This window comes from Canis lupus, chromosome X (assembly GCF_048164855.1).
Source record: "Canis lupus baileyi chromosome X, mCanLup2.hap1, whole genome shotgun sequence".
NCBI lineage: Eukaryota > Metazoa > Chordata > Mammalia > Carnivora > Canidae > Canis > Canis lupus.
In genome coordinates this window covers 111,777,383-112,065,740 of record NC_132876.1, presented here as the reverse complement: position 1 = coordinate 112,065,740, position 288,358 = coordinate 111,777,383, and the positions used below count along the sequence as shown (strand labels likewise).

At 40.5% G+C, this 288,358-nt stretch overlaps 1 protein-coding gene and 3 long non-coding RNA genes across 22 annotated transcripts; 2 read left to right on the top strand and 2 right to left on the bottom strand.

Moving 5' to 3' along the window:
• The first annotated feature begins 7,810 nt into the window (after positions 1-7,810).
• On the top strand, positions 7,811-13,090 carry LOC140627484 (uncharacterized). 2 transcript variants are annotated; one of them, XR_012026199.1, is made up of 3 exons: positions 7,811-7,963; positions 10,810-10,991; positions 12,886-13,090. It is a non-coding gene; the product is annotated as an uncharacterized lncRNA (long non-coding RNA). The 2 variants fall into 2 exon arrangements; XR_012026198.1 differs by lacking the exon at positions 7,811-7,963 and having other exon boundaries at positions 10,574-10,991.
• Positions 13,091-54,450: 41,360 nt separating this feature from the next.
• Positions 54,451-56,510, bottom strand: LOC140627992 (uncharacterized). Its single transcript, XR_012026454.1, has 3 exons — positions 56,342-56,510; positions 55,397-55,443; positions 54,451-54,996 (listed from the first exon to the last, which is right to left on the bottom strand). It is a non-coding gene; the product is annotated as an uncharacterized lncRNA (long non-coding RNA).
• A 222-nt stretch (positions 56,511-56,732) lies between these two features.
• REPS2 (RALBP1 associated Eps domain containing 2) lies at positions 56,733-287,748 on the top strand. Of its 13 annotated transcripts, XR_012026586.1 has the most exons (21): positions 56,733-57,083; positions 119,635-119,758; positions 132,764-132,912; positions 135,721-135,847; positions 143,384-143,481; positions 165,817-165,955; positions 172,227-172,290; positions 174,844-174,986; positions 180,611-180,705; positions 186,858-186,927; positions 188,364-188,438; positions 192,873-192,918; positions 196,041-196,177; positions 220,819-220,880; positions 222,684-222,776; positions 233,465-233,521; positions 245,742-245,825; positions 246,925-247,067; positions 255,567-255,672; positions 286,656-287,000; positions 287,629-287,748. XR_012026586.1 is itself a non-coding variant. In XM_072817502.1 (20 exons), the coding sequence occupies exons 1-20, from the start codon at positions 56,850-56,852 to the stop codon at positions 286,680-286,682; spliced, it is 2,073 nt and encodes a 690-aa protein (XP_072673603.1). In that variant the 5' UTR covers positions 56,733-56,849; the 3' UTR covers positions 286,683-287,029. The 13 variants fall into 13 exon arrangements, 12 of the variants coding, with proteins under 12 accessions (XP_072673603.1, XP_072673602.1, XP_072673601.1 ...); XM_072817502.1 differs by lacking the exon at positions 287,629-287,748 and having other exon boundaries at positions 286,656-287,029; XM_072817501.1 differs by lacking the exons at positions 286,656-287,000; positions 287,629-287,748 and adding an exon at positions 274,265-279,808 and having other exon boundaries at positions 186,861-186,927.
• LOC140628277 (uncharacterized) lies at positions 168,102-216,650 on the bottom strand. 6 transcript variants are annotated; one of them, XR_012026588.1, is made up of 5 exons: positions 216,560-216,650; positions 216,006-216,151; positions 198,477-198,532; positions 175,222-175,381; positions 168,102-168,326 (listed from the first exon to the last, which is right to left on the bottom strand). It is a non-coding gene; the product is annotated as an uncharacterized lncRNA (long non-coding RNA). The 6 variants fall into 6 exon arrangements; XR_012026591.1 differs by lacking the exons at positions 168,102-168,326; positions 175,222-175,381 and adding an exon at positions 186,560-187,379; XR_012026592.1 differs by lacking the exons at positions 168,102-168,326; positions 175,222-175,381 and adding an exon at positions 192,942-193,221.
• Positions 287,749-288,358: the final 610 nt, after the last annotated feature.

Sequence of the window (288,358 nt, the reverse complement as noted above, 5' to 3'; positions counted from 1 at the left end):
GACATCTGGTAGCCCCTGAAGGAGCTGTGGGCCCGAGTGCTGCCCAGGCCCATCTAAGTGTGGGGGGCTCAGAGCAGCGACCCCATGTGCAAGCTGCCACAGTGCCTGGCGCCCTGGACTAACCTTCAGAGCTTTGAAGCTGTGGCTGCTAATTCACACCTGACTCCCACAACACGTCTCTAGTGGCCGTGCTAACCTGGAACCATACAGCGGGAGAGAACATAGTTCCAGCCTAGCTAAGTTGATGCTGGACAAAGCCACCACAGGAAGTGTGAGAGAGGGGAAATGGAATGGAAGGACACAGTGTTTTAAATTGATTTCAGGGGCAGCCCAGGTGGCTCAGCGGTTTGGCGCCACCGTCAGCCCAGGGCGTGATCCTGGAGTCCCGGGATCGAGTCCAGTGTCGGGCTCCTTGCATGGAGCCTGCTTCTCCCTCTGCCTGTGTCTCTGCCTCTTTCTCTCTGTGTGTCTCATGAATAAATAAACAAAATCTTTAAAAGTAAATAAATAAGTTGATTTCAGCTTACGCACTTTAGTTTTGCAAACTTAAACATATGGCCACGTTGCTAGGCCTTTAAGCTTCGTTAGCTTCATGAGAAACCCATCCTGTTAGAAGAGTAGCATGGAGTTCCAACCTACCAGACTCCTACCAGTTTCAACTTCACCAGACTCCTTTCCCTTTCCCTGTCTGTCTCTGTGTCTGTCCCTCCCTCTGTCTGTCTCGTATTCACTGAGCTCTTATGCACCAGGCATGTTCTAGGCTTCAGGGATCTAGCAGTGAGCAAAGCTGGCAAAACTCTGGACCCTGGTGGAGCTCACATTCTAATGAGCTCCACTGGCCAGAACAAAGAAAGGTATTTGCACATCAGATGGTCCTAAGGCTTGCTCTGGGGAAAACTAAAGCAGGGAAGGCCTTGAGGGAGTGGGGGTGGGAGTGGGCAGGGAAGAACTGAGGGGGTCAGAGAAGGCCTCGAGGGAGTGGGAGTGGGATTGGGCAGGGAGGAACTGGGGGGGTCAGAGAAGGCCTCGAGGGAGTGGGAGTGGGATTGGGCAGGGAGGAACTGGGGGGGTCAGAGAAGGCCTCGAGGGAGTGGGAGTGGGATTGGGCAGGGAGGAACTGGGGGGGGTCAGAGAAGGCCTCGAGGGAATGGGAGTGGGACTGGGCAGGGAAGAACTGGGGGGGTCAGAGAAGGCCTCGCTGAGGAGATTAAGCAGAAATCTGAATGAGGGGACAGAGGGAGCCACATGGCTATCTGGGACACGGTGTCCCTGGCCAGGGAACGGGCGCCAAGTGCCCGAGGCCAAGCGGAGTGAGCTTGCTTTGTTCTAGCAGAGCAGCTCCCGCAGCTCTGGCAAAGGTGGGAGAAGAGGAGAGGCGGGCGGGGCGGGCTGGAGGAGAGGGTGTTGTGCTGAGCGAAGGCAGTCAGTCGGAGAGACAGCTGCCCTGTGACCTCACTCACGTGTGGAATTTCAGAAACAAAACAGATGAACATAGGGGAAGGGAAGGAAAAAAAATAAGATAAAATCAGAGAGGGAGGCAAACCATGAGACTCTTAACTCCAAGAAACAAGCTGAGGGTCGCTGGAGGGGAGGGAGGGGGCGGGATGGGGTAACTGGGGGGGGGCGTGGAGGAGGGCACCTGACCGAGGAGCCCTGGGTATTATATGCAACTGATGAATCACAAAATTCTAGCCCCGGAACTAATAATACAGTATGTGTTCATTAAATTGAATTTATTTAATTAGAAAAGATTTTATTTATTCATGAGAGAGAGAGAGACACAGGCAGAGGGAGAAGCAGGCCCCCCGGGGTAGCCGGATGCGGGACTCGGGGACTCGATCCCGTGACCCCGGGATCCCGCCGGAGCCCAAGGCAGACGCTCAACCGCTGAGCCAGCCAGGTGCCCCAACTAAATTGAATTTAAATAAGAAATTTAGGAAAAAAGAAAGGAGGACGGGGGCTGCCTGGAGGGCCAGAGCCGGCCAAGGGGGGCAGAGACGACGTGGGGCTCCAGTTAGGAGACCTGCACGTAATCGGGAGCCGCTCACTGCCCTGGGCGCCAGGGACATTTAGCCCAGCAACCCCTTGCCCACCTGCTCTGCTTTTTGTTGTGTTTATCCGCATCCACCCAGATTGTGCTTCCTGCTTCCTCTTGGCGTGTAGGCTGAATTCGAAGGCAGGATTTTACTTCGATTTCATTTTTCAAAACTGATAAGTTTGCAAGATTTCCTCCCAAACCCGATAGGAGAGGGAGGGGGATCGCTAAAGTGAGATGTTTTCAGAACGGAAGAACAAGATCTCATGATGGGGGGCTGGGCTAGGGCTCGCGTGCCCCTGAAAGGGGGTGCCCCCCAAATGCCCCACTCACCTCATCCTAGTCCTGGCCCCGCAAGTCCCCCCAAATGACACTAGAAAGGGAAAATTAGTAACTTTAAGGCAGAGAAACCTGGCACACACCTCACCAGTAACGGGACAAGCTGACCTTATGTGGTACCCCAAGAAAGACACAAGATCTTTTTTGTCTTCTTTTTTATTTATTTATTTATTTATTTATTTATTTATTTATTTATTTATTTATGCATGAGAGACACACAGAGAGAGAGGCAGGCAGAGGCAGAAGCAGGCCCCCTGAGGGGACCCCAATGCGGGACTTGATCCTGGGACCCTGGGATCACGCCCTGAGCCGATGGCAGACGCTCAACCACTAAGCCACTCGGGCGCCCTGACACAAGACCTTTTATGTGGCCTCCCCATCCAAAAATGGGTAACTCCATCTAATCATGAGAAAACATCGGACAAACCTAGATCAGGGGACCTTCCATGCCAGAAGTGACCGGGCCTCTTTACAGCTGTCAATGTCAAAAAAGGCGAGGAAGGCCGAGGAACTGACTGGAGAGATGTCCGAGGTACTCCTGGATTGGGCCCCGGACGGGGAAAAGTGCTTCAAAGGACATTATCGGGACAGTGGGGGAGAATCTGAACATGAATTGTAGCTTGGATAATAGTATATCAACATTAGATTTCCTGATTCTTGTGATTGAACTGTGGTTATATGAGAGAATGCTTTTTATTACTGAGAAATACACTATGAAGTATTTAGGGGGTAAAGGGGCATGAAACACTCTACTAAGGATCAACGTTATGTACCTGTACGTATCTGCATCTATCTACAATCTAACTGCTACCTATCTATTGAGAAATTGATAAAGGAAGTGTGGCCAAATGTTAACAATTGATGAATTTGGGTGAATATGGGATTTCTTTGTACTACTTTTGCAACTATTCTGTAAGTTTGAAATTATTTCACAAGAAAACAATTTTTAAAAGGCGGCTCCAATTTTAGACTCCTAGAGGAATGGAATGGAGATGGCAATTATTCTTTATAGCAGCTATCAATCCTTGGCTTTCAAAATAAACACAAGTGTTATCAAAGGGTCATCTTTCTGCAACAACGCGGGGGAGGATAAATCATTAACTTTTTGATAGCTTTGAACTCGCAGTTCCCATTTGCATCCTAAGTCCACTAGTTCTGTCAGAGTGGGCACTTAATCAAGGCACAAATAGTTATGAGTTCAAATGACTAAAATGATTCTCTTTAATTGCTTGACTGGACAGAAATGCACAAGGAAAAATTACTTTATGCAACAATAGCCTGTTATTAGAAAGTGAAGTGCCTTCACGTACAGGCATGTATTTTACATTTTTCTGCAGCACTGGGCGGAATTTGGCATAGGGCTTTGGATACAATAATAGCCTGTCAGTTCTCAACCTTGGCTGCACATATCATCTGGGGAGTTATTAAAAAAATATCGATGCTTGGGTCTGCCCCCCTCCTCCCAAATTTGACATAATTGGTTCTGTGGTGCAGCCTAAGAGCTTTAAAAGTATCCCAGGTGATTCTAACATGTGGCTACGGGGAGGAACTGACCTAGTGTCCTTCACTTCTTTTCTGGACAATTGTAGTAGCGTAAGAGATGCTGGCCACAGAGCAGAGGTAACTCCACTTGGGAAGGCAGTGTCATGAGAAGCAGACAGGATCAGTACAACGCATCTCTCCTTCCTCTCAACTCCCATACAATTTTCATTCCATGCCACTTAATAGGTTTTTTTTTTTTTTACTTTTTTTTTTTTACTTTGGGTTATAGTTATTTGTATTTATATTTTCTTCCTTGCTAGACTGCAGACTCCTGGATCACAGGATTCATGGGAAAATGACTGTGTGCTATTGTCAGGTTAAGACAATAGGACCATTGGGGCGTCTGGGTGGCTCAGTGTTTTTTTTTTAAAGATTATTTATTTATTTATTCATGAGAGACACACAGAGAGAGGTAGAGACACAGGCAGAGGGAGAAACAGGCTCCATGTAGGGAGCCCGATGCGGGACTCGATCTTGGGTCTCCAGGATCACACCCTGGGTCAAAGGCAGTGCTAAACCGCTGAGCCACCCGGGCTGCCCATCAGTGGTTTAAACGTCTCACTCTTGATTTTGGCTCAGGTCCTGATCTCAGGGTCCTGGGATGGAGCCCTGCATGGGGCTCTGGGCTCTGTGGGGAGTCTGCTTGAGATTCTTTCTCTCTCCCTCTACCTTTCCCCCCACTCGCACACTCTCTTGCTAAAATAAATAAATCTTAAAAATAAAAAGACAGGGATCCCTGGGTGGCACAGCGGTTTGGCGCCTGCCTTTGGCCCAGGGCGTGATCCTGGAGACCCAGGATCGAATCCCACGTCGGGCTCCCGGTGCATGGAGCCTGCTTCTCCCTCTGCCTGTGTCTCTGCCTCAATCTCTCTCTCTCTGTGACTATCATAAAAAAAAAAGACAGTAGGACACTGTTCTGATCTCTTAGGAGGCCAGAAACCAGTCTTTAGCCCTTTCTTTAGTGCTACTGACATGGGACAGTGTTCATCTGTGTGATGAAGAAATGCCAAAATATTCAGAATCTAGTACTTTGACACCCAGTAAAATTACATGTATAGAAAAAAGACTGAAAGGAAGTAAATAAAAATATTTTTTTAAATTTTTTTATTGGAGTTCGATTTGCCAACATATAGCGTAACATCCAGTGCAACAAATCAAAATGTTAACAGCAGTTGCCTCTGGTGCATATGATTACGGATGACTTTTTTTTTTCTTTTCTGTATTTTACACGAGTATGCATCGACTTGAAAGTTATCAATAGAAACTAAACACATCAAATATTCATCAATCAATAAATTCATCATGATTACTTGAACAAATCTAATGCTGAAAAATTCATTGGTCATCTTTGGTGCATTTTACAAAATCAAATGGTTATTTTTAAAGCTGGTAAAAAGCCCGGCTGGCTCAGGTGGTGGAGCATGTGATTCTTGATCTCAGGGTTGTGAGTTTGAGCCTCCTGTTGAGCATAGAGGTTATTTAAAGATAGAATCTTTTTTTTTAAGATTTTATTTATTTATTCATGGGAGACACAGAGAGAGAGAGGGAGGCAGAGACACAAGCAGAGGGAGAAGGAAGCTCCATGCAGGGAGCCCGACGTGGGACTCGATCCCGGGACTCCAGGATCAGGCCCTGGGCTGAAGGCGGTGCTAAACTGCTGAGCCACCCGGGCTGCCCAAAAATAGAATCTTAAATAAATAAATAAATAAATAAACAAACAAACAAACAAACAAATAAAGCTGGTAAATGAAGGGAAAGAACCAATTATTTATCCAGCTTTCTTCAATGCACTCTACCTCAGAATGAACTGTACTACATTTTGTCTATTTATTCACTGGTTGGTGAACATTTGGGTTATTTCCAATTTGGGGCTATTTTAACAATGCTGCTATGTAGGCACCTAGTTGATTCAGGCAGAGGAGCATGTGACTCGTGACCTTGGGGTGGTGAGTTCGAGCCTCATGTTGGGTGTAGAGATTACTTAAAAATAAAATCTTTTAAAGAACACTCCTCTGAACAGATGAATACAGGTTTTGGTATAGACATAGTTTAATTTCTCTTGGGTACACATCTAGGAGTGGAATCGCTGGGTCATATGGTAAATTTATATTTAACTTTTTAATAAACTGCCAAATTGTTTTCCAGAGCAGCTGCACCATTTTACATTCCCACCAGGATTCTACGAGAGTTCCAAATTTTCCACAATCTTGCCAACTTTTGTTATTGTCTGTCTTTTTGATTATAGCCATTCTTATGGGTGTGACGTGATCTATCCCTATGGTTTTAATTTCTGTTTCCCTAATGATGTTAAGCATCTTCTCATGTGCTTATTGGTCATTCATTCATATGCTTTGGTGAGATGTGTATTCAGATCCTCTGCCCATTTATTATTATTATTTTTAAAGATTTATTTATTTATTTGAGAGAGACTGAGAGAGAGAAAGAGCACCAGCGAGAGGGGCAGAGGAAGAGGAGGATCTCAGGCAGACTCCATGTTGAGCACGGAGCCCATCATGGGACTCAATCTCATGACCCTGAGATCACGACCCAGGCAGAAACTAAGAGTCAGACGCTTAACCCACTGCACCAGCTGAGCACCCCACCCATTTTAAAAATTGGGTTATTAGATTTATTACTGAATTGTAAGAGTTACTTATATATTCTGGATACCAGTTCTTTACCTGATACCTGATTTGCAAACATTTTCTCCCAGACTCGTGGCCTCTTTACCTGATACCTGATTTGCAAACATTTTCTCCCAGACTCGTGCATCTTGCCTATGGATGGTACTCCATAAGAGTATATATATCAAAGGAACGGTTTAGCTAACTAGGCCTGCTCCACCAAGTTGATCCATTTCATGGCCACAGGCTGTTGCTCTAACCATTTTGCTTCTGAGTTTACTAAAATTGTATTTATGATTTAGCAGCTGTATTCATAAGTGACATCAGCTGGTAATTTTCATTTTTCAAGTCTGTATCAACCAAGGTCAGTTAGGAGACAGAAACCCCACCAGTTGTTCAAACAAAATATAGCATGATCTCACTTATATGTGCAACTAATATAGTCAAACACGTAGAAGCAGAGAGCAAAAGGGTGGTTGCCAGGGGCTAGGAGGAGGGGGAAATGGGAAGATGTTGGTCAAAGGATACAAAGCAGTCATGCAAAATAAATAAGTTCTGGAGGAAAAAAAAAAAAAAAAGTGTCCTGGAAGAAGGCTCTCGTTATGTATGGAATCCAAATTGAGTTGAATTATATCAATTGGGAAAAAAAAGCTTTTACCTAATACATTTTCTTGAAAACTTGTAATTACCTCTTTAGCTTTAAGAGAACCCAGGAAAATCACTGTTAAAGGGACATCTTCTAATTCTATATTCCATTCTAAAATAAATAATAGGTTATAATTTGAAAAAAGAATTTAACATAAACAAATGTTATCTTTGAAAGGATAAAGAGAGAACTCTAAGGAGTCATGGATGAATGAACAAAAGGAAGAAATTGGAATTATTAAAACCTAGAGGGGTGCCTGGCTGGCTCAGTCTGTGTAGCATGTGACTTTTGATCTCTGGGTCACGAGTTTGAGCCCCACATTGAGTCTAGAGTTTATGTAAAATAAGTAAGTAAATTAAATCTTTAAAAAAAAATCCTGAGAAAATTGGAGGAGGGGACTGAGACCCAGACTTTGGGGGGTGGTGCTGCCAACTGGTGCTGCTATCTCTGCTGTTGAGATGCAGCACCAAGGACGCTAGCTCTGCAAATGTTGGAGGAGCTGCCAACTGGATTCAGATATTTCTGTGGGAAAGAACTGTGGCTGCCAAACTGCAAGGAGCAGATAGGGAGGAGCAAGTCTCTTTCTCCTTTTCCCAGCCTTTCAGTCTCTGTCTCTGTCTCTGTCTCTGTCTCTGTCTCTGTCTCTGTTACTCCCCCTGCTGGCAGATATGTTGTTTACAGAGTCCCAAGCCCAAGCATCAGCCAGAAAGAATATAGGACTGGTTTGGAGCTGGGGACCAGAACCTACTCTTTGATACAAAGTCATAGAAAAATAAGGTAGTACTTTCTTAAATTTGCCATAAATTATTACAATTTCTATAATCCTAACCCTTCCCCTATCAGCTGTGTGGTTTGGATGAGTTTTCTTAAGCTTCCATTCCGTTTGTTTACTGATCTATAAGAGCAATAATTCTGTACCTACCTCTTAGTGTTATTATTTGAAAGTTTCAGATAAATTCTCTAAGAAGCACAACAGTTCTGGGTAGTTGCATTTTCTGAAAGTCTTAAAAATCCCGTCCCTCCTAATTAGTTCCCAATTTGTTGTTGTGCCAATTTAGGTCACATCTGTTTTCACCGAGAAGCATCTTGTGTTTACCTTGTCCAGAGTCAAGAGGACTAAGCCCATCTGAAACTTAATGTGTCCAGAACTGAACTTTTGTTTTGTTTTTAAAGATTCTATTTATCCATGAGACACAGAGAGGCAGAGACACAGGCGGAGGGAGAAGCAGACTCCCTGCGGTAGGGGCCCCATGCGAGACTCAATCCCGGGACCTGGGATCACGACCTGAGCCAAAAGCAGACGCTCAACCGCTGAGCCCCCCAGATGCCACCAGAACTGAACTTTTGATCCTCGTGTAGAACCTTTACCTCGTGCCCTGTTCAGTTGTCTTGATCTCATTAAAATTCCATACCAACGGATTGTCCGACCAGAAACCTTAAAGTCATTTGTGATTCTACTTTCTACATCTGATCCATCAGCAATTTCTTTTAAATATGTTTTAAATGGGGGCACCTGGCTGGCTCAGTCAGTACAGCACGCAGTTCTTGATCTGGGGGTCATGAGTTCAAGCCCCACATTGGTGGTGGGGGGATAGAGTTTACCTACAAAAAGTGTTTTCAATGAAAATTTTTTTTTTCAAAGATTTTATTTTATTCATGAGACACAGAGAGAGAGAAGCAGAGACACAGACAGAGAAGCAGGCTCCCTGCGTGGGACTCGATCCTGGGACTCCAGGAACCACTGAGCCACCCAGGTGTCCCGAAAAAATGTTTTAAGTGATTAAACATTTAACTAATTTTGTGATTCATCAGTTTTATAATTGTAAGCCCCTGAGTATAACTTTTTTTTTCTCATTTCAGATGAATTAGAATGATGTGTTTTTCCAAATCTGATGGCACTTATATAAGGGTTCATACAGATTTTTCATACCACATTTAATTAAACACTTTAGAATAATTTTTTTAGGTTTAAATACAAATAGCAATATAATTTTCCTTTGTAGAAACTCTTTACATATATTTTTTGCCATTTTGATCTAGGGATATTTCATGGTTTATTATTATTTTTTTTTAATTTTATTTATTTATTCATGAGAAACAGAGAGAGGCAGAGACACAGGCAGAAGGAGAAGCAGACTCAACGCAAGGAGCCCGATGCGGGACTCGATCCTGGGACCCCAGGATCACACCCTGAAGCCGAAGGCAGACGCTCAACCGCTGACCCACCCAGGCATCCCTGGTTTTTTTTTTTTTTTTTTTTAATTTTTATTTATTTATGATAGTCAGAGAGAGAGAGAGAGAGAGAGGCAGAGACACAGGCTCCATGCACCGGGAGCCCGACGTGGGATTCGATCCCGGGTCTCCAGGATCGCGCCCTGGGCCAAAGGCAGGCGCCAAACCGCTGCGCCACCCAGGGATCCCCCATCCCTGGTTTTTTATTATTAATGAAACAAGTGAAACTATTTGATAAGTGGATTTTTTAACATTTTCATTTGATTTGGTTCTACCTCCAAAATATGTCTTCAGATCTCTCCAGTCCTTTCCATCTTCATAGCCACCAGCCTACTCCCAACCACCATTATCACTCACCTGACCAGCGCTCCTACCTGATTCTCTCACTATCAACCCTAACCATTCTAATCCACTTCCAACAATCAAGAGATATTTGATTATTTCTTTTTCCTGCTTAACTCTTCAATACCTTCCCATCATGCTTTGAATAAAATACAAACTTCTTACCCTAGTCATTAAGACCTTACATATTTGGACTCCTGACTACCTCTCAGGCACATTTCATGCTCAATATGTATGAAGAACATTCTGCTCTTCTTTCAGTTTACTGAACTTGCCAATTTTTTGTTCCACCTCAGGGCCTTTGAACTTACTGTTCTCTTTCTGCCTCTTTACACACCATCTCCACCACTCCTCTTCCTTTGAGTTGAGCTTTTATGTCATTTGCCCAGGGAGACCTTTGCCAACCATTCAATCTAAATTGGCCCCCTCCCTATTATTTTCTAATCCAATGTGACACTCTGCTTTCTTCCTAGTGCTTATTGCACTGTGTGAACTTTCTCTTTTCTTGTTTATTTATTTGTTTTGTCAGTATCCTTCATTAGACTGCAAGCTCCAGAATATGAGGACCATTTTTGTCTTGTTCACTGTCCTGTCTCTAGTAAATAGGACAGCACCTGTCCCTAAAAAAGATACTCAAGATTTATGGACTAAAAAATAAAATGAAGGGACGCCTGGGTGGCTCAGAGGTTTAGCACCTGCCTTCGGCCCAGGGCATGATCCTGGGGTCCCGGGATGGAGTCCCACATCGGGCTCCCTGCGTGGAGCCTGCTTCTCCCTCTGCTTGTGTCTCTGCACCCCACCCCCCATGTTTCTCATGAATAAATAAATACAATCTTAAAAAAAAATGAAGCTTTTGTTTTCCACCTGGAAGGCTGGGAAATGAGCAAAGAAAGTGGATGAGACTCCTTAAGGTGGCTGAGACAATGGTCAGGCTGACTTTACTATCTAGGCATGGGCAAGGTCTGAGTTCTACAGGTGCGGAATGGGTGGGAATGGGTCAACTTGGGCTTACGCACTTTTAGTTTTTTTCCCCCTTGTTTGGAGGTTAGGAGGACCAAAGTGTTGTGAGGTGAGATCAACTAGAATTATCTATGCAAGTTTCCTTATCTGTCAAATGAAGAAGAGGAATGTGAAGATTGCTGAAATAAGTAGGAGACCTGCAGAACATAGCCTGTAGAGGAGCATGGGCAAGATCAGGGGAACTACTTAGCAGAATGCTGCAGCAGTCCAGGTGAGTGTGACTGTGGTTTGGACTGGGGTGGCAGCAGATGTAAGAAGTGGTTGTATTTGAAAAATACAAGAAAGATTTTGTGATGAGGTATTAACTAGACTTCTTACTATTTCTTTTTTCTTTAAGATTTTATTTATTTGTTCATGAAAGACAAACACAGAGAGAGGCAGAGACACAGGCAGAGGGAGGAGCAGGCTCCATGCAGGGAGCTCGATGCGGGACTCGATCCCAGGACTCCAGGATCACGCCCTGGGCCCAAGGCAGTGGCTAAACCGATGAGCCACCCAGGATCCCTGGCTTGTTGCTATTTCATTTGATTTTTGTTCTATGAACTGTTCTATGAACCCAAGTCACCCTGCCCTGATATTCTATTTACACTCTCTGTTGTTTTTATATCCATGAAACTCTTTTTTTTAAAGTTTATTTATTTATTCATTTAAGTAGTCTCTGCACCCAACGTGGGGCTCGAACTCATATCCTTGAGATCAAGAGTCACATGCCCTTTCAAGTGAGCCAGGCAGAGGCCCCCAATATCCATGAAACTCTTGAGCAAGTTTCTTAAAATCTCCAAGACTTAAGGTACTCATCTGTAGATTGGAACAATATTGCGGCATAAATTCCCTGGTGATGCTGATGAAGAATTTTTGCTAGATCAAACTTTAGTCAGGCTTTTGAACCTTCTCCTAGGCCCATCTGTGCACTTCCTTATAAAATCCAGTTTTAGCAAGATCCCCTAAGTCAGTTTATCTCCTCCATCTGATGTCTGATCACTCTGGCCGGCCTTCAGTGAGAATCCTGTTAGGGTAGGTTTAGCCAGAGTTTCCCTTACCCCTGATGTTTCCTCTTTGAAATTTTCTGTCCACTGACTGCCATCCTGCTATAAATTCTCACTAGGCCATGCTGTATTTGGAATTGAGCCTGGTCCTATACTTAGGTATCTTTTCCCTATTGCAATAGTCTTGACTAAAATCTTTTTTTACCACTTTAAATACTGTCCAGCTCTGTTTTTTTCTTTACGAATGCCCAGGGGTAGTCTTCCAGGACTTTAGGCCTCCCATCAATAATCTTCATGTGGTAGGCCCATTCTGAAATATGGACAACTGATACCTTCTCAGTATTTGTAAATTGCTGTGCAAACATAGATTCAAACAGATAGCTACTTCTGGACATTTCCCATATACAAATTTTGAAGCAGAAAAAAAATTTTTGAAACAGTTGTTGTGTGGATTATTTGAAGAAATCATTTTGAGAAATCAACTATCCCAGTGCTTTGATAGGCACTGAGAAAATAAGACTTTCCAACTCTTCAACTTTATTAATTTTCAAAGAAATAATTAAAATTAAAATTAATTATTTTAAAAATTAAAATAATTAAAATTAAGAAACCAGAATTGACTTCTTACCCAAATTAACAAAGAGAGAAAACAAACAAACAGCAAAAACCCATGGGCTTTTGAGGCTTTGGTGAAACGGGTACTTAGTGTTGATGGGTGTGTAAATTGGTATGAAATCGTTTGTGAAAGTTGTCAGTATGCGTTGGTTCTAAAAGATATCAATTGATCCAATTGCCCTACTTAATGGGAATATTCTGAGATTGAGATTCCTCAATTTTCAGAAAGCTGTATGCTTATGAAGGATCATTGTAGCATTTACCTAATTGCCCCCAAAGAACTAAGAAATTAGGATTCATTCACTGGATAGAATATTATTTAGCCATTAAATACAGTATTTTTGAAGATTAAAAAAATTTACTAATATACTTGTTTAATACAATTTAAAGAGCAAGATGCAAAATTGTCCATATAGAATTGTTATAACCATATAGAAAACAAGCCTGTGTAGAGAAAAAGATTGGAATAAAAATACTAAAAAAGCTTATAATGGTTTTATTTAGGTAGTACATCTATGGGTAACATGTTTCCTGGGATCCCTGAGTGGCGCAGCGGTTTAGCACCTGCCTTTGGCCCAGGGCACGATCCTGGAGACCCGGGATCGAGTCTCACGTCGGGCTCCCGGTGCATGGAGCCTGCTTCTCCCTCTGCCTATGTCTCTGCCTCTCTCTCTCTAAATAAAAATAAATAAAAATAAAAAAACAATAACATGTTTCTTTCTATCTGATTTTCTCTGATGAGTGCATATTAATAGGAACTATTGCTCTAGTACAACATCACTCCCATATATGGTCTAGGTGCTCATGTTGGCTGGAGTGACGAGGGTGGCCACTCACATGTCTCAACAGACTAGCCTGAACTTATTCACGTGGTGATGGCTACATGTTTCCCAGGAACAGGAAAAGCACAAACACTTCAAATCTCGTGTTTATTGTTGTCCCATTGTCTAAAGCAAGCCACACGGCCAAGCCTTGAGTCAGAGTGGAAGGGGACCACCAAAGGAATGGATAAAGAGAGGAGAACGATGGCAACCATTTCGCAAACAATCTGCCACAGTGTTTACCTTAAAAATAAAACTGTCAGTTATTTTACTAGCAAAAATGGGTTTAGTCGGGGATAGCAGAGAATTGCAATTCAGGAGAAGCAAGCTATGGCAAAACCATGGGCAAGTCCAAAGAACAAAGGAGAGGAATGCTCTTTTATAGAAGAAAGGAGAAAAGTCCATTGCAGTAAATTGGGAGCTAGAAGTATAGTGACATCTCATTGAGTTGTGACTGTGATCATTGGGCTGGGCTGTTGCTGGGGAGGGAAGGAGGGGGAATCTTTCTCTTCCTGGGAGGAAGAAAGAACTAAAATAATACTAACTTGCAATGTACAGCTCTTCCTGTTGGTCTGCAATTGACAAGGGTGTGAGAGCTCCCCCTTTGGCCTACTTAGTGAAGTTTCTTTTATTAATTTTCACAACAGTAAATATTGACCATAATGACCACCCTGAATCAGGATGACCTAGGCTAGGAAATACATATAAATAAGCAGCCCATGGTTTATGAGTCCTTGTGAGATAAAGTTCAAAGTCCTTAGCTCTTACATATAACTGTCTGCCCCACATTATCTCACTCTACTCCTTTTCCCCAACTCATAGCCACAGATACCAGGTAACTGAGATTTTTATACTTATCTGAGCATACCTTCTTATTCCTCACCCTACATCATTGCTTCTGCTACTACAACTGGAATACAGGCACCCACCCTGAGTCTGAGACACTAATCTGCCACCGATTTTTGAACATGTTTCAAGAACAAGGTGTACCACCTTAACAAAGCCCACCTTGCCCTTCAGATAGAATTGCATGTTCCTTCTTTGGAACCCTTAGAATCACATGAAGTTTTCTAATTTTGCATCTATGTAACTTTAGTGTTCATTTGTTAGCATGCTTGTCTCCCTTTTTGTAGACTCTAAGATCCTCAAAGACAGATTATATTTTTCTCATTTTTCTTTTTTTTAATTTATTTTTTATTGGTGTTCAATTTGCCAACATATAGAATAACACCCAGTGCTCATCCCATCAAGTGCCCCCCTCAGTGCCCGTCACCCAGTCACCCCTACCCCCCGCCCACCTCCCTTTCTACCACCCCTTGTTCGTTTCCCAGAGTTTGGAGTCTCTCAAAGGCAGACGCTCAACCGCTGAGCACTCAGGCGCCCCTCTTTCTCATATTTCTATCTCATGAATCTCTTAGCTATTATTGGGTGATAAATGTGTGAAGAAAGATTCAAAATGAAGTAAGCATCACTAAAAACGCCATTCAAAATAGCACCAAAAGGAGATTGAGCAAGTAGGGCCTGTATACCTCTCCTGTTTCAATTCTCAGTACACTATAAACTTTTGACTTTTTATCAATTGCAACTCTCCATCTCCCCAGAACACATCCTCCTACTTTGGACTGAAATAGAGATAATGTAACACCTGTTAGCTAAATAGCCAATCGTGTATCATCAGTCAGTTTAAACTCTGCCAGCACAGATTATAATTCTTTCAAAACATGTTATGTAACTTTGTGAGTTTTGCATTATACACCTGCACTCTCTGCTCACAATTCAGAGCACACTTTCAGTGATTTGGGGCCATTCTGTGTCTTCTGGATTACTAACCTCAAATTAGTGCTTTGGTTGCTTTATAGCCTCTTCTTGACTGACAAATGTTTGAATAAATTGGGTTTGTTTTGCTTTTCTTTTTTTATGATTTTATTTATTTGAGAGAAAGAGAGCCAGAGCAAGAACAAGAGAAAGAGAGAGAGGATGAGCAGGAGAAGGGGCAGAAGCACTCCCCGCTGAGCAGGATGCAGCATGTGGCTTGATCCCAATCCAAGGACTCTGGGATCACGACCTGAGCCCTGAGCCAAAGGCAGGTGCTTAACGGACTGAGCCGCTTAGGTGCCCCTGGATAAATTGTTTTAATGTACATTTTTAGGACATATACAAATGGTCAACAGATACACAAAAAGGTATTCAACATCACTAATCATCAGGGAAATGCAAATTAAAATCACAATGAGGTATCACCTCATACTTGCTAGAATGGCTATCACCTGAAAGACAAGAGAATATTTATTTTTATTTTTTTTTAGAATATTTATTTTAAAATATTTACTTAAGTGTTTATTTTGGAGGATGCCTGGGTGGCTCAGTTGGTTAAGCATCGGACTCTTGATTTCAGCTCAGGTCATGATCTCAAGGTTGTGAGATTGAGCCCCACATCGGGCTCTGCACTGGATGTGAAGCCTGCTTGAGATTTTCTCTCTCCTTCTCCCTGTGCCTCTCCCTCCCTCCTTCTCTGTCTTTCTAATTAAAAAAAAAAGTATTTATTTTGGAGCATGTGGATGGCTCAGTCAGAGGAGCATGCAACTCTTAATCTCAGGGTCATGAGTTCAGCCCCACATTGGGCATGGAGATTACTTAAAAAAAGAAAAGAAAAAATAAAAGTATTTATTTAATATTTAAAAGTTGAAAATATTTATATTTTATACATAGTATTTAAATATATTATTTAAATATGTAGATGTAGGGGCACCTGGCTGGCTTAGTCAGTACAGTGTGTGACTCTTGATCTCAGAGTCATGAGTTTAAGCCCCACGTTGGGCATAGAGATTACTTTAAAAAAATGAGAAAATATAGATATATTATTTAAATATATAAGTACAGTATTTAAATATAAGATATTTAAATGTTTAAAAGTATTTATTTAAAAATAAAATACAAGTTTTTAGTTGTATTTTGTATTTTAGTTGGGAAGGGTGTGGAGAAAGGAGAATCCTTATGCACTGTTAGGAATGTAAATTGGTGCAGCCACAGTAAAAAAACAGAATGAAATTTCCTCCTAAAATTAAAAATAGTACTATCATATGATCCAGCAATCCTGCTTTTGGGTACATATCCAAAGGAAGTGAAAAGATATTGATGAAATATCTACACTCCCATGTTCATTGCAGCATTATTTACAATAGCTAAGATGCGAAACAACCTAAGTGTCCATTAGTGGATGAATGGATAAAGAAGATGGGGTGTATATACATACAATGGAATATTATTCAGCTGTGAGAAGGAAGGAAATCCTGCCACTTGTGACAACATGATGTGGCTTGAGGACATTATGCTGAGTGATAAAAGCCAGAGGAAGTGATACCACATGGTATCACTCGTATGTGGAATCTTACAAAAAATTCATACAAGCAGTGATTAGAACAGTGGTTGCCAGGGTACAGAGGGTGGAGGAAATAGGGAGAGATTGGTAAAGGGAAAAAAAAAAAAAGAAAAAAAAGAGTGTATTTTATTTATTTATTTTTTAAAGAGTGTATTTTAAAATCACGAGTAAAATCAGGCATTTTTCATACGTATATATTTACTACCTACACATATTTTTCAAGCGATAATGTAATCACAAATAGAATTAATTATTTTTCACATAAATATTTACGTTTACATTTTTTCATGGGATAGAAGTTTACTTTCATTTCATTGAATTCTACACAGTTTGCAGGATTGTGCATATTAAGAGACTAATTCAAACATGCTTTCAAATTGTATGTGTTTTGTTTTATTTACTTTGTAAAACAGCAAACTTGAAATTCTAAAAACTTCATAGCAAACGATGTAGGGAAAATCTGCTATTACTTATTCTGAACACAGAAATTATAGTGCCGTGGCCCTCACAGAAACAAAACTCAGCTTGACATGACATATGAAATGTAGAAATAATTACTTAGGTGGAAAAAAGGAAACCTTTGTCAATTTCCTCTGGAATGGGTACCCATTACAAGTTATAACAACACTTAAATCCAGAAAATCAATCATCTCAAAAAATTTTAACAGCCTCCATATTTTTCATACTCATGTTTCTGAAAGAAATGAAAATGGAGAACCCAGGAAACAGGGTGATACTATTATACTAGTTATAATTTCTATTTTTAATACCCTAAATTGCTTAGCTGTCATTTCATTTTGCATTTCAGCTTGTGGTTGGCTTTGCAAGGCTAACATTTTCTTTGGTGACAGTTTTTAAAACAAACCAGAAGAATTTGGCCAGTAACTTCCCTATTCCATAGAACATTTAAGAACTTTTCAAAAAGTCACGCAATTGGACTAAGAAGATAAAGTAATGTGATATTTTGGTAGGTGGTTGCCTTTTGTTTTATTTTGTTACATTCTTTTTTTTAAAGATTTTATTTATTTATTCACAAGAGACACAGAAAGAGAGAGACAGAGACACAGGCAGAGGGAGAAGCAGGCTCCATGCAGGGAGCCTGATGTGGGACTCGATCCCAGGACTCCAGGATCACGCCCTGGGCCAAAGGCAGGCTCTAAACCACTGAGCCACCCAGGGATCCCCACATTGTTTGTTTTTAACTTCTAGACCCATCCTAATGTTTTCCAGGATCCTCAGAACATGTAAAGATGGCCAGTTTAACCATTCTTTTGTAACAGAGTGAGTTATCGACATATTAATTTGTATACTGATTTGTATCTTATCTGACTTTTATGCTGTGGACTTGTCAGAAAGATGACCACTACGAAACCTTCTCCTTATATGTCTTATATCCAGCCAGTACTTGCATCCTGAGCTCTAGCCTCCAGACCTCAGAAAGGAGATGAGAGTTTCTATGTTTCATTCATCTTCCCAGAATGACAGAGAATAATAGAAGCGAGAAGTTTGATGGATTTGGCCAAACCCAAAGGTATTGTTGGCTTCTTGGAGACTGGGGAACACGGCTGGCTTCCTGTGAGTGACCCACGCAGTCACACGGGGCCTTGTGCTTGGTTCAATGCTCTGCTATTACTCTTTTGAAATTCTTTATACTTTTTGAACAAGGGATCCTGTATTTTCAGTTTGCACTGGGTCACAAATTACATGGCCAGATCTACTGTGAAGACCAAGGAGTGAGGAGAGTTGCAGTGGTAGGTACTTTTTCTTTCTCTGATAGAGAAGCCACAGGCATATTTGAGGACAGATCATGGGGTGCCTTAGCAGTCACTGTGAGGATCCCCAAAGCTGAGCTTGGCGAGGGATGAATGGATCCACTAGAGGAACCCCCTGCTTTGGTAGGGACATAAAAACTTGGACAATGACTATGGATTTCCCAAGCCCCCGGGGTTCACGTCTAAGCTTAATGAGGGTCTTCCTCCAAAAGACAGATAAGGCCCGTGTAGTGAGTTGAACAAGGTCCGTCCAAAAAATATGTCTACTTGGAGCTTCAAGATGTGACATTATTTGCAATGAGGGCCCTTGCAGATGTAATTAAGGTAAGGATCTCAGGAGGATTGCGGATTAGCATGGGGTGTAAATCCAAAGACAGGCGTCCTTACAAAAGTCAGAAAAGGAGAAGACATACAGAGAGACACAGAGCAGAAGGCCATACGAAGTTGGATTCAGAGACTGAAGTGACGCATCTTCAAGCCAAGGAATGCCGAGGACTGCCTGTAGCCTCCAGAAGCTAGGAGAGAGAAACCAAGCCTGGAAACACATTGATTTTGGACTTCTGGCCTCCAGGCTGTGAGAGAATAAATTCTATTATTTGAAGCTACCAATTTTTTGATAATTCATTATCTGCAGCCTTAGGAAACGAATACAGACTGTGTCAGCAAAATGCTTTGTTGTTGAGATTTAACTTGATTTAGAGAGGGGAGAAGTGTTTCACTCCTTTCAAGATTGCGAGACGTAGAGGACTTTCTTGTTGTCACAGCCTCTTTTAATTTTTTTTTAATTTTTTTATTTATTTATGAAAGTCACAGAGAGAGAGAGAGAGAGAGGCAGAGACACAGGCAGAGGGAGAAGCAGGCTCCATGCACCGGGAGCCCGACGTGGGATTCGATCCCGGGTCTCCAGGATCGCGCCCCGGGCCAAAGGCAGGCGCCAAACCGCTGCGCCACCCAGGGATCCCCTCACAGCCTCTTTTAGCTGGAAAATACAATCTTTCCCAGAAGCCTCTTAGAAGACTTTTCCTTTCCATCCTATTGGCCAGTATTGGGTCACATGACCACCCTTAGATGCAAGGGATCCTGGGAAAGTGGATGTTTAGCAAAGGGAGTAGAATAACCAAGGTTAAATTACTGCCCCAAAGAAAACAGGAGTTTTATTAACAAACAGAATGTGCATAGGGTTGGAGGACGAGAGATGGTAGGCAAAGCGCATCATCTGACATAATGTGGTATTTGCAGAGCTAAAAATTTGTAATGCTGAATTACAGCTGAATGTGAAGCAGAACACTGACAAGAGGATGATTATTCTGTGGCTACTAAAGTGGGATCATAGGGCAAGCAGAAAGGGCATCCCCTGAGAGCTCATTAGAGATGGAGAATTTTGAGCTCCACCCCAGACCTACTGAATCAGAATCTGCACTTTAACAAGACCACTGGGTGATTCCTATGCACATTAAGGTCTGAGAAGCATTGGTCTATGTGAATCAGTAGAAGGTGACTAAACTACTCAAGACAAAACAAGCCAGGAACAAATTGGCATCGCTACTCATAAGCGCATAAGGGATCCCTGGGTGGTGCGGTGGTTTGGCGCCTGCAGCCCAGGGCGCGATCCTGGAGACCCGGGATCGAATCCCACGTCGGGCTCCGGGTGCATGGAGCCTGCTTCTCCCTCTGCCTGTGTCTCTGCCTCTCTCTCTCTCTCTCTCTGACTATCATAAATAAATAAAAATTTAAAAAAAAGATTCATAAGTGCAGAAAATGACAAGTCCAAATATAAGACTAGTAGACAAAGCCCAAAAAACTTTGGAATGTTGTAATGTAAGCATAATGCTGGGAAAGCATAACAGGGAAAAAGAGAGATTTGGGGGGGGCTCAACTTTAAGTGGAATGAGACATAACTGATGGGTGTTGTAGCACATCCTACTATCACATTGATGATTATATTCAGTAATACTAAGTTCCTTACAGCACTTGAAAGTACCAAATGATAAGTCTTCACTCACAAAGATGGACTAACCGAGCTTTCATACTGATTAATCCATAAGTAAAAAGAGAGATCTGCTGTCGTTGGTGATAGCCAACATTCAAGTTCAGTGAGTTGGGGTAAACCTACCTCAGAAATCCAAGGCTTCCTTTCTGTAAGATTTTGATTCTTCATTGAAACACTTTGTTGTGGGTGAAAATGAAGTTTTCCTGTTCATTCTTTAATGAGACCCTACAGTTTATTTCATGTCAACCATCCTAAAGCCTTTTAAGACCCATGAATATATATATATATGTCAGCCTCAGCCTCATTTTGTAGGAATAGAACTACTTAAGATTTGCAATGCTCCCCAAAGCCAGAGTTCATTTAAAGCAAATAGATTGGGTTTTTTTTTTAAACATAAGTTATTTATAATAGACCATAGCCTCGAATTCTCTTGCTTGTGGTGAAGATGTTTGTTTAGAATACACATAAACCCCAGAGTTGGAAATAAAATACTTGAGTCAGCATTTTACTTAGGAGGGGTCACACCTATTTATTTGAACTAGGGTATTTGCTTTTTAAAAGTGAAACTGGGCCAGTCTAAAAAGCTATAGTGGCTAAATGTACTGCTTGGATTGATCTGTCTCATCACAGAGCTCTTTCAGACAGCCAACTTGGAGGACTGCTTTTTTTTTTTTAAATAAACATAGTTTTTATTGGTGTTCAATTTGCCAACATATAGAATAACACCCAGTGCTCATCCCATCAAGTGCCCCCCTTCAGTGCCTGTCACCCAGTCACCCCCACCCCCTGCCCACCCCCTTTCTACCACCCCTAGTTCGTTTCCCAGAGTTAGGGAGGACTGCTTTTTTAAAGGGGAGAAAGCAGCCAGTGAAAAAACGCAGATCGAAGGCATTACAGACACTTCACCAAAGAACATAGAGGAATGTCCAAAAAGCACACAACGGTGCTCAACAACAGTAGGCATCACAGAAACGGAATTCTAACCTAATACACTAACTAAAATTTAAGAAAACCCATAACACTGACTATTGGCAAGAACGTGGAGCAACTGAAATCTTCTCAAATGGCTGGTAGGAGTATAAAATGGTATAACTTCGGAGAACTTTTTGTCAGTTTCTTCTAAAGTTAAACATGTGGGCCACCTGGGTGGCTCAGTCGGTTAAGCGTCTGCCTTTGGCACAGCTTGTGATCCCAGGGTCCTGGGATTGAGCCCCGGCTGGAGCTCTCTGCTCAGTGGGGAGTCTGCTTCTCCCTCTGCCTCTGCCTGCTGCTCCCCCTGTGTGTACTTTCTCTGTCAAATAAATAAATAAATAGTTTTTTTTTTTAAATTTATTTATTTATTCATGAGAGACACAGACTGAGAGAGAGGCAGAGACACAGGCAGAGGGAGAGGCAGGCTCCCCACAGGGAGCCCGACTGGGGACTCCATCACCGATCCGGGGATTACAGCCTGAGCCGAAGGCAGGCGCCCAACCGCTGAGCCACCCAGGCGTCCCTAAATAAAATTTTTTAAAAAGTTAAACATGCAGCTACTCTAGGATCCAAAAATCCCACTCTTAACATATTTTCCCATGAGTCCTGAGATCATTTGTCCACAAAAAAAAAAAAAGAGAACAACTGTACAAAAAGTTATTTGTAGTAACTTTATTCATAGGAGCCCCAAATTGGACACATCTCAGATATCCAGCACCAGGAAAATGGTATGCTTATACAATGGAATACTACTGATCAAAAAAAGGAAATAAATAGGGCCACAGCAACCTAGAGGAATCTCAAAAGCATTACGTTGAATGAAACAAGTCATTCTGTCGGATTCCATGTAAACAAATTCCAGAACAAGTGAAACTAATAGTGATTAAAATCAGAAAGTGAGGGCAGCCCGGGTGGCTCAGCGGTTTAGCGCCAACTTCAGCCCAGGGCCGGATCCTGGAGACCCGGGATCGAGTCCTGCATGGGGCTCCCTGCATGGAGCCTGCTTCTCCCTCTGCCTGTGTCTCTGCCTCTCTCTCTCTCTCTCTCTCTCTCTCTCTGTCGCTCATGAATAAATAAAATCTTTTTAAAAAATCAGAAAGCGATTGCAGGGGATTGGGGATTGGATGGGGATGGGCTGGAAAGAGGCACAAGAAAACATTCTGGGATGAAGGATATATTCTATGTCTTTATTAGGGTGGTGGTTGTAGGGGTATATAATTGTGAAAAGCCAACTCAACTGTATACTTAAGATCTGTGCACTTTGTTTTGTGTCAACTGTTTGTACTTCAATTAAAAAATAAAAGCTTGGGCGCACCTGGGTGGCTCAGTGGTTGAGCGTCTGCCTTTGACTCAGGGCGTGATCGTGGGGTCCTGGGATCAAGCCCTGCATTGGGCTCCCCGCAAGGACCCTGCTTCTCCCTCTGCCTGTGTCTCTACCTCTCTCTCTGTGTCTCTCATGAATAAGTGAAAAAAATAAAATAATAAAAAAATAAAATAAAAGCTGGGTCATCTGGCTAGCTCAGTTGGAGAGTGTGACTCTTGATTTCGGGGATGGGAGTTCAAGCCCCGTGTTGGGTATAGAGATTAATTTTTTAAAAATTTTTAAATTTTATTTATTTATTTATGTATTCATGAGACACACACACACAGAGACAGAGAGAGAGAGGCAGAGACACAGGCAGAGGGAGAAGCAGGCTCCATGCAGGGAGCCTGACATGGGACTCGATCCCGGGACCCCAGGATCACGCTCTGAGCCGAAGGCAAACACTTAACCACTGAGCCACCCAGGCGTCCCCCCAAAAATCTTTAAAGCAAAACAAAACAAAAAAAGTAAAAGCCCTTCCCACTTCCAGACTGCAAGAAAATGTCCAGACAACCTACAGTGCAAAAGTTTCTCTTTCAGTATGTTGGTAAATTGAACACCAATAAAAATTATTAAAAAAAAAAAGTTTCTCTTTCAGCCTAGGATCCTCCAGGTAGTACTTTACGAACCCACACTGGAGCTCTAAACTAGTTCTTTTAAATGGATTACTTATCTGAACCTGATGATCCTGGGTTTTTTTTTTTTTACTTCAATCTCACTTTGGTGTTTCAGTAAAAGCTGCCTTTTTGTGCCTCAACTTTAATTTCCCTCTCTAGCTTTTCTTGGCCCTTTGACTACAAGCATTTGGTGGTAAAGCACAATATATATGAATAAAAGAAAGAAAACTATGTCATCTCGTTGGAGTCTTATGCTTCTTTCGTTCTATTTTTAAAGGAAGCACAATAGTGTGTTTTGCTTTTGTAACTGCCAGGTCTGATGCAATGTAATTATTTAATTAGATCAGATTACTGTTTATATTAAACTCGAATAATGATTAAACTGAAAAATTTTATGACAAGAGCTCGTACGTGAAGTCAGCCAAAACCAACCAGTGCTTGTCTTAACCTATCCTTCGTGTATTCTGCTTCAGTCACCAGGAGGTATACGAGGCCCAGCTGACAGATGAATGGCCCCTGTTAATGGAATACATCTAGGTCACAGTTAAGCCTACGTAGAAGCAAAACCCAGGCAGTGGCACTTCCAAATCTCTCTTTCAACACTGCCATATGGCAGGAACACGGGTGGTGTCCTTGAGAGGTCTCTCTCCCTGATGCTCTATCTCCCTGGCATACAATCCATCACCAGCTCCAGAGTTCAAAGCCTCTCCAAATGATAAAACTTTTTTTTAAAAAAAGCTTTTTAAATTGAGGCATAACATACACACAGTTGTGGTAGCCGGTCTTCATAAATGGTCCCAGTATTCAAGCCCCAGCCGGTGTTCCCTTCCCACAGTGAATCTGACTGGTCTGTGATTCGAATTGAACAACAGACTATAGCAGAAGGGGCCCTGGGCCTTCTTTAGGCCTGGCTTTAGGAACACTGGTAGGTTCTACTTCCTTCCTCTCAGAATATTTGTTTTGGAGCACCCTCTCATTTTGGATCCTCCAAGAAGCAAATACCAAAACCAAGTTAGGTAAGCAAGAGACTGATTAGGGGAAATGCTAGTGAAGGAGAAAAGGGAAAGAGCAGGAGTTGGCCAGACAAGCTTTCAGATAGATTGTGCTGCGGCTCTGACTGTTGCGAAATGAGCAATGCAAACAGGAAGATGGGGTGGGAAGCAGTGCAGCTCTGAGAAGTCCTTGCCCAAGCTGATGGGGAGCCCCAGAGAAAAGATCGCTCACTAGAGATATTGCTGATGGGCAGGAAGAGCCAGGCTCCAGTACCCTCACTGGACCCAATCATGGGCTAGGAAAGGCCCAGGGTGCACAAGGCCACCATGTGAAGGTTGCAGTGGGTCTTGACGGTATAACCCTCGGAGGCTGTTAGCTACCTCTACTCCTCACAGCAGGTTGTCTCCTGAAGGGAGGTGTGAGTGGTACACTCCCATGACTGCTGTATGTAGCTACCTTACTGGACAGACCCTGTGGAGAGGCCATGTGAAGAGGAGAGATCCCAAGATTATGTGGGGAAGGAGTGAGGTCCAGTCACCCCAGTATCCCAGGTCCCAGGTGAGCCTCCATGTGACTTCAGCCTTGGTCACCATCTGACCAAAACTCCCATAGAGGAAGCCTCCCAACCAACCCACAGCATTGTGGGTGATAATAAAAGATTGTCATTGTTTAAGCCACTAAGTTTTGGGGTGGTTTGTTATGCAGCAAGAGCTAACCAAAAGAACAGCGAAGAAATGCACTAATCTTATGTATAGAGATGGATGAATTTTGGCATATGTAAGCCCATATGTAGATCCCTGGGTGGCTCAGGGGTTTAGCGCCTGCCTTCGGCCCAGGGCATGATCCTGGAGACCTGGAATCGAGTCCCACATTGGGCTCGCTGCATGGAGCCTGCTTCTCCCTCTGCCTGTGTCTTTGCCTCTCTCTCTCTCTCTGTGTGTGTGTGTCTCTCATGAATAAATAAATAAAATCTTAAAAAAAATAAGTAAACCCATATGTAGAGATCACTCAGATCAATATATAGAATATTTACAGCAACCCAAAAGGTTCCCTTGTACCCTCTTCCTAGCCAATACCACTCCCAAAACCAGAGATATCACTCTACAGAGTTCTATCACCACCAATTAATTTTGTATGTTCTTGACTTTCATTTAAATGGGGTTATATGGCATGTGCTTTTTAGTGTCTGGCTTCTTTCACTTATTATGTTGGCAAGATTCATCCACGTAGTTGTGTGTAACAGGAATCTGCCCTTTTTTATTGCTGTATGAGTATACTCTACTTTGTTTATCCACTGTCCTGTTGCTAGACATTTGGGCTGTTTCCAGTTTGGAGCTATTATGAATAAAGCTGCTTTAAACATTCCCATGGAAGTCTTTTGGGAGACCTAAGCACCATTTTTCTTGGCTCTATCTAGCAGTGGGATTTTTGGGTCAAGGGGTGGTACATGCTTAGCTTTAGAGGACAATGCCAAACTGATCAAACATTTTGTAAATAAATTCCATATTTAATAAATAGCAAATGGTACTTCAGAGACATTGAAATAAGAGGCCCTCCTACTTGCTTGTCTTTCTCCCCGACTTGACTTATGGCTCCATGGGGGGCATGAGTCATTTCTATCTTCTTCATATAGCATAGTGCCCACTATAGTAGAGATACAGTACCTATTTGTTGAAAAAATAATAATAAATAAGGTGTCATAGTTTAACGCTGAGGAATACATTTTTAAGAGTGGATTTTAGGTATTATGGCAAGTCAAGGGAGGATAAAAAGATTTAATATTTTTCTGAAATTTTCAAAGGTCTTATTTATAATCACTTGGCCACAGGTGTATGGATAGGGATTTTATAAGCTCTGTACCAGATTTTCTGTATTGTGTAGACACACTTAGAATAAAATGATAAATTATGAAGTCTTTACAGTAGTGGTTTTTCATCCAGGATTTGTGGATAAATTTTGTGAGGGCCTGAAATAGAATACAAAATTTTGTGTGCAAATACATATCTCACTGAGGACTCATGGTTCCAACTGGCAGAAACTCAACTAAGATTCACTTAAGTAACAAGGAAGATTTAATGTCAGAGTCTTGTTTGGCTTACAAAATCCAAGGAAGATAAGCTCAACCATGGTCCAGAAAGGCACAACCCAGAAAGTTCAGGATCTGGGGTCATGATCCATGCCTGCACAGAGATGCCTCATGCCCTTCTGGCCTAAGGACCTCTCAGTGGCAGAACCCAAAGCACATCTGAAACTATGGTTTCAGGAGAATCCAGAAAGTGTAAGTTTTTTTGTTTGTTTTTTTGTTTTTGAAAATACCGTTTTTAATTTTCCAATTTCTACGGAACAGGAAGCCGCCCTAAAATAATGTTGTAATAGATCATAGGACCCTGTCTTTAAGATCCCAGACTTGGCTTGAAAATCCTTCTCAGCTTAGGACTATGCCACCAATGGCGTGGAGTTAGATCTACAGGTCATCCCTGTACCTTATCACATTGCTCCCAGACTGATGATGCACAGCTCTTACTTTTGTTAAGGAAAATAATAGGCAGAACTTAGAAATAGACAAAATGATGGCTGCATGTCCTTTCAAAGTCATATTGGAGCCCTGGTTACAGCATCATGTCCTATAATGAATGACATAACTGTCTGTCCCAGAAAGGCAAACCACAAATGTGCAACAAAAACTGGTTAAGCTCAAACTGTTTTAACATCAGCCCATTCAAACTCAGCCCAGGTGTTGGGCAGCCCTGGTGGCTCAGCGGTTTAGCGCCACCTTCAGTCCAGGGTGTGATCCTGGAGACCCGGGATCAAGTCCCTGCATGGAGCTCTGCCTGTGTCTCTGCCTCTCTGTGTGTGTGTGTGTGTGTCTCATGAATAAATAAATAAAATCTTAAATAAAAAGCCAAACTCATGTGTTGCCAGGCTCACCAACCTGCGTAGCTTACAAATTTTGATACAGGCTCAGCTCACACCTTGCGCAGACCAGCCTTAGAACTATCTGAGCCCAGCCCCCAAAGCCCTATATGTACATAGCTTCTCTAACTTTCTTCTTTTAAATCACTACTGAAACTTTGTGAACTTGGGGCTCTCCCTTTCTCAATAAGTTTAATAAACCCACTTTATATGATCAAGGGGTAGCTCTGGTGGTCTTGGTGGGAGCTTTGACAAAGTCTATATACTTAGTATTGCTGTATAAAAAATAAAGAGTGGGAGAAAAGGACAAAACAAAGAACATCTCCAAATACAATTTTTAAAAAGACTTTATTTATTCATTCATTAGAGACACACACACACACATACACACACACACAGAGGCAGAGACACAGGCAGAGGGAGAAGCAGGCTCCATGCAGGGAACCCAATGTGGGACCCGATCCTGGGTCTCCAGGATCACACCCTGGGCTGAAGGTGGCGCTAAACCGCTGAGCCACCTGGGCTTCCCCAAATAAAATTTTTTAAAAAAGATTTTATTTATTCGTGAGAGACACAGAGAGAGGCAGAGACATAGGCACAGGGAGAAGCAGGCTGTCTGTGGGGACTCGATCCCAGGACCCCGGGATTATGCCCTGAGCCAAAGGCTCAACCACTGAGCAACCCAGGTACCCTCCAAATACAATTTTTTTTCTTTAAAGATTTTATTTATTTATTCACAAGAGACAGAGAGAGAGAGAGAGAGAGAGAGAGAGAGGCAGAGACATAGGTGGAAGAAGAAGCAGGCTCCCCACAAGGAGCCTGATGCTGGACTCGATCCTGGACCGTAGGATTATGCCCTGAGCCAGAGGCAGATGCTCAACTGCTGAGCCACCCAGGTATTCCTCCAAATACAATTTGAAGCAAGATTCTAGTAGTACAGACTTCTTGGAATTAGTTAGGAATCAACAGGAATATCCTTCATCCTTGATTTGGGGAGAATAGGTCCCTGCTCCCCTTTGCAATCAATCCATGGTGGACCCATGGAAACTGCTGGAGAAGAACATTGGGGAAGCATTAAATCCCAAGTGGCTGCAGTCCCTCTCCCAACAAATCACCCCCTACCTGCCAAAAAGCACAGGACGACTTTTTTTTTTTTGGTCCCATCTCTCTGCAGTATTTGACAATGTTGATCACTTCTTCCTTAAAATTCTTCTGTAGACTTCCAGGATACTGGGCTTTCCAGGTCATCTTTCATTGTCTTTGATAACTTCTCAAATCTAGATGGACAGGGAGATCAAGCAAACAAGATAAGGAATAAGAAATGACCACTGAGGGGCGCCTGGGTGACTCAGTGAAGCGTCTGCCTTCGGCTCGGGTCATGACCCTGGGGCCCTGGGATGGAGCCCCTCACCAGGGAGCCTGCTTCTCCCTCTGCCTCCTCACCCAGCTCATGCTCACTCTCACTATCTCTGTTGCTGTCTCTGCCTCTCTATTAAATAAATAAAATATTTTAAAAAATGACCATTGAGTTAGTAGTTATGTCATCCATTGTTTTAGCAGAAGCAGTGGAGGGCAGGAGGCAGAGGACAGAGGGAAGGGTCAGAGGAGGGAGAGTAGTGGCAGTGACTGGATCTCTATTTCAAAAACCCTGCAGCTTGTTACTTTTAGTTTGGGGATTTTGTGCTTGTTTGCTTTTTGCTCTCTCCTGTCTAGTTTATGAATGCAGTTCTCTAAGTAGTTAGTGTACATCTGCCATGCACAAGAGCTATTCCCAGAGCTGCTGGGATGCAGAGGTGGCAAGGACCCTCCCTGTCCCCTAGGGGCTGGTATCTGAGATGAGACCAAGCCGAAACAGTGGGAATCCCTGGAAATAATGAAGTCCCCATGTTATCTGGAGAGATTTATTTTTAAAAATTCAAGAGGTTAAAAAATAATAAATAAATAAATAAATAAATAAATAAATAAATAAATAAATAAATTCAAGAGACTTGGGGGTGCCTGGGTGGCTCAGTTGGTTGAGTGCCTAACTCTTGATTTTGGCTCAGGTCATGATGTCAGGGTTGGGAGATGGAGCCCTGTGTCAGGCTCCTTGCTCAGCCTGAGTCTGAGATTCTCTCTCTCCCTTGCCCTCTGCCCCTCTCCACTCTCGCCCACGCACTCTCTCTCTCGAGATAAATAAAAATCTTTAAAAAAATTTCAAGAGAAAAAAAATTCAAGAGGCTTTAACATATTTACACGGGAAGATAAAAGCTACAGTTATGTTAATGTGCTTTCACTCCTTACTTTTTAAAAGTGAACCTCACCACATTAAGCCAGAGGCATCCATTGTCTTGAAGATTTTAAAGATTATTATACCTGGAAAGATACAGTCAATGTTTAGCTTTTAATCACCAAAATAGTCTCTGAAACCCGTTTCAGAGGTTGTGGTTGAGAATGAAAACCATCTATTTCCACAGAGTTTACTATCTATATTAATATGCCAAAAATAAAAATAAAAAAGTATAATATGCCTTTTCTATTCCAATGTTTTCATCAACATGACTTACCTACTGGAGAAAAGTCTTTATCTTAGGAAGATAAAAGTGTTAGATAATTTTATTGTTTAGTTCAGAAACTGTTTTTTTTTTTAAGATTTTATTTTTTTAAAGTAATGCCTACACCTAATGTGGGGCTCAAACTCACAACCCCGAGATCAAGAGTCGCATGTTCCACTGACTGAGCCAGTCAGGAGCCCCAGTTCAGAAGCCATTTGACTTGAAGCAATGTCAGACTCCTCAACATCTTAATAGATAGCATCAAACAACTCCTCGTTCTCTGAAACTTGATTGAAACTCTCACTTCACTGTGTCCATCAAGCCTAACCTACTATATCACGTCATCCCGAACTGAGCCTTACTCAATTCTAATCAGGCCCCTGGATCAAAAGACCAGCTTTAAACCAGACTTACCAAAAAACCTCATACAAATGCCAATTTGGCTTTCGTCCCTCAGAGCTCCTGTAAGATTGTCCAGGTGGTGATCTCCCTGACTGCAATAAGCAATAAGCTCAAATTTGCTCATCACCAGTTTACTCTGATGGCATTTTGGGAGAGCTGGTATTGGATATAGTGTAAAAACCAACGTCTTTGATTTGCATGAGCCAGGGTTTTTGAGGAAAGGTAAGCCTTTTGTAAATCAAAGTATAGAACCTTAAAAGAGTTGGGAATAAGTTTTATTCATGAAGAGTGACTTCAAAAGAGAAAAGAGGAAGAAATGAATGACCCTGTATGATTATGATGATGTGATTAGGATTGCACTGGTTTGGGGAGGCCTGGGTGACTCAGTGGTTGAGCATCTGCCTTGGGCTCAGGGTGTGATCCCAGGGTCCTGGGATCCAGTCCCACATCAGGCTCCTCGCAGGGAGCCTGCTTCACCCTCTGCCTGTGTCTCTGCCTCCCGCTCTCTGTCTCTCATGAATAAATAAATAAAATCTTAAAAAAGAAAAAAGGATTGCCCTGGTGTGGGAGATGGCAGGCTGAGAGTTTTGTGGAAGTAGAAAAAGGAAGCAAGAAATAGGCAGTGGGACTTTGAGGACCTAGAGATATGCTTGGAGAAGAGGTCCGGAGTGTCATTGTACACAGAAACAGCAAGCCTCATGGACACAGTGCTTGTTTTGTTTGAGTTGCTTGACTCTGCCCAGGGGCAAAACCCACCCCTACTTGTGACTGTCCACCTATTACATTGATGTACTAAGGCATGTTTTCTTAAAATGTTGTTAGAATCTCTGGTGAGTCTGAATCTGGCTTTTTTTTTTTTAAGATTTATTTATTTATTTCAGAGAGCAAGAGTGAGAGCAAGAGAGCACTCATGTGTGAGTGGGGGAAAGGGCAGAGGGAGACAGTATCCTAGCAGACTCTTGAGCATGGAGCCGACTGCACTGAGGGCTCAATCTCCCGGGCCAAGAGATCAGGACCTGAGCCCAATCCAAGAGTGGGATGCTTAACTGACTGAGCCACCCAGGTGCCCCTCCTGGCTTTTTTTTTTTTTTTAAACGTGGCTCAGTCAGTTAAGTGTCTGCCTTTGGCTCAGGTCATGGTCCCAGGGTCCTGGCCCTGCTCAGTGGGGAGCCTGCTCCTCCCTCCTGCTTGTGCTCTCTCTTGCTCTCGCTCTCTCTCAAAATAAAATAAAATAAAATAAAATAAAATAAAAAAATAAAATAAAATAAAATAAAATCTTTTTTAAAAAACCATCTCAGGTTATATTTTACACATTTGCTTTTAAGAACCAGTGTCCTGGGCGCCCGGGTAGCTCAGCAGTTGAGCATCTGCCTTCGGCCCAGGGTATGATCCTGGAGTCCTGGGATTGAGTCCCACATCGGGCTCCCTGTGAGAAGCCTGCTTTTCCCTCTGCCTCTGTCTCTGCCTCTCTCTGTGTGTGTCTCTCGTGAATAAATAAATAAATCTTAAAAAACAAAAACAAAAACCACTATCCTAAGGGGAAGGAAGTAGTACAGTGAAAAAGGTTAAAATTATTTGTGAGAACTATCTATTTTTTTTAGTTTTTTTATTTATTTATGATAGTCACAGAGATTGATAGGCGGAGACATAGGCAGAGGGAGAAGCAGGCTCCATGCAGGGAGCCCGACGTGGGACTCGATCCCAGGACTCAGGATCACGCACTGGGCCGAAGGCAGATGCTCAACCGCTGAGCCACCTGGACATCCCTGTGAGAATAATCTTAATATTATTCTTACGGTTGTAATATGGAGAATGCTTGTATTTATTTAAATTATGGCTTTTCAAAGGGATGTTTATTTCTCTTAACAAGAAAAATTATCCAAAGCAAATAAACAAGACAAAAGGATGACTAAATGTATTTTTCCTTTATTTTTTTTAAGATTTCATTTATTTACTTGAAAGAAAGACACACACACACACACACACACGCACACACGGAGAGCTCACAAGGGGAGGGGCAGGGGGATAGGAAGAGGGACAAGCAGACTCGCTGCTGAGCTTGGAGCCCAACTAGGGGCTGATCCCAGGACCCTGAGGTCATGACCTAAGCCGAAATCAGATGCTTAACTCTCTGAGCCACCCAGGTGCCCTAGAATGGATTTTTAATGTCATACGGCAGCACTGTCCAACCGATCTGCCCAAGGATAACTGTATCCTCCAGGAGTATGTACCTCTGTTTGCCATACTAGTTTCTACTAATAGGGTTCATATTCTGTAAACTTACATGTAAGCTTGTAGATTTTTGTTCAATAGAGACGCCTAGCAGAAATGACAACTCAGAGGTTATGATTTTATTGTCCTATAGGTAATTAACAGTTTTGGTGCTAAATCAACTTATTTCAGCATGTTTTTCCTGCTTGAGTATGTATATTCAATTTCCCAAATGATCTTTGTTTTTTTTTTTCTCAAATGATCTTTGAACCAGCCTTGCTATACCAAAGGTTTCTTCATTATAAATTAAGTACATTTTAAACACACATTCATTCTTTCTTTTTCTAAGTTTTTATTTTAATTCCAGTTAAGAGATAGTGTAATATTAGTTTCAGGTGTACAACACAGTGATTCAACACTTCCATACATCACTTGGTGCTCATCATGATAAGTGTCCTCCTTCACCCGCATCACCTGTTTCACCCATTCCCCCGCCCCACCCCCCTCTGGTGACCTTCAGTTTGTTCTCAGTTTGTTCAGTACTTAAGAGTCTGTTTCAGGGCGCCTGCGTGGCTCAGTGGTTGAGTGTCTGCCTTTGACTCGGGTCATGATCCCGGGATCCTGGGATTGAGCCCCACATCAGGCTCCTGCTCAGCAGGGAGTCTGCTTCTTGCTCTTCCTCTGCCCCTCCCCCTGCTTGCACTCTCTCGTTCACTGTCTCTAAAATAAATAAATAAAATCTTAAAAAAAAAGAGTCTGCTTCTTGGTTCATCTCTCTTTTTCTCTTTTTTCCCTTTGCTCATTCGTTTTGTTTCTTAAATTCCCCATATACACATGTTCATTCTATTTTTAGGAATATGCAGGGGTAGGATGAACTGGGATCTAGCTGTTCCTTTAAAAGAATTTTCGCCCACTCTGTTTTTTGGCTTGGCTCTGGCATCCCACCTTCAGAGGGCTTTCTTCTAGTTCCTAAGCTTTTCTGCAGGTTCTGTGACATGCAGCAGTGTACTTTTTATTGTTTTCCCGCCTTGCAGGCACTTAGCTTTTTCTGCTTCATTAGATCATGTGCCATTTGGCCCTCCACCTTATAGTTTTCAAAATTTTGTTGCCATGTCAACTATACTTCAATAATAAAAATGTTTTAAAAAAAATCAACTATACTTCAACAATACATTTTTTTTTTTACTTCAACAATACATTTAAAACATTTTTTGTTGTCATATCTTCTGTTGTCATCTCTAGGGCTTTCTGTTTCCTTTTGAGTTTGTGCCTTAAAAAATTTCCTTTTGAGGGTTCCTGGTTGGCTCAGTTGGTTAAGCATCTGACTCTTGATCTCAGGGTCACGAGTTTAAGCCCTGAGTTGGGCTCCACACAGGGCGTGGAGTCTACTTAAAAAAAGTTTCCTTTCAGTCTTTCTAGTGAGATTTCAAGAGGGACCCAAGATATATGTATGAATGAGGTCAATCTGCCTTGTTTAACTAAATGCATATGATTCTAAAATATACCCTCAAATATGGCAGTGATTTCTTTTTCTATCAAGTGAAGAAACTTATGAAAGTTTTTTTTTAAAAAGATTTATTTATTTATTTATTCAGAGAGAGAGAGAGAGGCAGAGTGAGAAGCAGGCTCCACGCAGGAAGCCCGTCGTGGGACCTGATCCCGGGTCTCCAGGATCACGCCCTGGGCTGCAGGCGGTGCTAAACCGCTGCACCACTGGGGCTGCCCCAAACTTATGAAAGGTTAAGAGAGAGTGAAAGTCTCAGTGATTGAGGCTGATTTTTAAAAGTCCAATATTTTAGGGGCTCTTGGGTGGCTCAATCAGTTGAGCCTCTGACTCTTGGTTGCAGCTCAGGTCATGATCTTGGGGTCGTGGGATCAGGCCCTGCGTTGGGCTCCATGCTTGGTGTGGAGTCCGCTTGGGATTCTCTCTCTCCCTCCCCCTCTGGTCCTCCCCTCAATCATGCTTGCTCTCTCTCAAATAAATAAATAAATAAAATTAAAAAATACAAGTCCAATATTTTATGCTGAACCTTAGAAATCCCAGTATTTTGGATCTCAAGTGATAACTTCAGACTACCCAGCATATTAAACGCATCAATGAATTGCACCTTGGAAAGCAGCAAGCACTGAATATGCAGAAATGACCTTTACTGGCTTTATGAGTGTCATGTTTATATGGGCATCTTTTTCTTGAAATTTAATGCACTCTAGTATGGAAGAGCTGTCTTACATACTGTCTATTATGTTTCCCAGCATACTGAAAACACATGTACTGGGTGGTGGCAGTTTAGGCAGATTACTTCCATCCTGAATCAAGAAGCATATTGCCGACCTCCAGCTGTCCTGGGTGAAAAAGGAGCATGAAAAAACTGTCATGCTAGTCACATACTATAGTTCGCATCTATTGTCATCCCCCTCCTCATCCTCCATTCAACCTTTGCCTGGTATAATATCCTGATTTTCTTTTGAAAGACCAGATTTTCTTGCATCTCAGACTCTGTCCTTGGGTGACAGGAGAAGGAGAAGTCGTTGTTGTTCATCCCCAGTTCCAGAAACGGATGGTAACTCAAGTGTGGCCAGTCAAAGCATTTCACTCCTTTGGCCAAAGACCCTGATGTATGAGTGGGTGTGTGACCCGGTTAGACTTAGCCAATGAGATTCAACCAGACGTTAGTAGGGGCTATTGGAAGAGTGTCCAGCTGAACTTCAACCTGAGATCATGTGCAATGGGAGCAGCTGGGAGACACTGCGGATCCTGAAAATGAAGCTAAGAGCAGAAGGCCGAGAGGAGGAATGGAGGCAAAACAGCTTGTGATGGATGGTATTGCCTGAATTAAGTTGTGTGAGCCAAATAAATGCTCTACATCTTGAGGCAGTTACAACTATTTTTCTGTCACCTTCCACTAGTCTGACTCGCCTAGCAAAGCCCTCATTGCTGTTTGGCTAGCTGGTGCTACCCCAGCACAGGTTTCCACAATGATTTTTACTTCCACAAAAAATTGCCTTTGTAACGTGGGTATTCAGAGATCAACAACAACAGCAAAAACCACTGAGCACTTCTCACTCATACATGCTCATTATATATACCAAGAGCAAATTTACTGGGGCTGTAATGTGAAATGTCTGCTCACATAAACACCATAATAAGTGCTTGTTCATACAGAATGCCGTGGATATGAGGGGCTGCACACCACCATCGTTTCATCAGAGAATTTTGCCAACAGGCCATTCCATTTTCCTTCCCAGCATAACATTTCCATTAACTTTGTGAGTGGTTTTACAAACTTCTTGGCAGTGGTACAACTTGAACCTTTAGCATCCTGGAAAGCACAATTTTTAGCTTATTCTGGAAAATCTCAGTTGGTTTACCAGAGAGGTCATTGTGCTTTGTTTATGAAAAGTATTCAAGGCTTTGGTGGCTTCCTGCCACTATTTGACAGTTTCATAGCAGGCAAAAAGCACAGGGATCTAGAGATAAAATCTAATTTTCATATAATGATTGTATTTTCTTATTCCTATTCTTTTCTGTCTGCCCATCACACTTACAGATTCTCCTGCCCTAGCAATACAGAGTCAGCTCTATTCATACTGACTTTCTAGGCACTGTTTGCAATTATGAAGTTATTCTGCACTGTGGTATTTAGGTAATTTTTTCTTAACTGGTTTCATGCTTCAATGGACTACTGATTCATTTTTACAAATTGGGAATATGATGAAGCACTGTGGTTACAACAAAAATGCAAATTGGATGAATTTAAGTAATAATATGCAAATGTCATAAAAATACATTAGTTGAGATCAAATGCAGCCTGGCAAATGAATGTTAGCTGGTCGATTTAGTGTTTTTGGTGAATGCACAAACTTTAAGATTGTAACGATGCTGGAAGTTTCTGTGAAAATCATAATTTTTTTCTTTTTTAGAAAAGATTTTATTTATTTATTTGAGAGAGAGAGAGTGAGCAAGTGAGTGAGCGAGCGAGAGACAGTGATAGCTTGAGCAGGGGAGAGGGAGAAGCAGACTCCTTGCTGAGCAGGAAGCCCGATGCTATGTGGGGCTTGATTCCAGGACCCTGAGATTGTGACATGAGTAAATGGCAGATGCTTAACTGATTGAGCCACTCAGGTGACCCCATAATTTATCTTAAATTCAAATTTACTAAGTGTAAGTGGACAAAATTGTTTTATTTTTTTTCCCCTGAGACTCCTGAACTGTGTGCGAACCCCTTTTATGGATTCCAGGCATCATCAATGATCTGAGTACCACACTTAGCCAATAATCCTCAGAGAATACTTGCTGGAGGATGACCAAAGTGGTGATTGGAACAGGAAAGCCTCAATAGTAGGAGGGAGAACCACTGGCATCAACAGTACAATTTGCCAGAATATCAGCAGTGCACAGGTTGGAATTTTCAAGATCTACTCTCTTAGCCACTTTAAAGCACACAATACATTATTGTTAACCACAGTCACCATACTGTACCTCATATCCCTAGAATTTATTCATTTTATAACTGAAAGTTTGTACCCTTTGACCAACATCTCCCCCATGTCTCCCTCTCTTCAGCCCCTGGCAATTACCATTCTTGTCTGTTTCTGTAAGTTTTAATGTTTTTAGATTTCACATACAAGTGAGATCATACAGTATTTGTCTTCCACTGTCTGACTTATTTTATGGATGACCTACCTATGCTGTAGTATATGTCAGGATTTCTTTTCTTTTCCTTTTTTTTTAAATTTTTTATTTATGTATGATAGTCACAGAGAGAGAGAGAGAGAGGCAGAGACACAGGCAGAGGGAGAAGCAGGCTCCATGCACCGGGAGCCCGACGTGGGATTCGATCCCGGGTCTCCAGGATCGCGCCCTGGGCCAAAGGCAGGTGCTAAACTGCTGCGCCACCCAGGGATCCCAGGATTTCTTTTCTTTTTATGGCTGAATAATATTCCATTATTATATATATAAATAATATATATTTATATATATAAACCGCTGGGGTGGCTCAGCGGTTTAGCGCCGCCTTCAGCCCGGGGTGTGATCCTGCAGACCCGGATGAATCCCACGTCGGGCCCCTTGCATGGAGCCTGCTTCTCCCTCTGCCTCTGCCTATATCTCTGCCTCTCTTTCTGTGTGTCTCTCATGAATAAATAAATAAAATCTTTAAAAAATATATATACCCACTATGTCACGTGGGACATGCCTGAGTTATTAAACTGTACCCACTCCCCTAGGTGAGAAAGAGAAATTTCTTTCCAGAAGCTTAGGAAAAGGCTGGAGACCTGCCCTCTCCAACTGGACACCCAGACGGAGCTGCCTCGTGTGGTTCTACTCTCCAGAGCCACGGACATCTGTTGGGGACTCTGATCTCCATAAGAGAGAGGCAGGGAGAGGTAAGACTTAGAAAGGGCACCATTGGAGAAGGCTCAACGCCACCACCCTCACTGCCAAGTCTTTCCATTTGCTTTTAACTGACATAGTCCAAGGTAATCATGGAATTTGCATGATGTAATCAAGTGCAAAAGAGCAGCAGCTCCCAGTGTGAAGTGTTGCCTGTTTGAGTCAGTGTGGACTGGTATGGGGTGGGGGCTAAATTCCAAGCATGATTTAGGCAAAGGAGAGGAACGAGATTGTTAACTTATCCTCTACACATTGTTCTTCATTTGCTCCTACAGTCAGTATACGAGGAGCAAATAATGAGGTGGTAGTGCCATGCTATTACTTATAAACATTTTTTTTATGGAGCCATATTTCACATACCATAAAATTCACCCCTTTAAAGTGTATTATTCAGCAGATTTTAGCATATTCACTAGGTTGTGCAGACATCACTACTAATTCCAGAACATTTTCCTCACTCCAAAAAGAAACCTGTACTCACTCACAGCCCCTTCCTATTTCCTGGCAACTTCACTCCACCCAGCCCCAGGCAACCACTCTGTCTCTATTTGTGCATTCTGGACATTTCATATAAATAGAGTCATAGAATACGTGGCCTTTGCCTGGTTTCTTTCACTTAGCATCATGTTTTCCAGGTTCATCCATGTGATTGCATGTGTCAGTACTTCATTTTTTTTATTATTAAAGAATATTTCATTATGTGCCTATACTACATTTTATTTTTCCATGCATCAGTGGGTTGTTTCCACTTTATGGATATTATGAATCATGCTGCTTCATGCAACCTTTGTGCATAAGTTTTACAGGAACATATATTTTTGTTTCTCTTGGGTATGATACCTAGGAGTGGCATTGCTAGGTCCTATGATAATTCTTTTTTTTAAAGATTTTATTCATTTATTTGAGAGAGAGAGAGAGAGAGAGAGAGTCGTGTGCATGAGCAGGGGAGGGGCTGAAGAGAGCGACAGGCAGACTCCCCGCTGAGCATGGAGCCAAAGACACTCCGCTCATCCCAGGATCCTGAGACCATGACCTGAGTTGAAGTCAGACACTTTTTATAAAAAAAAATTATTTTTATTTATTTATTCATGACACAGAGAGAGAGAGAGAGAGAGAGAGAGAGAGAGAGAGAGGCAGAGGGAGAAGCAGGCTCCATGCAGGGAGCCTGATGCAGGACTCGATCCCGGGTCTCCAGGATCAGGCCCTGGATTGAAGGCAGTGCTAAACCGCTGAGCCACCCGGGCTGCCCCTGAAGTCAGACACTTAACTGACTGAGCCACCCGTCCTGTGATAATTCTCTGGTTAATTTTTTGAGGAGCTCAGACTTAATTTCAAAGTGGCTGCTCCATTTTACAATCTCAAGAGCAGTGTTTGAGAATGGGTTCTGGTTTCTGCATCTTCTCTAACATTTGTTACTGTCTGTCTTTTTGATGCTAGCCATCCTAGTGGGCCATGCTATGTATTAGATACGCTCTCATACACTTGGCTCAATATATATTTTAAGCCAGTTGTTAAGAACCATCCCTGAGGATGTAACAGGCTTGTGAAAGTTCTCTAATAGTGCTTTCCTAGGGGATCAGAAGACTGTTGAGGCTTTGGTAGGTGGGATCTGGCTCCTGAAAGAATAGTTCTGTGTTTTTAAAAAATATTCGTTGGATTAAATGAAACAGCTGGCTTAGGTCAAAACTGAGAATGAATTTCATGAACTCAAAAACGTTTCCAATTTTTCTGTTGCACAAGGCCACGGATTAAAGCCTCATTGTGCATTAAGGCCCTTTTCTATCAATGCAAGTACAGTACTCTGGTTCCAACATGGAAATCATTACAGAGGTGATAAGCTCTTTTTCTTAATCCACTGTTGTTGTTTTCATAGTTACTGAGTTGGCATGAGTAGTAATATGGAAACCCTTTGCAAATATGTATTGCCCCAAGAGATTCCGAAGCTAAAAAAAAAATCCAGCTTATTAGTGGGTGCTCCTGTTCCTGGCTCCTCTTTGAGTTAAGGGGTGGAGTCTTGTGAAGATAATATACCACCTGCGAAATAAACATCCTCTTCAAAATGAACATAACCTTCTTTGTTCCAGGGCAGAAAGAAGGCAGGCATTATAGGCCAGACATGTTGAACTTCCTCATGCAGTAACCACTCTAAAATAAGAAAAAAATCTGAGGAGTTGCCAGACATTTCACTATTTTCAAAGAGAAAAGCATGATGTAATATTGTCATTTTGTTTAATACTTCTGTTTAATATTAAGATTCTAAACCACTTAGATACAGGAGTCCAGGTGAGAGCTTACATATTGGGATGAAAGATGGGACTGCTAAAAGGTACTAAAAGGACTGACATACTTTCATTTTATTTTATTTATTTTTTAAAAAGTTTTATTTTTATATCTTCAATTTTTTTTATTAAAAAATTTTTTTTTAGTGATCTCCACACCACGTGGGGCTCGAACTCATGACCCCGAGATCAACAGTCACATGCTCTACCAACAGAACCAGCCAGGTGCCTCAGGTTGACATACTTTTAAAATATTTTATTTTGGAAAATTTCAAACATAAAATATTAGAGGAATTGATATCATCCCCCTCCCCCATATCCATTGCTCAGCTTAAATACCTGTCAACATGGTCCAATTCTTTTTTTTTAAAGACTTATTTATTTATTTATTTATTTATTTATTTGAGAGACTGTGAGAGTGAGAGAGCGCAAACAGGGTGAGTGGCATAGGGAGAGGGAAAGGGAGAAGCAGGCTCCCCGATGAGCAGGAAGCCTGATGTGGGGCTGGATCCCAGGACTCTGAGATCATGACCTGAGCCGAAGGCAGTGCCCCACCAATTCTTGTTTAAACTAACCCCTCTGAAAAAGAAAAAAAAAAAAAAACAAAAAAAACTAACCCCTCCATACTTTTTTCTTTTGTGTCTGAGGATTTTAGTGCAGATTCAGATTTCACCTGTAGATAATACAGAATGCATTCATAAATGTTAGGCTTTTTTTTTCTCATAACCACTATGCCATTACATTGTTATCACACTTAAAAAATAAGCAATGGCTTTTAACATCATCAAATAGTTCATATTCAAATTTCCCTTTTGGTTAAAAGACTTTTTTTTTTTTTTATTTATGATAGTCACAGAGAGAGAGAGAGAGAGAGAGGCAGAGACACAGGCAGAGGGAGAAGCAGGCTCCACGCACCGGGAGCCCGATGTGGGATTCGATCCTGGGTCTCCAGGATCGCGCCCTAGGCCAAAGGCAGGCGCCAAACCGCTGCGCCACCTAGGGATCCCTAAAAGACTTTTTTTATTAAACATTTTATTATTATTTTTTAGATTTCAAGTTTTATTTAAATTCTAGTTAGTTGGGCAGCCTTGGTGGCGCAGCGGTTTAGCACCGCCTGCAGCCTGGGGTGTAATCCTGGAGACCTTGGATCGAGTCCCACGTCAGGCTCTCTGCGTGGAGCCTGCTTCTCCCTCTGCCTGTGTCTCTGCCTCTCTCTCTTTGTGTCTCTAAGAATAAATAAATAAATAACCTTTAAAAAAATAAATTCTAGTTAGTTAATATATATAGTAAAATTGGTTTCTGGTGTAGAATTTAGTGATTCATCACTTACGTATAACACTCAGTGCTCATCCCAACAAGTGCCCTCCTTAGTACCCACCACCCACTTAGCCCATCCCCCACCTATCTTCCTCCTTCATCTGTCAATTTGTTTTCTTTTCTTTTTAAATTTAAATTCATTTGCCAACATATTGTATAATACCCAGTGCTCATCTCGTGTGCCCTCCTTTTTTTTTTTTCGTGTGCCCTCCTTAATGCCTGTCACCCAGTTACCCCATCCCTCTATCCACCTCCCTTCTGCAATCCTTTGTTTCCCAGAGTTAGGAGACTCTCATGGTTTGTCATCCTCTCTAATTTTTCCTCACTCAGTTTCCCTCCTTTCCCTTATGGTCCCTTTCACTACTTATATTCCACATATAAGTGAAACCATATGGGGAACCCTGGGTGGCGCAGCGGTTTGGCGCCTGCCTTTGGCCCAGGATCCTGGAGACCCAGGATCGAATCCCACATCGGGCTCCCGGTGCATGGAGCCTGCTTCTCCCTCTGCCTGTGTCTCTGCCTCTCTCTCTCTCTCTCTCTCTCTGTATGACTATCATAAAATAAAAAAAAAATAAGTGAAACCATATGATAATTGTCTTTTTCTGATTGATTTATTTCACTCAGCATAATACCCTCCAGTTCCATCTATGCTGATGTAAAGGGTAAGTATTCATTCTTTCTGATGGCTGAGTGATATTCCATCTATATATATACCACATCTTCTTTACCTATTTATCTGAAAGACTTTGTTTTAAATTTTTTTAAAAAGATTTATTTATTTATTTATTTATGATAGACATAGAGGGAGAGAGAGAGGCAGAGACACAGGCAGAGGGAGAAGCAGGCTCCATGCCGGGAGCTGGACGTGGGACTTGATCCCAGGACTCCAGGATCGCGCCCTGGGCTAAAGGCAGGCGCTAAACCGCCGAGCCACCCAGGGATCCCCTAAAATTTTTTTATTATGGGAAATTTTAGACATATACAAACATAAAGAGAATAATAAATGACCTCCATGTACCTACCACCCACTTTCAACAATTATCAACTCTAACTCATTGTTTCATAATCCCACATACTTCCCCCCCACAGTTTTTTCTTCAAATATTTTCTTTCTTTTATTAAGTGATAACATTGATTTAACATAAAATTGATCGTTTCAACCATTTAAAATTTTTTTTATTTATTTGACAGAGAGACAGCACCAGCAGGTGGAGCAGGAGAGGGAAAGGGAGAAGCAGGCTCTCCCCTGAGCAGGGAGCCAGCCCAGGGGGCTCCATCCCAGGACCCTGGGATCATGGAAGGCAGACGCCTAACCAACTGAGCCACCCAGGTGCCCCCACTTCCACCATTTTGAACTATACAGTTAAGTGGCATGCAGTAATTAATGATCTTGTGTAATCGTCACCACTATCTAATCCCCCCACAAAGGAAACCCTGTACCCATTAAGCAGTCACTCCTCATTCCCCTATCTCCCCAGTCCTGGTTAACACTAATCTCCTTGCAGTCTCTAAGGATATGTTTATCGTGGATATTTCATATAAATGGACGCCCCTTATAATTTTGAAGTGAATCTGAAACGCCATATAATTTCATCCATAAATAGTTTAGTGTGTATCTTTAGAAGATAAGGACTCCTTTTTTAAAATATAATCACAAGGGACACCTGGGTGGCTCAGCGGTTGAGCGTCTGTCTTTGGCTCAAGGCATGATCCCCAGATCTGGAATCGAGTCCCGCATCGGGCTCCTTGCGTGGAGCCTGCTTCTCCCTCTGCCTGTGTCTCTGCTTCTCTTTGTGTCTTTCATGAATAAATAAATACAATCTTTAAAAAACAAAATCACAAGGTTATTATATAATCTGAAAAAATTAAACAGTAATTACTTACTCTTACAAAATATCCAGCCCGTGGTTAAATTTCCATTTGCGTTATGAGTGTTATGTATTTGTTTTAGTTTGTTTGAATCAGGATCTGTATATGTATCTCAAATCTCTTTTCATGTAGAGATTCCTCCTCCATCTTCTCCCCATTCTGGCAATTTGTTTGCTGAAGAAACTGAACTGCCTTGTAGAGAATCCTGTTGTCTGGCTCTGGCTGCTTGCTTCTCTATGGTGGTGTCTAACATGTTCCTCTGGTTTCTGAGTTTCCTCCATGTTGGTAGTTCTGTCTAGAGCAGCACTGTTTAATACAGTAGGTACTGGCCATGTGCGGTTATTGAGACCTTGAGATGTGACTAGTGACCAAAACTCTCTGCTTGACCAAACTTGGGTCAGACTCCTCTGAGTCCTCTTTCTGACTGGGTTCCAGCTTTGGGCTTTGTCCTTGGCTTGCTTAATCCAATTTAGCAAGAATCTTGTTGGGTGAGTTTCATAAAAATCTCCCACCCACTCTTGATATCTGATCAAATTCCTCATCCGCTACCCTCAAAATCTTATCACCCTGGCCCACCTTAAGCAAGTATCCTGTTGAGTCCGTCTTATGAGAATCGCCCTAGCCTTGATATTTCCTGTTTGTAATTTCCCATCCACTGATTCCTACTTTGCTCCTTGGCTTTCAATCTCTATTTGTCTTTCTTGCATTTGGAGCTGAGTCCAATCTCTCTCCCCTACTGCAAAATCCCATTGTGGTAGCCCCTCTGGAGTAAGGGGCCTTACCATTTTTACAAGTGCCTGAGTAATTATTTTCTTGAACACTAGTCCAAACTGGGATGTGTGGTAAGTGTAAATTACATGCCAGATTTCAAAGACTTAGTACAAAAAAGAAATGTAAACTCTCTCTTTAATAATTTTTATATTAATTTCATGTTGACATGATAATATATTGGCTATATTGGGTTAAATAAATATGTTAGTAAACTTAATTTCACTTATTTCTTTTTAGTTGCTTTTATTTTTTTTTTATTTTTTTTATTTTTATTTTTATTTTTTTTAAATTTTTATTTATTTATGATAGTCACAGAGAGAGAGAGAGGCAGAGACACAGGCAGAGGGAGAAGCAGGCTCCATGCACCGGGAGCCCGACGTGGGATTCGATCCCGGGTCTCCAGGATCGCGCCCTGGGCCAAAGGCAGGCGCCAAACCGCTGCGCCACCCAGGGATCCCTTTTAGTTGCTTTTAATGTGGCAATTGGAAGATCTGAAATACATAGTGGCTTGCATTATATTTCTGTTGGACAGTGCTGAATTAGAGACTTGATGAAATTCAGTTTTGCTTTTTTGGCAAATTTATGTCTTAGGTGGTATTGCATATGTTTAGCCAGAAGCACATAATGGCGGACTCTGTGTTGTTAGCAGTTGTTGATGATCAATGTTTGAATTTATTTGTTAATTAGGGGCTACAAAACACTGATATTTTAATTCTGTCATTTTTAAAAAAGATTTTATTTATTTATTCATGAGACAGAGAGAGAGAGAGAGAGAGAGCGGGGGACAGAGACACAGGCAGAGGGAGAAGCAGGCTCCATGGAGGGAGCCCCACGTGGGACTGGATCCCGGGTCTCCAGGACCACGCCCTGGGCTGAAGGCGGCACTAAACCGCTGGGCCACCCAGGGATCCCCTATTGTGTCATTTCTTCTGTAACTCTACTTCATCCATTGTTTGGTTTCCTAGTGGTACAGCTCAGTAGGGAAGGCAATATCAATATTTGATTCTTTCCCTTTATTTATGAATTCTCAAAATTATCAGGTGGCTAACAAGCCATTGATAGACTAAAAATTTTTGGCAGTATTCCGGGAATATAAAAAATAGTGAAAGGGGGGGATCCCTTGGGTGGCTCAGCGGTTTAGCACCGCCTTCAGCCAGGGCCTGATCCTGGAGACCCAGATCGAGTCCCACATCGGGCTCCCTGCATAGAGCCTGCTTCTCCCTCTGCCTGTGTCTCTGCCTCTCTCTCTGTGTCTCTCATGAATAAATAAATAAATAAATAATTTAAAAAATAGTGAAAGGGAATAAAGGGGAAAGGAGAGAAAATGAGTGGGAAATATCAGTGAGGGAGACAGAACATGAGAGACTCCTAACTCTGGGAAACAAACAAGGGGTGGTGGAAGGGGAGGTGGGGGGGGTTGGGGTGACTGGGTGATGGTCACTGAGGGGGGCACTGGACGGGATGAGCACTGGGTGTTATGCTATATGTTGGCAAATCAAACTGCAATTAAAAAAATATACAAAAAACTTTTTTGGCAGTGCTTATTTTTATGTGCTTCTTAGAGAGATTTACAAAGCTTACATAGGAATGAAGATGCAGGTTTGTAAGGAAATTGAATACTATCTGATCCCAAACTGAGATAATAAGTGGAAGTCTTCAAGAATGTCAAGGTCATGAAAGACAAAGACTGAGGGACTGCTTCAGAAGAAGGGAGACCAAAGAGAGATGGCAATTAAATGAAACTTGTGATCCTGGGCTGGATCCTGGATTAGAAAAAATAGTTTTTTTTCCCCTTTTACTCTAAAGGGACAGTTGGTGACAATTGAGTAAAGTTTGTAGACTAGATGACAGTTACTTTTCTGATTTTGATGATTGTACAGTGGTTACAAGGAGAATAGCTTTGTTTTTTTAGGAAATGTATGCTGAATTATACAAGGGCAAAGGGAAATTATATCTGCAACAAATTCTCAAATTATTAAGAAAAAATATATAGAGAGAAAGAAATGATAAAGCAACTGTAGAAACATTTGAGGGATTTGAGTGAGATATACACAGGAATTCTTTGTACTATTTTTGCAATTTTCTGTGAACCTGAAATTACCGCAAAAAAAGTTAATAAACTAAAATAATGCCGATGAATTAGAAAAAGTCCTATCTGTTCTCATTGTAAGATTCTTTTTTTTTTTTCCCCACCCCCCTCATTGTAAGATTCTAAATAGGTTGCTATCAATCTGAACTTAAAACCATTCTAAAAAGTACTTTGCAAATTTGAGAGAGACTGTATGAAGAACAAGAGAGTAGATAAAACCTAGTTCCGAGAAGAGTTGTGTAGTGGTTTAAAATGTGTCCATTAGTTCTTTGACATTGCTTTCAAGAGTTGGAGGTCAATTCCCCTCTTTTTCAGTGTGACTTGGACTTAGTGACTTGCTTCTAATAAATAGAACGGTAGAAGTGGTGCATCACTTCTAAGACCAGGTCATAAAAGATGTTGTGCTTGCAGAAGTACACTGCCTTGGACCCCTAGCTCTGGAAGAAGCCAGCTGCCATGTCCTGAACTACTCAGGCAGCCTTGTGGAGACGCCCACATAGGTGGAACTGAGGCCTTCTGTTAACAAACACGTGAGCGTGTCATCTTGGAAATGGGTCCTCCAGCTCCACTTCAGCCTTCGGATAACTGCAGCCCTGGCCAACAGCTTGACTGCAATCTCCTGAGAGGCTGAGCCAGAACCACTCAGCTAAGTCACTCTTGCATTCCTGACCCACAGAAACCATGAGGTAATAAATGTCTGTTGATCAAGCTACTGTTATGCAGCAATGGATTACTGGTATAATTCCATATCTTTTAAAAAAAAAGATTTATTTATTTATTTGACAGAGAAAGGGCAGGGGGAAGGGGGGAGAGGGAGAGAGAGAATCCCAAGCACACTCCCTGCTGAGTGTGGAGCCTGACATGGGGCTTGATCTCATTACCTGAGCCAAAATTGGGAGTCCGATGCTCAACCAACTGAGCCACTGGGGCGCCCCTCCAATTCCATATCTTAAGCACCTTGAAATCATGCTGCATGGACAGCTGCTTACATATAAAGCTGATCCTTTCTACCAGATTCTGATATAATCTGTAAATGAAAGTAGATGCAGAAAGGAACATTTCCAGGACATAACCAAATCTGCATTGTTATCTTAGAAACTATTATTGAGATTATGGTACTGATTCAGAAGTCATGAGGAAACAGCTGAACTAAAATGTAAGTTTTTAGTGACAGGCTGGAACTCCTAGAGAAGAGAATTAAAGAAATGAGTTAAGATATAAGTAAGACATGAAGTTGAGAATAAAATCATGTCATGAAAGTAGGTTTTTTTTAAAGATTTTATTTATTTATTCACGAGAGACACACAAAGAGACAGAAAGAGGCAGAGACACAGGCAGGGGGAGAAGCAGGCTCCATGCAGGGAGCCCAATGTGGGACCCGATTCCAGGTCTCCAGGATCACACCCTGGGCCGAAGGCAGGCGCTAAACCGCTGAGCCACTGGGGCTGCCCCTGAAAATAGGTTTAAACTAGGAGGAGAGGGTAGCCCGGGTGGCGCAGCAGTTTAGTGCTGCCTGCAGCCCGGCGTGTGATCCTGGAGACCTGGGATCGAGTCCCACGTTGGGCTCCCTGCATGGAGCCTGCTTCTCGCTCTGCCTGTGTCTCTGTCTCTGTCTCTCTCTGTGTCGCTCATGAATAAATAAATAAAATCTTAAAAATAAATAAATAAACTAGGAGGAGATTTAATAGCAAAGGAAACATAAGCCTCTCATGAGAGGACATCTTAGAAGGATACTTTTCCATTGTATTTCTAGTACTTTCCAGGTAGTTCTGATTTCTCCCTTGATTTAAATCAATTACTGGGGTGCCTGGATGGCTCCATTGGTTAAGCATCTGACTTCAGCTCAGGCCATGATCTCACGGTCCTGGGCTGGAGCCCTGAATCAGGCTCCGAGTTCAGTGGGAATCTGCTTCTCCGTTTGCCTCTCCTCCCCCTCGTGCTCTCAACTAAATAAATCTTAAAAAGAAAAAAATCAAGGGGTGCCTGGGTGGTGCAGTGAGTTGAGTCCGACTCTTGGTTTTGGTTCGGGTCATGATCTCAGAGTCCTGGGACGGAGCTCCGTGTTGGGCTCTGCACTCAGTGTGGAGTCTGCTTGGCACTATTTCTCGCTTCCTCTCCTTCTGCCCTTCCTGCTTGTGCTGTTTCTCTCTCTCTAAAATAAATTTGAAAATAAATCAATTATTTATTGAGCACCAGATAATTAAGATGTGCTCCTTGTCCTCAAAATGCTACTGGGAGCATTTTTGACTGTGAAAAAGGTTGTTCGGGGCTCATTGTCTTTATTTACTTCCTCTGTTTGTTTCTATGGTTCTATATTTGAGAAACAGTTTTATTTAAAATTTATCTCTAGAGAGAAGGGGAGTCATGTTTCACGGAACAGATATTGCTGTGGATGTAGTAAATCAGTTAATTGGAATTGTGATTTATGTACCTGCTGTCTCCTAGGGTTGCAATACCTCCAACAAAGTGATAAATGCATTTCTGGCCTTGCAAGGCTGAGACTCAGGTCCTAGATGATCCAGTAGTCACATTAACTTAGTCAACGTAGAGGGGGTAGGAAACAAAAATGAAGAATGAGGCTATAATCCATATTCACCATAAAAGGATGCTGTTTGCAGTGCTGGAAAAGTGGTCTTTGTTTATGGAATATAAGACTATACATACTCTACTGAGAGCACTTAAATATTTACAGATCGACTTGTGCTGCACATGCTTTTTCCGTGAGATGTGAGTCATATTACTCTCTGATGTAAAATCCTGGCTCAGGTTGGGATCCCCGGGTGCAGAGACTGAGATGGGGATTCTTGTGTAAATGCCTCATTGTGGGAATACTCTCAGGAGAAGGGGAGTGAAGGAAGCAGGGTGGGACTGGAGAGGGAGGTAAGCGAGGAAGCAGTCTCAGCTGAAGACTTGCTTCATTCTGATCCCACAGGCACTGTGGGGCATGATTTGTAGCACAGAGGTGGTCTCACCTTGAGGCAAAAGGCTGGCCTTTTATATTTCATTTCAGTCAGCCATTGGCTATGGGCTGGTCCGTGGGGGTGTAGGGTGTAGAAGTGTCACCTCCCTGAGGTGGCTCCAGTTTGGCTGAGGGGAAGTCTCCAAAGAAGGGAGCAGCTGTGAGACATTAGCAGACAACACTCCCTGATGGGTGCATTGCCTGCTGACGGGAATCTTGGCAGTGAACCAACAGTATCTACAATAGGTTTGAAATTTTTATATGGTCATTATGTCAGAATCCAGATAGATGTTCCCCCAAACCCATTCTTCTTCCTGGCTATATACGTTGACTACATTTCCCAGACTCCCTTGCAGTTTGCGGCAGCCTCATGACTCAGTTCTAACCAATGGAAAGCAAGGAGCAATGATACATGCCACCTCGGCCCTGGCCCATAAACCCCAGTGCAAGCAATCTTCCATGCTCTCTCTCTGTTTCCAGCTGTGTTGAGCTCTCTCTTTCTTTTTATAATTGCCAGATGCAGAGCATCTAGTGGAAGACTATGAGGTCCCGCAGGATGGAAGACCTACTAGACAGTGTCCTTGCATGAACACAAAGAGAACCACTCCTTTGCACAGACATTTGTTGGACTATGACTGGAGCAAGAAATAAATCATTACTAGGTTAATCCACTGAGATTTTTCAAGTTGTTTGTTTCAGTAGTTAGCCTACCATGACTCATTTAGTGAACGCTCTATTTTTCAGTAACCTGAATAGCTTCTGAAAATTTTATTTTCCAAATTCTATCAGTCTCATCAATAATAATCCTTGCTCAAATCTGTGGTGACCAAAGTGCTGAAGAACTAATGTAAGAATTTTCCTCTTATTCTTTAAAAACATAGAAGAAAGCTCTGACAGCATATTTGAGTATTATGGGTGAAATTTTTTTTAAAGATTTATTTATTTATGATAGAGAGAGAGAGAGAGAGAGAGAGAGAGGCAGAGACACAGGAGGAGGGAGAAGCAGGCTCCAGGCAGGGAGCCCGACGTGGGACTTGATCCCGGGACTCCAGGATTCCGCCCTGGGCTGAAGGCAGGCACTAAACCACTGAGCCACCCAGGGATCCCCTTATGGGTGAATTTTAAAAGCACTATGAAAATATATGGCTAGGATAATTCTTCTTATTATTTTTAAGGATTTTATTTATTTATTCATGAGACATACACACACACAGAGGCAGAGACACAGGCAAAGAGAGAAGGAGGCTCCATGCAGGGAGCCCGATGTGGGACTTAATTGGGGGACTGTGGGATCACGACCCCAGCCAAAGGCAGATGCCCAACCACTGAGCCACTCAGGGGTCCCTGGCTAGGATAATTATTATCCAAAATCCAGTTCAGGGAAACCAAGCAGGAAGCTGCCTTCTCAAGGTTAGACAGCTTGCTATTGTCAACAAGTGGTGAGAACTGTTGGCTACAGTTTGTCTGACATAACCATTGGACTTGCCCAATGCACAGAAAGCTTTTTAATGTTTCTGTTCAGCCATTCTCAGGGCCACCATGGAGAGAGGTGAACCATCTGATACCTGACCTAAGAGGCCAGCAGGGCTACTGACAATAAGCTGTTTGTTGCTTGGGAACAGCCACCTTCTCAATTTGTTAAGCTTTTGCTTCAGAGGATGGAATTGCTACAGGAAGGAAGAGGGCACATTCTCTCTCTCTCTCTCTCTCCACACACACATACACACACACACACTAGGGTGGATATAGGATATAATTTCATTAATGTTCAAAACTGGTTTATGGGAGACAATAACTTGTAAGATTCATTGTCATTAGAGGTTTGCTGAGTGTACCGGGGCCAAGTACTCCAGCTGCTCTCTTTCTCTATGAGTGCAGAATGAATTGGGTGCGTCCATGTGGCTCACATCAGCTTTACTGTCTCTGGAATTGAATTGGAGACTCAGATTGGTTTGTGGCCACAATCAGGCTTCTTACTTTCCCTACCCTCTTCTTTCTCCACTTCAGAGAGAGAGTCTACAAAACAGACCTTTACCTGGCAAGCTGCAAGGACACTGCTGTCTTACACCCATCAAGTCCCACAAATGGGAATGGAGAGTGGCCCCACACTAGGGGTGCTTTCTATGTGAAATAGGGTAGAATGGAGTCCTCTCTGAGGGCAACAGAATTCAAGGGTGTTGGTGGTGGAGAGAGAGAGAAAGGTTGAAGGGGGGGTGTTGGGGAAGAGAGAAAGAGAAACAGAGATAGAGCGAGACAGAAAGATAGAGACAGACAGGGGTAGAGACAACATTGTTAAGAATCAGGAATGATCAGTTTCTTCACTCTTCCATCACTTCCTTAGAGACGAAAAAATGAGAGGAGCTGGGAGAAGTGCCAATGTTACTTCATCATACTCCCTCCTGGGGAGTAGAGAGGAAATTTCTCAAGAAAAAATGCGGCCAGGGGAATAAGATTCCCTCTCACACTGTCAAAGATCTTTCTTCACTTCCAGAAAAAAAAATCAGTCAAACAAGTGATTATTTAGCATTTACAATGGTCAGTCCCTCACTAAGTAATTCTTAAAGTTCACTGTCTTTGAGATACAGTTTCAAGACTCTCAATATCATTCATGAAAATCAGAGAAGCTGGCTAGAATTCTGTATAGTTCTCCTGCCCGGGTATCCTATCAATTGGCTGTAGGTATCAGAAAATATTAGGTCTCAGAAAAGAAGAGAAGAGAAAAGAAAAGAAAAGATTAGGTCTCCATACTATAAAACAGGAATCAGTAAATTTTTCCTGTAAATGTCCAGAGACGTTAAGCAATGACTCAACTCTGCCATTTTAGTGTGAAAACAGCCATAGACAACACATGAATGAAGGGGCCTGGCTGTGTTCCAGTAAAACTTTGCTTACAAATACTGAAATGGGAACCTCATACAATTTTCACATGTCCTGAAATACTATTCAGTGTACAGAAAGCACTATTTTTCAACTGTTAAAAAATGTATAACCCAAGGGGCGCCTGAGTGGCTCAGCTGTTAAGCCTCTCTCTCTCTTTTTTTAAAAGGTTTATTTATTTATTTTAGAGGTGAGGAGGGGCAGAGGGAATCTCAAGTAGACTTCCCGCTGAGTGCAGAGCCTGACCTGGGGCTTGATCCCAGGACCCAGAGATCATGACCTGAGCTGAAATCAAGAGTGGGTCGTTGAATCGGCTGAGCCACTCAGGTGCCCTAAGTGTCTGACTCCTGATCGCAGGTGAGGTCTTGATCTCAGGGTCAGTGAGTTCAAGCCCTGGGTTGGGAGCCTATTTAAAAAAAAGTGGAGCCTACTTAAAAAAAAAAAAAAAAGAAAGAAAGTACAACCTGGGACATGTGGCTGGCTCTGTTGATAGAATTCAAGACTTTTTTATTTTTATTTTTATTTTTTTTTAATTCGAGACTCTTGATCACAGGGTCATGAATTCAAGCCCCATGTGTGGTGTGGAGTTTACTTAAAAAAAGTACAATCCATTCTTAGCTTATGAGCCATACAAAACCAGACTATTGGGGTGCCTGGGTGGCTCAGTCAGTTAAGCATTCAACTCTTTTTTTTAAATTTTTATTTATTTGTGATAGTCACAGAGAGAGAGAGAGAATGAGGCAGAGACACAGGCAGAGGGAGAAGCAGGCTCCACGCACCGGGAGCCCGACGTGGGACTCGATCCTGGGTCTCCAGGATCACGCCCTGGGCCAAAGGCAGGTGCCAAACCGCTGCACCACCCAGGGATCCCAGCATTCAACTCTTGATTTCAGCTCAGGTCATTCTCTCAGGGCTGTGGGCTCAAGCTCTGCATGGGGCTCTGTGCTGAGCGTGGAGCCTGTTCAGGAATCTCTCTCTTTCCCCCTGCCTCTCTCTCCACTCTCTCTCTCTCTCTTAAAATAAAATAAAAATAAAACCAGGCAACTGGTCCTAGTTTTGCAACCCCTGCTTTAGGAAACTCTTCCCTACATGCAAACAGTACTTTGTTCTGAGTTTGTTTAGTTGCCATCTTCATACAGGGCACTGATGCTGGATTTAAAAGGAAAAAGCAAAACTTCAAGACTGTCTCTTGGCTATTCCTGATATACAGTTGACCCTTGAACAACACAGGTTGAACTGCGCCGGTCCACTTAATCTGTGAATTTTTCCCCATTAATACAGTGCAGTATTGTAAATGTTTTTTCTCTTATGATTTTCTTTTCTTTTTAAGAAAAGATCACAGATTATTTATTTGAGAGCGAGCGCACAGGAGCAGGGAGAGCTGCAGAAGGAGAGGTAGAAGCAGACTCCCCACTGAGCAGAGAGCCAGATGCCAGTTTTGATTCCAGGACTCTGGAATCATGACCTGAGCCAAAGGGCAGACACTTAACATACTGAGCCACCCAGGTGCCCTTCTTATGATTTTCTTAAAAACACTTTTCTCTAGCTTAGTTCATTGTAAGAATATAGTATGTAATATATACACAAAATATATGTTAATCAACTGTGTTTGCTATCGGGTAACGCTTCTGGTCAACAGGAGGCTATTAAGTTCCTAGAGAGTCAAAAGTTATATGTGTATTTTCTTTTTTTTTTTAAGATTTTATTTATTTATTCATAGAGACAGAGAGAGGCAGAGACACAGGCAGAGGAGAAGCAGGCATCATACAGAGAGAGCCTGATGTGGGACTCGATCCAGGGTCTCCAGGATCAGGCCCTGGGCCGCAGGCGGCGCTAAACCGCTGCGCCACCAGGGCTGCCCTATATGTGTATTTTCAACTGCACAGTGTTCAGTGCCCCTAATCCCTGCCTTGTTTCAAGGTCAACTATATTATCATTGTGGCCTTTTGCTATGATGGAGCCCAAACAAGTGTGTAAATTTAGAACTGTAAAAAGTAAAAAGAAATTCTCTTCTAAAACGTTCTTGTTTGGGGCACCTGGGTGGCTCAGTGGTTGAGCATCTGCCTTTGGCTCAGGTTGTGATCCCAGGGTCCTGGGATCAATTCCCATATCAGGCTCCCTGTAGGGAGCCTGTTTCTCCCTCTGCTTATGTCTCTGCCTCTCTTTCTGTGTCTCTCATGAATAAATAAATAAAATCTTTAAAAAAATTCTTGTTTACCGTCAGCCTTAAGGGATATGAGTGTTTCTAGTTTTTACATTCGTATCTGTGTTAACTCTAAAGTGTGATCACTATTGCTTTTACTCAAAAAACTACTGAAATAAAGAACAGTACTTGGCATTCCTTAGATATTAAAACATTTAAAAAATGCCATTTTCCCCTCCTGCATCCTGGGTTTAAATGTAACTCTTGTTGGGTCACTTCTGTCTCTTGTCTTCCATTTGAGCACCTTCCCTCTGGGATCCTAGAGCCCCAGAGAGGCTGTCCCTCTCCCCCCACCTCTACCCGCCATCTCCCTCCCTCCCATGCCAGTCTGCTGTCTCACACTCACCACTGTCTTGGCGCCTCAACCCTGGGGCTCCTCCCTCTTCTGTGAGCCTCCCTCTCTTGTCCTTCCTTTTACCTCCCCCAGTCCCTCCGATTTGTCAATAATCCATCTGGGTGCCTTCTTCATTAAGCCTTCCTGGCTGGGCTCTGGCTCCTGGATTTTCTCTCTTCTCTAAACTCCCACAGCGCTTAGCCTGGGGTACACGATTTAGCACTTAATTATACATTGTCTTTTATTGTTTGTTTTTCTTTGTTGTGTTAGTTTTGTCTTTTCCAGTGAAGCTGCAGACTCCTTGAAAGGAACACGTCTTGTATTTTTTTTTAATCCCTCACAGTACCCCCGTAGGGACACAGTTAATACTTCCTGTTCTACCAATAAGTGCTGCTTGATGGATAGGCACAGATGTAAGGCTTTCTATGCATTTCAGCAGGATCTGCAGTGCTGATGAGTATCTGTCAAATTTATTAAACTGAGTTGAATAATGAAGAGCAGCTTCGAATCTAGTATTCAGTTGGGTAAATCACACCATTTCTGCATCCATTTTCTCATCTGCAAAATGAAGATGAAAATGTTTTCCCAATCTACCTCAGAGAGTTACTGTGAGTCTTAAATGAGATAATGTAGCTTTGAACTGTATGAATATTAGGGATTATTATATCTCACATTTCTTTTTCCAGGTGTCACAGGGGAAAGTAGGTTTTGGCTTTTATCACAAAGGGTGAGTCCCTTTCTAACCTCTGTTAGAATAGTGGGTGATAAAAAAAAAAGAATAGTGGGTGATTCTCAGGGAATCCCAAGGATGTAACTAAAAAGGTAGGAAGGGCGTAAACATGATCTCTTGGCTTCCAGTTTTCCTTAGAAATTATCACAGTTTGGAAAATACAGGAGGTGGTGAGATTTTAAAATGGTAATTCCCCAGCTAAGATAGTCTTTGCTGTTCCTTACTTACCTATCCTCTCTGTATTCTTGTCCACAAGCTTAATTCTCTCCTGGTAGCTGTAAAGCAAAATGTGGTATAAGGAAATCTTAGTGAAGAGATGAGAACTTCCTGCTTTTAGAGTGGATCCTCTTCTCTATTTCATGTCCTTAGATTCCAAAAGGGAAATCTTACTCTGGTCACCATTTATGGATTGACATAATTTTTCTTCTTCTTCTTCTTCTTCTTCTTTTTTTTTTTGTTAAAAAACCCCCTGTTTTACTTAAGTAAACTTTATTTCCAAAGTGGGGCTTGAACTCATGATCCTAAGATCAAGAGTCATATGCTCCACCTAATCAACCTGCCAGGCACTCTAATCATTTTTGTTATCTATTTCTTATGTATTTCTTCCCCCTTCACCATTTGTTGATTTTTTTCTCAGTCTTGTCCTTCCTCCTTATTTTAGTTTGACCAACATACCAAAGTATATTTGTTATCATCAGTGCTATTTCTTGAGATAGTGTTTGTTTTTAGTTAAAGTAAAATTATTTTGGGGTGAAAGGTTTATATATGTCTGTTTATTAAATTTGAAATTGTATTTTTTATTAGTGCTTAATTCTGGACTCATTTTTTCTTTGTGATATATATATGATATATATGTGATATATATGATATATATATCTATATATATATATATCTATATATATGCAATTCTTCTTCCCAGGGCCCCTTTTCACTCTTATCACTCTAGTATTTAACACTAACTGACGGTATTCCTTTTTAAGGCACAACTCCAGGTATGAGCCATACCTGAGAAAGTAGCCTAACCTCATCTCCACCATGAATGCTAAGCGGAGTCACTGCGAGCAGTTCTTCTGGAGATCTCTGTCCTCCAGCTTTTCAGGACAGAAGCGCACTATGCAAAAAGGGAAGCTTAATTTCTCCTGTCTCCCCCCTCTTCTGCGAAGGGCGCCGCACCTGCTCCAGTTCTAGGGAAAAACCACCACAGCTTTCTCCGCCCCCTGAAAAGCGCCATGCTCCAGGTGGGTCTAGTCGTCTCCCTTCCCAGCCAGGGCGGAGAGCCGGAGGCGCCCCTGCGGGGCTCCGGGGGTGCGTCAGGCGCTGGCCCCCGGCCTCCCGGTCCGGGCAGCGCGGGCGGGGCGGGCGGCCGGCGGAGTTAGTTACCTGGCGCGGCGCGGGGCGGGGCGAGGCGGGGCGGGGCGGACGGCGGGGGCGGGGCCGGGGCACGATCCCAGGCTGCGATTGGTTCGCCCCGCGCCTGTCTCCATGTGCCGCGCGGCGGAGGCACAACATTCAAGTCTGGGGGCGGGGCCGGCGCGCGCCGGGAGGAAGCGGCGGCGCGGCAGCTGCGGGGCGTGGGGGCGGTGGCGGCGGCCGAGGCCGAGACCCAGGCGTCGGAGGCTGAGGCGGAGGCAGCTGTTCCCTACCCGGTGGCGGTGCTTCGCCGGACCCCCTTCCCGGCCCCATGGAGGCAGCGGCGGGCGGGGGCTGCGGCTCCGGGCCGCCGCTGCTGCTGAGCGAGGGCGAGCAGCAGTGCTACTCCGAGCTGTTCGCGCGCTGCGCCGGCGCCGCAGGCGGGGGCCCCGGGTCCGGGCCCCCTGAGGCCGCCAGGACCGTCCCCGGCACCGTCACCGCAGCCGCGGGCCCCGTGGCCGACCTGTTCCGGGCGTCGCAGCTGCCCGCCGAGACGTTGCACCAGGTATGTCCCCGCGCCCTCAGCCGGCGCCTGTCTGTGGGGACCATTTCTGTGGAGATCAGGGGGCGAGGTGGGCCGATAGGGCTGCTCAAGGACCTGGAGGCCTCGGCCAGGTCGAAGTCGGGGATGGCGGCGACGCCCTTGTCCCCCAGGGAGCACCAGCCTCCTCCGCAGCTCTGGAGGGTGCGCTCCCCGTCTTCCTCCCCTGAGACAGACTGACGCTCCCTCCCCTCCCCCGGCCATTGCTGGGGCTCTGCAGCCGCCCAGACCCAAAGTTTGCCTTGTTCTGGAAGTGCTGTTTGTTTTGGCTGGTGTCTGGTTTAACCTCTGCTCGCTGCTCCTGCCTTTCCCTCCCTTGGGTGGGTGGAAGGGGGTAGGTGCTCAGGGTGCCTTGCTGGAACTTGAACTTCCAAGTGTGTGTTTAGGTAAGTGTGTGTGTGTATACAGCGGGGCCCAGAACTCAATGTTGTCCGCCCCATGTACGTATTAATATATATATATATATCTACTATATGTATTTGCTCACTAATGTACTTCTGAATATTGATATTAAACTGGAAAGCCTTAACACGTTGCAGAGCAGGGACAAAGGGCTGTAAGAGGATGTCAGTCAAGGCAAAGCCAAGCTTACTGTTTAGGGCCAGAGATAGACCCCAGAGGTCCAGCATAGGAGACAGCTGTAGTTTCCCATCTTATTGCATGCACTTGAAACAGAACTGGAAAGTAATGTGTGTCACAGCTACCTCCTTTTAGCTGCTCCATACCTGGAAGAGGAGGAGGGGATGATCCACAGCACATGCTGTTTTTGTTTTGTGCTTTCCTTGGAGCTCGGAGAAAGACTATTTGATAACCATCGTCTTTTGATGTCACCAGGCTTTCATGTTGATAAGATTCTTTTTTTTTTTTTAAGATTTTATTTACTCATGAGAGACACAGAGACAGCGGCAGAGACACAGGCAGAGGGAGAAGCAGGCTCCATGCAGGGAGCCCAATCATGCCCTGGGCTGAAGGCAGGTGCTCAACTGCTGACCTACCCAGGCGTCCCATGTTGATAAGATTCTTAAAATCAGGCCCAAAACATGAAATGAAGCTTTTTTCAATTATTTTTTAAGTTTTAATTTTGATTCCAGTTAACATACAGTGTCATATTAGTTCTAGGTGTACTATATAGTAATTCAGTACTTCATACATCATCCTGTGCTCATCAGGACAAGCGCACTCTTTAATCCCCATCGCCTGTTTCACCCATCCCCCCAACTCCTCCCCTCTGGTAACCATCAGATTGTTCTCTATAGTTAATAGTATCTTTCTTGATTTGTCTCTTACTCATTTGTTTGTTTCTTAAATTCCACATATGAGTGAGATCATATAGTACTTGTCTTTCTCTGACTTATTTTGCTAAGCGTTGTACTCTAGTTCCATCCATGTCATTGCATATGGCAAGATTTCATTCTTTTTGATGCCTGAATAATATTTCATTGTGCGAAAAAAAATTTCGTTGTGTGTGTGTGTATAAACATATACATATATAAACATATACACACATCTTTATCATTCATCAATTGATGGACATGGACACTTAGGCTGCTTCCATATCATGGCTGTTGTAAGAATGCTGCTATAAAATATAAACACAGGGGTGCATGGAAATGAAGCTTTTCTTGAAAGCAGTAGTATAAAAGTTAACATCAATTGAATATTTGGAGTGGGAAGTGGTATTTTAAAATCTAGTTTCAGAGGATTAGTGAGGATTTTATGGCTCAGTTACAATGTCACTGTGTTTGTAGGTCGTTTTTCTTACCATTTAAGACTGCTTTATGCTGCTGGAGCATGCATATGCCTATATGTCTGTGAGCATAACTTTAGCCACTCTGTAATCTTTCACCTTTTATCTTATTTTTTAAAAAGATTTAATTTATTTATTCATGAAAGAGACACAGAAAGAGAGGCAGAGACACAGGCAGAGGGAGAAGCAGGCTCCATACAGGAAGCCCGATGTGGGACTCGATCCTGGAACTCCAGGATCTCGCCCTGAGCCAAAGGCAGGCACTAAACCGCTGAGCCACCCAGGGATCCCCTCTTTCACCTTTTAGAAAGGATTTCTGAAAATGTAATTAGTATTCACAGAACTTAGCATGGCTGTTTAGCCCTTAAGTAGTCCTTTTTTTTTTTTTAAAGAAGTCTTTTCTATGTAGAAAGTTCTGCAATTGCTGTTTGTGGTTGAGCTGAACTAGGTAGACACAAAAAGTCAGTGTCTTGGGACGCCTGGGTGGCTCAGCAGTAGAGCGTCTGCCTTTGGCTCAGAGCGTGATCCCAGGATCTGGAATCGAGTCCTGCATCCGGCTGCTTTCGGGGAGCCTGCTTCTCCTTCTGCCTGTGTTTCTGTCTGTTTGTCTCTCTCATGAATAAATAAATAAAATCTTAAAAAAAAAGTGAGTGTATTAAAACACAAACCATGGCCATTACTTGAGGCCCTCAGAATATTCCCAACCATATAAATTTATTAAATGCTCTTGCAACTTTTCAACTGAAAAAGGAATGAGTGACTGAGGCCACACAGCAAGTAAATGACAGCTGGGCACCTGCCAAGACCTATTTTGTAGTCAGTAATACATGTACTGTGATAAGAGAAAGCGGACATGCTAAATGTGAATGTGTTGGTTCCCCACTCCTAAGGAATTGGGGAGGGGACTTTCCTGGTGTTAGAAAAAATACACGCTCCTTTGAAGTATATATGATTTAGAAAGAACCCAAGGCACAGTGCATTTGCATGAATGATGTTATACTCTTGATGTCCAGTTGAAACCTGCTTGCAGAAGACTGCTTCAGATGTTGGCAAAGGGGGACATGCCTAGAAGATTGCTTGTAGTAAATCTCTCAGAGCTTTAAGCTCTGTTATTCAGTCCAGCAAAATAAAATACATCCTTCCCAATTAACCTAATATAATTGCAATAGTCCAGTATTCTTCATGCAGGTAAAAATGAACATCAAAGGCATCCTGGACAGGGAAATGTAATCAGAAGAGATTCAAGCAAAGGTAGCACTCAGCAGTCACCTGTTTTATCAACCATTTTGGTGATGTGTGGTATGGTGTGGTGTGGTGTGTTGTATCTTGATGTGTATGTGCATGCTCCATTTACCTCAATTTGCATTTCCCCATGAGTGTATTAGCCATTCTTTAAAACAAATGTAGACATTTTTAGCCTTTCCCTGTTAAACATGAACCTGTAAGTTCAGAATTAAGTGGCCCAACAGGTATAACTGCTCAAATCATGGAGGCACTAACCATCCCTGGTAATTTCTATGGTAACAGCCAGATTTTTTATCTTAATAAGCATATAATTAAGATTACCATAATGTTTCAGGCAGAGTGAAAATCTTACCTGGAGTAAATGTTTTACAAAAATACTTAATTTTGTCTCCTCCTTGCAGTAAAAATATACCTGTTACTTTGTCATGAAAGTTATGTTAAGAATTTCTTTCTGTTGACTCCTAACTCTGGGAAATGAACTAGGGGTGGTGGAAGGGAAGGTGGGCAGGGGGTGGGGGTGACTGGGTGGCGGGCACTGAGGTGGGCACTTGACAGGATGACCACTGGGTGTTATTCTGTATGTTGACAAATTGAACACCAATAAAAAATAAATTAAAAAAAGAATTTTTCTGTTGAAATATTATATATAAATTTTATTTTTTTCAGAGCAGTTTTATATTTGTAGCAAAGTAATGGGGAAAGTACAAAAATTCCCATACATACCCTACCAGCACACATGTACAGCCTCCATCATTATCAACATCCCTCACCAGACTGGTACATTTGTTGACATTGACATATCATTATTGCTCAAAGTCTATAGTTTGCATTAGGAGTTGCTCTTGGTGTTGTACGTTCTTATGTTTTTTTAAAAAATATATATTTATTAAGACTTAATTTTTTAGAGCAGTTTTAGGTTCAGAGCAAAATTGAAGGAGAGGTGCATAGTGTTCCCATAATGCCTCCTGATCACACACATACACAGTCTCTCCCATTAGGAAAACTTCCCTCCAGAGTGGTACATTTTTTTACAATTGATAAACCTACATTGACATATCATAATTACCCAGAGTCCATAGTTTACATTAGGGTTCACTCTTGGTGTTGAGCATTGTATGAGTTTGGACAAATGTATAATAACATGTATTTACCATTAAAATATCATACAGAATAGTTTCACTGCCCCTAAAAATGCTCTCTGCTCCGCACAGTCATCCCTTCCTCTTACCCCCAACCCCCAACCCCAGGCAACCACTGATCTTTTTACTGTCTTTATATTTTTGCACTTTTTTTTTTTTTTTTTTAATTTTTTTTTATTTTTGCACTTTTAAAGAATGTCATATAGTTAGAAAAACACAGTATGTAATCGTTTCAGTTGGCCTCTTTCATTAATAATATGCACTTGAGATTCCTCCATGTCTTTTCATAGCTTAATGGCTTATTTCTTTTTAGTGCTGAATAATACTACATTGTCTGGACGGACCAAAGTTTATCCATTCATGAACTAGAGGACGTCTTGGTTGCTTTCAAGTTTTGGCAGTTATGGCTCAAGTTGGCATAAATACCTGTGTGCAGGTTTTTGTGTGGACTTAAGTTTTCAACTCCTTTGTGTAAATACCTAGTAGTATGATTGCTGGATCATATGGTAAGAGTATCTTTAGTTTTATAGGAAACTGCCAAACTGTCTTCCAAAGTGGCTGTGCCATTTTGCAATCCCCTCAGCCATGCATGAGAGTTCATGTTGCTCCATATTCTCAGCAGTATTTAACAATACCAGTGTTTTTGATTTTGACCAAAGGAATGTAGTGATATCTCATTGTTGTTCCTATTTGCAATTCCCTAATGACATGATGTTGAGCATCATGTCATATGCTTATTTGCCATCTTTTTTTTTTAAGATTTTATTTATTTATGAGAGACACAGAGAGAGAGAGAGAGAGGCAGAGACATAGGCAGAGGGAGAAGCAGGCTCCATGCAGGGAGCCCATGTGGGACTCAATCCCGGGTCTCCAGGATCACGCCCTGGGCTGAAGGTGGTGTATTTGCCCTCTTGAATTATATTTTAATGCATCATAATAGCCTATTTTATTTATTTATTTTTAAAAAGATTTTTATTTATTCAAGATAGACATAGAAAGAGAGGCAGAGACACAGGCAGAGGGAGAAGCAGGCTCCATGCCAGGAGCCTCACTCAGGACTCGATCCCAGGACTCCAGGACTGCACCCTGGGCCAAAGGCAGGCGCTAAACCGCTGAGCCACCCAGGGATCCCCATAATAGCCTATTTTAAAAAGATCTTTGGTCCTATTTTTGGAGTATTTATCTTCATGTGCTGATTTATTTAAAAGCCAAATTTCAGTACTAGGTGAAAAATGGTAGGACGATATCCTTTTAAATTACAAAAATTTGGGCAGCCTGGATGGCTCAGTGGTTTAGTGCTGCCTTCGGCCCTGGGCCTGATCCAGGAGACACGGGATCGAGTCCCACGTCAGGCTCCCTGCATGGAGCCTGCTTTTCCCTCTGCCTGTGTCTCTGCCTCTCTCTCTCTCTCTCTCTCTCTCTCTCATGAATAAGTAAATAAAATATATTAAAAAAATAAATTAGAAAAAGTTAATATGAATGTCTGAGAAACGGTTTTTAAGACAACGATCTACAAATGTTAGAGCGATTGGTTTCCCAGGTTGTGAAGTATTTCATTGGTATTCAAAGACCAGCATTTTACTAGATGGCATAGGGTGGTGTGGTGGGAATCAGGTTTGGGTTTGACATGTATTTGAGTTTCTGTTACTCATAATGCACAGTTCTAGGTACTGAGATTACATCAATGGATCAAACACAAATCCCTGTCCTCATGGAGTTTACATTCCAATGCAAATGTTTTTTATTCTTCAGTTTGTTTGAGTTTATTCAGTTTCAAATATAGCCTTTAGAGCATCTGGCTGGCTCAGTTGGGTAGAGCACACAACTCTTGATCTAGGGGTTGTGAGTTCAAGCCCCATGATGGGCATAGAGCTTACTTAAAAAATAAAGAAGGAATATAACCTCTAGAAATAAAGTGTCTATCTTGAACTAGCAAGTTTTATATTTGCTGTAATGAATTAAACTATGTAGACTTATTGATAATATTCATCTTTTAGGATGGTATGTTAGTCTCTGGGAATGCTGTGTATATTTGAAGTAGTCATAATTTGTTTTAATTTTTATGATGTCAACTCTTTTTGTTTTGAAATGGTGTATTTTTTAATTGGGATCTAATTAACATGTAACATTATATTAGTTTCAGGTATACAACATAATGATTCAGTATTTGTTTTTTTTTTTCAGTATTTGTATATTTTGTGAAATGATCACCACAGTAAGTCTACATCTATCACCATACATAGTTAGAAATTTTTTGTGTGATCAGAACTTTTATGATATACTCTCTTGGCAACTTTCAAATATATAATACCATATTATTAACTACAGTCACCATGCTATACATTAAATCTTCATGACTTATTTTATAACTGGAAGTTTGTAACTTTTGATCACTTTCATCTGTTCCCCCCCCACCTATCTATTCCTCTGTATTTATGAGTTCAAGTTCTTTGTTTTTAGATTCCACATGTAAGTGAGATTATATGGTATTTGTCTTTCTCTGACTTGATAGTTAACTCTTAGACATTAAGGGGAATAGCTCTAAAACACTACTGATTGTGTAATATCAAGGGAAATCACTGAATTGGAAAAAAGCTGATAAATGTCTGCTTGTTTAAGCAGCTTTGATTGAGGTAAAGAAGTAATAAAGTTGCTAGAAGTAGGGGATGTTTTAAAAATTCCTGTGTGGGCAGCCCCCGTGGTGCAGCGGTTTAGCACCACCTACAGCCCAGGGCATGATCCTGGAGACCCAGGGCTCCCTGGATGGAGCCTGTTTCTCCCTCTCCCTGTGTCTCTGCCTCTCTCTCTCTCCTCTCTGTGTATTCTCATGAATAAATAAATAAAATCTTTAAAAAAAATAAAAATAAAAATTCCTGTGCATGGAATCAGATTTTTAAAAAAGATTTATTTATTTTAGAGAGTGCAGGGTGGGAGGAGTTGGGGGTGGGCAGAGAATCTCAAGCAGACTCCCTACTGAGCACAGAGGATGTGGAGGCCCAATCCCATGAGCCTGAGATCACTGTAGTCGAAATCAAGATTTGGACACTGGTGGGGGAGCCCTAGGTGGTGCAGTTGGTTGGGTGTCCCACTCTTGGTTTTGGCTCAGGTCATGATCTTGGGGATCATGATATTGGGCCCTGACTGGGGCTTTGAACTCTGTGAGGAGTCTGCTGAGGTTTCTCTTTCCCTTTTCTTCCACCCCTCTCTGTGCTAAGTAAGTAAATCTTAAAAAAAAAAAAAAAGTTGCTCAGGGCATCTGGGTGGTAGAGTCAGTTAAGTGTCCCAACTCTTGGATTTGGCTCAGGTTGTGATATCAGGGTTATGAAATTGAGCCCTGCATCAGGCTCCCCACTTAGCACGGAGCCTACTTGAGATTCCCTCCCTTTCTTAATGCCCCTCCTGCTTGTGTGTGTACTCTCTCTCTCTTTCAAAAAAAAAAAAAAAGATGTTAAACTGACTGAGCCACCCAGGTGCCCTGTGCATGGACTCATCTTTGGGAAGAAGTCCTATCTATCTATCTATCTATCTATCTATCTATCTATCTATCTATCTGTTTTTTAAAAAAGATTTATTTATTTATTCATGAGAGACACACAGAGAGAAAGGGAGAGACACTGGCAGAGGGAGAGGCAGGCTCCATGCAGGGAGCCTGATGCAGGACTCCATCCCAGATCCCGGGATCACGCCCTGAGCCAATGGCAGACACTCAACTGCTGAGCCACCCAGGTGTCCCAAGAAGTCCTATTTAAAGATTTTCTTGTAATTCATTGAAGCAACTGTTTAATCATTAAAGAAAACTATAGGTAAAAGACAGAATTCTTTTTTTTATAAAGATTTTATTTATTAGAGACACAGAGAGGGGCAGAGACATAGGCAGAAGGAGAAGCAGGCTCCTCATGGGGAGCCCAATGTGAGACTTGATCCCAGGATCACTACCTGAGCCAAAGGCAGATGCTCAACCACTGAGCCCCCCAGGGGTCCCAAGACAAAATTCTTGTGAACTTTTCATCATTGTTAGATTATTAGCCAAAACTATTTTTTAAAAATGCAAATAAAGCAGTTTTCTATTTTTGCATCTTTATATCATAGTCCTTTGTAATATACACTTTAAGGAGAGAGGCCAGAATATTAAAACAGCAAGTAAGAATGTATCCTGTTTGAGATAGTACTCTTTTTTTTTGTAAAAGAGAAAGAGTGCCAGCAGATAGATATAGGAAATTCCAGAGCCAAACCATTGTGTGGTTTAAAGAGGGACATTTGTATAATAGTTGCTTGTTGACTTTTTTATAACAAAAATATTTTGGGTGAAAAAAAATATTTCAGGTGTGTAAAACTTAGAGGATTACCCAACAAATAAGTAAAACAATTCATTTACTGCGAGGGGTTCCTGTGACCTTCTTCTCTGGTCCCATTCTCCTTCCTTCCAACCCCAGAGGTTATTACTGTCCTGAATTTGGTGTGCAATGAATTGAAAAAATGTTAATACTTATATTATATGTATATATATCATCTGTGTATATAGTGTGTGTGTGTGTGTGTATATGTCACTAAAATAATATATTGTTTTGTATGGCTTTTCAACTTAAAATTAGGAGTATTGTACTCTTAACTGTAACTTGCTTTTCCTCACATTGTTTTTGAGATTCATCTTTATTGACACACGTAGCTCTAGTTCATTTATGTTTCCTTTTTAAAAATCTTCATTACCTACTCTTACAGTGACTCATCATTATGGTGCTGTAAAGACCTTTATGCCTAAGGAAACTAGGTGGCATTTTTATTTGTATAGGATGTCACATGACTGCAGGACTGTGCTAAACGTGTACAAATATTAAAAGCTCCTTTATAGGGTAGCAGAATGCACGCTATATTCTTGAAGTGTTAGAGGACTATAGAGTTAATTTTTTTGGTTTGGCTTTCAAAGGCTTTCTCTCTCTCTCTCTCTCTCTCTCTCTCTCTTTTTAGGAAAATCTCAAACAAGTAGAATAATACTACATTAAGCTCCTCTGTGCTTGCCATCCATGCTCAACAACCATAAATGCACATGTGGTCAGTTCTGTTCCCACTTTTGTACCCTAGCCCTCTGTTATCCTAAAGCAAATTTCAGACATCATACAATTCATAGGATTTAAAAAAAGGAACCTGAGAGTGGTCAGAGATGGGAACATAGAGGGGTTTAATATAGGCAGAAAAGGTATCTGTGGCCTTCGGTCAAATGTAAAGACTGAACCATGGTTCTACACGATCAAGCTATTTGCAGTCTTTAAGGTAATGATGTTTGAGACTGATTTAGAATGATTGGGTAAACCAGTAGGGAGTTGGAAAAGGTAACAAAAGTGAAGACTAGTAATTAATACAAGGTGCGGTACCTGACTGGTTCAGTTGGTGTAGCATGCAACTCTTGATCTTAAGGTTGTGAATTCAAGCCCTGAGTTGGGTTAGAGATTACTTAAAAAAAAAAAAAAAGCAAGATGGATTTGAATATTGGCCTAGTTTCACATGCATAACTGGGGACTGTCCTACTTTAAGGGCATAGAAAATTGGTTGTGAGGAAATCTTGAGTTGTTTCACTAATTATCAGTAATTATTAAAAGCGGGTTTGGTTCCTTTCTAGGTTTTTCCCCCAAACTTTGTTTCGTAAAGGCAAGTATCTAGGATTTTGTATTTGTATCATTTGCTTCTTTAGTACATGTCTTTTGGTGGGCATCTAAGTCTGTTTGGGCTGCTATAACAAATACCACAGACTGGGTGGCTTATAAACTGTGGAAATTTATTGTCCACAGTTCTGGAGGCTGGTAGTCCAAGATCAAGGTATCAGCATATTTGCTTCCTAGTGGGGGGCCCCTTTCCTGGTTCATAGCTGGCACCTTCTTGTTGTGTCCTTATAAGGTGGAAAGGGCTAGGGATCTCTCTGGAGCCTCTTTATAAGGCATTAAATCCTATTCTTGAGGGCTCTACCCTCATGAGCTAAGCTCCTCCCAAAGGCCTTACCTCCTAATACCATCACATTGGGCATTAGAATTTCAACATATGTATTTTGTGGGAGACTCATTCATTTTTTTAAAGATTTATTTTTATTTATTTATGATAGACAGAGAGAGAGAGGCAGAGACACAGGCAGAGGGAGAAGCAGGCTCCATGCCGGGAGCCCGACGTGGAACTCGATCCCGGGACTCCAGGATTGCGTCCTGGGCCAAAGGCAGGCACAAAACCGCTGAGCCACCCAGGGATCCCCATGGGAGACACATTCAGATCATAGCAGCAACTAACCATCCTGGGTTGCTCAGGCCTCTGGGGTTTCCTGGAGCATGAGACTCAGGTTTCAAAGCAGAACAGTTGGAGGGCAAATTGGGATGGTTGGTCACCCCCTCTATTGGTTACTGCATTAATTATCTTATTGCTCTGTAATGACTTTGAATACATTTAAATTGGAGCTTAAAACAACACATTTATTATCTTACTGTTCCTTTGGGTCAGGAGTCCTGACATGGCTTAATTGTCCTCAGCTCAGGGTTTCACAAGGCTAAAATCAAGGCATTGGCTGGGTGGCATTCCTTTGTGGAGCTCTGGGACCTCTTGGAGCTCATGTCATTTTTAGTAGAATTCAGTTCCTTGTGAGTTTAGGACTGAAGATCTCAGCTACTAGAGATCACCTGCAGTTTCCTGCCACATGGCTCTTTCCATAGGCAGTTCATAATTATGGCTGTTGGCTTCTTTAAGGAGATTTTCTCTCTCCAGTTGTCTTAGAGGAGTGTGGACACCTCCATTGCTTTTGGCATATCCTGTTGGTTAGAAGCAAGTCACAGGTTTTGTCTGCAGTGAAGGGGAGAGGATTATTCAAAAGCATAGACACCGGGAAGGGAGAATTATTGGGGGTATGTGTCACCTTAGGAATTTTGTGCCACACTTGCCTTCCAGAGTTTTCTGAAGCAGAAAATTACTCTGTTTAGCTTTTTGGGGCCAGAGAATATAGATGTTTTTGCTCAACCACTCATTTAAAATTTCTTTATCTTTTTAAAAAACATTTTCATGCATAATTCATTTTCTTATGCCAAGTAGAACTGGCAAATATATTATCTTCTTATGTATTATTTTCAATTTTAGTCTTTAGGCAATTTGTTTTTCCTCTTAACTAGTGGGAGGCAGGAAAAGAAGTGGAAATGCAGATATGAATGCCCTGCATTCCCACTCCTGCTTGGAATACTCTAAAGCAGGCACTGGTTCTGTTTTAGGGGTCAGTGGATTTGGATGTGGAAAAAGATACATTTTTATTTGTACCAACTCGTAACTGAAATGAAGCATTTCCTTCCATTGTGCATATAGGCACAAACCACAGTAGTATTAGTAGTACCCGTGATTTCATCACCTGTAGAAGTAGGATTTTTAAAAATCATTTTACAATTATCACAGGTAGTAATACATAGTCAAACACATGCATGACTACCACAAACTTGCTTTTTAATAATTTGATAGCTATATTTCAGTATGTTTCTTTTATAATCCTACCTATTTTAAGTGTTTAATGGTATGCATTTAAAAACATTATTCTGGGGTGCCTGGGTGGCTCAGTTGATTAAGTGTCCACCTTTAGCTCAGGTCATGATCCCAGGGTCCTGGGATGGAGCCCCATGTCAGGCTTGCTGCTCAGCAGGAATTCGGCTTACCCCCCCTTCCTCTGCCTGCTGCTCCCCCTGCTTGTGCTCTCTCTCTCTCTGTCAAATCCATCCATCCATCAATCAAACAAAATTATTGAGAAGAGGTCCATGCAGACTACCAAAGGGCAGGGAGCATAGGACAAAAACAATTAAGAAGCCCTGCTCTGAAGAATTGCAAGGTGTCTGGACTAGGAACTTCAGTTCTTCAGAGTTCATTGGTTCTAAAGTCAGAATGGCAGCAGCACTGCTGGCAGGTCTGGGTCAGGAATGAGATTCCATAAGGCTGCGGTGGTCCCTCCCCCTCCAGTCAGCCCTGTGAGGGGGAAGGAAGCTCAGAGAGAATGAATGCCCAGCTTCTTCCACCAGGAATTCACCCTGCAGTCCCTGCTCAGCTTTCTCTGCTCCTGACCTTTCTATCTGGCCCGCTCTACTTCACTTCATTCCAGAGAACCCCTGTGGAGTGCATGCCGGCTGGCTTTTGGGCCTGTTTTATTTACCACTATTATCTCTACTTCAGAGACTGGCTAGAACATGAACCTGAAAGGAAAAGTGATTTTTAACAGACTGGAGAAACTCGGCTAGCCTCATAATTTAATTCAGGACCAGGAGACGCTATTTAATATTAGTTTAGTAGTAAATATTTGCTTTGACTTAATTTATTTGTAACATTTTGCCATTGGTTTACAGAAAAATAGTTTTGTTCAGCCTCCTGGGGGTAATTAAATGTTTCACCTGTGTTAATTTCCTGACTAATTGCATAAATGCCAGCAATTAGGAATTGTTTCTGCTTTTTTTGAAAAGCAGGTTTTCTTAAATGTGTAATGTTTGCCCTGGTGCCTTCAAAAGAACATATTTAATGCAATAATCTCTGTTTATTCTTTAGTTCAGGGTCATTCTTGTGAAAAACAGATGATTTTACATGAACAGGCTTTTCCTCCTGGAGGTGTTTGGTGTGCTTGCTTTTTGAGGTTTTTTTCTTTTTCCTTTAGGGTTGCTTTGAAATTGTTCTAAAATGTTTTAATTCCTTTCCTTTGCATACACTGTGGTAACTTTAAGACCTATTAACTGAGAAATGGCACTGAAAGCAAAGTCTGTGAAATTTACCATGTGGAGGTCTTAGATTATTTTTTTCTTTTTTTAAAGATTTTATTTATTTATTCATGAGAGGCACACACAGAGAGAGGCAGAGACATAGGCAGAGGGGGAAGCGGGCTCCATGCAGGGAGCCCAATGTGGGACTCTATCTCAGGACCCCAGGATCATGCCCTGGGCTGAAGGCAAGCGCTCAACAACTGAGTCACCCAGGTGTCCCTCATCTATCATCTATCTATCTATCTATCTATCTATCTATCTATCTATCTATCTATGAGAGTGTGCAAGCTGCAGCAGGGAGGGGCAGAGGGAGAGAGAATCTTAAGCAGGCTCCACGCCCAGCCCAGAGCCTCAGAGGGGGCTTGGATCTCATAACCCTGAGATCGCAACCTGAGCCCAAATCAAGAGTCAGACACACAACCAACTGAGCTACCCAGGCACCCCTAGAGTCTTTTAATTTATTCTTTGTTCTGTATCAAGGTTTCTCTACCTCTGCACTATTGACACTTTGGGCCAGATCATTCTTTGCTGTGGGGGCTGTCCTGTGCATTATAGAATGTCTCGCAGCATCCCTGGTCTCTATTTAGTAGATGCCAGTATCTGCCTGTCCCCTAGTTGTTACAACCAAAAATGTTTCTAGATACTGTCCTTTGGGGCAAAATCTACTCTGGCTGTACATACGTGATAACAATCATGGTAGCTGGGATCCCTGGGTGGCGCAGCGGTTTGGCGCCTGCCTTTGGCCCAGGGCATGATCCTGGAGACCCAGGATCGAATCCCACATCGGGCTCCCGGTGCATGGGGCCTGCTTCTCCCTCTGCCTGTGTCTCTGCCTCTCTCTCTCTCTGTGACTATCATAAAAAAAAAAAAAAAATCATGGTAGCTGCTACCATTTATTTACTGATTACCATGTAATAGGCCTTGTCCTATAATTTGTAGAATGCTCATCTTTTTTTAAAAATATTTATTTATTTATTATTTATGATAGACATATATAGAGAGAGGCAGAGACACAGGAGGAGGGAGAAGCAGGCTCCATGCCGAGAGCCCGACACGGGACTCGATCCCGGGACTCCAGGATCGTGCCCTGGGCCAAAGGTAGGCGCTAAACCACTGAGCCACCCAGGGATCCCCTAGAATGCTCATCTTATTTAATTTTCACAAGCAAATCATGAGGTAGTTATTATTGCCTCCAGTTTGAAGAAGACAAAGTGGAGGTACAGAGAGATTCAGTAATTTGCCCATGGTCACATAGATAAGTTACTTCTGGTAATAGTTTTCATAATAATTTGGGTTGAAATTCAGTCTTTGTTGAAGAGACAAACTAAAAAAGAAAGGGAGGGTTTCCTGATGATGTCTCAGTGGAGAGGCTATGGCTTTCATAGCACTTCTCTGTAAATGTTGGAATTCTTGCTTAAAGGAGTGAGTCTATGGGTCTGAGTAGGGGATTTGGATCTACTTCTAAGGAGCTTCAGTATGATAAAGCAGAACATGAGACAGTCTAGGGTTAAGGTTGATTAAACTTCAAAGCCAAGAAAGCCATCAGAAATTGGGATAAGGCTCAGGTGTCCCTTAATAATTTATTTTATTCTACCTAATATTCTACCTAATATATCTAAAATATTACCACTTCAGGGCCACCTGGCTGGCTCAGTTGTTGGAGCATGTGACTTTTTTTTAAGTTTTATTTATTTATTCATGAAAGACAGAGAGAGAGAGAGGCAGACACAGGCAGAGGGAGAATCAGTCTCCATGCAAGGAGCCGGATGTGGGACTCGATCCCAGGACTCCAGGATCACGACCTGAGCCGAAGGCAGACGCTTAACTGCTGAGCCACCCAGGCATCCCAGAGCATGTAACTCTTGATCTTGGGGTTGTGAGTTTGAGCCCCATGTTCAGTGTAGAGATTACTTAATAAAATGCTTAAAAAAATTTAAGCTGGGAATTTGGAAAATGTCAAGGTTTATATGACAAGAAATATTAATACATTGGCTTGGTGGGAAAATCAAGGTTTAGTAGAATTTTTGCTCAGTTTGAATTTTAGAAAGCATTTTCAAGATCTTACTTTGATACTAGATACTTATGTTAATGTGGGCTCAATGATCTTGTTCTGGAAATAAACTTGTCTTTTTAAATATTTCTATGGCAATTCTCTCAAATATAATTTGATGATTCAAGTAGAAAAAAAGGAATGAATGAAATCTTGCCATTTGCAACAATATGGGTAGTTCTAAAGGATATAATGCTGAGTGAAATAAGTCAGTCAGAGAAGGACAAATACGATATGATTTCACTCACATGGATTTTAAGAAACAAAACAAACAGAGGAAAAAAGAGAAAAAACCAGACTCTTAACTATAGAGAACAAACTGATGGTTGTCAGGGGAGGTGGAGGGATGGGTGAAACAGCTGAAGGAGATTAAGAGTACACTTATAATGAGCACTGAGTAATGTATAGAATTGTTGAGTCACTATATTGTACACCTGAGACTAATATAACACTGTATGTTAACTGTACTGGAATATGAAGGCTGGTGCTTACATGATGGTTTTGGAGGAAAAGCATAAAGTGTGGCAGAAAGCAGTTTATGTATATAGGGAAAGAGCCTGGGTCCCATACCTTTATAAAGCTGACTTATTAGTCTTAGACAGTCCAAGTTTAAACTTCATTTACATGAAAGAGAAATAAATTTCCGTCTTATTTTTATTTTTTAAAAGATTTTATTTATTTGAGAGAGAGCCAGTAAGCAAGAGAGAGAACACAAGCAGAGGGAGAGGAAGAAGCAGACTCCCTGCTAAGCAGGGAGCCTGGTGAGGGTTGATGCCAGGAGTATGGGATCATGACCTAAGCTGAAGGTGGACACTTAACTGAGCCACCCAGGTGCCCTCCCATCTTATTTTTTTAAAAAATATCTGTATATATCAGTTTTCTTTCTATCATACAAAATTTACAAACATATTTACAACTTGTTAGCTAACTTTAAAATATTTATTAATCTGTCATATCAGCTGATTTAAAATTCCACATTTGACACATTCTGTGTTTGAAATTTTAGGTTGTTTGTTTCATAGAATTTATTTTATTATTTTTATAAAGGGATAAGACTTTAACTTGGGTGTGATTATTGTTTAAAATTTGCTATTAACGGGTACCTGGGTGGCTCAGTCAGTTAAGCATCTGCCTTTGGCTCAGGTCATGTCCCGGGGTCCTGGGATCCAGCCACATCAGGCTCCCTCCTCAGCAAGGGGCCTGCTTCTCCCTCTCCCTCTGCTGTTCCTCTTGCTTGCGTTCGTGCACTCCGTCAAATAAATAAAAACATTTAAAAATAAAAACAAATATTAAATTGATTGTGAACCATTAAAAGAAATTGGGGGTAAGGCCATGTACTGTTTGGGGCCCTAAAGAAAATGGCACATTCAGAGGGTTTTACTGAAAACAGGAGTGTGTGGAGGGATGGATAGATTAGCAGCAGCATGAAGCCGTTGCTGTCCCAAGATCTAAAGGGGCCAAGGAAGGGATTGTTGTTGCTGGAGCTGTGAAAGGTATGATTCCCCTAAAGGAACAGTAGTCTAGAAGAATGCAGCAATTGCCAGAATTGTGGCCAGGGAGGGGCTGGTGGGCTGAGGGACCAATAACCAACTGTCTCCTGCTGTCTGATGTGCTACAGTGGCCAGCTGGAAGCCAGGGAAAGCCTGGGTGTTGAAGAGACCAGCTTCCTGGGAAGAGCGGATGAAGAAGGGTTGTGGTTCTGGGGAGCAGGTGGAGGAAAAGCCAACACAGGCTACAAGCTGAACTGGGAACCACCGCTCTGGATCCTAGGGAGAATGGGGCATGGTTGGTGTAAGGGGCGAGGGAAATCCATTTATGCCAAGCTGGACTTGAGTGTGCAGACTTCCAGGAGGGACAAGAGAGGGCAGGACAGGAGTGACCAGTCCATCTGAGCTGCTGCTTCACACTTCTTTAGGGAAGTCTTGAAGGCTCTGGGGTTGTCTGTTTGCATTTGGATATGGGATGTGGGGATATATGTGCTTTTTGATCAGAGTGGGACATTTCCATGGGCTGCTGGGTTTGTTCTTGTTTGGGGCACTGGGAAGAATACAGCAATAGAATAATCTTCTTGGAGATTCTGCCAAGAGTAGTGCACATGGTGGGAAAGGTTGCCCTAGTGACCAGAGATGGATTCAGGGGAATAGAAAATATATTATTACATTTGAGGGTATGACCTTGCATTAGTTTGGCATTTTTCTTTCCCCGAAAGATAAGATTCCTGTAGGGATTCTTCCTCACCCTGGAATAGCTATATGTGTATATGTGTCCACTCAGGATTTCTTTGCACACTGCTCAAACTTACTGAGGACTTAAAAAAACTTAGAATCTTCCTCATACATTGCAAAGTAAAAAGCAAGTGCAAAGAAATAGCGTTGCTCTCTTTTGCATTCTTCATGGTCTAGCATATCTTCTGGAAAACTTGTTGCCATGGCAATGGGATATTATCTATCTCTGTAGTGTACTACATAAAAATAGCCCTTTGTGTTTGAGGGTGATGTTGGTGACAGGTGGTTGGATGAATGTATAGCAGGGTGCTTTGTCAGCATTCCATTGTTTAAGGTTGTGAAATCAAAATGAGTATTGATTTAGTTTTCTCTCTCAAAATGCAGTTTTATCTGGAAAAGGCAGGCAGTGGAGCTCTGTTTAATTGTGATTTTTAAGCCTCTCTTTCTAGGTCAAGTGAATATGGTGGTTGAAGGCACCTCTCATGGTGATAAGTAAATGGCTTCTCTACTCTTTCTGTGGGATGGGGTGCTATAGGGTGCAACACAAGATTGGGCTGGGGCCAAGTAGTATAATTCTCCTGTTCTTGAACAAATGATTCTGCTTAAGTGCCTTGTACTTACAAACTGAGAAGTAGCAAGTAGTTAGATGGAATAGATGAGCTCTGAGCTGTTTATCAAATACTGACTTCTTGTGTTTTTTTTTAAAATTTTTATTTATTTATGATAGTCACAGAGAGAGAAAGAGAGAGAGGCAGAGACATAGGCAGAGGGAGAAGCAGGCTCCATGCACCGGGAGCCCGATGTGGGATTCGATCCCGGGTCTCCAGGATCGCGCCCTGGGCCAAAGGCAGGCGCCAAACCGCTGCGCCACCCAGGGATCCCTTCTTGTGGGTTTTTAAACGGAACAGATCCTTGGTAAAGATCAGTTCACCATGCTGGTTTAGCATTGGCCTCACATGTGTAGCCAAGGTTGGAATCTTGACCCTAATCTTAATTATTCCTTGAGAAATCCTTTGGGTAATATTTTAGAGTAGTCAGTCTCAAATATTTTGTCGTTCTCTCACCTTTCTTCTAGAAACTTGTCTTATATGTAAATAACAGCTTCCTGGTGCTGAAATAAAATTTATTCTAGAGAATTTTAGACTTTGCTGAGAAAATACCATGGTGGGAAATTTTAGACCTATAAGTAATCACTCTTTTTTTTTTTTTTTTTTAAAGAGAGAGAGTATGCAAGCAAGGGGAGGGGCAGAGGGAGAGGTAGAATCTTAAGCAGGCTCCCTGCCCAGCTTGAAGCCTGATGTGGGTCTTGATCCCAGGACCCTGAGATCATGACCTGAGCTGAAATCAAGAGTCACATGTTTAACCAACTGAGCCACCTAGCTACCCCAAAAGTATTCACTCTTAATCCTGATTTGTGTTTTACTACTACAGAAATGGAATCATTGGCTTTGTCTTTTCTCTGCAAGTCAGTATGAATATCTTTTTGCTAATAATATTGGAAATAGTTTTTGAGTGCTTGCTGGGCATCCAGTACTATTCTTAGAAATTTTTGTGTGTAATTAACTCAATTAATTCCCATAAGTATTTTTTTAAGATATTATTTATTTATTCATGAGAGACACAGAGAGAGAGGCAGAGAGACACAGGCAGAGGGAGCCCGACATGGGACTCGATCCCAGATCCCGGGATCACTCCCTGAGCTGAAGGCAGACACTCAACTGATGAGCCACCTAGGCGTCCCAGTATTCCTTTTTTAAAAGATTTTATTTATTTGAGGGCAGCCCAGGTGGCCCAGTGGTTTAGCGCCGCCTTCAGCCCAGAGTGTGATCCTGGAGACCCGGGATTGAGTCCCATGTCAGGCTCCCTGCATGGAGCCTGCTTCTCCCTCTGCCTGTGTCTCTGCCTCTCTCTCTCTCTCTCTCTCTCTCTCTGTCTCATGAATAAATAAATAAAATATTTGAAAAAAAGGATTTTATTTATTTGAGAGAGAGCACATGTACATGAGTTGGGGGAGGGGCAGAGGGAGAGAGAGAAGCAGACTCCCCGCTGAGTGCAGCACCCCTCATGGGACTTGATACCAGGACCTTGAGTTCATGACCTGAGCCAAAGTCAGATGCTAAGGTGACTGAGCCACCCAGGCACTCTATAATTCCCTTAAATATTCTTTTTCTAAAAAATATTTTATTTATTTATTTATTCATGAGAGACAGAGAGAGAGAGGCAGAGACATAGACAGAGGGAGAAGCAGGCTCCTCGATCCCAGGACTCTGAGGCCACGCCTTGAGCCAAAGGCAGACGTTCAACCATTGAGCCACTCAGGCATCCCTTCCCATAAATATTCTTAATGGTTTTTGTCACTCTTTTCCAGATGAGGCATACTGATTAGCATGCCTTTTCATTTCTGGTAAGTGTTGTGTGCAGTGTAAGACTTGGTTGCTCCTTTTGTTTATTAGGATACTGTAGTGTTTCTAATACTGAAAAGCATTTTTCTATCAGGGGATGGCAAAATACAGTCTGTGGGCAAAATCCATCCTGTCATCTATTTTCTTTTCTTTCTTTCTTTTTATTTTTTTGGTATGGCCAATGAGCTAAGAATGGTTTTTACATTTTTAAATGGTTGGGATGAAAATAAAAAGGATATTTCATGACATGTGAAAATTATATGAAACTCAAATTTCAGCTTCCATAAACAGTTTTAATGGTAATCTATAGCTGCTTTTGCACGAGAGTGGCTGAGGTGAATAACTGTAACAAGAGACTTTATTATAGCCCACAGAACCTCAGAACCTAAAGTATTTACAAAGTTTGCCAACCCCTACTCTGTATTATTCTACATCTAAAATGGGAGATTGTACTGAATAATAAAAGGTTAGATTTGTGTATAGGTTCATATGTATTTGGATTCTTTTTGGGTATTATATTTTCCTCTCTTCCACTAAATGTTACTGCTTTCACAAGCGTAGTATCATATACTATGGCATATCTCAAATACACTTGATTTCAACTCTTTCTATACCCATGTTGCTTTTTTATCATAACAAATAACTTCTAACCCTTCCCAAATGAGGATAATGAATTTTATCACTTTACTAGTTAATGTGTTTTCTTTGCTAGATCAGTAATTATAATCCCCCCAGTTCTATTTATTTCCAACTATATTGCTTTCTGCTTTTGGGCTTTTCAGCCACCATATAAACATTGATACTTCAATAATCCTAACTAAGCCACCTGAACTGATTATGCTATTTTAATTTAATAAATCCTATATTAGATAAAGATTATATTTTCTACAGTCATCCTGTTGTGTTTAATATACTTAACATAATCAGCTTTGGAACATTCATGCAGTTTTTTTTAGTTTTCTTTTTGTCTTATTTTTATCACTTTTATTTTTTAGTTTTTAAAATATTTTATTTGACACACAGAGAAACAGAGCGAGCCTACGAGCACATGAGCAGGAAGAGTAGCAGAGGGAGAGGGAGACGCAGGCTCTCCACTGAGCAGGGAGCCCAACGTGGGGCTCAATCCCAGGACCCTGACTTCAGTTGAAGGCAGATGTTCAACTAACTGACCCACCCAGGTGCACCTTGTTTCCTCACTTTTTAAATTAACAGCTTTATTGAGATATAATTCTCATACAACTTACTCATTTAAAGCATACAATTCAGTTTTTAGTGTATTCACTATATATTTCCAGAATATTTTCATCACCACAAAAAGAAACCATATGCAGGATACCCAATAGTAGGCATTCCCAGTCCTACTATCCCTAGGTAACCACAACTTTGCTTTCTATCTATATGGATTTGCCTATTCTGAACATTTCTTATAAATGGAATTGTATGATATGTGGTCATTTGTAACAAGCTTTTTAAAAATTTTTTATTTTATTTTTTTAAAAGATTTTATTTATTTATTCATGAGATACACAGAGAGAGAGGCAGAGACACACACAGGCAGAGGGAGAAGCAGGCTCCATGCAGAGAGCCTGACGTGGGACTCAATCTTGGGTCCTCAGGATCAGGCCCTGGGCTGAAGGTGGCGCTAAACTGCTGAGCCACCTGGACTGCCCTAGCTTTTTTTTTAGTATAACGTTTTCAGTGTTCATCCATGTATCACTAATTTTTATGGCCCAATAATATTTGATTATATGTATATATCATATTTTATTTATCCATTCATCAGTTGGTAGACATGGATTATTTCTACATTTTGGCTGTTACGAATAGTGCTGCTATGAACATTTGTGTATAAGTTTTTATGTTGATGTATGTTTTCATTTCTCTTGGTTAATAACCTAGAAGTGGAATTGGTAGGTTACATATGGTAACTTTGAGTTCAATTTTTAGAAAAGATTTATTTATTTTTGTTAGAGAGAGTGTGGGGGGAGAGTGTGCTTAATCCCAGGACCCCTGAGATCATGACCTGGCCAAAATCAAGAGCCAGACTCTCAACCACCTCCACCTGAGCCACCCAGGCTCCTCTCTGTTTTCAATTTTTTGAGGAACTGCCAGACTTCCAAAGGTGCTGCATCATTTTACATTTCCCACTAGCAATATATGAAGATTCCAATTTCTCTATGTCCTCACTGACATTGGTTATTGTCTATCTTTTCTATTATAGCCATCCTACTGGGTAAGAAATGGTATCTTTTTTTTTAAAGATTTTATTTTTTTTTTTATTTATTCATAAGAAACACACACACACACACACACACACACACACACACACACACAGAGGCAGAGGCAGAGGCAAGGGGAGAAGCAGGCTCCATGCAGGGAGCCCGATGTGGGACTCGATCCCAGGACTGCAGGATCATGCCCTGAGCCAAAGGCAGATGCTTAACCGCTGAGCCACCCAGGCATCCCAAGAAATGGTATCTTATTGTGGTTTTAGTTTGTATTCTTCTAGTGACTAATGATGTTGATGATATCATGTGCTTATTTGCCATTTATATATCTTCTTTATGGAAATGTCTATTTAGACCCTTTGCTCATTTTAAAATTAGGTTGTTTGTCTTTATAAAATATTGAGTCATCCTAACTCTGGGAAATGAACAAGGGGTGGTAGAAAGGGAGGTGGGTGGGGGGTGGGGGTGACTGGGTGACGGGCACTGAGGGGGGCACTTGATGGGATGAGCACTGAGTGTTATTCTATATGTTGGCAAATTGAACACCAATAAAAAATAAATTAAAAAAATTGAGTCGTAGTTTTTTCTGTATTCTAAATATAAGTCCTCTATCAGATAAATGGCTTGCAAAATTTTTCTTTCATTCTGTGGGTTGTCTTTTCACTATCTTGGTAGTGTTCTTTGAAGCATACAATATTTTTAAAAGATTTTATTTGCTTATTTGAGAGAGAGAGAGGGAGAGCTTGAGGGGCTGGGGAGGGGACAGAAGGAGAGGGAGAAGCCGACTCCCTCCTGAACAGGGAGCCCAACGACTCAGGACTCAATCCCGGGGCCTTGGGATCATGACCTGAGCCAAAGGCAGATGGTTAACCAACTGAGCTACCTAGGAGCTCCTGAAGCATACAGTTTTTAAATTATTTTTATTTTTTATTATTTTTAAAATATTTTATTTATTTATTCATGAGAGACACAGACAGGTAGAGACATAGGCAGAGGGAGAAGTGGGGAGCCCGATGTGGGACTTGATCCCAGGATCCCGGGATCATGACTTGAGCCAAAGGCAGATGCTCATCCCCTGAGCCACCCAGGTGCCCCAATTTTTTATTTTGATGAGGTAATCTATTTACTTTTGTCATTGTGTTTTTGGTGTCATATTTAAGAAACCATTGTCTAATCCAAGATCACAAAAATTTACTCCTATGTTTTCTTCTAAGAGTTGTATAGTTTTAGCTCTTACATTTAGGTCTTTGATCTGTTTGGAGTTAATTTTTGTATGTGGTGTGAGATGGGGGTTTCAACTCCATCTTTGTGTATATGGATATCCAGTTGTCTTCATGTCATTTGTTGCAAAGTTGTCCTAGCATCATTTTTTCCCCATTGAATGGTTTTGGAACCCTTGTCCAAAATCAGTTGATCATAAAGAGTTGGACAACTCATTCTATTCCTCTTTTTTTTAAGGATTTATTTATTTATTCATGAGAGACCCAGAGAGAGAGAGGCAGAGACACAGGCAGAGAGAGAAGCAGACTCCATTCAGGGAGCCCAATGTGGGACTTGATCCTGGGACTCCAGAATCACGCATGCCCTGAGCCAAAGGCAGACGCCACCCAGGCATCCCAACTCATTCTATTCCATTGCTCTGTTTCTATCGTTATACTACTACAACACTGTCTTGATTTGTTTTATCTATTCTTAGGCACATATTTCCTCCTCCCTCACTGAAAATTAGGACATCTAATTAGGACAATTAATGCTATCTTCCATTGCATTAAAGCTGGCCTACTGGATGTGGCTTGGGAAAGAATACTGAAGTCTAGAGTAGAGCACTGTTAACTCTTAGGATCCAAATGGTTGAGAGGTGGGGGTAGTCAGAGAGGTAAGTTGAATGCTCCCTCAGTGTTTAGTAGCAAACTCAAAGCAATAGTCAAAAGTAATATAGGTTTACTAAGTTTCAAAGCAGAGTACTAATGGTTCCAGTTTCTTTTTATGGATTTTTTTATTTTTTATTTTTCTTAAGATTTTATTTATTCATGAGAGACAGAGAGGCGAGACACAAGCAGAAGGAGAAGCAGGCTCCATGCAGGGAGCCCGACGTGGAACTTGATCCCGGGACTCCAGGGTCACGCTCTGGGCCAAAGGCAGACACTCAACCGCTGAGCCACCCAGGCATCCCTTTTTATGGATTTTTAAAATTTTTTATTTATTTATGATAGGCACACACACACACAGAGAGAGAGAGAGAGAGAGAGAGAGAGAGAGAGAGAGGCAGAGACACAGGCAGAGGGAGAAGCAGGCTCCATGCACCGGGAGCCCGACGTGGGATTCGATCCCGGGTCTCCAGGATCGCGCCTTGGGCCAAAGGCAGGCGTTAAGCTGCTGCGCCACCCAGGGATCCCTTATGGATTTTTTAAAAAGAAATACTGCATTGCCCAATGGTGTTGATGGCACAGAGGACAATACTATGGAAAAACGTGGGCATCTTAGTCAAAAAGATTGACAGAAGCTCAATTCTGAATGTGAAGTTTTAGGAAAACCTTGAGCAACTAATTTTGCTTATTTTCCTTTCTATGTATATATGAGTGATAAATGAAAAATATAAGTATAAAAGAACTCCTTTTAATAAGTCTAAGATAAACACTAAGTGGTAATACTATTGTGTCATATCTTATTTGGCTGTTTTCTCAGTGCTACCTAAATAATGGTGTCTTAGGTTTGAAATGCTGTTACCTTCCTGCCTCTAGCTCTGTTTACATCTCAGAGGGAGTTGGGTCCTGTCCCAGAGTCTGTTGTATGAATTGACCTCCTTGGTTTCCACTTCCTGCCCTTCATTATATGTCCATCTGTTTTCTAGGCACCATAATTTTTTTCCCTTTCTCTTGTTCTTGTAGGTTTAAGACTTAACAAAACAGCAACTCCATATTATTGTTCTAGTGGAGTTTTGAGTAGTAGTGGAGATTAACGTGTATGTTCAATCCAGTAGGAATATTCATTCAATCACTCAAGAGATGAGCTTACAGAAAATGACTTTTAGATAAGTTGCAAGACTAGCAGAGTCCTCTTATATTTCCTACCTTGCTACTTAATTTTAGCATCTTTCATAATCAGTACAGTGATCAAGAACAGGAAATTAACATTTCTACAATCTTATTAACTAACCTACAGGCCTTATTCTCATTTCATCACTTTTCTACTGGTGGTCTGTTTCTGTTCTAGGATACTATTCAGGATCCCATATTGCATTTAGTTATTTCTCCTTAGTCTTGTCTAGTCTGTAACAGTTTTTTTTTTTGGTAACAGTTTTTAATCTTGTCTTTATTGACAGTTTTGGAGAGTATTGATCAGTTATTTTGTAGAATGGTCCTTTGAGTTTGTTTCATATTTTCTTATGATTTAAATAAAGTTGTACATTTTTGGCAAGATTACTAGGATACAACGATGTATACTCTCCATTGTACTCTGTCATGGAGTTCATAATGATGACAGTTTTATTAATGGTGTTATTTACCTCGATCCCTTAAGTTGGTGCCTGTAGGATATCCCCCTTGGTTAAAGTATCTTAGGAGGAGATGCTTTACGACTATGTGAATATCCTATTTCTCCTCAGATTTTTGCCTGTTAATTTTTAGCGTTCATTGGTGGATCCATATCCATTTCATTTCATATCATTTCCTAGAGTATTTGTGATAAATTTTTGATTAAGTAAAATAGAGCTCTGCCCTCCCGGCAGCCAAGATCAATTACATTAAAGTCCTGTCATATTGGTTAGTGTAACTGTGTATTCTAACTTTCAGAGGCTTAACCCAACAGAAGCTTTACTTCCCAGTGTGGGTATTTTGGGTTATGTAGGTTGTTTTTCATATAATAATTCAAGGACCCAGGTTAAACTTTTTATTTTGAAGTAATTTCAAACCGACAGAAAAATTGTGAGAATAGTACCAAGAAATCTTATGTATCCTTTACCTAGATTTACTTAACATTTGCCACATTTGCCTTATTTTCTTTCTCTCTTTCCATGTATGTATATGTATTTTATATCTATTCATCCATCCATTTATTTATCATCTACCTGTACTAAACTATTTGACATTAAGTTGCAAACATCATGCTCTTATATGCCTTAGTAGTTTAAAATTAAATATTTATTTAATTTTAGTATACATATAAAGTATTTGGAGAATTGCTACCTCATACAATTAGTGTGAGTTTTTAGTGTGAAAAACACTAAGTATATTATAGCATTTATAAACAGTTCTCTTTAGACTTACAATATCTAGTCATAATACTGTTTTTTAAATATAAATGTTTTTTTAAAAAAAGATTTTACTTATTTATTCATGAGAAACAGAAAGAGAGAGGCGGAGACACAGACAGAGGGAGAAGCAGGCTCCATGCAGGGAACCTGATGTGGGACTTGATCTTGGGTCTCCAGGATCACATCCTGGGCTGAAAGGGGCACTGAACCGCTGAGCCACCAGGGCTGCCCCATGATACTGTTTTTAAGTTTTCTACTAAAGTATTAAATCTGAAGACTGTGCACAAGCACATAGAGTTATGCACATTCAGGAAGTTTTTTAAAAAAGATTTTATTTATTTGTTAGATGGCAAGTGAAAGAGAGGGCATGACCTGGGGGAGGAGCTGGAGGAGCAGACTTCCTGCTGAACAGGGAGCCCAGTGTGGGGCCCAGTCCCAGGACCCTGGGACCATGACCTGAGCTCAAGGCAGATGCTTAACCTACTGAACCACCCAGGCGCCCTTCAAATTCAGGAAGTTTATATCAGTACAGTACTTTAGTCTGCAGCCTATATTCCAATTTCCTCAGTTGTCCCCAAAATTTTTTTTGTGGGAATCTTTGTTTTTTCCTGATATGGGATCTCACCCAGGGACACATACTGAATTTGTCATTTCTCTAGTCTCCTTTGATCTGGGATCATTTCTGCAAGCCTTTCTTTGTCTTTTGTGACATTGACATTTTGAACAATGACATTTCATGACACTGTTTTGTAGAATGTACCAAATTTGGGTTTGATTGGTAGCTACCAACCAACTCATGTTTAGATTAAGATTATGCATTTTTATCTGGATCATGCATGAGCAGTGAGGTCCTTCTCAGATAATGCATGCATTAGAAGGCACATATCTGTTTGTCTCTCATTGGTGATTTAAATTTTTATCATTTGGTTAAAGCATTGCCTATATCTGAAGTGTATTTAGGTATGAAATATCAGAGTGATCAATACCAGGAAGTCTCGGGATCCCTGGGTGGCGCAGCGGTTTGGCGCCTGCCTTTGGCCCAGGGCGCGATCCTGGAGACCCGGGATCGAATCCCACATCGGGCTCCCTGTGCATGGAGCCTGCTTCTCCCTCTGCCTATGTCTCTGCCTCTCTCTATTTCTCTTTCTGTGACTATCATAAATAAATAAAAATAAAAAAAAATACCAGGAAGTCTCTTACAACAGTGTTTAGATTGAAAAATTATAATTGAAAAAACTTTCAAAAGCATTCAGCTTGACATATACCTAACATGAAACCAAGTTTTTTTTTTTAAATTTTTATTTATTTATGATAGTCACACAGAGAGAGAGAGAGGCAGAGACATAGGCAGAGGGAGAAGCAGGCTCCATGCACCAGGAGCCCGATGTGGGATTCGATCCCGGGTCTCCAGGATCGCGCCCTGGGCCAAAGGCAGGCGCTAAACCGCTGCGCCACCCAGGGATCCCTGAAACCAAGTTTTAACTTCTTTTTTCTTGAGTCATCTTCTACCATTGAAATGTTAATGCAGGATTTACCCATTCATGACTTTTTATTTCCTCTTGGGGGCAATTTTTTCCTTTAAATTTTTTTTATTGGGGCATCTGGGTGGTTCAGTCGGTTGGGCCATAGGTCATGATCCTAGGGTCCTGAGATTGAGTCCTGTGTTGGGCTCCTTGCTATGTGGGGAGTCTGCTTCTCCCTCTGCCTGCCACTCTCCCTGTTTGTGCTCTGTCTCTGTCTCTCTCTCTGACAAATAAACAACATCTTAGAAAATTTTTTTTATTGTAGTAAAATACATAACACCATTGTAACCACTTTTAAGTGTACAATTCATTGGCATTAAGTACATTTGCAATGTTGTACAACCATTACCACTATCCATTTCCAGAACTTTTTCATCGTCCCAAACAGAAACCCTGTACCTACTAAACAATAATTATCCATTTCCCCTCTCCCCTAGCTCCTGGTAACCTTATTTTAAATGTCATCACAATATTTTACTATAAACAGTAGCTTTCTCTTATATCTGTGATAAGGTCTTTCAATTTTTGCTCTTATATGAAGACTATGATAAAAATATTATTTGCCATGTAATACAGAGCAATTTCTGCATTTTGGCATAAATTAATATCTAGTAACTCCAAATCCTGGTACAGGGAGTAGTTTTATTCTGAAAGTTGACAGGAATAATTGTTGGTTTGGTAATTTTTACCTCCAGGGTTGGGGTATTTTGGATGGGATAGGGCAAGGAGAGGTGAAATTATTCCTGTAGGGAAGCAGATCAGAGTTTATTTATTTTATTTATTTATTCATGAGAGAGACACACAGAGACACAGGCAGAGGGAGAAGCAGGCTCCATGCAGGGAGCCCGACGTGAGACTCGATTCTGGGTCTCCAGGATCAGGCCCTGAGCTGATGGTGGCACTAAACCACTGAGCCACCTGGGCTGCCCGCAGATCAGAGTTTAAATTGCCTTTTGGGGATCCCTGGGTGGCGCAGCGGTTTGGCGCCTGCCTTTGGCCCAGGGCGCGACCCTGGAGACCCGGGATCGAATCCCACATCGGGCTCCCGGTGCATGGAGCCTGCTTCTCCCTCTGCCTGTGTCTCTGCGCCTCTCTCTCTCTCTGTGACTATCATAAATAAATAAAAATAAAAAAAAAATCTTTAAAAAAAATTGCCTTTTGTGTTTTCCATCTTGACCATCTACCAGTTGGGTATAGGCATTCAGACCATCCATGCTTTTGTACATGGTTTGATAGGTATAAATACATAGAAATTAGGATAAATTCCCACAGTGTTAGAGGCCTAGGGTTCATAAAGGCCCTTTCTCTCACCGCAGTCTTGGTGTGTCCTTATTACCTTGTCTGTAAAGTGAACCACCTTCTCTGCAAAGGCTGCTTTGGGACAAAACTGTAAGACTGACTTTCTTTTCTTTTCTTTCTTTTCTTTTCTTTTCTTTCTTTTCTTTCTTTCTTTCTTTCTTTCTTTCTTTCTTTCTTTCTTTCTTTCTTTCTTTCTTTCTTCCTTCCTTCCTTCCTTCCTTCCTTCCTTCCTTCCTTCCTTCCTTCCTTCCTTCCTTCCTTCTTTCTCTTTCTTTCTTTCTCTCTTTCTTTCTTTCTCTTTCCTTATTTATTGACATTTAAAAAAAAGAGTTTGTTTATTTGACAGCACACAAGGAGGGGGAGAGGGAGAAGCAGGCTCCCTGCTTTGCCCGATGGGCTTGATCCCGGGACCCTGGGATCATGACTTGAGCTGAAGGCAGATGATTAAGCGACTGAACCACCCAGGTGCCCCACTATAAAACATTTTGCAGAGTAAAAGGGGCTCCTTATTCTTAGTAACAGTTCTCATTTTTCTTCGAGGGTTCACTCACAATCATTCTTTTGTGTTGGGAATATTTATTAGAACTAATTTTAATAGCACCATACAATGTAGCTAGCATGGCCACGTGTCCTAGTTTGCTGGAACTGAAGAAACAGCTATAGATTTTAAAATTCTCATAAAATAATATTGCTCAATGACCCACCCATTCCTTTGATGTATGGTGTTGGATGTCTGTTTCATTTCCTCAGAAAATTTTAAAAAAATATTTATTTATTTACTCATGAGAGACATAGACTGAGAGAGAGAGGCAGAGACACAGGCAGAGGGAGAAGCAGGCTCCTCTCAGGTGCCTGATTCAGGACTTGATTCCGGATCCCGGGATCACGACTGGAGCCGAAGGCAGGCACCCAGCCGCTGAGCCACTCAGGCGTCCCTCATTTCCTCAAAAATTTGACACGGCCTTGAGCCTGTTAGCAGATTTGGTTCCTGTGGGCTGTAGATGTAAGAGAGACTCCAGGACTAGCCTGTGTCTTGCTCTTGAGAGATTAGTGTATTGATAGATGGCATAACCCATTATTAGGTACCTGCAAACAGTTTACAGGCTTTCTGTGTGGTTCCTACACTTTGAGGATTCCTAGAGGCAAGAAGTCATTTCTCTGAAGAATCAGTAGTCTTTAGGGTCCTGCCTCAGCTTCCTATTCATGGAAGATCTGAAATTGAATGAGGTAGCCCCTCACCATTAAAGTTCTTACGAAAAAAAAAAAATAAAGTTTTTACGGCCTTAATGATTCCTATTGGGATGAGTCGAGCAGAAGTCAGGCAGTCCCTTCTGCGTGAGGATTAAGGATGAGTGCCTTTGAGGTCTGAGCCAGCTGAAAGGACCCTTGTTCATTTTCTACTCTTGTCTGAAGAAAGATTGGGTCAATTCTCTGTTTCTTCTCTGGTGGTACAAAGCTCATTCCAAGAGGTGATGACTGTTTTGGTTCTATATTACTGCCTGAAAACCCACTCCAGAACTTGGTGGCTTACAGTAACCATTCTCAGAGTTTTGTTGGTCAGGGATTTCAGAAGGTCTCAACTGGGCTCTAGATAGCATTGATGGGGTGGCTGGTACTTCCAAGATTGCCTCTTCACTCTTAGGAAAGGCTCCTCAGTGTCTGTGGCCTGTATCTCTCCATGTAGTATGTCATCCTGGCTTAGGCTTTTCACCTCATGGTGGGCCCTGGGTAGCTGTACTTCTCCCAGGGCGGTGATGGAATGAAAGCCTCTGTTTTAAATTCAATTACAGGGCAGCCCAGGTGGCTCAGCGGTTTAGTGCTGCCTTCAGGGCATTATCCTGGAGACCTGGGATCGAGTCCCACGTCGGGCTTCCTGCTTGGAGCCTGCTTCTCCCTCTGCCTGTGTCTCTGCCTCTCTTTTTCTCTCTCTCTCTGTGTCTCTCATGAATAAATAAATAAAATCTTTAAAAAAAATTCAATTACATATTGACAAACATATTCGGTATAGGGATTGTGATATTTACTATTTTATTTTGTCATATTGATCACCTAATGAGGGTAGAAAGTTGAAGGAAAGAAGGAATACTTTATTTCCTCTGCTCTTTGGATGTTGGGTTGTTCAAAACAGGAGGTTCAACTTTTGGCTCGTTTTGGATTACTGAACACATCCTTTAGAAATGATTTCCTAATGCTTTCCTGGCCATCTGGTGTGAGCACAGAAGACCTTTTACTCCATAGAAGTAAGCTGATAATAATAACAAGTTGAAACATCTTGATAATAAATATATTTGTACAGCTTTTCTAATCCCAGGTTATTGAAACTCTGTCAGCCTTGGCTGTTATCCATGCTCTCTCAGTGCCCTTGTGTTTTCTTTTTTTTTCTTGGGCCACTCATGCTGAGTGAGCACTAGAGCATTAGAAGGAGGAGCAGTCACTGGGATGTAAAATTGATGAAGGTAAGGATTGGGTTCAATTGCAACAATCCTAAATTTTTGGAGCAAGAGGGGCATGACACCCTCACCTCCCTTTTTACATATAAGAAGAGGTGTAAAAAGGTAAAATAGCTTTTCTTAATTGCAGCATCTGATTCTCTATCCACTTGACCCTAGTACCGATTGATAACACAAAACAGATGTGCCTTGGGCAAGAGAAGCGTAAAGCTGGATCTTTTTATGATCCTGTACTCATTATTTGTAGCATTGGATCTTTATTTTTTTTAAAGATTTTATTTATTTACGAGAGACAGAGAGGGGCAGAGACACAGGCAGAGGGAGAAGCAGGCTCCATGCCTGCAGCCTGATGTGGGACTCGATCCTGGGTCTCCAGGATCATGCCCTGGGCTGAAGGTAGCGTTAAACCGTTGAGCCACCCGGGCTGCCCGCATTGGATCCTTAAAATAGGAAAAGCGATGTTGATTCTAACTAGAAATTGTGGGCCATTTAATAACATGTGAGGCGGAATTACAAGGAAAGGTGAGAAACCAAGTGCCTTCCAGCTTCTACCACCTTATCTTCTATTGCCTAAATTAATAAAAGGTCAATTTTTAAAAAGTAATCTCTACTACCAACGTGGGGATTAAACTCACCACCCCAAGATAAGAGTTGGATACTCTACTGACTGTGCCACCCAGGTGCCCCTAAGTGGTCAACTTTTAAAGCAATAAAAAAGGAAATTTATTTATTTATTGTTTCAGGGAGAGAGGGGGTGAGGGGCAACGGGAGAAGGAGAGAGAGAATCTTAAGCAGGCTCCATGCCCAGTGCAGAGCCTGATGTGGGGCTCGATCTTACAACCTTGAGATCATGAGATGAGCTGAAATCAAGAGTCAGACACTTAACCAACTGAGCCACCCAGGCACTCCTAAAAAAGGAAATTTCTGGTAAGCTTTGCCTAACTTAAGAGTGCTATTTATATTACAGACAAAACGCTAAATTTACTAATACAAACATATCCTAGTCAGAGTTTTGAATGCCCATAAGCAAGTCCCTAGAATTATTTTGAATGCTCAGATTATAAATCCTCCCCCCATACCATAAATGTATTACCTAGCACTGTAAGACTCTTTATGGGGTGTCAAATATGTGGGAGGATTTAAACAAATTCTCTTAAATGCTTCATGGGATAAGATGATCCAATGGGAACTGAATGTTTTCAATTAGGACGTTTCCATGGATACCATTAAGCGTGCCAAAATTCATAGCCACAGGAGATTTTATTTTCTTCAATATTGATTAAGAAATCTGAGAACAATCTCAAGAAGTGTAGGAGGTAGGCAGAGGATAAATTCTGAGGGTAGTATAAAATTTGCTTTCTCTCCCATGGTGAAGGGCTAGTCCAAATAAAATTCTAGGCAGTCAGCCAAGTCTAACAACAGGATTTCTGTCAAGAGAGTGTCCAGAATAAAAGTGAACATGGGTTACTTCTTTTATTCCAGGTGTAGATGTTATTTATTTATTAACACTTGCTTTTTTATGTGCTGGGTACAAGGCATTGGTGGTGTAAGACAATCAGAAAAATCACAACCCTTTTATCTGTGTTGTTTATAACGAAAACATTCTAAATGATGTCAGCATACATCTTAAAATTTGCATCCCTCTGGGAAGGAGTCACATCTTAGGTTATTACTCATTTTTAAACACGGATTCTTTTCCTGGATTCTTAGATCTTCGAAGGATCTGTGGATAGAATTCAAGGGGACCTTGACCTTGAATGAAAAAAAAAGTATATATTTTGACTAATAATAGATATTTAGCATATTCATCAATTAACGTGGGCAACAAATTACAGTGCTATTAGCCCCACCTGCGACTGTGTTGTCAATCAGCTTCATAAGGCATCACAGCTGTTACAGACATCTTGCACTATTTATGCTAATCACTACTTCAAAATTTTGGCTGTTATTAGAGTTTCCACTCTTTTTTTTTTTTTTTTTTTAGAGTTTCCACTCTTGATGCTTAATGTCATAATAAAATAGTATATATATTACCATATCACAAGTTAGTACAATATTTTAATACCTGTTTTAATAATTGGCTTCCCCTTTAGTCCTATGCTTATTTTTTGCATTTAAAAAGATTTCTAAAACGGATTCACCAGCCATGGAGTAAAAAATGAAGAACCTCTTTCCTAATAGAGTGCAGAGTGTAAGTTATCATATCTTAATATTCTGACCACAATTTAAGAAAGCAGTTTCCTAGTTAAGTGCCTTTCATTGAAAATCTTAAAAAAAAAAAAAAAAAGTTAAAGGTCAAAAGGGTGTTATTTTCTGTTGGCTCCTGTGTGGGCCCTGCAAAGTACTTTGCAGGCAACTTTGACTTTCATTTGAGAATTTGCCTTCAGAGGATAAGATATTACCATGACAAAAGTTTAAGAAGAAAAGGTTTTCCGGTCTATGATAGGCTGCATTCAGTAGATCACTATTAAATCCCTGGGATTTGACCCAGATACATTTGCCTGCAGAGTCCTGTCCTTTACACAATCCTATACTACCTCTTTAGCATTCATTTCAACCTTAAGAAAGGCAGGCAGGCAACGCCTGAATGATAACAGTTTGTGTTGTATTAGCTTTCTATTGCTGCATGACAAATTACCTCTAAATTTAGCACTTTAAAACAACAAACATTTATTATTTCATGCAGTTTCTGAGACACAGGAATCCAGAAGTTAAGCTGGTGGTTTTGGATGACAACTGGGGTTGTCATGGTCTCTCCTGGGGTTGCAGTCAAGTTGTCATTCAGGCCTCAGCCATCTGAAGGCCCAATTGGAGATGGAAGGCCTGCTTCTTTGATGGCTCACTTACATGACTGTTGGCAGGAGGCCTCAGTTTCTCACCACATGTGACTCTCCTTAGCGCTGCTCGAATGTCTTTGAACATAGTAGATGGCCTCCCGCAGAGTGAGGGATCTGAGAGAGACAGCAAGACAGAAATCACAGTACCTTTTTTTTTTTTTTTTTTAAAGTAATCTCTATGCCCAACCTGGGGCTTGAACACACACCGTAGATTGGGAGTTGCATGCTCTGCTGACTGAGCCAGCCAGGTGCCCCCTCCCCCCTTTTAAGAAGCCACAGTATCTTTTATGTCCTCACCTCAGGGGTCACATATCATCATTTCTGTCACATTCAATTGGTCACAAAGACAGCCCTGAAACAATGTGGGAAAGGGCTATATAAGGGCATGGTGAATACTAGGGCATGGACATCATGGGGGGGCCATCTGGGAGACTGGTTACTACATGTGTAGGATCCTTATTTCCCATAGTTGCAAAATTGTAAGTTGTATTTCCTTTTCATATTTTAAAATTCCAAAACAGAATTTCAAACTTTAAAATACCCAATCATTCCCAACATAAATGGAAATATAAATTTACTTGTATAAATATTTAGTGAATGGGCAAGATCAAATACATATTATAAAAACTGTGTTGGGGCAGCCCCAGTGACGCAGCGGTTTAGCGCCGCCTGCAGCCCAGGGCGTGATCCTGGAGACCCTGGATCGAATCCCACATTGGGCTCTCTGTATGATGCCTGCTTGTGTCTCTGCCTCTCTCTCTCTCTGTCTCTATGAATAAATAAAAAATCTTAAAAAAAAAACTTGCAAACACTTCATTTGAGGAATTTAAGTTTTTACTGAAATTCCAGTTAACATACAGTGTAATATTAGTTTCAGGTATACAATATAGTGATTCAACAATTCCATACATCACCTAGTGCTCATCATGATAAGCATATTCCTTTGGGGGATTTGTTTTTTTATTATTTATTATTTTTTATTTTTTAAAAGATTTTATTTATTTATTCGTGAGAGAGAGAGATAGAGGCAGAGACACAGGCAGAGAGGGAAGCAGGCTCCATGCAGGGAACCTGATGTGGGACTTGATCCCAGGACTCCAGGATCATGTGCTGGGCTGAAGGCAGAAGCTTAACCGCTTAGCTACCCAGGCGTCCCATGGGACTTGTTTTTTTAATGGGCTGAACTAGTAGAGGCCTCTTGAGTCCTGAGAAGTTCAGACTGCTCTGGTCTCTTTTTTTCCTGGAAAATCTCCCTGTACCAAACACTGAATCCTTCAATTCCAAAGCCTTTCCAACTTCCTTATGTTTTTATTGTTGATTTGGTGTGCTTGAATGACAGCCAAAATAGAAGATAAATGGTAGATGCAAGGACTGGGTGGTTTCCATGGAGACTTCTTGCAGAAGCCTCTCCTTTCTTCATTCATCTATTTCTGGGACGTGCCCCTTCCAGTTAATGTGTGGTGCCCATCAATCTGGTAGCTGATGGAAAGGGGATTTGTTGAACCAAATTCAGAACTGAGTTTTTCTGTGTATCTCTGAGGTTGAGTTAGGTTTTTATGAAACTTGAGGATCTTAATGGGTCTTCTTCCTGAAGCAGTTTAACTCTCCTTTTGTTTTTTTCACTTGGTTCGAGCTTTGGGGAATAGAAGATAGGCTTTGACTGGGAACAGAGGTATATGGATTTACTGTGTCTAATCGAGCAACCATGAAATCAAAAATGTTTCCACCTAAGGAATCAGCCCATCACTTTTAACCACTGTTGATTGCATTGGCTTAGAGCTTTTTGCTTCCTTTAAGTATTTTCCTTTTCTTTTCAAAATTGTGTTCAGTTGGATGTGACCAATTCTACACGAAGCTGGCTCACTCACTTTCGATCTTGACTCCTACTGTCCCAATGTCATGCTTCATTTACACAGTGATAGCTTTCCTTGACTCTATTGACTTAACATCCTATGCATCATATTTTCTTTCTTAGACATAGGAAGATTGAAAAAAATTAAGAATTTGAAGAAAATTTGCAAAAGTGAAGAGCACTGTGAAAGGTAGCTTTAATTTTAATTTTCACTGTAGCCAGAATAGGTGGCCACCTGATGGGCAGAACTGCTTTCTCATTGTACACTGTCCAGTATAGGTGTCCAGGTCAGTCAAGGTCAAACTGGTCATCAGTACTACTTTTGGTTCTAAGTGTAGCTGTAGCTGTGTATAGGGGATCTTACAGTTATTAATAGAGGTTATAATAAAAATGTGATATAGTGTCAAATTGTAGGTGTGTTACATGTGGGTGGAATAGTTGTCTACATTTGAAAGGTGGGAAGCTGGAGGTTTTTGTAATTTTAAGATACCTATTATCAATTTTAAGAATTTCTTGGGATGCCTGGGTGCCTCAGCAGTTAAGTGTCTGCTTTTGGCTCAGGATGTGATCCCGGAGTCCTGGGATCGCGTCCCACATCAGGCTCCCTGCATGGCGCCTGCTTCTCCCTCTGCTTGTGTCTCTGCCTCTCTCTCTCTCTGTGTCTCTTTTGAATAAATAAATAAAATCTAAAAAAAAAAAGAATTTCTTGATCATCAGAGGTGCCTGGGTGGCTCAGTTGGTGAAGCATCTGCTTTTGGCTCAGGTCATGATCCCAGAGTCCTGGGATCGTCTCATGTTGGGCTCCCCGCTCATTGGGGAGTCTGCTTCTCCTTTTCCCTCTGCCATTCTCCCTGATTGTACTCATGCACTCCCTCTGTCAAATAAATAAATAATATCTTAAAAAATAATTTCTTGATTATTATAAATGCATGACTGATGTTATTTTCTGATCCTGAAGATTGGTGGGCATTTTGAAAAGGGACCAAGATGAGAATAAAAACTAATTATAAAATACATTTAAAAGACTGATTATGATTCATCAGAATATTTTTTACAACTTATAAATTGTGTGTTTTTACCTTTGGGACACATGTTCTTAAGAGCTGACTTCTGGGGATGCCTGGGTGGCTCAGCGGTTGAGCCTCTGCCTTTGGCTCAGGGCGTGATCCTGGGTCTGGGGATCAAGTCTCACATTGGGCTTCCTTTCATGGAGCCTGCTTCTCTCTCTGCCTGTGTCTCTGCCTCTCTCTCTCTCTCTCATGAATAAATAAATAAAATATTAAAAAAGAGCTGACTTCTACTTTGCACTTTGTAATGTGTGTCAGCTATGTCTGCTCATGAGCATGTTTTCATCTGTGCATCATGTTATATTGGGACTTGGATGGAATGTAAATCTTTTTCTGGCCTAAATCTGAGTCTAATCCTCTGCATGGCTTTGGTAGAAAATCGATTTCCTCTGCTGCATCAAGATTTTTCAGGTCACTGCTCTTTGGAGGTTTCCCAATTCTCTTAGATTAAAATAGATTTTGTTTCTCTGCTGCATACTAGTATTCTTTAGTAGGACACTGGGATCTAGAAAGTGAGAAAACAGAGCCTGGTAAAATATCCATGGGTTCTTTTTTTTTTTTAAAGATTTTATTTATTTATTCATGATAGTCACAGAGAGAGAGAGAGAGAGAGAGAGAGAGGCAGAGACAGGCAGAGGGAGAAGCAGGCTCCATGCAGGGAGCCCGACGTGGGATTCGATCCTGGGTCTCCAGGATCGTGCCCTGGGCCAAAGGCAGGCGCTAAACCGCTGCGCCACCCAGGGATCCCGATGGGTTCTGTTTTATTTATTTTATTTATTTTTTTGGGGGGGTTCTGTTTTAGTTAACTTGTTGATACACTGTACCTTTGAGGAGCCAAGGAGTTTATGTGCTTTCAAAAACATCATTTGGGGAACATTTAAAAGGTGGCATTTGTAGGTGAGCATGTGTGCTTGACTTTAATGAGTTCTGCTTGGTGATCTGCTCACTAGAAAAGAGTGGAAAAGAGAGGAGCTACTGATATCCTACTTAATCCATTTGATGAGTATGGGCCATTGGAGCTGGAAGTAGGGTGACCAACTTGGACTTTCTCAGTTTTAGCCCTGGAAGACCTACATCCTGGGAACTACCTCAGTCCTAGGCAAACCAGGATGGTTGGTCATCCTGGCAGTGAAGAACATGGAGATGGATGGTTTGGAAATGGTGAGTACTCATAGATATATTTTTTAAAAGATTTTATTTATTTATTCATGAGGGACACACAGAGAGAGAGGCAGAGACACAGGCAGAAGGAGAAGCAGGCTCCTGGGAGCCTGACGTGGGACTTGATCCCAGGTCTCCAGGATCAGGCCCTGGGCTAAAGGTGGCGCTAAACTGCTGAGGCACTTGGGCTGCCTCATATACATATTTTAAGGAGGGATTTATTATACACATGTACCATCTTGCCACACAGTGATGCTAGTGGGTGAGTGATTTTACTGTGATTTGATTGAAAAGCAATGAAATGAGGGGAGATAGAGGTTTTTCCACTTTCTGAACCTAAGATTTAGGGGATGCTTTGGTAAGAAATTATTACCGTTAAGTTTTATCTTTATCTTGGACAATGGAAAGACAACTCCACTTATCCCTTCTTTCATTTTTTTAAAAATTTTTATCTATTTATGATAGTCACACAGAGAGAGAGAGAGGGGGGCAGAGACGTAGGCAGAGGGAGAAGCAGGCTCCATGCACCGGGAGCCCGACGTGGGATTCGATCCCGGGTCTCCAGGATTGTACCCTGGGCCAAAGGCAGGCGCCAGACCGCTGCACCACCCAGGGATCCCTTATCCCTTCTTTCAACTTATATTATTTGTGTCTGTGTGTATACATATATATATGTATATTTTATACATGTGTTTATGTAACACTAAATATATAAAATAACAAAGATCACAAACAAATATAAAACATAAAACTATAAGTGAAAAAAAGCATCAAAGTCATTAGGACCTAGGGCTAGGCAAAGACTTTTTCGACTTGACACCAAAGGTGTGATCCATAAAAGGAAAAAATGATAAATTGGATTTCATCAAAATTAACAATTTAAAAAAAATTAACAATATTTACTCTGAGAAAGACTGTAAGAGACAAGCTACAGAGTGGAGAAAATATTTGCACATCACATACCTGACAACAGATTATCTGTAATATATAAAGAACTGTCAAAACTCAACAGTAAGAAAACAAAAAAATCCAGTTAGAAAATCGGCAAAAGACATGAAGAGACATTTCAGTGAAAATATATAGACAGATGACAAATAACCACATGAAAAGATCAACAAGGGACGCCTGAGTGGCTAAGCAGTTGAGCGTCTGCCTTTGGCTCAGGGCGTGATCCCGAGGTCCAGGGATTGAGTCCTGCGTCAGGCTCCCTGTGAGGAGCCTGCTTCTCCCTCTGCCTATGTCTTTGCCTCTCTCTCTCTCTCTCTCACTCTGTCTCTCTCTCTCTCTGTCTCTCATGAATAAATAAATAAAATCTTTTAAAAAATTTTAAAAAAGATGTTCAACATCATTAGCCATTAGGGTAATGCAAATTAATGTCACAATGAGAGATCACTACATACCTAGCAGAATGGCTAAAATAAAAAATAGTGACATGACCAAATACCGATGAGGCTGCTAAAAAACTTGCTTGCTTTTGAAAAGGTACAGTGATGTAGCCCCTCTGGAAAAACAGTTTGGCAGTTTCTTTAAAAACACTAAATAAACCATATGACCCAGCAATTGCATTCCTGGGCATATATCCCAGAGAAAGGAAGATTTATGTTTACCTAAAAACCTGTGCAAAAATGGTTATAGCAGCTTTATTCTTAATAGCCCATAACTGGAAATGACACAGATGTCCTTCAATGGGTAAATGGTTAAACACACTGGTATACCCCATATCATGGAATACTACTCAGCAATTGAAGAGAATGAACTATAGATATAACAACCTGGATGGATCCCTAGAGAACTCTGCTGGGTGAAAAAAAGCCAATCCCAAATGGTCACATACTATGTAGTTATATTTATATAATGTTTTTTAAAGGACAAAATTATAGAAATGGAGAACAGATTAGTGGTTCTCAGGGGTTGAGGGGGCAGGAGCAGGAGTAAAGTGATTGGCTATAAAAGGACAGCGTAAGAGATCTTTATGGTGAAGGAAATTTTCTGTTCTCTATTTTGACTCTATCAATGTCAGTATCCTGGTTGTGTTCTTGTATCGTAGTTTTTACAAGGTGTTATCCTGTGCATCCTTTACCCAATTTCCCCTGAATAATCTTTCTCATGTCATTTCTTACAACTGCATGTGAATCTACAATTATCTCAAAAGTTTAAGTTTTGAAAAAAGCATTTAAGAAAAAAAAATACAACAGGACCTACAAAGATCAGAATCAGAAGAATCAGAAATAATAAATAATGCAGCACTTTTGTATTTGGTGGTGTCCTAAGGTTCTGGCCCAGTTTTGTTCTGAAATGGGTCCATGTGAGTCCCTGTATGTAAGTGTATGATAGACTTTTTTTCCTCAAGTGCTTCTGATTTAGGAAGCTATTTTCTGTATGCCTTTTCTGTGCCTTTTGTCTCTGGTTTTGTTAGACACATTCTAGTTTCTTCATTTCAGTTTCAAGGTCATTTCCAAGCACCGTTAACTTTTATGATCTCAGTTTTGCAGTGTGTTCTTACCTAAGGCCCTGAGTATCTGGACACTAGACTTGTTTTTCTGAGTGATGTTTTTCTCTTTGCCTATATAATAGAGATTTCTGGTTGTTCACTGATGTTCATTTCCTTCTTCTCTTTTGCAGTAGAAACTCCAGTTTTGGGCTGGGCACATGACAATTCAGAATAAAGGTTGCATTTGCTCAGATTTCAGTAGCTAAGTATAGCAGTGTGAACAAGTATGAATCTTCTATTTTGATTAAGCCATAAATTAAATGGAACTATCAATTTGCTTTAACAAACACTTAGTGAATAGGTAAAATCAAATACTTTATATAAAAGCTGTAGATTGTGGGTTGGATTGTGTCCCTGCAAGAAGATATGTTGAGGTCCTAACTCCCAGTACCTTGGAGGGTGGCCTTATTTGGAAATAGGTCTTTTGCAGATATAATGAAGTTAAGATGGGATCATACTGGAGTAGAGCGGGCTCCTAATCCACACAAAGACAATGCCACATGAAGAGGAAAATTGGAGCGATGCATTTACAAGCTGAGGAACTCTTGGGGAATTCCAAGGAGAGAGGCACGGAACAGATTTTCGCTTAGAGCTCTCAGAAGGAATCAACTCTATGGATACCTTGATTTTGGACTTCCAGCCTCCAGAAATGTGAGGCAATGAATTTCTGTTGTTTTAAGCTATCCAGCTTGTGGTGCTTTGTCACAGCCGCCCTAGGGGAACCAGTACATTATGTTTTAAAACTTCTTAGATTATTTTAAAAAATGGGTTGGGCATGCAGAGGCTTCTTAATCTGAATCTTGAGACATTTGGACTGAGTAGGCTTTCTTTCCTGGAAAATCTCACTGTACCAAACATAGTCTTCATCGCTCCAAAGCCCTTCCAACTTCCTTACGTTTTTATTGCTAATTTGATGTGCTTGAATGCCAGCCAAAGAATAAGGTAAATGGTAGATGCAAGGACTGGGTGGTTTCCATGGAGACTTCTCACAGGAGCCTTCCCTGTCTCAGTTCAACAGTTGTCAGGGAAACATCAAGTTTCAATTTGTGGGGTCTGCCAGTTTAAGTGGCTCTTGCCAATTTAAGAGGATATGGTTAAACCTCTTCAAGATCTTAATAAACAAATTCAGAGCAAAGCTTTTTTAGATTCTTTTGGAGTTATAGTAAGTTTTTCTGTTATTTAGGAATATTAACTAGTCCTCTGCTTGAAGTGTGCAAACTGCCCATTTGTTCATATGCAGAAAATGCTGATTGTGAGCTGTGGGGGAGGAAAGCTGAGGTTTGTAGAAAGGCCCATAGCCAGAGAGCTGGTGTCCAATGCCACACAACTTCATGATCTTTAGCGTGCCCTGCAGTATGGGAGATCCAAGAGGCCTGCCCTCTGCATAAACTGTTTACAGGCTGTGGAGTTGGCAGACTCAGTACTGTGTGTTTATTGCTTTTCGTTAGCTGTTGTTGGATTGGTGGCTGGCATTGGTGGTGGGTTAATGGAATTGATGGTGAGAGAGATTCTGGATATAAGCAGTTGTAATAATTGGGAATCCCTAGGGTTATCACTATTGTGACAGCTTCCCCATTGTGCTGTTTATCAAATAGCTATGGTAGATTGTAAAATTCCCCCAATACTGTGCTGCTCCTTTTTTTTTTTTTAAAGATTTTATTTATTTATTCATGAGAGAGACAGTAGAGAGGGAGAGACTTAGCCAGAGGGAGAAGCAGGCTCCATGCAGGGAGCTCGATATGGGACTTGATCCCGGAACTCCAGAATCACGCCCTGAGCCGAAGGCAGATGCCCAACTGCTGAACCACCCAGGTGTCCCTGTGCTGCTCCTTTTAAAAAAGATTTTATTAATTTATTTTAGAGAGAGAGAAGGAGTGTGAACTGGGGGAGGGAATAGGAGGGGGATAGAATCTCAAGCAGACTCCACACTGAGTGTAGAGCTCAACGTGGGGGCTCCATCTCAGGACCCTGAGATCATGAACAGAGCCAAAACCAAGAGCCAGATGCCTAATCGACTGAGCCACCCAGGCACCCTGCATCTTCTTTTCTGTTTTTTAAATCAAGATGTGAAATCTGTGTCTCCATCCTTAAAGTGTTGGCTGGTCTCATGACTTGCTTTAATCATAGAATACAGTAGAAGTGACTGTGCAAGTTTTGAGCCTTGGTCCAAAGAAGGATTTCACCTTCAGTTCTTGCTGCTTTGGGAGCTCTGCCACCAAGTGGAAAAGCCCAGGCTCACCTGCTGGAGGCTAAGAGGCCACATGGAGGCTAGTGGAGGCCCCCAGTCAACCCAATAGCTGACTGTGGAAGCCTAAGTGAGTCCCACCTGACATCAGCAGAGTCTGGTCCACATCAGTAAAATTGGCTAGCTGAGCTCAGCCCAGATTGCTGACCCCCAAATTATTAACTAAATAAATGTTTTAAGAACTAATGTTTTGGGGTGGTTGGTTATGTAGCAATAGATAATTGATAGAGCTGAGCTTGGATGGGCCAGTCAAAACTTATTTTTGACCTCTTTTCTATAACACCCAGGAGTCATAGCACAATCATGTTAGTAACAGACATACCTGTGGGTAATTTAAGCAAAAAAGGAGTTCATTGGGTAGCTCAGTCTTTTCTTAAGAAAGCTGGGGGAAAGGCTTGAAAAGTGCACAAGAGGCAGCATTGCTAGAACTACAGCCATATCATGCCACAGATTTGGTCTGGTGAAGATGCTGGAACTGGAGCCACTGAATATTTGTATACCTCTAGGTATATCTCTCTTTGCCTGCACTGGACCTCAGATGTGGGGCTCGGCACCCCTGTTGCCCCTAGGAACTGACATTGCTGCTGTTTTCAGAAAACAGTGATCTACTATTCCTGCTACTTTGCATACTCATTACTGATTCAAATGCCCTGTAGTGTGTCTGACCAAGCTGAGGGCCTGTGCCCTTACCAAAATCAGGAAAGTGAGTATCTGACATTTTTAACTTATTTAGCTGAAGGCAGGTAGAAAATTTCATAAACATTGGCAAGGTGTTGTGATGCTGGGCAGCCAAAAGAAAAATCAGAAAATGTTTATTAGTTTCTGTTTTGTACTCTGGTTGACTCAGTTTTAGCACAGTTATGATGAAACTGGATTTGAGGTTCGTTCCTTGGTTCTACGGAGAGAAAATATTCAGTCTGAGCCTGTACCCTTTACAATCTCTCCCTTTCTCACAGATGTGTGCCCATGGCCATTTGGAAGGCCAAAAAAATAAGAGGTTCCTAATTTGCATGTATCCCTGGTTGCCAAGGTACAAACAGTATGTGTCTTTCAGTTGCTAGGCCCAAAGAGACTTCATTCATTGCCACAGTATGCCACCTAAGAGAATAAATGAATGAATGAATGAATGAATGGCATCTTAGTGAACATAAGGGGTTGCCTATTTGTTCAGTGAATTTGGTTCATGTGACATTTATAATATGAATTGCTGGGTGGCAAGATCTTGAAATTCAGGTCATTTCTCATTTTCCAGAATTTCTCTAATAACTATTCTGAATCCCAAAGTGCCTATCTGCAAAACCATTTATCTAGGGTTAGTTTAAATATTAGAAACAACACATAAGAAGGAAAGCATAATGCTTGGAGAGTATGTAGTAGGTGCTTGAGAAATGTTGATCCTTTTTCTCAAACTTCTTGAATATACATACCCTGATCAGATTGTGTTCTTAGCTCGGGCTGCTATAACAAAATACCATAAACCAAGTGGCTTACAAACAATAGAAATTTATTTCTGACAGCTCTAAAGGCTGGAGGTTCAAGGTCAGGGTGCCAGCATGGTCAGGTTCTGGCGAGAGCCCTCTTCTGGGTTGCAGACAGCCAGCTTCTTGCTGTGTCCTGACCTGGCAGAGAGAGTGAAGCAGACTTGTGACTCTTCTAAGGGTACAGATCCCATTCATGGGGTCTCCACCCTCATGATCTCATCTGATCTTAATCAGCTCCCAAAGGCTCCATCTCCTAATACCATCACATTGAGGGGTAGGGCTTTAACATGAATTTGTGTGTGGGGGGCACAAACATTTAGTCCATAACAGATTATAAACTCCTTGAGGGTAGAGACTGTTCTTTCTGTGTCAAATATGTCTAAGTTGTCAAATCTCTAGGCATGGCTTATGAGAGTGGACTGTACTTGGGGTAGATTGTCTTGGGAGAAAACAGGACCTAGACCTTACTTAGCTCATCCAAGTGGTGGGGGTGCCAGTTAAGGAGGGATGAGTGGATTGTCTCAGATCAGGCAATGCAAAGTCTATCCGGGCCATTGGAATAGTGACTAGAGGTGATTTCAAGGTACAACACAGGAGATCCACCTGGGTCCTAGGGATGTCCCTTTTGCCAAGCACAACTCAGTGACAGACCTAAGAGCAGGGAAAGTTGGAGGTTTAGGTATCAGGGAAGTGTCAGCGGGTACCTGGGGGTGAGGCACCAGACAAGGACAGACAGTTGAGAGCAAGGCCAGGCCTTAAATGATGGGTGTCTGTTAAGCTAGAGTGGGAAGAGGATGGATGTTTCTTTCTGGGGCATAGAAAGGGGATTTGGTCATGGAAAGAAGTTAGTCTTGTTAATATAACATGGCCATTAGATCTCAATAGGACCAATAGCAGAGTGGACTTGGGGCTGGGTTCTGGCTAATTGGGCCAAAGAATCCATCTGCATTTGCTGTGATGATGCTGGGGAACTTAGTGTGCTGGTTGCCGTGAGGCCCTGCTATGGGGAGAACAGTCATGAACAGGGAGGGGCCCGTTTCCAGTTTCAGTGCCCTGCAGTACAGCCTGCTTTGAGGGAGTCGGCTTTCTCAGAGGGAGGCTGCCGGCACGTCAGGGAGGAGAGAGGAGCATTTGTTGTTTTAACAGTTGAAAGGGTCTTCACTAGGAATTCAACATGGAAACCCAATTAATGAAGTCAGATTGCCTACCCTATCAAAAAGTGCTCTTTCTGGTATGAGTTTAACTGTGCTGGAGGGAGAGAGACACACACACACACACACACACAGAGGCAGAGACACAGGTAGAGGGAGAAGCAGGCTCCATGCAGGGAGCCAGAGCCCTACGTGGGACTTGATCCTGGGTCTTCAGGATTACACCCTGGGCCGAAGGCAGGCACTAAACCGCTGAGCCACCCAGGGATCCCCATGTGCTGGAAGGTTCTGATCTGTCTGGGTTTAAGGTGGAGAGTGAGAACTCTAATGTGATCTGAGACTTAACCTCCATTTGTTCATTCCTTCCAAAGCATTTCAAGGATTTGTATGTAATACACAGGTGCTCCACTGACATGAGGTGCCTTGGCTTGCTCTGTTTCTCTCACTAAGGCACTGGTTTGAAAAGAGAATGTGTGTATGAGTGAGTGCATGTGTGCCTGTGCTTGTGTGAGTGTATGAAATAAAAGATACATAGAATGTACTGAAACAAACTTATAAAAATATCAAATAACCCCTACCTGTAATTTTGTTTTTGAAAAAGCATTGAAAATATCAATAAACAAATTGTCTGGGAAGTGAGTCCTTTGGCGCTAAGTGTGAGTTGCTAGAACCCTTACCTAAAGTAAAAGCTTTATATAATCTTGGCAGTGCATGTGTGTTCACCTGAGATTTTGCTGCCTCCAGCTCTACAAAAGTCTGTGATGTGCAGAGCCTAGAAACTGGGCCAACATCCTAAAATGAATTTTCTTTTGTAATCTGAGCCACTGTTGCATTTTAATTCAGTTGTAGTGTCAAGACTGTGTGTGTATGTGCTTGCACGCGCATGTGTGTGTGTGTGCATTCCTTCCTCTCATCTGTTCCTGGCATTTAAATCAGTGCCTGGCACTTGGTCAGCCCTCAGTAAATGTTCTTAGTTGATTCTATTGTTCTTTTTCCCTATACTGTTCTACATCACAGTGACTGTCTTCTGGGGGTAGGTGGGATGCTTCCTTTGTACTTGGGTGGTTCACTCTTTTTACACTCTTCCCCTCAGCTCACCTTGAAGTGTTAGGCAGGTGACTCTGAGATGTATGCCTGACCATGTGCAGCCAACTGGACAGCTTGAAAAGCTGTGGCATTGGCTTGCCAAAGAAGGCCTAGTTTACAAAAGTCATAGTAAATCATTGTCATCAAATGTCACCCCTACCTATAATCTTTCCTCATTCCAAATAACAGTATAGGTGAGTCTATAGACTCTCTGTCTGAATATGCTAATCCATTGTGCAAAAACCAAAACAGCTAGTGAGTGTAGAATTTATTTGAATTCTTGTCTTTAGGAATCATATTAGTTTCATGTTTGACTCCTTAACATATTTCTTTGTTTTAATTCAAAAGTGATCCTCCTCCTGCAAAAACAAGAAAACTGAGTAAATTCAAAGTTCTGGGAGGATATGTTGTATTTCTCTTTGGCTTTGTTTGCTTCGAGTCAGGTGATTACAAAATGACTTACCTGAACTCACATGAGGTACTTGCTATCCTGGGATCAGGTGGTGTCTCTGATCCTTTAAATCTGAAAAAAAATTGAATAGGTTGATATATTCACATAAGGCACAATTCAGTGGTACAAAACAACATTCGTAGGGGTTCTCTCAGTGCAGTGAAGAGTTAAGACTCAGCTGGGCATATTTAATGTATTCCATAAGCTTTCTTAGTGGGAAATCAATGGGATGGGTGGATGGGGAATGCAGGGATGACTTTGCAAATTCTGGATTTGCCTTCAAGAGACTTGTGGCCTTGTAGGGAGATGTAGCAGATAAACGGAGAACCATAATGCAAAGTAGAAGTGGTAAATGCCAGTTCAAACTATAGTTTTAGCTTTTACTCATAGAATTCGTTTTATAGAATGTTTGGATCTCAAAAAAGACTTGTGTTCTATCTAGTCACAGTGCTTTGTTCCAATAGATGAGACTTGAGACCAAAAGAGGTCAGGTGCCTTCCTCTTGGTCACCCAGTTAGAGCTACCTTTGACAGAGATAACTCGTTTTTATAAAGCAAGGTGCTGCCTTGGTTTGTGTTGGCAACTTAGAGGAAAGACTGCTGTGTTTGTGTGTTAAATCTGGGCTCAGTGAGTAAGGATCCTTGCAGCTTTGTTCAGCTGGGCATTTTGTTTTGAAATTGCACTTAGAGCAGGTGGGAGGGGAATGGTTTTGTGGTATGTCTATATTTTCTGCTGACATGGGATTAGGCCTTGCCTCTTATTCCTCAGCTTTTCTGAATTCATTTTAAGTAGATAGTACATGTACATGATTCAAAATTCAAGAGGTATAATAAGAAATACAGCAAACTCTTCCCTACCCCTGTGCCTTGGCCAAGGGGTTCCCTTCTCTTCCTTGGAGGACAGCTGGCAGCCAAGTTTGTTAGCTTCAACTTCAAGAGATTGCATACAAATATATAAGTAAATGTATCTATAGTCAACCCCCTAAAAAAAATAACCTACTATACCCACTATTGTGCACCATGCTTTTTCTGTTTCAGTGGTTTAACCTGATGATCTTTCCATGTCCTTACACAAGGAGCTTCCTCACTCTTTTTTAGTTCGTGGGTTTTTTCCCCCCTTTTTTCCTTTTGGTGGCAGACAGCTGAATCCACTCTAAATAGTTAAGCCAAAGAAGGATTAGGACTTTAGGTAACTGATAGAATTGTTGGAGGCTGGAGAAACAGGCTGCCATCTAACTTCCCAAGCCCCACATAGCACTGGTATTAAGTGGAAGCCACCTGTGCTTCTGCCCGCATTGAGCAGCAGATCGCAGGGATTTATTTGCCTTGACTGCAAATGCTTCCATTGTCATCCTGAGCCAGGAAGGCAGCTTTGCAGCTACTGCAGCTTCTCACCTGTAAAAGTAGATGCTCTGAGCAGCTTCTCTTCTATTTCTCACTTCCAAAGCGAATTCATGTGTGCATATGTCTGATCAGTGGAGCCTTGGTCACATGTTTGCAGTTTAGCTGCAAAGAAGCCTAGGAATTTGATTCTCAGCTTTCAAGTTGGGAGGTGAAACTTATGAGAAATTTCTTCAAATAGAGAAAAGCTTTCAAAAGATAATGGGTAATCTCAGATATGACACATGTCTACTAGAGCTGCCTAGAAATCTGTTGTGTGGATGAACCACAGTTGATTAAACTAATATTTTAGATGAGGTACCTCTAGGTGTTTTGCAATCTGTATCTTACACAATACATATTGCATGACCTTGTACATATGTCATTTTGCTTGTATAAAAAGGAATATAAATTCATAGAGGTAGAATTCCTAGATCAGAAGGTTAATTGTAATTCTTTTTTTTAAAAAAGATTTTATTTATTTATTCATGAGAGAGAGAGAGAGAGGCAGAGACATAGGCAGAGGGAGAAGCAGGCTCCATGCAGGGAGCCCGCTGTGGGATTTGATCCTGGGACACCAGGACCACGCCCTGAGCTGAAGGCAGATGCTCAACCACTGAGCCACCCAGGCTTCCAGATTGATTGTAATTCTTATGGATATTGCCAAAAGGTCTCTGGATGTTATACCAGTTTGCGTTTCCACTAGCAGTGTACAAGTTCCTGAGTTTTTGCCCAGAGTCTTTTTGCTGTTCAGATTTCATCAGAGCCAGAGTGGCCGGCTGGGTCTTCCCCAGTAGCGGGGTGAATTTTGGGCCTTGGGCCAAGAATGCTGGCAAACCAGATCTGGGCTGTAACCCCTGCCAATACAGCCTGTTTTTAGCATCTGGGCAGGATTTGGCCTATAATTTTATTAGATTCTCTGGCCTTAAATGGCATATTGGGGGATCCGAAAGATAATGCAGCTTCCAAAATTGATTTGCAGCTTGGGAGGAGCTTACACATTGAGAGGACTTGGATCATTATGTTTTCACAAATGCATAAGGACATTTTCAAAGAATGGTTATGAAGATTTATAATACCTTTTGCCCTTTAAAAATAAAAAACAAATAAGTGAAATAAACCAGACAAATACTGCATGATACCATTTCAATGTGGAATCTTGGGAGAAAAAAAAGTTGAACTCATGGAAACAGAATAGATTGGTGGTTGTCAGGGGCTGGGGTCGGTAGGGGGTGGAGGAACGGGGGAGAGAATGGTCAAAGGGTACAAATTTTCAGTTATAACATGAACGAGGCCTGAGGATCTAATGTTAAACATGGTGACTATAGTTCATAACACTGTATGGTATAATTGAAATTTGCTAAGAGAGTAGAATTTAAGCGTTCTCACACATACATGCAAGTAAAAGTGTGAGGTGACAAATGTGTTAATTAACTCTGGAGGGGAATCCTTTCACAATGTATATGTATATAGAATAATCACGGGATCCCTGGGTGGCGCAGCGGTTTGGCGCCTGCCTTTGGCCCAGGGCGCAATCCTGGAGACCCGGGATCGAATCCCACGTCGGGCTCCCGGTGCATGGAGTCTGCTTCTCCCTCTGCCTGTGTCTCTGCCTCTCTCTCTCTCTCTCTGTGACTATCATAAATAAATTAAAAAAATATTAGAATAATCACAATGGACACTTTATTTTTTTTTTAATTTTAAAGGATTTTATTTATTCATGATAGACACAGAGAGAAGCAGAGACACAGGCAGAGGGAGAAGCAGGCTCCACACAGGGAGCCAGACATGGGACTCGATCCCGGGTCTCCAGGATCACACCCTGGGCTGAAGGCGGCGCTAAACCTCTGAGCCCCGTGGCTGCCCACAATGGACACTTTAAATATATGACAGTTTTATTTGTTATACCTCAAAGCTGGACAAAAGGGCAGAGTTTTACTTTTTAGGGTGTTAATTATTGCATAAATTTTGCTTATAACTGAAGTCTGGTGTCTAGTTGCTCCAAATGGTTGCTGTGAAAATACATAGTAATGTAGGAAGCCCTTGTTCAAAAGCTTCTGAAAATTTTAAACAAATGAATATAAATGGGCAGAAGATAGGGGGTAATACATGTGTGTTCTTTTTTTTTAAAGATTTTATTTATTTGTGGGGGGGAGAGAGAGAGAGTCTGTGAGTGAGCACATGAGCAGGGGGAGGGACAGAGGCAGAGGGAGAAGCAGATTCCCTGCTGAACTTGGAGCTCCATCCAGGACCCTGGGATCATGACCTGAACTGAAGGCAGACACTGAACAGACTGAGCCACCCAGGCCCTGTGTTCACTCTTTAAACTGGCATTTACTTAGTATAGCTGATTATTTCAAGAAAATATCCTTTCTGCATGGCTATTCAGGGTGTCTGCAAGGATATAAAGTATAGCTCAGGGAGGCAGTGTACTGTTGTACAGGGGTTGGTGACCCTTTCTGTAAAGGGCCTGGTGGTAAATATTTTAGGCTTTGTAGGCCAAGAGGCAAAAGTGAGGACTTGATATAACAAGAGACAAAACAAACTTCCACAAACTTTTTATTGACAAATTCAAAACATAATAGTCCAGTACAATTTTTTTTTGTAATATAAGTCTACTAGTAAGAAACATGAGATTCTTGTTTTGGGAATAATATTTTACCTAATGGGATTCAAAGTTAGTGTTCCCCGATCGTCAAATTGATTGCAAATGTTCATCTGTAAAAACCATTCTCAGCTCATGGGCCATACAAAACCAGGCAATGATCCAGATTTGGCCTCTGAATATTAGTTTTCCAGCCCCTGATGTAATGGGAAGACCATGAGCTTTGGATGCAGGCATGTATAGGTTTGAGTTTGCCTCTGAACTTGTGACCTTGAACATCTTACTTAACTAAATTGTGGTGTTTATTTGTGCATAAACTGGAGGTAATGACACACCACATGGAATAAATATCCCCCCCATCTTTGTTGTGATTTTAAATTAGGATTCCAGTTCTGTAGATGTTGATGTAATTTAGCTAGACTTACTTAGAATTAGTATTTAACAGATTGGAAAGCCGATTGGTCAGGGTATAGAATAGTAACATGGTCTCAAAGTACTATATGAAAACATGTTTTTGCATTGGAGAGATCTTGGCTGTCACCACCTTAAACAAATGGCCAACCTTGGCAGTCAGTGGTGGGATGTTCTGATATTATGTGCCCCTCACTGATGTGTACCTCTTACTATATCACAGTATCATCTTTGTGGTGTTCTTGCCAGAAATGTTTGACGTGAATGTTAATGTTATCATAAGGAAACAGACACATCTAAAACGTGGAATGTTCTACAGGAACATTGTGAACTCTTGAAAGGATTCAGTGTCATGAATAACCAAGGGTTGATGGGGCTAGATTAGGGGAAGATTAAGGAAAGATAAGATAAAAATGTAATGCATGAACATTAATTAAATCTTGGATATGGGATCCTTGGGTGGCTCAGCAGTTCTGCGCCTGCCTTGGGCCCAGGGCATGATCCTGGGGTCCTGGGATTGATTCCTGCTTTGGGCTCCCTGCCTTGAGCCTGCTTCTCCCTCTGCCTGTGTCTCTGCCTCTCTCTCTCTCTCTCTCTGTGTGTGTGTGTCTCTCATGAATAAGTAAATATTAATAAAAGATTTTATTTATTTATTCATGAGAGAAACAGAGAGAGAGAGGCAGAGACAGGCAGAAGGAGAAGCAGGCTACATCAGGGAGCCTGACGTGAGACTCTATCCCGAGTTTCCAGGATCAGGCCCTGGGCTGAAGGCGGCGCTAAACCACTGAGCCGCTGGGGCTGCCCAATAAAATCTTTTAAAAAAAATCTTGGATATGAAAAAGAAAAAGTTCTATAGGTCATTTATAGGACAATTGAGGGACTCTGAGTATGGACCACATGCTGTATGATGATATTAATGTTGATTTCCTGAGGTGTGGTGATGATGGTGGGATGGTGTAAGAGAGTGTCTGTTTTGGGGAGGTGAATAATAAAGTGTTTAGGGGTGAGGGAGGGAGAGAATGAGCATATGAGAGAGAGAAAAGTAAGTTACTTTGTTCAGTGCTGCTCACTTCCTAGCATGGCACTGAACACAATGCTTTTAATGGAGAGGTGCCTAATACATTTTAAAGCATTAAGTACTTTCAGCTATTAGTGGGCTTCTCTGTCTGAAATTATGCCTAAGCACTAAATGTCTGTCCTCTCTTTACTAGTGTGGTAGGTTGGCTTAGGCATATACTCTGGTACCTGATGTTGAGTAATTGGATATTCATATTTTCTTGGGCAGCTCACCTAGGTCCTCTGGACTGAAAATCACTCTTGAGTTTTAGAATGTGTAAATGAACAGGAAGGGAGAACTCAGGATAGTTGACCTGGTTCTTCAGCTGATAAAACTTATAAGCATGTCCTTCAGATATCCCTCTATATTTCTGTTGTTGAAGGTGCATACTTGGGGGCTGACATCTAATGGGGGTATGCTGAGTAGAAGGAGGCTTGGTTGGAGGAAGCCTGCAGTGTGCATCTCTGGAGCACCTAGCAGCTGGAGCATCACTGAGGTGTTCTGGGTTCTGAAGCAGAGGGCTGGGATAAAGCATGATGAGGCCTTTCCTCATGCTTTGGTCTAACTGGTCCTTCCTAGGTGAGCAGGGATGGAATAGACAAGTTAATATTCTCATATTCCTGCAGGAACTCTTATGACTATATGGTGTGAGATGACTAAAGCCAATTTAGCAGCCACTTGTAAAAGTAATTACAAGATGAGAGAAAGAAGAGTGATTCTGTTACTACAGGCTGTGAAAATAAATTAATTCAGCAAACATTAATTGAGCAACTGAAAATTAGCAAGCATTGTAAAAAAGAGTCTGGAGGTACAAATGATAAAGATATTCTCTTGCCTTGGGCTGGACACTTGGAGGGAAGGGAACGTGATGGGGATACAGTGGAGATGGTGACCAAATACAGACTTGGCTGTGCTACAAGGCTAGTGATGTGATAGAATGCTAGTGAGAAGGGTTATGGGAATGCAGAAAACATGCCATCTGGAGTTAAGGTTGCAAACATAAGATTTGTCTTGAAGTGATCTGAAGAATGAGCCTTGCCAGTAATGAAGTGGGGAGACCTTGAGCTCCCAGGCAGGGGACACGTGTTGCAAGGTGTCCAGAGGCTTGAATGGCTCTTATGTGTTGAGGGACTGGTTGGCATCTGGAGTGACTGAAGCCTTAGATGCAGGGTGGGGAGGAGACAGACGTGAGGTTGTGGGAAAGGTAGTTTAGGCCAGATGGGCAGGCCTCAAAAGCCATGCTCAGGAATCTGGGTTTTACAGGAAAGGGAATGAGGAGCCCTGGAGGTCCCTTTGAGTTGGTGTGTGTGTGTGTGTGTGTGTGTGTGTGTGTGTGATCTTGTTTCAGTAAGATATCATGGAGGGAATGTGGAGGGTGGTGTGGTGAAATTGCACGATCTAGGGGCAGGACTTGAAGTAGTCCGTGTGTGAGCTAAGAATCTGAACTTGGCAGCTGCAGCAGAGAAAAAATAGAAAATAAGGAAGGGTCCACTGGTGCTCTTGCGGAATTCTTTCAACCCCTCCCAACAAGACCTTTTACAATTTTAAATCTTTCTAAGGAAGTCTTTAAAAAATACTTGAAAGAGAGAAGCTTATTCCAACCTTTGAACAGTTCTGAAAATTTATTATATTTTAGCTAGGAAAGTAAGTATTATTTCAGGCAAACTGGAACATGTGTGGACTGATTACTCAGCACAGTCACTTAATCTTTCAGAATTAGGTAGGAGGGAAGCTATTTTAGTGGCCTTCAATCTTCCTCCAGAACTTTGTCCAGGTTTCTCCCAAATGGTCGGTGAATTTTTCTGATTTGTATCCAGCACCCCCACAGTTTAGTGTACATCTGTAAGCTGTAAGGAAGTTGATTTCATCTATTCCTTTTTTTCCATCTCTGGCCTTCCACCTGAGAAAACAAATATGAGTCCATAGGTTCTTGTTCTGTGTCAGAAATTTGCACATGTAATCTGAGATGGATCCAGCTGAGAGTGTTACAGGTTTGGAGTTTAGAAAAAGAGGAGTGAAATCTTTGTATTTTTTCTTTTATTTTGAGAAATGGTTGGTAACTTGGACTGTTTGAAGGAGCAATTATATAAAATATTTCCTGCTTAATTGAGTATCTGGGATAAGCACCACCTTATTATCTTTAGTTTGTGTTAAAACGTTTCTACCCACAATTTAGAGCTTTTCCATGGAGAATTTGACTTAGAACATCTTGAACCTTGAGAAACAAAACTTAGAAAATTAACCTCCTTTTTGAATTGAGACATCTCAGGCTTACAGGGGTCCACAGGTAAGTTCCAAAGGCTTATAATTACTTTATCTTCCTTATGGCTTGAATATTTCAGAAAGTTCTTGGCATGTCTCTTGGAGGGTTAGTGTACAAAGAGCAAGAAAAGTGACTTATGGGTTTACCTCACTTACGTGTGTATATTCCATGTTTGCTATAAAAAGCAGTGATCCTAGTGGTGTATGGGACCAAAGGACACTTTCCAAGGTAAATAAAGCAGTTTACTAATGCCAGATTTGAGTGTTGGTCTCAACGTACCATATGGAGGTTTTAGCAGCAATTTCATTTACACTTAGTTGGGAGCTTTTCGGTTCTATATATTACTTATGGCAAAGATAACTGAAGGTTAACTTGATACTAAATTAACACTGAAATAGTAGTTTTTAAATTGTTCACATGTCAAGGATTATAATTTCTTAGGGATTGATTGTTTTGCAAGACAACTATATTGATGCTGGAACCACATTGATGATGTTGGTGTTTTCTTCCCATGTATAGGCAAGCCTGTACCTGAAGATGTGTAATTTCTATGTTCACAGTAAGGGATATATTATACAACAGTTACTTTTTATTTGTGAGGGCTGGTTTATTCACTTGATTGAGAATGTTTTTGACCAAATCCTGGATGCCTATCCTTGTGCTAGGAGGTGAATGGAAGTTACTCCTTGCCTTTGGAGAGAAAACATTTTAATAGAGATAAACAGATAATTATAATGTGATAAGTGCTGAAATAGATACGAAAAAACTTGAATGTGGAGAATGTCAAACACTTGATGTAAGTATGTAGTAGGCAAATGAACCCCCATGAATGCATCACCCAGCTTCAATAGTGTTGCACCCATATGCTCTGCTCCACTTACTTCCCTCCCCCATTTTATTTGGAAGCATATCCAAGACAGTATACCATGTGATGGGCATTTATAGATATTTGAAGAGTCAGAGAATACACAGGGAAAATAAACTATACCTGGGCACTTGGGAAGGAAGGAGCTACAGAGAAGTAGCATTCAAGAATGGAGGGAGTAAGTTGGGGTGGGATATAACTCAACAGTTATTGAACATCTCTGAGCATTGTATTACATTCATTTAGTACACTAGTACATTTTTTTTTCATAATAGTCCTATGAGGGAGGCACTATCTCTATTTTACATATGAGGAAATTAGGTTTTAGGCAGATTTAAACAAACTTGCCCAAAGTTACAAAACTAATCAGTTTTCCATGTCGCAAACCAGCCTTAACTTTAAGGCTATTTAGTTTCCCATCTTCTGCACCATGTACATAGATACAGATATGTGAAAGTACAAGATGTGTCTAAAAGTGGGAGAAGCAGAATGCAGCTATAGAATATGTGTGCATGTGTGTATGTTCGTCAGTATTCAGAGATGAAACTAGAGAAGCTGCTCCAGGCCAGTTGTGAAGGGACTTGAATGCCATTCTAAGGAGATAGAATATTGTCCTGAGGATGGTGGAGTTCCAGGATGAGATGTCTGAAGGCATGAGAACAGTATTGTGAGCTTTCAAAAGGAAGAATATGCAGACAGTATGGAGGACAAACTGGAATTGGAAGATGAGCTGAGGTGAGTATGGGTCAGAAAAAGTATTTATTCAACTACTATTTATTAAGTGTAGGCAATATGACCCCGAGAATGAACTGACAACAACAAACACATCTCCCTGTTTCATGGAGATTTTTTTCTTAAAGATTTATTTATTCACTTGAGATAGAGAGAGAGAGAGCACAAGTGGGGAGGAGGGACAGAAGCAGAGGGAGAAGCAGACTCCCTGTTGAGCAAGGAGCCTGACGTGGGCCTGGATCCCAGGACCCTGGGATCCTGACCTGAGCTGAAGACAGACACTTAACTGACTGAACCCCCAGGTGCCCTTTCATGGAGATTAGTAGAGAATCAGTCACATGCAAATGGCCTGTTGTAGTGTTGTGATTTATAATAAGAAATATATATTTGATCTTCAACCCAGTTCCTGGCACAGAGCTCCTAAAACCCATGGAATTTCCTGTGATCAGAGCAGTAAATGTTCTTTTGTTACGTTAATAAGGTGACTTAGGGTTAGCCCTCAGGTAACCAGGATGGCGGTTGGTTGCCAAGGGAACCAACCTTGGGATTAGAGGTTTGGAACTTTTGATACCTGGTCCCCACAAACCTCCAGGTGTGAGGGGGCTAGAGGTTGAATTAATCACCAATTGTCAGTGGTTTTTAATCAATCATGCCTATTTAATGAAGCATCCATAAAAACCCGAAAAGGATGGGGTTCGGAGCGCTTCGGGGTTGGTGAGCACAAGATATTTGGGGAGAGTGGAGTGGTGCTCCAAGAGACCATAGAAACTGCACACTCCCCCATACTTTGCCCCATTTCATTTCCTTCATTTGCCTGTTTCTGGGTTATATCCTTTTTGTAATAAACTGTTAATCTACCAAGTAAAATGTTTCTTTGAGTTCTGTGAGCTGTTTTAGCAAATTAAACCTGAGGAGGAGGTCATGGGCACCTCTGATTTATAGCCAGTTGATAACAACCTGATGTCTGAAGGGGGGCAAGGCACCAAGGGGGCCCATCTTGGAGGGCTGAACCCTTAACCTGTGCAATCTGATGCTGTCTCTGGGTAATCCTGTCAGAGTTGAGTTGAATTGTAGGACACTCAGGTGTCCTCTAGAGAATTACTTGGTGCTGTGTGGGACACCTCCGCCTTAACATTTTAGGATTGGTATCAGAGCCATAATACCTATGATCCTCTGAAAAGGTGGTAAGCTTCCTGGTTCTCAGAAAAATGCAAAATAAAACTACAGTGAGATGCTACCACACTGCCATTAGAATGGTGAAAATGAAAAAGCCTAAAAATAGCCAGTATTGGCAAGGATATAAAGCAAACTGAATTCTCAAACACTGTTGGTGGCAGCGTGGCCATATCTACTAACACTAAACATAAACATATCTGGTAAGCAAGCAGTTACCACTTTTTTTTTTTTTTTTTTTTTTTTTTAGTTACCACTCTTAAAAACCTAAAGAGAAATCTATTTCAGGCCAATGTATTCCACTCTACATGTCTTGACAAGACATGAACAAGAATATTAGAGAAGCATGATTCAGAATAGACTCAAAGTGGAAACCATCCAAATGTCCAGTGGCAGAAGGATAAGTAATTTGTGATATATCCACACAAGTATTTGAATAACAACAAAAATGACTGAACTGTAATTTCACTCACCAACTTGGAAGAATGTCACAAGCAATATTGAACAAAGAAGCCAGACATGTGGGTACATATTCTGACTATATAAAGTTCCCAAAAAGGCAAGACTAATCTGTGGTATTAGAAGTTAGGAAAATGGCATATGGGTAGTGATTGAAAGGAGCTGCACTGGGGGGGCTTCTAGAAGGCTTGTAATGTTTTATTTCTTGATCTTGGCTGCTGGTTATGTAGTTGTGTTCCATTTATGAAAACTCATCTCCCATACACTATATACTTAGGATTTGTATGCTTCTCTGTATGTATGTTATGCTTTTCCATATGAATATTATATTTCTTCTAGAAACAAATTCTGATAATTAGTATTTTTAAATATATAAATATTAAAGATTTTATTTATTTGAGAGAGAATGGAGGAAGGAGCAGAGGGAGAGGGAGAAGCAGACTTCGTGCTGAGCATGGAATCCAATGGAGGGCTCAATTTCAGGACCTTGAGATCCTGCCTTGAGCCGAACTGTTGGATGCCTAAAAACCGAGCCCCTCAGGTGCCCCTGATAATTACTATTGATGTCTACTTGTTTACTTGAGGAACATTCACTATTATCTGAAAGTCACACTCAGGGGTTCTTCTCCTCTCTCAATATTAGTGCCTGCTTATTTTGTTGTGAAAAGAATACCAAATAATGGAATAAGGTTAGAAAAAGTTAAATCTGTCCCTGTATGGTTATGTGTGTTAATTCTACTTAAAAAAATCTGTCATGATAGCCAGGTGAGATCCTAGGAAGGGTTAAGGCTATGACAGAGGAGAAGATAGCCTTAGTTTGGGACTTGGGTTGGTGGTAGGATCAACTGGATATGGTCACCATTGAAGAGAAGTTTCTGATTTAGGGTGTGGATAGTTGACATCAGCAAGATTAATTGACAGGTGCCAGGATGTGTAGGGAGGGCAAATGAATGAGATTTATTTATGTTATGTCTGAGATGGCATTGGGTATCCATGTTAGTGTTGTGCCCAAGATTGCAAATCCGAGAAACCACCAAGGAGCCGACACCCATGCAAGCGCAAGAGGGTTTATTTGCAAGCTTGAGCTTGGGTCCAAGTATACCCGACACAGAGACACAGCGGAGCAGGGACTTGGACCCCGAGGCTAAGAGGCGTAGCAGCTTTATAGGGGCCAGTGGCCAATGGGATTGTAACACACATAGAAAGTTGCACAGTCATGTCGGTCCGCACGCAGGTGGCCAATTGAATCACAATTTGCCCTATAGTGACCATTTGATCTGGCCTATCACTCTGGTCAGAATTGGCGCGCAGTTTTGGCTGGCACAAGGCGGGGTTACATTTTTATGAGCTGATTTCCGATAAGGGTGTGCTCAGCGGCTTGACTAGGGTGGGGGAGCGTCTTAAGCAATAAGCAGGTCATGTGGGGGTCATACAGGAGATGGCGGGTGTAGCACAAAATGGAGTTAGTCCTGCTCTGCTTGTCCAGGGGCAGGGGATTTTTGTTAAATTTCCTGGGTCCCACATTAGGGTTTTGAAAAAGTGCATGAAGTGTCTGAGATGTTACATTTGGAGAGAGTGATTTGGTGATCATTTGTAAGGTAATTGAAGCCTGGAGAGAGAATGAGATCACTGAAAGTGCAGTGATTCTCAGCCTTAGCTACACATTAGAATTATCTAGAGAGCTTTGCAAAAATACTCATGCCTGGGCCACATAATTTACCAGCTAAAGCAGAATCTTTGGGGGGTAGGGCCTAGGTAACTGTATTTTTCAAAAGCTTCTCAGGTTATTATTATTATTTTTTAAAGATTTTATTTATTTATGAAAGACACACAGAGAGAGAGAGAGAGGGGCAGAGACATAGGCAGAGGGAGGAGCAGGCTCCTTGCAGGAAGCCCGATGTAGGACTTGATCCCGGGACTCCAGGATCACACCCTGAGCCAACCGCTGAGTCACCCAGGCATCCCAGGTTATTCTAATATGCAGCTAGACCGGGAACAAAATAAGATAAGTGGGTCAATAAATCAGACAGTGGTGCATTTATTGAATGGATACTATTGTCAACACTGTTAATTAGCTCTCATGAGGTAATTACCATTATCTCTCTTTACAGTTATGGGGAGACTGAGGCACAAGAGTTAAGTAGTTTGCCTTAGGCTATGCAGACAGCTAATTAGTGCCCAGGCCAGGATTCATAACCAAGTTCTTTACTGCAAGGGCTGTTCTCTTTACCATAACACCCTATTGCTTCTCTGGTCAAGAATGAATCTAGGGAGGATTGACTTTTCTAACAGCAACATGAGAAACTCAGCTGACCCTCTCCAATGAAACAACCATTTAAATGGTAACAAAAAAATTATAAAAAATAATCATTTAAAGTCATTGGAAATTGACCTGAGGACATACTGCAAGTGGAGAAGCATTCAAGAAAATCTCCTAAATTGTGGTGAGCAGCAAATCTGCAGTATTTGAGCCATGACCTGTTACCCATGTCTCCCCTACCAGTTCCATATGAGGAAAGCTCCATTCCTGGTGGGTCCAGCAAAGAAGAAAGGACTCTCTCTCCTCTCAACCCCAGCTCCTAGTCTAGGGCTAGGAGAGGGAGACCACCTGCTATGAGAAATACTAGAAGTATCAGAAGGAAGGGAGAGAGAGAATGAGAGAAAGAAAAACACTAATCTATACATTCAAGAAGCCCATCCCTGTCCTGCCTTTTCCTGTGGCTGCTAGGCTGTTTGTCTGGTTGCAGGCATCCCCAGCTTGCAACCTCGGTGAAAATGTCGGTGAAAATGTCTGCAGTTCGGCTGGGGGCATGGGTGTAAGGCCAGTTACATACTACAAAGCTCAGTGTTCTTCCTGAGATTCAGCAGCTTTTCTTGAATAAACGCTCCCTGGATTGCTGCAAGATTTTGGTTAATTTCGAGAGTTCTGTCCATTTTCTTAGTTGGTTTTCTTATTGCATTGATGGAGGAGTTTTTTGGAGGCCCTTATTCCCCCATTTTTTGCTAAAACATCCTAGTTGAATTTTTATAGGAATTTTCTTTAGGTTTTAGTGGCTGTTTATAGTTTGGAAATCTAAAAGCCCATCCATAAGGACCAACTAAAAAACAGAATCCACGTATATCTTTATAGCAGAATATTATGTAGTTATTAAAAGAAAGATGTAATTTTAACTGTGCTGATAGAGAAGATTTTTCTTTAAGGGATAATGATAAATGAAAACAAGTTGCAAAATAGTATGTGGTATTCTGTTTGTATAAAGTGTTGAATAAACAAGAGGAAAAACACAGGTGTGTGCTGTATATATGCACAGAACATTCCTAAAAGAATATAATGTTTTCCTCTAGGCCAAAGGAAGTGGGGAGTGCTTTTTAGAGCTTCACCCCTCTTACTATTATTTGAACTTTTAGGTATTACTTTGAAATCACTTTATTTATTTTATTTTATTTTTTTTTTAAGATTTTATTTATTCATGAGAGACACAGAGAGAATGGCAGAGACACAGGCAGAGGGAGAAGCAGGCTCCATGCAGGGAGCCCGATAGGGGACTCGATCCCGGAACTCCAGGATCATGCCCTGGACTGAAGGCAGGCGCTAAACTGCTGAGCCACCCTGGGATCCCCTGAAATAACTTTAAAAAGTCATTGAATGTTTGTTAGTTTTAAATTACCAATAGGGGGGGTGCCTGGGTGGCTCAGCAGTTGAGTGCTTCCCTTTGGCCCAGGGTATGATCCTGGAGTCCCAGGATGGAGTCCTGCATCCGCGCTCCCTGCATGGAGCCTGCTTCTCTCTCTGCCCATGTCTCTGTATCTCTCTCTCAGTGTCTCTCATGAGTAAATAAATAAAAATCTTAAAAAGAAAAACTACCAATAGGATATGTGTTAAAGGTTTGCAAATTAAACATTGCAAGATTTTAAAGACATTTGTATTTGTAGCCCCTTCCCCTTACTTTTCCTCTGAAGTGAGCACTTGTGATGTAATTTGAATGCTTAGGAAATCCTGTTGCCTGAAAACTTTAAAAATAATTAATTCACTTTTAGTTTTGATCAGCTGAGATAATCCACAAGTAGTGGTAATGACTAACCTGTTCTTTTCACCTCAGTGATCTTCTAGACTTTGTACATTAGTATCCACCCCCTGAACGAGTCACTCTCTTTTGTAAGAACAGTAACAGCCATCCTTTGTCACATTTATTTTTATCTTTGGAAGAGGAGGAATAATCACTCAGTCCTGAAACATCATGGGTAGGTAGGATTTAATTATCTGAATTGAAAATCTTCTGTAAACTGGAGGGAAAAAACCCCAACCGGTGTGTACACATAGGTTCTCTAGGGAGTTTTTGGTTAGCTATGCTGTGAAATCCTTGAGATTTCATAATATATCTTGTCTCATTTTCCTGTTATGAAATGGGGTTTTCAGGCTGGTTTTTCTTCTCTGTTTTCAGATCACAGAACTGTGTGGTGCAAAGCGGGTTGGTTATTTTGGTCCAACACAGTTTTACATTGCCTTAAAGCTGATTGCTGCTGCACAGTCTGGCCTTCCTGTACGGATAGAGAGTATTAAATGTGGTAAGTATCTCCCATTTATACATCTGATTGTCTGTGATGGCTGTCTTGTTTATAAGAACCATTTTTCATGGGCTTAAGGCCTGTTCTATAAGCATGTGTGGAATTTCTCCTTGCTTCTTCCACTCTTGTAAAATAAAGAAAATGTAGTAGGCATCTTACTTTTTTTTTTAAAGATTTTATTTATTTATTCATGAGAGGCACAGACAGAGAGGCAGAGACACAGGCAGAGGGAGAAGCAGGCTTCATGCAGGGAGCCTGATGCGGAACTCGATCCCGGGACTCCAGGATCATGCCCTGGGCTGAAGGCAGGCGCCAAACCGCTGAGCTACCCAGGGATCTCCATCTTTTTCTTTTTTTAAAAAATATGTATTTATTTATTCATGAGAGACAGAGACAGAGAGAGAGAGACAGAGAGAGAGAGAGAGACAGAGAGAGAGAGAGAGAGAGAGAGAGAAGGGCAGAGACATAGGCAGAGGGAGAAGCAGGCTCCCGGTATGGAGCCCGATGCGGGACTTGATCTGATGTGGGACTTGATCTGATCCCGGGTCCCTGGATCACAACCTGAGCTGAAGGCAGGCGCCCAACTGCTGAGCCACCCAGGTGTCCCTCTTTTTCTTTTTTTTTTATTCTTGAAATGGGAAAAAAATTCAGAGAGTGACCTAAGATTCATGCCTTTTAATGGACTTGAAGTTAAAATAGATTTTGCTCTTTAGCAGAAGATCAGGACAGGATTTCTAGAGCCTGTGGCAAAATAAAAACATTTGGTTTAATTTTCCTCTTGAGGAATATCCATAATGCCATTTGAAATTCTGTTAGGGGGAATCCCTGGGTGGCTCAACGGTTTAGTGCCCGCCTTCGGCCTAGGTCGTGATCCTGGAGTCCCGGGATTGAGTTCCGGGATCGAGTCCCACGTCAGGCTCCCTGCATGGATCCTGCTTCTCCCTCTGCCTGTGTCTCTGCATCTCTCTTTCTGTGTCTTTCATGAATAAATAAATAAAATCTTTAAAAAATAAAGTTTTGTTAGGGACAAAGGGACAATTACCTGGGAGAATTGGAGTGGAACCATCCCTATTTCCTCTCCTGTCCCTACCAGTCATATCATATATGATTGTCCTTTAGTTCACCAGTTCCTGATTACTGTCCTTTAGTCCGCCAATTCTTTTAATGATTACTAAGTACCATGGAGCTACCAAAATTTTGGCAGAATGAATTTAGCTTCTCAGTTTTGATTTAACATTTTCTTATCTTCCCATTCCTGCCTCCAACCCAGTGAATGTTTGAGTACTTTCCATAACTTAAACAGCAAAGCCCCAAACTCTTAGCATCATTTATACTGCCTCAGTACTGGGTTTATAAATCTCTGAAGAAGATGGTTATTCCAGGAATGTGTTGAGGTTCTCTGTTAGTTTACTATGATCTACATTATTTTCATAAGTTCACACAGCCATGCAGGAACTTTTTCCTTTTCCTCATTTTGAGATAGAAACCACTCAACTGTCCACACCTCTCCTGTAAAGTTCTTAGTAAACCTCAAAGTGGGTTCAGGAACCTTGTAGGACAACTCTAAATAGCTGAGAAGATTCTGATAGGCTGTCTATGGGAAACAAAGTCCTTTTGCCCTAACCATCAGGGAGCCACAATCATCCTGCTAATGTTTATTAAAGGCTTAATGTGTGCCAGGTACCATCTCATTTAGTCCTCCTGACATCCTGCTAAATTAGGTGTTTGTGTTAGTTTGCATTGCCTACTATAAACTGTGAAACAAATTCCACCAAAATCCCAGTGCCTTAACAAAATGCCAGTTCGCTTCCTGCTATGCATTGGGTCACGGTGACTCTTTAGGGCAGCTGCCCTCCATGTGGTGGCTTTGTGATCCTGGCTGCTTTGTTTTGTGGCATCCCCCCTCCCCTGGCAAGCACCTGTTCCTATAATTGCTGTAACAGAGAAATAGTTTCTCACCCTAGCAGTTAAATGCTTTGTCCTGGATTGTGACTCACATTACTGTTGCACACAGTGCATTGGCCAGAACTTGTCACATGGATCCACTGAACTGCAGAGCAGGCTGGGGGAGGTGTAATTCTCTCCTGTGCCTGCAAGGAGAGAACTGCTATGGATGAACACTGGAAGTCTCCACTGTGGTACTGTTGTTATCCTTATCTTACAGATGTGGAAATTGAAGTTTAGGGGACATTGAGTAATTTGTGTAAAGACTTAAGGTTAGTAGAGTTTGGAACCAGAAACTCAGCCTTCAGTTCCCTTGCTCTTCATGCATAGTGGCCTCTTCTTGATTATTCTGTTTAGTAAGGTGCTAATTATAATCTGGAATCATGGAATATTTTCTGAATGGGAAAAAAAAATCTGACCCAAAAGGCATCCCTTGGTATTATGTAATTAGTTTCCTTAAAATAGTTTATTTTCTGTTAGAGCATTATTTCAGTGGCAAGTTTGATGTCTATCACTATGAGACAGAGTGGTCACTGCTACAAGTAGTTTCAAGTCACATCACATTGTTTTTGGACTTGGGGTAGACACTGAAAGTTTCCAGTTTCTATTCCATTGTAAATGATCATTAAGCTTTATTGTTATATCTTCCAACTTTATCTTCTGGAGAAGTTAAAACTGCTTTGTTGTATACAAGAATATATTTCTGACACTTTTGTTGTTTAAGTTAGACTGGTCTTTAATCTGATTTGTGCCCACATCTACAGCTTAATTTCCTGGGAGTAGAGAGGGGGAGAGGTAAGTGTGTGTGTGTCTCTAAATTATCATATGTGTAAAGAATTAACACTTTTTCAGAAGTGTAAGGCTTTCTCAGTTGTATTTTATAAATCTTGATGCTGCCTTTTATCTCTGAGACTTTGAATATAGTCAGTTAATTTTGATTTTTCTTCCTTCATTTAAAGATTTATTAAATAAAAATTATTTGTAGTCAGCATATGTTAAGTAAGGATAAGGGCAAGATTGGGCCAGACTTTGAGCTTCTACTTAGAATTTTCCAATTTATGGCTTGAAATCCATTAGTTTAATGTTTGGTGACACAAACCTTGAAGGCCAAAGAGAATGCTCTGTGAGAACTTAATCTGAAAGGCTGTAGTAGCCTTATCACAGTCATGGAGTTGTCAGTCCATTCTTCATGAATTACATGCGTCTGTGTCTATGTGTGTGTTAATCTCAAACCCCTAGCTCTGCCCATCTCGGTCAATGCCACCACCATCTACAGTTGCTCAAGCCAGGAACCTAGAAATCATCCTTGATTCTACCCTTTTCCTCACTCCACAGTGTAATCCCTCGACAGACCTGGCAGTGCGGCTCCTGTCTCATTGCCTGCTCCCTCCATCTCTCTATTAGACTGGGCCACCTTCGGCCACTCACCTAGATATCACAGTGGTTTTGTCTTTGAGTTCATGGCCTCCTCTCTTCTCTCTTCTAGTTTCTTTTCCTTTGAGGTAGTAGGAATGATTTTTTCATCCTCCTCCTCGAGATCCTCCACTGGTTGGCTTGTTGTACATAATACTAAAATCGAAGTCACTACACTGATCTGTAAGGACCTAAGTAATCTAGTCTCTGCTTCTCTGTCTTCATCTTAAACGTGCCCCCCCACCTTGTGTTCGCAATCTGTACCCCGGCCTCAATGGCCTTCTAGCCATTTCTGGGCCATCTCTTTCCTGCTGCAGGAAAACCCATGTTATCTCGAGGTCTTGGGTTCCTGGTAGTCTGTCCCCCCCCCCCTTTTTTTCCAATAGCTGCCTCTTCCTTCTTATCCTTCAGGATTTGTGGACTGTCCCCACTATCCTGTCTAAAGTAGGTTCTGTCAAATTAATTCATTAACGAAGGAACCAGCATAGAGTAAAGCTGGTTCAAGAAAGTGTAGGAGAGTTAGAAGTATTTATAGTCACGGAAAGAAAGAATGCTGGAGTAAGATTGCTAAATTACATATAAAATTGACGAATGTCCTGTAAATAGTAAAACTGTAACTTGGTGGTTATACTCTTTTCTAAGATGAAATTCACTTGCATTGCTATTAGATAAGATTAGTTAGCTAACAGTTTTCTACCAGTAAAGTAGTAAAATGCCTAATGAAGAATAAGTAGTAAATCAAAACAAAAGTATATCCCTAGGAATTAGATAATCCTTGGATGAGTTAATCCTGTTAGATAATGATTCTGTGTGATAATCCCTTCCCTACTTTCTCTCACCATCTGCTCCTTTATAGCATTTTTATCAGTTTGTAAATGCTCCTTTACAGGTTTGACTAATTTCTGTCTTCCCCACTAGTCTGCAAGCTTACCTGAAGGGAAAGGAGGAGGATCTGTGCTGTGGAGCATTGTGAACACTCACGGCATGTTTGTTGAGTGAATGAAGAGATGAGTGCTTCTGCATGGGGACTGAGTCTTAATCATCTGTCACTTTTTAAGTTCAAACAGTGGGATTTTAGGTTCACCTGAAACTCCTAAGGGGTTTCCTTTTTTTTCTTTTTCAAAGATTTTATTAATTTATTCAGAGACACACACACAGAGAGAGAGAGAGAGGCAGAGACACAGGCAGAGGGAGAAGCAGGCTCCATGCAAGGAGCCCGACGTGGGACTCAATCCCGGGTCTCCAGGATCCTGCCCTGGGCTGAAGGCAGCTCTAAACCGCTGAGCTACCCAGGCTGCCCAGAAATTCTATTTTTTAAAATATTTTATTTATTTATTCATGAGAGACACAGAGAGAGGCAAAGACACAGGCAGAGGGAGAAGCAGGCTCCTTCTCAGGCCCTGGTTCCCAGCCTTGTTTGCACTTGAGAATCTGCTGGAGAGCTTTATTTTTAATTTTTTAAAGATTTTATTTATTTATTCATGAGAGGCACAGAGAGAGAGAGAGAGAGAGAGAGAGAGAGAGAGAGGCAGAGACACAGGCAGAGGGCAAAGCAGGCTCCATGCAGGGAGCCCGACATGGGACTTGATCCTGGGTCTCCAGGATCAGGCCCTGGGCTGAAGGTGGCGCTAAACCGCTGAGCCACCTGGGCTGCCCCTCCTGGAGAGCTTTAAATGCAAAATAAAAAATAGAGGTATCAGAGGCCACCTGCAGAAATTCTTATTTAATTAGCCTGGGGTGCAGCCTGAAAGTGGGGATTTTTAAGAGCTGTCCAGGTGATTCTTATGTGGAGCCGGGGTTGAGAGTGAGTTCTTTTTTTTTTTTTTAATAATTTATTTTTTATTGGTGTTCAATTTGCCAACATACAGAATAACACCCAGTGCTCATCCCGTCAAGTGCCCCCCCCAGTGCCCGTCACCCATTCACCCCCGCCCCCGCCCTCCTCCCCTTCTACCACCCCTTGTTCGTTTCCCACAGTTAGGAGTCTTTATGTTCTGTCTCCCTTTCTGATATTTCCTACCCACTTCTTTGAAAGCTGAGTGAAGCATTTTCAAGAGCTTTGCTTAAACTATGAGTACATACTTGGTTATACCAGGGCCTAAACTGGGGTGAGGCCAGAGGTGCCCAGTGTTCATAACTTTAAGGGGGAGCTCCCTATCAGGGCCGTGTAAGTGCTAATTTGCATTTACAGAATCAGGATCTTGAGAGTGAGCACCTCCTTAAATCTTGGCACTAGGCATCTCTCTAGCCACACCCTATTTCTCTGGTTAAAATGGATGAAACCTTAAAACGGGCGAAACCTTATGATGATTTAGGAGGGTAGAAGGCAGAGGTGAAAATGAGGACCAGTGGAGAATTCCTGATAAGGAAGGTACATGGTGGAAATTTGTCGTGGGAGCTGTTGTCCCTTCCTTTCTTCCTTTCCCTCCCTTCACATAAGGGAGTGTGAGGACTGAGGGAAGGTATAGGTAAGGTATAGAGTAGGTTTTATAACGTATTTTGTGTCATGGACTCCTTTGTCAGTCTGATACTCCTTCTTGGCATAATGTTTTATTTTTTTTTATTTTTTATTTTTTTGGCATAATGTTTTAAATGTATACAAAGACATGGTCTAAAGGAAACCAATTATATTGAAATTAAAATCAAGATATATTAAAAAATTGTTATATGGCAATATACGTAACTTCTTCATTAATGCATTAAATAAGAGACCTAACAGTGAACTAAATAACTGCTGTACTTTCAGAGTGGTGATGAGCATAAACAGTACTTCAAGATGTCTACAACAAGTGTAATGTGATATATAAGTATCTGATTTTGGTGGGTGACAAAGTTATGGGCACTGCTAATAATACTACGGTACTTTGTTGCCTGCATTCATATTGAAAGAAATACTATCAGTTAGCATAGGGAGAATAGAGATGTAATTTTTTCTTGACCAAGATGATTGACCCTGCGATTTCTTTCCACATCCCCTCTGGTAGCCTCTGAATGCTGATAGTGCAATAACATGGTTCACATAGCCTCTAGGACTGTGTCCCCCAAACTGGTTATTGATCTAGTGGCAGTCTGGCATAGTCTATAATGAAAGGAGGAAGAATTAGGACAAAAGAGTGAGTTATTTATAAAATGAAATACATTCATTTCTAAGATGGTTTTTTTTTTTTTCTAAGATGGTTTTTTAAATTAAATCCCCTTTTATGAAATTGATAATGAGTAAATGTAATTTATTCACCATTATCCCTCCAAAAAATTACAAGAGGTGGGATCCCTCGAAGGCAGGAGTGTTGTGGTCATGGTTCTGTCACCATATTGCTGCATGACTAAGACAAGGCTCACTTTCCCCTTCCTGGGCTTAGTCCTTCACCTGTAAGATGTGGATAGCCCAAGCAGGTTTTTTCAGGGTTATTTTCCAGCTGTGAAATGCCACAGTTTCCTGCTGAGTGTTCAAACATGCAATAGAAAGAATATTATAATTTTCAGGATGACAAGATAGTCTAGTGGCTGAATGTGGGCCCTAGCAATGGGCTGCCTGATTTTGAATGTTGGCATCATCAGTTTCTATTTGTGTGCTTTCAGACAAATTTTCTAGCCTTTTTGAGCCTTAACTGGCGGCTCACTTGGAGAAGGGGTATACCAATAGTACCTGTCTACCTGTCTTGCAGGGTTGCTGTGAGCATAAAATTAGCTAGTTCAAAAAAATTTGGAAAAGCATGTATACTGTGCCATCTAATATAGTACTTACTAGCCACATATGGCTGGCTCTTAAGGACTTGAAATCTGGTTAGTGTTGATGGAGGAATTGAATTTTTAATTTAATGTAAATTATTTAAAATCTAAATAAAAATATCCATGCAGTGTAAAGTATTTTTCCATTAAATGTACCTTTGTTGTTTTAGTAAGACAACGTTTTACTTTAACCATTGAATTGTGTAAAACTGGGATCAGCAAACTTTTCCTGTAAAGGGCTAGGTGGTGGATATTTTAGGCATTGTGAACCATATGGCTTTGCTGCAGCTACCTAACTTTGCCCTTGAACTATGAAAGTGGATATGGATGATATGTAAACAAAGGAGAGTGGCTGTGTTCCAAAAAAAATCTTTACTTATGGACACTGAAATTTGAATTTCATACAATTTTCACATCACAACTATTTTTCTTTTCATGTTTTTCAGATGTTCAAAAATGTAATACCCATTCTTAACTCACGGGGTATACAGAAATAGGCAGCGGGTTGGATTTAGTTCATAGGTTTTTATGCCCAAGATAAATGAATTCATGTCCATCCAAAATCATTTATAAAATATTTCTGATAGCTATATTCATAATGGCCCCAAACTGGAAACAGCCCAGATGTTCATCATAGGAGAGTGGATTTAAAAAAACAAAATTTCAATATATTCATAAAACTGGATTATTCCATAGCAATGAAAAAAAAATAAACTGCCTACATACAGTACACTGGATGATTCCTACAAAATGTTGTGAAGGAAACTAGTTTCAAGGATAAATATTGAATGATTCCACTATCTGAAGTTCTATAATGGCAAATATAGTCTGTGGATTTAGAGATTAGAATAGGGGTTGCCGAGTAGGACAAGGAGAGGGCATTAACTAGAAATGAATGTGAAGGAAAATTCTATAGGGTGGAAATGTCATATCTTAATTTGGGTGTATGTACTTATATACATACATTTGTTAAAATTCTTTAGGTGGTACACTCAAGATTCATGTAAATTGTCCCTCCATACAAAATATTCCTTACATAATTTAAAAAGAAATCAATTAGTTGTTAACATTTAACATTATAATATTTCTTAGTGAAATCCCGATTTCTGGCCACAGTGGTCCACAGTCCCTTGTGTTAACCATCAACTAGAATTGTGCTGTTGTAGTAGGGTAGCCAGTAGCCATACTAACATGGCTCCTGAGCGCTTGAAATGTGGTATGTCTGAATCAAGGTGTGTAGTGCAGGTACAATATACACTTGGAAGTCCGGAAAAAAGAAAACCAGTCTGAAAAAAAGAACGTAAACTTATTTCATTAATAATTTTTATCTTGGGACGCCTGGCTGGCTCAGCGGTTGAGCATCTGCCTTTGGCTCAGGGCGTGATCCTGGAGTTCCCGGATCAGGTCCTGCATCGGGCTCCCTGCATGGAGCCTGCTTCTTCCTCTGCCTGTGTCTCTGCCTCTCTCTGTGTCTCTCATGAATAAATAAAGAAAATCTTAAAAAAAAACCTTAAAAATAATTTTTATCTTGATTATATCTTATAATATTGGGTTCAAATAATTATTAAAATTGATTTCACCTGTTTCCTTTTTTTATTTGAAAAAGTCTTGAAAAATTCTGATAAAATATATGTAGCATACAATTTACTGTAAAATACCTTAACCATTTTTTTTGTTAAATAATCTGCACACTTGGGTAGCCCGGGTGGCTCAGCAGTTTTAGTGCCTGCCTTCTGCCTAGGGTGTGATCCTGGAGACCTGAGGTCAAGTCCCGTGTTGAACTCCCTGTGTGGAGCCTGCTTTCCTTCTGCCTCTGTCTCTGCCTGTTTGTGTCTCTCATGAATAAATAAACAAAATCTAAAAAAAAAAAAAAATCTCCACACCCAATGTGGGGCTCGAACCCATGACCCTGAGTTCAAAGTTGCGTGTTCTACCTACTGAGCCAGCCAGGTGCCCCACCTTAAACCATTTTTTAATTGTACCGTTTTGTACATTGATATTGTGCAACCATCTCCACCATCTATCTTCAGAAATCTTTTCATTTTAGGTATATGAAACTCTATACCCATTAAAGAGCTTTGCATTCCCCCTCACTCTAGTCATAGGCAGGCACCATTCTACTTTCTATCCCTATACATTTCACTATTGATCCCTTATATAAATGAAATCATACAGTGTTTGTCTTATTTGTGACTGGTTTTTTCACTTAAAAAATTGTAGTTACTACACAATTTACAATTATGTATGCGGCTCACCTTTTCTTTCTAGTGGATTGGTATTGAAGGACAGTGAGTAGCAGCTGCCATTTTATTTTATTATTATTTTTTAGACATTTTTTTTTAATTTAAGATTTTATTTATTCATGAGACATACACACACACACACAGAGAGAGAGAGAGAGAGAGAGAGAGAGAGGCAGAGAGAGAAGCAGGCTCCATGCAGGGAGCCTGACGTGGGACTCGATCCCGGGTCTCCAGGATCATGCCCTGGGCCGAAGGCAGGCGCTCAACTGCTGAGCCACCCAGGGATCCCTGCAGCTGCCATTTTAGATGGGACATGGGTTCTCTGTTCAGCCTCACCTCTCCACATTGTCATTTACCGTTTGCTATTGCATTTCTGTTTTATGTTTATGTTTTTTCTAATTGAGGAAATGGAAGTATTTCTTATATTCATATCTCCATCAAACATGGAAAATGAAAGTATTTTTCCCTTATTTTTTAGAGGGTCAGATGCTTAGAAGCATAGTTTTCTTTGTGGAAGGGAAAAATAGTCATTTATATTTAATATACAAAGTGTTTCTATGTTCAAAGACAACAACCTAAGATAACATTATGAAACAAATTATTGCCTTGGATGGCTGCACTCATTGTCTCCTTGGCCCTCATAAACCTTTAATTTGAACTATTTATTTCCTTGTGTTAATTTAATTCACTTTGGGAGAAAAGATTCTAACCAACTACTACAAACGGCTCTTGTGATTACTTGACATACATCACTGGATAGCAGATACTTTATTGATTTATTTTATTTTTTTTTAAAGATTTTATTTATTTATTCATGAGAGACACAGAGAGAGAGAGGCAGAGACACAGGCAGAGGGAGAAGCAGGCCCCATGCAGGGAGCCTGATGTGGGACTTGATCCCGGGTCTCCAGGATCAGGCCCTGGGCTGAAGGCGGCGCTACACTGCTGAGCCACCCGGGCTGCCCTATTGATTTATTTTAAAATAAAGTTTCAATATTAAATAGGTTGTCTATATGACTATAGAAACATTGATTTTTAAAATCTTTATTTATTTAAAAATATTTTATTTATTTATTTATTTTTTAAAATTTTTATTTATTTATGATAGTCACACAGAGAGAGAGAGAGAGAGAGAGAGGCAGAGACACAGGCAGAGGGAGGAGCAGGCTCCATGCACCGGGAGCCCAATGTGGGATTCGATCCCGGGTCTCCAGGATCGTGCCCTGGGCCAAAGACAGGCGCTAAACTGCTGCGCCACCCAGGGATCCCCTATTTTATTTATTTATTCATGAGAGACACAGAGAGAGGCAGAGACATAGACAGAGGGAGAAACAGGCTCCTCGCAGGGAGCCCGATGCAGAACTCGATCCCCAGACCGGGATCGTGCCCTGAGCCAAAGGCAGACGCTCAACCGCTGAACCACCCAGGTATCCCAAGTACAAAAAAGCATTTAGACTGAATATTTACAAACTAAGAGTTTTACTTTTTGAAAGCTTGGAGGAGCAGTTTAAGGTAGATGCCATCTTCATGAAAGTTTGCAGTGATAATGATGATTATTATGTATGGTTACAATTCTGTTAAGTGAGAGTTGTTTAAAACCACATAAGCAAAGAAAGTACTAGAGAAATTCAGCTATATTATATGTTTTGCTGTTTGGTAGCCATCTGGAGGAGAGAGGTTCGTTGCCAGGTGACTAGATCCAGAGAAATGCTGTAGCTGGGGAAGGAGGAGAATGTGTAAAGTGACAGTGTTCTAAAGGATATTGGGGAGGCCTAGTATAATAATGGTTGATATTCATCTTCTTGTGTTTGTATTCTATCATTTCCAGAATTATCTGTTGAATACCCAGTAAAACACTGATCAGGGAGTTTACAAATGTGAGCATTTAATTCTCTACTCCCTCAAGTAGTGTTTGGGAGTAGAGTCATCCTCTCATGGACAATCAGGGTGCAGATTATTTTATGTAATCTTGTTCATCTTTTTAGATCCCTTTTGCAGACTGAATTGAAACAAATACCTTTTTGAGAAGATAACCATAGGATTAGCTTATATTTGATTTACTAAGAATCTAGATTTTCTTTTCTTCTGCCTTTTTTCTTTTGGAGTCCATTCCTGCCTTGAGTACTGGCGAACTGCCGAGGTTGAGAAATGTTAAAATGTTGCAAATGGTGGCCATCCTCTCTTTAGAGGAGAGTCCTGGTTTAATTTTCCAGATTGCTTATTCTATTTATGTCTTTTGGGCCTTTGGCTGATTGATCATGCAGGGATTCGTCATGTTGCCTACTTCTTTGAATCAAATGTGGACATAGCAACTAAAAATAAACATGATGTGGATATTAGAGAACCAGGGGCCTTCTTTGCCTGGGGAGCTGGGATCCTTGGTTGTTGTTGCTAAGATGTTTTCTGGCTTTAGCACAGCATCAATCAGTGGAAGTGCAGCTGTGTTTGGAATAGAAAGCTGATGGGAGTGCAGAGGCATGGTGATGAGTATTATCCTGAACAATGGATACAGATGCAAATCATTATGCATAATCCATAATATTATCCCCATTTTTAGAGTTCTTTGTGTTGTGTGATTGTGTGCGATATGCTGTGCCGAGAACTAGAAGTGTGCCAAAGCATCGTTTCTGTTTCAGAATAGTTTCCTCAGATATTTGAAAGATAAGGAAATATTCTAGACTGTTGTGTTTCAGCTCTTTGTAGAATTGTGAGTGTGGCTAATGGTTTTGACAGAATCTGGCTGAACGTTGGACTCATTGTTTTAACTTGATACCATTTTTATTATTCCATTATGAAAAGACAATTGGAGATGGAGTGTGAAAATTCCTTAAGGAATGACATAGGGTGGAAAAAACTGTTTTACCCAGTAAGTTTGCCCTAGGAATGAGGGACCTTTCTGTAGGGCAGCAGCTCTGGGCACTGGGAAGAACCAGCTCTGCCACAGATAATGAGCTGTGCGGTCTTGGGGGTGTTACTTAGCTCCTCTGTGTCTGTTTCTACATCTGTAAAAGAAGGTTAATGATCGGGACACCTGGGTGGCTCAGTGGTTGAGCTTCTGCCTTCAGCTCAGGGCGTGATCCTGTGGTACCGGGATCAAGTCCCATATCAGGCTCCCTGCATGGAGCTTGCTTCTCCCTTTGCCTATGTCTCTGCCTCTCTCTCTGCGTCTCTCATGAATAAGTAAATAAAATCTTTTTTTTTTAATAATAAAATCTTTTTTTTAAAAAAAAGATTAATGATAGTCTTACCGTATTGAGTTGTTGTGAGGATTAAATGACAGCGTTTGCAGGTCTTGATATCGTGCCTCGCATATAATACGTGTTGTATAGGTTTTGCCTGTTTCATTAGCCACTTACTGTGTTTATACAATATCACATCCTTTTTGCTGGTGCTAGACTAAAGGCTGAGGTGGGAGATCATTCCAAAACCTGAATATTCTCTGCAGTGATTTGACAGCATTTAAAAATGTGAAGCCAGAATGCCTTGGTAAAACTGAAGCATTTTTCTATCATGACTTTATTATAGGAGTCTTCATTATGTCAAAATAAAAATTTAATCTATATTTAGTGCTCTGGAATTTTTCCTCAAAAGTGATTCATCTTTTGGCCATTGAGTTCTGCTTTTCACAGTTTTAAAATAAAGTCTTACTTGAGCTTCTCTGATTCTGATCCTAAAGAACTGCCACTGCCTCGCTTTATGATGTCAAAGACTGATGCTGAGATACGATTTGGGAACCCGGCTGAACTGCATGGAACTAAGGTTCAGATTCCATATTTAATTACAGAAAAAAATACCTTCAAAAGAATGGACGATGAGGATAAACAGGTAAACAGCCTGATCAGGCATGTCTGTTTGATTCTGACCATGAGACCTCACATAGCAGTGCCTCATATCTGCTGTCAAGCTTCTAGCAAATTTCACCATCTGGGATACAATTATAGACTTGGAAATGAGCCAGTAAAGTTTCCTTGTAGCAAGAAAAAGAAGCTGATGTATAGCCAGCCACCCATGAGCCCTTTAGAACCTACTTGAATGTAGAACTATGTCCAAAGTAAGGCTACTGATTTAACACATTTACTGATTTCTCTAATTGACATTTCCCAATGGGTTCTTTGAAATGTAATTTCTAGGAGTTTTTTTTTAAAAGATTTTATTTATTTATTCATGAGAGACATAGAGAGACAGAGACACAGGCAGAGGGAGAAGCAGGCTCTATGCAGGGAGCCCGATGTGGGACTTGATCCTGGGTCTCCCGGATCACACCCTGGGCTGAAGGCGGTGCTAAACTGCTGAGCCACTGGGGCTGCCCTAGGAATTTTGTGTTTTTAAGTAAACTCTACATCCAATGTGGGGCTTTAACTCAGGACCCTGTGATCAAGAGTCGCATGCTCTACTGACTGAGCCAGTCAGGCTTACCTAGGAGTTTTTAATAGACATTCTTCTCACAAAAAGTTTGGAGAAAGGTTTCTGTGGTTAAATATGTTTGGAGAATGCTGCTTTATTTCCTTTTCTTGGGGGGAAAGACTACATCCTCCGCCTTGGAGAGTCATAGTGCACTTTAGCACATTCAAGGTCCTGAGAAGTCCTGCTGCAAAGAGACTTGGAGATTTGTATTTAGTAAACTTCTTTCACCAGGGAATCCTTTCCTGTGGAGCATGTTTGGAATTCCATCTTGGGAAATGCTGCCATTATACACTTAGCATCCAAGGGACAAGAAAAGGGAGGATGAGCTTTTAAAATTGGAGCACTAGGGATGCCTGGGTGGCTCAGTGGTTGAGTGTTTGCCTTTGGCCCAGGGCGTGATCCCAGGATCCGGGATCAAGTCCCACATCAGGCTCCTTGCAGGGAGCCTGCTTCTCCCTCAGCCTGTGTTTCTGCCTCTCTCTCTCTCTCTCGCTGTGTCTCTCATGAATAAATAAAAATCTTTAAAAAAAATAAAATTGGAGCACTAATTGCAATAGTCAGGTGGTGATTGATAGAGATAGAAGTATAAAATCTCAGAAGAAAGAAAGAGGTAGTCTCACAAATTAGTAAACTCTGAGGCCATCAAGGTACAGCTCATACTTCTAATAAAAATACTGAATCATGTAGAAAAGTCAAATGATGTTCAATATAGTGTCTTCTGTAAGACAAATTTGTCATATTTTAGGAAGACGAATCAAAATGTTTTTTATTTTTATTATTTATTTTATTTTATGTTATGTTATGTTTTTAAAGATTTTATTTATTTATTCATGAGAGACACACAGAGAGAGGCAGAGATACAGGCAGAGGGAGAAGCAGGCTCCATGCAGGGAGCCTGACATGGGGGACTTGATCCTGGGTCTCCAGGATCAGGCCCTGGGTGGAAGGCGGTGCTAAACCGCTGAGCCACCCAGGCTCCTTCAAAATGTTTTTTAAATGTGCTGAGAGTTTAAAGGATTACGTTGAGAACTAATTTACATGGCTCACCATGATAATGCTGTATATATGAGGTTGCTGCAGAATTTTTATATTTACAGTCTAGTGATGTATAGCATGTCCTGTTAAATAGCTGAGTGTACTGTTGCTTTTGTAATTCTGATACATTTTAAACAGGTTCTTCACACACATACACACACAAATAAGGAGTGTAGGAACCTTCAGTCAGTACTCTGGCATGTTTTCCTACCAGTGTTTGAAGAGGAATGAGGGTCCACTATCCCAGGATGTTTGATACCCTAGGGACTTTCTAGGCCCATCCCCTGGCTGCATGATTGAGGACACATCCTTTCACTTCAGGTTGGGTTTATGCTAGGCCCATCCAATCTGTTGTGAACTTACACTTCAAAAGAAATATTCTTTTCTTTTTCTTGAAGAAGAGTATTTGATCAGTATCTCAGATTGCTTTTTTATTTTTAGGCTGAGAGCACCTATATAGTCTGCATATTGATTAAAAGTACTATTTCCTTGTTACTTGGGTACTCCAGTTTATTGATAGCATTAAAAAAAAAGAGGAGGAAACCCAGTAGCAGAGCAAGGTTGTTTACCTTGCTAGAGTCCTACATAAAATTCACATTTCAACTGAAATTTGAACTGTAGCTTGTTAAGTAAGCCTCCATTCTAGTGGTTAGGAATGGTTTTCTCATAATGAATTGTTTTATAATTCCCCCAGTGTGGAAAAGAAAAAGCTGGCATTTTACTTTGGCATAGTAAGCTCCAGGAACATTTAGCATTAAGCATTTTAAATGTATGTTTTTAATATCCACATGTGCCAAAAGACTTGATAAGTGTAAATCCAGGAAATAGCCTTTATTAAGTGAATAAAAATGGAATTTATCCACGAGGAGATCAGATTTGGGGAGAATGAATGCTATTTCATGTGATCATTGTCTTCCATTTTCCAAAGGAAAATTTTAGTGGAATAACTGAAAGCATTTCAGGCTTGTTTTAGTAATTTAGGTAACTAAGTGCTGGCGAGACTTGATTCTCTGGGAGATGTGAATCCTCAGACACTGCATTTTAACCAAACTGTGTTTTTGAGAAAACATTCCCTCCATTTGTTAAATCAGCCATCTCACCAGCAATAGGGTTGCATTATACTTCATAACTGCAGCTCAGAGCGCCAGGCTTCTCGAGTGATTGCCTCTGAACTCTGCTCTGGTTCTTTTGAAGCAGGAAACACAGTCTCCCACGATGTCACCCCTCGCCTCCCCTCCTTCTTCCCCGCCTCATTACCAGAGGGTGCCCTTGAGCCATGGCTACAGCAAACTGCGGAGCAGCACGGAGCAGATGCATCCAGGTAAGAGGCGATCTTGTCCAGCTGTCCCAGCAGTGTCTTAGAGACTCCTTAATCTATCAGGCAGCAACGCCACCAGCTGCTGAATCTCCTGACTTAATTATCTCTGTCCTTGGAAACATGGCTCAATTTAATTTTATACTCTCAAGCAAGGTTTTTTTAAAGAAGAAAATGAAATATATCTTAGTAATGCCTTGTCTCCTCTCCTACAAACTAGTTTATCTTTGGACTTGTAAATGATTTAGACAATTTAATCCTTCATATACAGATTTCATTACACAGGAACATAGCATGTGAAAAAGATGGGTATTGGAATTGTTGTTCCTTTCAGCAAACATTCCAAACATATTTATATAACAACTGCTTTTATGAAACTACTTAAGAAAATATAACTGCAAAAGCAAAAGAGTTGATTCAACCTTTCAAGACTGATCACATAAATGAAAATATTTAGCTCTTGTGTTTGGGAATACGAATAAGGGAAGTAAATGGTAGGGGAAACATTTTGCTGAGAAGTGTGTGAAGTGTCTAGTTGTGGGGTTGCCTGCTTGCTCACATTTATGCTGTGTTGGCCATGTTAGTGGTAAAATATGTTAGTTGGTTCTGAGGATGACTTGCAAAGTTGGCCGCCTAGCCTGCAGTGCCTAAAGCCCCATAAATTCACTGCAGCATCTTGTCCTGGGGCTCAGGCTCATAGTTTAAGATAGGACCAATTAAAGGTATTCTAGAATTGGTTATCCATAATCCTCCTTTTGTATTTTGTGGGCTGTGTTTGAAAATGACCCAGTTTCTGCAGGTTTTTGCTGCATTGAAAATAGTGGTGAGTTCTGGAAGGAATACAGATAAAAATGTGTGCTAGGTTAGAGAGAGGCTGTAATCTTGTAGAGAGAGGAGCAGGTGTGGCATAATGGAAAAGTCTTTTGATTGGAATCAGAAGTCGTGGGTTTAATGTGACTCGCTGTGTGACCTTGGGCAAGCCATTCAAGCTCTGAACCATGATTTTCTTTCCTCTTTTAAAATGGGGTAATGGTATTCTGGAGGGGTGTTGTGAGGATTAGTGAGAACAGGGGTATAAAGTCTGATTAGAAATTCAGTCCTATGCAAATGTAAGATGATGTTATTAAAGGATGGTAACAAAAATGACTCTCCTGAAACTTGAATGTCCCGGTAGGGTCTGAAACTCAGTAGGGTTGAGAATTTTCATTTTCCTCTTAAAGTCTCTCGTGCCTGACTTCTCTAGTTCTAGAAATGGAGTTCTTTTTGATTCCTAATGTTATCTGGGGTTGGACATTGGAGGTTTATGCCCAGCATGGTGCCTGTGGTTTGGTTTTTAATTCACGGGTGAGTCATTTTTTGTTCTACTAAATCAGCCTATTACCAGGTTCTACCCTGACTTTTTTTGTTTGTTTGTTATTCCTTTAAAAACTTGTCTGCATTTGCTCTGCTTGTTGCCCTGTTCTTTCTTCATTCCATTCACATTGGACTTCCATTCCCCCATTGGCAGGGAGACAACCAGCTTCTCTCCATCTTTCTGGACTTTTAGTGGCCTGTATCAGAGTTGTCTGTGCCTTCATTGTGTTTTATTGTGTTTTCTAAATGATAAAATGCACACATTTAAAAATCTCCAGTTTGATTTTTTAAAAAAAATTTTATTTATTTATTCATGAGAGATGCAGAGGGAGAAGCAGGCTCCATGCAAGGAAGCATGATATGGGACTTGATCCCTGGACCCAGGATCACACCCTGAGCCAAAGGCTGATGCTCAACCACTGAGCCACCCAGGCGTCCCATCCTGTTTGAATTTTAACATCCGTGTAGCCACCACTTTGATCAAGAATAGAACATTTCAATCACCACAGAGATACCCCTTTCCAGTCCCTCCCTGGCTCCCAGAGTGAGGACTGTCCTGACTTTTTATCACCTTAGATGAGTTTTGTCTTTCAGAACTTCATATACATGGAATCCTATTGAATGGCTGGACTCTTTTTTTTTTTTTAAAGATTTTATTCATTTATTCATGACACACACACACACACACATACAGAGGCAGACACACACACACACACACACAGAGGCAGAGACACAAAGGCAGAGGGAGAAGCAGGCTCCATGCAGGGAGCCAGACCTGGGATTCAATCCTGGGTCTCCAGGATCATACCCTGGGCTGAAGGCAGGTGCCAAACCACTGAGCCACCCAGGCTGCCCTGAATGGCTGGACTCTTATGTGTCTGCCATCTTTCCTTTGGCTTAGTGCTTGAGATTCATCTGTGTTCTGGATTTCAGTAGTTTGTTTCTCTTTAGTACTCAGTAGTGTTTCATTGTGTGAACGTACCACGATTTCATGATCTATTCTGTTGATGGACATTTGGGTTGTTTCCAGTATTTGGCTGTTATGAGTAAGGCTATAATGAACATTTGTTTGTGAGTCTTTTTGTGACATATATTGTCGTTTCCCTGGCACCTACGAGTAGCATTGCTGTACCTTAGGGAAAGGTGTATAAGAAACTGCCAGAGTTTTACCAAGTGGCTGTATTTTCCCACTGGCAATGTATGAGAGTTCCGTGTTCCTTGCCAGCATTTGGTTCTCTCCGTAGTTCCCTTTTCTTCAGTGCTTTTAATTGTAGTCATTCTATTAGATGTGAAGACATTTCCTAGTGGTCACTCTTTTATTCTTGAAATGTACTTTTCTAAGTTATCTTTCCTGGTTTTTCTCAATATCATGAACCTTGAAGTTGATGAGCTACTATTTCAGAGGGTTCTTCTTTGCCTAGCATACCCATAAAGAGGAGTCTGAGTGAACAGTCAGTTGCCTGTATCTCAAAGAATTTGAGTTTTTGTTTGGGTCTAGCCATTGATTAGAAGTCTGTTAGGTCCCTGTAGCTGGAAACAAGGTCATTCAGAAGTAAAATGTTGACAGGTGCCATTCAGTCTTCTGTAAGTCAAAGGAGGGGAGAGTTTGTCTATCTGCAACTTGGTTCAGTCTTGTGATTTTTTACTTCTAATTTATAATACTCACTTCAAAGCTTGTTCACTCTTGTTTTTATAATGTCTATAGATTCTCCCCTAGAGGATTTTCTTTGCCTGTCTGCTTCCCTTTCTGTCATTTATCCTTAGGTCAAGAATTAAGAGAATCCCACATGTCTTCATTCTCTCTCTCCCCACATTTTCAGAACTCAGTTTTTCTTAAGGATTCCATGCTCTTTTCCATCTGTTTCATAACTCTCTATTGCCTTCACCATGCCATCAACCCATCTGACAAACTGAGGATTCTCTTTCCTGTTTCTGTACTCCATCTTCTCTTTGATCTACAGAAAAGCTTATCTAAAACCTATTAAATCTTAGTGACTCTATGTAGTAAACATTCTAGAGTTACTCTTTATTTTCATTTTTTATTTTGTTTTTTTAACTGTATTTTTTTAAAAGATTTTATTTATTTATTCATGAGAGACAGAGAGGCAGAGACACAGGCAGAGGGAGAAGCAGGCTCCATGCAGGGAGCCTGATGTGGGGGACTCGATCCCGGGTCTCCAGGATCACGCCCTGGGCTGAAGGCGGCACAAACCACTGAGCCACCCGGGCTGCCCTTTTATTTTGTCTTTTAAAAAGATTTTATTTATTTATTCATGAGAGACACACGCAGAGAGAGGCAGAGACATAGGCAGAGGGAGAAACAGGCTCCATGCAAGGAGCCTGATGTGGGACTTGATTCCGGACCCTGGGATCACAACCTGAGCTGACCTCAACCTCTGAGCCACCCAGGCATCCCTCTTTTTTTTTTTTTTTAATTTGCGACAGAGCACAAGCAAGCATGAGTAAGGGGGAGGAGGGGCAGAGGGAGAGGGCAAAGCAGACTCCCCACTGAGCAGGGAGCCTGATGTGGGACTTGATTCCGGACCCTGGGATCACAACCTGAGCTGACCTCAACCTCTGAGCCACCCAGGCATCCCTCTTTTTTTTTTTTTAAATTTGCGACAGAGCACAAGCAAGCATGAGTAAGGGGGAGGAGGGGCAGAGGGAGAGGGCAAAGCAGACTCCCCACTGAGCAGGGAGCCTGATGTGGGGCTCAATTTCAGGACTCTGAGATCATGACTTGAGTTGAAGGCAGCTGCTTAACCAACTGAGCCACTCAGGCACCCCTAGAGTTATTCTTAATTTATTCCTTTTCAGAAAGGAGTCTCGCTGCTGGAATAGTTTTGTAGGAGTACATTTTTCTGGGGTCATTTTCCTGTCCAAAATTCTGCCATGATTCCTGGCTAGTGGGGAATGCATGTGAGTATGTTTTAAATCAGACTGAGGATCTCCAGACCAGTTGGCTTCAGAGCCCCTCTTCAACTTCTCTCCTCGCTCCTGCTAGTCTAACTTGCTGGATGTAGCTAATATTCAGTGGCTAAGACTTGTGTGCCAGGCATCATGCAGAGATCTTCATGTGCATTATTTGCTGCTTAGCACAACCCTCAGAGGCAGATACTGCTACCCATATTTAAAAAAATGTTTAAATCACAGTAATCCGTATAGTTAAATAATACTTAAATGCCTGTAGTGAAAACAACTGTTCTCCTTCCCACTCAACCTATTTCTGATCTCCAGAGGTAACTGCTTTCAAATCTTATCTGTTTCTTCTGATATCTAATGCCTTATCTCCAAATCAAGATACCTGTTCTGTTTTTTCTTACACATCTTATTCTGACATATCAATCCTAGGAATGTACTCTCTTAAGAGCATGGGTTGTGATGTCAGTGTCCTGGGCCTAAACGTAGACTTGGTGAGCCTTCATTTCTGGCCTGTGGGACTCTGGGTGTGTCACTTCTCTGAGTTTTAATTTCTTTTATCTGTGAAATGGAATAACATCTGCCTCAGAGGTTTGTCCTGTGGATCAAATAAGGAATGTTATATAAACCTCTGTGCCGAGCACAGTTCCTGGCACATTGTAGGTGCTCAAATGTTGCCTAGTGTTTTCTTTTGTGTTTTTAGAATCTGGTACCTGTTTAATTTTTGAAGCTCTTAAGTATTCTTGAAAGTTAGCTTCTGAATATCATTCATTGGGTTGACTGCAGACATAGAGTCTTTATTGTGCAGTTACTAGTGGTTCTGTTCTAGCTTGACAATCTCAGAGTGATGAAATCTTTAGGGTTCATCTTTTATTTTTCCCTTTGGAGAAAGATGATATTTCTAGTTCCTCATCAAACCTCTCATAAGGGGACCTAAGAATTATTTCTTTTGCATTGAATTAAATGTTCCAGGTTTTATTCGGGAGAAAGGAGAGCAGAGGCAGTAAGTAGCACCTTTTTACCTTCTGAGTTGAGATCCAACTGAGGAATGAGACAAGAGTCAGACTGATGATGGTCTGATTATCAGCTCTGGTACTGACAAAGCTGATCGGAGTGCATGTTTTAGATTTGTGACCAGATGGGCTTCATACACTCACTTTCTCAGTCATAGGCAGGTGAGGCCAATCCAGGCTTCCCACAGGAGTAGGAAGAAAGGCCAGGCCATTGAGGCCAGGCCTTTTAAAAAATGATCACCCATGAAACTGAGTCTTTGTTCAAGGCCTTACTGATGAGATATGTCTATCTCTTCCAAGGGAAGACAAAATATGTCTATCTTTTCCAAGGGAAGACCCTTGTAAGTAAGGGACTGGAGCCATGAACCAGGTGGCTTCCTTGCATATGTGTTCCTCCTGTGCAGTAGATGCTCCTTCCCTCTGAAGGGAACCAGAAACATAGGGATAGCTACCCAGGAAAAGCTCATGATCACTAGTATCCCAACCATGATACAGATTACTATGGTTCAAAACTTCCGGAATTAAGAGTTTAATTCTGGCATTGGGTATTTTATCAAAATGGAATGATCTTAAAAATCCTTCTTTGACTGAACTCTACCTCTGAAACTAATAATACACTATATGTTAATTAATTGAATTTAAATAAAAATTAAAAAAATAATTTAATTAAAAAATCCTTCTTCAAAGGAACACCTGCCTACCAGCTGAAACCTACCTAAGATTTGGATTATATGTTCTTGGGTTGGTGTCTTTTGCAGTTTATATATTTTTATTTATTCTTAGCAGGGTCTGAAAATCTACTTAATGCTTTTCCAGGTGATGATTTTTGATGTTCTAATGTATTTTAAATGTGTTATAATGTTGTATTCCAGTCCCTTGGAGGAAATACAAAAAGCAGATGCGAGCCCAAGAGTGGTTTGCTGTTCTTGATATGGTATTTTTACACCTCCTTTATTTTCAACTGATCAAAGTATGCTAAGGGTAATGCCATAACAAGCTGCTCTGCTCTGCTCTCTCTACCTAATTTTACTTATAAGGAAGCTTTAGGAAGAAAGCATTTTACTTTTTTAAAAAAAATATTTTATTTATTTATTTGAGAGAGAGATGGAGAGCATAAGCCAGGGAGAGGGGCAGCAGAGAGAGGGAGAGGGACAAGCAGACTCCCCCTGAGCAGGGGGATACCTGGACCCTGGGAGCATGACCCGAGCTGGAGTCAGACACTTCACCGACTGAGCCCCCCAGGTGCCCCAGCTTTTTACTTCTTGATATACTTCCAAAATCTTGAATTGTTAACTGGGAATGTTCATCAAAAATGGTTTTATCGGGCAGCCCTGGTGGCTTAGTGGTTTAGCGTCACCTTCAGCCCAGGGTGATCCTGGAGACGTGGGATTGAGTCCCACATAGGGCTCCCTGCATGGAGCCTGTGTCTCTGCCTCTCTCACTCTCTCTCTCTCTGTCTCTAATAAATAAACAAAATAAAAAAAAATGGTTTCATCTTGGGTGATAATTTCTCCTTTGTGTTAGAGCTGAATACTACTTGATTATATTTAACTATTTTCCTACCATATTGGCAAGATCATTATGAAGTGTTCTGGAAATAAAAGGGACTAAAAAAATGCATTTGTTTTTGTGGCGTAAGAACTTTTCTCAAAGTCAGCAAAAGTATTTTTCATTTGGTTATTGAAAGATAAAATAATAAACATAAAATACATTTATTCCTTTTTGTATTTTTCTCTACTTGGTTTTACATTCTTTCCAATAAGGGAAAGAAGACTGTGCCATTTATTTTTGAAAAATTAATAATAACGTTGATTCTTAGTGTTGAAAATGCATATTTATTTTCTTGCTTCTTGAGAAGGTGGATGATGAATGCAAGACTTTTAAACCAGCAGGTACATATAGAAGTTACCTGATATTTAGAATTTGAGCATTTATAACATGGCACTTTTCTGACTGTTGTTATTGCTTTCTGTTCCAATTTAGGTTCTTACTTTTCCACTTTTCTAATTTATTCCTAATCTCAACTTGATGTAAATATTTTCCTGTCTTTTCATGAATCAGTTGAATGTCTTTAGATTGCTTCCCTAAATTGTACCCAGGGGCATCAAGGTTTATTTGTTCAACGTGGCCCAATGGAGATAAACTCTGACTCCTTTGCTAATTCTTCCCTGAAGAACAGTCTCAGTTTGAGTGTGAAATAATCATTTTTGAGTAGTAGCTTTTTATACTATGCTGACTTTTCCTCCTGCTTTTTCAGCTCCTTATGAAGCTAGACAGCCCCTTGTCCAGCCTGAAGGACCCTCGTCAGGGGCCCCAGGAGCCAAGCCCCCTCGGCATAAGGCTTCCCTTATTCGGGTAAGTGATGTTTTATGCCACATATGTGGGAGACTTCGGGGACGTGACTTTTTGATGGATCCTCTATGTTTTTTTCAAGGAAGATATAAAACTGCCCCCTTATGCAAATATTGCACTTCTTATTCTGTTGCTTATATATTTTTCTAAATCTTTTTAAGAGTGAATTCTACCCTCAGTGTGGAGCTTGAACTCATGACCCGAAGATCAAGAGTCTCATAAGACTACTGACTGAGCCAGCCAGGCTTCCTTGTTCTCCTAAATCTTTTTTTGTAATGTGTGTTTCTACCCTTTTCTCAGTGTCTCTAGACTAATCCAAGCTGGTTCTTGGTCTTTTGTATGTCTATAATGCCCTTCTACCTACATCATTAGGCATCTCTTTCAGGAGTGCTTTATTTTTTTTTCCCAAATAGCCTATCTTATTTCTGCCTTATTCTTTATTATTATTATTATTATTATTATTATTATTAATTCATTCAGTGCAAATTTAGCTGTTGTCCTTTGTTTTGTGCCTCCAGTTACACTGCAAGCTTTTGGAAGGCAGAGGTAGTTCTTCCATATTCTCTTTCAGTGCCTAGTGCGTGCAGTTTGGAGAACAGTTATTTTACATATGGCAGTGACTACTATTTCTTACATATAGTAGATATAAAAGGAATATTATGACAGAATCACAAGTGATGTCTCCGTTTTTCGTGGCTTAGAAAATTTTATCTTTCCTTTATCCAATGTTTTCTTTTGGATAAAGAATGCTTATCATTTTCGTGTCTACAACTGTTATCTTATGCAGTATCTCTGAGTCCTGTGCTGGGGAAGACATATTCTCAAAAAAGGGTGTGTGCATGCTGGTGTGTGTGTGTCTGCCTGAGAGGAATTATGAAAAAACTGGGTTCACTGACCCTAAAGACAAGAGGAAGTTGGGTGGTTTGTATGACATTTCGTTATCCAACTTAGGAAGAAGGATCACTTATTCACAGGCAGTTCTACTCAGAATAGAAGGGTGGTGTCAGATATTCCCATAAGGAATTGAGGTGCTAAGTCTCAAACAGAATAGACAAAGGCTAAGGATGATTGTGGTACTTAACTGAATATGCTCTGTGAATGGGGCAATCTGTTAGGCCCAGAACTGTGTTATAGACAGAATTTTATCTGTGTACAAAGAACTTTCTTAAGGATAATAACTTAGCCATATCCTGTATATTTATATTTAATGCTTCCTACAACTGTAAGATCTAGGTACTGTTCTATCCATTAGTGTAGATGACTTAACTGTGGCCGAGAGAGGTCAGGTAATGGGTCTAAAGTTTTATTCATAACTGGTAAGTGGCAGAACCTAAATTTGAAGCTGGGTCTGCCTAGTGTCAAAATCTGCACTTTAAAATATTTTGCTATTCATTAGAGTTCCATATTATAGGGAGGCTAGGTTTTGGACTTGCTACATAAACAAGCACTGGGTGTAGTAAAAAAATATTCTGGAAGATCCCTTACTGGAACCATATTGGAGAGCCAAGATGCCATTCTCTCCTAGGTCCAGTAGAGCTCACTTTCACCCCTAAGTTGGAACAAAGAGCTGTTTCTTTAGTTGAGCCCCAGATGTAGTAGTTGGCTATGTTTAGAGGTCCTGTGGTATAAAAATATGTGTCTTTAAACACAAGAATCACACTTACTGTGGAATGATGGTTACATTAGGAGAGGAATTGGAAGGACTGGGATTCATCCACAAAATTCTCCAGGATGTGGCTGTGCATGTCTGTGCAGATTGTATCCTAGTGCTGTAGAGACCTAATCCTGAATTGTTAGATTGGTGGTCAAACAGGCAGTAAATCATGAACTTTGCAGTGGTCAGAAAGGGCTCACCAGACCCTTTCTGCCTAGTCCCCTAGATGGGATGCCATGGGTTTTTACATGGATTGGTGTCTTGTGACTTCTAATCTCTGGGTCCATGTTTCCTGCTGATAGATATGCTTCATGGGTACTTTATTCAACTGATGTTTACTAAACACCTATTAAGTTCTGGGTACTGTGTTGAGGATACACAAAACAAGATTTAACATTCCCAGTCCCTGCCCTCCTAGAGCTTATAGGCAATTGAACGAGGTGGCCAATAATCAAACCATTGCAAAGTAAATATGTCATTACACTGCTGTGAATGGAAATTACACTGTGCTTTGAGGATGAGAACAGTGTGTAGGGGTACAGTTATGATCAACCCTTAGCAGGTAGGGGCCATCAAGGAAGGCTTTTAGTGGGGAGGCAAATTTGAGTTGAAATGAGAAGGATTCATAAATGTTAGCCAGGTCAGGGGATGGGAATGGGGGGAGTAGGCAAGAAGATAGAGGGACCTATCTCTAAAAGTGCGTAAAAGACTAGAAAATAGTTTGTTTTTTGGTGCCTAACATTTTATACATGTTGTCTCCTTTAGTGCTCACAGCTGTCTGAGGAGGTAGTTCCTGTTACCTCATTTTCTCCCATGTACCAGCATCTTTTATTGGATGTGAATTCTCAAATAGGATATGAAAGGATTCAAGGGTGCCAGGTGAAGGTCATGGTCAAGAATGTAGAATGTGCCTGCACACTGGGCCCTCTTCAGTGGTCCTTGTAACAATGACAGTAGTTGAGAAGCACATAAGCTGCCAGCACCATAGAAATCCCAGTGATGTCCCCTTTTCTTCCCATTGACTTACTTGTTTGTAATACTGGTAGTAACATCTTTGAAATGCTCCAGCAATGCCTTTAGGGGTGAAATCTCATATCAGTATCCAGCTTGGCAGCTCTCCTGGCTCTCCTAGTTTGCCACCTAGCTGCTTTTCCTTCACTGGTACGAATGAAGCCATCTTGGAGTCCAGGGTGTCTGCTATGTTATCCCATTTATTCGATGACAAAACCTGAGGTTTAGAGACCTTATTTAATATGCCTAAAGTCACAGGTAGGAAGTGATAGGGCTGGAGTTCAAACATAGGACATGTTTTTTTAGTCTGGCTCAGGAACCAGATAGATGGTGATATCATCTGGTAAGCTAAGAAGCCCTGGATGAAAAACTGGCATTGAGAGTATTAGGGAAAGATCATGAGTTCAGTGTTGGATGTTGAAATTTGAGCATTTGGGGTAGCCAAGAGGAGGTGTCAAAGAGATGGTAGGAAATAGGGCTCTGGAGCTTTGGGGTGAGCCAGGGCTGGACATCAGTATTTGCCAGTGGTTGGCCATTACAAGGAGTTATGGTATAATGCAGAAGAAACCAAATGGGTTCTTGTCCAGGTCTGGCCAAATTATGTGACCTTGGACAAGTTTCTTCTCTTTTTTGTAACATGAATGACTTGGAATGGATTTAATAGTCCATTGTAATAATCTGAAATAGTCTGACTCCCTTAATGTTTGTTTGGCATCAATGGAAGCCCTGTCCCCTCCTCATCCGATTTGGAGCCTTGCTTTCTAAGATGAGAACAAGGGGCCTTCCTCAGGGGCAGCAGTTTGTGGTTTTCATGGCTGATGTGTTTTTCTTGCTTTTGTTTTTAGGTTTCTTTCTTATGCCTATCAACTTGGTTTGGCTGAACTCCAGTTCCCAGAAAGGAAAATGCCAACCTGAATTAGTCATGTAGATGAGGGGATCTAAAGAGAAGATTTTTGGTGATAGGGGATTAATATGGATTGGGCCTGGTGGTACACTAGGCTGGGATAACTCATTCCCTTCAAATGGCCACCTTAATGTGCTTTTGGCAACCTTGCTCTCTTCTAGCTTCCTTTTTTTTTTTTTTTTTACAAATTTATTTTTTAATTTATTTTGTTTATTTATTTATTTTTTAATTTTTATTTATTTATGATAGTCAGAGAGAGAGAGAGAGAGAGAGAGGGGCAGAGACAGAAGCAGGCTCCATGCACCGGGAGCCTGATGTGGGATTCGATCCCGGGTCTCCAGGATCGCGCCCTGGGCCAAAGGCAGGCGCCAAACTGCTGCGCCACCCAGGGATCCCTCTCTTCTAGCTTCCTCTGTGGCTTTGTATTCTAGTCCTTCCTCATGATTAGAAGAAGGGTGGCCTTTGGGTACTTGGGGAGGTTATTCGGGACCCTGGGCCAATGCTGTTGTAGCTCATGAGCTTGCCATTTTATTTTATTTTATTTTATTTTATTTTATTTTATTTTATTTTATTTTATTTTATTCTATTCTATTCTATTCTATTTATTTTATTTTATTTTATTTATTTTATTTTATTTTTAAAAAATTAAAAAAAGATTTTATTTATATATTCATGATAGACACAGAGAAGAGAGAGAGAGAGAGAGACAGAGACACAGGCAGAAGGAGAAGCAGGCTCCATGCAGGGAGCCCGACTCGATCCCGGGACTCCAGGATCATGCCACGGGCTGAAGGCAGGCGCTAAACCGCTGAGCCACCCGGGCTGCCCGAGCTTGCCATTTTAGAGAGAGATGCTTGTGCCAAATTAAGCACCCAAATATTGGAATGAATAATTTTTTTTTGCCTAATATTTTAGGCTGGCCTGCCTGCCTGCCTTCCTTCCTTCTTGCTTTTTTGTTGTTGTTGTTCAAGGTTTGATGTTTTTTCTCTTAAAATTTCAGATAGTGAGCATATCCTATATTGGCGAATGGTTGGCAGTGATTTGTAAAGAAATACTAAGTCTTCTTTCCCGATTCTTCTGTTTATCATGCGTTTATAGGTCATTTTGTGGTTTACTTTTCACAAATTATACCATCTATATTTGTAATTTGCTGGTGTGGGATTTAGATTTGTCCCTTTTGCTCCCACTATACTCCACTGCCTCTGCTTTGCCGTGGTTGCTGGAACCTACCTTGGATTAAGTCCTTGTTTCATTGACCCCATAGCAGCTTTGACACTGACCACCTTCTTGACATGCTCTCATTGTTTGGCATCCATGATGCCATCCTCTCCTAGTTTTCTTACTGCTTCTATGACTACCTCTTCCTAATCTTCTTTTTCCATTCTCCTCCTTCCACCAGCGCCTCACATGTTGGTGATGCCTGGGTCCTTCTCACTCTCTTCTTCTTTAGCTATACGGATGCTTATGACCACATCCAGCAGATATCCTCACTCAGATGTCCCACTGTAAGTTTAAACTAACATGTCTTTCCCACAAAGTCAGCTTTCACCCTTCCATTCCTGGCTCTGTCCATCTATCAGCATAGACCAGAATGCTGGTCTCTGTATTTGACTCATGTCTTGGTTCTTCTACCCACTTAGTTACCAGGTCCTGGCCATTTCACTTTCTCAGTGCCTTTCTTACCTGTCCATTACTCTGCATTTCTTTGATTCAGGCCATCTTCCTCTGTCACTGAATCTATTGTATTAGCCTCTCTATTTCTTTGCTTCCCTTTTTGGCCTCTTCAAATCTTAAAAATACATATCTAATCACCGTACTCCCTTGATTGAGACCTGTCACTTTCTGCCTACTCCTCTCTTCATATCACCCATATTCCTGAACATGGCTCTCAGGGCCCTGGTGTTCGCCCCTGCTTAATACCCTTTTAGCCACAGTAGCTCACTTCTCTCCCTCCATACTCCAGCCACACAGAACTACTGTTGTTTCCTGATAGTGTTCTCTATGTGGAACCTTACTCTCCATCCTGGCTTTTGTCTTCTTTGTTTTCTCCTTTGTTTCAATTAATGTATGCTCTTTTCCCATTGATAACATTAAGTTTGAGAATTTTCTAATATTTCTTGTATATGTGAAGTTTCCGCTTTTTCATTCTTCAAAATGGTTCATTACTCATCTCATTTATCTGTAAGCTAAGCTAGAGGTTGGGCATTCAGTCTTTATTGGTTGCACATTCCAGAGGCAACTGGTATTGTCTGTTTCTTTTGTACCATTCCAGGAGTATTTTATGCACATATAAACAAATATAGGTATTCATATATATATGTATATTTGTATATACATATACATGTATATGTATATACACATATATAAAAAATACATGTAATATATTTTTACCTGACTTTACAGAGTTAGGTTTGGCAAATGAAATATCCTTCCAGGCAGATCCCCCTAGAAAAAATTTATCTTTTATTTTAAATCAAAACATACTCACTTTTTGCACCTTAAATAAACATGCTATGATATTTTCTTCTTTTGCTGGAAGAGTGAACTTGTAATAGTCTTCTAGGGTAAATTTTCAATACTCACTTGCCTTTATTACTTCAAATTTTTTTTTTAATTAATTAATTAATTTATTTATGATAGTCACAGAGAGAGAGAGAGAGGCAGAGACACAGGCAGAGGGAGAAGCAGGCTCCATGCACCGGGAGCCCGATGCGGGATTCGATCCCGGGTCTCCAGGATCGCGCCCTGGGCCAAAGGCAGGCGCCAAACCGCTGAGCCACCCAGGGATCCCGCCTTTATTACTTCAAAGACAAAAAACTAATAAACAGAATTTAGGGAACTTCATCACTCTGCCATTTTACTTGGGGGTTTTGGCTATATTTGTGATGGAAGTTTTGTAATGAATAGGCAGACATTGTTAGACATTGGTAGCAGCCACCGTATTAATCTAAAAGTCTGTGACTTGAAAAAATTTATTTAAATTAGTTGTCTCCTTCAATTTCTTATCATGCCCCCCATACCACCTTGAACTTAACTGTATGTACTTATGGCCGGAAGCACATTCTCTCTGTTCCTTGCCTCCATTTGGAATGGTTCTAAATAGAAAAGAAGTATGTAAAGGATGGTGAAAGAAAGAATACCCTGAGGTTCTGTTGGAATGCTGGTGGCATAAGTCCGAAGAGAATGGCTATCTACTATAAATTGTTCATTGTAGTCATTTTGATGAGAACAGGAAGAATTAGATTTTCTGGGAGGCTATTGCTGCACTGGGAAGGCTTTTATGGTGAAAGGCATTTTATGGATGGATGGGACTAGCATGATGTGGGGTGAGGAGAGCAGGGTGTAGAGGCTGTGGCTGGAAGATTGGGATGGGATTGAATGAGGTGGCTTAGAGGCAAGTCATGAGCAAGTTGCTCTTTGAGTGTGGAGAAGAAAGAAGCAGGTCAACAAGGGGCCTCTTCAGTACTGTCTGATACACTCTGCTTCTCTTACCTGGTCCTCAGCCCAGAGGAATGGCCTGTGTGGCAGGTCGGGCCCATGGGGGGTGGGGGGCTCTTTCATGGTCATTTGGCCTGGGTGGGCATTGTTTTTGTTGTGTTGTGTTTAGTGAAACCACAGGCATATTTTTTTTCCTTCCTTATTTTGGAATCTCTCCCCTCTCCCTATCTGAGAGCTGTGATATTGCCCCCCTGCGAAGTGTCCCTGGGCACACTTCCGCATAACACCACGTTTAGTTCTTGCCCTTTTTTTTTTTGTACTTCGCATCTTGTAGTCAAACTAGTGGGCTCATGAGCCACTGAAGAAACCCACGCAGATGTTATGAGGGACTAGAGCTAAGCAACCACCTACTGATGCTTGCCCTCTTTACTTGGTCACAGTGAAAGCAGGCTAAGGTACTGCTTGCTAGTTTCAGATTCTACATTAAACACCATACTGGTGTTTTTTGTTTTTGTTTTTTTGGATCATGGGTTGTGAGCTTTCAAATACCCTTGTTCTTAAGGCAATTCAAAACTTTTTTTTTTTTTTTTTTTTTTTAATTTTTATTTATTTATGATAGTCACAGAGAGAGAGAGGCGCAGAGACACAGGCAGAGGGAGAAGCAGGCTCCATGCACCGGGAGCCCGACGTGGGATTCGATCCTAGGTCTCCAGGATCGCGCCCTGGGCCAAAGGCAGGCGCCAAACCGCTGCGCCACCCAGGGATCCCGGCAATTCAAAACTTAAAAAAATCATTAAAAATTAAAAAATACAAAAGGGTGAAGAATGAAAAGTATCCCTCCCATCCCCTTCACTGGTCATCCAGTTCCCTACCCAAGAGGCAGATAATAGGACACATTTCTTTTGTATTGCTTTAGGACTATTTTACGCATATACAAGTTAACGGAGGCATTCTTATATGTAACTACACGTAATAGGTGTAAAACATAGAGTTCTACTTTTTTATATATATGATAGCATACTATACACATCTGTTATATACTTGCATATTTTACTTAGCAGTAAACTTTAATATTCTATAACGGTTCTCATCTTTTGTTTTTTTTTTTTTTTGAGATAATGGTATTTTATTGTGTATATCTTCTATAAATCATTTATGGATCAGCTCCTTCTGATCAGCATATGGAACTCGCAATCAGAGCATTGTTTGCATATGTATATATGCATATATAGATCTATGTATGTATCTATCTATAGAGAGTGCGCGCACAAGCAAGCACACACCAGTTCTTAAAAATGGAACAATTGGGTGAAATGCCTACACACTTTTATTTTTGATCGAGATTTTCAAATTGGAAACTATCAATTCACACATTTACCAACACTATATGAAAGTGTTTGTTTTCCCATACTTGTGCTAACACAATGTCCTAAAAACCTTACACATCTTTGCCAAATCTGATAGGTGAAAAATGGTATCTCAGTGTAGTTTTTAAAAAAAAATCTAGGTGTAGTTTTAATTAACATTTCTCTTTATTAGTGAAGTGGAATATATTACATTTATGAGACATTTGTGTTTCCTTTTCAGTAAATCACTTCATATCCTATGCCCCTTTTTTGAGTTATCAGTGTTTTCTTACTGGTTTGTCATTCCTGCCAGTCTGAAACCAGAAGCTGGTGTCTCTCTTCCTTTGGATGAGTGAGAGGTTGCAGTGTATATGGAAAATTGCTCCTTGTGTGGTTGAGAGGATGTCCTGGGCACCCAAGGCCCTTGTAGGAGGTTAGGAACCTAGCCTTTCCTGGTTCTGGAGCACCCTAAGGCCCTCTGGCAACAGGAATTTCTTATTTATACCTTTAGGGCAGAAAGTTGAATTACTTAGTTTATGGGTAGAGATTGGGGCTAGGAAAATCTTCTCTTGTTAGGGATGGTGAATGTTAATACATCCTGTGTGTGTTGACCTCTTAGCATTGCTAAATTCCCTTCCTCTGACTGAAATAGAAGTGGGTGAGGGAGAGGGAGGGGGAGGAGGAGCAGGAAGAGGGCGGGAAGGCATATATGTGTGTTTGTCTTTGTGTGTAACAGGAAGAACAGGTTTGATAAATTTTATAGGAATGTATGTGCCTTGTTCTGGACATCTTGTTTTACCAGATTCCTTCCATATTTGATTTCAAACCTTAGCTGGAGTTTTACCATCTCCTTGAGGAGTAAAAAGGTTGATGTGTTCTACTTCATTTAGTCTACTACCTAGGACTCAACAGATTTCCAATTAGTCACTATTACCACAAAGAGGTCCTGTTTTTCATTGTGTCAAGTCTCCTTCCTACTTATTTCCTTCACCTACTTCTAATTCTCTTTCCCTTATTTTTGAAACACTTTATTTCAATTGATACTGAAATTTACTTTTTTTTTTTTTAGCCGTCTTTTGTTATATTCTTCAAGTGCTTACCATCTACTCTATCTGCCCTTGCTTCTTAACAATTAAAGTGATGGTAGTTGCTTAGTTTCTTTGTTAGGAAGCACTTCTACATGAAAACTGTTTTGTGTTACAAGATGAGAATAGTAAAAAGATACTAGATCATTGAAAGAGAGGTGATTCTAGGATATAAGAACAGGGTACCTGGCATTGAAACAGAAGGGTTTTTATGGGAAAAAAATTCAGTAAATACTAGGATTCAATGGGGGTGCTGCCTTAAGGCTTTACAGAATCCATGGTTGGAGATAGTAGGGTGGAGGGAGGGTAAAAATGGAGGATCTGGTACACATGAGAATTCTAGCTTCCATATAGTGCTTAACAGGTCGGTTAGACTACTGATGAAAGCAAATGAGCACATTTTCTTTGTGGGGTCAGCATTGCTTTCCCCACAGGTGTGGGCCTTATGGTATCCAGAACTTTCTTGGTAGTAGCTAGGGCCCACATTGGTTTGGTAGATAGGAGCACCTCTGGTTTACTCTCTCAGATGTAAATACCCAATTGAACAACTGGTCCCAGATAGTACTATTTAAAGCTGGAAAAGAGTGGTGGTTGTTTCTAGCATATTCCCCAAGACCTCTTGGTCTCAGTTAGTTGGTATATACTTAGGTATAAATATGGAAGACTCCTTTACAACAGCACCATTTTAGCTCCTGGGTCCATTGGTATTCTCCCTGGGAGGTGAGGAGAGGGGTGGCTGGCTGAGTGGGAAGAGTCTAGACTAAGGGTGTGTACTGGTCAGGGTTTTATTGTGAACAACAGAATGTACTCTGGCTAGCTTAAGCAAATAGGGATTTCTTTTTTTTAAAGATTTTGTTTATTTACTCATAGAGACACAGGAAGAGAGAGAGAGAGAGAGAGAGGCAGAGACACAGACAGAGGGAGAAGCAGGCTCCATGCAGGAAGCCTGACATGGGACTCGATCCCAGGTCTCCAGGATCACACCCCAGGCTGTAGGCAGCACTAAACCGCTGCACCACTGGGGCTGCCCAAATAGGGATTTCTAATAAGAGGGTGGAAGCTCTACTAGATAGATCTTTGGAAGGGCAGAAGATTCTGACTGACTTCTGAGTTTGAAGGAACAATTCCCCAAACCACACAGTAGGACTGAATGGCTGGATGGCTGAGGGAGCTTTGCCTTTGCCACAGTCAGGAAGCTACAGAGCTGGGAAACTGCTGCCATAGCTCTGAGCTGCAGCTCTACACTATGTATGACCCAGGCCCGCCAAGCAAATGCTTTGTTCCCTGCCTCTTTTACCATGTGACTTGTTTTGAATCAGCCTTCCATGGGTGTCTTTAGTGAGAACCTAAGTTCCTTCTGGCACTCTAGCAGCAAAGGTATTTGGATAATGTACTTTTACATAGCCAGCATTTGCAGTGCAATTATGCTAAGAGGAGATGGAGTGGGTATTGAGTGATCCAGTACACCACGTATACAGCACACAATAGGAGACATAGTCTAAGACCTGAAAGAAGGCCAGTGTTACCAGAGCCTGGAGAAGGAGGGAGAAGAAGCTGGAGAGGTAGGCAGAGCCCTGTGGGCCATGGCACTGCCTTTTAGGTGGAGAGCTGATGGTTCAGAAATGAAGTGGCCCAAGTGACCATCCCAGATTTGAGCCCAGGTCTGTCTCCCTCCATAATCTACACTCTTTTTGCATTTCTAATCTGTAGCCTCGTTATCTAAAGCATTCCTTGAATTCAGCCCCAGATCTTGGCACATCTGTTTCTCATCTGATCTCAGGCTGCCTTGACTGAGGGCCTGGTAGAGGAGACTGGTCCCCTTGACCTAACTGGCAAGGATTGGGGTGGGCATGTTAGTGCAGTGGTATTGGAAGTCTGTAGCCTCATCAAAATCTCCTCTTACTGCTGACTTCTCACTTTCTCCTGGCCTTTTCCAAGCAAAGAGCAAAATTCCAAGGAAAAATGCCCTTCTGGAGCAGCAGATCTTGACTCCTGATGGGAGAATTGGAGATAGTGATTATTCATAAGCATTTCTTACGTGAAACAAAATAGTGCTAGTGCCACATACCAAAATAACAGTGAAATGATTGAATACCTGTATGGCTGTCTACAGGATTCTTTCCTGATGTGAAAACATGCCAGATGCTCATAGGCATGTGAGAAATAAGATGGTTCTCTGTCTATAATTTAGTAGCTTAGTGGCCCAAATCTGCAACTAAACTAGATAATGGGAGGGATGTAGAAGTAAGTATAGGCTATTCATATCCCATATGAATATCTGCAGTCTGCAAAATTGGTGCATTGATTTTGGCATTGCAGTGAGGGTGTTCCTTTTTTTAATTTTTTAAAAGATTTTATTTATTTATTAATGAGAGAGACACAGAGAGAGAGGCAGAGACACAGGCAGAGGGAGAAGCAGGCCCCACGCAGGGAGCCTGATGTGGGACTCGGTCCCGGGTCTCCAGGATCACGCCCTGGGCTGAAGGGGACGCTAAACTGCGGAGCCACCCGGGCTGCCCTCCTTTTTTAAATTTTAATTTAATTTTTTTCATCGTGGTGAGTCTACTCTTTAATCCCCATCATCTATTTCACTTACCTTCCAACTCCCCCCTGGTAACAATCATTTTGTTCTCTAGAGTTAAGAGTCTGTGTCTTCGTTTGTGTCTCCCTCTCTCTTTTCTTCCCCTTTGCTTGTTTTGTTTCTTAAATTCCACATATGAGTGAGATCATATGATATTTGTCTTTCTCTGACTGACTTATTTCACTCATCATTATACTCTGCCTCTATCCATCTTGTTGCCCATGGCAGAATTTCATTCCTTTTTGTGGCTGAATAATTGTGTGTGTTTGTGTGTGTGCATGTGTGTGTATACATACACACATACTCGCTCACACCCCCATCTTTATCCATTCATCTATCTGTGGGCACTTGGGGTTGCTTCCACAATTTGGCTATTGTAAATAATGCTCCAGTAAACCAATCCCTTTGAATTGGTGTTTTTATATTTTTTTAGGTAAATACCCAGCAGTGCGATTGCTGGGTCCTAGAATAGTTCTATTTTTAATTTTTTGAGGAACCTCCATACTGTATTCCACAGTGGCTACACCAGTTAGCATTCCCACCAATAGTGTGTGAGGGTTCCTTTTTCTCCACATCCTTGCCAACACTTGTGGTTTCTTGCCTTCTTGATTTTAGCCATTCTGAGAGATGATTTGGCATTTCCCTGATGATGAGTGATGTTGAGGATCATTTCATGTGTCTGTTGGCCATCTGGATGTCTTCTTTGGAGAAATGTCTGTTCATGTCTTCTGCCCATTTTTTAATTGGGTTATTTGTTTTTTGAGTTTAGAGTTGTATAAGTTTTTTTAAAAATATATTTTGGATACCAACTCTTTTTCTTTAAAGATTTTATTTATTTATTCATCAGAGAGAGAGAGGCAGAGACACAGGCAGAGGGAGAAGCAGGCTCCATGCAGGGAGCCTGATGTGGGACTCCATCTGGGGACTCCAAGATCATGCCCTGAGCCAAAGGCAGATGCTTAACTGCTGAGCCACCCAGGTATCCCAGGATACGAACTCTTTATTGGATATATCACTTGCAGATATCTTCTCTTATTCTATAGTTTGCCATTTAGTTTTGCTGATTATTAACTTTGTTGTGCAGAAGCTTTTTATTTTGATGTAGTCCCTATAGTTTATTTTTGTTTTTGTTTCCCTTGCCTCAGGAGACATACCTTGAAAAATGTTGCTAGGGCCAACACCAGAGGAATTACTGCCTGTGCTTTCTTATAGGATTTTTGTGGTTTCAGGTCTCATTTAGGTCTTTAATCGATTTTGAGTCTATTTTTGTGTATGGTGAAAGAAAATGGTCAAGTTTCATTCTTTTGCATGTAGCTGTCCAGTTTTCCCAACACCAGTTGAAGAGACTGTCTTTTTCCCATTGCATATTCATTCCTCCTTTGTCAAAGATTAATTGACCATCTAATTGTGGGTTTATTTCTGGATTTTCTATTCTATTCCATTGTTCTATGAATCTGTTTTTTTTAATTTTTTTTATTTATTTATGATAGTCACACACACACACACACACACACAGAGAGAGAGGCAGAGACACAGGCAGAGGGAGAAGCAGGCTCCATGCACCGGAGCCCGACGTGGGATTCGATCCCGGGTCTCCAGGATCGCGCCCTGGGCCAAAGGCAGGCGCCAAACCGCTGCGCCACCCAGGGATCCCTATGAATCTGTTTTTATGCCAGTATCATACTGTTTTAATTATTACTGGTTTATAATATAATTTGAAGTCTGGAATTGTGATGCCTGCAGTTTTGGTTGTCTTTTTCAAGATTGCTTTGGCTATTTGAGGTCTTTTGTGGTTCCATATAAATTTTAAGATTGTTCTAGCTCTGTGAAAAATGCTGTTGGTATTTTGATAGGGATTGCATTGAGTTTGTAGATTGCTTTGGGTAGTATAGACATTTTAACAGTATTTATTCTTCAAGTCCATGAGCATGGAATGTTTTTCCATTTCTTTGTGTCATCTTGAATTTCTTTTATCGGTATTGCATAGTTTTCAGAGTAGTGAGAATGTTTCTTAAAAGGAAATGGTATATTGTTATAGGATGGATGGATAAGAGAGGGAGGGAGAGCCATAGGGCTTGCTGACTGAAAAAGAGTACATACTCTGGACTTATTAGCTCATGTTCTGGCTCTACCATTTTAGTAGGCATGTGATCTTGGTAAGTCACTTCCCTTCCTTAATCCTCAGTTTCCTGTTCTGCAAATTGGAAATAATGGGACCTACTTCACAGGGTTGTTGTAAAGATGAAAATAGGTCATGTGTATTGGGTACTTACAGTGCCTGGCACTTAGCAAAGTAATAAATACATGTTCTCTGACATTCTCCTATGTCTGTGGTGATTGCTTTTAAAATTTAGTTTATTTTAATAAGCAGCAACTCTGTGTTTCTCATTAGATTCAGATTCCTACACTTTGCAATCAACCTTCTAAACTGTTGAAATTGATCCCTGAGCAAGTTTGACATCTTTATGGGTATATTTCCATGAAGAAACTGATATGGTTAAATTGCTCTGTTAGGATTTAATTTGAACTAACTTCTCTATAGGCAAAAACAGAAGTTATTTTTTGCAACTTCCTGTGAATCTATTACTATTTCAAAAGAAAAAGAAAAAGATGTTTTCCCTCTAATTTCCTAGATAAGGGAAAGGGCCCAGCTTTTACAGTTAGGTGACTTGTTTGATAAATGCATATAAAATTCAGCTCTAGTCATCATAGGAGAGCTCAGATTAGCCTTTCTGTCTCTGGATTGGAATTGACCATTTGTCCAATTATTTGTTCCGTCACCGAAAAAAGCATGTATTGGGCATAGGCACTTCTCCAGGTGCTGGGGATACAGCAGTGATCGGACTAGACCCATTTTCCTGCCCTCATGGACCTTTTATTATAGTGAGAGCGAGATGTGAGACAATATAAATACACAAGTTTGTAAAGTATCACATGGTAACCAGTTGAAAGTTCAAAGGAAAATTGCTGAGCTCCATTTTGTTTTCTTCATTCCTTATGTAATAGTTTTCCCAGTTTTACCTTGGTCCTCTCTTCTTTTTACTCTGTACATCTTCCCTGTGAGTCTCCTTCAAACCCATGAAAGATAAACTCCTATTAACTGGACATAGAAAGATGACTGTAAAGATGTGTCCACATGCTTGGTGTCCCTATAGTTCGTCAACGTGGACAAATTAAGTTATGTGGGCTCAGAACTGTCTCAGATCATCAGGTGGTCCAATTACAAAACGAAGCCTAATGCTTCCATCTTTGGTGCAGGAATGGCTGTGCTGTTGCGACTGGGAAGGCCTGCTTTTCCTTTGGGCCTTGCCTGAAGGATAGTTAGATTAACAGTTGCTGTGACAAATATGCCCCATGTTTTAATGACATAACAACATCGGTATATTTCTCAGTCATCTAACAGGTTGGTAGGCAGCCTTCCTCCACATTGTGATTCAGGCACCAGTGCTCTTTAGTCCTGTGGTTGTGCCATTCCCCCATTCAGTGGCCTGTGGGGACGAGCATAGAGTGCCACAGGGTGCTAGCCTTACATGGAAGTGGTGCAGGTCACCTGTGTTCCCATTGCATTGGCTAAAACTCAGTCACATGGCTGCAACCAACTGCAGGGGGTATGGGGGAACATGTCATTGTTGGGTGGGCAGCCACAGCTTCTCAGTGATACTTCTATACCTGGTCTTGGGCGGTATAAATGATTGGAGGACAGCTACTGTAATCCCCCACATCAGCATGGTTGTCATTTGCCTCTATGACTTCTTTTTCCTCAGCCCCGTGGCTGATCAGCGACCATGATCTTTCCTGAAGCAGATTAATATTCACTTGGGCTCTAGTTTAGTCTCACCAGTCTGTTAGCCATTCTTTCTCATTAGGGGTGATTGAGTCTTCTCACATCTTTGCTCATGAAATTATATTTTGATCCGTGGTTGCACTATGGCCATCTTATTTCCAAAATTTGTTGGCGGGTGAGGTGTTCTCATATATTCAACTGTGGGCTTTGTATGAGCTTTTGCTACTCTAGATGATTTGTTTACTAAGGCACCAGAAGGACCCTGGTATAAGATCATTGCATCCTCAGGTGAAATGGCTGGACTCTTGGGCAGCATTTACAGGATATCTCCAAGGTGGGATTATATTCTAAACAGAAACGTTCTGTGGTTGAAACAGTATACACACCCTTTGTAAATTCTCCCTGATAATGCTTCCTTGCAATTCATATTATTCAGCTGTGCTTGATTTTTAAGATACTTCAGGGGTAAATGTCACCTTTTGGGATTTTATTAATAGTATTACTTTTTAATGAGTCTTTTGAAATCTCTTTCATTATAAACAGCCTGTTTTCCCTTGAGATAATAACTTGTAGTGCCAAATATTTGCATTTCACTTGAAACGAAACTAAGGGTTTGAATGTTTTAAATATAAGCAAATCTAATTCTCCTGTGTCTAGAGAAACTGCATAATGAACCATATGTATGTGGCTCAAGCAGACAGATGTGGAAGGTTTCTCTCTCTTAAAAACACTGGCAGAACTTAAAATTGGCACCAACCTGCAAATATCCTTACCCAGCCGACAAAACAAACCACTGGTGCTGGAGTTGAACCGGGAGAGGCTTTTTAGAGTGCATGCACAAGTGGAGCTTTTCCTGGTTCTGGCTTCTGCTTGGAAGCCTTAGGCTCCTTAGTTCATCCACCCACATTTCTCAATGCCTTCAGTCTTTGCAGTTGGATATTCTCTTTCAGGTGGCTGACTTTTCAGATCTTTGTAAAATGATGCTAGTTGTTTCAGTTGACTTTGGGGTTCATTTGGAGATGATGTTCCTTGTATCTGGGTCCTGCAGCAAGATGGCCCTCTAGCTACTGACAGAGAGGTCCTTAGCTGCCATTGCACTACTGGAATAGGCCTTCCTCTGGTTGTGGCCATAGGGCTTCTTTTTTCTCTGGACTCCTCTCATCCCCTCCCTAACTCTGAGCCTTCTTGACCTCTGGGCCAGGGTTGCTCATATGGCCTTAACTTGTCTTCCTACCTTTGGTCTTTCCCCTTCCATTCTCCTCACTGAAGTGATCTTTCTATAACTGACATCTGATTATTTCATTGTTGTGTTTAATACTTCTCTGTGGCTCCCTCATGTCTTCTAGATACAATCTGTATCTTTTAACCTGGTACCTGGGCCATCATGATCTGGGCCCTGCTTGCTGTCTGGACCATCTTCAGGCAGCTCCACTAACATCCATGTTGTACCAGCAGCCTATTCTATATACATGTAGTCCAAGTGAGCTACTTTCAGAAGATGGCCATTTTCTCTCATTTTTTTGGAGTTTTTATAAATGCTGTTCCTTTTGTTTGTCTTGCTCTGCATGTTCTAAATGGCATTGCTGGGTAGCCCCGGTGGCACAGTGGTTTAGCGCCGCCTGCAGCCCAGGGCGTGATCCTGGAGACCCTGGATCGAGTCCTGCGTCGGGCTCTCTGCATGGAGCCTGCTTCTCCCTCTGTCTGTGTCTCTGCCTCTCTCTCTCTATCTCTGTGAATAGATAAATAAAATCTTTAAAAAAAGATAAATGGCATTGCTTCTCAAACTTGAGTGTGCTTCAAATTGTCTAGAAGACTTGTTATTGTTAAGCCACAGATTCTTAGGTCCCACTCCCAGACTATGATTTACCAGACAAAGGGTAGAGTGTGCGGTTCTGTGTTTCTAGTAAGTCTCCAGGTGATGCTGATGTGGGTGGTCTGGGGACTGTACTTTGAGTAGCAAAGCTCTAGAGTACCCTGTCCTACCATAGCACTACTTCACTGTTTTGGGGTTGCCTGTTTGTCTTTCTCCCTCATGAGACCCTAGGATTTCTGGGAAAAAGAATCTGTTTGCCCATTATGTATCCCGAGTCACTAGTTTTGGGGATATTCTTGGTGTTGAGTAAGTGTCTGTTGAATGAATGAATGAATGAATGAATGAATGGATGGATCACTGTTCATGCAGCAAAGTTCAAATCATTTTGCTTCTTGTAGATCAGCTTTCTTTTAGACTATTTCAGCCTAAGGATATATGGAATGTGATCTACCTCTTCCGTATGCCCTCACCTGACCCTGAAATACTCACTTAATAATGGATATGGAACTGGAGAACTCCCCAAAGAGATCAGAAACCATGGATGAACTACAGGAAGATAGGCAGGGACTTCTTTTGATAGATCTGAAACTTTAAAGGTGAAATAGACTCATAGGTTTTCTTTCATTCAACACAACACAGAGTAGTGTTTCTGCACCTCTTTTTAGTAATAAGACATACACCTGAACTTATCAGAGCCCATCAATAAGTGGGTCTCACACTACTGTTTTAGTATGTGTGATGTAGTAGCTAGGGATTGTATGCTGAATAAAGGAATACATGATATGGTTCTGGTCCTCCAGGTTGAAACCTGAGTTGATAGTCAAGAGCACTTGAAATGTTCAAACTGTGTGATACTTATCAGAAGAATTATTATTTTTTAAGATGCATAATTACTTGGTTTATTAAATCAATTAAAAGCATGCAGTGAGAAGCAAGGGGAAAGAGACTGGGTGTAGGTTAACACATTTAGTGCAAGCCAGTAGAAGGGCCACACTATATTATGCACAGGTTATATACAATATTCATATGCCCTCTCCCTCTTTGTTGCAAGGCCTTTTTGGTTTTGGGGAGCAGGAACTCTGTTTGCCAGCTTAAGTCTTCTTGAAAAGGAGATGGGGTTGCAGTTCTGGGAATCTAAGAAATGAGAGACAAGGAGTGGCTCAGTGGTCCTGAGGAGTGGGAATTCTTGGTTGTTCATGTTTGCCTAGTTGCCTTGAGTTTGCTTCAGTATCTGCTTATCTTCTGGCTGCCACAGCCATCCTTACCCCCTTTTCTTTTTAGTACTTGTCTACCTCACAGGTTCTGCTTCTGCTGCTTCTGGCTTCCTCGTGACTTCAGGTTTCACTGAGCCCTCACTTTATATCATAGCCACACTGCATCTGTGCAGGGTCTGATTTCTGGGCTTGATGATCCTTATATTTCTTATCCACACCCCCGGTGTTGAGCATCTAGCTGATGTTTTCCTTGCTAGGGTAGAGCTTTCTATGCAAGAGCACTGCAGAGGCCAGAAACTGTGTGTCCTCCCTTCCTTACTTGGACTCAGTTGGGTGAGACCAGGTGTGAGGTAGGTCGTGTGGTGCACATGTGGCTTTCAAGCTCACCTTGGTATTGGAGTTGGGGGAAGGGCATTGCCCTCTGCAGTGGCACATTGGAGAGCCCTTGGGGGCAGTGGGACTCGAGTAATAGGATTTGAGCCAGCTGGGATCAGAGGAGGGATGGTCTGGGAAGAAGACACAGATGTGATCCATGAAGAGCGAGCATGTGGGCAATCAGAAGCCTGCTAAGAGTGAGCAAAGAGGAGGTTGGATTATAAGGGCCCTAATGGTCATGTGGAGGAAGTAGATGTTTTTATTAGGTGACAGGTCATCTATAGGCTTTTAAGCTCTGCTGTCAGAATAGACTTGAGACCTACTGGGAGGCTGCTGACACCAGTTGGGAGTGAGATAACGTGGGAGAGGAAATAATGAGCAGGTGGTCCTGGGATTGGAGAAAGAACAAACATGGGCTGACATAATAACAGCAACTGAATATGGCAGCTTCAGTTCCAGGCAGAAAGGAGTGTATTCTAGGGGAATAGTAGCTTCTGTGTCAGAACCGGGAATGCAGTAGCCAACACTCAGCACAGAGATTTTCGTGCTTTCATTCGCAGGGTGGTGGTGGGACAGATCTTTTCACCAGTGTCTTGCTGGGTTTGTGAACCATCTCTGTCTGCTTGATTTTTCAGTCATAAACATCTGTTCTTGTCCTGCCCATGCCAAGCTTTTTAGATACCTTTACTCCAGCTGTTCCTTTCAGTGCTAACCAGAAGGACAGTGTTCCTAGGAGCTCTACACATAGTTTGGCCAGGAACCTATTCCATCGGATACTGATGCCTTCTACCCTGGGTTTTGCCTCTGCAACCTGGTCAGACATCTGGACTTGTTCAGAAAGTGCTAGTGTGAAGCATTTAAATTTGGCTCTGGAATTTGGTGAGAGTGTTTTGGAAAGTTGTGTGGTCCATCAGGTGCTTAGACTGACTTGTGGCCTTGCTTTTTTATATTGTTTATTATCAGAATGATAGGAGTTCTGGAAAACAACTCAGATACAACTCAATTTTTAAAATGTATTTTTTAAAATTGAGATAAATTGACATAATATTATATTTTAGGTGTACAACATAATTATTTGATTAGATGTATGTAATGCAAAATGATTACTAAGTCTAGTTACCATCCATCATCATACAGAGTTACAGACTTTTCTTGCGATGACAACTTTTCAGATTTACTCTCTTAGCAACTTTTAAACACATATAACATAGTACTGTTAACTATAGTCACCATGCTGTACATTACATCCCTAGGACTTATTTATCTTATAACCAGAAGTTTGTACCTTTTGACCACCCTTACCCATTTTGCCTACCCACAGCCTCTGACAGCCACCAGTCTGTTCTCCGTATCTGTGAGTTTGACTTTCTTGGTTCCACATCTAAATGATATCATTTGGTATTTGTCTTTCTATGTCAGACTTTTTTCACTTAGCATCATGTTTTCAAGGTCCCAGATGTAATTCAATTTACAAAGGCCTGATATGGAGTAGGCTGACTTTGAGCAACATAAGACAGAGGGGGTAATTACTTGCTAACTGCAATAATGCTGATTGTGTATAATGAAGGATGTGAACTCATCTCTTAAGTTCTATGAGCCTAAAAAAAAAAAAAAAAAAGTTCTATGAGCCTTTACTTCTTCATCTGGGAAAAGGATACTACTACCTGCTATGTCTACTTTTCAAAGGTTTTGAGACGCTCAAGATGAAATAGGTGTGTGTAGTGTTTTGTAAATCTGAAAGCATTCTATGAATTTAAGATATTAACTAATGATTAGTAGCTTCTGGGGCATTTAAGAATGGTTTGATCTACATTTAGTGGAAACTCACCTAGTATGAAAACTTTAGAGATAACATCTCAAGGCTATATCACAGTTCAATATTTTATAGTCTTATTTCATCTCTGAAAGTTCACAGAGGAGAGGAGAGCTGGGTGTTCCTGAGAAGAATTACCTCCTGGAATGGGGTGTGTGTTGGGGTGGAGGAAGGGTGCAGAGATGGTCAGTTGTCTTTTCTAGGGATAGTGAGTAGAATGTTCTCCTAATGATGAATTTCTTGATAGTATGTGCAGAAGCAGGCAACTTGATGGCTTATTAGCAGTAATATCTCTCTTTTTCTTTCCTAGCCCCCTTTTGTCCTAAAGCCTCACGCTCCTTGTATTCACCTCTAGGTTCCCTTGGCAAGTAGCACCTTAGCCTTAGGGTAGATGGGAGGGATAGAACAAAGCTCTAGGCTCCTCCTTCCAGAATCACCAGTTTTGCTTCTTTCCTCACTTCCTTGTACAGTCTTGTTTTCTCCTGAACTACTTTTCTGGTTCTCTGTATCCTTAAATCCTCACATTTGCCTTGCATGCCCCCTAGTGGCAGGTCTGATGCACCCCTCATTTTGTTACCCTGTTTGTTGTGGTACCATGAGCAGTTGTTCTTTCCACCCAGTTCTGTTACCAGGTATTATCCACAAATGCGGAATGAGAGGTTCTGTGATCCTGACTTGCCACTCGAGTAGGACCTGGGCAGGTGGAATTGGAACTTTGAATTCCCAGATTTATACAGTGAGAATGAATGCCTCAGAAAAAAGATGATGTGGCTATAGCTTTTGTAGATTTTAAAAAATAGAAAGGAATCTAGATTATTTTGCTATCTACTCAGCTAACCTGAAGGATAAAAATGTGAATATTTGAAGGTAAGAATGATTATCCTTTTGGGGTGCCTGGGTGGCTCAGTCGGTTGTGTTCATTTCTTGATTTTGCTCAGGTCATGATCTCAGGCTTGTGAGATCGAGTCCTGAGTCAGGCTCTGCACTGGGTGTGGAGCCTGCTTAAGGTTTTCTTGCTCCCTTTCCCTCTGGGCCCCTCCCCTCACTTATACTCTCTCTCTCTCTCTCAAAAATAAAATGTTTAAAAAGATTGATCATCCTTTTTACTCTTCATGCTCAGTCCTATTAACAACTTTGAGGTATACAAAAAAACTATAAAGCAAGATGTCTGCCCTGCAAGAAGTTTATGTTCTAATGATGTTCTAGTTACAAGGTGTTTAAATATATTCTCTTGAGGAAAAAAATAAGTATAATGTATGATAGCTTTTACTGATGTTTAATATTTCTACTTCTGAGCCTTTGCTTTTTTTATTTTGAAAGTCCTTTTCTGTGGAGAGAGAACCGCATGACAACAGCAGTAATTACCCAGATGAACCCTGGAGGATAACAGAAGAACAGCGCGAGTACTATGTCAATCAGTTCCGATCCCTTCAACCTGACCCAAGTTCCTTCATTTCAGGTAACTAAGTCTGATGGATGAAGACATGGGTCCCAGATCATTGTCTCACACAGATAACAGTACATATCTTAAGAAATAGTTCACGCAAAATGAATATGACAACATTCTGTGATTTTGATTTGTTTTCCTCTGAGATTGAAGTTCTTATCAACTATATACCATGCAGAAAAATACTTGGCAATGACATTTAGAAAATTATGTTTCATTTTTAAAGGTTTAAAATGGGAATTTGGGGGAACCTGGTCTAGATCTGTGCCTTTTTAGCTGAAACAGTTCTTGAAATGGTAGACTATGGCAGGAAGATGACCTCTTTAATTGCTTATTCATATTAGAGCAAAGATGTAGTGTAACCTTCTAAAGATTTAGCGTCACAAGTCTCTTTATATTATGTATGCTTTCCAAGTCCAAATTCATGCTTGTTTTCTTTGGCTCAAGTCTTTCTCCTCTGGATTTTCTGAGAGAAATTAAAATATGGGAGGAAAATTGGCCAGCAGTTTTATATCCACATGTCTGTTCTTCGGGTTGTCTTCAAAATATGTATTCCTATTGAGTTCTCATGTAAAATTCAAACTGAGACAAATTGATTTAATTCCTGTGTGCCTACATTTTCCTGGGCTGAAGACTAAACAGTAAATTGTAGAGTCTGGAAGAAAAATTCATAAAACTTTCTTTTTGTATTTCAATTTTGAAGAATAACAATATGCCCTCAATAATTGTAACCTGACATATTGAATGTGGACTAATTTTCTCTGGAGAAATATGGTGTGTAATTGAAATATACTTGTATAAATTCAGACATCATTTTCTAATTGGTGGTAATAGCTTTATTGAAAGCAGAATATTGTAGATACAACAAATTAATGTTGACAACAGGACTTAAAAAAAAAAGCAGAAACCCAGATTGACCATTTGCTAACCTTACCCACTGCTTAAATGAGTTTCCTTTTTTATTTTGTTTAAAAAGGATTTTATTTATTTGAGAGAGAGCACATGAGAGAGAACATGAGTGCGGGGAGGCAGAGGGAGAGGGAGAAGCAGGCTCCCTGCTCAGCTCCCAGGACCCTGGGATCATGACCAGAGCCAAAGGCAGGCACTTAACTGACTTGAGTCACCCAGGTGCCCCTTAAGTGAGTTTCTTCACAGTATATGCGTATAATTAGACAAATACAAATGGGTAGCTGTTAGGAGTGGCTTTATTTTAACTTTTTTATTTTACAGAATTTCTAGATACAACTAGAGTGCCTAGTATAATGAACCCCCGTGCACCTATTACACAGCACCTGTGATTTTATTTTTGTTTGTAACCTCTCTCAGCCCAGATGATTTTGAAGCAGTTAATCAGATATTTCATTGGAAAATATTTCAGGTTGTATCTTGATAAGAAAAACCTCTTTTAAAAACATAACCACAATTCATTGGCACACGTGAAAGCAATACAAAACATGTTTCCTTAATATCATCAATTCTTTGTTGTTGAGATTTCCCTGATTGTCTCACAAATGCCTATTAAAAACAGTTCAGTCTGCTTAAGGTCAAGAGGGGTTCATATATTTGCAATTAGGTGATATCTCTTTAAAAAACATCTTTTTTTGGAATATTAATATACCATAAAATACACCTCTGTAAAGTATACAGTTCAGTGGTTTTAGTGTATTTACAGAGTATATTTACAATCTGAATTTAGAACACTTTCAGTACCCTCTAACAAACTACCTATTATTAGCAATTATTCCCCGTTTCTGCTCTTTCCGCTTCCCAGCCCTACATAATGACTAAACCACTTTTTCTCTCTAAAAGTTCACCTATTTTGGGCTTTTCTTACAAGTGAAATCATATAACATGTGGTCTTTTTTGTGTCTGACTTCTTTCACTTAGCATAATATTTTTAAAGTTTATCCAGGTTGTACTGTGCACTAGATGCTCATTGCTTTTTATGGCTGAATAATTTCCATTGTATGGATATGCTATGTTTTATTTATTCATCAGTTGATGGGCACTTGATTTGGGTTGTTTCTACTTTTTGGCTATTAAGAATAATGCTGCTATGAACATTTGTGAGCACATTTTTGTATGGATGTATGTTTTTATTTCTCTTAAATATATACCTAGGAGAGGAATCCCTGAATCATATGGTAACTCTGTTCAGTCATTTGAAACAGACTGTTTTTGCACGGTGGCTGCATTATTTTTCATTGCTACCAACAACATATGAGGGTTCCAGTTACTCCACATCCTTGCCAACGCTTATTATCTGTCTTTTGCTTATAGCTGTCCTAGTGATGCCAGATGGGCCAGGGTCCCGAGAGGAAGGGCCTCAGGCCCTTTGCTTTGAGCGTTCTTGGCTTTGTGTGAGAAAGAATTCAAGAGCCAGCTGTTTAAAGAAAGGGACAAAAATTTAGTATGTATAGCAGTGAGAAAGGAGCTACTTCACAGACAAAATAGTGGTCTTCTCCCAGGTGAGGAAGAGGACCCTCCTTAGCCTCTAAGAAAGGGTTTTATAAGTCTTAAAAATTAGCTAACCTTAGGGAGAGGCTTACTCCTTAACTTTTTTTATCGTTTACATTGGGTGGTTAGTTTTTCCATTGTTTTAGGATTGTGAAATTACCCACAGGGAGCAATTTTAAGAATGTCTGGCCTTTGTGGCTTTTACTGCCAGAGGGAGTGGGGTCTTGTGGTCTTCAGTGAGTCGGGTCTTGTGACTCTTTCTATTACCTACTGACTTTTAGGTTAAGGGTCAGTCTAAAACCGGAATGGTTTTACTTTGGTCACCTTGTCTCCTGAGTCTCCCTTCCTTCCTACTTCACTAGTGAGTGTGAAGTAGTATCTCTTTGTGGTTATGATTAGCATTTTCCAGATGAAAAATGAAATTCAACATCTTTTCATGTTCTTATTGACCATTTGTATATCTTCTTTGGAGAAATGTCTATTCAGATCTTTTGCTATTTTAAATAAATACCGAATGGTAAGAGTTCCTTATATACAGGCATACCTTGGAGATATTGAAGGTTTGGTTCAGATGACTGCAATAAAGTGGATATTGCAATAAAGCAAGTCAAATGAATTTTTTGATTTCCCAGTATATGTATGTTATATTTACACTATCCTGTATCTGTTAAGCGTGCAATAGTATATCTTAAAATGCTGTACATATTTTAATTAAAATAATTTATTACTAAAATATACTAATTTTCATGTGAGCTTTCAGTAAGTTGTAATCACTGATCATAGATTACCATAACAAATACAATAAAAATGAAAAAGTTTGAAATATTGCAAGAATTATCAAAATGTGATACAGAGACACAAAGTGAGCAAATGCTTTTGGAAAAATGGTACCAATAAACTTGCTCAACACAGAGATGCCACAAACCTTCAATTTGTAAAAAATGCAATATTTGCCAACTGCAGTAAAGTGAAGTATAATAAAACGAGGTATGCCTGTATTCTAGATACATGTCCCTTAGCACATACTTGATTTGGAAATATTTTTTCCCAATTGGTGGCTTGTTTTTTTATTTTCCTAACGGTGTCTTTGGAGTACATAAGTTTTTAGTTTTGATTGTGCTTTTTGGTGCTATAAGAGATCATTGCCGAATCCAAGGTCATGAAAATTTGTGTCAGTATTTTCCTCTAAGAAGGTATCTATAATACAGTTTTATCTCTTATATTTAGGTCTTTGATCCATTTTGAGTTAATTTTTGTGTATGATATCAGTAGGTGTTCAAATTCTTTCGCACGTGAATATCCAGTTGTCCCAGCACCACTGATCTTGGGGTTGTGAGTTGGAGTCCCACGTTTGGGGTAGAGTTTATTTTAAAAAAGGGGGGGCAATTTCATCTATTTCTGTGAACTGACACAACTCTACCCATTTTTATTTATTTACATTTATTATTTTTTAAATTAATTTTTATAAAAGAGTTTATTTATTCATGAGAGAGAGAGAGAGAGAGAGAGAGAGAGGGGCAGAGGGAGAAGCAGGCTTCGTGCAGGGAGCCTGACGTGGGACTCCATCCGGGGTCTCCAGGATCACACCCCAGGCTGAAGGCGGTGCTAAACCGCCGGGCCACCGGGGCTGCCCTTTTTTTATTTTATTTTTAAAATATTTTATTTATTTATTTATGAGAGACACACACACACACACACACACACACAGAGAGAGAGAGACAGAGGCACAGACACAGGCAGAAGCAGGCTCGATGCAGGGAGCCAGACATGGGATTCGATCCTGGGTCTCCAGGATCACACCCTGGGCCGAGGGCGGTGCTAAACTGCTGAGCCACCTGGGCTCCCCTTCTACCCATTTTTATATTGTGTTACCAGTCTTTATTTTTAAAAGATCTATATCTATTCAATGTGTTAACATTTATCACTAATATATCAATGCTTATGTATAGCTGTTTTTTATTGGGCTGAGAGACTCCTTGTAATAAAAAGTCTGAATCCACATTTTGATGTTTGATTGCTGACAGCTTTTTAAAGCCTCACCTTTCCCTCATTTGCCACATGTGAAGCTTCCCAGCAGGTCTGAAAAGCTGAAGAGAGCAAGGAAAGGAAGCTGGCTTGGGATCTCTAGGTTGGCTGAGATTAGAGCTGGGTTGAGGGTTCCAGCTCACTGGTTAAATGACTTGTCAGCACCAAAGGAGGGAGCACTTGGGCTTTCTCATCAGCTTCCTTCTCTGGAAGGTGGCAGCCAGGGCAGGACTGAACTTGTTAGTTGTTGGCTTCCGGATGGGCCCTACCTAATCTCCTATGGACACCATGGCAAAACAATCTCTCTGCTGTCTGAAGGCCAGGCCGAGTCTCTGGCTTGGGTTTGGGCATAGTGTGATTTGAAGAAAGGATATCAAGGGGGAAAAGAATGAGTTGAGGGGAGAATGTCTTTATATCTATAAAATAGCTGGTAAATAGGCTTTTAAGACATTTCTTATAAATGTTTGACAAGGTGTCTGCCCCGATGGCCAGCAGTCCTATGACAGCAATATTTCCAGGATGCTTTTGGGGAGAAAGCTCATTGGTTAATAGGGCACTTTGCCTTTGATCCTTAATAATCTATCAAAGGAAAATACATCTGCTTTAGGGTCCACTATAATTCCTTGTCTTAAGGCCAGTTAGAAGACTTGCGATTGCCAAGGAAACACTTTTGACTTTATCAGTTTAGAGCTTGAGGCTTTTTTTTAAATTTTTATTTATTTATGATAGTCACACACACACAGAGAGAGAGAGGCAGAGACACAGGCAGAGGGAGAAGCAGGCTCCATGCACCGGGAGCCCGACATGGGGCTCGATCCCAAGTCTCCAGGATCGCACCCTGGGCCAAAGGCAGGTGCTAAACCGCTGCGCCACCCAGGGATCCCAGAGCTTGAGGCTTTGATTTGACTGTTCTTTGTCTTAGAATTGAGGCCTTTGAAGTTTGAAACTGGTCTGAGAGCTGAAGGCATAAATATTTAAGTCTGAATAAGGATAAGTCTAACATTTTAAGTACAGTTGGGACTTAGAGCTATATAACGTGTAAAATGGAATGATTACCTAATTTCGATTGATATTGGTAAATTTGTGGTGAATAAAGTAGCAAGAGGTTCCTGGTAAGTTTCTCAAAGAGCCACCAAGAGATCTTAAATTTCACCAAACTCTTTACAAAGATATCTGTTTTGTCTCTGTGTGATAGGATTAATAGTATTAATTTTCTTGATTTTGCTCTGTTTTTCTACCATGACTATATTTTACTTTCTCACCCTCTCATTAAAAGTGCTTGCCAAGGGGCACCTGGGTGGCTCAGTCGGTTAAGTGTCTGCCTTTGGCTCAGGTCATGATCCCAGGGTCCTGAGAGCCTTGCATTGGGCCCCTTACTTAGCAGGGAGCCTACTTCTCCCTCTCCCTCTGCCTGCTGCTTCCCCTGCTTGTGGTTTTTCTGTGTCAAATAAACAAAATCTTTAAAAAAGAGTGCTTGACAGATTTTTACTTTAATAATTTTGAAATTTGTCTTTTAGTAAACTTTTGCAGATTTTTGGAAAAATGAAGGAATTATTTTATATGATTCACATAAGTGTTATGTCATTACTTCTTTTGCCCTGTTGTAATTTATATATTCTTGTAAGAACTATTCATATGTTGATTTTAGCCATATGATTTATAGTTGCTTTGATGAATAAATGTTACGTTTGTTGTTATATGGTAGGGATTCTGAATGAAAAAATGGCAATTCACTTATATATATAAAAGCTGCTGTAGATAAGTAATTAATGATTTATTTAAACAATGGCTCTCTTGGCAGGTTCTGTAGCCAAGAATTTTTTCACCAAATCAAAGCTTTCCATTCCAGAACTCTCCTACATATGGTAAGTATAATTAATGCCATATAGTATCATATTGTCATTACATACCCATCCCTTAGACTTACATTTTGAAAGTCTTATCTTTTGAAATTAAAAAATATGTATTTATTTTAGAGAGCATGAATGGGGGAAGGGGCAGAGGGAGAGGGAAATATCTCAAGCAGGCTCTCTGCTGAGCACGGAGGCCCAAGCAGGGCTTGATCCCACAATCCTGAGATCATGACCTGAGCTAAAATCAAGAGTTGGACACTTAACTGACTGAGTCACTCAGACATCCCTTGAAATTTTTTTTTAACAGACTAAGAGAGTGACTAGAACTTAACATTTTCGTTGCTCTGAAGATTAAATAAGTTATTACATGAAAAGCACAGTGCTCAGTGTCTGGTGCATACTATGCACTGTAACTGTTAGCTGTTATTTAAAAATTAATTTCCCAATTATTATCCTCCTCTAGATCCCTTTCCTGTCTAAACAATTGTGGGGGCATATGAGCATTTCCATCTTGTGAATTTTATTTTCAGATATTTCTACTTGATATAATGCAGGTAACCAGAGAATCTTGAAAAGCTCTTTAAATATTTTATGAGGCCAGGTGAATAGAAGGTCCACAAATGTTTTGGAATTAAGTCAAATTTGACTATTTTAGCTGCCTCTGAGCTTCCTAAATTTGGCTGGTGTTTATGAGCTGGGCCTTAGTTGAAACTTGCAGCTGTGGTGCGTACTGCGTCTTGCTGTTGTGCCAGCTACAGCCCAGGCTCCAGAAGGGCTGTACCAGGATGGTCCAGGTGGCTGATATACAGTTATGAGAACACTTGGTGCCTCTGTAAACTCCTGACTGTGTGTGGGCTCTCCTCCCCAAGTCTTGGGTGGGAGACCACGCTGCTGTAAATATATAATTAAAATATTGGAATATTTATTTAAGACTTTTTTCATGAGGATTTACAAAAATTGTGGTATGATTTAACATTGCTTGTCATGTTTTGTGCATTTTATTGGAAAACTATTCCAGTAACACTTGTGCATGCCAGTGTATCTAGGATTCTGAGCTGGGTTTAGGTTCTTCAGCAATATATTCTAGGATAGTTTTTTTTTTTTTTCTACAACAAGCTTTGTATTAGATTTTAAACCTAGGTAAAAAAAAGAAACTATTGAGAAGAATACACTCTGGGCAGAATTCCCAGTCTTAACATTATTGGCATGAGGCTTCCTATCTTTACGTTGAGACATATCCATGAAAGCTGAATGATACTCTCTTTCACCCAGCGTTTGAAACAGTTCCCTGACTCCTCACCCTGGGGAGCTAGTTGCTCCTATAGGGCTGGTGCATTTTAAATATTTGATGGGAAGAAATGTGAATGGTGACTGGGTGGCGGGCACTGAGGGGGGCACTTGACGGGATGAGCACTGGGTGTTACTCTGTATGTTGGCAAATTGAACACCAATAAAAAATAAATTTATTATTAAAAAAATAAATATTTGATGGGAGGAAATGTGAATGGTCCAAAGGAAAGTTAGGGAGCTTACCTTCTATATTTCTTCTTTGAAATAGTGATACCTTTCTAGCACAATTTTATGTCCTATGTCTTTATTTGTCCCAGCACAAGTATATTGTCTCTATACACCTAAGAGACTGCTTGAGCTTATGGTGTCTAGTTACTTTGGCAAACAGGTTTCTTTTGTGCTGAGTAAATAGGTCTGTGCCTTTCAGTGGGAAACATTGACTGAAGCAAAGATAGGCCTTTTCAAGACTCTTCCTTTCTTCCTTTCTGTCTTATCTGGTTCCAGTCTTCCCAAGTTGCTAGTTTCAAGCAAATTTTTGATAGAACATTTATGTGACTTAAAAAGTTCAAGATTCTTCCTTAAAGCTGAAAAATGAAGTACTAATTTCTGAGCTTGGGTAACTGTATTATGCCTGGGACAAGTGTAAAAAGATTGAGGCCTGCCCTTCCTCTGACTATTGTGAGCACCATTTCTGGAGCTTTCCATACCACCCATTTACCGAATGACTGTCAACTAACTGGAATTCTGAGCCTTATTTCCCTTTTTGTGCTATAGTTTCTTGTCTTGTGTACTCAGTGTTATGAAACAGACCTGCCAGAGAACCTGAAGAATGTAAAGTTTTGTTTACAAAGTGCTACTGGTACTAGCACTGTTGATCAACATTTGTCCTCTAAGTGTCCCCCTGAGATTTCATAGGCATTTGGAGACTTTGCAGGGCCACCACCAGAGAGCCTGGGAGTTGTATTTGCATATTTTTTAAAAAAATATTTATTTATTTATTTGAGGGATGAGGTGAGAGAGAGAGGGGCACATGCACAGGAGCAGGGTGGGAGAGGGGAGAGGGAGAGGAAGAGAGAGAATCTTAAGCAGACTCCATGCTAAGCATGGAACCTGACATGGGTCCCTATCTCACGACCTTGAGATCACTACCTGAGCTGAAACCAAGAGTGGGATGCTTAATGGACTGTGCCACTCAGGTGCCCCCGTGTTTGCATATTTGAGGCTGAGTAACTTTTCCAAGCCCCATGTTAGGTGCTTGTGACATGTTATATTTAGGGAACTTAGTGATGCTGACTGCGATGGAGCCCTGACCCTGCCTGAATTCTGTGCTGCGTTTCATCTCATTGTGGCTCGGAAAAACGGCTACCCACTGCCTGAAGGCCTGCCTCCGACTCTGCAGCCAGAGTACCTGCAAGCAGGTAAGGCCTCATCAAAGTCCTAAACCTTTGACATTTTCCATCCAGGCCTTATAAGAACTTTTTGTGCACTGAGGTGGTATCCACGTACTTTGTGGAGTCCTTTGTATTTAAAGTATTTTAACTGATATTAGACTCACATCTTATAATATGAATAATAGGAGTGATGTGGGTAAGTATGAGTCATCTGTTATTTGCATTCTGTTGTTCTCTGGATGGATTTGAACCAGTCACTTACCCTTTCCTAGAAATTGTGGAGTAGGCAAGTACTGAACCTCCTAGCTGATATAGAATGAAGAGGAAGATCTCCTGTAGAGCCAGTGCTGACTTGGTGTCTTTAATACATCCTAGTGTCCCCAGATGGCCTGGGGCAATGGAATAGAATGGAACTCTTATACCTAATGAGGAAGTTAAAATAATTACATGTCATGAAATGTGCTGTGATCTTAATGTACCCTTGATAAATTTTTACATCCTTATACATCTATGTAACTGTAATCAGATAACGATATAGAACATTCTGGCACACCACAAGGTTGGAATAGAACTCTTTGTCTTTCTCCTTGTAATAAAGCTATTACCCCCAAACCCTTTCAATAAGAAAGAGTCATGGTATCTAACATTTGTATCAGTTCTTTTGGAAGACTGGAAATCTCTTGCCCTTTTCTTTTTTCTTCTTGCCCTTTTCATAGGCAGTGGGCACTGATACGATTTCTATTACTTAGAGAAGTATAGCTTCCATTGACAGCTAGTGCTGTCAACCTTCCTAACTTTTTAGGGAAGGTCTCTTAAAAGCATGAGAACTAGTCATGGATGATTATTGGCAAGAAGGAGCAATGTCTAAAGAAACTGAATAGTTGTTAACAGAGTACGAATTTTGTGGTTAGATCTGGAAAGGGCCCTAGTTTATCTTACCTTTTCCCCTCATAACAACATTAGATTCAAAGTGGCCAGTGACTTATCTAGGTCAGTCTTGGGGTCTCTGACTCTTAAATAAAAAGTCTATCATTTTCTGTATTTGGTAGTCAGCAGGCCAAAGCTCAACCAAAGGGAAGAGACCAAGTATGTAGCCGGGGCCAGTGGTAGGTAAACATGTTGGGGGAAGAGTGACCCATTCTGAGATCTTCCCCAAATGCCTCCATAGAAAGTATAAAGGGGTGGGGGGTGTTCAGAGAGTAGAGGCTCCTCCTTATTTCAGAGCTTAGACTTTGCTAATAGCAGCTGCTTTCTGACTGCAGCAGGATGTAACTTCAGCCTGCTATACCCTTCCTTCCAGGCTGGGGGACCCTCATAGGTCCCCAGGCACCAGTTTGCAGTTGGGCAGCATGACAAAGTGCTCTATTTCCACTTTCATCTCTATCTCTCCATTTTTAAAAAAGATTTTATTTATTTATTCATGAGAGACACAGAGAGAGAGGCAAAGACACAGGCAGAGGGAGAAGCAGGCTCCATGCAGGGAGCCCGATGTGGGACTAGATCCCAGGACTCCAGGATCACTCCCTGGGCCGAAGGCAGGCACTAAACCTCTGAGCCACCCAGGCATCCCCTCTCCATCTTTTTTTCTCTTTTTTTCTCTCTGTTTCTCCTGGATTGAGGCAAAGAAGTGCTAACATTCTTGGGGCTTTCTTGACAAGGGCAGAGCTTTCATAACTAAGCCAGTATCGGATCATCCAGGAGCCCATTCTCCTGGAAGCAGGGCCACATGGGGGCTTTGTCTCTCTCTAATGGGGATGAACAGCTGACCAGAGGACCAAGGTCTGGTCCAGGGCTATTTAGTTATATTTAATATCATCACTGTTTGCTTTTGTGAGCCCTGGGGAGAGTCCTGGGTCAGCTTATCTCCCATGCCCACACTTAGTTTTCTGTTTTTCAGTCTTGATTAATGGTGTTAACATTGTTCTGATGCCCTATGCCATGGAACCTATGCTGGATGTCATGACTCCTTGTTTGAGAAGTCACTTTGTAGGTATCCAGGTATTTCATGGATTGTTTGAAAAGCCACTGGTAAAATTTTTAAAAATCTGAAAGCCTTGTGTAAGAAGTGTGTAAACAGAAGACAAGTAGCCTCTTTTGATTCCTTTACTGCTACAAATGGCTGCTTTTGCCTTGATAATGCAGTAAGGGCGAGTCTGTAAAACAGAATGCCAGTTAAGAGGCATCTTTCTTTCCTTTGGAAGAAGTCCCTTGTTTGTTCCTGATCTTTTGTGGAGGCTGTTAGCATGTATTTATACCAAAACAACTGAAGAATCCATCATATACCCTTTATTTATTTTTTAAATATTCTATTTATTCATGAGAGACACACACACAGAGAGAGAGAGAGAGAGAGAGAGAGAGAGAGAGAGAGGCAGAGACACAGGCAGAGGGAGAAGCAGGCTCCATGCAGTGAGCCCGACGTGGGACTCAATCCTGGGTCTCCAGGGTCATGCCCTGGGCTGAAGGCAGCACTAAACCGCTGAGCCACCCGGGCTGCCCTCATATACCCTTTAATTAAACAGAAACTGTACATCATTTCCAGAGCTTGTGGGATTAATCTTAAATAATAATTATATAGTTCTAATGAAAAATGAGAGATCTCATAAAACCCCATCAAACTCAGTGATGGCATATTTTAGGCAAACCCTGGAGGTTGAACAGTTAACTTTTTAATGCTTTATCACACATGTTTATTTTTTAATTTTTTAAAAGAAATTTTTATTTATTTATTCATGAGAGACACACAGAGAGAGAAGCAGAGACACAGGCAGAGGGAGAAGCAGGCTCCATGCAGGGAGCCTGACGCGGGACTGGATCCCAGGTCTCCAGGATCATGCCCTGGACTGAAGGTGGCGTTAAACCACTGAGCCACCCAGGCTGCCCATGCATGTTTATTTTTGTATATAGCTCAAGAAAATGGCTAGAATTAGAAACGACAAATACCCACAATTTGCTTTGACGTGGATGGAACTGGAGGGTATTATGCTGAGTGAAATAAGTCAACCGGAGAAGGACAAACATTATATGGTCTCATTCATTTGGGGAATATAAAAAATAGTGAAAGGGAATAAAGGGGAAAGGAGAAAAAATGAGTGGAAATATCAGAAAGGGAGACAGAACATGAAATACTCCTAACTCTGGGAAACGAACTAGGGGTGGGGCAAAGGGAGGTGGGCGGGGGGTGGGGGTGACTAGGTGACAGGCACTGAGGTGGGCACTTGATGGGATGAGCACTGGGTGTTATTCTATATGTTGGCAAATGGAACACCAATAAAAAATAAATTTATAAAAAAAGAAAAAGAAAATGGCCGGAACTGTCTAGGTTTTCTCTGTGACTTTTAGACTTTGCAAAATATGAGTGATTCTGTTCATTTTGGGGGTTCATTTTTATGGTATCCCACTTGATTTTTTTAAAAGCTTAGCTTCTTGTTGCAACTTTTTTTCTGATTTACATTCAGTCTTTAAAAAAAATCTAATCCAGTTTTCAATGAGATTGGTGGAGTATAAATTCGGTTGATATTATTATGCATTTACAATTATACAAGCTTGTTTTCAATAAAATAACAAAACAGATGGTCATATCTGATTTTCCCCCTAACAGTGAAAATAAGAGGATATAGTTGGGAGGAAAAGTTGGATTATTTGGTAGCTTAACCATGGGCCTTTGATATTTTCTTGCCTAGGTGACTGAGTAGATTCTGGTATAGATTTTTACTGTAGAATTTGTTAAAAATAATTTGTGAGCACTGTGTTATTCTCTGTGGTCAGAATGCTGTATAAAAGAGCATTCCTACCATCATGGAACTTGCTGGCAGTTAGAGGATGGATGTTAAATAAACTCATGTACTTGTAATTGGAGGTGGTGATAGGTGCCGTGGAGGAGAAGCACAACTGCAGCAAGTGTGTGCATGACCTTGGGGAAGGCCTTCTTAAGTATTTGAGCTGAGATATGAAGGATGAGCTAAGGGCTATGTAGGTGAAGAAGGAGGAAGAGTAGGCTCTGGGCAGAGAGGGCAGCAGGTATGCTGCAGAGGCCCTAGGAGGGGACTTGGAGTATGGGAGGCACGGAAAGTGCAGGCCACAGTAGCTAGAGTATTAGAGACTAGAGCTGGAGGGGCTGGGGATGAAGCTGAAGAGGAAGGTAGGGAACAAATCATGGGCCATGCCGTTGATGAGTTTTAAGCAGGGAAGTGCCACAGTCAGATTTCCTGTTGGAAATAATTATGCTGGTTGCTGATTGGAGAGCAGGTTTTGAGGAGCAAGGGTGCAAACTGGAAGACCAGGTAATGGCAGCAGTTCAGTCAGAACCACAGGAGGCTGGCTCTAGAGAGAGGACAGTGGAGTTGGAGAGATGGGGCCAGTCGAGAGAGAGATTTAGGAGTTAATGACAGCACTTGTCGGTTTGGAAAGTGTTAGCTTTCTGTGTAGCAAGGCTCTCTGCTTAAGTCATGTAATCCTAGTCAAATCACTGGTAAACTAAAAACAAATCTTATCTTGGTTCAACCTGCTTATGTGGTTGGATTGTGGAATGGTATTTGGAAAGGTGTTTTGCTGAGTTTTTACCAAGGAAACAAGACTACCTGGTATAGTTGGAAAAATCGCCAGGGCTCGCGGTTTGCCCTTCCTAGTATCAGGGAATTGAGACCGCGGGAAGCAGGCCACCAGAGAAAGTGCTTGTATTCAACTGCATGTGGTAGCTGCTAGTCAGAGACCAGTACTGTGCTGCATGGTGAAGTTGGCATTTCAAATTCTGGTGGGAGTGGGTGGTGAGAAACGGTTAAAAATAATGCCAATCCATTTTTAACATTTGATTAAAAAACTGTTTAAACATGGCATTGAAATTTTGATTTCTTAATAGCTGGTCTTGACAAATTTGTAGCTTTTAGTTGTCTGCCGTGATCTGCTTTTTCCTCCTTGGGGTGTTGACCAATTTTCTGGTTGTTGAGACATTTCTTAATTTGAGGTAAAGTAGTGAAACAGAACCTGCTTCTCAGAAATGGTGTGTTGGGTATTAGTTTACCAAGTAGCATAATCCACTCAGCTACCCAGCTAACATAACAGCCTCTGTCCCTGTTGTTAGAAGACACCCATAATGTGATTCCCTTGTTGTAAATCAGCAAGAACTTGTGCTCTTATTTTTGTTATTTCTGTTAACGAAAAGAAAAGAGTATTTTATAAAGTTTTCTTGGGTACCTTTCATGATAATATCTTGTCTGTTTCCAACAACAGTAGCTAAAATGAAGTATTTCCTTAGGTTAATGCTTATAGCGTTAAAACTATCACCAGTTACTGCCACTTAAAAATTATGCTAGTAGCATAATAGTAGTTCATGATAGTGAAGGTTATTACTATTGTATTACAACTTAAATGCTGATGGTTCAAGTCCCTGGTCTTTCATTTACCAGCTGTAGGACCTTGTGTAAGTTGCTTAACTTCCCTGCTCCTCAGTTTCATCACATATAAAATGAGGATGATAAAATAGGTTGTATATGTAAAGAACTCAAGACATTACCTCCACGTGATTACTGTCATCAGCTATCAGTGCTAGCTGATTTTGTTGTTATATTTCATAAGCACAGAAAAGCTGATAGAAAACCATGCCTGCTGTGACTATGGTAATATTCTTATGTATTCTTTTTGTTTTTTCTTAGCCTTTCCTAAGCCCAAGCGGGAGTGCACGCTATTTGATTCTTATTCTGAGTCAATGCCTGCGAACCAGCAGCCCCGTGATTTGAATAGAATGGAGGTAAAAGATCTTCGTATATTAATGAATCATAAATGTGTGTGGAATTAAAATCCATTAGCCTGTGTTCTTTACAGGCTGGAAAATCCACTTTCATAACATTTTCTTTTCATGTTGAGTACTTATGTTGAGGCTCAGCCTTTCAAATCTAGTCACCAGATATAGCTATAATTACTTTTTTTTTTCCTTTTCTTCCTAGAACTAGATTTAGTGAAATAAGCATAGTAGTGTCTTGACCTTCTAGGGGTGAAATGTAGGTATAGACAAAAGAAGCCAGAAAAATGCTAGCCAAGTTGTTTATTTTAGCCAAGCTTTAATTTTAGAGTAAAAATAGTAAAGTATTTTTAGTAGCTGAGTAGGAACAAAGTCTAATGGACCAGAACAGTTTTAAGAGGAAGTTTGAGAACTATGTAAGAGGATCCCAAATCATGTTCAAAGCTGCCTTCTCCCTTAGGGCTTTTAGTGTTGGGACCAAATGAAGACTAATTTGGATTATCCCCCAGAGAAATCTGTAGAATTCCTTCAGTGTTGGGCCACTGATGTAAGGGCCTAGCCACATGCTTAGTGGTCCATAGGTATGCGTCAATAAATAGGAAAATAGGAGTCATTATGGTTATTGTTTTTTTTTTAAATTTATTCATGACAGACACACACACACACACACAGCGGGGGGTGTGCAGAGACACAGGCAGAGGGAGAAGCAGGCCCCATGCAGGGAACCCGACGCGGGACTCGAAGTCTCCAGGATCACACCCCGGGCCAAAGGTGGTGCTAAACCACTGGGGACTGGGGCTGCCCATAATGGTTATTATTAATATCATTACAATCTTCATCATCATCATCACTGTTATGATTGCTGTTGCTGTGATGACAACTTATGATATTTGCTATTCCCATCCTAAAAAAAAGTCTGGAAATGTGTAATAAATGGAGGTTTATTCATAGGCTGCTGTTACAGTCCTCTGACCCTGCTTAAAACTGTTGCAAGATGATGGAAGTCAGAGGCAGGATACAGGGCCATTTCTTTAATTTCTTGCAAATGTATGTGATTATTTTTTTCCACAGTACTCTCAAGCATACAGTCTGTTGCAATGACCTCCTCTGTTCTTCTGTGATGGAATCAGCCTGCTTCTGCAGTGCTCCCTCTGATCACACCTCTCTTCACCTCTGTGCTACTCTTTCTTTGAGTCATAGCTTCTGTTATTTTCCTCAATAGATTTCTACTCATGGGAAATAAGTATACAGTAACATCAGGAGGAGTGATAGATGTGCATTTGAGGAGTTTTAGGTGTTTAATTTTTTTTGAAATATGAGTATGATGGAGAAGCAGATAAAATAATCAGCCACTTTTCATGGTCCTCTTTATACTCTGGGGCTGCTGGCAGTGTCTGGAGACTTATTCAGTTGCCCTGTTTTTGTTTGTTTCTTTGTTTGCTATGGGTCCCCCTACTTGTATAATGTTATGAGGTTGTTAGGTGATTAAAAAAATGTCATAAATTCCTATTCTTTCTAGATAAATGTTACATTTCAACTTGCCACGGTATCGGGTGGTCTTTGCCCTTCCAACAGAAACAAATGATGCTGTGTTTTATAGACATTAGTTACTGGCTTGTGCTGCTTTCCCCCATGTAGTCATCTATCATCTGTCTAAAAGGAAAGGAGCAAATAAATAGTTGTAAATGGAGGTACTTTTAAAAACGCATGCACACTCTGATGTCCTTGATGACATTATGAATATTCACCTTTATGGACGTGATGTGCAGCTAGTTTTATGTTAAATACTTTTGTATACTTTAAATTGGCTCTTTGGGGGGTGGTGGTGGGTGGTGGTTTAAAGTCTTTGCTTTTGCCCTGTCCAAACAAGAAAGCAAAACAATAACAACTCCTCATTCCCAACAAAATTGTTATATTCTAGGGTGGGGTACTTTTATATAATCATGTAATAATATACAGAATTCAAGGACAAAGTAATGAGGCTAATTGATGCTTTGGCCATTCAAGAAGTATAGGTCAAATTTTAGTAGCTAATGATTAAATATTTCATTTTTTTTCTATTTTATTCATTGTTCTTTCTACCAATCTTTTAATCTCTCATGAATGCACGCATAGGATTTAAGTAGATCTTGGTACTAGTCCTGTGAGGGATGATTCTGTATAGGTGTTTGTGCTCTGAATGAAGCTGTAGCTGATTTAGGTCATGAGAACTTTTTTTCAGCAGTACAGATCAGATCTCTAGACAGTAGAGCAGTAATCGTGTATTTGTTTCCTTCAAGAATTAAAGATTATAATTTCAGGTAAAGTCCTCTTTAGCAATGCTTCTTACATTACTGGATGTCTTTCTTTTGTAAATTAGCTTTGCTAAAATGTAATTCACATATTATACTCCTCTAAAGTTTATGATCCAGTGGTTTTTAGTATATTAAGAGAGCTGTGCAACCATCAATATAGTCTTAATTTATTTTATTATTTATTTATTTAGTCATTCATTCATTCATGAGAGAGAGAGAGAGAGAGAGAGAGAGGGAGGCAGAGACACAGGCAGAGGGAGAAGCAGGCTCCATGCAGGGAGCCCGACGTGGGACTCCATCCCAGGTCTCCAGGATCAGGCCCTGGGCTGAAGGCGGCGCTAAACCGCTGAGCCACCTGGGCTGCCCAATATAGTCTTATTTTAGAACTTTTTTCATCACCCCAGAAAAGGGAAAGCCTGTGCTCATTAGCAGTCACTGACTGTACCCTCTCCCCTCCAACCTCTGGTGATCAGTAATCTATTTTCTGTTTCTGAATTTGCCTATTGTGAACATTAAATATAGAACCACACAATATATGTTTTTTTTTTTTTTTTTTTTTTGGTGATTGCCTTCTTTCATTAAGTTCATTGTTATAGCATATGTCAGTGCTTCATTCCGTTTTATTGCTGAGTAGGGTTCTGTTGTGTGGATCTGCCACATTTTGTTTGTATGTTCTTTAGTGGATGGACATTAGGCTTGTTCCCACTTTGGGGTTGTGAGGGAAAAATGCTGCTGTGAACATTCATGTATCAAGTTTTGTGTGGATTTAATGTTTCAGTTCTTTTGGCTGTTTACCTAGGAGTGGAATTGTGCATCATATTGTAATTTGTGTGTAACTTTTTGAGGTACTACCAAACTGTTTTTCCAAGCACCTGAAGCATCTTACATTTCTCTACCAGCAATGTAGGAGGGGTCCAATCATTCCACATCCTTGTTAACACGTGTTATTGTCTGTGTTTTTTATTTCAGCCATCCTAGTGGGAGTTAAGTGGTTGGTATCTTATTGTGGTTTTGATTTAAATTTCCTAGTGACTACTGATGTTGAGCACCTTTTCTTGTGATTATTTGCTATTTGTGTATCTTCTTTGGTGAAATGTCTATTCAAATCCTTTGTCCATTTATACATTGGGTTATTATTGAGTTATACGTGTTGTTTACATATTCTGAATATAAGTCCCTTATTAGATACATAATTTGCAAGTATTTTTTTTCTTTGGTTTTTCTTTTTCCTTTCTTGATAGTGTTCTCTGGAACACGAATGTTTTTTTACTTTAATGAGGTCCAGTTTGTCTATTTTTTTCTTTTGTTGCTCGTCCTTTTGGTGTCATATCTAAGAAACCATTGCCTAACAGAAGATCATGAAGATTTACTCCTATGTGGTCTTCTAAGAATTGTATAGTTTTAGGTCTTACATTTAGGTCTGTGATCCAGTTTGAGTGAATTATTCTGTATGCCGTGAAGAAGAGGTCCACCTTCATTCTTTTTTTTTATTTCAAAGATTTATTTATTTACTTTAGAGAGAGAAGAGAGAAAAAGAGAGAGAACAGGGGAGGAGGGTCAGAGGGAGAAGGAGAGGCTTAAGCAGATTCTGCACTGAGCATGGAGCCCAACGTAGAGCTCAATCTCACAACCTTGAGATCATAAGCCAAAACCAAGAGTTGGGTGCTTAACAGACTGTGCCACCCAGGTGCCCCAACCTTCATTCTTTTGTATATGGATATCCAGTTATCTCAGAATCATTTATTGAAAAGGCAATTTTCCCCCACTGAATTGTTTTACACCCTTGTTGAAAATCAGTTGACTGTAAATTTAAGGGTTTATTTATAGATTCTCAATTGTATTCCATTGATCTAGATGTCTGTCATAATGCTAGTACTACCCTGTCTTAATGAATATAACTTTGTGGTAAATTTTGAAAGGAAGTTTGAGTCCTTCAACTTTGGTCTTTTGTTTTTTTTCTTTTTAAAGAATCTTTTCATTATTCTGGCTTCCTTGCATTTCTTTATGAATTTTAGGACAAGCTGTTCAAATTCTGCAAAAAAGCAAAGAAGTATTGCACTGAATCTGTAGATGAATTTGGGGAGTATTCCATCTTAACAATATTGAATCTTCTTACCCATGAGCATGGGATGCCTTTCCATCTATTTTGGTTTAAAAATTTCTTTCAAAGGTGCTTTTTTTTGGGGGGGGGAATGACTTTTTAATCTATATTTTCTACTCCTAAATAATTTTCTTGTATTAGGGATTTAGTTTATAGTTGACTGAGAGAAGCAAATGAAAGAAAGGCACTGTTAAGATACATTCTGTGTTCTATTGGAGATAGTAGACTTTGGGAAATTATATCTGGAAGCTTCATGGTAATGCCAAGAATGACCTGCTTGAGGATTGTTAAATCCTAGATCAGGTTACCACCAAGCAGTACTGAACTCCATTCTTCAAAAACAGTTGAAAAACAGAAGTATTGCTTATTTCAGTAGGGTTGTTCAGATTCTGAGAGGCAAACCAGTTAAACCAAATAGCTACAGGATTTAACCCACTTCCTTTAAGGTTTATTTAATTTTCTGAATATGTTTAAAATTTAAAAAATGTCAAAGGGCATATAGTGACAGGTCTTCCTCCCATCCTTTTCCCCATCTACCCAGTCTCCCTTTAATGTTTATGTATCTTTCTAGAATTTGTTTATATATATAGTAATTATTAATATATATTATTCTTTTATCAAAGGTCTTAGAATGCATATTAATTGAAACTTTAAAAAAAGATTTTATTTATTTATTCATGAGAAACAGAGAGAGAGGCAGAGATACAGGCAGAGGGAGAAGCAGGCTCCATGTAGGGAGCCCGACATGGGACTCGAGTCCTACGTCTCCAGGATCACACCCCAGGTGGAAGGCGGCGCTAAACTGCTGAGCCACCCGGGCTGCCCTAATTGAGACTTTAAAAGAAATTTATAATAAGTAGATTTTAAACAGATCAATACGTGATTAATTTGGGTATTCTTTCTTATTAGTATTAGTGAAGACTTTCCCCTGATTGAGTTAGGAGAAAATTTTGTTCTGTTCATTTTTCTTATTCCTTGACAAGGAGGCTGTTTGAATCAGGGTTGAGCACTCCCTGCATAACACATTTTGGCAAGCATTAGGGGCCACTTGTCAGAACCTCTCTCTGCTTGTGAAAAAGTACATAAAGTGCAGGTTTGTTTTTGACAGAATGGGCAAATGTTACACAATTCTCCAGCTGAATCCCACACTGGATTCATATTTAATGTGCAGTCTTATACATATATCTAAATCTGAATTGTCATTTTTTTCTCTGTATGTGTAAATTTTCTTTTTTTTAATTTAAAAAATTTTAAAGTAATCTCTATACCCAATGTGAGACTCAAATTCAGGATCCTGAGATCAAGAGTCACATACTCTATCGAGTGAGCTAGCCAGGTGCCCAACATGTACATTTTTTTTCTTTTTTTTTTTTTAGATTTTATGTATTTATTCATCACACACACACACACACACACACAGAGAGAGAGAGAGAGAGAGAGAGAGAGGCAGAGACACAGGCAGAGGGAGAAGCAGGCTCCATGCAGGGAGCCCAACGTGGGACCTGATCCCAGGTCTCCAGGATCACGCCCTGGGCTGAAGGCGGCGCTAAATCTCTTGAGCCACCCGGGCTGCCTTGTACATTTTCAACACAAATTAACTTATACCTCACTGGGAGTCTAAAAAAATAAAGTAGTATTAAATGTCAGGGTTTACTGAAGACAGAAATATTGGCAAGCTATGTTGCTTTTAAAGCATTTTCATCATATGTATGTGCAACTTAATTTCCATGTCAACCTGTATAATTTATTTACTTTTTTCCCTCAAGAAGCTATCTATTAAAGACACAGCTGACTTTCCTGTCCCAACCCAAGATGTGACTAGTGATGACAAACAAGGTATGAAAAGAATGAGTTTTCTTCCTTTAGGAACATTCTACCTGTGTTTCTTCATCTATTTCTCTTGGAATGGCTGGCTTCTGGAGCATATGAGGACAGTAGTCACCATGTGAAGACATTTGGATGGTTTAAGTAGTTCAAATTGTTTTCAGAAAACTGTAGTTTCTTAAGTGGTAACGGGAGTTTCCAAAGCCCCCCAACTCATTGGCCCCTTACTCACTGCTGACCCTCAAACTATACTTTACATTGAAATTGAGTTGCACTAATTAGAAAATGACTGGAAGCTGGAAGAATTGAGAGCTTAACATCTTGGGTTGGCAGATGTGAGCCCAGAACATCAGTATAAATGCGTATTTGTGCACTGGTCTAATCCTTGAGGAAGTTATCTTCTGTCCCTGGGATTTATCTTCTGACTTCGTGTCATGGAGCCAGCAACCATTTGTCTGTCTTACCTGGTGGGTGAGAAGCAGTATAGCACAGTTTTCCATGTCAGAGCTACCGTGAAGCACAGAGATGAGTTGGCCTGGGAATATTTAGAAGAACAGGAGGACATCTAACCCCTCCCCCCAGCACTACTCTGTATAATGCTTCATAATCTACCAGGTCCTTCCTCATTCATTGTCTTACTCAGTTTTCACAAAACTCAGTGGAAGCTAGTATGTTTTATCACCTAAAATACAGAGATGAGTAAACCGAAGTACAGGCAGTATGAATCATTAGTTTAATAATAAAAAGAGTGTAGATAAGAACAAACATTTTCTAAGTCTCCAGCCAGTATTCTTTCTATTATTCGATACTGATTTACTACCCGTGAATGACAGGCTTATCTGAAGGGACTAAAAATCAGTGAAACTATTGTAGGGGTTATTGTCGAGACCTGCCATCGTTGCAGCTTTGTATGGAAGTTAAACATGAAAAATAAGTTTCCTATTAGGAAATAATAATTGCTTGCTGTCTATTTAAATATTTGCTCAGGAGAGGTAGGCCGAACTAGACATTTTTTTGCAGCAGTGCATGCTCTGATCAGTGTCTTTACTAGTGGGTCTTAGCCTTGACTGCACATTGGAATAACTGGATGAGGTCTAAAAATACTGAAGGCTCCATCTCACTCCTAGAGAGATTCTGATGTCATTGGTCTGGGTGCCAGGAATGAAATGGGGAAATTTCTGATACTTTCTCGTAATACTCCTTGTAGCCACTAAAGGTGCTCTCTGTTGAAAGTTGGAAATACTGCTTTGTTCTTTGTGGGATGAGAACCTGTTTCCATACTTTAAGGGGATCTTTATTGTTTTACAGAGTGCTATAGCAACCTGCAAATGGTTCATAACACCATTTCCATAAGTGATGACTAGGGATTCTTTGTTTTAATAAACTGTGCCTCAGACATAAAATTTACAGTTTTTTTCTTTTCTCCGTTCTTTCTTGTGTTCTTTAAGAACAAAACAAAACACGTCTAGCTTTGAAAAGTACTGCAGATGAAGCCTTACCAAAGGATATGTCCGAGGATCCAGGTAGGAGAAAACCATTATACTATATTTTTATGTAATTATTTATTAGTTTAAAAAAACCAGTAGTTTCCGTGAGTAGAAAATTAGTAGTAATGTAGATTTCTCTCTAAATATTTGCCTGTGTTTTATTCTAAGAAAACCTTTTGGTTGCTTTTTACTCCTTCCCTCTTTTCAGGTATGAGAAGAGGGTGGTTTTTTTTTTTTAAGTTCTGAGTTTAGGTTTCACTGATAGGATCACTCAGTTTGAAGTTAGAGTCTCACTGTTACTTTTACTATAAAATTGGGAAGGTTTGGAGTTGAGATTTCAGTAAACCATTGTGGTTTCTGTGTAGAGTAAGGAGCTGATGGAGTAGATCAACTGGAGGCCCACAGTTGAACTTTTCCATTTCCAAAGCAAAAATCTCAGATATTTTCATTAAACTTCACCACCATCAGGAAGGCAAGTAAGTGTGCTTATACATGGAGTGGATTCCAAGGAGAAAAAAAAAGTTGTGTTTGCCCATATTTTGGAGAGTTGGAACTATGTCTGTGAACTGTGGAGATGACCAGGCCTGTGTCCTCAGCTCACTTGAATGGGAACCATCACCGAACCAGGCTGAACCTAGTTAAAAACAAACTGGCTAGGGAGGGTGTTACTATTTGGAGCTCCAGGTATAAGGTTGTGAAAGAAGTTGCTGCATTCTCTCATTGTTATCTCTCATAATATTTATTAAGTAAATCATGTTTGTTTTGGTTAACTAGCTATCATCCCTGGCTTATTTGTTTAAAGTTGGAACAAAGGAATCAATGTAACATTGAGGCTTATGCTACTATAGTACAGTATTTCCCAAACACTAAGTTCTTTCAAGGTTTAAAAGAGAGGGGTGGGGGAAGAGAGAGAGAGCATGAATATGAATGAGAATATATGATTGAGTTCAGTGATGAGGTTTAAGAATCTGTGTTTTAAAAAAAAAAAAAAAAAAAGAATCTGTGTTTTTCGGCAGCCCCCCAGGCGATTCTGATGTGTAGCCTATTTTGGGAACCTCTGCCTCTAGGAAATGATGTTAAGAAATAGAAAATTGAGATTGTAGATCAACCATGACTCCAAAAGTGATAAGAATTCTCAAGCCTGGTTTGGGCTTTTGAAAATGATTTGGGTTCCTTCATCATAGGGAGAAATGCTCAGTTTATGTAAGGGCAAATGGATTGCTGGCTTGTTAGAGAATTGGACTTTGGGCTTACCCTCTTACCCCGTTTCAGGACAAATGCCCAAGGTAGGTTTTTTCCATCTCTAATTTCTGGAGCTAAAGTGGATGCGCCTCAGTTTTTGTAAACTTCATGTTAACAGTATTAATAAAAGATAGTGGAATTTGGAGAGTTAGATTGGTGCTTTTCCAACAGCCTTTGAGGTTAATAACTTCCTGTTTTTTCCATGAACATTATGTGTTCTCTGGAGCATGAACTTTAGACGTCATTTTTAAGATTCCTTCATTGAATAGGGCATGGTGTCACCAGACAAATGCTATCAGCGTGTGCCACAGTGCATGAAGTACATCTGAATTTGTTTCACATTCTGCCTGGGAACACGCTATGTGGTTTCTGATTCATTTTTACCATTGCAGCACCTTTCTGGAGTGGATATGAGGGAATCCCTCATCTGAAAACATATTTAATACCCTCTTTCCTGGGGGCATGTTTGGATTTCTAGTGTGAGACACTATAGTTTCAAGGTGGTGGTTTTTAATTCTGAATGTCTGTCCATGCCATACAGACATTTCACCTCAGTTGAATTGCTGCCTTTTTGAGAATTATACTTTAGGCTTGCTTTTTTATCCTATTTCAGTTTGCTGCAAAGATGACATGCCTGGGGAGTTCTAGGAAGTTGTCATTCTTCTTCCCTCTTCCCAGCTAAATGAAAAGCTGCGATCTACCCGCTGGCTTCTGCCTGGATTCCAATACATCGTGCCCTGGCCATTTTTGCAGTTATTCACATGTCCCAAATGCTGAGTCTGACTTTCAGGGACTTGGAGGCTGATGGAAGACTTAATTGGAATAGTGTTCTCTAGCTTTTTGTGATCTGAAACCTGTGGGGACTTACCAAGATCTGCCTCAGATATATTTTCTCAGGTGGCAGAAGTATCCCCCTGTCCTGCTCTTCCACAATGGATGATAATAATGATAATAGTAATGGTGAAGAGGATGATATTGTGGTGGGACCATTATCAGGGAATGGAGAGATTTCCTTGTCACATATTTTTAAATATGCTTTTACCCTTTTAATTGCTGAAAGTGGATATATTAGTGGAGTCTAATACATTCCTTAGCTAACGTCATATTTCAGCCTAATTCAACAAGGCACACTGCACAATGGTAATCTTTTTCTTGATGTCTGTAGGTCATGCTGAGACCTCTTTGACCTCACACTGTAGTCTTCAAACACCATTGGTGACTCTAGCAGCTGCCCCACTGCCAGCTGTCACCCCATTGTCTTAAGTTACCTGCTCCCACTTGCACTTCCTTTGCTGTCTAAGCTTGAAGAATTAGGAGCATTCTACAACCGTAATATTTTGCAATTCTAAAATACATTTAGTTTTCAAAGTACCTTTACCTTCTCTCTCCTTTGAGAAAAGGGCCACATTTTTATTATCTTCATTCTGTAGACTAGGAAACTAAGGCTCAGAAACATAATAGCTAGGGCTGTGGCCAGGAGGGACACATAGACCCCAGGATTCCTGTCCAGGTCTTCACTGCTTATCCATACCCCACACCCCATCTGTCTGTCTATCTCTCACTGGCAGGGTTCACCCCTCCTTCCACACCCATTCTCAACACAGCAAAAAGACAAAGATAATGGTAGTTGACAAAAGAATTAACGGTCACCCCCATGATCTGGTTTGGGGAACCAGACTTTATTTTAATGTGACTGAGGCTTTCCCGACCCATATATTTCTGGAAAGCAGTGTGGTCTGAGAGAGAAGAGGAATTCTGAGCCAGCTGTGGGCAGCCTGCCCAGAGGGCAGCCCCCATCTTTGTGGTGAGTCTGGTCACACTGTCCAACTTAGCCCCACGGCTGCCTGCTTGACTGCAGGACTGGCTCCCCTTTAGCTGCTTTCCCTGACTGCCTGGGGTTTGTGTTTGTGGGAGGTGGGGTAGGGGAAACTATATGCATATGCAGGTGTGGGTGCATGATAATGGACAGAACAGGGCTTAAACTCCTCAGGCCTCCCATGCTTTTCAGGGCTCTGGCAGCATTTTGATGGATTGAAGTCAAAAGATGCCCGTGTTCTCACTACAGCAAGCTAAAATGCTTATTTTGGGGAGAAATGTATCTTTTCTACAACTGACTATATCTAAGGGAATATATATTGCTAATTTTCTTTGTGCCTTGTTAGCATTTTTAGCTCCCCTTTCTCTCCTGCTTATCTAACCCATGGATTTTAATGGCCATCATCAATTCAGGCTGCTTCATCCCAAGGAGGGTTTTTATCTTTACAGCAATGTAAAAAAGGATGGGATAATTCATTGAGACGTTTTCTCTCTGGAAGAATTTGTGGAAACAATATACAAACTATATTTTCCTTGTTCCTAGTTAGTAGCACTTTTTCTATGGATTTTTATGATATTTTTTGTTGAAAAATTTGCAGTGTTTGCAAAACCTTAGCATAACTAATGGTTTCTAAAGTTGTCTTCCAAAGGGTATTGAAAACATAAAAAAGGATTAATGTTTTTGTAAATGTTTCTAATTACTCCCAACAACTTGTGATGGGAAAGTAGGCTCCATGGGTGTTGATACTGAGCAAGTTAGTTTATAATTTAAATTCAATAAGGAAAAGTCATATGATTGATGAATTATTTTGATGATTTCACTCCGTAATATCCTCCGTATGATTTGGTCACAGACACAGAGGACACACGAATATTTTCTTATAGGAAAATCTGTGTAGCTCATTTCCACTTAACTTGTGGGACCTTTGATTTCCTGTGGTAATGCTGCTCTGATAGTGTGTACTTTAAGAAAAATCTTAAAATGTATGACCTGATAGATTTCTTTTTAGCCTTTAGAGGAAGCTGGTTCAAAATCAATTACTAGGCTATCATGATAGACTAAGAAAACCATACGTCTGAACCCACTATTATTTAAGTAGATAACCCCGTGAGAGGGTTGTCTTTTATACTGGAATTTCTTTATTCATCAACATAGATTTGAGAATAGCTTCTTAGTGCTCTGACAAAAGGAAAAAAATGTTGATTTCTCTGTCCTTTGAATTGTGCCTTTAGCTTTAGAAATAAAATTACAAAATAATGAAAACGTGGAGACGGTTAAGTTCTCCACAGGGACACCTGTACCTCACATTTACCTGTTGATGTATTTGTTCTGTACTAGCCCAAGTATTGCTTATAAACCTGTTCAACTGCAGAAATGAAAGCCAAGTAAACAACAACTAATCTTTGTTTCAGCCACTTCTAAGGATTCCAACAGTCTCAAAGCAAGACCAAGATCCAGGTAGTGTTTGTTTAATTTCTGCTTTAATGCCCTTTGTATCCTGTCCCTGACTAGAAATAAAATCCTACACCCGAAGCCCAACCCACAATTTCCTTTTCCTTCAGATTTGAAGCTTAGAATAGATGTGAGTTCACATGTCATGAAGGGCCTGTTTGGAGCATGCAGTGCTGCTGGGAGACTCTTAGTTTCTGTGTTTATTAGTGCTGGAAGATGGTGGCTGCTGCTGGCTGGTCGCCTGACAAGAACTGGTTTGTGTGGATATGGCCCACTTGTTGCAGGATGATAAGGAATAGAGGGCAGTAGCTTTGGAGAGAAGGAAATGTGGTTAAAAGGTTACACTGAAATTTACCATCATGACAAGGTGGACCCCAAAAAGTAAGATGCCTGAGGGATAAAGCCTAGAGTAGGAAAAGAAAATGCTCACAGTGATTTTAATGAAGCTTTAAGCTTTAGGTAAGCAGCGCTTATGGTCTCTTTTATCCTTAGAGCCTCTTTTTGGCTTCACAGTTTTTAGATGGGTAGAAGCTAGTAGAAGAGGGAGTGCAAGTAAGACAGAGCTGCGGTTGACATCAGACATCAGAATGGAGGATCAAGGAGAAATACAGAAACATTAATAGAACATCAGAGAGGGGTAATGGTATTGGGATCACTCTTCAGTGGTAGACAGCAGTGTAAGACAGGACAGTACATATGTGTTTTCCAAGTTTTGCTTTGGCTCTCGGTAACTTTTTTTTCCTTTGACTACTTAGACACATTCCTGAAGAAGTGAATTTAAATCTGATCTTATTTCATATGCTTGAAGTATTGATGTTTAAGAAAACCTCATCTTTTTGTAAATCTAAGAGTTACCCCTTAGTTTGTTTATCTTTTATGTCTGGATTTTCTAAATTGGGGGTTTTGTTTCCTTATTTAGAGAAGATACAGATATCTAAATATTTTTTTGGAACAATAGATACAGTAATTCTTTTGGTTACTGTTTCTGTGGCTAACACATTTCCTCATCTTTTTTTTTTAAGGATCAACAGATCTTTTACTGTACTGGCTTACAGTATTGGCTTTAGGATGTAGGAATAGTAATATTTATCTGTCCTCATAAAAAACTTTTGAATTACAGAAATCTGTTTATGTGTGCTATGTTAACTGTAGATTAAACCTCACAGTTTTCTTCTGTTGACTTCCTCTGTTTCTCAAAGCAAATGAAAGTACAAAATTTCATAGTCACATGTTCTGTTATTAATATCTCTGGCCAACTTGTATATATTATTCTTTTAGGGATTGGTCTCTTGATAGAATTTAGATGTTTTTATTTTCATTGCTCCCAACTGGGTCTTCACTGAGACCGAGAGGATCAAATTATTTTTATCTTCCTTTTTAGAATAATAAAACTCTGTAGAACTCTGAGGGAAAGAGGGAAGATCACCATTCTAACACTACTTCTATTCATTATTTTGTTGATTCCTGCACGTTTGTATTTAAATTGGTTGTAGTCATACTTTTACTTATTTAATATTCAGTTAACTTTCCATATGAAAATACTGGTACACAGGTTATATATATGGAAGTAGAATGGAATGAGATATGTAGTGTCGGATGGTGTGCCTAACTCTATGTATGTGTTTTGATATACACACAAACGCACATATTTTCTTTCTTGACTGAAGAATGTCACTAAAGCTCTTTCTGGCAGAGAAGTTTTTTCTTTTTTAATTTCTAGCTAGAGTCTCTGATTTCCTTTTTAAATCAAGAGTTCCCATTTGAAAACTTTGTTGTCCTTTTCTATTGGTTTCCTTTTACTCTGATTGAAATATTAGAGCATTCTTCCTGCCAGTTCCTATATGCCTTTGCCTTGCCTGTCTTGCCAGTTGTTTTACGGGGACCACTCCAGAGCATGTTACATGCCATTGTGGTGGTTTTATGAAAGATTGCAACCTTGCATGACAAACAACTCTTCAACTACCACAAAGGAACCTCGAGGAGGGAATGATTCAGGAAAGTGCAAACTTGTTATGTCAAAATGAGCTTTACCAAGAAATGAGGTTGTGTCATAATTATCAATAGATTCAGATTTCATAAATGGCACTCTAATAGCTAAATACTAATAATAGTTTTCTGAGGTTAATTTGTCCCTACAACATATCTCTGACTCAAAGGTCATTTTGTTCTTTGACAACTTAGACAAGAAGCTGAATAGAATGGATGTACGCATCCACTTCTTAGAAAATCATATTGAGAACTCCTCCACAAACCTGTTTCTAAGCAATAGATAAATGTACTGAGTTGAATTGATTTAGAAAATAATTAAATCTGTAATAAATAGTGTAGCCGCTACTTCCAAAAGATTTCTTTCCTGGCTCGTAGACAATATCAGAATATTTTAAAAATGGGATTTAGAAATAGATTGTAGTTTGAACTGAATCAGTGTAACTACCTAGCTGTGTGACCTTTGGCAGGTTATTTATTTCCTGTTTCTTGAATGTAATTATTGGAGTTATAATTTCAGAAGTTGTCTAGTTAGTTACTGCCTTGTTACAGATTGAGGGAGAAAGTTAAGAGGAAGCTTTTGCTTTGAAAATTTCCCCATACTGGTATTTCTCATGGTAAAACAGCCTAGACCCTCCATCTGATTGATATGTTTCCCTTTCCTAAATTTTATTTGTGGCATATTCCCTTGAGCATCTGATGCTTACTCTTGGGTTATCTGCCCTGCTTCCACACATGCCTGTCATCAAGGTCACATGTAAACAGGAGAAAAGTGCTGCAGCCCATTAAGACCACCAACCCCTTCTGTTACAATATGGAAATGGCTAAGCTGAAGGTTTACATGTTATTTTTATTGACAGTACCAATAAAAACGGATTTGAATTTACGGAAAGCTTTTCCTTTGGGTAAATTTAGGTCTAAGATATAATATGAACAAAGAGGTTAAAAAAGGTTCTGGTTCATGGTTTGGGTTTGAACAGATAATGGCATCCAAGGGACAGTCGAACTCATGATTGCTTTGAGATGGGCACTTGTCAGTCCTTTATAGTGATTTTGACTTTTTTGGGTATTTTCATTTCAGTCCTGCTTCAGAGACTAAAGCTTTGCTATCTCCCTTCTGACCTTCCCTTATTTTGCTGCAGATCTTACTCTAGCACCTCCATAGAAGAGGCCATGAAAAGGGGCGAGGACCCTCCCACCCCACCACCGCGACCACAGAAAACCCATTCCAGAGCCTCCTCCTTGGATCTGAATAAAGTCTTCCAGCCCAGTGTGCCAGGTGAAGTGCCCCTCTGCACCCCAGTCTTTCCCTTTCCTGTTGGAGTCACTGGATGTATGTCTGCCACAGAGGCCTTTGTGAGTCCACAGAACGAGCAGATCTGGCCATTTCCCATCCCAGGAAGGTCTTTGAGTATGGTATTCTGGGGTGGCGGGGGGGAAGCACTTCTAGGCAAATAAATATCCCATGTGTCTGGAGCCTTGCCCACACTCATATGGACCAAGAATTATGAAATTCTGTACCAAGAAGATGAAAATCCTTTAACCCCAGACATCCCACTGAGTGCATGGCTAGGGTCTTGTTCTCTGCATTGTGGTAATTTGCTGTCTGTTATTTCCTGAGATACTTATGTATGAAAGATCTTGGTGATTGACACCTGGCCAGAATCTTCTGTATCTTATCCTTGTGAAGATCCTGTGTATTGGAGGGTTTAATGCCAAGGGGGCCCCGCTTTCTAAATCTGACTGATGGTTAGGTGGTTGGTGGAGGGAACTGGGCAAGGGCTCCTCCAGGTGGCCTGCTGAGGGGCTTCTGGGGATGGGGCTTCCTTGAGCCAGCTTCTATACAGCTGGGTTGGAGGGGGGTAGAGGTTGGAGGGTCCTGTCTGCTTCCCTGGCTCCCTGGGAAGTGGGAGATGTCCTCCTAGGGAACCTACAGAACAGCAGATGAGAACCATGCATGCCTTTGCTTAGTGAAGGTGCTAGGATGCAGCGCCTTCCCAAGTGTTATTTTGGGAGCAGCAAGGGCCTTTCCACTGACTAATGTAGGCAAGCTATAAATACAGTGATTTCCTGGAACTTTTTCTATATTTGTGTGCATTTTAAATCAAGCCAGCCTCAGATGCTAGTGATTTGCAGATTATTATCTTTTCTACTAAAGCAAGAAAAGACTCTCCTTGGCTCACACATTAGCATGACCTCTGTGTCCCAGCAGAGCTCAGCATGTTTTAGTTGTTCTAATAAAGTAGTCTCCTCACAGTAAAGTTGCAGATTGTTTTTTAATATACTAGAGTCTGGAACTCTCTATGAAATTTGATTCTCTGCCATGAGTTCATCAGATAAAAATTTGCCTTGCATTTTCTCCCATACTTTGATCCAAATTCTGGCATAATTTCATAGTAACTGGTATTTGAGGTGGGAATAGCCACGGATGATGATGCTATAAAAATTTCACATGGCTGGCGGATTATGACCCAGAAGATTTTTCTGTGCATGCAAGAAGATTAAAACAATCTGGGCAGCTATCTTAATACATTTTCCTTGCAAGGAGAGACTGGAAACGTGCAAGCATCTTTCTGGCTGTGCAAGCCCACAAGGAGTGCCAGCTGTGCTGGGGAATGGATGTGCTGTGGCTTTTACGACATTGCATCATATGGTGGAAAAGACAAGACTTGATTTGGAGTCCAGCTTAGCTGCTTATTAACTGTTTTGATTTTCAGCAAGTGGCTTAATCTTTCTGCATTTCAGATTTTTAATCTCTAAAATAGGGGCAACAGTCCATGGAGCTGTAGGGTTTTGGTAAGATAATAAACATAATCCTAATAGCAACATGTTTGGCCCATAGGCACTCATTTGCACAGAAATCACTGAGGAAAGCAGTGTGAGGACAAAGTCCCCTGACCCTCTTGATCTCCAGTGGGGCAGGACCGTGATCTGTTCCCTATAGTTGCTTGGTGGCCTCACAGAGGAACTGAGCCCCACTTGCCTGCTCTATTAGAAGCAAAGGATTGTAAAAAACAAAGTAAGTGAGGCTAGGTTGTTGAGCTGAGTCAGAGTGGCCTATGGTGGACTGATTGTGTGGAGAAGAAATAGGATAGAGACAAGATGCAAAGAAGCAAGAATGAAAGAAGAAAGTGAAGAAAACAATGAGGTGGTTGTTATATAGGAGTGATGATGTTTCTATAAAGGGAGGAGAAGGAAATAGAAGACTGTAGTGACCAAGGGGAGGAGAGCCTACAGAGAATCCTTCCCACAGACTTGGTGAAGGATTTGGACTTAAAAAGAGCTTAGAAGAGGGTGACATTAATGCCTTCAAATTTAGGAAGATCAGTTATGTGATATGGAGGAGAATTACATTTAGATTTAGAATGTGTATCTATAAAAATAAACAAGCCACTTGAGCAGGATGGAACAATTGACTTTATCTTTGATATCTGTAAAAACAGTATGAACCTAAATTTCCAGGAGTCTAGGTTATCCTAGGGCTCTAGATGGGTGGGTGCTGGTATGACATCTAAAATGTATGTTTTCATAGGGATAAGCTGGTATGACATGATTGTTGTGTGTAAAAGGGAGATTACCTTTTGTAATAGCTGATCCAGGTCATGGAGCCATCCTGTCCAGGCCCAAACAGCTGCTGCGTTTGAGAGAAAACAGAAATGTGCAAGAAAGACTGAATCAGTGATGAAGCAAGTATACAAAATCTAGATGCAGTCAGACTTGGAACTTGTTCAGTGCTGTTTAGATTTTATAGCTCTGTTCTTAGAGCCATAACACATATTTTATTTTATTATTATTTTGTTGTAGAGAATATATTTTATTACTGAAATTCCTGTAAGAAAAATCGCACTTTAAAGACAGTGCTTTTTGGATCTTGACTTCCTTTTCCTCATTGAAAGAGTTGTTTTCATAAAGCAAATTTTCTCATAACAGGGGTTTCTTTTGTTCTACTGTGTGGGTGGGAACTCCCCTCCTTCCACTCTTAGCAGTGACCTGCCCCTTCCAGAGCCATACCTAAGGCTTGCAGCTGCAGGTTGCCACGGTGGTGGTCTACCCCTTCATTGCCGCCTCTACCATAAATAGCCCTGTTCCAGGCATTGAGCATCCACCTGGCAGAAGGGGCAGTGCTTGTGTGGAGAAAACAGCCATCTTTTTAAAGCTGAAGACCAGAAACCTTCATCACTTCCGCTCAATTCTAGCTGAGGAAACTTAGTTGCATGGATCTAGCTAGCTGCTAGGCAGCTAGGAAATGTAGTTCCTGGCAGGGTAGCTATTTCTCATTGACATCCCTCCTGTAAAAGAGGAGTGGATGTTGGTAGACAGCTCTTTCCACCACATCCCATATGGCCAAATATATTCAGATACACGTGTTAAAACCATGGTGATGGCTGAACAAAAACACATCCATGGGTAGTATCTACCCTTGGATAGCTAATGTTTTATTTCTGCTTTAGATGTACTGGAAATAATAATTAATTCCAGGGTTAAGAAATTATAGTACATCTGTATTATGGAAACTTATGAAGCAGTTAAAAAGAATAAGGGATGTGTATTAAGTGGAGAGCCATCTGTGATAAATTAAGTGAAAGAGGCATGATGCAGAATATGTAGGCAACTGTGGTTGCCTCTGGGGAAGAGAATAAGATGACTGGGGACAGGAGTGAGAGAGAAACTTACTTTTCATTGAATACCCACTTGTATCTTTTTAATTTTGCCCCATGTACAGATATTAAAATTTTTCTTTTCGCTCTATAGCTGCAGCAACTACAGTGGTACCTGAGAGTACCAGAAATGTCCTTTCTGACTGAGTTTACCTGTTTCAAACTTGCCTACCATACTATGTCCAGGGTATCTTTGTGGCCAGTCTGCTGCCACTTCTTAGAATGTAGCTAAAAGGACAGAAGCATTCTAGAACATTCTAGAGGGCTCTGACATGTTCTTCAGATTCCTCTAAAGTGCCCTTCCAACATTGAGGAATAGTTTTTTTTTTTTTTTTTTTTTTTTTGAGGAATAGTTTTTGAAGGACTTCCCATAGCCTCCATTGTGAGATGTACAGATGGGCAAAGTGTGATAAGGCTCTGTCTCAACTTGGAAGGGGGTTGTATTATTTAGTTGGCCAGCTGAGAAGAGTCTGTCTGGGTTTTTCTACAAATTGGTATTTCTTTCTGCAACTTGAGAAATATGTAAACCCTTTGGGAATAAGAGACACAACATCTCTTATCAAATATAACCTTCAAGTTTCCTAAAGGATGAATTTGCTCACATAAATGGCCTCAGCTTTATAGATTTTCTTACTGTATCATTTGTATGAGTGCTTATTCCCTTTTAAAATCTAGTAGGATTATGGGATTCCTGTTCCACCCCCAAACTTTTGGGTCTGCAGTACACAGCTGGTTAAGGGTTCAGTTTGGCAGTCTGGACAGTTTTTTTTTTAAATTGAAGCTTTATTGAGGTAAAATCTGCACACTGTAAAATTCGCCCTTTAAAAATATATAGTTCAGTGGCTTGTACTATATTCATACTGTTGTGCAGCCACTAGTATTATCCAATTTTAGAACATTTTCCTCACCCAAAAAGAAACCTCATATTCATTAGTAGTTCTTCTTCATTACCCTTTCCTCTCCCCCCAGCTGTTGGCAACCTCTAGCCCACTGTCTGTTTCTATGAATTTGCCTGTTCTGGACATTCCATATTAATGGCATCATACAATATATGGTCTTTTGTAACTGGCTTCTTTCCCTTATTATAATATTTGTAAGGTATATCCATGTTGTAGCATGTAGGAGTACTTCATTCTTTCTATGGGTGAATAATATTACATTGTAGGAATATGACACATTTTATCCATTTCTCAGCTCATGGATATACATGGGAGTGGAATTTCTGAGTCTTATGGCAACTCTAAGTTGGACATCTTGAGGAACTACCAAAGTGGCTATACCAATTTACCTCATCTCACTAGCAGTATGTGAGGACTGTACTTTTTCACTCTTGAAATACTTATTGCCTGTCCTTTTTATTTTAGTCATCCTAGTAGGTATGAAATGGTATCTTATCATGGTTTTGATTTGCATTTTCTTTTTAAAAAATTTTGTTATTTTAAAATAATCTCAGTACCCAATGTGGGTCTCAAACCCACAACCCCAAGATCAAGAGTTGGATGCTCTCCTGACTGAGCCAGCCAGGTGCCCCTTGATTTGCATTTTCTAATGACAAATGGTGTTAAACATCTTTTCATATGCTTATTGCCCATTTTATGTCATTTTTGGAGAAATATCTGTTCAAAATCTTTACCTGTTTTTTTTTAAGATTTTATTTATTTATTCATGAGAGACCAAGAGCGAGGGGGGAGGGGCAGAGACACAGGCAGAGGGAGAAGCAGGCTCCATGCAGGGAGCCCAACATGGGACTCAATCCCGGGTCTCCAGGGTCATGCCCTGGACCGAAGACAGGTGCCAAACCACTGAGCCACCCGGGCTGCCCTTTACCCATTTTTAAATTGCGCTATATTTGTCTCTTCCTGTTGAGTTGTAAGGGTTCTTTATATATTTTGGATACAAGCCCCTTTTCAGATCCATGATTTAAAAATATTTTCTCTCATTTTGTGGGTTGTCCTTTCAACCTTTTTAATGGTATCCTTTGAAGTACAGAAGCTTTTAATTTTGATGAAGCCCAGTTTATCTATTTTTTTTATCATTTGTGCTTTTGGTGTCATATCTAAGAATTTATTGCCTAACTCAAGGTCACAAACACATACTCCTCTTTTCTTCTAAGATTTTTATGTTTTTACTTCTTATATTTAGGTCTGTGATCCATTTTGAGTTGATTTTTTTTGTATGTGATGTGAGAGTAGGGGTTCAAAAAATTTGTTTTTTTGCATGTGGCTATCTAGTTGTCCCAGTACCATTTGTTGAGAAAAGTATTACTTACCTTTTATTTTCCTGGCCCACTTATCCACTTGTTAAAAATCGACTGACCATAAACATAAAGGATTGTTTCTGGATTCTTAATTCTATTCCATTCATTAATATATCTATCCTTTTTTTAAAAAAAGATTTTATTTATTTATTCATGAGAGACACACAGAGAGAAAGAGGCAGAGACACAGGCAGAGGGAGAAGCAGGCTCCATGCAGGGAGCCCGACGTGGGACTCGATCCTGGGTCTCCATTATCACACCCCGGGCTGAAGGCAGCGCTAAACTGCTGAGCCATCCGGGCTGCCCTAATATATCTATCCTTGTGCTAGTACCATACTGTCATGATTGCTGCAGAATTATAATACATTTTGCAATTGGGATGTGAGTCTGCCCACTTTCATTTTCTTCTTCTTTTCTTTCTTTTTTAAAAAAGATTTATTTATTTATTTATTTATTTATTTATTTATTTATTTATTTGAGATAGAGCATGAGCAGAAGTGAGCAGCAAGTGCACGGGGTAAGGAGGGGCAGAGGGAGACAGAGTGAGAGAATCTCAAGCAGACTCCCTGCTGAGCGTGGAGCCCAATGCAGGCTTGATCTCAAGGTCCTGAGATCATGACCTGAGCTGAAATCAAGCATCAGATGTTTAACCAACTGAGCCACCCAGGTGCCTCTCTTCTTTTTCAAGATTGTTTTGGTATTCTGGATCCCTTGCATTTCCAAATGAAATTTAGGATCAGGTTGTCAATTTCTATTTAAAAAAAAAGGCAGCTGGGAGTTTGGTAGGGATTGCATGGACTGTGTAGATCAGTTTGGTTAGTATTGCTATTCAACAGTATTTTTTCTCAAACTTAATAATAAGGCTAATGGACAAATAAAAATTGTGCATATTTATGGCATACAACATGTTTTCCATCTTAACAATATTAAGTCTTCCAATCCATGAACATAGGATGTATTTCCATTTAAGTCTTTAGCTTCTTTCAACAATATTTTATGTTTTCTTTCTTTTTTTAAAATTTTTATTTATTTATGATAGTCACAGAGAGAGAGAGAGAGAGAGAGAGAGAGAGAGAGAGAGGCAGAGACATAGGCAGAGGGAGAAGCAGGCTCCATGCACCGGGAGCCCGACGTGGGATTCGATCCCGGGTCTCCAGGATCACACCCTGGGCCAAAGGCAGGCGCTACACCGCTGCGCCATCCAGGGATCCCTATTTTATAGTTTTCACATATAAGTTTTACATTTGTAAAAATTTATTCTTAAGTGTTTTGTTTATTTTGATGTTAGTCTAAAGGGAATTATTTTCTTAATTTCATTTTTGCAGTCTTCATTGCTGGCGTTTAGAAATACAGTTGGTTTTTATATATTGATCTATCTTGTAACCTTGTTGAACTTGTCAGTTGTGTGGACACTTCTTTTTTTTTTTAAAGATTTATTTATTTATTCATGAAAGACACACACAGAGAGAGGCAGAGACATAGGCAGAGGGAACAGAAGCAGGCTCCATGCAGGGAGCCCGATGCAGGACTCAATTCCAGATCCTGGGATCACACCCTGAGTTGAAGGGAGATGCTCAACCGCTAAGCCACCCAGGTGTCCCTGTGTGGACACTTCTTTTTTTTTTTAAGATTTTATTTATTTATTCATGAGAGAGAGGGAGAGAGAGGGGTGGGGCAGGCAGAGACACAAGCAGAGGGAGAAGCGGGCTCCATGCAGGGAGCCCGATATGGGACTCCATCCCGGGTCCCCAGGATCAGGCCCTGGGCTGAAGGTGGTGCTAAACCGCTGAGCCACCCGGGCTGTCCCATGTGTGGACACTTTTTTTTTATGTGGACACTTCTTATCTTTAACTTAGATAATGAGTTTGGCAGCATACTCATTATTGGACTTTTAACTGCTTAATCATACAGCTACCACAAATCATGGAGGGAATCCCTTTTAGTGTTTGGAAAACATTTAAAGTACCATTCCTGACTGCTTGCATCCAGCTGTACTTTTCCTCTTATATGTGAAAACAGTTCATCTAGTTTCTTTATCAAGTAGTATATTCTTTACCTATCAGTATGCCAGTCCCAAGCCAAGTTTCCCTATTTGTTAGAGTTGTTTTTAGGTCCTTTATTAACGCCTAGCACTAGATACAGTGGTGATGATGGCTGATTTGAATTTGAGGCTTACTTTTTACAGAGGACACATTTAAAGCACTTTCTATGCATTATCTTTTTACTTACAGTAACCCTAATGAGGTAGGTGCTGTTGAATCCCCACTTTGAGATACAGAAACTGAGGTGCAGAAGTTAATTTGGCTAAGGTTGTGGAGCTAATAGATGGTGGTGCTGGGTTTTAAGTGCATGTAGCCCATTGCTAGGGCCTACATTCCTCCACTGCCTTAAGAAGGGGCAAGTACTTCTCTCTACCCCACTTGTGTCTCCCGACTTGTGCATTTGGCCAGATTTTTGGTAGTCCTATCTCTGTTCAGCTGCCTGTATTGGATGTTGAATTTTTTTTCTTAAGTTGGCTCCACACCCAACATAGAGCGTAATGAGGGGCTTGAACTCATAACCCTAAGATCAAGACCTGAGCTGAGTTCAAGAGTTGGAACCTTAACCGACTGAGTCACTCAGGTACCCCTGGATATAGAATTCTTAAGAGGGGCAGAAGGCACAGTGCTATTATTATTCCTGTTGGTTACAGCCCTCATCCTCCTTCACCAGCCAGCTGAGGACTGAGACTCCTCTCCACACCTGGGCAGTTGGTTGCCACAGCAGCCATTTATCTTTGAAGGGCCAAGGAATTCGTTGGCTTCTAGATCTGAATCCTTGCTTTCAGGCCTGATCTTATTTGTGGTAGAGGTCTATAATGAGAAGTAACACATTCAGAATTTGTAGTGACAGAGCATTAAGATTTCCTTTTGAGCTTCTCAAGAGTTGATGGATAAAAGATGTTGCCTGCAATATAGTGTCACCTGGTCATGAGATTTGAAATCTAGAAGATCATTTAAACATGGAGAAGTATAGTTGAGCTGTTAGGCTAGATGAAAATTTCAGAGGTAAAAATACAGTGCTGGTGTTTCCAAGCTTGTCTGGGCCAGATACTCAGTGTGTTCATCTAGGCCACTAGCAGATGCTAGTCTCCATCTCTGGAAGGTGTGGTTAGTGTGCTGTCTGTCCTTGGCTTCTTTTTGGCATTTCCTGTTCCTTTCTTTCTTTATAGGATTTTTTCTTTTCCAATAGTTATGTGAAAGTTTCTCTGCTAGCATAGTGCTGTGATTTGTGCCAGTAGAAGGTTTACAAAGGCTTGCCAAGGTGAGAGTGTAGCTAGTCTTGCTGTTAGGCAGAGTGCATTCTCTTTTCTGTCTGCTCTCTGGCTTTATAGCTTTCCGTGGGCTGGCTAAGTGCTTGAACAAAGGACTGTGGGAAAGAACAGGACTAGAATCTTGGGAGGATGCAGTGGGAAATGTTGGTATAACCTTTTTAAAAAATGCTTATAAAACTAATTTGAATAGGGGCATCTAGGTAGCACAGTTGGTTAAGCGTCGGACTCTTGGTTTCGGTTCAGGTCAGTATCTCAGGGTCATGAGACAGAGCCCAGCATTGGGCTCCATGCTTAGCTTGGAGTCTATTTGAGTTTCTTTTATCCTCCCTCTGCCTCTCTCCCTGCCCCAATTCATGCTCTCTCTCTCTCTCTCTCTCTCTTGCTCTCTCTCCCAAATAAAAAAACACCTTATTTGAGTAATAGACAAATAGTTTCTTCTGTGTAAAATTCTAACGTTACAGATCTGTCCTTAACCTCATTTCCACCAAACTCAGGATCCTCTCCAAGAAAGGTATCCCTCTGACATTTTCTAGTCCATTTATAACATCAATTTCATGGGTTCTTTTGTCTTTAAAATAATTGGCATCATACTGTACATATTTTCCCTGTGCTTTTTCACAATTTTTTATTTTTTGGTAATATATCCATGTCAGTACTGATAATTTTGTCATTCTTTTATATGCATTCTATATACTGGCTATTTTGTTAAAAACTGTATTATGGAATACTTCAAATTTATGTAAAAGTAGAAAATCCCCATCCCCAGATCAAATACCAGATATTGTATAATTTCATACATATTTTATATGTATCTCTAATAGGTAAGGCCTTTAAAAAAACTTAATCATGAAACCTTTATCATGTAACAAAGTTAACAATAATCCCTTAATACTTAGTGTCTAGCCGGTGTTCAGATTTTCTGAATTGTCTGAAGTATGTCTTTTTGTAGTGACTTGCACAAATTAGGATCCAAACAAGGGCTACAGTGCACATTGTGTTTGTTTTGACATCTGCTAAATCTCTTTTAATTGATAGGGTCCTCCTTCAATCTCTTCTTCCTCCCTGCTGGTTGATATTCACTCATTCATATAAAAATCATCCACCCTTATAGACATTGTACATTCTGTATTTGGCTGGTTGTCCTTCCATCTTTTGTATTTCTTACAAACTGGTAGGTAGATGTAGGCTTGATTTTTCACATTCTATTTTTGGGAAGGTAGTTCCTAGTGATGCCGTGTATTTTCTACTGTATCGCATTAGGAAGTCCGATGTCTAATGCCTCTGTTTTTTTTTTATTTATATATATATATTTTTTAATTTTTATTTATTCATGATAGGCACACAGTGAGAGAGAGAGAGGCAGAGACACAGGCAGAGGGAGAAGCAGGCTCCATGCACCGGGAGCCTGACGTGGGATTCGATCCCGGGTCTCCAGGATCGCGCCCTGGGCCAAAGGCAGGCGCCAAACCGCTGCGCCACCCAGGGATCCCTGTTTTTTGATTTATCAGTGGGTTCATGAAGTATTAGCCTGATTCATGCATTATGATAGAGATCCCAACAGCCTTTCAGGTAATGATTTTATCAGGTATTGATCCTCATTGCCTATATCCAGTGGGTGTTGGTAAATGTTTAACTGGCTATTTGCCAATTTTTATGGTATAAACATCCCTACCACAGCCAACTTAATTCTTACTGATGTGTCACTAAATGTGGGGTTGGAACAGATGTATGCACTTGGTTCTTACAAGCATGATATGAGTTGTTTCCAGCAAATTACTGCGTAGATCCATGATTTCGTTGGTAGTTGCAAAATGGTGATAGTTTTATTTTTTTTAACGTTTATTAATTTGGGCCTCAGTTTATTTAACCATTTACCTATTGTTAGCCATTTTCCTTATGACTGTTAAAAAACATGTGAGCTAAAGAATGTCATAAAACAATACAATTCTTGGGGTGCCTGGGTGGCTCAGTTGGTTATGCTTCTGACTCCTGATTTCAGCTCAGGTGAGATTGAGCCCTGTGTTGGGTTCCATGCTAGGCGTGGAGCCTACTTAAGATTCTGTCTCTCCCTCTCCCTCTCCCCCTCCCCACTCCAGGCATGTACACATGCTCTCTAAAAAACAACAACAACAAATAAAATTCTCAGTATATGCGTTTGAGTTTAGAAAGTTATGTGAAAACTGAAATAGACTTCAGTAATGGTGACAAGCAGAAATACCTTATTGTTTAACCAATATTTATTGAATACTACTGTGTACTAGGTACTGTGGAGAATTCTAAGAGGAATATGGATATGGCCCCACATTCTGCCTATCAGTATTAAAGTTACATGTGAGAAGGATAATAAGTCTGGGTGGTTTCTAACTAGGCTGATCTGTAGGTAGATATATATTGGCGTGGTGGTACAGGCTGTTGAGCTAACCTTTGAGGGATGGATATAATTTTTGGAGCCAAATTCTGTTGATTTTTCTTTGATATCTGCCTTGGTTTACTTATTACCGGTTGCCTTGGGGACTACTTTAATAATCTCCAGTTTGGTTTGCTTGTTTCATTCTTTCCTTCATAGAGCAGCAGGATTAATTTTCTTAAGTTCAACTATGATGTCACCTTCCTACTTAAAACTTTTCAGGTCTTTTATGTAAACACCAAATTTCTTTGTCTTAACAGCTAGACCCAAAGCCATGAGAACACATGAATTCAGTAAGGGACAATCACCATGGCCTGGAATGCTCAGAGAGGTGTGTATTTCAGGAATAAGTAGAAACCGGAAGCCTAAAGTTTGTTTACTGATCAAAAAGAATGGAGACTAAAAGGGACGGAGTTCGCAAACTGTGTTCTTAGGAAGTCTTAGAATGGTTGATTGGAGTGGTAGAGTTAATCCAGATCGCAAAAGGTGGAGTGATTGAGAAACTTTAGTGTGGAGTAGTTGTCATCACAAACTCATTTTAAAGTGTTTCAGACTTAGATGTTGGTGTGACTAAATGTCAAATTTCAAGACACATATGTGCACACACACACACAAACACACGCGTGTCTTTAGCCAATCTAAGGAGTTTCATAATAAAATGATTAGGAGAAATGTACTCATGTCAATGTAACATGAGAAATGAAATTTGACCTTCACCAAGGTTAATTCTTTTTTTTTTAAAGATTAAAAAAAAATTTTTTTTTATTGATTTATGATAGTCACACACACACACACACACACACACAGAGAGGCAGAGACATAGGCAGAGGGAGAAGCAGGCTCCATGCACTGGGAGCCCAACGTGGGATTCGATCCCAGGTCTCCAGGATTGCGCCCTGGGCCAAAGGCAGGCGCCAAACCGCTGCGCCACCGAGGGATCCCTTAAAGATTTTATTTATTTATTCATGAGAGACATAGAGAGAGGCAGAGACCTAGGCAGAGACAGGAGCAGGCTTCCTGCAAGGAGCCTGATGTGGCACTCAATCCCAGGACCCGGGGATCATGACCCAAGCCCAAGGCAGATGCTCAACCACTGAGCCACCCAGTGCCCACCAAGGTTAATTCTCATGTGTTTTTGTTGATTAACTCTGCCTATTTCTCAATCTGGGACCTAGATAACCTGTGTCATATGTCCCATGGTACAAGAAGTTGCTGGAAAAAAATGGCAACTAAATTCTAGAATCATAGAGAGTCTGTTAGTGTTGAAAGAACTTCTGTGTCATCTTGGCCACCTCTCACGTATTATAGGCGATAAGACTGAGATCCAGAAAATGTAATTGCTTTGTTCTCCATCAGAATCCTCTTTGTTCAAGTCTTTGTTGCAGCAGATGTGGTGTCAGAGAAAGCAGTCTATATTAATTTAATTTGGGGGGGCATGCTTTACTATTCTTTTTTTTTTTTAAAGATTTTATTCATGAGAGAGAGAGAGAGAGAGAGGGAGAGAGAGAGGCAGACAGAGACACAGGCAGAGGGAGAAGCAGGCTCCATGCAGGGAGCCCGATGTGGGACTCTATCCTGAGTCCCCAGGATCACGCCCTGGGCTGAAGGTAGGCGCTCAACTGCTGAGCCACCCAGGGATCCCACTATTCTTCTATAGGTAATAATACATGTAAAGTTAAAAGTTATATTAAAGGGGCACCTGGGTGGTTCAGTCAGTTAAGGATTTGCCTTCGGCTCAGGTCATGATCCTTGGGTCCTGGGATTGAGCCCTGTGTTGGACTTCCTGCTGAGCGGGGAGTCTGCTTCTCCCTCTCCTTCTGCCACTCCTCCCTGCTTATTCTCTCTTTCTCAAATAAATAAAATCTTTTTAAAAAAGATATATTAAAAAATAGATATGGTGCCCAATATGCAAGAAACTAATATTATTTTTCTCTGCTTTCTTTTAGGTGATTTTCAATGTTGGGCCAATTTCCCTGTAGTTTTTTTTAGCGAGATAGGAAAGAAAGTTTTGCCTTCATAAGTACTTGGAGATCGTAGGAATTTATTTCTTTTTTTGATGATCAAAAATTGTTATTATCAAATTGTTATGTTAAATATATATAAAAAAGAAAAGGATTAGGATACTGAATCCCTGGCCTCAACAATAATCAACTAACTCTTTATGGCCTAATTTGTTTCATCTATGTTCTCTCTCCCATATGATTAATTATACTTTATCCTCTACCCTTAGCTTGAAAAAAAATATTGAGGTGTAATTTCCAGACCATAAAATTAATCTATTTTAAGTGTACAACTCAGTGGTTTTCAGTAAATTTATCAAATTATGCTGTCACCATAATCTAGTTTCAGAACCTTTTCAGCACTCCAATAGTATGCCTCATGCCTGTTTACAGTCAATCTCCATGCCCAGCCTCAGACAGCCAGTAATCTACCTCCTGTTTCTATAGATTTGCCTTTTCTGGACATTTCATATAAATGAAATCATACAATATGAGGTCTTTTGTGTCTGGCTTTCTATACTTGTTTGATGTTTTCAAGGTTCATCTAAGTTGTAGCATATACCGGTATTTCATTTTTTTATTGTGGAATAGTGTTCCCTTGTATGGACATACCACATTTTGCCTCTCCATTTTTCAGTTTGATGAACATCTGAATTTTTTATACTTTTTGCCTGTTAGAAATAATGTTACTATGAACACTTGCATGTGAGTCTTTGTGGGACATATGTTTTCATTTCTCTTGGCACAGGACCAAGGAGTGGCATTACTGGGTATATGGTAAATTTAAGAAACTGCCGAACTGTTTTCTAAAGTGTCCATACTATTTTACATTTCCACCAGGAATGTGCAAGGGTTACTGTTTCTTTCCATTTTCACCAACGCTTACTATTTTTTTTTTAATTATAGCTATCCCACTGGGTGTGAAGTGGTATTTCATTGTGGTTTTGTTTCCCTGATGGCTGATGATGTTGAGCATCTTTTCGTGTGCTTATTAATAATTCCTATATCGTTTTTTGGTGAAATGTCTACAGAAATCATTTGCCCATTTTTAAATTGGATGTTTGTTTTCTTTTTTGGGGGGAGGGGAGGTGTTTGTCTTCTTATTGTTGAGTTACATATTCCAGAGTTCTTCGTTTATTCTGGCTACAAGTCCATTATCAGATGTGTAATTTGCAAATATTTTTTTTTGCATTCTGTGACTTGTCTTTCCATTTTCTCGATGGTATATTGTGAAGCAAAAGAGTTTTGCATTTTGATGAAGTATAGTTTATCAATTCTTTCCTGTTTAGATTGTGCTTTTGGTGTCCTATCTAAGGAATCTTTGCCTAATCAAATGTCTTGAAGCTTTTCTTTTCACTTCTAAAAATATTAGTGTTAACTCTTCTATTTGTATCTGTAATCCATTTTGATTTAATTTTTGTATGTAGTGTGAGCTAAGGGCCTAAATTCATTTCTTTGTATGTGGACATGCAGTTGTTTTAGTGCTACTTGTTGAAAAAAATACTCTCCTTTTCCTATTGAGTGGCCTTGGCACCTTTGTTGAAAATCACTTGAGTATAAATTGAAGGGTTTGTTTCTGGACTCTATTCTGTTTGTTGATCTATATATCCTGATGGCAATACTACATTGAATATTTTTTAAAGCAAGGGAGTTATATGTAGTCTTGTGAAGAGGTAGTCATATGACTTAAACTAAATATTTGCTACAGTGGCACATTTTAAGGTAGTGTCTAGCATCTTATTCTTCAGAGTATGTGGCATGTAGCCTATTCAGAAGCATCATTGTAGTTCCTGGAAGTTGCAATACTTTTCTTACTTTCAGCCTTCTGACATGCTTATTTCCTGGACATACAGTAACACCTATCCAGCTGTTTATCCCCATCTCAGTGTCCTTTTCTGCTCTTTACCACTACCTATACTGTAGGTTCAAAACGTGATACTGATTGCTGCATCATAGTAGCCTTGGTGATGTCATTTTACTTCTCTAAGCCTTAATTTTCTCATCTGCAAAGTAGAAGAATTGAATTTGATCTCATTACTTTTCCAAACTCAGTCATTAATATTTTCCCTGGTGAACAATTCCAGGTCATGTGTAAGTTCCTTTCTTTTAACTGGTGAAAACTAATTGTTGTGTTTAACAGAGAATTGAACGACCTTGTATGTTTGGAGGGAAATGGGGCATTCTCAGGGAATTGAAGCAGCCCCTGGCAAACATTTTATCAGATTCATAGGTGCAGATAACATATGAACCCATCACTGTGTGTAACTGGGTGATTAGGAGATAGACATAGGCTCACAAATACTTTTGTGATTAGTAAGGAAAGAAAGTACATTTTTCTATTACAAAGAAATAGCCGTTTTAATGAACTTGCCAAGAAGAAGAATGGTCTTCACTGATGAAATCCTTGAAGCTTTGCATATGGCTGACTCTCTACTTGATTGATACTTAAAAGTGCAGGTCCCACTGGCAGGCTTCTTTCAACATTTTCCATCCTTTAAGTGTTTTTTCCCCCCTTTGGCGTTTGAATGCTTTTATTTTCTTCATAAAATATTCCTAGTTTGGGGGGATGGGAGGCCTTTTCACAGCTGAAGTTATTCTAAGTTTCACTCCCCTGAAGAATTGGCTTTCTGTTCTTTGCAGCTTTCAGCTGCCACATCTGCTGCTTTATTTTCACTTAGTTATTTGGAACACGTTTTCATTAAATTATTGATTTGGGGCTCTGTAAAAATCTGAAGGAAATTAGTAAATAGACAGTAATATATATGGATAAAATTTTGACTGGAAATTCCTAAACATAATAAAATAAAAGGATAAAAAATTGGAGGTTAGAATGTTGGGTGAAGATACGAAGACCTGACATTCAGCAGATCAGTGCTAGAAAATGCACATCTTTCAATAAATTTAATAAACACTAGTAATTGTTACTGTGTCTCCTGAGTTTAGGATTAAATGGCAATTTCTTTCATGAACCTTTAAATCTAGTTTTCAGGATTTGGGTATCTATTATTTTTTTCCCTCATTACACGTATAAAAATTTTTGATTTGACAAAACCTTGCTGATACCTGGTATTCCACCTTATTTGAGACTTCAGGAATAAACCTGCAATTGCTTCACAAGTATGGTAGCTATTAATGTATACATCAAAAGTGTCCTTCTCCCCTCTTCTTTCCTTCTCTTCCCTTCCAGGAAAGCAGGTATTACTGTTAACAGGTATGTTGTCATCTTTTGCATGTGTACGTTAGATTATTCAGTCAAAGTATTTTTTTCAATTTCACTTTGCATGAAGATATACTTTCTCTTTATAAAACTGATTAGAGCATTCTGGATAAAATATTTGAATCTAATTTAAGATCATGAATGGACTGTAACTACTATAAGAGGAGATATTTACTAAATTCAGTTCTAGTTATTCACCCACTATGTGAATATACTACACACAAGGCAGTGTGTTTAGGTGCAATGGGAGATAAAAAGATGAATCAGACATAAGCTTGTAGAATGAAGCTAGATTAATATCACCTACTGTTAAAGGAAATGAACATGGAGTCATAAACACATAGAAGAGATTTTTCAACAGGAGCCAAATAAGGAAAGATGCATGAGCTAATACCATTTTTTTCCCCCAGAGTGGTAGCTAAGGGAAAACCCAAGGCTAGACTCTGCCTGCCTCCTTCTAGAACCTGTGTCTGTGAGTAGACGAGTCTTGAAATTTCTTCCTGAAACTCCAAATCTGGTGTGAAGCGAAATGAGTGCGTACTCTTAGTTTTACCTTTTCTTGACTGAGGGTCAGTGGACATGACTTCTGGAAAGAGAGGGAAAAAGCTGGCAGAATGAATAATCACAGCTGATGCCCTGATATGGTGGAGGGGAAGGCCCAGGGCTCCATGCTGAACTGAGGGAACAAACTGAAGTTTGGGAAGTATCTCCAAGACCATTGATGTACCTGAAGACTTGAGAGAATACACTCTGTTAGAGAATTGTTTATATCCTTTTGGCATTCATATTTCAAAATAGCATATTTGTAATAGCCTCTTGTTGACTTTTCAGTTTTAGTTATCATCTACTGCCTTTCCCTTCTAACACCTTTTTTTTTTCTCTTTCACCTTCTCAGTACAATTAAAGTAAAATTTTGGTTAGGTCAGTATTTAGTGTTTATATTATTCTTATGGCCATGTAAGCCCATATAGTATATTATTTATTTTTCTTACTTATGCAGGTTTTTTTGGCCTTGGAGTGCATAATCAACTTGTTTCTTTTCAGTGTACTTGCCCCTGAAGCAACTGTAGACTTCCTCAATTTTCTAAAGGTCCTCTTATGAAATTCTGACTCAGGTATTAGTTTTATCTGTTTGAAGAAATGTAGAGTGATCGTCTTCTATGCGGGTACATAGTATTCATCATGGCATCTCCCTTCTCTGTCATCCAAGGATTCTCTTCTTCTTTCTCTCATATTGGAGTTCCTTTATCCTGTATCCATCCCATGCCTTGCTCTTTCTTGGTTTACTCTCTTGCTTTGGTAGAACACACCCTTGAGTAGCTTTTTTGGAAAGAGTGTGTAGAGCTCAATATGAGCCTCTGAATGTCTAACAATATCTTTAATTGAACCATCATGCAGGCTGCTCATCTGGGTGTTAAACCATCAGTTGGGAATCAGTTTTCTTTTCTTTCTTTTTTAAAGATATTTATTTATTTATTTATTTATTTATTCATTCATTCATTCATTCATTCATTCATGAGAGACACACACACAGAGGCAGAGACAGGCAGAGGGAGAAGCAGGCTCCAGGACAGGAAGCCTGATGTGGGACTTGATCCTATGACCCTGGTGATCACAACTTGATGAGCCAAAGGCAGGCACCCAACCACTGAGCCACCCAGGTTCCCCGGAAATCAATTTTCTTTAGGATTTTCATTACACTGATCCAATGAATTCTAGCTTTCAGTAGTATATTAAAAGTCTAAAACCATTTGGACTTTGATCCTTTGGATGTGGCCTGCCCTCCTCTTCCACCCCCTGCTGGAAACTTGTAGAATCTTTTAACTCCAGTATTTTGAAATTTTGTATTCATGTGCCTTGCCATGGATCTGTTTTCTTTCATTGTCTTGGGTACTCAGTGGGCTCTCTCAATTTAGAAAGTCCTATTCTTTATTTCTTGGTAGTTTTCTTGGAGTGTGTGATTTTTTTCCTGATATTTTCTCTCTTTTTGTGGAACTTTTATTTGGATATTGGATTATTAGGATATTATTCCTACTTTCTTTAAGATCCCCTTAGATTGGGGTGCCTGGGTGGCACCGTCAGTTAAGTGTCCCACTCTTGGTTTTGGCTCAGGTCATGATCTCAGGATCATGGGATTAAGCCCTGTGTTGGGCTCCGTGCTCAGTGCTGAGTCTGCTTGGGACTCTCTCTTCTTCTCCCTCTGCCCCTCCCCTCTGTGCTTGCAAGTGTGCTGTGCTGTCTTAGATAAATAAATAAATATTAAAAAAAATCTCCTTAGATTATCTTTGAACCTTTGTATTAAGCTTTCCCTTTCTGCTATCATGTTTTTAATTTCTCGGTGCTCTTTTTTAATTATTTGTTCTGTTTTTCAGTAGCATTTCAGTATTTCATCTTTGCAAGTAATATCTCTTATCTCTTGCTGAGGACTTCCCTGAGAAAGTCTTTTCTCCTTTGAGAAATTTTATTCCTTACTCCCACCCCATTAGCTGTCTTAGTAAAATAAAGCTTCATGAGGGTAGAGCTTTTTTTCCTGTTTTTTTTTCACTGCTATTTTCCTAGCACCTCAAACAATGCCTGATACATAGTAGATGTTTAAATATTTCTGGAATAAACTGAACAGTCATTATGATGATACTAATATATGTTAAAAATAATCTATTATAGATCTAATCTGTCTCTTTGAGATTAACCTTTTTTTATTGCTCTTAGAAATTTTTCTGCAGATATCTGGTAATACTTTATCATCTGTTTCTATTTAAAAAGGGGGGTAAAAAGCTGATTGGAATATATAGATAAATGGATAGGACTTGGCATCTTGGGTTTCATGATTGATCTGATTTTATTATCTTGTTGGAGATATCTTGATATTGGTATCTAGTTCTTCATTCTTGGCCGGTCCAATTCCCTGGACTACTTCTTTTAATCTCTGGATACAAAAGTCTGAGAGCAGAGAGGGAGAGGATTGCAAGTCTCAACATCCAGAATGTATATATTTACTAGCTCCTCCTGTTTTCCGTATGGCCCCATACCTTCATCTGGACCTAGTGTCCTCCCTGGAGAAGAAGGATACTTTTAGCCTTTTGCTGGAGTGGGAAACATGGTGAAAATGTACAGAATGTGGGAGAAAAATCTCAGGATCTAACTGCTCCTAAAGGGCTTCAATTAGTCTTTTTTTTTTCTTTTAATATGAGAATGGATCGTGGTTCGGTAGTTCTTTCTTATGTTAGTTCAAACAGATACTTGTTGAATACTTACTATATTCTGAGTTCTGCAGGTGAAGTAGGGGTAGGGCATGGACACTATACACAGAGGGGACCACAGGAGCAGGGATCCTGAAGCCAAAAACTGCTTGAGGTGTAGCTGGAACCTGATCTTCAAGAGTGTTGTCAAGGTATGCCATTCTAAAGGATAGGTAACAGGATTCACTATTAGTTAATTTTCTTTACTTCTTGCTTTCTTCATTTTACTCCTACTTCCTACTTCTAGAGGAGTTTGATTTCATCAGTTCTTGAGAACTGGGGCTTCTGTGGTATACCTTGGTTACTGTCTGCTTTCTCTATTGCTCATTTAGCTATCAGCCACTCATCTTTTTTCCCAGTTCAAAATTTAAACAAGAAAATTGAAACATTTTTTTCCACTATTTGTCAATGAGGTAGGATTGAGATTAGTTGCAAATATTCAAGCTACCATCTAGGCTCAAAAGTCTTACTGTAGGACATTTAATGAAATTTGAGGACAGCAGACACTAGGAATCCTATACAGTATCAAGCCAAGCTTTTAATTTCAAGTGATCCCAGGTTGATAAGTACCTTTGGGTTTCTGGCAGATATAGTAGAGGAGGAACCCACTTTTCACACAGGGCCCAGAGTATTCCTACAGGTAAAGTTCCAAGGGATATGCATTCTTAGTCAAAGGTTGCCAAGCACTCTAGGAAATGGAACACAGTGAGAGGGAGCTAGCAGGAGCAACAAAAGAGTAGTAAATACAAAGCCCTCAGATTGTGGGATTATCAGACACAGACTGTTATATAAATACGTTTAATAAATTGAAAGAAAAGGAAATGGAGAAAATGGGTATATAGCCACGAAATTATAAAAATGAAAAAACCATTTTGGAAAAAGATCAAATAGAACTAGAAATGAAACACTTAGTCATTGAAATAAATTTAAGCCTGGGTTAACAGGACAGTTGAAGAGGGAATTGATTGATGGAATGGTAGATCTTAGAAAATTATCAAAAACAGGGATGCCTGGGTGGCTCAGCGGTTGAGCATCTTCCTTCAGCTCAGGGCGTGATCCTGAAGTCCCGGGATCGAGTCCCACGTCGGGCTCCCTGCATGGAGCCTGCTTCTCCCTCTGCCTGTGTCTCATGAATAACTAAATAAAATCTTTTATCTTTTTATAAAAAAAGAAAATTATCCCAAACATAGCACAGTTGAGACAAAGAACTCCAGAAGGAGAGATAAGAGAAAATGGCAGAATCAGAATTTCCCAGAGTAAACAGGATACCACATGGTTCAGAAAGTCCAGTGAAGTTCAGCAGATTATGAAAGAAAAAGAGGATGAAAAAATAGGCTGACTTGGTGTCAAGTTTGGTACTGCAGAGCACCACAAAGAGATTTAAACAGCAACCAGAGAGAAGACAAATTACCAAAACAACGATTCTGTAGCCACCTGACTCCTTGACAGCGGTAATGGAAGCCAGAAGACAGCAGAATGTTAGTTTTAATGTGCTATGAGAATATAGCTGTCCGTCTAGAATCTCTACCCAGTGAAATAATCTTTCAAGAATGAGGGTAAAGACTTTTCAGTCACAGAAACTGAATAAACTTGCTAATAACAGATTATCCATGAAGGAAATTCTAAAGGATAAACTTCAGACAGAAGCTAATATCATAAAAGAAATTGTAATGGAAATTAGGAAAAATTTAAAACCGAATGAGAACATATCAAAACCTGTGACAGCTGGGAGAACATTTGTAACATTAAACACTTACATTAGAAAAGAAGAAACGCTGGAAATTAATTAGCTAAGCAAATAATTCAAGCTAGAAAAAGAACAATAGGATAAGCCCAAAGAAAGAAAATGCAAGCAGATGAACAGACATCAATGAAACAGAAAGCAAGCAGACAATACAGAGGCTCAGGAAAGTTGGGTTTTTGAAGGGTAATAAAATGGACAAATGTCAGGTGAGCTCAATGAAGGAAACTAGTGATGATACAGTATTAGGAAAACAAAAGTTATGTGCACAGAAATTAAGATGAGTAGAGGAGGTTATAGGAATACCTTTCTGGCAATAAATATGAACATTTAGACAATGAATGTCTAGAAAAATATCATTTATCAAAACTGATTTAAGAATTGGAAATTCTAAATAATCCTGTAACAATTAAAATGTGAAATCATTAAAAATCTTGTTTCAAGGGCACAGGTGAACTATACAATGGGATCAAGGTGTATTTTCTGTGGAAACAGGAAGAAGTGACATACCAAATGCATTGGTTTTTAGCAATAAAATTATCCGTGATAACAGTGCCCTAACAGTGATAGGCCAGTTCTGTTCATTACTGGAATAGAAGGATCTTTTATGTTTTTATGGTCCAGAATAAATTATATACTCATCAAAAAAAAAATCTTGTTTCAAACAAAACTCTAGGCCCAGATGCTTCTGCTGTCAAGTTTTACCTGACATTCAACAATCTCAGCCTGTTCCAGAGTATAGATGGGGAATACTCTCCAGCTGAATGAAGCATAACCAGTAACCACATGAGAAAGGAAACCCACTTATAAGTCTCACTTATAATTGGCAAAAATCCTAGACAGTATATTAGCCAACTAAACCTAACAGATATAAAAACCTGACCAAGTTGGGATTATCCTAGGTCATCAAGGGTGTTCTAATATTTAAACATTTATAGTGTAACTTATCATATTAACTAATTATAAGGGGAAAATCATACTATCCTCTTAGTGGGTAGACATGCAGTTTTGGTTAAAATTAATCAAATTATAAAAAAAAAAACTTAAAATGATGGTGGGAATTTTCATGATCCGTTAAAGGGTTTCTACACAAACCTACAGCAAATACCATACTTAATGTTGAAATAGTGAAAGCCTTACCTTTGAGATCAAGAGAAGATAAGAATGCACATATGACTATTATAAGTCAACTTTATAGTAGGTATTCTAGCCAGGTAAGTAAAATAAAAAACAAAAAATAGATAAAGGTTGAAAAGAGGAAACCAAATTGCTGTTAGTATTCGTAGGTGATAGGATTTTATTTAAAAGTATATTCAGAAACACCCTCCTCTCTTATTTTACAAAAATAAGGCATTTGTTTTTTTTTAATTAAAAAATAGTAAAAATGAAATGAATCAGACATGCATCTGGATGTAGGTCCTGAATCTGAGTACACTAAGTAGAGACAGCGAAACCTACAACTCCCCTGGTTGGTTTTCTGTCTTTCAGGGATCACTGTCTTTTGTTGCCAGATTTCCTAGTGTCTTGAAAACTGTTGTTTTATACATTTTGCTCCAGTATCTTAAAACTGTTGTTTCATATAAAAAACATGTGTTTGTTTTTGGCTGTTTCAAATGGAAGAGTAAATCTGGTCTCTGTTACTCCCTCTTGCTGGAAGCAGAAGTTTAATTAAATGCTTATCAATTCTTAGTCCTCTTCTGTTAATAAAGAGTTATTTTAACATGCACTTTGTTCCGGTGCAAGGCCTTTCCTTTAAAAGCATGTGTAGGTTTAAAAAGAAGTTTTTTTTAAAGAAACGGGTCATTTAAAGGCTTAATCCTGAGGACCTTTAAGTAGGGTAGGGAGGTGCCCTAAGATGGATAATTCCTGAGGCTTTTGTTTTCTTGCTGCTACATGCTTTGTTACCAAAGGCTGTTCAAGGTCTCACCACCGCTGGAGTTTTGACCCACTGATGTGTTTCATAAATTTTAATGAAAGACAGATTGAGAGAAGCCACTGATGGGCCCACATGGTTGTACCAGATCTGTGCACTGGCTCAGAATGCAAATCTCTATGAAATTACTCTTAAGTTACCTTTGTGGAAAGCCCCAAACTCCATCTTCTGGCTTGTATGATCTAGCTAGGTCAGATCAAAAGTGATTTGCAAAAACTTTCATGTTCTTGGCACATTGCTATGATTTATTTTTAAGTCACAGAAAACTGTCCAAATATTAGCACACATATTATATTTGCCAATAAACTAGGTATGGTTATATAGAGCACAGTGTGCTTTTTAAAGGAGTTTGTAAAGAATATGGTTTAACTTGCCAATGTGTGATAATAAGCTTATTTCTTGTGCATAATTATGAGATTTGTAATTCACTAGCAGATGTTTATTTTCATTTAGTTAAAATTCAGACGTTCTTGGCTTAACTCACATTTTCTCTGTATCTCACAAAATTAAAAAAAATAGACAAATTTTTGTTCAAAACATCCTTTAAATGGGGCCATTATTGTAGAAACAGATTTTATTATTGCTGCTAATAAGGATCAGGGAGAGAAAAGGAAATTGAGATCTTTGAAGGGTCCCTCAACATCATTTAGTCCTATCTCTTTGAGACTCCCCTGCTGCTGTCAGATCCACTAGCTTACAGAGCAGCAGAGCTGCCTCGTGGGGACTCTGGCTCCCTTCATTTCTGTAGCCTACTTGCTGAGCTAATGAATAGTGTAATGGCCAAGAGATAGGGAAAAATATTAGAGAAACCAAAAGGCCTAGATTATTTGAAACTAAATAATTAACATCAGAATAATGAGGGATTGACTGCCTTTCCCATGCTGGGTTCTAGTCCTTTGATCAAAGGGTGTCTTTTCTTTACTGTTTTATACTATCTTAATCAAAACAGCCTATATAAATAATTGGATTTGGGCTAGGTAGGATGAAAATGAAAGAGAGATTAGAAATAGCATATACTCCTTTTTTAAATTAAGCCTTCAGATGGATTTTAATAACTTAAACATGTTAACTGCAATTGCTATTCGTAGTTAAAAAGTGGAAAGGTATTTTATTTTGTTTTTGGTAATTCTTAACAGTATGTGTTTTTCTTTTCAGCTACTAAGTCAGGATTGTTACCTCCACCACCTGCACTCCCTCCAAGACCTTGTCCGTCACAGGTAGGAAACAGAAGTTGATTTCTGTGCACTGTTTGATAGTAGGGAAGTTGTCCTACCACTGTACTTCCTTTGCAAGGGTTGATAGCTACAGAACTAACTGGCTGGTCACATTTCCACGATGACATCTGGACAAAGCAGAGAGTGTGGTTTCATTTCTTATCCAGCCAGCCCCCCAACCTCATGTGGAAAAGGGAAAGTTTCCTCAATAAGCAACCAAACAAATGCATAGTAGTTCACCTTTGGCCCTAGAGGGTTGCATATTGTTTTCAGATAGAGAAAGGAGTAGAAGAATGGGCATTTCTCCAGTTGCGGGGGGCATGGTTTGTTTTTATGTATAATTTAGGTGTGTATATTTTCATCAGTATTTTAGGAGTTGTATTAATTCTCCATAATTAATGGTCATCACCATGGTGTTAGTGCTGTGTTTTGAGCCTATATTGCTTTCTGTAGGATGATATTTTCCTTTGGAACAATAAGCTGAAACAGCAGGAGTTGGGAGAGGGTGTCACCAAAATCTGTTTCACTTGTGAATTAATTCTGCCTCATTTATATGTGCTACTATGGCCTTATTCATCAACACTCCTTGTAGAGTTAGAAATGAGAAGCAAGCAGCAAATCTGCAGAGTGTGGTAAAGGGTGCTACAGATCTTTCTTTTCATTAATTGCTGTTAAAGAGACTTTAAAGGCCTTCTAACTTTAAGTAGAAAATGTCAGAAAATTTCTCTCTAAACAATCTCAGTTTCTACCTTATTACTCTAGATGGTTTAGAACATACCTTTCCATGTGGCACATCTTAGGACTTGCTGAGTCACTGAAACCACTTTTAACATTTGCTTGTCCTTCTTTTAGAGAATTAGATCATTTTTAGCATCCACTCAACCTTGAGGTGCAAATACAATGAGTACTGCTTTCCTTCCTCTGTTTGAAGGGTAATAAAAAAACCCCTGTTCTTCCTGACACATAAATGGGTGAGAAACCCCTTTCTAATACTCTAAGATTGGCTTTAAGAGATGTTGATTAGTCAACAAGTATTGAGTCCCCGCTGTATGTCTAATGGCAAGCTTTAGTTCTGTCCTAAGCTTTTCCCTGGTTATAATTTCTGTTCATTGAAATTATTAGCTCTGTTTCTTGAGCATCTGCAGTAGACAGATATTGTGATAAGTGCTTTCAATGCATTATTTAATTTTCACGAAAATTCTATGAAGTAGTATTGTTTTACAGATGAGGAAGTTGAAGCATACAGGGGTTAAGCAAGTCAGCCAAGGTGACATAGCTATTAAATAGGTAGAGCCAGCTCCCAAACCGAGGTCCATCTCCTAAAGGCCCCTGCCCTGCCCATCAATGGAGCTGAAGTGTCTATGCATACAGTAAGATAGTGATCTGTTGCTCTGGCAGGATGAGGCTTTCACCACATTCCCCACTGTGGAGGACCTAGATGAGACCAAACTCCTGATTGGTACCAACAGGAAACCTGGGCTTTGTCACAACAAAATGTGGGCATTCTGGAGGCACTTATCTACCAGCTAGCTACTGGTTTTAAACTGGGGCTTGGGAGCCACTTGGATGAATGCGTGGAAGACCTGTCTGAAAGAACTTTTGTGATCAACCTCTTTATCTTCTACTGCACAAGTAACAGTGATTACTTCCTGCTTGTGAAATGTGTTGCTGCTATTAGCAGTCCTCATCTGACCTGCTTGAGATGGGCTTCCTGCCTGCTTGGGGGCTTAGTGACCAAGGATCTGATGGGGGGCTGGGAATTCTCAAGTCACTGTTAATGAATGAGACTGCTTCTTTGTCTACCAGATTTCCCATCACAATGTAAACAGTGAGCGCAGTGCTCATCCCAAGCCTCCAACTCAGCTGCCTAACTATGGAGATTTCAGACTGCAGAAACAGGTGTGTAAGAAATGCAGGCAGAAAATCCCTTCACCACTTCCCTCCCCCTATTTTCCCCTTTTCTTCCACTGTGAGTGGGACACACACATTCAGCCGAGGAAATCCTGGGTACTGAACACGTGACTGTATTTAGTCCTTGTGCAGTGTCAAATTCCTAATTGGTCCTGGGAGAGTCTCACCTAAGCACTTGGATGGGGCACCTGTATATTCTAGTCTTTCCCAAACTGCTTATGATAAAGCAGTCTTCTGGGAGATGTTAATAGGGCTCTGTGATTAAGACATGTTTGCAGCTCCTGCCTCAGTGCCCGCTTGTGGAGAGTCACAGTGCATATGGGCTCACTAAAGGATTTGAAGTCCTACAGTAAAGAAACCTGGTCAATTTTGGTAAAGCTTGCAATTCTGTAGTGTGCGTGACCATTCACCTCTTTATTTATACAATACTTAACCAATACCCTAAGGGCTTGGTGAGTAGGAAACATTATTCTACACCAGCCTTAAGATATTGGTAAGAACATTTCCAAACTACTTTCATCTGTCACCTCTTCTCTATATTATGTGATTAAAGTTAAATTATCATATCTGAGGCCAGTAGTTTTTCTTAGAAGAGTTGAAACCAAAAAAAGAAAGTTTACCACATGTTAGCTTCGGATTTCTAGTTGTCATGTTTTCAGTTTGTTTTGTTTTCGTATTTGCTTTATTTTTCTTTCTGGCTTATTCTCTCATGAGGTCATTTTTACTACTTCACAGCAAGCTTTATTACAGCAAACCTAAGCATTTTGAATTCCTCCTTTGCTCTGTTAAAATTTTTTTTTGAGTATTCCTTGTTATATATGGACAATTGAACTGACTTAGAAAAAAAACCTCAGAGACTTTTTTTACGAGACTTAAACTGTAGTACTGAGGGGAGAGAAACAAGGAAACTTGGTATAATTTAAATCTTAAATTTATTAATAGCTCTGACAAGAGATTAATATAAAGAGATTTTGGATTTAAAACTTTTAAATAAAGATTTTATTTATTTGAGAGAGAGAGATAGAGAAAACAAGCAAGGAATGGGGCAGAGGGAGAAGCAGACTCCACACTGAGCAGGGAGCCCGACTCGGGGCTTGATCCCAGGACCCGGGGATCACAACCTGAGCTGAAGGCAGATCTTTAACTGACTGAGCCTCTCAGGCACTCCTGGATTTAAAATTTTCATATTATTTGACCTGATAAGTGAGTAATGCTAGATTATAATAAACAAGAAAACATTCTGTTCCCTAAAAAGGAACAACTTTAAAAAACTATATGGCCAGTCAGTGATGTCCTTCAAGATTGTAAGTATGTAAGAGAAAAGCATTTGTACATTTGTAGATGTGTCCACAAAGGTATATATAGATTGTTTCTACATACACTAAAAGTATCTCTACTTATATCAAGTGAGAGAGATGAGGTATAGGTTTTCAGCATAAAATGCAGTTTAGCTGGCCCCTGCTTACACTAAGCCTCAGTATGATATGGACATCTGGAGGAAATTATACAGATGGGGCCCTAGAGTTAGGAAAAGGAATAAATTCAAATAAACAGATCTTTTTATTTTTCATACTATAGGTAAGATCAAGAGAGACCAATTGAATATATAAAGAATCAAATGGTTTGTGTTCCATATTTTCCTGGGGACAGGCTAGAGACCAAGGGCATGGTATTTTGGCTCAGATCAAAAGAGGTGACACATTTATTTATAAATTTTTTTGAAAAGACTGATTCATAACATAAATGACTAAAAAGCAGAGTTAACTGTTTCATATAGAGCAGTGTTAACATGAGAGTTTAACTTAGTAGCCTACTGTTTGTCTGTATATAAACTGAGTAAAATGCCATCTACAGAGGTGCTTGTCCTGTGGGTCAGTTCTTTGCTAAGGGCCTATTTGGTACTCCAATAATTAAATCTCTTTAATAGTATTGATCTCATGCCACATTTCTTCTGGAAATAATCTTTTTAAAAGAAAAGAGGTTTTTTGGTACAAAGGATAATCTTTTCAGTTTTATATTAACACCACATTTGATGTATTGGGGCTCCCTGTAGACTAATGTGCTCAGGATTTTTTTTTTTATTTATGATAGTCACACACAGAGAGAGAGAGAGGCAGAGACACAGGCAGAGGGAGAAGCGGGCTCCATGCACCGGGAGCCCGACGTGGGATTCGATCCCGGGTCTCCAGGATCGCGCCCTGGGCCAAAGGCAGGCGCCAAACCGCTGCGCCACCCAGGGATCCCTGTGCTCAGGATTTTAAGCTAATTTCTTACCTTATAACAGCAAGTGCTTCTCACTGGCAGTGCAGGAGTACTAAAATAGCACTGTAGGATGAAAACACTGTGGAGGAAACATTTGATCAATACTTTTAAGCTTTAGACCAAGAGGGCTTCATGGAAGGGCTAAGGTAATCCATGAAGTGAGCTTTAAACAAGAAAACTTTTCTTTTCACATGGCCAAGGAGTTCAGAGCATTACTGTAAAGAAAAAGCAAATTCATGATTCAGGCATGCAAGAGATCCCCATGTGTTTAAGGAACTGCCTGAAATTTAGAAAGGTAGATTTTAGGGGAGAGAGATTTAGTGTTTGAACATGGCAGTGAAGAGCCAGTGACCTGCCCGCTTGAGTCCCAGTAATGCCAGAGCTTTGGGAGAGGAAAGGTACCCTGACGAGAGTTCTGTTGGGGGAACAGCCCTTGAGGGGATAGCACAGGGCATCAGTTAGCCCAGTGGTACTCGTACACACTGGAATCATCTGGGGGAGAGCTTTGAACCTACTGAGGTCTGGGTCCTACCCCAAGAGATTTTGGTGTGGTGGGTGGCCCAGGCATTGGGAGTTTTAAGAAGCTCCCCACATGATTCTAAAGTATAGCCAGGATTAAGAAACACTGAATTAAGGCAAGAGAAGGAATGTTCAAAGACCAACTTGAGAATGTAGGGAATTTGTTGATGGTATGCCCAGTTCTTAAAGGGCACAGTGGAAGGCATTCTTGAGTTGGGGAGGGTGGGAGGCATAAGGTCAGGTTAGGGGATGTACCCATACCCTGTGGTGACAAGAACCCAGATCCTGATGAATGGCCTTGGGAGTTTCTGCCTTCTTGAGATGGCTGACTCCAGTAGGGTTAGAGGGCTTGATGGAATGGTCTTGCTGGAAGGACTACCCACTGTGTACCTCAGGTTCTGTGTGTGCTATTGTGAAGGACTAGCCATGCACTTGGATGGCCATGAGAGGAAACCATAGTCCATGCAGCAAGTCCTTCATCTAACTTTGTCATCTGGCTAGAATCAGGTCTCTAAGGCAATACTGAACCCAGTAGGAATATGCTGGGCATGCTGTTCCCTTTCAAAGCCAAATTTCTTAGACACGACTTTTTAGATAAGATCCTACCCTCTTTTATTTGGAAGGAAAGACGGGCTCACTTAAACTCAAATGGCAGTTTATAGGCCCTGAACTACTTCTGAAATATTTGACACTATGCTTTTCTAGAAAATGTCCTTATAAATTAGTATCCTGCCATTTCAAGTATTCTTTCTGTGAGTTAATATAGAGTTGGTGATACAAAATAGTAAATTCTCCTGGAAGAAATAAAGAGTTTTAGAGCTCACCCACACTTGTTCTTTTTTTCTCAGTCTTTTGGGGGGGGAGGGGCATTACTGGTGATCATGTAAGTTTCTCACAGAGTTATTTAATAGATTTTTAACATGTAAATTTGATTAAAGCTTAACATGCATACTGAATCTCTATTAAGCACATACTAAATCCATTTTTATTTTTTATTTAAATTTATTAACCAACATATAGTACAACATTGCTAAATCCATTTTTAATAGAGTAAAATGGAGTACTATCTCATTGGGAACTTTAAATATCTAATAAGAAAACAGCAGGAAACATTCTTTAAGTATAAACAATATAGAAATGTTACCGCTTCTAGCATTTCATGGCTTTTCTCTCTATCAAATGAAAATTCAGTGGGCATACATCAAATATGAGATCTTTTGCTATAATATATGTAGATGATCTCATGTAATGTACACTAGTCATTGAATCACCTTAAGAGCATGTTGGCTTTATATAAAGCATATTAATGAGCTTTCAAAGATATATATGGCATCCTAATTTTCACTTGTCAATATGTAATTTTAGTACATGTCAAGAAGTATTTTTTCTATGTATTCATTTATTAGAAACTTCGTAATTATTCTAAAGAGAATTTACAAACCTGTCACCTAAGATGGCACCTTCCCTTTCTTCCAGTGTGTTACCCTGTTCTGTCTTACAGTGCACACTGTAGATGAGCTGAAAATCACAGTATGTAAATGAGTATTTCTGTAATTAAGAAGGAAAGTCTAGGCCCAGGATTTATCTTCATCTGTGATGAGGAAAAAACATACTAAAAGCTGTAGAACGCTATATAAATGTTTCCGTGGTCTTGCTTAGCTCTACTACTCTGTAACTTTGTGGGAAGTAAGCAGATTAGCCTCACAAGACCTACTGCCTGTTTTATAAAATGTAAAGATTAGAGTAGATAGATCCTTCTAGTGCTTAAGGTCTCTGAATCTGTGTTATAGTCCTCTGTCCAAGAAAAATTTTGTTGCAAATATAGTTGAAGCATCATAAAACACAATTGAGGACAAGATGACTTAGATTAATTTCTCCCTCCTTCCCCCCACTGCTGAGTACAACTTAAGAGCCCTGGACATAATAAACAGAAAGAGGACTTTGAAAGATGTAAACAGGAAAGTGGCCTGGCTAGGGCCTTAGGACTTGAGTAATGGCATGGCAATGAGTTCCCTGAATTGTAAGGAAAAAAAAAAAACAACAATAAAAAACCTACAAAAAACCAACTCCCATATATCCTGGACTGCATACTGGAGAAGCTTGCAACCTGGAACTACCAACAAATGTAGACCCCCCCCTCAAAAAAATAAAAAAACCTTGAGAAAAGTCTCCTCTCTGGCCAAAGGACTGCGAAAAGGGTAGACAAACTAGATAGAAACCTTTTTGACAACACATGCCCTACACCAGCTAAACATCATGGATGTGCCTCCCTCTGGGGTCATCAAAGACCAATCTGGGAGTTAGCCTCTTGTCCCTCACTTGGTGGCAGCAGACAACGTAGGGTAGTACTTTCCTAGCTGGCAAACACGGTTTTAGCAGAGACCAAGGGGGTCTCCTAACCCTGATCTGATGGCAACAGGTGGCCTTGGAAGGTACTTTATACCCCCACAGATAGTGTCACTGGAGACAGACATTTCCCAATAAGCAGACACTCAAGGAGTTTGTCACTAGTGGACCTGCCCAGTAATGAATGCTAAAGGGAGTCCTCCAGACTGAAATGAAAGGATGCTAGACAGTAGTTCGAAGCCATAACAAGAAATGAAGAATGGTGAAGGCAGCCATGTCGGTAAATCTCAAAGCCAGTAGGGTTGATTTGTAACTCTTCTATTTTCTATAGGTTTTAAAAGAAAAATGCTTAAAATAATAATTACGAATCTATGTTGATGGGCACATACATATAAAGATATAATTTGTGACAATGATAATATAAGGGGCAGGAGGGCTATAAAGGAGGAGAGTCTTTGTATACTATTGACACTAAGTTGGTATTAATTCAAATTTGATTGTTGTAAAGTTAAGATGTTAACCAATCCTTAGGGTAACTATTAAGGAAAAAAACTAAAAGATATAAAAAATACAAAAATGAGAAGGTAACAAAAACAGTATACTAGAAAAACAATCAGTTAATCATAAAAAGAGAAGTGATGGGTGGACTGAGGAACCAAATAGGTACAAGACAGAAAACAAGCAGCAAATGGCAGGGGTAAATCTTTCCTTATTTTTAATTACTTTAAATGGATACATGTCTCCAATTAAAAGGTAGAAACAGATGGATTTAAAAAATAATTCCAACTATATACTGTTTATAAGAGACTCACTTTTGATCCAATGATAAAAACAGGTTGAAAATAAAAGAGTGGAAAAACATACCTCATGCAAATAATAACCAAAAGAGAGCCTGGGTGGCTATAGTCACATCAGACTAAATAGACTTAAAGACAAAGATTGTTAGAAGACATAGAAGGACATTATATATTAACTCAAGGTTCACTCCATTAAGATGGTAAAAAAAAAATTTTATAGAAATATGCACACCAAACAACAGAGCCCCAAAATGTATGAAGCAGAAACCAATAGAATTGAAGGGAGTAGCAGTTCTACAAAATCTCACTTTTAGTAATGGATAGAGCAACTCGACAGAAAACTGGTAAGGAAATAGAGGACGTGAACAGCAGTATAAATCCCCTAGACCTGAGCGACATCTATAGAACACTCCACCCAACAACAGCCCAAGACAGGTTCTTCTCTAGTGCACATGAACATTCCCCAGGATAGACCAGATGTTAGGCTGCAAAACAAGTCTCAATAAATTTGAAAATACTGAAATCATACGAAGTGACCACAGTGAAATGAAACTAGAAATCAGTAACAGAAGTATCAGAAGATTCACTAAAATGTGGAAATTAGGCAGCATACTCTTAAAAAACCAGTGGGTCAAAGAAGAAATTATAAGTGAAATACCTAGAAAATACCTTGAAATGACTGAAAGGGAAAACATATCAAAACCTATGAGATGTCGGAATAACAGTACTCTGGTGGAATTTATACTATAAGCACTTATATTAAAAAGAAAAAGGGATCCAAAATCAATAAGCTAACTTTACACCATAAGAATTGAGAAAAAGAAGAGTAAGCTAAACCCAAAGGTAGCAGAAGGAAGGAAATGAGGTAGAGTGGAGATAAATGATAAGGAGAGTAGGAAAACAATAGCAAAATCATTGAAACTAAAAATTGATTTTTGCATCCTCTAGTTAAAAGGCTTTATTTTAAATCAAAATCAGATTCTGATAAATTTTTTTTTTAAATTTTTATTTATTTATGATAGTCACACAGAGAGAGAGAGAGAGAGGCAGAGACACAGGCAGAGGAAGAAGCAGGCTCCATGCACCGGGAGCCTGATGTGGGATTCGATCCCCGGTCTCCAGGATCGCGCCCTGGGCCAAAGGCAGGCGCCAAACCACTGCGCCACCCAGGGATCCCAGATTCTGATAAATTTATCTCTCACTGCAGATAATGTTGTTTTGAATTTATCAAGGTTGAATATTCCAGTAGAATGATTCTGATTGTGTAAGATCTTTTTTTTTCCCATACTAATTTTGGCAGTGCATTTTACTGTATGTTCCCTAGTTGTAGGATTGGTTCATAGGTGACTCAAATTGCTCGTCATAGCTCTTGGTTGGTGTAACATGAAGACACAACTGTGGTTTAGACCAGCTTCTGTTGATTGAATCTTGAGAGTTCTGCAAGTCCTCTCAAGGATTTATTAAAGGGATTTGAAAGCTGTACTCAAACAGTTGGCATTGGATGAGAAATTAAAAAGGCAGAAGAAACTGCCATAGTGATAAGTTTAGAGAGAAGACAGAGATATAGTGAGGAAATACTGGCATTTTAAAGATTTTATTTATTTATTTGAGACAAAGAGAGTGAGCAAGCACGAGGAGGTGGGGAGGGGCCGAGGTAGAGGGAGAAACAGATACCCCACTGTGTAGGGAATCCAACACAGAACTTGATCCCAGAACCCTGAGATCATGACCTGAGCCGAAGGTAGATACTCAACTGACTGAGCCTCCCAGTTACGTGGAAATACTGGGATTGTAGTAGTGGAGGGTGGATTAAGGATAAACCCCTGCTGTTTATTTTATTTTTTTTTATTTATTTATGATAGTTACACAGAGAGAGAGAGAGAGAGAGAGAGAGAGGCGCAGAGACACAGGCAGAGGGAGAAGCAGGCTCCATGCACCGGGAGCCCGACGTGGGATTCGATCCCGGGTCTCCAGGATCGCGCCCTGGGCCAAAGGCAGGCGCCAAACCGCTGCGCCACCCAGGGATCCCAACCCCTGCTGTTTAAAAGAGCATGCATAGCTTTGCCAGCTCTCAACAAATACTATTAGAATTTATCCCAAAAACTGTTGAAAAGGAAAAGTTTTATGATGACATTTATTTTAGTATTATTAGTAAAAATAAAAAACAATACAGGGGCACCTGGGTGGCTCAGTGGTTGGGCATCTGCCTTCAGCTCCAGTCATGATCCTGGGGTCCTGGGATCGAGTCCCACATTGGCTGCCCCGCAGGGAGCCTGCTTCTCCCTCTGCTTGTGTCTCTGCCTCTCTGTGTCTCTCATGAATAAATACATAAGATCTTTTAAAAAACACCAATACAGACAAATGTCCAAGAAGGTTAAGGGTGTTGGTATTACTCTGGTTAAGGGTATTGTTTATCTGCCTAATAGGGTATTAGACATCTCTTAAAGTGATTAAATGGAAAATAGTGGAAAAGGGAGATAACAGCTGGGTACAGAAATGTTTCCTGATTGTACCACATAAAAGTGCTTAGTAAACCTTTGACAGTAAGGTGTTCTGCCTCCTTGGGTGATCTGAAAGGTCTGTGGAACACAGTGATTGGCCCCTTTTCCATGATCAGATTTTGAATTCCTTTCTCAGCGTTACTGGCCAGTGTTCCCTTGTAGGCTTTTGAGGTTTTTAACTCCCTTAATGAATTTCCATGGACTTCTTTTCAGAGGTCTAAAGGGGTCACGTAAATAATTCATTTATAACTTACCTATCTCATCTTGTACCTTGTTTATATAAGTACAGTCTCTATTTTGGGGAGACTATATGAGTGGTATGTATGTAAATTGCAGAGTCCGTGAAGGTCTCCGGACATTTCAGTCCAAAATGTCAAGTCTCTACTGTCAAGCATTTGGAGGTAAACTGCTAAGTAATTGGTAGTAGTTTAGATAGCTCTTTTTGGTGGGAAAATTATGTAGTTTCTCTCTTAAAGAGTTTCTCTTTCAATTAATGTTTATGAAAAAGGGAAAAAGTGCTCTCTGATAGGACAGTTAGAATTTTAAAAACTCACTTAAAGCTTCATCAGAATAAACTGACACTTGGGAAGCTACTTTTAGACACCATGCTCTCAGAATTTATAAGACCTGTCATCATATACATAATGTAGTTAGGATAACTCCAGGAATTGGGAGGTTCAAATATACTGAAATCTATCACGTAGTAGTTTTTTTCTTTCTTTTTTTTCCCCATCTACTAGTTTTTTACGTCCATGTTCTCTGGATAGTGAACTCTTACTGTCCTTTCTCTGAAATGGTAATTTTGCATTGTACAGAATTGCAGGTTGAACGTTATTTTCCTTCAGCATTGTGAATGTATTCCCTCCTTTTCTTCTGGTGTTTCTTGTTGTTGTTAAGAATTCTCTTTTTGGTTCCTTTTTTCATAAGATTTTCTGTATTTGACAGCACATGAGCAGAGGAAGCAGCGGGCAGAGGGAAGGAGAGAAGCAGATTTCCTGCTGAGCAGGGAGCTGCACACAGGACTTGATCCCAGGACCCTGAGCTCAAGGCAGATGCTCAACCAACTGAGCCACCCAGGCACCCTAATTTGGAACGATCTTAGTCATATCTCTGCAGGCTTTAAAAAAAAAAGATTTTATTTATTTATTCACGAGAGACACACATACACACACACACAGAGACAGAGACATAGGCAGAGGGAGAAGCAGGCTCCATGCAGGGAGCCCGACGTGGGACTGGATCCCAGACTCCAGGATCATGCCCTGAGCCGAAGGCGGATGCTCCACCACTGAGCCACCGAGGTGTCCCTCTCTGCAGGGGGGGTGCAGGCTGTGTGCTCTATCTGCTTCTGTTCCCTTTCTTAGGGAGGCAGTCCCAAGCACCTTCCCAGACTTCATCCTGATTTTGCAGCTTCACAGGTAGTAAAGTACCACCTTAGCCTCTGGCTTCAGGAAATGAGCATGGAGGAGGCCCTCTGCCTCCTCTGGGGCTTTGAAATACCTGTTACTCTGCTCTGTATGAGCTCTCAGCTGCCTCTGCCTGCTTCTGAACCCTCAGCCTGGCTAACTACTTTGTGATTTGGCCCTATAGGGGTGTTGAGCTGGCTTCTGAGTATGTCTAAGTCTTTTTAAATTTTAACACTTTTTGTGCTTGTGCTCTCTCATATCTGTCCTTGCACATTATTTTACAGCAGAGGAAGTTAAGGTTCAGAAAGTGAGTTCCTTGGAGCCTCTCACCTAGTGAGTGACAAAGCTAGCTAAGCTCTTGTAAAGAGGAGAGCTGGGAAAGATTTCTGAGGAGGTGCTAGAAATGTAATGATAACAAACACTGAGAGAGAGGGAGAAGGAGACAGAGGAATCACTCATTGCATAGCCCAAAGGCTTGCTAAGCAAAAGGTCACAAGAATTTCCAGTTTCTGTGCCCACCAATAATTTTCTAAATATGAAGTATTTCCATACATTAGGCAAAATGCAAAAGTGCTTTTCTCAGTGCAGACTTGACTTAACATTTATCTTGGCCAGAATAGCTTTCACACTTTGGTCAGTGGACGATATTTGGTGTGGCAAAAGGCCAAGTGTTGTTAGCCCTATTCTGGTTTTTAAAAGGAAACAAAAAAGGCAGAACTTTTGCATAATAAATAATTATATATAGTGCTTATATGCTAGATGCTCTTTTAAGTGCTTGACAAATATGTGCTTAATCTTCATAACAACCATGCACGATAGGTTCTGTTGCTATTCTCATTTTACAGATGAGTAAACCAAGGCACAGAGAACTTCAGGAATTTCCTCAAGGTCACCCACAGCAAGTAAGAATTAATATGACGGTTCCAGTCCTGGTTATCTTGCCTTAGAGTGCCAGTTCCTCCTATTATGCTATGCTGTCCAACCATGTCTCAGAATTATTTTCTTTTGGTAATTTTGACACACAGCATGGAGCTCGAAATCACAACCCTGATATTAAGAGTTGCACACTCTTCTGACTGAGCCAGCAAGGTGCCCCTTAACCCATCTCTTAACAACTGAGTTGACAATTGAGTTGTTAACTCATTTGTTGACAATTATCATTATCACGGGTACACTTTATATTGTGAAACCTCTTAATGAATTAGCTTTACCCCACCACTAGTAACTTGTCTTCTTTCTTGGATGCCCCCCTTACTGTATTGTGCTCATGGTATTATCATGTAAAGCTGACTTTGCTAGCATCATTTCTCTGGAAGATGCTGTAAGGTCATCCCACTGATGGAATATGCTTACAACAGGCCCATACTTTGCCAAGAACTGTGACGGCACAGAGATTGCCCTATGCTCCTGCCTAATGCCATCCATTTTATAGTTTCTCCTAGTGTGTATATGTATCTCATTTAAGTTCATTTTCTCATGTTGTATTGTCAAGGATTATAGGCAGTAGCTGGATGCCGTATTTCCCATAACTAACAAGCTACCCCAGTCTTTCCCCTAGAGGTCAGTTATGGTTGTTTTCTAGATTCCTAAACAATGGAATATTTATTTCTCTTCTCTGTCCCCCTTATCACATGGTGATAAAAACCAATAAGTACTCCTGTGTGTCAGGGAAGGAGCAAGTATGGAAGTGGGGCAGGATGGAAGGGTGTCCAAATGTGCTGTGGTGTTAATGGGAAAGGACAATGGAGGACAGCTAGGAGTCGGACCCAGGGAGGCACCCTGACAGAATAGTTAAGTGGGCTCGGGGTTCAAATTTTATCTCTGCCTCTTGCTGGCTGTGTATCTTTGGGCAAGTTATTTAGTCTGTCTCTCAGGTTCATCATGTATAAAGTGGGGATGATGATAGTATCTACTTTCATAGGGTTGTTAAAATGATTAAATGGGTTAGTATCCGTAAAACACTTAGAATTGTGTCTGGCATATAGTCAGGCCTCAGTGGCAAGTAGCTATTATAATTATTACTGCTCCAGGCCCAGCAAAACAGAAGCTGGTTCTAGTTGGCAAATATGGAGGAGCAGACTTAGGATAACCAAAAATTAGTGGCCGGTCCTAAGCCCAGAATGAGTGCTGGACTGGCTTACTAAACCACTTCTAGTAGAATGGTATTCTTTCCTGCTTTTGTGACCTTTCATTGGCTGGCCCTCTGCCTATGTCATGGGTCAGCAAACTACAGTCTTTAGCTCCAAATCCAGATCATCACCTTTTCCTGTAAATAATGGAAACATGAAGGAGGAGAATTGATGGAAAGACAGATAGACCTCCTAATAAGGCCTTTTAACCTACCATCTCCTAACTCAAGAATTGTGATGCCTGTATTTAGTTTGCAGCTTTGCCTTGAGGACCTTTATCTAACCAAGATGCTCTCTGTGTTACAGTTTACTAATAAAGCCTTGAGCAAATACTCTTGATTCAACCAGTAGCTTCAAAGAGTTGCTGTGGGCAGGCCTTCTTAACTTTGTTTCTCAGGCATAATAGAGGAAACCAGACTAAGGCCTTGCCTTTAAGGTGAGAAAGAGGGAAAGAAGCCTGTCCAGGAGAAACAGGATAAAGGATTTCTTTGTTCCCAACTCCTCCTGAATACTCTCTTCTGTTCAGCAAGTTCTGTAGGTATCACTTCCTGGTGTGTTGGTAAATGTTCCCTCTGGAAAAAGGAACAGCCCCACTCTGTAGCCTTTCCTGATGTCTGTGTTGTAAATCTCCCACACCGTGGCTGATGGCAGGTGTGGCTGGGAAGTGATGTGTGTCCTCAGCTCGTTGCTGCTAGTGTGTTGGGTAGTAGACAGCTTCACTTGCTGCTGGACCCTTGTGTCAGGAACTCTGTGTGCCACACAGGAGTGTTTTGTTTGTTTGTTCGTTTTTAGTCTAGGGCACTGTTTTCAGCCCAATCCCAGAACGTGCTGCTAGAAATGGGACCATATTTTTGAAGTCGCTAGAAATGAAAACTTCCCTCTTGTTTACATTTAACTTGTGCCACTAGGTGGCACTTTAAGGACATTACAGGAAATTGGCTCCACTGGATTTATTTTTTAACTTTTTATCGAAGTAGAACATACATATTGAATAGTGTACATTGAGCATGCAACTGAATGAATTTTCAGAAGCTGAACACATGTGTATAATCAGCACTTAAGTCAAGAAACAAAATATTACCAGCACCCCAGAAAGCCCATCTTAGGCTGTTTTCCAGTTACTGTCCCTTAGGGTTACCAATCTTCTGACTTGTAACAGCATAGATCAGTTTTACCTGTTATCTGCCTTACATAAGTGGAACCACACAGTAGATACTCTTGTGTCTGGCTTCTCTTGCTTACACAATGTTGTGTGATTCATCCATATTCTTGTGTATAATTATAGGTCATTGCTGTATAGTATTCCATTGTATATGCAAAAATATCACTGTTGTCCACTGTTGGTGGACATTTGGTTAGTTTTCAGATTTTGGCAATTATGGATCATGCTGCTGTGCATATTCATATACAAGTTTTTGAGTAGGTGGATACTTTCATTTCTCTTAGGTTTCTGCCTATAGTAGAATTGCTGGGTCATAGGATAGGCATATGTCCAGCCTATCCTATAGGTACCTATAGGTACTGCCAAACAGTTTTATGAAGTGTTTGTACTGATTTATACTCCATCAACAATGTTCCTGTTCCACTTCTTACATCCTCGTCAGTACTGGATTTATTTTGTGACTGGCTCTTAACTCTTAACTAATTTTTATAGTTTCCTCTCTAGCCAGCTATTTCTAATTGAAAGTTAGAAATTAAATTTAATCTAATTAAAAGCCACCTTCTTCTGATGGACATAGCTCATGCAGGAAGGGCTGTGTCAACCCAAAAGGGGACATTAATTACAGTCTAATTATCAGCTTTCACTAGTTAGAAAAGATGTTTTTCAAATACTACATTAATACAGAGCAACAGAACTGGGAATGGAATTCAAAATTTTAAGTGTGGTAAAATATCAAGTTAGGCTAGAGCTAGGGGTTTGAGGCACTTAGAAATTTTTATATACTTTTGCTCTTGTTGCCAGGTCTATATATGTCAGGGTTGGGGGACCAGCAAAAGGGATTTCTAAAGGCCTCATATCCAGATATCTTTGAATTGTGATGGTGGTGGCTGCCTGTTTAGTAAGCATCTATTTGGTATGGTAAGAAGCATACACATGGCATCTTTTTTTCAACCTTTATTCAGTGGGGAATATGAATCTCAAGAGAATCCTGTCATAGATCCCCTTACCTATAAAGTCTATGTTGTTGACTCTGCAGAGAGCGTTATCGTATGGCTTTAGGTATGTGTTAAATAGAAGGTGGGGCTCAGACTTGACTCAGAGTTCTGTTCTATTAGTAGAAATTGGAAATAGAAGAACAAAATCCCAGTCATCATTGCCAAAATATTTGTCTTTTAGACCAAAATAAAGCACTCATGGTTCTTTGTCACAGTAAATCTGTTTCATGGATTATTGTCCATAATCCAGTGGATTCCAGAAATCCCCAAGAGATTATGCTATTTGACTGCTGTGTCCAGGGACTAGTTGCCCATTATAGTCACTGATTATCCACTTCTATTGCAGTTGTCCCTGAGCTCCTCTGTCAGCGTTCCCCTGGGTGTTGCCAATGTTGGATTGGCCAGCTGTAGGGGACCACCAGAGATGTTCAGTATAAGCTGCCTGAGACACCTGTGCTGAAACAGCCCTAAAATCTGAAAGAGCTTTTATCTTTAAAAGCTTCTTCCCTCCAATATTGATAGCAATGTCCAGTGGCACAAATTTGGACCTTGGATAGCCTGCTTTATAGGATCTGTGTATAATCTAAATTGGAGTCAGCACTTTCGCAGTCTAGGTTTTCATCTTTTGGCAAGAGAGGAAGAGTCCTTTATGTTGAATTGGCTACTCTTTGCAGTTGCAGAATCTATGCCTGGGAAACCAATTGTATATTTATTCGCTTTTCTTTAAAAAATTTATTTATTTTAGAGACAGAGCGTTAGCAGGGGGAGGGGCAGAGGGAGAGGGAAAGAGAATCTCAAGCAGACTCCCCATAGAATACCCCAACTTGGGGCTCGATCTTATGATCCTGAGATTATGACCTGAGCCGAAACCAAGAGTCGGACACTGAGCCACCCAGGCGCCTCTGTATATTTACTCTTTTTTTTGTATATTTACTCTTAATTATTATAGTAGCTGCCATTATTGAGTGGCTACTATGTTACTGTGCTTAGCACTCTAGACAGCTGTTTTGCTTAATCTTTACAAATGCTAGGAGTTAGGTGAATTATCCCCTTGTGCAGATGAAGAAACTGTGGCTCAGAGAGGTTAAGCACATGCTCTGGTTATATACCAAGCAAGCACAAATCCTGGACTGATTCCAGAGCCTCTGCACTGTAACTGATGTGCTCTGGGGCTCCAGTTACTGTAGGATGAATTCTTGACTTGTTCAGTAAAACACAAAACACTGTTGGATTCTTACTAGCTCATTCCCCACATGGATTTGGGTACTTGCTGTGTGCTTCCATTCAGCTTAGGCATGGGAAAGGACAGTGAAGCAAAACACATTGAGCCCTCCAAGTGCTTACACATCAGCTCCATTTCTGTCTCTCAGAGGTGACTTGGGTCATGGATTTTGGTCATCGTTCTTGCAGAGAAATTCAGCTTTTTTGGAACTTCTCTCTGAAACTGATTGTGGCATGCCATGATGGGCTTTGCTGTGGCCAGTGTGCTGCTGGCCATTGGTTCTGCATCTTCTGTGGCTGGATGTGACCACATGGTTTTTTCTAATGTGCCCTTACCTAGTAGAGATGGAGGTCAGGTGAAAGGTTGGCACCAAATGACCTTTAGAATATCAGTGGGATGCTGGAGATTCCCTAGAGGCCAAAGCATGATTGTCTGCCCATCTGCCTACAGTTTAGCTGCTGCCTTTGTGTTTCCCAGTCTTGGCATCTGCCTGAATTCTTGAGTAATAAATAAAACTGGAGTTCCTTTTTCTAATCTGTCAGCATGAGTATTACAGAGTTTATAAAATAAATTAATCAATTATCCATACCTTTAGCAATTAGTTCTGCAATTAGACTACTTACTTACTCTTTGGAAAAAAAAGGTTTATTTATTTATTTGAGAGGGAGAGGGAGTGTGCATGAGCGAGGAGAGGGGCAGAGGCAGAAAGAGAGGAAAAGGGGTAAGTTGGATGCTTAACCGACTGAGCCACCTAGGCACTCCTAAACTACTTAATTTTTAAAAAGATATTTGACCTTTTTCCCCAATTTTATTGAAAGGTAATATACATCTCTGTGTAAATTTCAGACGTACAGCACGATGGTTTGATTTATATATATTGTGAAAGATTACCACAATAGGTTCAGCTAACATCCATATTCTCATATAGATAAAATGAAAAGAAGGGGCCCCTGGGTGGCTCAGTCTATTGAGCATCTGACTCTTGATTTCAGCTCAGGTCATGATCTCAGGGTTGTGAGATCGAGCCCCACATCAAGCTCTGGGCTGGGCATGGAGACTGCTTGGGATTCTCTCTCTCCCTCTCCCCCTCACCAATAAAAAGAAAAGAAAAAGTGTCCTTCTTGTCATGAGAACTCTTGGGGTTTTACTCTCTTAATAACTTTCTTATATATTGTACAGCAGTGTTAGCTATGGTCACCATGCTGTGCATTACATTTCTACTACTTATTTATCTTATAACTGGAAGTTTGTACCTCTTGGTCACCTTTCTCTAATTTCCCCTCCCCTCTGCCTTTTTTTTGTTGCAAATTTGACACTTACTTCCTTGCTTTTAAGGTTTTATTTTTTAAGATTTTATTTTTTATTTTTTTATATATTTTTTAAAATTTTTATTTATTTATGATAGCCAGAGAGAGAGAGAGAGAGAGAGAGAGGCAGAGACACAGGCAGAGGGAGAAGCAGGCTCCATGTACCGGGAGCCCGACGTGGGATTCGATCCCGGGTCTCCAGGATCGCGCCCTGGGCCAAAGGCAGGCGCCAAACCGCTGCGCCACCCAGGGATCCCTATTTTTTTTAAAGTAACTCTACACCCAAGGTGGGGCTCAAACTTAAAACCCTGAGATCAAGAGTTGGATGTTCCACCGACTGAGCCAGCCAGGCACCCTGCAAATTTGACTTTTAAAAACAAAAGTCTTACTGCTGAAGATTTTGCCCAGCTTCAAATATTTATTTATTTTATGAAACCATATGGCAGACACCCCTATTCCTCCATGGTAAATGGACAAGAAAACAGTTAAGAAGCCTAGTTAGTTTTTCGTGCAGCACCTGTGGCCTTTTTCAGAGCAGGACCTTGGAGACTTGGTTTTTTCATCTCTTAAATGAGTTCAGGCCATCTATGGTCCACAGTTGGTCTGGACTGGCTACATAAAAATTACCCAGGGAGCTTGTTAAAATAGAAGTTTCTAGTGCTCCACCCCTAGGAGATTCTAATTAGGGAGGTCTGGGGTAGTATCTAAAAGTCTGTAATTTATAAAAATTCCCTGGATAATTCTCCTGTGCAGCTATATTTGGGAACCACTGGGCTTAGAAGGTCTAGAACAAACAGAATTGAGTTGGGAAGGAATTTCTGGTCTGTTTGAAGATTCAGGTAATACTTACGTGCCTGGAGCGGGATCCATATGGGGAAACTAATGCAGTTATGATGCAGAGGCAAATTGGAGCCAGATGATAGAAGATCTTTAACTGGCTGAGTGTCCCTAAGGCCTGTGGTGCTATGCCATAGGCCTTAGGGACCAATTGAAGGACTTTGAGGAAAGTGTTTTGATGAGAGAAGGTGCTTTTACAAAATTATTTCCTTAGTGTGTGCAGGGTGGATCAGACTGGGAAAATAACTGAAGGCTAGAAAAAGACCCACTGCAGTTTTTGCAGTGCCCCAGGTAGGAGGTTTAATAATGAGCACATGGACTGAGATGGGAGCTATGGGACCTTTGCAGAGCTAGCCTGCCTGGGTGGCACCGGAATCTGGGGCATGTTGTTTTAAGCTACTTTAAAAAAATCCATAATTTATCAGTATTGTGTTGTTCATCTACTTTAACTATTATAATGAATGAATTTATTGTGTTCATGTCCAGGAGATTTTAAAGGAAGCCCAGTAAATAAATTCATGTAGAGAAGTAGTTGGCAGCAGCGACAGCTGCTGTTGCAAGGAAGGAGGGAGGAAATGAGAAACAAAGGGAGGCCTTTCTTGCCAGGCGGCAACCCCATCCTTACCCTGCCTCCACATGCTTGGGGAAGGGGGTCTAGCAGAGGCTCCCCCGAGCTGGATCTGCCAAACAATCTGTAGAATGCTCCTCTCAAAGGATTAGGTGTGGAATGTGGCATTTGGCATTTGAGTCAAATGAAATATTTTTCCTTTGTTCCTCTAAACCCAGTCGGTAGGTCATTGTTTCCCAAAGTGTGTTCCACAGAACATAGTTCTGCTAGATATTAATAGGAGTTACATGAAAATAAGAAGTTGAAGCCAAATCATTTTGGGAACTGCTGGGTTAAGTGAAAGCAATGGCTTCCTTTACTTCACAGGATTTCAGAGTGTGTGTGATATGCTATGTGTTCTGTGAATTTCAAGAAGGGATATAGGCTATGCCATGTTCCCTAAGCTTATCTGTTTTCTCTAGGCCAGGCGTGACAAACTATGGCCCACAGGCCAAATCTGTCCCATCATCGTGTTTTTGTAGATAAAGTTTATTGGAACACAGTCACACCCATTATTGTGTTGTCTGTTTTTTTTTTTTTTTAAAGATTTTTATTTGAGAGAGAGCCAGACAATGAACAAGCAGGGGGAGCAGCAGGCAGAGGGAGAAGGAGAAGCAGGCTCCATATGGAGTAGGAAGCCCAATGCAGGGCTCCATCCCAGGACCCTGGGATCATGACCTGAGCCAAAGGCAGATGCTTAACCAACTGAGCCACCCCGATGTTCCATTGTGTTGTTGTCTTTGGCAGCTTTAGCACTCAGTAGCAGTGTAGCACGTTTGTATTGGAGACACACAGACCAAATGGCCTGTAAAACTGAAAATATTTATCTGGCTCTTTACAGAGCCTATCCTTGGCTAGGCAATTCATAGAACTGATATTCCCTGGAACTCATATTTGAGAGATACTGCTATAAGAAGATAGAGGTGGGTTGTTCTAGTCCTGCTTGTGATGAATCTGCTTAATTTTATTCAGCTTTTATGCTGCCATATTTCTTTTCCTCTTGCTTTAAACTCTTTCCTCTCAACCATTTATCCATTGTTGAAGATCAAAATCTGGCTTCCATGTGTCATTGTTCTTTCCTTTCACTTATCACATACCATCAATCACCAAGGATGTAGCTAGTGTCAAGTTTACATAGCTCTCAAATATGCCTATTCCCCACTTCCACCAGACTGATTTAAGTGACCATCATTTTTTGTCTTGTTTTCATTTTCAATGTTTTAAGTGGATTGCCTTTGCCCACTATGGGTTGCTTCTAATCCAGGCAAGGGCATATCATCCATCTTGATAGAGTTGTTTCGTATTTTAATATGTGGAGGAAAAAGGGAGCTGCTGAGGCCCCCCTGTTTCATGGGTTATCGTTCTCTCCAAGTTGTTAGTTACCTTAGAAAAGTCTGTAGAAATAGCAAAGAAATCTCCCAGGCTTTTTTGGCTTTCCAGCTGCTAAGCCTTACACTATTTTCCTGAGGTAAAGTGAAATAGTTTCTTGCAAAGAGGGGCTTTTGTACCTCTAAATCTCATCTTTAGTTTTTTGTTTAGTTTAGTTTTGTTTTTACCACAAAGCTCATTTTCTTTGCTCATCTCTTTTTCTGGGATAATGTCTGGCTCCAGTGAAGCTCTACCTTTCTAGGACCTTCGTGATTCCCATGCTTCAGGCCCCTCACAAGATTCCACTCCTCTGAATGTTCAATAGATGGAGTCATTTAGAATCAGTCATGGGGTGGGGAGGGGAGGTCTTGATGTTCCTCCCAAGGAGGTTGGTGGTTAGATTCCACCTGACATAGCACCGAGGAGCTGTTTGTTTTCGGTGGTGGAGCTAGAAAACCAAGGCCTTTGGATACAGTTTCAGGAAGGTAAACATATAAGTGGAAAAAAAATTGTCATACCCTTTTCACAACTTGCTTTTTCATCCTTATCAACTCCCACTCCAGTGTTGTTTGGATTTTTAGAGATGTTTAAGGGAAGAAAGCAGAGGCAACGATAATGATAGTCTACTACTTTTGCTGTGCTTAGAATCCTTATTTTTGTTGGAGAATCTGATTTATTATTTCCCCCGTATTTTCCACGAGAGGGAGACTGCTCATTTCCCCAGGAAAGGAAGCATTAGGGCAAATGCTTCTCTCTGCCTGATGATGGAGGAGAGAGCTGAGCAGGTGAAAGGCGGGGAGACTAATCAGTCACTCCTTTTCTCTGTGACTAGCTGGCAGGATATGTCAGTGCATACCTGTGGTCCTGCAGAGAGCTGCATGCATAGACTTGAGGCCAGAACATTTGTGTTCCAAGCAATAGATTTGGGGATGGAAGGTAAGAAGGGGCATCAAGTCCAAGTTGTGTTCTTCCACACAGGTCAGGGGAAATCCTGCATTCAGGAGTTTATTGGGCCCTCACTCAGCCATTAATAAAGCTGACATTGGACCTGTGGATCTTTTCTTTTCTTTTCTTTTCTTTTCCTTTTCTTTTCTTTCTTTTCTTTTCTTTTCTTCTTTTTTTCTTTCTTTTCTTTTCTTTTTTCTTTCTTTTCTTTTTTTCTCTTCTTTTCTTTTCTTTCTAGAAAGAGAGTGTGAAAGAGTGACTGAGTGTAAGAGCAGAGGGAGAGGGAGAGAATCCCAGGCAGACTCCACACCTAGTGAAGAGCCAGTTGTGGGGCTTGATCTTAGGACCCTGAGGTCATGAGCTGAGCTGAAATCAAGAGTGGGCACTTAACCTCCTGAGCCACCCAGGTGCCCCTGGGCCTGCAGATCTTAAAGTATGACATTATTTGTCAGAACCCTGAGGGAAGGTGGGTAAAGTCTTACTTACATTCCTCATACTCCTGATAAGGAATGGCTCCTGGATAGCTTTGCACAGGTGTTGCCTGAGTGTTTCAAACTCAGTGTGCCTGAAAGTGAGCTCCCCTTACATTTGCTTCTCTCATGGTTCCTGTCTTGGTGACAGATCTCTTACTGTCATGGTATCCTAAATTGGTGTTCTGGGTACTGGAGCTTCCTTCCTCACTATCCCTGTGCACTGGGCTGCACCCTACTTATCACTCAGGTCTTAGCTGTGATATCACCTTCATTCAAGTCTTTGCTCACCCACCCGGCCTGGGCCCTCATACTTCCTCACCAAAGTCTGAATTCCACTGAAGCATGCTTGTCCCATCATTTCTCTGCCTTTTCTGCTAGACTTCAAGCTTCTTATAAGAAAGGTCTAAGTATCATTTATCTTGAATAACAGATCTAGCACAGGGCCTGCCTGCAGTAGCTGGTCAATAAATATTTCTTGAATGAGTACCACTCGGTCCCAAGAGTACCTGAGGCTATATAGCATAGTGGTCACAAGCCCGACATTGGAACCTGAGGCCTGGGTTCAGACTCTGCTGTTTGTGTGATCTTGGGTAAGTTCTTCAACTTCTTGATCCTCAGTTTCTTCACCAATTAGATGAGGGTAATAATTCCTTCCTAGGGCTCTGATGATGAAATGCTTTCATCTATGCAGAACACCTGGAGAAATGTGTGACACCGTGTTTGGTGTTTCAGATAACTATCGACAACAGTAGCAATACAGTTATCCTTAATGGAAAGGAGAAGGCTATAAGCAAAACTTGGAATGAGAAATAAGGCATATGGAGTGCTTGCAAAATGGCTTTGGAAGAGGTGGACTGGTGATAGGGAATTGAGGTTTCTAGCTAGGGCAGTGCAAATGTAGGAGCAGACGGGCTTGCTGTGGAAAAGAATGAATGGTGATGGGAGGAATAGGGTGGGAGATCCAAAGACAGAATCTTGAGAAATCCTACATCTGAGGGATAAGAGGGGTCAAAACAGGAAAGAGAGATAATAATTACCAGTAGGAGATTGTGCTTCATCAGATGCCAGGGACAGGAGTTTTAAAAAGATAGTCAGGGGTGCTGTGCTGGGCAGAGGCCTGGGAAAAAACTAGAAGAGGCAGCAAGAATCCGATAAATAGGGGAACATTTAATGCCCCTGTCTGTTACAGAAGAGGTGGAAGAAGAAAGAAGCCAGGCTCTGGAAGGAGTTAGAAAAGGCCGGGTTAGGAACAGGATGGACATGTTAAGGATGATTGTTGTGCTGCAGTGTGTGTTTCTGAAATGCATATTAATCTGTGGGTAGAGGACTGATGTCACTATAATGAAGAAGTCACATTAGTTCATATGGAGCATTTTTTCTCAGCATGTTAACACTTTGCATTATTGGCTAATAGCAGCTGAGTGTAGCAAGCCTCTTGGAGACCGGGAACAGCACATGGCATCTAGTCTCCCTGTACTCTTCTGCTTGACTCTTTGGCACCTGCTCAGTCTCAAAGGGCTTTGGAGGCAGTCCTCACCATTCTTTGTGCATTTGTCCATCGATTCCATACTACTTGGTAGCCTCAACCCTTCTGTTTACTCCTTCCATTAGACTCCCCCACTCCTGTGTTTTTTAAGGTAAAGAGTCATGTCTCTTAGAGTGTTTTTCTTAGGAATTTAACATTTTTAAAAATTTCAATTTTTTTATTATTATGGTTACTATTTTTGTTAGTGCTTGGGTTAAAATTTTAACAAATTTCCCAGCCTTTTTTTTTTTTTCGATAAGCCTTATTTTTTTAGTTTGAGCTTGTAAAACATTAGTTTTTAGCAACACCTGTGTCTAGTTATGGACATTACTGCAACTCCTTTTCCTAATATTGAACAGTACTGGAAGGGGGCATGGGAGGGAATGGCAGGGTCTAGGGAAGATTTTCTCCGGGGTCCACAGACTTGACCACACTTGGCTGCATGTTGGTCTAAATCACTTACGCTTAGTGACATTTTCTAAGTGCTCTTCATTATATATTTAGGTGGTTATGTTTTTGCATTTTTATCTTCTGTATGATATTTTGCTACAGTCTGAACAAGTGTCTGAGGCTGAAATACACCCCCAGCTGAACAGAGCTCCCTCCCAGGTTGCTGAGAGTAGTCCAACGAAGAAGGTAAGGCCTGCGGGAAGGTGCCCCTGTGATGGCACTGTGAGCCCCTCCCCTGGGCTTCTTGTCTCTATTTGCAAATCTGTTTTGCTTTGGTGTCTGTGTCCTGACCTGAATGGTAATGATCCAGCTTTCCTATAATTTGGGCTCTTTGTGAAGATTAGGGTGCTGATGATTCTTGGGCCTGACCTTGATGTCACTGACCGTTTGTACTTCCCTCTTCAGCCTTTGAGCTAAATATGGTGGCTTTGCTTTTGGCAAGTTCAGGAGGTGTGGTGGGGAGGGCCTTTGGCAGAACCCTGCAGGTTGCTGAGTGTCTAGGAGCACCTCTGGTGGGGGCCGGGAAGTCTGCCTTCCTTTGTCTGTGTGCCATGGTCCCCTCTTGCATCCCGGCATCTTCACCTTAGCCCACTGGTGTCACTGAGTCCCAGATTACTTACTCAGAAGGCACCACTCACTTTTGCTCTCTGTTTACCTTCTTACCCTCTTCTGGCTGCACCCTGTTTTTCTAAGGCCCTCCTCTGATCAGAGCATGGGCCCTGGGCCTGGGAGCACAAGTGAGGAGGGGACTCCTAGGAAGCCAGCTGGCTGTCTCCTTCCAGAAGACATTGTGGCCCTTAAGCTTGACTTCATGTATGAATTGGGAGTGGAAGAATGAGGAGGTGACTGAGACTATCACAAACTTCAAAGCTTACAACATGTTCCCACAGGCCCCAAAGTGAGGCAAGAGTGAGCTTTGTCTTCAGTCAGAAAAAGCCTTGTGGTGTGAAATGCACATAGCATTTAAAAAAGGAAGGGAGTTCCCATTGGAATCTGATACCTGTGTCCTTTCAGGTGCAAAAAGCAATAATATGCTGCAAGCATGGAAAGAACAACAAAAAAAGAAAGGCTCCTGGAATCTGATGCCCGTGTGCCTCCTGTGTCATCCTCCCCTCCCCCCCTTGTGAAGTCATGAGTCAACCTTACATCCTCAGGTGTGGAGTTTGAACAGAGCACACACCTGACCTGAGGATGGGCATAGAAGGAACATGAGGACATTGGCAAGATGAAGGGAGCATTTCTGTTGTGAACTTCGGGGTTTTATTGTTTTGTATTTAATCTGCAGGACATACCACATTCTCAGCCTCCATCAAAGCCCATCCGAAGGAAGTTCCGACCTGAAAACTCAGCTACAGAAAGCCAAGAGCCTCCTAGCACTGTTGGGCCAGTGTCGGCAGCGAGCGGGAAGCCCCACGCAGCAGTCCAAAAGTATGTACGGCAGATCACGGGACTCAGACACCAGCTTTCCAGTTTTTGTATGTGTGTACCTGGAAATCTGTTTGCATTTATACTCATGGCCATAGAACGGTGTGATTTTATGGTTGTAGTTTTGCCTTCTTGTCTCTGTGGTGGTACTCTTCCCGGGCACCCAGGAAGAGACCTATGCTCTAGAACCTAACCTGAGCCAAGGGCCAAGCAAGTACAAAGATGTGCTGTTGCAGTTTGCTTTGATTTCCCTCTCTTCCTTTCTCCTCCTCCTCTCCTTCCTGCCCTGCTTCCTTGTGCTGGTGCGCGTTTTCCTAGGAAGAAGACAGTGATACAAATGGCCCTTTTTCCTCTTTGCCTTCTGGTGCTCCCCCAGGGCAAATGGCTAGCTTTGTGACCCTCAGACCCAATTTTAAGTACATGTGGCTTGTGATTTCTTTTTATTCCCCACGAAAAAAAAATTTTTTTCCCCACGAAAATTTTTATTGTCGATCATCTCAGCACAGATGGTCACATGTGGAGCCTCCAAAATAGCTATGTGACTGGCTGTAACAGTTATGTGAGGGGGGCACCCATGGACAAGGCTAGGAACTGAGAGAACAATGTTCCTGACAAACCAGTTTTCTACAGAGGGTTTTGTTTTAAGAAAACCTATCCCTTGCCTCAGTTTTTCTGTAGTGGAATTAAGCAGTGTTGAGAGCAGAAACCTGCTGCTGTGCATAACTTCATAAATGAACTTGCCTGGTCACTAACATAAATGCTCAACATACGCCCTGACACTGCTCTAGTGGCCTTGTAGATCCCAGGGGCTGCTGTGGTTTTCTCCTGCTTATACTGTTGTAGAGAAAGAAGCAACAGATTCTGTGGGCGCGACTTGCCTCTGAAGCCAAAACCCCATGATGAATCCATACAACACTCTTCAGATAATGTTTTTTGTGTCAGTTCTTCCAAATAGACAGTTCCCTAGCAGTATCAATGCATAAAGGAAATATATTTTGTCCTTAATGGCCACTGAGAGCTTTGACTGTCTTTCAGTCACTGTCAAGCCTAGGGGATGAATCCATGTCAGGGACAAGGATGGCTAAACTTGCTTCTATGTGCCATCTTGGCTTTCCACGGTGGTCTCTGCTTCACATCACTGTTAGTCAGGGATGGCTACAGCACCCTCTGTGCTGGATGGAGGGCAGCTGGCAGAGCTCATGCAGAGGTCTTTTTCTGTTCCTTTCCTTTATCTGTGTGTTTGTTTTTAAAATAGCTTTCATTTTTTGTAGATTTTATTTATTTTTTCATGAGCGACATAGAGAGAGGCAGAGACCTAGGCAGAGGGGAGAGGCAATACAAGATTGGGGAGCCCAGTACAAGATTTGATCCCAGAACCCCGGGATCATGACCTGTGCTGAAGGTAGATGCTCAACCACTGAGCCACCCAGGTGCCCTTTAAACAGCTTTCTTCAGATGTAATTCACATAGCAATATAATTCACCTTTTACATGTGCAATTCAGTGGTTTTTAGTATTTCCACAAAGTTGTGCAACTGTTGTCACAAACTAATTTTAGAACATTTTCATTGCCCCCAAACGAAATTCTGTGGGTTAGCAATCACTTTCCATTCCTGTCCCATGTCCCAGGCAGCTAGTCATCTACTCTGTGTCTCTCTAGGTTCGCCTGTTGTGGCCATTTCATGTGAATGTAATCCTACAGCACACGGTCTTCTGTGGCTGGCTTTTTTTTTTTTTTTTTTTTAGTTAGCATAATGTGTTCAAGGTTTATCCATGCTGTAGCCTGAGTCAGTACTTGATTCTTTTTTATTGCTAAATAATGTCCCATTGTATGGATATACCACATTTATTCATTCATTACTTGATGGACATTTTGGTTGTTTTCACTTTATTTTTTTTTTAATTTTTTTTTAATTTTTATTTATTTATGATAGTTACAGAGAGAGAGAGAGGCAGAGACACAGGCAGAGGGAGAAGCAGGCTCCATGCACCGGGAGCCCGATGTGGGACTCGATCCTGGGTCTCCAGGATCGCGCCCCGGGCCAAAGGCAGGCGCCAAACCGCTGCGCCACCCAGGGATCCCGGTTGTTTTCACTTTAAAGCTGTAAAGAATAATGCTGGCATACTATGTGTGTACACGTTTTAGTGTGGGCTTACATTTTCATTTGTCTTGAGTATGTACCTAGCAGTGGAATTGCTAGGTCATATGGTCACTCTATATTTAATATTTTGAGGACTTGCCAAACTGTTTTCCATGGTAGGTGCAGCATTTTACAGTCCTACCAGGAACATATGAGAGTTCTGGTTCCTCCTGGTATTTTTGGTCAACACTTGCTGCTATTTATTTATTTTTTAAAATTATTACAGCCATCCTAGTGGGTATGAAGGAGTATCTCATTATCTTTTTGATTTACATTTCCCTAATGGCTAATGATGTTGAGCATCTTTTCATGTGCTTATTGGCCATTTGTTTATCTTTGGAGAAATGTTTACTTGATCCTTTGCCCTTTTCTGCTTGGATTATTTATCTTTTTATGTTGAGTTAGGAATTCTTGACCTGTTCTGATTACACATCCCTTGCCAGATAAATGATTTACAAGTGTTTTCTCCCATTCTGTAGATGGTCATTTCACTTTCTTGATGGTGTCATTTGCAGCTCTAAAGTTTTAATATTGATGAAGTCCAGTTTATTTTGTTTTCTTTTGTTACTTGTGTCTTTAGTGTCATGGCTTGGAAACCACTGCCTAACTCAAGTTCATGAAGATTTTTTCCTGTGTTTGCGTCTATAGGTTTTATAGTTTTAGCTCTTACATCGAAACATGTGGTTAATTTTGAGTTCATGTTTGTGTATAGGGTAAGGAAAGGACCCAACTTCATTCTTTTGCATATAGATATCCAGTTGTCCCCACATCGTTTATTGATGGAGATATTTTCTTTTATTTGCCAGTTTAGTGACTGTCCCTCATTGTGATACTCTCTCACTAGTTAGGTGACCACATGGTGTCAGACTGAGAGACGCTAGTGATCACCAGGAACACAAGTAGTGCTGTAAATGGCAGGGATGTAAGCTTTGGGTTAGAGAATTTCATACAGCTTGTTATCATTCCCAGACTAGTTTATTTTGGAGTGATAAGGAGCAACTTAGAATTTATCATTTTCTTAAGCCCTGGAGAGAGAGACAGCCAGACACATGATGGTTAGTCTGTATAGTTCTTTCTCAACCAGGGTTCTGGGAAAGAATGAAACTCTGATGCCCTTAGACATCCATTGTCTGTAGGAACTTAACCTCTCTCCTATGCATCTAGAGTGGTATTTACTGTGTATTGTTTTGGGGGAAATTGACAAAAGAGTGACAAGTAATTTTCTTAACTGTCTAACAGAACACTGGTTAAGAAAGGCTAAAAAAAATAAACTAGTTGGAAAATGGTCATCAGGTCTTCGGGAAATGAACATCAGAACTGACCTATTGTAAGAAACAAATTCTTCTTCATATATCATCATTGTCTATTCCATTTAGGGCAAAGGAAAAATAAAATAATCTTTTCTAAGTGAGCTGCTGAGTCCAGATTATAACTAATAAACAACTCTTGGATTGTGTCATAATTACTGAGCTGCTTGTGAGGACAAAAGTGGTTTTTTAAAAAAGATTTTATTTATTTATTCATGAGAGATCCAGAGAGAGAGGCAGAGACATAAGCAGAGGGAGAAACAGGCTCCCTGGGAGGAGGCTGATGTGGGACTCGATTCTGGATCCTGGGATCACACCCTGAGCCAAAAGCAGACACTCAACCACTGAGCCACCTAGGTGTCCCAAAAATGGTTTTTTTAAAAGAAATAATGTGACTTACTTGTTTTTTTCCCTCATGTCTTGTACATCTTGTATAGATGGACCTTGGGAAAATAGAATGGTTTGAACAGTTTGGAGAGAGAGGGTGTTGTATAACAGTACTATGACTGAAGCTGTTCCAGCTTCCATGGTTTTTGCTCTTTTCTGTAAACTCTGGAAGTGTCCTGGACCACCCCAGAGCATGCCCAGCAGCCAGTGTGACAGTGTCTGCTTGCCTGCATGATGTTCTTAGTGTGCTTGGATTCTGTTTTCCTTCCTGCTGCATGCTTAATGGTACCAGATTGTCTGTAGGGTCAATGAGTGGCATTCCTAATAAAAACCTGCTATTTCCAAGTAGAGAAAAGGTAATACAAGTTCACTTCTTAGACGCTGTACTCATAATTCCGTGGGAGAAATTGCGGCTCAGGTTGAAGGCTAAGAAGATTTTTCTTATCTAGAGACCCCAGTTTACATTCTTTCAAATATTGGTTCAGCTGCTTGAATGAAACCCAATTAACAGGCACTCAGATAAAAATAGAAATTGACTTCTTTCTTGTGTAGAAGTCTAAGTTGGTGAGTGGTCCCAAAGTGTAGATTAGCTCTGTGCATGAACCCGGGTACTTTCCTGTATTCTTATTCTGGATCCCTGTGGGGGTTGCCTTTATCTTTATGGTTGAAGATGGCTCACTAACATGTTCACATTCTAGACCCCGGAGTGGGGATGGAACAAATGGAGAGAAAACAGGCTATTTTTAAGGGGATGCCTCAGAAGTGGCATCTCTGATTGCTTTGGCCCAAACTTAAGTCATATGGCCTTACCTACCTGCAAGAAAGACAGGGAAATGGAATTTCTAGTTAGAGGGCCATGTACCTCACTCAAACTGAGAATGCTAGGCTACTGCAAACAAGAAGGCACAAGAATAGGTTTTGGAGGACAGTCTGCCACTGTCCTTGAGTGGACAGTGCCTCATGGTGCTGCTGTTCTAAATTGATAGATAGCATGACACACAACAGAGCCAGACAAAACAAATGTCTACGTAAGTGTTACTCCTTCAGTTTCCTCCCTGGAAGCCAGGCTGGTTAGAGTACAGCCTGAAACAGTACAAATATTAGGAGAACCTGAAGAGACAGACTCCAGAAGCAACTCTTAAGAGGGTGAGGCAGGTTAAATGCTTTGGTGACCCCTTCAGAGGTATTCTGGGCTTGATCCTATCTTTGTGTTATTTAGGACTCCTTTGGTAGCAAATGATAAAAGGCAACTTGAGGTAGCAAAACCATACTCTTTATTATTTTTTAAAGATTGTATGTATTTATTTGACAGAGAGCAGGAGAATACAACAGGGGGAGGGGCAGAGGGAAAGGGAGAAGCAAGCAGACTTCCCACTGAGCAGAGAGCCAGGACTCTGGGATCATGACCTGGGCTGAAGGCAGAGCCACCCAGGTGCCCCAAAACTATACTCTGTATTATAAGGATATAGAGGTGACCCGGGGAAATCAGGGGCAGGAGTGGATTGGAAGAAAGGATTGCAAACCTTCTGGGGCTCATTCTGATGCCTCTCAGTTTTCTTAGGATGTTTTTGACATTTTTGTCTATGAAGACTTCTCAAGCACCTTCAACTGTAGAGATTACTGTGCTGGGCCCAGGCTGAACTGAATTATTAGCCATAACTCAAATCATTCGGAGGGAGAATCTGGTCAGCTCAGCAGGGGCCAGCATCCATTTCAGTGTCAAAAGAGAGGTGAACATGATGATGCCTGGGTGGCTCAGTGGTTGAGCATCTGCCTTCGGCTCAGAGCGTGATCCTGGAGTCCTGGGATTGAGTCCTGCATCGGGCTCCCTGCATGGAGCCTGTTTCTCCCTTTGCCTGTGTCTCTGCCTCTCTCTCTGTGTCTCTCATGAATAAATAAATAAAATCTTTATAAAAAACAAAATTATTTTAGACATTCTAATTCTTCTTTCCACATAAATTTTGGAATAATTTTGTCTTGATCTACAAAAAAAATCTTACTGAGATTTCGATACAAATTTTGTTAAACCTTTGGGGTACCTGGGTGGCTCAGTTGGTTAAACGTCTACTTCCCCCTCACCCCTGACCCTGCTCATGCTTTCTTTCTCAAATCAATCAATCAATCAATCAATCTTTAAAAAATTAGAAAAAAAGGAATTGTGTTATCTGAGGAGAATGGACTTTTTTTTTTATTATGTTGAGTCATCCAATCCATGAACATGATGAATATTTCTCTATTTATTTTGATCCTATTTTTTCATTAGTGTTGTATAGTTTTCAGCATGTAAGTCTTGTAGTTGTTTTGATATATCTAAGAATTTTGGTTTGAAGCTTTGTAAATATTGTATTTTAATTTTTCTGTAAGTATTCAATGTTAGTATATCAAAATTTCATTGATTTAAAAAATTATCTATTGTTTTTTTGAGAATTGGGGGAGAGAGAGAGAGAGAGAGAGAGAGAGAGAAAGAAGAGCAGAGGGAGAGGGACAATCAGACTCTACGCTGAGTGCAGAGCGCAACGTGGGGCTCAGTGCCACAACTCGGAGATCATGACCTGAGCCGAAATCAAGAGTCAGACATTTAACTGATTGAGCCATTCAGGCACCCCCATTCTATTGATTTTTGTACGTTAATCTTCTCTCCTCCACACTCACTTCTATTCTAATTGAAGTCATTTATTAGTTCTGAGAATTTTTTTATAGATTCCTTGGAACTTTCTATATAGGCTATTATGTCATCTGCAGATAGGGACAATTTCATTCTTTCTAATTTGTGTGCCTTTAATTTCCTTTTCTTGCATTATTGTGGTGGCTAGGACTTCTAGCACTGTATTGAAAATAGTAATGAAAGTAGAAATCCTTGCTTTGTTCCTCATCTCAGGGGGAAAGCATTTAGTTTTTATTATGTATGTATGTATGATGTCAGCTGTAGTTTTTTTTGTAGACATTCTTCATCAGCTTGAACCAGTTGACCTCTATTCATAGTTTTCTGAGAGTTTTTATCATGAATGGGTATTGAGTTTTATCAGGTGATTTTTCTTTATCAGTTGATACAGTCATGTAATTTTGTTCTTTCACCTGTTAGGTTGGTGGATTATATTTATTGACTTTTGAATATTGAATCAGCCTTGCATCTCTGGAATAAAGCTCTCTTGGTCATGGTGTATAGTTTTTAATACACTGCTAAATTCTATTTGCTAATATTTTGTTAAAGAAATTCCATGTAAAAAAAAAATTCCATGTATCTCCAGGAGAGGTGTTGTGTCTAATTTAGGTCTTGTTAGGCTGCCCATTTCCAAGTTATTTGGTTGGAAAGAGCAGGATTTGGATGGGGAAAGACTTTTTACTGTCTGCCTTTGTTGGCATTTATGGATTGCTGATTTCTCCACTATGTAGTCTGGGATATATGAAGCAAGAAAGAAAACTTGGGGAATTCACTGTTGTGTGTTTCCCTGGGTGCTGAGTTCCTTGACTAATTTGCTTCTTCACTTTTTGGAGTAATCTTATGTTTGTTTTATATATTATATCTAGGACTTTAGCTGTATTTGGTGGGGTAGAGAGAAGTATGTCTACTTCACATTGTCCTGAAACTGGAAATCCAATCTTTATCTTTCTAAAAGTAGATTTTAAAGCCTCTTTCTTGCCTATTTATGGATGAAAAAATTAATTTTTCAATTTGTTGGAGAAGGGAGTATGCCTTCTGCAGATTAGCAGAGTGGGTAGCATAGTGTATATACTCAGTGAATATTAATCAGATCTCCACAATGGTCACTATGCATTCTGGTTAAGTTGCTCTGGCGTAGAACCTACCTCTCACAGATTGTAAATATGTCTATTTTCCAAGGGGAACTTAAATTGGCCTTTCGCTCTGAGAATTCGGTATTTTTTGCTGTGGGATATAAGGTTGTAGGTTATACAATCATGTTGATTTATCATCCCAACTGTAGACAGCTTCGAGGGAAAAAGAGGGTTCTAAGATAATTAGGGCCAGACAAGCAGTATAAGCAGAGGATGTAATGGGCAAAGTGAAACATATGGTCACTCTAGTTATACCTGTTCTGTGAATTTAATACTGACTTAATTTAGGAATAGTGGTATTAAAACATTTTCTCAAGTGCCACAGATGTATGCTGGTATATGCACTTGCGTGAGCATACTCACATACATACACACACTCAAGCATTCATACCTAATAATAAAGAGATGAAGGAGAGTTATATAGGCTGGCTAAGTTAATGTAGGATTTTTCCTAAAGAGAATGTTCTTCTATTCATTTCCTTCAGACTTGTCCACAGAGGCCACCTGCAGGTCTTTTAAATGCCATTAATGCTTACACAAAAAGGGCATTCTAGTTAACGTGGTTTGTGAGGAAGAAATGCTTATTAAAATGTCTTGGAATAAATGGAATGCAAAGTTTGAAAAGGTCCAATTCACAGCTTTTCTTCAAGTTATAAAATGGGAATTACTTCAGGTGTAAATAATTCATCCCGACAAATTTGTTTTGTTTGGTGTGTGCCTGCTTGCCTGCCTGCGAATCGATGATTTTATTTTTGGAGCCCTGTGACATTAGCCCCTTGTTAGTTGAGCACTTCTCGTGAATTAGAGTGTTCTGACCCACAAGGATCTGGACCTCTGAGTTCTGTTTCCCTGAACTGTTTGTACTTTTTTTAGACAGTCTTCCAAACAGAAGAAGGCTATTCAAACTGCTATCCGCAAAAATAAAGAGGCAAATGCAGTGCTGGCCCGGCTGAACAGTGAACTCCAGCAGCAGCTCAAGGTAAGGAGCTTCCTGAAATCGGATTACTAGGCTTTTCATCTGGTGCTTTTGTTTTGACCATTGGCCGAGCACCTGGTTCCATTCCAGTTGGTAAGACTTGCATCTTTGTTCTCAAAGGTCTTTTGGAAGACAGAATTGCTGCACTTAGGTTTCATGGGTTGGTTCTTGTATGTTTACTGGAAGACTAGTAACTTGACTATGCAGGCTACATATTGTATATTAGTTAGTAGGACAGAGAACCTCTTACAAAGGCTGTCAGAAGCATTCTTCATTGTCATAAGCTTCTGAATTAAACCCTCGATTGTGTAGATCCTCCCTGAATGATGCTATACTTATTTAGATGGAAGAGGGTAGCCCTGACACAAAGGCCCAACCTCTCCTGTGGACAAATGGTTCCCTATCACTTTCTCAAGAACATCACCCCTGCCTTTTTCTCTTCACTGTTAATCTCCCCCGGATTAGTTTTCGAGGACTGCCATTAACAGTCCATTAACAAGCCACAATCTTGGTGGCTTGAAGGTAACAGAAATCACTTCTCACGACTCTGGAGGTTAGAAGTCTGAAATCAGTGTCAGCAGAGCCATCCCCTCTCTCTGAAGGCTTTTGGGGAGAATCCTTCCGTCTTTCTTCCCAGCTTCTGGTAGTTGCTGGCAATCCTGGGCATTCCTTGGCTTCCAGATGTATCGTTCCAGTATCTGTCTCACTGTCACATGATGTTTTCTCTGGATCTCTGTCTGTATCCAAATTCCTCTTCTTATTATGTCTTCTTCTTATAGGGACACCAGTTATTGAATTAAGGCCTGCCCTAATTTAGCAGAACCTCATTTTAATTACATCTCCAAAGATCCTATTTCTGTATGAGGTAACATTTACAGGTACTGGGGGTTAGGGCTTAAGCATATCATTTTGGGGGATACAGTTCTACCCACTGCATCCCCTGATTGTCTACTGCATCACTCCCATCCACATAAACATGCTCCAGTATTGTCCATTACCTTGACCTCCCATCCTTTTTTTTTAATAATAAATTTATTTTTTATTGGTGTTCAATTTGCCAACATACAGAATAACACCCAGTGCTCATCCCATCAAGTGCCTCCCTCAGTGCCCGTCACCCATTCACCCCCACCCCCTGCCCTCCTCCCCTTCCACCACCCCTAGTTCATTTTCCAGAGTTATGACCTCCCATCCTTGTTCAGCTGTAGCCCCCTGTCTCTGCTCTCCTTCCCAGCTAGGTGTCCTAGCAGTTGCTTTTCATTTACTCTCCATCCTCACCAATCGCTTTTTTTTCTCTCCACTTCAGTGTGGCATCACTCTCCTCCATTCACATCCCTCCTATAACCAAATCCAAAGGGCCTCTTTCAATGTTATTTGAATTTTCAGAAGAATTCTATACAATTGACTGTTGCCTCCTCTGAAGTTGCCTTTCTCACTGGCTTTTGGGCTATTATACTATTTTCATGTTCCTTCTCCCTCCTTCCCTCCCTCCCTGGTGCTTCTTCTTTAGCATTCTCTGCTATTTCTTCCTTCTTTGATTTTTCTTTTATTACTCCCCCTTTGTCCTGATATTTTATTACCAACATTTTCAAGTATACAAGAAAGGTGAAAGAATCCTATGGTAAATACTTTTATAGCCACCTCTTTTAACATTTTACTGTATTTGTTTTATCACATATCTATCCCTCTGTTCATCAGTTATTTTTAACATTTTTAAGTAAATTGCAGACATTTATATGCATCCCCTAAACATTACAACATGCAGATCATTAACGAGAGTTGAATATTTTTACAGGTTTTTCTGATGATATAAGTTTTATATACAATGAATGCACGAATCTTAAATGTGCCATTTGCTGAGTTTTTACAAATGCATATACTTATGGGAGCCAAAGCCCTATCGTGACATAGAACATTACCATCACCCTAGGAGGCTCCCTCATGCTCCTTCCCTGTCAATTCCTGCCCCACGCACACAGAGGCAACTACTGTTCTTACTTTGTTATGCCATAGTGTTGTTTATTCTGTAACTTTATGTAAATGGTGTTCTCTAATATGTACTTTTGTGTAAAGCTTAGTATTACATGTTTCAGATTCATTGATACTGCATGTGTCAGTAATCCATTCCTTTTTACTGCTAGATAGTATTCCATTGAGTGATTATGCCACAATTTTATCAGTTCTTCTTCTTTTTTTTTTATCAGTTCTTTTAATGGACACCTCAGCTGTTGCCAGTTTTTGGCTATTTTGAAGAAAACTACATTCTTGAATAAGTCTTTGTGTGGAGATATGTTCTCATGTCTCTTGGGGAAATACCTAAGATTGGGGTTAGTGGCAAATGTATGTGATTAGTTTTATTAGAAACTGCTAGTGCTTTTCCCAAAGCGGTTGTAGGCATTTTGTGCTCCTCCCACCAGAGCACGAGAATTCCTGTTGTTCCACATCTTTGCCGACATTTGGTGGTGATCTTTTAATTTTAGTTGATCCTGTGGTGATTTAGTTTTTATTTTGTATCTCCTTGATGCTTAATTTTGCTGAGCATTTTTTATTGCAATTCTTTACCTTCCATATATTTTATGAAGTGTCTGTTCAAAATATTTGGCCATTTTAAACATTGTTTTTAGTCTTTTTTGTGGCATTTTAAGTTAGATGCTTTTTATATTATCTTGGTTACTAGGCCTTTGTCAGATACCTGTTTTATAAATGTTTTCTTTCATTCTTTCATTTTCTTAACTGTATCTTTTCATGAACATTTTTAATTTTTATAAAGTCTGATTTATCATTTTTCCCCTCTATGGTTCTTATTTTCTTCCTATATAAAGAAATTGCCTACATCTAAGTTATGAAGATAGTCTCCTATGTTTTCTCTTAAAGGCTTTATTATTTTAGCTTTTGCATTTAGGTCTAAAGATGCTTTTTAAAACCACTTTTTTTTTTAAAACCACTTTATTGAGGTATGACTGATACACAAAAAACTATGCATATTTAATATATGCAATGTGATATATACAGTTTGGAGGTAATTATATGTCCATGGACCCATCACCACAATTTATGCCATAAAACTATTCATCACCTCTACAAGTTTCCTTCCCCCTCTTTATTTATTATCATCATTATTATTTTGTATATGTGACAAGAACACTTAAGATCTACCCACTTAACAAATTGTTAATTATACACCACACTATAATTAATTGTAGGCACTATGCTGTATAGTAGATCTTTAGGCCTTACTCATTCTGGATAACTAAAACTTTGTACCCTTTGAGTAGTACTTCCCCATTTCCCCCAGCCCTGAACAACTACCATTCTATACTCTCCTTCTATGAGTTTCACTCTTGTAGATTCCTCATGAGTGGTATCACTTAGTATTAGTCTTTCTGTGTCTGGCTTATTTCCCTTAGCATAATATCCTCCAAGTTTTATCTATGTTGTTGCAAATGGCTGAATTTCTTTATTTTTTCTTAAAAAAATTAAGGCTGAATAATATTCCACGGTATGTATATACATTTTCTTTATCCATTTGTCCATTGGTAGGCATTAAAGGTTCCTTCCATGTCTTGGATATTGTGAATAATGCTGCAGTGAACATGAGAGTACAGATATCTCTTTGAGATACTGATTTTTTTTTTGAGATACTGATTTTAATTCCTTTGGATATATATACCCAGAAGCTGGGTTGTATTAGGTAGTTCTATTTTTTTCAGCTTTATTGAGATATAATTGACATATAACAGTATGTATAGGTATACAACACATTTATTTGATACATTTACATATTGCAATAAGATTGTCATAGTATTGTTAATTAATACCTTTATCACCTCACAAAATTACCAATTCTTTTATGTCGTTAGAACATTTAAGATTGATTGTCTTGGCAACTTTCAATTATGTAATACGTATTGTTTACTATAGGCATCATGTTGTATATTAGATCCCTAGAAATTACTCATCTTAGAACTGGAGGTTTGGACCCTTGGTTAACATCTCTCTGTTTCCCCCCAGCCCCTGGCAACTGCCGTTCTACTTTCTGTTTCTATGAATTTGGCTTTTTTTACGTTCCACACACAGGTGGTATCATGCAGTATTTGCGTTTCTCTGTGTGACTTATTTCCCTTGGCATAGTGCCTGCAAGGTCCATCCATGTCACAAATGATAGAATTTCTTCTTTCTTATGGCCGAATAGTACTCCATTCTATGTATGTACTACATCCTTATCCATTCATCTGTAGACAGATACTAATGTTTTCATATCTTGGCTATTGTAAATAATGCTGCAGTGAACATGAGAGTACAGATATTCCTTTGAGACTCTGATTATTTTCTTTGAATACCCAGAAGTGGGATTGCTGGATCATATGATAGTTTTTTTTTTTTTTAAATATTGAGAAGCCTCCATACTGTTTTGCATGGTGGCTGCACCAACTTCTATTCCTACTAGCAGTATACAAGGATTCTCTTATCTCCACATTTTTGGCAACACTTATTTCTTACTTTTTTGATAATAGCCATTCTAACAGGTGTGAGGTGATACCTCATTGCAGTTTTTTTTTTTATTTTTTAAGTAAGCTTCCACCCAATGTGGGGCTTGAACTCACAACCCTGAGATCAAGAGTTATCTGCTCTATCAACTGAGCCAGCCAGATACCTCTCATTATGGTTTTGATTATATGTCCTTGGTGATTACTGATGTTGGGCATCTTTTTACCTGCCTGTTGGTTATTTGTTTTGGTATGTTGTGTTTCCATTTTCATTTGTTTCAAGATAGTTTTTGATTCCTTCTTTGACCTGTTGGTTATTCAGGAGTGTGTTAATTTCTATATATTTGTGAATTTTTCAGCTTTCTTCCTATTAGTTGAGTTCTACTTTCATTAGCACTGTGGTCAGAGAAGATACTTGGTATAATGTCAGTCTTTTTAAGTTTTCTAGGATTTGTTTTGTGACTTATTGTGATATATATCCTGGAGAGTGTTCTATGTGCACTTGAGAATATGTATTCTGTAGCCCTGGATGGAATGTTCTTGATGTCTCTTAGGTCCATTTGGTCCAAAGTATAGCTTGCCTTACTGATTTTCTGTCTAGATGATATATGCATTGATTTCTTCCTTCATATCTGTTATTAATATATATGTAGCTGCTCTGATGTTAGGTACATACATATTTATAACTATTATATTTTCTTGATGAGTTAACCATTTTAACATTATATAATGACCTTATTTGTCTCTTGTTACAGTTTTTGGCTGAAAGTCTATTTTTTTCTGATTTAAATATAGCTCTCCTGCTCTCTTGGTTTTCATTTGCATGAATTACTTTTTTCATCCCTTCATTTTGAGCCTTGTGTGTGACTGTAAAGCTGAAGTGAGCCTCTTGTAGACAACCTGTAGTTGGGTCTTGTTTTTAGCTACTTTATGCCTTTTGGTTGGAGAACTTAATTCATTTACATTTAAAGTAATTATTGATAGGTAAGGACTTACTAATGCCATCTTAATTTGTTTTCTCACTATTTTGTAGTTCTTTTGTTTCTTTCTTCCTTGCTTATTGCTTTCCTTTGTGCATTGATGATTTTCTGGAGGTTTGGACCCTTGCTCAGTAGTATGCTCTGATTGTCTTCCCTTTCTTTTGTGAATTTACTGTAAGTTTTTGCTTTGCGGTTACTGTGAGGCTCGTATAAAACATACCTATAACAGTCTGTTTTATGCTAATAACAACTTAACTTTGATTGCATATAAAAACTCTAACCTTTTAGTCCCCCCCATTTTTGTTTTTGCTGTCACAGTTTACCTCTTTTTATATTGTATATCCATTAGCAAATTATTGTAGCTGTAGCATTTTTTGTTAAAATAATATTTATTGCCTTAATTATATTAATTCCTGTTAAAAGTTACTATCTCACTTTATTTCCTCAAGGTATTAATTGGATGCTAGTCGCTCTAGTGTTGTGCCTATTAATGTTTTATGTTAGTGATTTTTACGATTCTAAATCATAGAATTTCAGAGCTTTAAGGGAGCTGGGAAACCCTCTGACAGATGGGCATAGCAAGGCCCTTGAAATTTGTTGTGACTGGCCCATGGTCCTTTAGCTACCATGTGACAGAGCAGAGAGCAGAGGAGTAGTAATACCAAGTATACAGCACTTTGGCACTCTGATTCCCCATATGATACTGATTTGCCTTTTATTTTATTTTATTATTGAAGTATAGTTGATGTACAATGCTGCATTGGTTTCAGGTGTATTACATAGTGCTTCTACAATTTTGTATATTACTCAGCATTCACTACCACAAGCGTAGTCACCATACAGTGTTATTATAATATTATTGACTATATTCCCTATGCTGTACTTTTCATCTCCATGACTTATTTTATAAGTGGAATTTCATACTTTTTGATCTGTTTCACCTATTTTACCCATCCTTCCACTCACCTCCTCTCTGGCATCCACTAGTTTGTTCTATGTATTTAAGAGTCTATTTTTTTTGTTCTTCATTTGTTTTATTTTTTCCACGTATAAGTGGAATCATATGGTATCTGTCATTCTCTGTCTGATGGATTTCACTTAGCATTGTACCCTCTAGATCCATCCATGTTGTTGCAAATGGCAGAATGTCATTCTTTTTCTATGGCTGAGTAATAATTCAGTGTGTGTGTGGGGGGGCATGTGTATCACATTTTAAAAATCCATTTGTCTATTGATGGACACTTGGGTTGCTTCTCTATCTTGGCTGTTGTAAATAATGCTGCAGTAAACATAGGGGTGCATATATCTTTTCTAATTAATGTTTTTTATTTTCTCTGGATAAATACTGAATATTGGAATTACTGGATTGTATGGTAGTTCTATTTTTCACATTTTTAAAGAATGTTATTTATTTATTTGACAGAGAGTATATAAGCAGTGGGAGCAAGAAGAGGGAGGAGCAGGCTCCCCACTGAGCAGGAATCCCAATGTGGAGCTTGATCCCAGGACCCTGGGATCATTACCTGAGTTGAAAGCAGATAAATGCTCAACCAACTGAGCCACCCAGGTGCCCCATTTTTTTTTTTTACATTTTTTGAGGAACCATCATACTGTTTTCCTCAGTGGCTGTACCAATTTACATTCCCACTAATAGTGCATGAGAGTTCCTTTTTCCTCATATCCTCACCAACACTTGTTATTTCTTATCTTTCTTATTCTAGCCATTTTGACAGGTTGTAAGATGATATCACATTGTGCTTTTGACTTGCCTTTCTTCAGTAACTAGTGATGTTGAACATCTTTTTTATGTGTCTGGTTGTCATTTGAATGTCTTCTGTGGAAAAATGTCTGTTTAGGTCCTCTACCCATTTTTTTAAATTGGATTGGGTTTTGTTTTGTTTTGGTGTTGAGTTGTATAAGTTCTTTATATATTTTGAATATTAATTCATTAGATAAATCACTTGCAAGTATCTTGTTCAGTTGCCTTTTTGTTGATAGTTTTCTTTGCTGTGCAAAAGCTTTTTGTTTTGGTATAGTTCTATTAGTCTATTTTTGTTTTTGTTTCCTTTGCCTGAGGAGACAGGCAACATTATCCATAAATGTTGCTAAGGTTGATATCCAAGAGATCACTGCCTGTGTTTTCTTTTAGGAGTTTTATGGTTTCAGGTCTCACATTTAGTTGTAATTCACTTTGAATTTATTTTTGTGTATAGTGTAAGAAAGTGGTCCAATTTCATTCTTTTGCATATAGCTGTCCAGTTTCCCCAACACTATTTATTGAAGAGACTGTCTTTTTCCCATTGGATATTCTTGCCTCCTTTGTCATAAATTAATTGACCCTATAAGTGTGGGTTTATTTCTGGGTTCTCTCTTCTGTTCTGTTGATCTGTGTCTGTTTTTGTGCCAGTACCATACTGTTTTGGTTACTATAGTTTTGTAGTATATCTTGAAATCTGGGGTTGTGATACCTCCAGCTTTGTTCTTCTTTCTCAAGTTTGCTTTGGCTATTCGAGGGCTTTTGTTCCATGCAAAATTTAGGATTATTTGTTTTTAGTTCTGTGAAAAATGCTGTTGGTATTTTGATAGGGATTGCATCAAATCTGTAGATTGCTTTGAGTAGTATGGACATTTTAACAATATTTGTTCCCCCCAATCCATGACCATGGAATATCTTTCCATTTGTTTTTGTCATCTTTAATTTATTTTATTAGTCTTATAGTTTTCAGTCTATAGGTCTTTCACCTCCTTGGTTAATTTTATTCTTAGGTATTTTATTTCTGATGCAAATGTCAATGAGATTGTTTTCTTAATTTTTCTTTCTGCTACTTCATTATTAGTATTTAGAAATGCAGGAGACTTCTATATATTAATTTTATATTCTGTTACTTCACTGAATTCATTTATTCTAATATTTTTTTGGTGCTGTCTTTAGGGTCTTCTATGTGTAATATCCTCATCTGCAAATAGTGGCAATTCTACTTCATTTTTACGAGTTTATTTATTTATTTATTTTTAATTTTTTAAAAGATTTTATTTATTTATTCATGAGAGAGACACATACACACACAGAGGCAGATGGAGACACAGGCTCCATTCCATGCAGGGAGCCTGATGTGGGACTTGATCTCGGGTCTCCAGGACCACACCTTGGGCTGAAGGCAGCGCTAAACCGCTGAGCCACCCAGGCTGCCCCATTTTTACAAGTTTAGATGCCTTTTATTTCTTTTTCTTGTCTGATTGCTGCAGCTAGGATTTCTTGTACTATGTTGAATAAAAGTGGTGAGAGTAGAGTAGACATCCTCATCTTATTCCTGATCCGTTTTTTTAAAGATTTTTAAATTTATTTATTCATGAGAGACAGAGAGAGAGAGAGAGAGAGAGAGGCAGAGACACAGGCAGAGGGAGAAGCAGGCTCCACGCAAGGAGCCTGATGTGGGACTCGATCCCAGGACTCCAGGATTACTCACTGGGCTGAAGGCAGGTGCTAAACTGCTGAGCTACCCAGGGATCCCCTTATTCCTGATCTTGAAGGAAACACTGATGCTTTCAGTTTTTCACCCTTGAATATGATGTTAGCTATGGGTTTTTCTAGATGGCCTTCATTATGTTGAGGTGTATTACCTTTAAACCCACTTTGTTGAGAGTCTTTATCATGAATGGATGTTGTACTTTGTCGGACATCTTTTTTGCATCTCTTAAGATAATCATACAATTTCTATCCTTCCACTTGTTAATGCGTGATGTATCACATTGATTATTTGTGAATAGCTAGCTATAGGTATTTTTAATTCTCTTTTCCTTTTACCTTTTAATAGAGTTAAGTGGTTAATACTCCATCATATTACAGTATTAGAGTATACAGAATATTAGAGTATTCTGAATCTTACTATATACTTAGATTTACCAGTATGTTATATTTTTTTTGTTTTCATGTGACTGATTACTATCCTTTCATTTCAGCTTGAAGAACTCCTTTTTGCCTTTCTTGGCAAGGTTGGTCTAATGTTGATGAACTCACTCAGCTTTTGTTTTTCAGGGAAAGTGTTTAATCCTTCTTCATTTCCTTTTTTTAAAGATTTTATTTATTTATTCATGAGAGACAGAGAGAGAGACAGAGACACAGGCAGAGGGAGAAACAGGCTCCACGCAGGAAGCCTGACATGGGACTCGATCCCGGAACTCCAGGATCACACCCTGGACTGAAGGTGGCGCTAAACCGCTGAGCCACCTGGGATGCCCCTCCTTCATTTCTGAAGGATTACTTTGCCAAATAGAGTATTCTTGGTTTGCAGTTTTCTTCTTTGAGTACTTTGAATGTATTATCCCACTCTTTCCTGACCTGTCTGTAAGGTGCTTGCTGAGAAATCTGCTGAGTCTTTTGGTGGTTCACTTGTAAGTTACAGACTTCTTTTGCTGCTTTTCAGATGGTCTCTCTTTGATTTTTGAGTTTTATTTTAATGAATCTTGAAGAGAATCTCTTTAAATTGAATTTGGTGAGCTTTATGAACTTGGACCCATATCTCTCCCCAGTTCGGGGAAGTTCTCAGCCATTATTTATTTAAATAAGCTTTCTGCCCATGTCTCTTTTCAACTTCTAGAGGTCCAACAAATCACAAATTATTTCTTTTGATGGTACCCTATAAATGATGTAGCCCTTCTTCACTCCTTTTGATTCTTTTTTTTTGTTCTCTTCTGACTATACAATTTTAAAGTTCTGACTTCTGTCTCCTAGATTCCTTCTTCGTTTGATCCATTTTGATGTTTTTGCTTTCTATTGTAATTTTCATTTCATTCATTCTTCAGCTCCAGAATTTCTATTTGGTTCTTTTTCATGATTTCTGTCTCTTTGTTAGACTTATCATTTTGTTCGTGTAATGTGGTTTTCCTGATACTGTCTTTTTGTGTTCTTTTGTACCTCAGTGAGTTTTCTTCAAACAGCTATTTTAAATTCTTTAATAGGAAAAAAAATAAATTCTTTAATAGGTAAATCAAAGATTTCCATGTCTTTGGGATTGGTTATTGGACATTACTACAATATTTTAGTGGTGTCAGACTTCCTTAATTTTTTATGTTCCTTGAAATTTTGCTTTGCTATCTTCATATTTGAAGTAGCAGTCACTACTTCCAATCTTTATTAACAACCTTCAGGAGACAAGTACATTTCATCAGTCCTGCTAGGGATTCTGAGGCTTTCTCAGACATTTTATGAATGTACCTGCTTGACATTTCTTGCTCCCTCTTGTGGCAGAATTATTTAGCTATATGCCACCTCCTGATCCTGCAAAACACCAGGCCAAGTGCTAGAAGCCTGTCTTTTGTTTTCCCAAAGGTGGCGCTAAAGCTCAATTTTGTGGTCTCTCCATGACCCACAGATTTGGGCCTGCACAACCTTTCTGCATGTGCTCACTAACCACCTGCCAAAGTTTGCTGCCTAGGGCATATGAACAGGTATCTGGCCATAGGAGAGGGGTGTGTGTGTGTGTGTGTGTGTGTGTGTGTGTGTGAGTGAGTTAGGTGAGAGGTGTGCTGGGAAGTACCCTGTGGGCAGTTGGAGAATCCCCAGAAGCTCATGGGTAGGCTTCTTGATGAGTCTTGCAACACATTTAGTAGGATCTGTGTTTCCTTTAATACCTTTTGAGGGTCTTGTCCTCTGTACTCCCAGTTACCTTCTATCTCTCGGTCATGCAGTTTGTCATTCAATACTCTGTATAGGGCAAGAGAAAACTGAGCCTCTTTGGCAGTGTCCCACACAGCTGGGGAAGCGGGATGTGTACTCACACACTCTTATTTCCCCCATGGGAGACATGATGGGCCAAGAGAATCTCTATTTGCCCTAAGGTGTGCTACCTTGTAGAGAAGTGTGATGTAAGTAAAATCTAACAGTTCCCTCTTATCTTCCCTAGTGCATCCCAAAGACTTTTTTTCCCTCCAGCATTGTGCTAGAACTTCTCTGCTAGAAATTTAGACTTCCACAAAGGCTCTGTAATCTATAGGGGATTGTCTAAAACAGTGTTTTCCATAGACTCCCAGATGGTGGCTAAGAGAGCTAGAGCTGGTTCACAAGCCAGTGCAGGGTCCAGATCTTGGTCCGAGGTCTGTGTGCCTATTATCCAGTACATGGCTGAGTGAGACTCCTCTCGGATCTTTTGGCATATGTATGATGCTGGATCCCAGAGTTCCCACAAAGGTACTTTGCCCATGAATGAAAGCCAGTTTTTTTTTTTTTTTTTTTTTTTGGTATTGTTGTTGGCAGGGGAACATGGATAAGGGATGTCTTATACAGCCGTGATACTGATGTCACTCCTGGTAGTTTTGTCATTTTTTGATGAACTTTCATAGTGTTTTCCATAGTGGCTATGCCAATGTCTATGATCCACCTCAAATTAAGTTTTTTGTATGGTTTGAGATTAGAGTGAAGGTTTATTTTTTCCCTATATCAATATCTAATCTAACATCATTTGTGGAAAATAATTTTTTTCCTCCTTAAATTACTTTGGTCCCCTTGTCAAAAGTCTAATGGCCATCTAAATGTAGTTTTATTTTTGGGTTCTTATTCTTTTTTTTGAGAGAGATAGGCAATACACCTCAACATAATGAAGGCCATCTAGAAAAACCCATAGCTAACATCATATTCAATGGTGAAAAACTGAAAGCATCAGTGTTTCCTTCAAGATTAGGCATAAGGGGATCCCTGGGTAGCTCAGCGGTTTAGCACCTGCCTTCAGCCCAGGGAGTAATCCTGGAGTCCTGGGATCGAGTCCTACATCAGGCTCCTTGCGTAGAGCCTTCTTCTCCCTCTGCCTGTGTCTTCCTCTCTCTCCCTCTGTGTCTCTCATGAATAAATAAATTAAAAAATCTTTTAAAAAAAGGATCAGCCTGTTTCATATAAATTTTATTTTGAAAGATTTTATTTATTTATTCATGAAAGATACAGGCAGAGGGAGAAGCAGGCTCCATGCCGGGAGCCTAATGTGGGACTTGATCCCCGCACCCAGGATCACGCCCTGGGCCAAAGGCAGGCGCTCAACCACTGAGCCACCCAGGCATCCCTCACATAATTTTTAGAATCAATGTGTCATTTGCTACAAAATAGCCTGCTAGGATTATGATTGGATTTGAGTATATGGATCAGTTTAAGGAGGATCAAAGTCTAAACAGTGTTGAGTCTGCCAATCTGTTCGTAGAGTACATCTTTCTAATTATTTGTATCTTGTGAGATTTCTCTTAGCAGTTCTGAGTGTACATGTATTACATGTGTTTTGTTAAATTTTTTTTTAAATTTTATTTTAATTTTTATTTATTTATGATAGTCACAGAGAGAGAGAGAGAGAGAGAGAGAGAGAGGCAGAGACACAGGCAGAGGGAGAAGCAGGCTCCAAGCACCGGGAGCCCGACGTGGGATTCGATCCCGGGTCTCCAGGATCGCGCCCTGGGCCAAAGGCAGGCGCCAAACCGCTGCGCCACCCAGGGATCCCGTGTTTTGTTAAATTTATTCCTAATTATTGTGACACTAATGCAGATTGAATTGGTTTTTAAATATTCATTGTCTAATTGAGTTTGTGAAGGTTGCAGAATACAGGATCAACACACAAAACCCAATCATATTCCTAAATGTAAGCAGTGAACAATTGATAACAGAAATATGAAAAACAGTGCCTGCCATTCACAATATCTTGTCACCCTCCTTCAAAAGAAATACTTAGGTATAAATTCATTAAAACATAAGTTGTGAATACTGAAAACTATAAAGTGCTGCTAAAAGAAATCCAAGACCTAAATAAATGGAGACATCTGCTTTTTGTGGATTGGAAGACTTAACATAATAGTGATGTCATTTTTCTCCAAAGTGATCTATAGATTCACTATTCACTACAATGCCAATCACAGTTCTAGCAAGATGTTTTGGAGGTATAAATCAGCTAATCTGATAATTTTAATGTAAGGGCCAAGGAACTTAAATAGCAAAAACAAATTTGGAAAAGAACAAAGTTGTAGGAATCACTTTAGTATCAGGCTTCAATAATCAAGACAGTGTGGCTTTGGGGGAGGGACTGTTTCATAGATCGATGGGAGCAGGATAGAGGGTTGTAAAGTAGACTACATGAATATAGTCATTCCATCTTTGACAAAGGTGCAACATCAATTCACTGAGAAAGGGGATAGTCTTTTCAACAATTGTTTTCTAACAATGGGTCCTCCATATATGGAAAAAAATGGATCTCAATTGAAACCTCAGTCCTTATACAAAGATTAACTTGAAATGGGTCATAGATGCAAGCATAAAACATAAAGGTATAAAACTTTTGGAAGAAAACACAGGAAAAAAATCTCTATGACCTAGTGTTGGAAATGATGCCAAAAGCATATTCTAGAATAGAAAAATAAAATTGTACTTCATCAAAATTAAAAACCTTTGCTCTGCCTAAAATACTGTCAGGAGAATTAAGAGACAAGCTACATACTGGAAGAAAATATTTGCAACCTGCATATTTGACCAGGGCTTGTATCCAGACTATATAAAGAACTCTCCAAACTCAAGAACTCTCCAAACGCCAAAAAATCAACTTAAAAATGGGCAAAGGACTTGAACAGATATTTCACCAAAGAGGATAAAAGGATGACAGATAAACATGTGAGAAGATACTCAGCATCATTAGCCATAGAGAAATGCAAATTAAAACTGTGATTGTATACCACTACACACATATTAGAATTGCCAAGACAGAAAATAATGACACCACCAAGTGCTGGTAACTGGGACTTTCATGCACTGCTAGGAATGAAAAATGCTACCCCACTCTTAAAAAGCATTTGGCAGTTTCTTAGGAAGTTATATATACACTGATCATGTGACCCAGCAGTCCTACTCCTGGATATCCATCAGGGAAATGAAAACTTGTGTTCCCTAAAAAATCTGAACATGAATGTTCATAACAGTTTTATGTGATGGCCAAGACCTAGAAACAGCCCAGATGTACTTCAAAGGATGAATATGTCACATGTGGTACATTCACACAATGAATAGCCCTCAACAGTAGAAGTAGTGATACACACAACACCTTGGATGAAACTGAGAGATATTATGCTGAGTGAGGGTCAAAAGGTTATATACCGTTTGATACCTTTTATCTGGCATTCTTGAAAAGACAAAACCGTAGTGCTGGGAAACAGTCTGGTAGTTGCCAGGGGTTGTGCACGAAGGTGAAAGTTTGTAAATCACTGAGTAGTACCAGGGACATTTTGGTTGTTGGAACTGTAATGTACCCTTTTTGTGGTGGCAGTTACATAAATATGTACATGTGTTGAAATTTATAGAATTGTACATTAAAAGAAAAAAGTCACTTACTATATAATAAAAATAAGATAATTTTTTAAAATGTCAAACTTCATTTTATTTTACAAATCTTGTTTTTAAAAAAATCTTTTTTTTAAGATTTCATTTATTTATTCATGACAGACACAGAGAGAGAGAGAGGCAGAGACACAGGCAGAGGGAGAAGCGGGAGCCTGACATGGGACTCTATCTCGGGTCTCCAGGATCACACTCCAGACTGAAGGCAGCGCTAAACTGCTGGGCCACTGGGGCTGCCCTAAATGTTGTTTTTGTTTTGTGTTCTATTTGTTGTTTTTCTCCCCTCTGACTTTGCTTTGGTATAGGTCCTTTTCATATACTTGTTCTCCCTTCTCGGTAAGCTCTTTGAACTTGGAAACCCATATTCTTCAGTTCTGAGGGTTTTCTTGGTTTTTGTTATTGTTGTATTTTCTCCATGTTTCTTCCCCCCACTCTCCTGCCCATTTTCTCTGTTCTCACTTGCTGATATTTTTCAGACATTGGAACTCTTAGCTTGTTGGTTCTCTAATTTTTTCATATGTTCTCTTCTGTTTTGTCCTCCTCTTCCTTATTTTTGTCTTTTTGTCCACTTCTGGAGATTTACTTAATTTAAAATTGTCAAACTGTTGTTTAATAACCAAGAGTTAATTTTTTGTTCTTGGATTGTTTCTTTTTAAAGGTATCCTAGTCTCATTTTGTTGTTGTAGTATCTTCTATTAATAGTAGTATTTTTCTTCTTCCTAAATACTTTTCTGTTTTACTGTTATGTATTTATTAGATGCTTTCCTTCAATATCTGATGGTCCTTTGCTTATATTTGGGAGGAGGATGAAAATGCTCACTGAAAGTACATAGCATGTTGTAGGGCTTGTCAACTTTGAGTTTCAGTCTTCAACATTCTGGTTGGGCTGTATAGTTGGGGAACCTCCCAAGGCAGTATCATTGGTGCTTTCTTTTTAATCTGATTGGAATTTCCAGAGGAGATTTGTGTGTTTGGCGAGTCCTACATGAAGGGAAGGACCTAGTTCAGGGGAGAGAGAGGGCTGTGGGTATCAATATCCAGGATACTCATTTCATCTCCTTAGTTCCAGTTCAATGTCTGTCCTCAACTGTGTCTCTGTATGCTAACCAAGAGGCCCTATGTTTTACTTTTTCAAGGAATAAATCTTCAGAGTTCTGCTCTGGTAGCAGGAAGGAGCTGGGGAGCTAATTCCTTCTGAAACAGACTTTTACCAACACTCATTCTAGCCATCCTCCTCTCCTCCTCCACTTTCAGTTATGTAGGTATCTCGCGCTGCCAGTTTGAGTCTTTCGGGGACTCTTCTATGTAAAATAAGGTTGGTTCTTGTTTTGTCCCTATGCTTAGCTTATGTTTCAGTTTTCTACACTTGATCGATATGAGTGAACATGTTCAGGCTTGAGTGAAAAGAAGTCTGAAGAATCATTAAAATAGAGCTTCAGTCACAGCCTCTCAATCAATTCCCATACTAAGTCAGTTCACAGATGCAGGACCCTTGAATAAAGGGGTATTTGGGTCAATTTATGGATGGACCCCCACCATGCAGCAACGCAACAACTGGTAGAATGCCCACATTTATTTTTCTTGATCTGCTAAGTCATTTACCATTCATCAGTTTACCTTCCTGCTTATAAATTTTATTGGTAACACTCCTTCCCTTTTGTCTTTCTTGTTCTTGTGTGTCGTGACTTAAAAAACTTGTTTATCGTTTTAGTGGAATTCTAGCAGAGAATGAGTATGCTGTGTATGTTCAGTTCCATCTTTTACCTGCAATCTCTGTTTGTATCCTTTTGCTAGATGATATACAGTCTCAAGGCTTTGAAGATCACCTGTAACCTAGTGATCCTAAACTTATGTCTAAAACCCTATTTCTCTTACCTCTTGATCTTTGGACATAGAATTACAACTGCTTACTCAACATTTTCTCTTAATATATGTAATACATACCTCAGATGCTTCATTCCCAACCTTTCCTTTGACTCATTCATTCATTCATTCATTCATTCATGAGAGACACACAGAGAGAGGCAAAGACATAGGCAGAGGGAGAAGCAGGCCCCATGCAGGGAGCCCGATGTGGGACTCGATCCTGGGTCTCCAGGATCATGCCCTGGGTGGAAGGCGGCACTAAACCGCTGAGCCACCCGGGCTGCCCCTCCAACCTTTCCTTTGAAATGCCTACTTTTCATCTAATCTTGTTCTCAGTACTGCTTACTAACCACCCACTTGCTTGATCCCAAATCTTCCTTCTTTTCTATATCAGCTTTATCAGCAAGTCCTGTCAGTTCTAGGTAAAAAATATATCCAGAAATAATCTAGTTCTCTCCATCTTTATGGCTGCTACCCTGATCAGAGCCATTTTCATGTCTCACTTGGGTCCATGAAGTCACCTTGCAACCCTCCTTGCCTGCACTTTTGCTCTGCTTTACAGTCCACTGTCTATACAGTAGCCAGAGTGAACATTTTGAATTCTAAGTTAAGCCACATACATTCCCTGATCCAAAACCCATGGTGCTATACCCCTGTACTGTGAATGGTGTTCACACTCCTAACTCTGTCCATAAGGTCTGTGCCTAACACTTAGACTTCAGCTCCTACTAGCGTCTTTCTGATTTCTTCTCTGGTCACATAGGCCTTTTTGTTATCAAACACACCAAGCTTATTCCCTCCCTTGGAGCCTTGGTAGTTGCCATTTTGTCTCCCTGAATATCCTTCCCCCATGTCTTCCTATGGCTCACCCCTTAGTTCATTTGAGTCTCTGCTCAGATAGCATCACCTCTGAGAAGACTTCCCTGACCACCTGCTCCACCTATCTTCCAGATTCCTCTATTACCTCATCTTATTTCTTTCCTTTTGAAAGTATCTTGTTCTTTATTGTCTTTCTCTAGCCATTTGAGTATAAAGCATATGAGGGCATTGGTCTGATCCGTCTTGTTCTTTGCTGGTGCCATCACACCTAGAGCAGAATCTGGCCTGTAGTAGACAGATAGTCAAAGACTCTCGGGTGGCCGGGTAGGAGGAGAGGGTGAACAAACGCTCGTTGAGTTCTGCTTGGACTGTTAGCATGTTTATTCTTCTGGGGCATCTCAGAATTGAGCCTTCATACAGAGTTCTTTCCCATCTTGACTGACTCTCCTTACGAATGTCTTTATGTGTCCCCCTCTCCTCCTGCCAGTAATTCTGTTTTAGGGATGAAAGTTTGAATTGCCAAATAGCAGATGGATGATCCTCTTTTTATTTCTCCCTGCCTTTAGCCATGCAGTCACACCTTAAGCTGTATTTTGTGTAGGAGCCAAGATGAGATTTTGGCGGGGAGTGGCCAGCGCATTTGCTCATCCCCCAGACTTTCCAGGGTGTGGTGCTGGACTAGAAATGAGAGATTGCAGCTGGAAATTGAGTCCTCCTGGCTCACCTTTCAGTATTAGCAGTTTGCTTTTGCTTTTCTGCTTTCTCCCAGTCTGTCTTTTGATTTTTAGCATCGACTTCTGCCAGCCACTGATCCTGTTAAAACTGCCAATGAGAGTGAGGCAGGGTGGTGTCAGTTTCATATCCTCATCTTCAGAAAGGAGCTGCAAGATGACAGATTGTGAAGCCGCCTCTATCTAGTCACCAGCTGTAAATACGATGCTCTCTAGCCTGCTTGTCCTAGAGTCATGTGGCACTTCAGTGTTTGTAGGTCCGCTTATAAGTTTCTTTTTAATATTTGATGAAGTGAGGATGAACCCAAGAAATGACCCCTTTGCTTTTTTGTTTTCTTCTCTCTGTTTTGTACAAATCAGGAGGTTCATCAAGAACGGATTGCGTTGGAAAACCAATTGGAACAACTTCGTCCAGTCACTGTGTTGTAAGACTCAAGTAACAGTGGGTGACTCTTTCTGCCAAGATCTTTCCTTTGAATGTTTCAACCCAACTACTTGTCATAGATGTCCAAGACTGTGTGAAAAGCTGCGAGCAGCAGAATATAATCCATATTTCCTTTTCTCCTGTACATTTTACTCTGGTGGAAAAAATGCAACTGATTATCACACTTGAAATTATAATTATCAGTGGAATTTATCTCCCATTCTTAAGTACTTCCTCAAGTTGTTAGATGTTGCTCCTTACCAAAAACCAATCTTCTAGCAAATAAAAACAAATTAGAGCATTATTTATTTAAGGAATTTATGATTTGTATAAAACCTTGTAACCTAGTACTTTCAGGATGCTTGTTTTATTTTTGTATGTATATCAAATACAGTAGGTTGGTTTCCTGAATAATTGGGATTCCAACTGGATAGTCTTTGGCATGATGATAATAAAAGCAAAAACTAAAATAAGAGCATCAGATTTAGACTGGCGCTGTGCCCTCCGCCACCATATGCCAAAAATTGCTTCTCTAGTGCCATTTTGACATTATATCTAGCTATAAATAATACATAACTATTGTTTTCTGTTGAATGGCAGAGATTTATTGGGTCTTTGTACCTCTATAAAGTGGAAGTTTTGTCAATGATCTATTTAACTTGGCCCAGCTAGGCCATCAGCTCACAGAACTCAGTCCTTTCATGTAAATTTTTGGGCAAGAACAATCTGCTTTAACCACCTCACCCGATCAAATTAAATAAATAGTTGCCAGATCTCTACTTCTATCCTGCATGGGATAACATATCTGTAAGTGCATGTATTTGGAAGCTATACATCAGATGTGAAAAGCTGAAGAGACTCTTTGGACTGATAAATATTTGTTACTTGAGCATAGGTATTCACCCAGCAGAAGAAGGGGAATGGTTGTTACCAGCAATCCAACAACTCTGGTAGTTATTTTTGTCTTTGTTATTTTAACCTGGATTGTGATTGTATTGAGTATGAAGGAATAATGCAAGATAACTGATCTTCACTCTGGATATACAACTGTTTGTTCCCTGTGAAATGTACCCTTGGGAAGTGATTGGTTTATATACAGTCCAGCAGAGCCCACTGACTCCAGTGTATGTGATGTAAAACCCTGAGCTCAAATTGCAGAAGCCAGTATCCTATAGAAATTTTGATCACCCGCTCCTCCTGTGAAGGTCAGGTTGAAAGTGGGAATTGACTGATTTTCACAGGGATCAGGGCACACCTGCTTTAACATGACTTTGAGAGACTGATTACAAGAAATGCTATCTCTTGTGCATTTTGATAATTTAGCCATTCTTAGAGTAGAGGGGTGGGGTGTGCCTGGGGTCCTTTTTGAAGGGATTTAGGATTGGTTTGCGGTGTGGGACTAAGCCTTTGGTTTCAGTAGAGTTGACAGCTTTTAGAATAAGTAGGTATTTATTTAGTGCTTCCTTATCTTATTTGCCAGCTTTATCAATAGCTTAATGGCAGAAGGGAAAGACTCAAGCAGATGATATTTTCCCAAAGAAAAACAAATTGTTGATTCTATTCTGTACATATTAAAGGATTTTGAATTGATTTGATTTTGACAATCTTAGAACTTGAACTGTTTCTCTATTCCCCCTTTCCTTCCATTTGGTTGCCTTTTCTGTCCCTCTGGGAGGGTTTTGGAGTCATTTTAAACCCTTCCTAAGATTATGAATAGGTGGTGCAGATTTTTGAGGTAACCTCTTCTCCCATGTTCTGAGATCTGGGGGCTACCACAGATTTTATCAACAGTGTCCTTGTTGCAGACATTCCACAGCATGCTTAGTTTTTGTTGCATTCTACCCGGGAAAGACCGGCTTGTGCGCTCCATCTCCTCATCTTCCAGTACATACACAGTCACCCGAGATAGCACTGCATGTCCAGTGAGGAGGCATATGAAACTAAGAAATTTTAGTTTTTATTATATGTTTTAAAATATTGATATATTTTTCCCTCATCAAGTCAGTGCCAGCCAGAGTAAGACAAATTGGAAGTTGGGGTTTTGTTTAGTTGGCTTGGTTTTCACTAAAGGAACAAACACACACTGGACAGTTAAAGTTTCATGAATTGTGTAGTCTCACTACTATTTTAAGATGAGCATTGCATTAAAGCACACATCAGTTTCTGTATCCAGCTTTTGTGACTGCACTTAATGGTGACCATTAAGTGTATTAATTGCTTAGAAGTGGATTAAAAAAACCAAATACACACTATTATTATTACCTGACTAGTGTTCTTCTTCTATGTCTCTCTTTTCCCAGAATGTGCACTTTTAAGATTATAGCTCCTATTAATATTTCTATGAGCCTTTAATGTGATTTCTAGGAAGGCTGGGTTATTGAAATCACCATTATACCTCTTCTATAAAACTACTCCAAAATTAGACTGCTTATTGGGCAGAATTCAACAGATAGAAGGTCGAGGTTGCCCCCATCCATGGGGCTTTAATAAGCTTGTTGTTAAGTGGTTTCCTCCAGAGGGGTCCTGTAGTCCCAAGGATGAAAGCTCAGTAGGAATTGATAGCAGATTTATGGGGCACCTCAGTGTCTCTTGTATGCAGTGTACTGCTCTTGCACCTCCCTGTCCATCAGACATGAAGCAAAACCAAAACGTAGATATCTAGAAAGAAAGTCTGTGGTGTAATCAAGGCAGATAATTGCACTTGCTTTAGTTGGGAAGATCTAACTGCTTTATAAATATTAGAGAAGTGCTTTGGGCCTGATGGGGAAGGGAGACATCTCAACTGGAAGCTATGCCCATTTTACTCTCCTTGGAGAATAGGATGTCACAGCTGAGAGGACTTGTACCTGTCTCCTGCAGTTTGCTTGTGGGGGAACCAAGGCCATCAGAAACTACATTTTCTAGCCTAAGAATCTATAGAAAGATAAGTAGTGGCAGAGTTGAGATGCCAGCTGATCTTATGGATTCTAAGTCAAGTCCTCTAGCCTCTAGCAATACTAAAAATAGATGAGAAGGTTTTCTTCTATTCACTGTGTTGAATTTTATTTACTTAGTAAGTCTTCGAGTATGAAAACATGTTTCAGTGAGTTTTAGATCTAGATATTTCTCTTGGATTGAAGCAAAAATTAAATCTGAAGGGAAGAATAAGATTGAACTATTTGTTCTTCTGAACACCTCACCTTTCATGATGCAATAAATTACTCTGAGTTTCTTGGCAGAACTTTTGACAGCTGTTGCTTTGAATGGATTCCATTCCTGTATTCCTTATGGGAGTTTGTTTTTAAAATAGACTACTGCGATGGAAATGAACTCAATATGTAGTAAGTTATAGTTTTCTTCGATATATCTTTAGTTATGTGGGTTGCAAATGTTCGATTTCAGCATATTTTAGGGGGAGTAATAAAAAACATGAGTTTTCCTTTGATTTCCTACCAGTGTCTGAACTATCATAAAGCATTCTTTTCTTCATATATGACTTGATTCTATAGTATCTTTATAAATGATAATTTGTCTATTTCTTAAATAATCTCACAACCGTGGTAATAATAGATGTGTACTCAGAAGATCAATAACAAAATCATCTGGAATGGATGTTTCTCTTGCAATTAAGACAGGCATTTGCAAATGCCTTCTTCTAAGCAGTAGTTGGAAAGATCTCAGTTATAGTATAACACCTTACAGCTAAAAACATTTGTTCAACACAAACTACAATCAGACCTCGTGACTAGACATTGCCAAAGGAATGTAATTTTGAAAGTGTGTGTGTGTATATATATATATATATATATATACACACACACATACACACATACATACATTCATATATATATATATATGAATTCCAAATATCACAGCAGCCAGATCTTTCCATATTATTGACAAGTAGGACTTATAGGTTGTGGTTTGAACATTATGAACAAAATGTAATATCAGTTAGAAAAAGGTAGGTCTTTTTCTCCTCTAGTTAAATAGAACACTATTTGTTTTCATGGCAACTTTGGTTTCTCTTTCCAACTGGCTTATTCTGTTGCAAGTGTACTCTTTTAAAACTGATTTCAAAGATCTCTTGAATTTACACGTTAGTGATAGGTGTTTTGTTACATTATTTTTTTCCATCATGACTCAGTGTGGTTCAAGTTCCTAGTAGAAGTGGGGATTTGGGTTTTTGGAAGTCTGAGGTGGCATCTCCTCTTTTGGCACAAGCAAAAGGCTACTGCCCACCAATGCCAACAGCTCAGTCATTGATGGCAATTTGCATGTGAGTCTTACTCTGTGAGCCACCCCACTTTGCTTGTTTGCAATGAGAAATGCGCCTAGTTCTGTGACCCTCCCAAGAGCAACCATAAGAACAGACATGGAGGACCAGACTTGAAAAGTAGCACAAACTCTAAGAGCTGCTCCCCTCCTCAAAAATAGGCATTCAGAGTTTACCTTACAAGTGCCTCTGAAACAGCCAGTCTGTTGATGTGAGCAAGAGATCCCAGATACACAGTTGCTTTTAGGCTCAGGTAGTTATTGTCTACATTTGCTAACCTACATGATCACAAAGGAAGCTTTTCTAAAAGGCATTGCAGGGTTTCAACTGAGAGGGCTTGTTCTAATTATAGAAGCCTGCTCTGTTCTTAACAATTGGAAAATGTTTATTTTTTTGCGTGTTCTTGCTCTAAGCTAAGTTCATGGGTGTAGGAAGTCGGAGAAAATGGGCTTAAGGCTCTGGAGACCAGAGGACATGGGACTTTTAAGAGGGCTACACTAGGGAGATTCAGGGACTAGTTCCGTCCTATTAAAGTAGTCTTTTGGAAAACAGGACTGGATCGTAAAGGTCCTTTATGGAGTTCTGCCCTCAGAATGGTGCAGTTGACACAAGAACCCCATTATATGGAGATTGGATCAGCTAGTTTTGTTGTTTCTGTTTTGTTTTAAGGCAGTTTGTATGAGGACTTTGGCTGTACCCATCTTGGGAACTGGGTGTACCCTTTTCTTTAGCACTACCACTCCTTTTGTCTTCAGTGCAAGTATGATGTTCAAGAAAGCCAGAGGCGGGAAGAGCCATTTTAGTCTTTGTTACGGTGGGCCAGGAGGGATAATGAGCTGATGGTCTATTTTAACCTTGAGGGTAAAAGTGTATATTTTTTCACTACAAGTACATTGAATAGTAAAATGAGTAACCACAAAGTATATATTTAATGCCTTCTGTCTTTTCATGATAATGTGAAACAAGTTCTATTAATATTTTACTTAGCCAGAGTCTTATTCACTTGCTAGGCCTTGGGAACATTATGTATATTGATCTTAAACATAAATAAATATAGGGTAACCTATATTTGGATTGTGACTTGTAGACTCTAACCTTACTGCCTCTTTTTCACACTTGTTGGAAAGTCTGTGAAGAACATAGTAGGTTAAAAATCTCCAACTTTGGAAAATGTACATGATGTGAAACTGGGGTGCTATGTTAAAAATAAATGTATGATAACTAAGTGTGGCTTTTATGGACTCTTGGTGTCAATATGTTGTGGCCTGCATTTTTAGTCTTTTTCATTTAATGGAAAAACTGTAGAAAAGATTTGGAGATCTTCCCAATTAATTGAATCAAAGTCTGAGATTTAATTATTTTTACCTCCTGGTGATCTGAGCTAGGCCCTTAAACACCTATACACAGTAAACCCTGGTTGGTCATGGGATATCATGCCTAATTCAGTGCATTTTAAAGATCCACTGAATTGAAAACTTGGCCTGATGTGGGTCCAGGTAATTTGCTTCATTGTGTCAGTATTCTTTTTGTTGAAAACTGTACCCACCATCATATCCTTAGTTGGAGTAGGGATGAAGGGGGAGAGACCAGGAAGAGTGGGCTTGAGAGCCCAACCAAGTAACCTGTCACCCCAGTTGCAGGCTCTCACTTTAAAAATTTGAATATTTTGAGGAGTCTAACCAGTCTTATGTCACATGGGGGTTTTATTCTGTATAATAAATGCATATGGTAGGCTAGACATGTAATATTTCTCATCTAGTACTTCTTTTATTTTTATAAAGATTTTATTTATTTATTCATGAGAGAGAGAGAGAAAGAAAGAGAGGCAGAGACACAGGCAGAAGGAGAAGCAGGCTCCCTGCAGGGAGCCCGACGTGGGACTCAATCCCGGGGCTCCAGGATCAGGCCCTGGGATGAAGGCAGGCGCTAAACTGCTAAGCCACCCAGGGATCCCCCATCGTCTAGTACTTCTGAATACCAAACGAACTCTGGGAAAAAATCATCTGTGATCTGGCGCATAAGCTTGCACACTGGAAATCACCTGGCCCTGACCTTTCCCAAACACCAGTAAGGATCACTGTGTCCCCCACTTTAGAGATAAAAGAAATTTGAGATCATCTAGGCAAGTGCTTCCCAAAATGTGGTCTCCAAACCAGCAGTATCAACATCATTGGGGAACCCATCATTGGAGAGCACTTGAATCAGGGACTCTGGGAGTGGGCCCAGCAGCCTTTGTGATAACCAGCCCTCCATGTGATACTGATGTGATGCCCATGAAAACTGAACTACTGTTCTTGCTAACTACATTTTATTTTATTTTTATTTTTATTTTTATTTTTTGCTAACTACATTTTAAAGCCAAAGAAACTATGGTGCAGAAAGGCAAATGAACTCGTCTGGATTTCAGTCACAGCAAAGGATCAGAATGTTCCCAGGGCAGACTTTCTCCTGTGCTATAGGACCCAGTCATGAGTTTGTTCCCTCTCCTGATACTGGCTGTGCTCTTGCTGTATATCAAGCACTATGTTGGGACTGGAGGTGAGGTCTACAATACAGAAGCCCTTTCTTCAAGGAGCTCACAGATTCCTACACAGGAATTGTAGTGCAGTGGGGGACACTTACTAAGATGTATCAGGGTAGGCTGACTGCTGTAACAGAGAACTCCCAAGAGTAGTGTGGCTTGACCCAGTGAAAGTGTATTTCTCACCTTATAGTGCAGACTGCATGTTCTTAGTTGCCCCATTTTCTTTGTGGATAGGCAGGAACCCAGACTCTTTTAATGTGTGCTTTCATTTTCCTGTGAGGCTAGAGAGTTTTGTCCTTTTAGCCTGTATGTGGAAAAAAAAATGATACTATAGGAAGTTTCTCTTAGCAGAAGTGCTACACAACCTTTCCATGCATACTTAATTTCCCAGAACTCAGATGGCAACAGTTAATTGCAATGGAGATGTGAAATGTGGTCTAGCTGTCAGTTCAGGAGGAAAAAGTTGCAGTGAGCACATTGTCCACCAGACGGCACAAGGCCAGTTTGCTCTGAGACATACCATGTGGGGGAGGGACATCTAATTCAGACTGTGGGGGATCCAGGAGGACTTCACAGAATAGTCTTAAAAGAGGGATAGGCACTCACTAAGAAAAAGAGGGTGTTCTAGGCAGAGGAAGCTGCATGTGTTAAGGCAAGGCAGTATAAGAACATGGTGTATTCTGGTAACTGCAAAAATAGTCCTTTGGATGGAGAAGCCAGTGGAGTGTGGAGGGGAGGAAGTGGCAGGCGTCGGGCATGGGGGCTGGGTGGGAAGGCATGTCACGAGAAGCCATAAAACATCCTGAAATTACAGCCTCTTTCAAGATTTAAGCACAAATGCATGAAGTCACTTCACTAATATTCAAGGAGTGATTTGTGTTCTCTTAATTTTTTTTCTACCCCCTAGAAAGGAAATGCTTCACTGGAAGACTGTAAACTAGTGTTTCTGACATGAACCAAACCTGTTAGTTTGATTTGTTACATATCTTCTGGCATGTGTTTGGACACAGGACCAAAGCCCAGAACACAAGGGACTAAAAACCCTGCTAGGCAGGAGCTCTGTCAGATGACGTGAAACTTTTTCCATAATCCGTTCGGTCATTTTGGGGGAGATAATGGGCACTGAGATGACCAAAAGATCTGGGACTCTTTTGTTCCTTTTTCTTTCTTCTCTTTTTCTTTTCTTTTCCTCTTTTCTTCCTTTCTTCTTTCCTTCCTTCCTTCTTTCTTTTTTTGGCAAGAAGGCTTAACAAAGTGCAGAAATGAAGAGTTTGGAAATAAAGCTGAAATGCCAATTTATTTGGAACACAAGTTCCATGAATTTATTTAATAATTCCGAAAATCCCTGAGCCTGGGGAGGAATACTCCCAAGTATAGCATCTTTATGGCAAACTCCCAACTTCAAAGAGTACTGCCATATTGTTTTTCCAATAGGTATTTTGGAAGTGCAGACATTGGTGTTGGCAGGTCTAAGTGATTTTCTCTTCATTGCATTTGGGTTTCAATCAGAGTAAATATATATGTATAAATAGATAAATATTTAAAACAATAGTAACCACAGTAATTGTTTTGAATGTAGGCCAACAGAATATGGGGGGGGGGGTTGCATTTTATCATTGACCAGTGTCTAAACAATTTTAGAACCACTGGCACATGGTGAAAATAAAAGACTGACTTGTAGTCAGTTTTGTTATTGTTTTTTTTTTAACTTTTTACTGAGAATGCCCCCCAGTTTCTTGGACCTGAGGTGGAGCACTCCTGCATTAGGTACATCACTGTGGCACAGAGTGCAGGCCTCCACCCCTGGATTAGACTTACTCAAAGCTATAAGGTTGAAGGAAAGCCAAGAGGAAGAAAGATAATGCTTGGAGAATGAAATAAAGGAAAGCAAAGAAAATTAAATACAGATACAGAGAATTGTGATGTAGGACCTTTGAAATGCAAATGAAATTGGCTTGAACCTCAACCCATGTGTGGTGAGGGACTGCATCTCTGCCTCTCTGGAGGTTGTGAGAGGCAGAGGTAATGGTAGATAAACTGATGTTTTTATCCTTGTCCCTTCTGGCTCTGATACGTTTCCTAGGAATTAGTTTGATAGATGGACCATCTATTTCCCTGCAGAACATCATTTACATGAGGCATTTGCGTGTCTGTGTATGGGAGATGGGGTGGAGTGGGAAAGAGGCAGAATTTCTAGAACATAGTTTATATCCAGGGCCCCCCTTCTCCCAACTCCAGGGGACGTCGTTCACTTCGTGTTCTGTGTGAGAGATGCCCCCTTGTGGTGTGTGCTACGGCTGACCCATTCACAGCTCTGAGCTGCGCAGCGTATTCCCGTCCCTCTTTGTAGATGTGTCTTTTTGCTTCTGCTGGCAGAGGGAAGGTGGCAGGTGGGAACTGTGGTGATCCTGCCAGTATTTCTGTTTCAATACCCAGACCCCCCACTACAGATCTCGTTTCTCCCCTCCCTGTTTCTACTCTAGGTCTGGGCCACTTCATCCCAACCATGTGCAGACCTGCCTTTGCCCCCCAGGGGACTATTTGGCACTATCCAGAAACATTTTTGGTGGTCACAACTTGGGAGGGCATCTGGTGGGTAGAAGACAGGGGTGCTGCTGAATATCCTACAGTGCATAGCATAACTCCCCCCAGAGAGTGATCCGACCCCAAATGTTAATAGTGACCGTGTATGAAACCTGCTCTAGAGGAGCCCTCCAGGCTTCCTTCACTTCCCTCAGTTATTCAGAGCTAGGTAGCCTTCTCCCTGTCATTGCCATGGACACCCTTTCACATGGTCACAGCTACAGCAACTGGTTCTGCTAAGTTAGTCCATTAATTTAAATACCTCCAGGGTCCGAGCAGCAGTGTAAATTAGTGAAGTGAGTTGGGAGTAAGATGAGAAGTGGTACCAGCCCATCCGTCACAGTGGTAGGGAACAATAGATGGGGATTGTGACAAATTGGAGCTTGCATACCCTGGCCAAGAGGGCAGATGTGGATTATTGCCCTATGGGCTCCTGTGTTGCTAAATGTCTGAAACCTTGAGAGAAGCTCAATATCTCCTCTCCTTTACCCCCTAGAAGGGCTGTTTTGTGTTATTTACTTTTTTTTATTGAGATATAATGTACGTGTACCAATTTTTAAGTGTTCATTCCAGTGAATAGTCAAGATAATCTTGAAGAAGAACAGACATAGGTAAGTCAGAGGACTTACGTTATTGGATTTCAACACTGGGTATAAAGCCGCAGTAATTAAGAGCATGATACTGTTGCAGATATTAGATGAACAGATCAATAGTACAGAGTAGAGATTCCAGAAACACATTCACACATATGTAATCCCTTGATTTACAATAAAGATGTTACCACAGTTCAGTGGGGGGAAAAGATGGAACAATTAGAAATCAATGTGGAAAAAAGTGAACCTGGATCCCTACCATGTATAAAAATTAATTCAGTATGGGCCATAGATCTAAATGTGAAAGGTAAAACAATAAGGCTTCTAGAATGAAGCACAGGGTAATATCTTCATGAATTTCATAAAGGGTCTTTTAAAAACAGGGCATACAAAGAACTAACCATAAAGGAAAAGATTGATAAATTGGATTTCATTAAAATTAAACTTCTGTTTATCAAAATTCACAACCAAGAGGATTTTGGCAGGCTGTGGCACAGTAGAACTTACTTGCAATACATCTGTCAAAGGGTTCTTGCCTTTTTTTTTAAAAATATGTTGGCAACTATTTTCAATTTAAAACACCGAGGGGGGAAAAAACCACTGTGCAGGCTAACATTATGCAGGCCAAACAAAACATGTCTGTGAGCCAGCTTGGGCCTACGCATTGCCAGTTTGCAACCTCACCTTTCACAGCATAGAAGAATGATAGAAGCTTTACCATTTCTATATTTTTCTCGTTCTTTTCTTGCCAGCTTCTGTAAGGGGAAGAAACAGTGTAGACATATATTACTTAATAATGGAGATTTTTCTCTCAGATGGCAGCATGGCTGGTTATAGTGATTTTAGGTTTTAAATACTACTTTCCTCTCTCTGATAGACACAGTAATTAAAATAGTTTAAAATATAATTTAATCACGTTTCTTTAAATTAGCTCCCACTGTGCCTTCAGCCTGCTCTCTGAAGACCATAGCTGCTCCTCTTTTCACTCTGCTCTCTGACTAGAATTTCTCAGCATTTCCAGGAGTCAGCTTTAAGCTACCATGAGGTAGAAGACATAGAGACACAGACAAACTTAAACTTTTAACATTTTGTCAGGCCTTGGCATTGTGTCCAGCATTGGGAAATAGAAGATGAGTGCCTTTGTCTCAGGATCATCTCAGAGATCATCCCAGAGACCACCAGCCCACACCTGATTTCAAGACAGGCAAACAACTTGACCACACTGCCCTCCCCTTTTCTTGAGCTGGTGAAAAAGGGACCACAGATGGTTTGATGATATTCTTCTTTGTTTTTTTAGAGAGGGGAGGGGCAGAAGGAGAGGGAGAGAGAGAATCTCAAGCAGGGTCCATGCCCATCACAGAGCCCAACATGGGGCTCAATCTCATGACCCTGAGATCACAATCTGAGCCAAAATCAAGGCAGACACTTAACTGAGCCACCCAGACACCCCAATTTTGATGACATTCTTCTTGTGGAGCCTGGTAATGGCTGAAATCCAAAGCCATTTAGATGATTAAGATCATTCTGTGGAGTATTCTCTAAAATTTGAAACTAGTATTGTTCATTCAAGTGAAGAAAATTTTTTAAAAAATGTTAAGGTTTTTTTTTTAAGATTTTATTTATTCATGAGAGAGACACACACACACACACACACACACACAGAGGGGCAGAGACACAAGGCAGAGGGAGAAGCAGGCTCCATGCAGGGAGCCTGACATGGGACTTGATCCCAGGTCTCCAGGATCACGCCCTGGGCTGAAGGCGGCACTAAACCGCTGAGACACCCAGGCTGCCCGAAAAATTTTTTTTAAGATTTTATTTATTTATTCATGAGAGGCAGAGACAGAGGCAGAGGAAGAGGCAGGCTCCATGCAGGGAGCCCGATGTGGGACTTGATCCCGTGACTCCAGGATCACACCCTGAGCCACCCAGGTGCCCCAACAAGTGAAGAAATTTTTAATCCTGAGAAGTGAAGTAACTTATCGAGAGTGTGGCAGCATGATAGAAGCCTAGATTGTCATAAGTAGACTCTTAGTAGAAATGTGAGTATTAAATACTATTGATCAGAGCTCAGAAAGATTAAAGACCCTTCTAGAGAAATCCTAATCACCATAGAGAAAGCTTAAATACCGTAAAGAAACTTGGTAGAAAACTGAACGTGGAGGCCATGTGCAATGGGTGGGGATGATGGGGTCACCAGAGGGTGGATTGTCATAAGCAGAATTTGGCATTCCCTCCATTTTCACCCTCTGGTATTCTGCTGTTATTCCTGTGGTCATGTTGTGTTACATGCAAAGGGTATTTGGAGATGTGATTACAGTTGCTAATCGGCTGACTTTAAAACAGGAAGATTATTCTGGATTATCTAATAGGCCTATTGCGATCACATAAGTCCTTAAAAGCAGAAGAGGAAGGCAGAGCTATAAGGCATGGGAAGGACTTGCAGGTGGATGGGGCAATGTGAAGAGGAATGCAACTGGCCGTAAAGAGCAGAGAGCCTTCTAGATGACAACCAACAAGGAAACAAGGACTTCAGTGCTTTCATCCAACAGAACTGAATTGTGCCCACAACTTGGCTGTGTATGGAAGCAGATTCATCCCCAGAGCCTCTGGAGAGGAATACAGCTCTGCCAATACCTTGATTTTATTTTAGAGAAACTCTAAGCAGAGGACTCCGTGGAACCATGCTGTACCCAGACTTCTTGACCTTCAGAAGTGTAAGATGATAAAGTTATGTTGTTTCAAACCACTGAATCTGTAGTTATTTGTTATGGTAGCAATAAGAAACTAACATAAAGTTCTTATTAGACTCCCAACATTATGGTGTCTACCAGGAATTTCCTGGGGATGGATTAAGTAGGGATGGGGGAGAGACTAAAAGATATAAGGCTCTTTATTCCCTCTGTGAGCATTTATGTTTTTTTTTATGAAAAACTTTTGAAAAATGAAAAAAAATCATACAGGTATGGGGGGGGTTTCTAGCAAGTTCTAAAAGGAAATTCTGCTCTTATCTACATCAGTTGTACAGGGTTATGATTTACTCCCCAGGTCATGAGTCTGGCCATGAAAGCAGGTTTTCTTAGCTCAGTTCCAGGTAGGTGCCGTAGCAGTAAGGTTAGCAAAGTGGGGGGGCTATAGGGTGAGTCCCCAGAGACTCCTAAGTCCTTCCAAGGAGGACCCTGAGGGCCATGTACTGGCAGCTGGGCCCCAGAATACAGAGAAAAAAAAGAAAGACCATGAGACCTGGGGTCAGAAGGCCTGGGCTAGGGGCTGGGCTGCCATGTTTTGGCTGTGTCTATGTGAAGTTCATGGCTCCTAACTTCTTGACTTCCTATCGTAAAATAGAGATGAGAAGACCCGTTGTGAGGAACTGTGGCTCCAATTAAATATCATGATGTATGTGGAAGCATTCTGCAGCTCTGTAGCATCACGTGAGTCATAGCTGGGATAAGTTATACCTGACACAAAGTTTAAATCAACAGATATCATTTGAGTTCTTCATGTGAAGTATCTTAAATAATACAAAAGAAACCCTGCCTTGGCTCCTGCTGAATGATATGGCTGGCAACATGGAACCCCCCACAACCACAGCTCAAGTATCCCTGACAATTTCCACCTCCTTCATGGCTCCAGTGCAGGGAAGCAAGCTGCCTTCCTACCTCCTCTTGCTTCCACCTAAGGCAGTTTTCTTGGGACATGGGCTGGGGTAGGGCGAGATAGAACTAATTGAAGGATCTGTGGCATTGTGATTGCTGAGTAATTTTTTAAAGATTCTATTTATTCACCTATTAGTGTGCATGGGCAAGGCAAGGAGCAGAGGGAGAGGGACAAGCAGACACTGTACTAAGTGCAGAGCCTGATGCAGGGCTCGATCTCATGATGCCCAGATCACGACCAGAGCTAAAATTAAGAGCTGGTTGCCCAACTGACTGAGCCACTCAAGTGCCCCCATTTCTGTGTAATTTTTAAAGTAAAAATATTTCTGCAGGAATGTTCTGTGAAGTGTGTGCGTGTGTGTACGCATCAATGGGAGTAAGAGGCCCTATTAGCATATACAGAAATACTAAAATTAATT

Excerpts from the sequence above, each read along its gene's own strand:
- REPS2 (XM_072817499.1), top strand. The coding sequence starts at position 56,850 with ATGGAGGCAGCGGCGGGCGGGGGCTGCGGCTCCGGGCCGCCGCTGCTG. Across the intron at positions 188,439-192,872 it reads GGATATGTCCGAGGATCCAG|CCACTTCTAAGGATTCCAAC; the intron begins GTAGGAGAAAAC and ends TCTTTGTTTCAG. Across the intron at positions 233,522-245,741 it reads CTCAAGGTCACCCACAGCAA|TCTGAACAAGTGTCTGAGGC; the intron begins GTAAGAATTAAT and ends ATTTTGCTACAG.